Source organism: Ictidomys tridecemlineatus, chromosome 2 (assembly GCF_052094955.1).
Source record: "Ictidomys tridecemlineatus isolate mIctTri1 chromosome 2, mIctTri1.hap1, whole genome shotgun sequence".
Classification (NCBI taxonomy): domain Eukaryota; kingdom Metazoa; phylum Chordata; class Mammalia; order Rodentia; family Sciuridae; genus Ictidomys; species Ictidomys tridecemlineatus.
The window spans coordinates 202,014,675-202,303,032 of record NC_135478.1 but is presented as its reverse complement, the minus strand read 5'-3'; the positions used below and the strand labels follow the sequence as shown (position 1 = coordinate 202,303,032).

At 35.7% G+C, this 288,358-nt stretch overlaps 3 protein-coding genes, 1 long non-coding RNA gene, 1 other non-coding gene and 3 pseudogenes across 16 annotated transcripts in view; 3 read left to right on the top strand and 5 right to left on the bottom strand.

Annotated features, from left to right (window-relative positions):
• LOC144375445 (uncharacterized) overlaps window positions 1-7,825 on the bottom strand; it is a 12,727-nt gene extending 4,902 nt beyond the window's left edge. Inside the window, exon 1 of the long non-coding RNA XR_013435307.1 lies at window positions 1-7,825. This exon is cut by the window's left edge and continues 1,194 nt beyond it. This is a non-coding gene — a long non-coding RNA (uncharacterized LOC144375445).
• A 15,532-nt stretch (window positions 7,826-23,357) lies between these two features.
• On the bottom strand, window positions 23,358-34,331 carry Mterf1 (mitochondrial transcription termination factor 1). Its single transcript, XM_005334677.5, has 2 exons — window positions 34,224-34,331; window positions 23,358-28,886 (listed from the first exon to the last, which is right to left on the bottom strand). The coding sequence occupies exon 2, from the start codon at window positions 28,853-28,855 to the stop codon at window positions 27,704-27,706; it is 1,152 nt and encodes a 383-aa protein (XP_005334734.1). The 5' UTR covers window positions 28,856-28,886; window positions 34,224-34,331; the 3' UTR covers window positions 23,358-27,703.
• LOC120892106 (small nucleolar RNA SNORA28) lies at window positions 30,401-30,522 on the top strand. Its single transcript, XR_005736766.1, has one exon. It is a non-coding gene; the product is annotated as a small nucleolar RNA SNORA28 (small nucleolar RNA).
• Window positions 34,332-82,015: 47,684 nt separating the features above from the next.
• Window positions 82,016-209,306, top strand: Akap9 (A-kinase anchoring protein 9). Of its 10 annotated transcripts, none has more exons than XM_078040437.1 (47): window positions 82,016-82,313; window positions 102,043-102,288; window positions 102,811-102,855; window positions 106,276-106,329; window positions 106,706-106,879; window positions 107,831-107,986; window positions 108,759-108,956; window positions 113,579-115,927; window positions 123,555-123,768; window positions 125,490-125,652; window positions 136,021-136,120; window positions 137,263-137,355; window positions 138,111-138,464; window positions 140,301-140,525; window positions 141,584-141,724; window positions 142,196-142,299; window positions 144,712-144,917; window positions 150,097-150,329; window positions 163,053-163,215; window positions 164,537-164,749; window positions 165,825-165,863; window positions 167,217-167,449; window positions 168,443-168,562; window positions 171,423-171,599; window positions 171,927-172,031; window positions 177,703-177,855; window positions 178,186-178,365; window positions 178,752-179,822; window positions 181,534-181,674; window positions 182,151-182,636; window positions 183,033-183,096; window positions 183,229-183,350; window positions 184,204-184,395; window positions 184,617-184,805; window positions 188,039-188,183; window positions 192,097-192,316; window positions 193,197-193,347; window positions 197,492-198,157; window positions 198,396-198,580; window positions 198,888-198,993; window positions 200,833-201,015; window positions 202,099-202,293; window positions 203,208-203,437; window positions 205,708-205,793; window positions 206,907-206,991; window positions 207,506-207,645; window positions 208,755-209,306. In XM_078040437.1, the coding sequence occupies exons 1-47, from the start codon at window positions 82,266-82,268 to the stop codon at window positions 208,790-208,792; spliced, it is 11,181 nt and encodes a 3,726-aa protein (XP_077896563.1). In that variant the 5' UTR covers window positions 82,016-82,265; the 3' UTR covers window positions 208,793-209,306. The 10 variants fall into 10 exon arrangements, with proteins under 10 accessions (XP_077896563.1, XP_077896562.1, XP_077896565.1 ...); XM_078040436.1 differs by having other exon boundaries at window positions 206,862-206,991; XM_078040439.1 differs by lacking the exon at window positions 106,276-106,329 and having other exon boundaries at window positions 206,862-206,991.
• Window positions 194,138-196,743, bottom strand: LOC101955319 (Golgi phosphoprotein 3 pseudogene; annotated as a pseudogene).
• A 15,029-nt stretch (window positions 209,307-224,335) lies between the features above and the next one.
• Window positions 224,336-247,520, bottom strand: Cyp51a1 (cytochrome P450 family 51 subfamily A member 1). Of its 3 annotated transcripts, XM_040291485.2 has the most exons (11): window positions 247,280-247,520; window positions 246,921-247,070; window positions 244,957-245,055; window positions 240,281-240,457; window positions 238,712-238,838; window positions 237,018-237,192; window positions 234,707-234,826; window positions 234,091-234,286; window positions 227,624-227,719; window positions 226,908-227,076; window positions 224,336-225,702 (listed from the first exon to the last, which is right to left on the bottom strand). In XM_040291485.2, the coding sequence occupies exons 2-11, from the start codon at window positions 247,041-247,043 to the stop codon at window positions 225,524-225,526; spliced, it is 1,461 nt and encodes a 486-aa protein (XP_040147419.1). In that variant the 5' UTR covers window positions 247,044-247,070; window positions 247,280-247,520; the 3' UTR covers window positions 224,336-225,523. The 3 variants fall into 3 exon arrangements, with proteins under 3 accessions (XP_040147419.1, XP_013218038.1, XP_005334732.1); XM_013362584.4 differs by lacking the exon at window positions 246,921-247,070; XM_005334675.5 differs by lacking the exon at window positions 247,280-247,520 and having other exon boundaries at window positions 246,921-247,241.
• Window positions 247,521-262,061: 14,541 nt separating this feature from the next.
• On the bottom strand, window positions 262,062-263,650 carry LOC144370318 (aldo-keto reductase family 1 member B10 pseudogene; annotated as a pseudogene).
• A 6,561-nt stretch (window positions 263,651-270,211) lies between these two features.
• Window positions 270,212-285,011, top strand: LOC144368778 (uncharacterized; annotated as a pseudogene).
• Window positions 285,012-288,358: the final 3,347 nt, after the last annotated feature.

The following is a 288,358-nucleotide window of genomic DNA, read 5'->3' as shown; positions in this document are numbered from 1 at the left end:
ATCTCTATTTTTCAAATGGGTAAACAGAAACTCATAAGTCTAAAGACATGCCCTTGCCTGTTTAGTAACAAGTGGTAGAGCTAAAAGTCCAACCCAAGTCTGGGCTTTCTGTACTGCACCATGCTGCCTCAGTTACTTTAGGAAAAATACAAAATAAGATTAGAAAGGCAGGCAGGGGCCAGATCATGGAGAGTCTTAAATGTCAGAGAATGTAAATCATTCTACGGCAGTAATAGTTTTGATATTGTTTCTTTGGAGGGAGAATTTTTTGTTGGTGTTTTAAGTCAGAGCTAATTAGACTAATCCAGCAGAGGTTATATATAATAGATTAAGGAAAAGACAGTATATCCTTTTGGGTTTATAGGGTATTCAGAAACTACATAGTAATTTCAGTAGGGGAAGATTAGCAGAAAATCTTCTATGATAAGGTAGTAAATGTAAAGATGTAAAAGTACTCTAAAGGAAACTCTATGTTTGATGGAGCTTCAAAAAGAATAGACTAAAGACCTCATTGGAAAAGATATAGTTGCAGCACACTGGAAAGTGGAGACATTTGTTGGGTCGTTGGGTTGCCCAAGTCAGACTTGATCTAAAGTTACTGGACAGCAAGACATAAAAATAAAAAGAAGAAATCTCTACTAAGATAACACTCTAGGGAGGAGGAAAGCCAAAGCTGGTAGGTGGGCACACACAGAGAGTTGGAGCACTTCTGCTGGTATGAGGCCTGGAACACAGGGTATCCACAGCAGTACATTACAGTAAACAAACTTCTGGAGAACAGCTAAACCAAGGCTGGAGGGCAGATGCACAGAAGAAATCCAGGCACCACTGTGCCAGCACGAATATCCATGTTTAGAGGATTGTAACAAGGCAACCACTAACCAGGTCCAAGACAGGCATGCAAAGTCATTAAGGAACTGTGCATTCTGGAGCACATCTGAGGCAGAGCACCAGTGAGTGGCCCTGCACACACACACACACACCAATGACAGACTCTACATCAGGAACAAGGAAAAGCAAAATGTAGCATACACGAACTAGGAAGAGAAAACCCTGTCCTCCTGGAATTCTTTCTCTCCATCATCTCTGCAGACAAAGCTTAACATTGTTCTCACTGTGACAGAGAAATACCTAATGAATCGAATCCATAATTCCAGGTATTAAAAAGTATATATGGAGCTGAGAGACAATTGATAAGTGGCGCAGATAGATAGACTTTTCCTTTATTAGAACCATTAGTAAGGGTCCTACAGCCATTTCCAAGGCCTATATCCGAGTTCATGTAACCATGACTTTCAATAGGTTCCTTAAAAATATTATCCTATTACATCTTTCATAATTTTAATGTAAGACTCTAGCTCTTCAAAGGCTTTATAAATCTTCCTTTTGGGAGAGAAGGCAAATAGGAAGAGGAAAGAGTAGAAAGGAAAGGGAGAGAGAGCATCTAGAGAAATGGAGACTTTTGTTCCAGCATACTGTCCTAGACCCTTGAAGATGTCCATGGTTGTATGATCATCTTAAAGCAACTGAGACTTCAGTTTTTAAAAACTTCTCTATACAGCAGTGACTGATCCTTACCTACTTGACAAACCTTTTTTGCTTGAAGAACAGGGATCAAAAACCGTTTCTCATTGATCTCTTCAAGTTTAGTCACACTCATTTAGGGAATGAAAGAGACCAAAGGGAAAGGGGAATTAAGGTATATAGTCCTTATTAAGCAAGCATTGCAAAAAGAATGTTCTTGCTCATAGGTTGGTAAATATGAGGCTATCTAGTATTAAGTTTCTCCACCCAGAATGTTTATAAATGGATCTTTTAGAAGCTCTTTAATGTTTAGCATTCTAAAAGTCTCTAGTGGGGGAGGAAAGTAAATCTGAAATGGGCATAATAAAACAAAATAATACAAAATGTGAGTTCTTCCATCTAGGTAGAAAATGCACTGTCTTTTCCACAAGCTACCAAACCATTAACTTTCTTTTCCTTTTAAAATGATTCATCTTTTACAGTAAGAGCACCTCCCAAAATTTCATAACACAAACTAATCAAGAATTTTAAACATAATCCTATTTTTCAATGAAGCAATTCCTTTTGATTTGGTTGACCACACATTTCTTCTAGTGAATTCTATAATCTCTCTCCTAATTTTCCTCTTACCTCACCCTTAAACATTGGAATTTCTCAGAATTCTGTGGTAGGCCTCTACTCTCTGCACTCTACTCACCCATCTCCTCAATTATCAAATCTGTAGTTTCAATTACCACCTACAGTCCGATGATGCAAATATGTTTCTGCAACCTAGACCTGTCTTCTAAGCAACAGACCAATATCTCCAGCTGAGTGAAGATAAACACAATATGAGTGCCTATCAGGCACCTAAAAACCAATATGTACAAAATTAAAATCCCTGCTTTGACCCCAAGCCTTTTCTCACTACTTCATTCTTTATCTCAGGGAATGGCACCATTATTCATCCAGTTATCAAACTAGAAACCTACAGTCGTTCTTGATTCCTCCTTCTCCTCAATCCCTGCAGGAAATTCTACCTCCTAAACATTTCTGAAATCCACCCATCTCTCTCCATCCATCATGCAAAACCCCTAATGAATGACACTATCGTGTGATGCCCTCTTTAGAAAGATGTGTTTACATGCAACTCTTCTCCACACAGCACAGCCAGAGACATTCCTACAAATCAGAAGTAGCATCATGTAACTCCATGATGAGCTTAAAACCCTTTAGTTATTCATAGGATAAAGTCAAACTTAACATAGAAAGTTCCACCTCTCCATTCCCACTTTTCCTCCATCTTCCTTCCCAAGCACCTCCAATTTTTTTTTTCCTTTCTTGCCTCTGAGACTCTGTATATGCTGCTGACTGTGCAAAATCCTCTTCCCTTCCACCTAGCCTTGTACTCTCGGCCTATTTTTTCTCATGCTAACGTTAAATGGTTCATTCCATGAAAAGCCTCCTCAGACCCCTGATTTATGAAGTGACCCTATATTGTAGAATCAGAGCACACTATTCTTCTTCCAATCTACACATGTATCTCAATTTTTCTTTACTTTTTGAAAAATCAGGTTTTAGATATAATTTACACATAACAGAATTCTCCAATTTAAGTGTATAATTTAATACATTTTGACAAATATATAAGTTGTTTAACAACTAACACAATCAACATGTAGAATATTTCTATCAGTCCAGAAGTTTCTATTGTGCATCTTTCAAATCTAAAATCACCCCACATCTCTGGTTTCAAATTAATCACTGATCTTCTCTCATTATACTCTTGCCTTTTCCAGAACATTATATAAATGGAATCATACAATACATAGATAGTCATTTGTGAGTAGCTTCTTTCATATAATATAATGCTTTTGAAATTTATCCATTGTATTGCATTTAACAATAATTCATTCCTTTTTGTAAAACTGTTGTCTTGCATTCCATTATATAAATATAACCATTTATTTATACATTCATCTATTGTTTCTAAACTGTTTTCAGTTTGGGACTCTGAGCAATGAGCCTGCTATGACTATTTGCTTACAAGTCTTTGTATGGACATGTATTTTCAATTTTCTTGGGTAAAGACCTCTAAGTATATTGCTGAATCATATGGTAAATTTTATATATTAACTATGCTTACCTTTATAAGAAACTGCCAAGTTGTTTTCCAAAGTGGTTGTTTCATTTTGCATTTTAATCAATATATGAGAGTTCTAGTTGCTCTTCCTTCCTTGATTATCCTCAGTATGGTAAGTCATTTTAATTTTAGCTATCCAAGTATTTGTGAAATTATATCATTTCCATAATGCCTAATGATGTTTAACATCTTTTCATATTTATTTGCCATTCATATGTCTTCTTTTTCAGGGGAGGAGAGTGTAACTGGGGATTGAACTCAGGGGCACTCAACCACTAAGCCACATCCCCAGCCCTTTTTTAAATTTTATTTAGGGACAGAGTCTCACTGAGTTGCTTAGCACCTCGCTTTTGCTGAAGCTGGCTTTGAACTTGAGATCCTCCTGCCTCAGCCTCCTGAGCCACTGGGCATTCATCTATCTTTAGTGAAGCATCTGCTCAAAATCTTTTTCCCAAATTTCATATAGGGTTCTCTGACTTTTTAACTTGAGTTGTAAGTTTCTCTATATATTTTGATACAAGTCCCTATTAAATATATTTTAAAATATTTTCTCCAAGTTCAAGGCTTACCTTTTCTTTCCATTTTTTTAAAGAGCAAAAGATTTTATTTTAATGATGTTCAATTTATTCACTTTTTAAATATCACACTTTATTCCAATTGCTTTAGTAATTGCCTTTCTACTACAGAAGCAGCTCAATGAAGAAAGGTCACATGTTTCTCTTGCTTGCTATTTTGTTTCCCATGCCTGACATGTAAGGCACTCAAAAACATAAAAAGATGGAGGCTCAGCTAAGTCTACTGTTCTTGACAAACTAATCACATTATCTACCACACTCAGCCTGTTTGGCCATCATATTTTGTATCATGTGGTTCTATCCTTTTTATCCCCCTCCTTCCTGACTACATATTATTGGCTAGAAAGAAGCAAGGGCATCCAAAACCCAGGCTGACCATATAACTCTATAGAACTCTTGATGAAAACTCTGCTCAAACAGAGGCAAGTTAGACCACTCAGAGCCAAGTTATTGGGTATTTTAATTGTAAAATACAAAGAATAGGCAGATGATAGAGAAATATGAAACTAAACTGATACAGAGAAAATGACCATAAAATCAAGCACAAGCCATTAGGAAAGTGATATTCTAAAGATGAATCTGTGAGGTATGTAAAAGAAACCAAGTGAACTATGGGGATTATCAACCTGACCACAAACCTGAATAATTTGAGAAGGTACTTAAAAACTCAGTCTACTGGGCCCCATCCTATGTTAGTCACCAACTCTACAGCACATGAATTGTTGGGAGAAAACCACATCAAAGACTTTAAGGCTTATAAACTAATGAGGGCATACACAGTTAAAAAATAAAATACATGTTTCTGTGTACAGGGAGAAAAGTCAGGTTACAAGAAGAAAGATACTGTTTATTAAGTCGGATTATCAAAAAGACATCTCTGTTCAGATGACATTTGCAAGGAGAACTGGAAAGTGTGAAGGAACAACCAGGCAGGTCTTCAGGGAATGGGTATCCCAGCAGAGAACAGCAGCTACAAAGTCCGTGTGATGCTTGGTGTGGTAAAAGACTAGCAAGGTGGTTCCTCTGGCTGGAATGGAGTGCAAGACAGGAAGAGTGATAGCAGATGAGGTGAGCAAATGAGTGGCACCTTTAAAAAAAAATCCTTAAATTCATTAAGCATATATTTTAAGTGAGAATTTAAGAGATGGAACTAAGCATATGTATTTTTTAAAGCTCCATGGATGAGTACTACTCAGAGTTAAGAACTACTGAGTAAGAGGATAGTTGGAAGTACAAAAAGGGAGAGGACAAAGCAAGGTCACCAAAGGTTGCTAAGTTTCATTACAGGCAGAGATCTGTTCTAAAGATCTGTGAACTCCTGGTGCTGAGGTCCAAAGAGCCACCTGGGATTTTGTTACAGCTTTGCTGAGACTGCTTTCCCATGAGTCTTAGCTTCTCCCAGATTTCTGTGAGGCCTGCCTGCTTAGTGGAGATTCCTGATTTATTTACCTTCTACCTCATTATTGGAGGTTACTTGAAAGTTTCTGTTCCTTAGAACAAAAATAAATGAATAAAAAATATATTTATTCATAAAAAATAAATAAAGTCATGTCCTAAACTCAGATACCTTCTTTCCATAGATAAAAGGGAGATGAGTAACAACAACATGCCTAGGCTATTCCAGACTTTCTAGTCTATTCCCCTAGACACTGACTAGGGACCAATTACAACTCAGAGCAGTGCCAAATAGAATACTTAAGACAGTACCATCTGCACATGAGCATCCCATCTGAGTAAGTCATTCCTGTTTGGCTACTCTGGTTTGACTGTTGGCCACTAGTCCTGGGGTTTTCAGGGAGTCTGGCCATGTGAGCACTGGCCTTGCCAAGACCCAGTTTAGTCCCCTATCCTGAACATAGTTTCCTCCAAGTTGTTGATTAATTCAACAAATATTTCTTGAGTTCCTAATATGTGCCAAACACAACAATAGTCATAGGGCAATAACGGCCCCTACCTCACGAATCTCTTTAACTAGAAAGACAAAAATAGGGGAAAGAGTAAAGAAAATAATTTTCAATTTTGATAATAAAAAGTCCTTTTAGAAGGACTGAAAGTAGAAAAAGAAAAATGAAAACAATGAAACCAACTCTAGGTGGGTGGGAGGTATGACTGAGGAGATGGTATTTAAGCAGGAAATATAAAGGATGATAAGAGTCCAAGCATGGATTTTTAAAAATAGGAAATTTATAGGCCCTAGGGTAGGAAAAACATGACTTGGTTGAAGAACTGAAAGAGCTCCAAATTGTAAGGAGTTACGATGACACCATTTGACCAAACAATTCAATCTGTGGTGTTCATTTTGTTTAAGAAAAAACAGTTTCCTACAACAAATTTCAGGATACCTGCTCATTTTTTTCCAGAACTTTGTTAATTCAGGGCTGTTCAAATAAGTGAACATTCTATCATAATTGACCATTTAACATTCAACAAAATCAATTCACCCATCTATGATAACAGAGAAAAGGAAGGCCACAGAGACTTTCATGATTTGAATGCCAAAACTCGGTGGCTTTTCCTACATTCTACTAGCCAAAGAAAGTCAAAAGGCAGGCTAGATTCAAGGAATGGGAAAACAGATTCCACCTCAAATGGAAAAAACTTTAAAGCCACACTTACTGACCACAGTGGGTACCAAAAGACCAATAATTGTGCCTTTGATACACAAAATCCACCTCAGCTACCACCTCTGCATACAAACTCCTAACTTGCTCTGCTTCCTCCACTGGAAGCTTCCATTCTGGAGTTATTCTCTACAGCTGGATCTCTCTTCTGAAGATCTGTCCTGCCATCATATACCAACTCTTATTATGGGTCCATTCCCACACAACATTTCCCAATGCCTTTAATGGACCAGCAGGCCTCCTACTACAGTTCAGATGAGTTATAAGAGGCTTATAACCTCAAAGCCCTGTCTCTGCCAAGAGAACAAACCTGAGCTACCTTTGAGGATGAAAGACCAACCTACATTCAGCAGACATAAAAACATGTGAGCAAACCCAGTCAGGGTCAGCAGAACCAACTACCCCACCCATAGCTAGCCATAAATGCATAAGTGAGTCGAGTTAAGAACAGAATAACTACCTCACTGATCCACAGATTCTATGACTACCCCCACTGGTTCACAGACTTCAACTGACCCTGACCTGATTATAAGTAGAAACTATGGAAAAACTGCTATCTTATAGACAAGATATGATGATAGCAGGAGGTGGAAGAAAGCAGAACTACAATTTAATGCTATCATGAGAACTTAGTAGCAGTAATCCCTAGAATGAAGAGTGGCAAGGAGATTAAAAGGACTAATTCATATAATAATTTAAGGTCCTAAGTATTGGCAGGGGAAGATCATAAGAATGATTTTGGATTACTTGATGAAGATGGTAAGGATGTTTGACAACAGTTTGAAAAATTGGAGCTTGGAAAACAGTTGGAAGTAGGTTAGTTTGCCAAGAGATTAGAGGAAGTAAAGAAAGTTTAGTTATTAGTCCTGGGTAATGGACTACATTAGATAATATAAAAAAGAATATATAAAAAGTCAGTTTTTTAAAAAGATGAAATAAACAAAAAATATCAGAACATGATAGTATCATGGAAGACATGAGAGCAGAGAATTTCAAAAGGGAGGTATTAGACATTGTCAGAAATGCAGCAACATGAAAAAGAATAAGAACTGAAAAATCCTTTCTTGGGGCCAGTGAATAAAAATGAACAAACATTTTAAGACTGACTTATAGAAGTACATAGAAATAAGGTATTTAATTTACAATTTTGAAATATTTAAAGTTTTCTTAATGCCATGTAGGACGAATATCTACAGAACAAAGTGCATGGGAAACAAAGTGACCAGGAATTTAGCAAGCTTGTGTGAGGACCTTAAGGAAAAAAAAGGAGTTTATCAGAAAAATATAACCACTGTTTTTCCCAACTCCCTGCTATTGCTTGTAAAAACCACTCCTTGAAGTTTAAAAACATTTTGAATGTGCTTAATTCTGTGGATTTGGAAACAGTGCCCTAGAGAGGGCTCAGTTTAAATGAAGAAGATCCAAAAGAAAAAAAAAATCAGATTGCATAAGAAGTCAAGCATAATCTTTCTTTTTGATGGCACTCACCGGGCGTCCTCTGAATTTACAATCAGGAGCTTCTAATTGATAAAGCTTTGATAGCACAAAAGGTCATCAAGGATTACTCAGTCCTGTTGTGCAACATACTGTGCTCTTCACAAACATTAGCAATTAACTGCAATAAATAATAGCATGAGTCACCTTTCAAACACAGGACAGCATACTGAAGCCCCTTACCTGCAGTAAACAGCACTTGGAACTGGCCTTTGTTGTAAACACTGATTTTCAGTTGCTCTCCATACCATAGTTAAATTCACCTCTGAAGCTTATGTGATATTTTTCCCATTTAACATACATACCATAAATTGGGATCTAATTATATCTCCCACAGGATAAGAAAACCACATTTTAAAAAATATCTCTGCATCATAAGCAATATATTTATATGATCCTGCCATTTTTGTAAATTTCTTTAAATGATTCTTCCTTTTAACCAAGACCTTTTATTGTTCTAATGATTTATTATTTTAATTCAATCCAACTGGCAAGAAGGAATTAGTTGCCATTCTGTTGTAACATGTCTCGTTCCCATTCCAATTCTGTTCGCAATAAATGTGTTACAGTTCTTCCATTGGCAGTCAAGGAAACTTCATACAAAAGCAGCATTTACTTGCAGTTACAACAGAGCCAAGCAATACATATGCTATTTGACAGTTTGGAATATCTGTTTTCCAGCATTCATCTTGAGCTGTTATTGGAACCATTAAAATTATTTTTTTACAGTTTTTAAAGGCCTAAGACATATTAATTTATCCTGATGGATGGTATAATGTGTTCATGTAGAAGAAAAACAAGTGTTACATAAAACATGACCAAACTGTCAACCACCTCCTCTTTACCTTTCATTTATTCTCCATTGAAAATGGCAACCAGTAAAAAAAATCACCCCCATTTTTATTTACTCTTTATTTTTTACACCCTTTATCACATTCCAGTGCCATTTTTTATTCAAAATAAGACTGAAACTTTTGCTTTCACACAAAAGTAAACACAGATGGTATGATAATAGAAGACTTTATACATACGGCCTCATTTAAAGTAGGCCCAGTTAGTGCCTTATTTCATTAAATATGGTCTGTCTTATATCAGTCAGGCTCTCCTTCAGAAGATAATCTTTATCAGAATGTGTGGCTTGTCTTGTCTGTCACTATAAAAGACTGCCTTCTTTGTACAGGGGCAAATATTAAAACTAAAGAGCAGGATGGGCCTCTTTAACCCAACCAGGCCAATCCAACTTATAAACAGATTGCATTCAAAGGTTTTTTTGTCAATCTATTGTGAGATTTTAAAAGCATTTTACCATAGAAACAATGTTAGACATATCGGTTAGATTTTTAGGAAAGGCCATAAAAGCCTAATTAACCCACCACATAGTTGTGCTGATAGTTTAATAGGACCAAAATATACTTGTGCTAATAATATTATATAACAATACCCAATAATGTTTCTATGAGAAAATTCATTAAAAATACCAATCAGCAATATCTTCCTCACTTTCTCTTCCAAATCACCCAAGCTGGTGACAAGGCATGGTCACCAGCCTGTGGTACTATTGGGAGGTGGTGGAACATTTGGGCCGTCAGGCTTAGTGGATCAAAGTTAGGTCACCAGGGAATGTGCCCTTGAGGGGGTTTGGAGATGGTAGTCTCTTCTCTCCCATTGCTTCCCTGCTGCCATGAGGTGAACAGGCTTCCTCTACCATGTGCTCCTGTCATGATGTACTGTGCTGCTACAGGCCCAAGGCAACAGGGCCAAGCAAACAAGTACTGAAACTTGAGCCAAAATAAACATTTTTCCCTTATAAGCTGATTTCTCAGGTATTTTTTTTCATAACAATGGAAAGCTAACAAACACATAGGGTGCCAGCATAGTATTCTCTCAACTGGTAATGAAGATGGAGATCGGGCCTGAGAGGTCAAGGTGTGAGACAGCATCTACAAGGTTAGGGCAGAAGTCTCCAGCCAGCATACACTTCAGCCACACTCCTTGGTCCAGCCCATGCTAGACCATCTTTCTTTCCTTCAGCTCTGGAATTGTTCTGAGCCCCCTTCAATTGCTCCTACTTATTGCTTCCACCAAAGCTTCACTCTTCCTCCTGGTCTACTACACCTCAGAACACCAGTGTCGGCTTTCTCCTTTGTTCCTACTTCTTTTGAAATTCCCTAATCAGTGTTACAGTTGCTAACAAAAGAAGTCAGGGGATAAAAGAACTCTCCTAAATTCACCTTCCAAGTCTTTTTTTTTTTAGTATTATTTATATTAAGTTGAGAAAGATGAAAGTACACCTGGATGATAACAAAAGTTTTGGGGGACAAAAGGAGGTATGAATTTGTTTTACAACATTCAAGAGCAAAAGAGGTCACATTAAGTGACTATGTTCTATTTGGAAAAAAATATGGCTCTGCTCCTACCAGCCAGAGGATAAAGTTATTCTAACTCACATCTAGGAGACCACCTTCTCTCCACTTTTTGCATCCTAAAACTGGGGGACAGGGTATTACAATGAAAACAGGGTAAATCTCTCCTTCTGATCCTCAGGCCATCATGCTCATACATGAGTGATTTCACTTCCTAAGCCCATCAGTGTACTCAAAAATGAGCCACACCATCCTTCTATGATAGGAAACTTTTAAGTTAGTTTTATGATATTTGTAAATATTCACTGTCCACAGCATCAACACAGCTGACTCAATTCCCCATCTTAAGACTTCACTACAACAAATTAAAATATAGAAAAAATTAAAAAACTGAAAAAAAAGGAGTTCACTACAAAGGCAAGGGGTAGGTTCCAATCACTCATAAAGCAGTCACTTACATTGGCCCCCATTTCTGAAAGCTAATCCCACTTCTGCCTTATCTTCTGCCATCCCCCCCCAAAAAAAGCCTACCTTCATGTTTCCATTACTACCCTTTTCCCCACATCCCTAATATTCAAAATAAAAACCTAGGTGCTTGCTGGAATTTTATTCCAAGAACCAAGAAACTCCCATTTTCATCCATATTCTTTTTTAGGCCTACCATATAAAGACTATTTACAACACTCTGAAATTAGGAAGACCAGAATCAGAACGTAATAGCTTCTGGGGATGGTGGAAAGAACAAAAACTTATGTCAATTAATTATCCTGCCAAATATATTTCAGAGGAACGCCTAGCCTCAGGTTTTCCAGTTATATCATGATCTGTGTTTGCTGGGAAGACCAAACCAAGACCTTGGATGTGAGTACTGAGGAAATGACATGGAGAGTGAGGGTGCTACACAAGAGAACACACCAGGCCCGAAAGACCTCACCAATAGCAGGAGATGAAGGAAAGCTTTACTATCCCTTCTCCTTTAAATCTTCTTTTTTCTCTGATTTATGGCTTCATCATTCATTCATCTGTAATGTAAGTTCTAGAGCCAACATTTACAATAGGTTTACCATATGCCAGGCAGTACAATAAATTATTAATATTATTTTAATCAATTCTTACAAGAACCCAGTGAAATATAGTATTTATAGCTGAAGAAACTCTCTCTTAAATCTCAGGTAAAAAATCATTGTATAAATTTATAGCTAAAAAGAGATTATATAAATATAAATAAATGATTAAATTAAAGGAAACATACCAACCATATGGCCAAAAAAAATCAAAGTGATAAACAGAAATTATAATCTGAAATACAATGTTAGAACAAAGACCAAAAATATCTGTCATATAACTAAATGTATTAAATTTTATTTAAAATTATGTGATAGTAGACAAAGGTGCAAAAAGCATATGTTGGCAAAAAGGTAGCCTTTTTAACAAATGGTGCTGGGAAAACTGGAAATTCATATGTAGTAGAATGAAATTTAACCCCCATCTCTCACCCTGCACACAATTCAATTCAATGTGGATCAACAACCTATGCATTAGACCAGAGACCTTGTACCTACTAGAAGAAAATGTAGGACCAACACTCAAACATGAAAGTTCAAGAACTGACTTCCTAAACTCCTAAAGCACAAGAAGCAAAATTTTAAAAATCAATAAATGGGATGGCATCAAATTCAAAATCTTCTTCACAGGAGCTTGGTATATAGCTCAATCAGTAGAGTGCCTTCCTCTCATGCACAAGGCTCTGTATTCAATCCCCAGCATCTTCAAAAAACAAAACAAAATAAAAAGGCTTCTTCAGCAGCAAAGTAAACAATCAAGAGAGTGAAGAGAATGGGATAAGATCTTTGCCATCTGCTCCTCAGTTAGGGCATTAATATTCAGGATACACAAAAAAATTAATACCAAAAAATAACCCAATCAATAAATGGGCAAAGGAAGAAAGAAGAATTTCTTCAAAAGAAAAATACAGTCAACAAATATATGGAAAAATGTTCAACATCTCTAGCAATTAGAGAAATGCAAATTAAAAATACATTGAGATTTCATCTCACTCAAGTCAGAATGACAGTGATCAAGATTACAAGTAACAATAAATGTTGGTGAGGATGTGAGGGGAAAGTTATACTCATACATTACTGGTGGGACTGCAAATTGTTGCAACCACTATGGAAGGCAGTATGGAGATTCCTTCGGAAACTTGGAATGGAACCACCATTTTAACCACTTATTCCACTTCTCGGTTTATACCCAAACAACTTAAAATCAGTATACTACAGTAACACAGCCACATCAGTGTTTATAGTAACACAGGAAATGACTTCCTTAACTTTCACAATAGACAAGTTATGGAGCCAGCCTACAACAGATGAATGGATGAAAAAAAAAACTGTGGTATAATACACAATGGAATTTTACTTAGCCATAAAGAAGAATAGAAGTATGGCATATGCTGGTAAATGGAGGGAACTAGACACTATCACACCAAGTGAAAGAAGCCAGTCCCAAACAAAGTTTTAATATTTTCTCTGATATGCAGAAACTAATCCAAAATAAGGGGGGGGGAATAAAAAAGAATAGGAGAAAGATCAGTGAAAAAGACAAAGGGGAATAAAGAGAAGACAAAGGGGAGGAGGGCTGGGATGGGGAAAGATAATGAAATTATTCTAATCTAACTTCCCATGTACATATATGAATATACCACAGTGAATCTCATCATCATGAACATCCACACTATACTAATTTAAAAAAACTATAAGTAAATAGCAGAAAGATCAGTAAAATAGAAGGAAGGGAAAGGAGAAGTACTGGGAACTGAATTAGAACAAATTATATCCCATGCTTTTGTAACTATATCAAAGTGAATTCTAATGTCATGTATAATTTAAAAGAATCAATAAATTTTAAAAAAGAGTTCTATTTTCAATAAAGTTGTCTAGGGTCTGGCAGCCTCACTCAGAGTTGAGCTTTGCTTGTTTTGAGGGTGGTTGCTTTCTAGAAGTATTTAATTATTCTGAAAGGAGCAGCTGAGAAGCCAAGCAAAGCTTTGACAGCACTAGTCTAGGGACAGAAGCTAAACTACAGAGCCTAGAGGGAAAGGAGGACTGATGAATACTCACTCTTAGTTTTTGTTTTTGTTTTTTCAGACCAAGAAGATATCCTAATCTTAAAGGTAAACCTGAACTAAATAAACCTTCACAGTTTTAAATTGTCTCAGTCCCTAAAATTAGATTGCAGTAATCACAGGTCCCTAGTGCAGACTGGCAACTGGCATAAATAAATCTTCTATGGAAGAAGTTAAAATCATTCTATGTCTCAAATTATTTCTAAAACTATATCCTACATGTTTTTAAAGTGGCATACAAAAAAGTTATTCTTATATTCCTTTCAATAGAAATTCAATAATAGGACCATTAATTAGGACAAGTTCAGTAAATTTTGGTACATCCACACAAAACTATGCATCCATTAAAAATTATGAAGTAGTTCTTTATATGCTAAAATAAAATAATCTCTAATATTTGATAAAGCAAGTTAAAATAACTGTATATTCTATACTACAATGTCGATTAAATAACAACATATATCTTATACTATGATTTGGGAGTTAATATAGGCACATATGTCTTGTGTAAAAATAGACTACCTCTGAAAGACTCCACAATAAACTACAAAGAATTACCTATGGAAAGAGGAATTAGGTGAAGACAGAGATGAGGGAGACTTTGCATTCTAAATCCATCTGTACCTTCAGAAATGTATTCTATGGGCGGTAATGATCTATTCAAACAATATTAAATGCCACAGAAAGTTCCTCAAGAAAATACTGAAATTTGTCCAGTGGAAAGGAAAATATGGGTATTATCAATGTTGGTTTCAGTTTGAGCCACATGGCTTATGAAAAAAGGAGATCCTCTGGGCATAGCTTCAATGGGAGTTGTTCATACAATGATGATTTAAATAGATGTTCAAGATCAATTAAGAATCAAATAACAAACTTTGGCATTGTCCTCTGGAACCTGGAAAAGAAGGGTAAGACACTAAGGAATTACAGTTTAGAGAGATGAACCATACAACAGAAAGCTAGAGTCTATGAAAAGGCACAGATAGTGAAAAATTTCCTGGAGTATAAAATAACTGGAATTTTCCAGGAATATATTTAATAAAAATTAAACAGACAGCTCACTAGATGATTGTAATGATCTGAATGGCCAGGTTTTAGAACTATTGTTGCAAGTAGTTCCTAAGCAGACAAATGAGTCTGAAGAATAATAGGTATTTTGTTACAAAAATGAAAATCTGACTAAAATATACTGATTATGTATTAAAGTTATATTTTTATATATTGGGTTAAATTAATTTCACCTGTTAATTTCCTTTCCCTTTTTTAATGTGCTTACAAGAAAATTTAAGATACCCATTTGGCTTGCATTTATGGCTTTCATTATATTCTACTGGACAGTGCTGCTACAGAGTATTTCCAGCAACTTCTACCTAGTCTATTGTCACTATCATAATTTATGTCACCATTTCTTTCCTAGACTATATAATAGCCTCTTTACTGATTTCCCTGTTTTTCAGCTGTCCCATTTCAAATGATTCTTCTCATAAGATTTCATATTATTGAAATATTTTTTAAATGTAAATCCCATTGTATTTCATACTTTCAACATATCTTACTGGTTTCTCCTGGTCCTTCAAATCCAATTTACCTCCCATGTGCTTTGAATATGATACAATAATCTAGCTCTCTACAACTTTACCACTTCTTCTAACCTATACTTTCCCCCATCACTCATTTTTCTCCAGCAGCATCTGGCATCCCTTAGTTTTCTAATACATTCTAACCTAATACCCAGAGGGCTTTCATACCAATTTTTTCCCATGTCTATGATGCTCTGCCTGGCCCTTTGTCTAATTCTCATCCTTCAAGTCTCAGCCTATAAGTTAGCTCCCTAAGAGGCCCTTCCTAATAAGCCAGTCCAAGGGTTTCTGCCCTTTATTCTCCCCAGAACTCTGTTTCCTATAACACTTTTCTCAATCCATAGTTACATATTTATTTGTATGTTTAACTATTTATTGTCTCTCTTCCTCTGCTAGACTATAAGCTCCATAGTAACAAGGCAGATCTCCTACAACCATTTCGGACCCAATGTTACTCAAAGAAGGGCACTTTAAAGAGCACATAAAAGTAGGTGTTTTAGTAAGCTTTTTCGCTGCTGCAAGTAAAAGACCCAACAGTACAATTGTAGAGGAGGAAAAGTTTATTTGGGAGCTCACAATTTCAAAAGTCTCCATTCATAGACAGCAGACTCCATTCCTCGGGGCTCCAGGTGAGGCACAATACCATGGCAGAAGAATGTAGCAGAGGGAAATAGCTCACATGATGATCAGAAAGCAGAGAGAAAGAGAGACTCCATGCTCCAGATACAAAATATAGATCCCATAGCCATGCCACAAATGAACCACTTTCTCTAGCAACACGCCATCTGTCTCCAGTTAACACCCAGTTAGTCCCATTAGGGATTAGTCCATTGATTAGGTTAAGGCTATAACCCAATCATTTCCCCCTCTGAACCCTCTCCCATTGTCTCACTGAACCCTCTCACATTATTGTCTCATTTTGGGGGAAACTTCATATCCAAATCATAACAGTAGGAATTGGTTAGAGATAAAAAGATTAGAGAGTGGGGGCAAAAAAAATCAAAAATGCTTAGAAAAATATATAAGAATTAGAATTAACTGATGATCCAGCAACCCCACTACTGAGTGTCACCAACTGTCCATGGGTTATGTGTGGGTCACCATGCATTGAAGTCTAGTGGATAGAAACATATGGTGTCTGGGAATGACCAGTGGACCTTTTCTCTAGTCAATTGCCCCAAGACATTGTGAATTTCTATGATGCTCTGCCATGACCACACAGCACTTGAGATGGGTATGACCTGCCAAGATTCCAATCAACCTGCTGACTGCAAGACATCATGAAGCAAGACTCTGCCCTTGAAACCTTATCGCTGCCTTTGATGCACCCCCTTAAATAAACCACCGGAGCATCTTTCCTTTGTCTAGTTCCAGTTCTTGTATGGACTGGATAGGGATCCACATTTATAAATATATTTCTGGCTCTTTGTGTTTTGTTCTTCACTAATTATTTTAAACTTTAAATTTTCAGATGGCTTACACGCTCCTCAGCAGGAAGAAGAAACCCTCAAGGAGACGCTGGGCATCACCCCCATTAACTGGGTGTTTCCAAAGGTCCTGGAATCAGTATGTCAAGGAGATATTTGCATTCCCATATTCATTGCAGCATTATTCACAATAACCAAGATATGAAATCAACCTAAGTATCCATCAACAGATGAATGGATAAAGAAAATATGGTGTACATATGCAATGGAATATTGTTCAGTCTTTAAAAAGAAGGAAAGTCTGTCATTCGTGAAAAGGTGGATAAACCTGGTGGTCATTATGTTAAGTGAAATAAGCCCGGAACAGAAAAACAAATACTGCATGATCTCACTTGTACGTAGTATCTAAAAAAAAAAAAAAAAGACAAACTTATAGAAGCAAAGAATAGAATGGTGACTTGGGCCGATAGAAGTGGGGATTGTGGAGCTATTGGTCAAAAGATTCAAATTTTCATTTAGATAGGAGTAAGTTCAAGATCCATTGTATAATTATAGTTAATAACATGTTATTAAAATGGTCAAGAAAGTATACTTTAAGAGTTCTTGCCACACAAAAAATAAATGTGTGAGCTCATGCATATGTTAATTCACTTGATTTAGCCTTTCTACAATGTATAATGATATGAAAACGTCATATTTTCTATCATAAATATTTATAATTTTTACTTTTTTATTAAATTTTTTAAAAATTAAATTATTAGAAACTTCAGCAGAATACATCAGACACTAGAAAAGCAATATGTCAATCAATGGAAGGGTAACTGATGTGATACAGCAATCTGTATACGGGGTAAAGTTGGGAGTTCATAACCCACTTGAATCAAACTGTGAAAGATGATGTATTAAGAACTGTGTAATGTTTTGAACGACCAACAATAAAAAAAAGAAAAAAAAAAGAAACTTCAATTCTGGATCATTACTGGAGATATTAGATTTGAATATGCAATCCAGCATTCTAATATATTTTCTTTTTTAATATTTATTTTTTAGTTGTAGGCAGACACAATATCTTTATCTCATTTTTGTGTGGTGCTGAGGATTAAACCCAGTGCCTCATGCGTGATAGGCAAGTTCTCTACTACTGAGCCACACAACCCCAGCCCTCTAATATATTTTCTTTCTAAATAGTCCAAGATTAGCCAAAGGATCCAATCATTCTTTTTGTCATGGTAGAAACAAGATGGGAATCCCCTGAACAAGCCCAGAGCATAACACCATATGATGACCATTTAATCTCACACAGGCCTCCTAGGAAGCCAGTGCTCTTCCCTATTGTTTTCAAATGGCACATTTCCTTAACCACTGTGAACCAAGATTGTCAAGTCTCCAATATACCTAAAAACAGGTTATAAACAGTGTGTGATATGGAAGAATGCTCATCATATATTTATAAAAATAGGTTTAAAATAATTACATAACAATTCACTGTTAAATACAATAGTGCATAGTTTAACAAATATGTGTTCAATTAACTAATTTTAGTTAGAAAAGGGATTATAGGCTGGGAACAATGATTCATACCTATAAATGCATTGACTTTAGAGGCTGAGGCAAGAGGATCATAAGTTCTAAGCCAAACTCACTCAGCAACTTGGCAAGAACCTCAGAAATATAGCAAGACCCTGTCCCAAATTTAAAAATAAAATTGAAAGGGCTAGATGCAGCTCAGTGGTAAAGTGACCCTGGGTTCAATCCCCAGTACTACTCCCCACACATGGAAAAAAAAAAAGAAAGAGATTATACACATTTTCTAAATGTAATGTATAGAAAAGCAGACAAGAAAGTTATATAACACCATGTTAACAAGTGCTATTTCTGGCATTAAGATTGTAAGTATTTTTTATGTGTTTGCTTTCCTGTATTTGCCAGTGTTGTATAACCATATGATAACTTTACAATCAGGAACAATGTTTTTATAAATAAACTAGTAAACTATCCAAGTTACTAAGGGTCCCAACATCCTTAATTATAACAATGACTTCAGATTGTGGCAATTATATAAATAGATGATGCCCAAATTAAGATGGTTTGACTTGTCATTTTTCTACTTTACAATGGTATGAAAATGATACATATTTAGCAGAAAGCAGGCTTTGAATTTTGATCTTTTTCCAGACTAACTATGCATTAATACTCTCTTGCAATGCTGAGCAGCAGCAGCAAGTCAAATCTCCCAGTGAGACATGTGGTCACCTTGTGAGACCCAAGATACTCAGCAATGCACTGTGTTGCAAATCTATGATGTTCTGTAGATTAGATATATCAGATGCATTTTAATTTACTATATTAATTTATTATTTATCCAATGTAAGTCAAGGAACGTCTGTATCAGTTTAACTGGAAATGGAAAGGGGAAGAGGATATACCTAGGTTCTTTGAAGGTCTTAGTTGATCAAGTTACCACCAAGAGATCTCCCTTGCTCACTACCTCTAGGGAAGAAAATAAAGGAGCAGAAGGTAAATTTTACTTAAGTAAGTACTGATTTCAGACTGGGGGACAGGTGTATGGAGAAAAGGAACCTTCTCTATCCAATGACTATTCCATTCCAGAGTCTACTGTCAAGGCTTCAGGTAGAGTGTGACCAAAATTCAACTTGATGAGGGTTTAATGCAGACAGTAAGACATGATATTATTTAACTGCAGCAGTTTCAACCTCTTTGTAGCTGCAAAGCACCTAAGACATGCTTTATTCCTATGGTGCTTTATAATACAGATATTTTACTCTGATTTCCAATTTCATCATTCTAGAATTGTTCATTCAATCATAGTTAAGTGGGCCAAGGTCATTAAAGCAGCTATATTAGATGCCATGAGAGACTCAAGAATATACACATTTGCAATGTTTTCTAAGTGATGGAGAAATTAAGTATATCTTATAATGTGTCTATTTGTTCTATAACATTCTCACAAAAAAAATCTGATTCCCACACTTCAGATATCACAATTAAAATTTTTATTTTTTTAAAAAAAACTTCTTAATCTCTTTAAAAAAGTGAAAAAGGTAATATAACTGCTAATGATGAAGAGAACATGCCACCTTATGTTGGGGTTTGTACAAAGAAACACAACAAATACATGACGTTTTTAAGGTGAGAGTTAAGAGCAAAGAATTTGAAAGCACATAGTGTAAGCATACTGCTGTATATTTTTAAGCATTAAGATTATGTAACAAACAAAAAGTTTTAAACCTACATAAAAATGCAAAAGGCACCCTTAAGTACATCATTTCAGAACTTTCCAATTAAAAAGTGGTATTTGTTTTTAAAAAGCAATAAATAATCATTAAAAGAAAACAATTTTTGCATTCCTTTAAACAGGCATTAAATTAACATGGGAAAATATGAGAATATCACTGTATTCTCTTTCAGCTCAAAGCTGACAAAACTTACAGATAAAACAGCCTACTACCAACCCTCTTGGTATTTAAAAGATGTTTCTTAGTATGAATCATCAGCCAGACACATAGCTAGCTGACTTTAGAAAACTGTATAGTCAAACTGCTGCCTAGAGTTCCCCCTGCAGTTCATGAAATTCAATGCACAAATAAACACAGGGTGATTGAGATCTAATTTTAATCTATCAGTAATCAGTAGTAACTTGTTAAATTTTGTTACGAGTTTTTCATCACACACCAAATTCAATTTTAATTCTTGAATAGTTTATTACATTAAGCTAAAATGACAACCTGTAGTCATATATGAAATGCAGTCATATAGCCTCAGTCAGGAGAAACAGGTATTCTGAAGGAACTGAGCAGTTCTGAGAGATACGGCCCCATATAGTAAGCAGAGAGGGATAATGTGGACCTAAATGCATTTATTTAGTTACAGACACTTTAGTTAATACTCAGGGTACAACAAGCAGTGTTCCCTAACTGCAGGAAAGCAAAAAGAATGGACTGGGACTGGGGTTGTGACTCAGTGGAAGAGCACTTGCCTAGCATATGCAAGGCCCTGGGTTCGATTCTCAGCACCACATACAAATAAATAAAATAAAGGTATTGTGTCCAACTACAACTAAAAAATAAATATTAAAAAAAAGGACTGCCTCCAACTTGAGTCCTTGCATCCTACTTTTCTTAGAAAAGGAATATATGTGCTGATGAAAGAGAAAATCCAGGCAGGGGCTTCAAAAGACCTCTTGTGAGATACTGGGAAGATGGCAGAATAGAGGGGTCGCTTCCTTGGTGGATTCATGGTGTGAACCAAGAAAAGCAGATAGGCAGCTTTTCAACAAGATGGGTGAATGATCCGGAGTTAGGGGGGACTTTACTGGAATTTAATATTGGACACTCAGAACAGATCAGGGTCCCGGGATATCTTTTATTATATAAAACAAGCAGAAAAGATCCCTAGCCCCACAGCTTCGAAAGCAGCTGGAGCTGCAAACCAGAATACTCCCTACATGCATGTAATAAAGCAATAAAAAAAATTAAAGAAACCCCTATTCTCAGGAAGATTGAGGTGTGTCAGGGTACAGAGAGCTTAGAGATCAGAGATGTTGCTTAAAAAAAAAAAAGTAAGCTGTGCTGCACAGTACCCATGTACAGGAAGGAAGCTGGCAGAGTGCACAGAGGATAGCAGAAGGAACCATTTTGCAGCTACAGCATGGAAGTCAGCATCTGGGTGAGCCAATTGCTGGCAGACCTGAGTCTGGCCCCCAAAAAATGAGCCAGGCAAACCAACGCTGTGTGACAGAGGGCATACCTAAGTGGTTAGGTGAAGGTCAACCATGGAGAGAGGGTTACATATAGGAATACCTGGCTTCCCCCTCCCCCTCCAACCCAGCTGCTTGCAGGACCAGCTGGGAGAGAAGCACCTGATCAGGAATTTGAAAGGGTGGCGGAGAGAAAGATCAATTTCAGAGACTGAATTACAGACCATAAATAGTGGGGTCTGCAAGCAAAACAGTGGGCTAAGAACAGACTCCTAAACCACATAAGGAGAACCCAAAGGAGTTTCCTGGGGTTCGATCTTCCATCATGGACAAACAATTGCTCGGCCTTGGAGGTGCACTGACTTAAAATCTCCAGACCAATAGACTCCCAACAAAGAGACCAGAGCATTCCAAAGCTTAAATCCCACCTTCAGGAGTTCTGCCTCCAGGACTAACCCTCTCACCCTAGCAAACACAACTACCCTAAGGGTGGAGCTAGCATCAACTCCAACAACACCACCTAACTGCTGAGAAGGGAAGCTGAGAAACATCTGAACTCCAACAAAACAATTGTTCAATTTTAATCGAGGTGTGGGAGGGAAAAGGGAGGAGGCAGGGGATTAGCAAGAATGGTGGAATGTGATACACATCATTATCCAAAGTACATGTATGAAGACACGAATTGGTGTCAACATACTTTATATACAACCAGAGATATGAAAATTGTGCTGTATATGTATAGTAAGAATTGTTAATTCATTCTGCTGTCATTTATTTTTAAAAAATCAATTAAAAAGGGGAAAAATGGAAAGATGTCACAAAGTATTATAAACTGAAAAGAAAATTATAAAATAGTATTCTAGAATGATTCTATGTTCACATATATGCATATCTATGTGTAAATAAAAAGATATCTGTAAGGACACACACCAGAATATTAAGTGATTATCATTGGGTGGTGAAATATTTTTGTTAGTATATCTTTATTTTCCAATTTTTCCTCAAATGGTCTATGCTATTTGTGTGTGTGTGAGTCTCTAAGACAATTATGACAAAAATTTTCTTATATCCATAAGCACTAAAAATATATCAAAATGTTAATGATAGTAGCTGTCTTTGTGAGGTGTCACTGGGGGATCAGTTTTCTTCATTTTACTTATGTGTCTTCCAAACTTTCTATAATGAATATATATTGAATTTTGTTAAGTTTTAAAAGGTTGAAGAATGGCAGGGATCAGCTTTCACTTTTTAATTTATTCATTTCTGTATTATTTGAATATGGGGTGGCAAGCATGTATTATTTTGCAATGAAAACTAATATCAAAATGTATTTTGGAAAAATTCTTTTTCAAATAAAAGGTAAATCATCCACATTGAGAGACAGAGAGAGAGCGAGCTCTTGCTTTCATGGGACAGAAAGATCAAAGTCTAACTTTATCTGAAATCCAGCAATAGTGAGAGCAAAAAAAGGAGCACCTGCTTTCCATGTAAATTCCATCCCATTGGTCCTAATCAAGGTCCAGGAAGTCCCCTAGAATGAAAAGGAGCCCTGCACCTAATTCAGGCCACGGCTTAACTTGAGTATAGGTCATTCAGGATAAGGCCAAGGTAAGGAAAAGCTTCTGGACTCATAGCTGCTTTGGGGGGAGTTTATCCTGGTAAACAAGTATAAATCAATCAATATTTTTTTCAAGATGGCTTCCACAGTCTCCCAATACCTTTACTGATACTGTTTAATTCTTGATATGACATAGAAATATAAATTCAAATACATTTGATTAAGATAGTTGAAGAAGATACAGAAACATGCACACAGAGACATTTAATTTATTATCAGATAATGATGGAACTTTTAAAATAATTTTTGTATGGTACTGAGGATTGAACCCAAAGACAATCTACCACTAAGTTACATCCTTACCTTATTTTTAGTTTATTTTTAATATTTTTATTTTGAAACAGGTTCTTGATAAGTTGCCAAGGCTAACCTCAAACTTGTGATCCTCCTTCCCCAGCCTCACTTAGTCACTAGGATTTCAGGCACGTGCTACCATACCCAGCATAATGATAGAACTTTAAATCAGTATTAAGCAAATGAATTGTTCAACTTCACTGAGGTATAAATGAAGTATACTAAAGCAAACATATTTAAAACATATAATTTGAGGTCTGGGGATATAGCTCAGTTGGTAGAGTGGTTGCCTCACCTGCATAAGGCCCTGGGTTCAATACCCAGCACCACAAAATAATAAAATTTTTAAAACCATCTAATTTGATGTTTTGACATATGTATACAATCACAAAACCATCACCACAATCAAAACAATGAATATATACATCGCTCCCAAAAGTGTCCCTGTACTTCTATGTAGTCCCTCCAAAGTATCCTTTCCCATCCAAACACCCTGATCCCCTAACAATGATCTGCTTTCTGTCATTACAGATGGATGAGAATTTTCTATGAAATTTACATTTCATATAAATGTAATTATATAGATTGTACTCTGCCTCCTTTCACATTTCATACTCTGGCTCCTGCATAATTTGAGATTCACCCATGCAGTTACATTTATCAAAATGCATTAACTAAGAGAAACCTTTATGCTGATTTTTACCAAAAAGATACAAGTCAAAAGCTTTTAAATAAGCCTTTACAACAACTGTGTGAACAATCAGATATGAAAAAATTGTGCTTTATATGTGTAATATGAATTGTAATGCATTGTGTTGTCATATATAACAAATTAAAATTTTTAAAAAATGGTTTTGTGAAACTGACATTTAGAGAACAGTACAATAATGCAATATTCAACCTTTATATTTTCTAGAATAAACTTCTAATTTATAAAGAATGCCAATGGATTAAAAATGACAGTATAACCTATGGAATGTTAAAATAATCCAGATGAGATGTTTAAAATATTACTAATATTCATTTGCTCTGCACAATGGTGAGAGATTGAGAAACTACAGTTTATCCAGCAACAGAATTTCATCATACAACCATTAAAAACCACATTAACAGGTGAATACTTACTTGATCCTTTAATACTGAAAATTATGTAATATGTTTAGGATTTATTAGGACAAGAAAAATTATAATAGTCCAATATCAACTTAAATATATACACTACATACCTACTCATATTACATCTAAGTACAGATAAGTTCTGCAAAGAAAAACAATAGGAAGAGCCACCAAACTATTATCTCTGGAGGTTTTTTCCTTCTTTTTTGTGATTTATTTTCCTATTAACATGGATTTTCCTTTCACTTCTGACAAAAAAAAAATGTTACTTTTAAAATGATCAAGTGTTGTATTATATTTCTGTTCATCCTACATTCTCCTTGGGCATTTGCAACTATTGTTTCTATACAATTTATCTCAACCCAAGTGAAATCCCCATGACCTGCTTATGCCAAAAAACTTTTACCTTCTCTGCCCATCTCCCTCAAGTTCCATATAAATTTGTTAAGATTCCCAAGAGAGATACCTTGGGAAATTCTTCCATACAACTCCAAAGACAACGATTTAATACTTTGTGTTTCAAGCCATAACAATAAATTTAATTCCCAGCAATACTATTGTATCCATATAATAGAACACTATTTGGCAATAAAAAGGAATGCTGACATGAGCTACATGAATGAAACTTAAAAAGATTAAGTGAAAGTGGTCACAAATTATGTATGTATGATTCCATTTATATATAATGTCCAGAAAAGCAAACTTATAAAGACAGCAAGATTTAGGTTTTGCTTAGTGCTATGAGGCTGGAAGGGAGAAAACAAGATTGGCTGCCCATGGGTACCAGTTTCTTTTAGAGGATACAAATTCTAAAAATTATACTGTAGTGATGATCGTATACACTATCTTAAATTGTATAACTTAAATGAATATTTTTAAAACCTTGAATTATATAAATTAATAAATTACATGGTATATGAATTAGATATCAATAAAGCTTTTTTAAAAAAAATACTACTGTAACTTATTTTTCTTATCCTTGACTGAACAGGTATTATGTACAAGAAATCTTACAGACCTTATATAATTTGATTTTTACCAACTCTGCAAGGTTTTTAATTTTATAAGAAAACAAGTTTAGTGAATTATTTACACAAAGTTAAAGACATATCACTCTGAAGAAATGTCTCTACAAAGATCATAGTTTCTAAATTATGCCAAACTTGCTACCAAATACCTTACTGGAGATCATTACAATACGCTTTGGGAAAGCAGGCACTTTGTTTCTACCAATGGTACAAATTAGTGGGGTGGTTTCTTGTTGTTGTTTTGAGGCATTAATGATAGCAAATACCATGAAGTTATGTGACTCAATTCAAAACCCATATTTAGAAACCAAATTACTTTGGAAAATAATCTAAAGTAATTAAAGTCATAAAACTTGTTCCTGGGGCTGGGGATGTGGCTCAAGCCGTAGCGCGCTCGCCTGGCATGCGTGCGGCCCGGGTTCGATCCTCAGCACCACATACAAACAACAATGTTGTGTCCGCCGAGAAATGGAAAATAAATATTAAAAAAAATTTAAAAAATAAAAATAAAACTTGTTCCTCCTCAGTTGCTATTAGAGCTAGATTATTAATATGTTCAAAATATAGTCATGATCTAATTTGTCATTTTTAAGTCAATGCCTCCAGAAATTCCTGTTTATTTATATTAAATGAAATGCCAACAAAATATAAATATACATGGCCACCATTTCTTTAAACTACTTTCAATAGGCAAAAATATTCCTTTATTTAGATATTTACACTTAGCTTTTTATCAACACATTTAGATGTCATAAACACTAACATTAGAAATTCCAGAAAAGTAAATTTTAATATAATTTACTTATAAGAGGAAGAAATAAAGAAATAATAAAAAGACCACATTTTGTGACATCCTCCTTTAAATACAACTAATCAGTTATTAACCTATTTGCTGCTGTAACAAGTTATCAAAAATTCACTGGTTTAAAACAATTTATTCTGATGGTTCTGCACATCAGAAGTTTGATACTACTCTCCCTGGGCTAATATCAAGGTGCCAGCAGCCCTGCACTTCTTTCTAGGGGCCCCAGGGCAGAACCGGTTTCCTTGCCTTTTCCATTTTTTATAGGCCACCTGCATTCCTTGCCTCAGGGCTTCTTCCTCCTTCAAAGTCAGCAAAAGTGGTCAAGTGTTTCTACATTCCACCATTTTGACCTCCTATTTGCCTCTCTTTTCCACTTTTTGGGATCCTGTGATTCCACTGAGCCCATCCCAATTAATCAAGATAACCTCCCCATCTCAAGACCCTTAACTTAATCATATTTTAACTTAATCACATCTATAAAACCCATTGCACTATAACATACTCATGGTTTCTGGGGACCTTTAGGTGGCCATTATTCTTCTATCTACCATAGTTGCCCTTGTCAGGGCAAACTCATGGTAAATCCTAGGTTGGGAGACACACTAATGGTTTGAACAGAAAATATGGAATTTGGAACCGAGAAAAATCCTTCCTTTCTATTCTGTCAGACTTTTACTGATGGATCATAACTGATTGCACTGGAATAACAGAAGAAATAGCTTGCCATTCAAAACCATGAGGGAAGAGAACTATTTGAATGAATGTCAATTTTTTTTTCTATGCTGGGGATCAGTGTTGGACATGACCTTATGAATTCTAGGCAAGCACTCTACCACTGAGCTATATCTCCAGCCCAAATCTGTTGATTTTTCAGTCCAAACAGAAACCACAAAAGCTTATTTTCTGAATTTGTTTTACATGGCATTCAGGAACTACCACTACTATATAGCAGCCATTAATTCAAAATACAGTAGTAGTTAGGAAGACTACACTTAAGCATGCCAATATTGAGTTCTTATGAACTTTTAAAATAAAATACCCAAAGGATTATTACATGTTTGTGGTGAAGAAATCAAAACTGTCCTTTCTGAAAGGCCCAAATTCAAAATTAAATTATATAAATACATTATAAGAATTTTTTAACAAATATTTTTTCAGTTGTAGATGGACACAATACCTTTATTTTATTTATTTATTTTATGTGGTATGAGGATCGAACACAGTGATTCACACATGCTAGGCAAGTACTCTACCACTGAGCCACGACCCCAGCCCCAAGACTTTTTTTTTTTTTAACTCCCCAGGCATTGTTCTAGCCGTTTAATTTTTTCCAGTTTAGCTTCAAATCTTTTTTGACTCCAAGATAGAAGAGCAATGTTAGAGACACTCAAGTTATAGCCAGCATGTACCAATTCTTTGATTCGACTTTTTAAAGTACTTATGCTTGAATCCAGAACCCGAGGACTTTCAATTATTTGTAAAATACTAATTTTTTCTTCTATGAGGCAGTCTATTTTATCATTAAACTTTTTATCTGCCAAGAACATCATATCCGGATAGCTTAAGACAAATTTCTGTACCTCTTCTTCAGTACGTCCAAGAGAAAACAGCTTCTCTTTGATATTTGTATAATTTCTTTTGGCACATTCTGTAGAAAGGTCTAGAATTCCAGCTCCTGGACCACATAGCAGTTGCAGCAGTTCTTCCTTGTTCAAGTTGAAAGTTGACTGTAAAAATTCAATGTTAGCTTTCACCCGTTTGGTGCTCTGAATTAAGATGAAAGGATTTTTAGAAATTATCTTCCTGACAAAATCTGTGGGATCATTGTGACCTAAGAACAAACAGACTTCCTGCAAAACTTCAATCATCTGTTTATTCAAATCAAGACTATTGGAAAAGGTGCGAGGGGCATTGGCTAATAATCGACATAGGCATTTCTGGGACAATCCAACTGAGTAGAGGAACTTTATATTATTTTCTAAATTTATATTATTATTGGACCGAAAAAAGGATTCAGGAGAACGTTCCAAAATATTTACAATTTCAAGGTCTGATGTCATAATCTTTCTCCACAGATCCCAACGTTTTGAAAGACTTTCAGAAGTACGTGTTATAGCTCGTGGATATCTTGATATGATGCTAGCAATCACTTCTTTGCTAGCTCCTTTGGACAAAAGGAACATCTTTAGGTCCTGCTCATTAGTAACCATTCTATTAAAAACTCCAGGCTGTCGTTTCTTTGCCATGTCAATATCAACCCCCATAGTAAGTAAGTTGTTCAATAAGTCCTCATTCTCCAAAGGCTCTTTGTCTCCATTATTACATGTCACACCAAAAAGCCTAAATGAAACTGATTTGAGGATTTCTGCTGAATAGCGAATCATCCAACATCTTGAACCAAAGAAAAGGTTACTTCTCATATACCAGAGGTTTCTTGATGCCATAATGGTCAGGTATCCCAAATCTTTTGGAAAGCTGCATAAAATAACACATATAATATTACACAAATATCTGCATTAAGTAACTAAATGACCATATTATCATCCTACAAGCATCACGGTCCTTTTTATAAGAAAATACCTATACTTTTAGCTCTCCTGGTGCTAATGGTAATAATTCAGCACTCTTCACTCCCTAGCTCACTGCTTCTGTTGGTTATCTGTGAACCCAGGGCTGCTATCATTTTTAACATAAAGAAGAATGTGATGGCACCATCACTGCCCTAGAATTATTCTTGTTTTTTTTTTTTCTTTCTCTATTTGATCTTACTTGCCTTCTCTTCCCAAAACCAGGAGTCCTTCTCCATCTCTACTTTGTCCTCCTGGTTTCTAAACCTTTGGTTTATTCCTAATAAATGACATTTTCATTTCTGCCTTGTCTTCCAACTTCCCAAGTATTTGATCTTTCCCTGCCCTTAGATACCAGGCTTCTTTGCCTCTGGTCTCCTGTTTTCAACTTCTAAATCCAGCCCTGAAAGCCAATACCTCAGATTATCTGATTTCTAGCTAAATATATTTTACTGGATTTATGCTATCCTTGAAATCCATGCAGGCTTTATAGCTTTAATTCTTACCATATAAAGACCTCTGGTCAACAGCTCCTGATTCTAATATCCATCTCATTCACTTTACCTGATTGTCCCCTTGGTTTCAATGCAAAAAATTTAAAACAATTTTTATGTTCAAAAATATGCAGTTAGGGAACTGGGTGTGTACTTCAGTTATAGAGTACCTGCTTAGCATGTATGAGGCCCTGGGTTTTCAATCTCTAGCACACATTCACATAAATACACACAAAATCTAGCTGTGATAATTAATCCACACACTCCACAATGAGACCTCTCTATATTGCTCAAATTCCCAAGTTCAAGTGATCCTCCTGCCTCAGCTTCCCAAATAGCTGGGACTATAGGCATAAGCCAATGTGCCCAGCTTTATATAAACATTCAAATGTAATTTTTACCATTTTCCTCTACCCATCACCATATTACACAAGACTAACCCAGGACTGTCTACACCTGTTTGACAACACTTTCAGCTTCTATCATGGGATTAAAACCTTTTTTTAATATTTATTTTTTATTTTTTTTTAGTTTTAGGTGGACACTGTATTTTTATTTTATTTTATTTTTTATGTAGTGTGGAGGATAGAACTCAGTGCCTCACACATGCCAGGGAAGCACGCTACCACTTGAGCCACATCCCGAGTCCCATAAAACCTTAATAACTATGAACTTATATATGATTATAATCATAGGTCCCTATTAAATGAGCACCTTCATTCACAGGAAATATTTTATTAGGAAAGCAAGAGAAAATCGTTCTTCTATTTCTTAATCTATCAGAGGATTTGTTCCTATAAACTACTTAAGTTCTGAATCATACAACACATAGATTTGTTCCTAAACTACTTAAGTTCTGAATCATACAACACATAGATTTTTTTTTAAAAAAACTACTTTCTCTTTTTTAGAATATATGACTGCTTGCAAGCAACACTCTATGACAGATTACTGAAACTGATACAATTTGAGCTTGCTATAGCAAGAAAGTGTAACCTATTCCAGTGTTCTCTCTTCCATGAGACAAGCTGTTATATAGGCTTAAGCAGTATTTTTTTAAATAGAATATATGGCTGCAACAAATTTAGTTCTTGATTTCTAATTCCTTACATCGGTATCTTACTTAGAGGAGGCATTCCCTTTGCCCCTTTTCTCAATTATGCATAAAATAGAAAATAAAGATAGATAATTCCAACCCACCACTAAAATTCTTGCTTAACATACTGCTTTTAGGATCAATTTCAATGAAAACCTCTTTGTATGTGTTTTTTAATTACTCCAATTTGAACAAAAACTTAGATTGTGCCTACATGCTAGAAACATTCCTGTGGCTCACATAGTCTACAGATTCTCAAAAGAACTAGGAAAAGATTCTAAAACTACAGACTCGAGTAACATTCAAACTCAAAAGGCAAAGCATTCTCAAAGCAAACATCAAACAATAAAAACAAATCTAAACTCAACTGAGCTTACTATTCTTCAGTTCTCCATAACTCCACATACTATTCTATAACAACATTTCTTCCAAAAATGCATTAATTTAGAAATTCAGAAATAAGATCCTTCTTCTAACTCACGAATAAAGACTACCTTTCACAGCTCAACAGCCTGTTCTCTCTTCCATGCTCAAAGGTGACCTCTACTGGAGAATGGGACAGAACACTGTCAGCTAGATATCAGACCAACATTTCCTCAGAGGGTGCAAGATAATCCAATGGAATGTAGGGGGAAAAAATACTAAAACTCTAATGTATTCGTGTCTTAGCCTTTGAAAATGTACACTTCTACATGTTGTATAATGTATACAACATAATGGTACTATAAGACAGGTATAAATTACTATTTGTGAACTTTTTTATTGATAGTATGTACAAGTTGAAGTACTACTAACATAAACAGAGCTGAACAAGGCACAGAACATTCAGCAGAAATTCTAACAGCAATTCAAAAATAAGAGAAAATAAATGCTGAGTCTTTAAAAAGTAACAAATCTTTCACAAGTAATTTCATCTCTCAGTGAAACTTAGAGAGTCACCCATGATAAAAATCTAAGTGAATTTTGCTTTCTTCCTCTTCCTCAACCATCATCAAATCATGTAGATTCAGCTTCATCTCTGAACTCCAATCTCTCTACTTTTTTCTGTTCTCATGCTCTTAAGTCTTCATATTCTCTTCCACAAGCCATACCAGCTAACTTGCTTCTTACACCAGACACTCAAAATTGCCACAATACTGATATTTGTAAAAGAAAGATCTGATTATGTCCCTCATTCTGTGATTAAAGACCTTTTCAGTTCCCTCTCAGAAAAAAATAGACTCCACCTTCGAAGCCCTCAGCACTTAGTTCAAACTACTTTTCCAGCTATCTCTTCTATTATCTTCAATCAAACTCACTGCCTAGCATCATCACCTCTCAGATCTCAGAACCCATTCTAGTCCCCCTATCTTTGCTTAAGCTGTCCTTTCTTTCAGAAAGGTTCATATTCCTGATATCTACCCATCATAAATAGTTTTCCCTCAAATCTTTAACTTAAAATATTTACTATTGAAATGAATCACTTGATAATAATTTATTATTACAGAACTGAAATATGAACTGGATTACAACACTAATATGAAATAGTGACCTCAAAAATTGAATGAGCAGTTCTCTGCTAAACCGAAAATCAATAGTAATTAACAGTACTGACCATTAGTGAACATATGAGAAAACAGGAAAGTCTCAAATACTATTATTGGGGGATAATTTAGCCCCATCTATCACAATTTTAAATGTTCATCTTTTAACTCAACATTTCCACTTCTTTAGAATTAAACAAAGGGAAAAAAAGGACAAAAATATAACAATATTGTTATAAAAAAGTATGCCCATCCTAACATTTGCTATAGCAAAAAGAACCCCAAATGCCCACCAATAGTAAAACTATTTAACAAATTGTGGTATGCTATGTGATATAATACCATACAGGTGCTAAAAAAAAATCGTAGCATACCTAATGCAATTAAAAATATGCAAGATATTCTCAGTGGTAAACTGCATAAGAATGGATTATACTTTTAAAGGAAAGAAACGGTAATACATACAGCAAAAGGAAAAAGTGAAATTACATTTCTGAAAGATTAATGGGGGCTCTATCATTTCAGAAATATTATGATTTATTTAATGAGTATGTGTTATTTTGCAATCAGACAAAAAATGTAAACAAATTAAACTGGTCTAGGGGTGAATTATGCAATGGAAACTGTGTTACCTTTATTTTTCAATTTATAACACAAAAAATATCAGACTTCAAAAATACCAATAATTTTTACATTAGCAGCTCTTCTCCAGTCAAGTACTCATATAATATCTAGCAAGGTGAATAAACAGCCTGTTACAATTTGGATCTGGAACCCCCAGCAAAGGCCCATGTGTTAAAGGGTTGGTCTCCAGCTGGTGGCAGTTTCTGGAAGATAGTGGAAACTTCAGGAGGTAGGACCTAGCTGGAAGACATAAGTCAGTGTGGGGAAGGGTATTTTTGAAGGACATATTTTTGTTCCAAGACCCTCCTCTGCTCTAAGGAGCAATTTTTCTCCACTAGGTGCTCCCAGTCATGATGTTCTGCCTCACTCCAAGCCCACAGTGATGGAGCCAAATGATCATGGTTTACCTCTGAAACAATGAACAAAACAAATCTTTCCTCCTTTAAGTTGTTTTTCTCATGTACTTTGTCATAGTGACTCACACAGCCTGTTATTAACTTCCTCAATCAACAAATTACAAAAATAATAAATATTTCATAATTGTCTTCAATTTCTCTCTCAAACTGATTCAATTTCTCAAAACTATATATTAAGGGCTAATATCCAAACTTAACATACTGAAAATCTCTGTACTTGTAACTTGTGAGGTCTAAGAAATAAAAGAACAGGATTGGGACTGGGCTTGTGGCTCAGTGGCAGAGCGCTGGGTTCAATCCTCAGCACCACATAAAAATAAATTAAATAAATAAAATAAAGGCACTGTGTCCAACTACAACTAAAAAAATATTTTTAAAAAAAGAAGAGGATTTATGTTCCCTTCTTCTCTACAATTGGCCTATTAAGGGGCTTCTAATGAAAATGGCTAATCACAGGCCCTAAGGCAACACATTCCAGCTGATCTTCTTTTGACACAGCAAGATAAGTAAATATGGAGTTCTTTGGAACAATGTATTTCTCCCCTTACTGATCTTAATTGGACTTTCATCCCTCCAGAAAAGCAGAAATCACCGTTTCTATACATGGCACACACCCCCCCCAAAAAAAAAGAAACGGCAAAACACTGCCAAGAATTCATAATAAAGAACAACGCATGATACTTCTGTAAGATGCATTACCTCATGTAAACTGAATATTTCTCAGTCATACTGAGAAGAAAACCGCTAGTATGCGACTAACGTGATGGGGAAGGGTAGTGAAATCTCGAATATATTTTGTAAAACCAGAGCTAAATGTTCATACACATTGTCTTAACCCCATGTACAACACCCTAAAAAGTATTCCTTCTAAAATTACAAAATCTAAAAGGGCACCGAGTTCCCTTAGTTTGCGTAGAGAGTTTGAACCCTGCTTCATCTTTCTTAACTCAAAAACCACAGCAATGACACATCAGAGGCTCTTCTCATCCCTCTTATCCCCCCAAGGGAAGCTAGGCAAGGAGTTGAGCTTAAACCAAATACACCCAGGCACGCTTTCAAACAAAAACAAAAACCGGTCAGCTCCCAACTCACCTGAACTGTACACAGTAGCAAGGATTAACATAGATGCCTTCTACTTCCGCGTCAGGAATCCTGAACTGGACCGAGGAGAGGAAGTGGAGAAGACTAACTTCCTGCTTTGGGCCGCGCGCATATGTGACGTCATCGGCCTTGCGCCCCGACGGCCGTGCTTTAGTCCTCAGTAGCCCGACTTGAAGAGCCCTGCAGAGGGCGGTAAGAGACCGTTGTGAGTGCCGGGATTGGCGAGACTGGGCCGGTTTTGAGGGCGTGACAGGGCGGAAGCTACCCACCGGCCAGCCTGTTTCTCTATCAATGAACCAATTCTGTTTTATCTTCCGCTTAGATTTCTCATATTTGTTGTCACTTTGAATTAACTTTGTTTTGTTGGTTTTTAGGATGAAGATTTATCTTTGCGAATGGAGTCACTAACAATCAGTTTATCTAGTAAGTGAAACTACTTACTGCTTTTCTCCAGGTTTAAAAAAAATTGATACTGAAAAAATTAGAAATGACTCCTGTGTGCATTTGTAAAGTCTACTTCTGCGTGGAAGTGATTCCTATGTCTGCATTAACGTTTACCATTACATAAAAATATATAAATTTAGGTATATAAATTGCTTTACAATCATAATGTAAAACAAAATCTATTTTAGGAATCATTAAGTTCCATACTTAAAGAAGGCTATGGAGCCACAGTCTTCTCATTTTACAGATGGGAACATTGAAACCCTTTAGAAGCCAGCAAGAGAATGTATGCTTTGGGGATGGGGCTGTAGCTCAGTGGCAAAGAGCTTGTTTAGCATGTTTGAGGCCTAAGATTCAATCCCCAGGACCACACAGAGATGGGGGATGTCTTCTGTGTTTTATACCACATGCCCTCTTGCACTGACAGATTATAAAACATTTCTTCAGATCAGGTAACAGGTATAAGTTTGTTTTTGTGATCTCTTGTGCATAAAGGAAATTGGTTCTTCTGAAAATAAGTTTCATATTCCATCCAAATTTTTCTGAGTTCAGATATGCTATAATTACATATTATAAAATATTGAAATAACAATAAAAGTGAGTAATGGCTGGGTTAAGATGGTATGTTATTAATTGGGATTTTTCTTCTATTTCTGCAATGATTTTTTGAAATGTGCTCATTACTTCTAGTAAGAGCAGTGACTAATACCTTTCTGTTATTTATGGAGCATTACAAAAGAAATGTATATACCTGGGGCTGGGGATGTGGCTCAAGCGGTAGCACGCTCGCCTGGCGTGCATGCGGCCCGGGTTCGATCCTCAGCACCACATACCAACAAAGATGTTGTGTCCGCGGAGAACTAAAAAATAAATAAATAAATATTTTAAAAAATTCTCTCTCTCCTCTCTCACTCTCTTTAAAAAAAAAAAAAAAGAAATGTATATACCTTGCCTGTATTTTATTCATTTATTCAATGAACATTTATCAAGCACCTGCATTCTAAGGCCCTGTTTCCAGGCTTACAAGCCTTTATATATAGTGGAAAACAAAACAAAGTTCCTGCCCTTCTGGACCTTAGCTTCTCAGACTGAGTGTCTTGTTCCTCTACTTGCTTCTCCCATCTGCCTTCCAATAGTTGACTCAAGTCTCTACTAAAGTAATGAAATTAAGAAAAAGAAAGTGTGATTGAAATATGGAAACATTTGAGGGCTGGGGGAAAGACCAAAGGCAAAGAGTAAAAGATGAAGGAACAAAGAGGAAAACAGGATGAAACAAACTCATAGGAACATGGTGAAAAAGAGTTTTTCCTATAGACTGTTCTAAAGTCTTCATCTTTCTGAGTGTTTTATGAAGGCTAAAACAATTCTAATTTTAATTTCAAATTTATATTATCATATTACATCTCCCTTACAAATATTTTTCTTTTCTGAAACAGTGGTATTTTTATATGGTATTTATTTTTTATTTTATTGTAGCAGTAGATGGATAGAACGCCTTTATTTTATTTGTTTATTTTTATGTGGTGCTGAGGATAGAACCCAGTGCCTCATGCATGCTAGGCAAGTGATCTGCCACTGAGCCCCAGCCCCAGCCCTGGTATTTGTTTTTTAAATGATCTTTCTTGGGAAAAAAAAAAAAAAGGTCAGTATCAGCAATACCACCACCACCACCTTTCTAATACAAAAAATGGTCACAGAGGAAAGGCTGTGGTCACAGACTCTGGAGCTCACCATCCCCAAAATGGATTTAGAAATCAGGAGCTAGGCCAAAAGTCAAGTTCACATGCAGAATCTGTGCTGTAGTCTAAATTGTCTCCTGCCATGTTACAACTAAAGACTGTTCTGTTGTGTCCAATGTGCCTGCCTGTCTTGCTCTGCCACAGAGGTTCACAGATCCTCATTTGACCACTCATGTTTGAATCTCAGCAGACCCAATTAAGGTCAGAAAGGAAGTCACCCTCCACTGCCCAAGCTGTTGATATTACACACTGATGGGACTCCTGGATTCAATAAAAAATGTATCCCCTACCTCCTCATCAACTTCATCTGTCAGCTTCCTACAGTCTCACTTGAATGCCCTCAGAGGAATGTCTTATATCTATGCAGGACCTACTCTCTTCTCTTGCCTGTGGCTGTTTTTATACACATGAAAACAAATGAAAAATCTACAAGGTGGTCAAGGTTGATTAAAGCAGTAGGTAAAAGTTGCCCTGAGATTTTTTAAAGTAGTTAACACTATTTATTTTCAAACAAACAAAAAAAGATAGCTCAAAACTGCCTTCCTTTTCAAAACAGTTGCTTTTTAACAACCTTACATTTCTAATGATTTTACTTCCTGCAAATTTCTTTCTCTGAAAGACTTGCTGAGTCAGCTTTCCTACTCCCACACTCACTACCTCAAGTGTCTATGGCAAAGAACTGGATACTTAGCCTGGCAAACTTGCTGATTCTGGACCAATATGATCCTGGCTTCCCATGGAAGTTGGATTGCCAATATCATCAGGACAGAATTGTCCAGAAGAAACAGAATAATCTTTTGAGATCCCATTCAGTCTCAAGTTTAAATACCTTTGGAACTGTTTTATTCTACCACGCTGTTAATCACCCAGAAGTGATTCTTAATCATTGGTAGAAAAAATTATCTCACTAGAGAGCTGGGAATTCCCCAAATATTCAAAAAAATTAAATAAAATCTTTCTTGTCCAGAATCATCCTTCTTCCTTTAAAGATTTATTCCTTATTATCTATACTGTGGTGATTTCAAATTGCAAATATATTTGAAAGGGGAAATGTATTAAGCCAATGTTGGGCAAAATTTTTATACAAAGGGCTACATAATAAATATTTTAAAATTTGAAGGTCTATGTTGCATATTTTTTCTTTCTTTCTTTTTAAACAATGCTTTCAAAATGTAAACACCATTCTTAGCTTGAGGGTGGCCTACCCATGAGCCATAGTCTGCCAACATCTGCACTAAACTATAAGGAGCTACACTCATGTAACTGTAGCTTAGTGTGTTGACCACTGTATTATAGGCATCCAAAGAATAGGAATCTTAAGAGAAAGAACATAAAAGAGGAAAATATTTAATAATATTTGAAAACATTCATCCAACACTATCTGCCAGGTACTATTCTTATTACTTCACTTATTAACTATTTAATTCTATGATGGAAGTATTAGTATCTCCATTTTACAGATGAAGAAACTGAAATAAAGACTAAGTACTTAAGCTCACACAGGTAATAGAATTAGAAATAGAGCTTCAGAAGTTGGGCTCCAGAGTCTATGATCATAATTGTAACTGTATGCCTATGCCTATACTCAGGGAGAAATAACATTTTAATTCATTTTTTAAAATACAAATAAGTTTTTTAAAAGTATCAAAATATTCACCCACAATTCTATCACCTTGAAATAACAACTATTTACATTTTAATATTATTTTGGTTTATATTATTCCAGAATATTTCTGAGTATAATTCTTCTCCTTAGTCCACTCTATTAGGTAGGTATCATAGTTTTACAAATGGGAAAACCGAGGCCTAGATGGATTAAGTAACTTTATCAAGGTCATAAAGCTAATATGTATGTGGAACCAGGATTTGAACCCAGGCTGTTCTTCTAGAACATGTGCTCTTACCCTCTGGTAAGAGCATTTCAATTTTTACTTACTTGCTGCAATCTTGTTAACTTCCTGTTTATTTTATTTGATTGTGGTGCTGGGCATCAGACCCAGGGCCTCTCACATGCAAGACGAGTGCTCTACCACTGACCTATATCCCCAGCCCTGCCCCTGGGTTTATAAAGAGCAGTCACTCATATCTTCTACCAGTACTTTCATTACTTTTTTTCTTCCCACATTTTTAATTGGTGCATTATAGTTGTACATAATGATGAGATTTGTTGTTACATATTCCTGTATGCACAAAATATGACAATAGAATTTGAGCAATATCACTGCATAACACTTCCTTCCCACCCCTGGTCCTTTTCCTCTACTGATCTTCCTTTGATTTTCATTAGATCCTTCCCCCCCACCACACCACCTTTCTTTTTCTTTTTCCTCACTATCTTCCACATATGAGAGAAAACATAAAACCCTTCACCTGAATTTAGAATATTTCATTTAACGTAATGGTCTAAAGTTCTGTTCATTTTTCTGTAAATGACAGAATGTCATTTTTCTTTATGGGTGAATAAACTCCATTGTGTATGTATAACATTTTCTTTATCTGTTAATCTGTAGATGTACACCTAGGTTGGTTCCATAGTTTGGCTATTGTGAATTGTGCTGCTGTAAACATGAGTAGCACTATAATATGTTGATTTTAGGACAAATAATGAGGAGTGGTATAGCAAGTCATATGGTGATTCTATGCCTAGTACTTTGAGAAACTTCCATACTGATCTCCATAGTTGTTGTAATAATCTAGAATCCCACCAGTAGTGTAAAAATATTCATTTTTCTCCATTTCCTCCTCAGCATTTATTATTTGCATTCTTGATGAGTCCCCTTCTGACTGGTGTGAGAAGAAATCTCAGTGTAGTTTTTATTTGCATTTCCCTAACTGTTAATGATGCTGAATATTTTTCATATATTTGTTGGACATTTGGATTTCTTCTTTTGAGAAGTGTGTGTGTTGAATTTGCCCATTTATTAATTGGGATTTTTATAGTTTCCAAATTCTTTGTATATTCTAGATATTAATCCTGTGTCATAAGAGTAGCTAGGAAAGATTTTCTCCCATTCTGTGGGTTCTCTCTTCACATTCCTAATTGCTTAGTTTTGGCGGGCAGGTTTTTAATTTGATGCCATTTCATTTATTAACTCTCAGCATTATTTCCTGAGTTTTAGTGGTCCTATTGAGAAAGTTGTAGCCTGTGCCTGTATGCTGGAGCATTAACCTACATTTTTTTCTAGGAGATGCATGGTTTATGATCTAATTCTGAGGTCTTTGATCTTTTTGAGTTGACTTTTGTGCAGTTTGAAAGGTAAGAGTCTAGTTGCATTATACATAGCAATAACCAGCTTCCAAGTACCATTTGTTAAAAAGGTTATCTTTTCAGCAGGGCCCTCAGTTCACACCTGTAATCCCAGTGGCTTCAGAGGCTGAGGCAGGAGGATCAAAAGTTCCAAGCCAGCCTCAGCAAAAAGTGAGGTGCTAAGCAACTCAGTGATACCCTGTCTCTAAATAAAATACAGAATAGGGCTGGGAATGTGGCTCAGTGGGTTGAGTGCTCCTGAGTTCAGTTCCTGGTATATAAAAAAAAAAGCTATTTTTTCTCCAGTGTACATTTTTGGCACCTTTGTCAAGGATCGGATGACTATAAATGTATGAGTTTATTATTATTTTTATTTGTTTTTCCTTTAAATCTTTGAATCATCTGGACTTTGAGACAAGAAATGAAGTAGAGGTTTTATTTTGTTTTCCAAATGCCTAGTTAATTGTTCTAAAATTATTTAATGAGTAATGCTTTCTTTGCACAAGTTTGAAATGTCACATTTATCATGTATTAAATTATTTTTTTACTTGAGAAAATTTACATTTATTTAATGTCAAACAACATTAAATTTTACACTGCATATTAGATATTAGTGAAATGCTCATTATTAACAGGTTTACACAAAGGCATGAAATGAAAAGCAGAATTTTTAAAAATATATTATTTTAGTTGTCAATAGACCTTTCATTTATTTATTTATATGTGGCGCTAAGAATCAAACCCAGTGCCTCACACATGCTAAGCAAGTGCTCTACCAGTAAGCCACAACCCAGCCCCTGAAAAGTGGAATTTTGCTGAAACAATTTACATTTCATTAGAACTTTATCATAAAGTAAACTAATTACAAAATATAGACAGAAGGAAGAGTTTTATTTGTTTTATGTTATTTTTTAAAAAAAAGAATAGTCACCTTTTGTTTACTAGAAAGTCTGTGAGAAGTGCTCAGTGCCCTCTTCGAGTAAACAAAGGGATGACATAGTCTTTTTATAGATTTTAGCACATTTGTGTGAGGAATGGCATAACTGACTTTGAAGAGTTTTCTCCCCATAAAACACATTCTTTAAGCAATTAGAAATTTAAATGTAAGACTAAACAATAACTGGTCAAAGGAGAACACTGTAAACAAATAAGTGAAAATATATATAGTTTACCATAAGAAAGGGTAAGAAAAAACAAATAAGTGAAAATGTATAGAATTTACCATAAGAAAGGGTAAGAAAAAACATTTTATAACATGTGCAACGAGGAACTTTTCTCAATATTTTCTTCAAATTATCTTAAAGAAAATTATATTTCAGTTAGACACAATGTATTTATTTATACCCTATCAAAAGAACAAAACTTTTTTTCATGAGATTAGTTCATTGTACAATTAAGAAAATGTACAAAATAAAGCCTATGGCTTGATTGCTAGTGGCCAAACATGTTTTCAATCTTTGCCCTAATATATAAGATTTTTAATCAACTACAAACTGATGCAGAATATCTTTCCTACTTTTCCAAGTCTTGTCAGGAACAATAAGATATAATAAATTTGCCCCACAGGATTTTAAAGTCTAAGTTTTATATATAATGCAACTCAGGTCTACAAAAATAATGCAGCCATATTTACAAATTTAATTCACAAACTGCTACAGAAAAATAGCTGGAAATTTTGTTTTGCTTCTTTCAAATTTTCTCTGTACAGCAGCAGAATTTTAAAACATCTCTCTTCTTTATAATAAATAATTCATTTTAGTATATACTCTGTATATATACAAAGTTTTTGTATATTTTATAAAAATTCACAGAATTGCAAGATTCAGTCATCTTATTTACACTGGAGAGCCACAGTTCAACAGAGCCATCTCCTCCAGAGTTTAGGGAGAGCTGCATCAAACCAATTGTGACTTTATTTACTTATTAATACTTGTGTGTGGCACTTGGAATTCCTTAGTTTTATTTTTAAGACTTGTTACCAATTCCATCTGTCCTCTTCTAACATCTCCTTCTAGGATACACCCATCTTTGTTACTGGAATTACATAACCATCACTGCCCCTGCTGACAGTAGCACATCTAAAGCTGCTGCCCAGCTCTAGGATTTGGTATTCTTTTATAGTAAATATCCTCATTCGCTCCTCTTGGAGGGAGAGAGATGTTATTCCATGTTGGGATTTCTCTTCTGATAGGGAGAGTCTCTGGTTGGGCATACTTGTATGAAGGGAGTCTCTGTTGGGAGCTGAAGATATAACTTCCACCTCTGCAGTCAACTAGAAAACATAGCTATCTTGTCTTTCTTCTGGGGTTGGTAGAGAAGGGAGTGAGTTCTCTGAGGAATGAGCTGAGCCTTGAGTTCTTTTGAAGGAGCTCTGTTTCCTGAATTGTCTCCACGTATCTGCCACAAGAGCATCATCTTCACTAATGCTGCCTCCCATCACAGGCTTGACTGGGAGTGTGAGTTTGAAGTTGGGAGTCTTACTAATGCCCAGAAGATTGTTGTGCGCTAATTTTGAAATGATTTTCTGAGGCCCCTGCCCAGAACTGCTCCACTTACCATCAGACCCACATTGGAGCCCAGGCCCAAGTCCAGGGCCGACCCACTGACCTGCATGGAAGCTTACGCCAGCATTAAACACAGGACCACCCTCTGACTGGCAAACCCATTCCTGAGCCCAGGCCCAGCCCACCTCCATCTTGGGACACTACAGCCATCACCTACTCCAATATAACTTATCAAAATCTATGGGACTCTATGAAGGCAGTTCTAAGAGGAAAGTTTCATTGCCTTAAGCTCATTCATTAAAAGAAGAAAAAGTCAACAAATAAGCAACCTGACATTACATCAAGGATGTCCACCAGTTGCTACATCAGTCTCACTGAAGAACTCACATCCCCTGAAAACATGGGACCTTTGGTATATTTAGCCAGTTAATTGGCAAGACTAGCAGCATTTTCTACACTTCTGAGTTTCCAAGCCAACTGATTTACCCAGTATGAGGGTTCCATGTTCCAGTGGGAACCATCCAGAGATGCGAGACAGTTCCCCTTGTTCCCTTGGGACGTGATCATTCAACCGTCATTCCCCTTTGTGTCTGAGGTTGCTTTATCCCCCTTGCATCTAATGTTTCCCAGAATCTCTCTTAGGCAGGATCAGGTGGACTTAACTCCAGAGAGTATCATAAAATAAAATTATTGTTCCACACATAGAGTTAGCTATCTCTTGGATTGGAATCCACTATAGCAATATATTGATTAGGGAAGGGAACATCTACATAGTCTCCTCAGTTTAATTGAGTATCACAAATATTATTGATTGCATTCTTGCCTGTTTAGTTTTCATTGTCTTGATGAGCTGACCTGACCACAAAAAGGAGTCTATATATCATAAAAGCATTTGATGCAGCACATTTGTCATATGCAGTCTTCCACATTGCTTCAAATCAAAGAGTATATGGATTCAGATGGCTAATAACTATCATTCCACTGTTCTGTTCAGTGGCATAAATGACCCAGAGCCATTTTCATCAACTACCAAGTAGATATCACTCTTTTCTCTCCATCTGTATGGGAGGTTTCATGGTAGTTGGTCTAGTTAATTATGGCCTCACCACTCTTAATTCTTCTACAAGTCTAGTGGAAATACAGTCTAAAAGTTCCTTCCAGCTCTAAAAGGCAGAGATTATATTGAGTGGGAGCTTTGCTCTCTTTGTACCATAGTGGTAGTTGTATTTATCAAAAAAAAATTGTTCATTCTTCTTCCTATCCTAAAGATTCAAATCAATGCAAATAAACCTAAATTTTGATAAGTTTTAAGTAACTGCTGTCCTTGCTAGGTGCTAGAGAGAAGGCAAGTACTACTTGTCAGATAACCAAAGGAGCGGATATAGGGATGTCCAAAGCAGCCAACTAACAAGGAATGGGAAGCTTTGGGTTACTCCCCTCTAACTTTCTTGCTTCATTACTAACTATAATATCAACTAGGCAACTTATGTCCTCCAAATCCTACTTTGACAATAGTCATGCCAACCAAATATGAAATGTTGCCTGTTCCAGAGCTGCTTCTAAGAACTTACCTCTTCACTTTCACCCATGAGGTAGATGCTTGACTTTTTCACCTCTGTGCACCTCATATCCTGCAGAACTTAATCCTAGCTGCTTATTAGCATCATCAAGGGAGCTCTTTAAAAATGTTGAAGCCTATCTTTCTACCCCCAGGGATTCTGATCTAATTGGTTTAACATGAGGTCCTGGCATTGGTCTGTTTTTAGTTTTAGTTCAGAGTTGGTTTTTTGTTTGTTTGTTTGTTTGTTTTTCCTAAATCCCCAGCAGATGACTCTAATATATAGCCAGAACTGAGAACAACTACACCTTTGAAACAGAAGTTGCTTAATTTTCATCTCCTGGTTAAGTCTCAACGCTGGATTCTGGGCCCAATTCTGTTCCTGTCCAGGGAGAATTCAAGGATTCTTAAGCTAGCAGCTCAACAGCTCAATACTTAGGGCTTAATCCCACTGTGGCCTGGACTCCCAGTTCCAATAATTATAGGTGGTTGCTATTCATCATGAATAAGCCCTTGCCCCAAAGGAACAGGAATGGCAAAAGTGTTAACAGTTGCTGGGCAGGCAAAAACAGCAGATGTTTACTCTAATATTTTCCCACTTCTTTCTGCTTCCTATCCCCTCTGCTCATCTCATTTTAACAAAGTTCTCCCTTGTAAACAAGATCACTTAATGACCTTTACGGATAGAAAATATCTGTCCTAAATATCTGTCTTTAGTTATGTCTTATGTCAAGCTGCCAGATATTTCTGTTTATTTTACGACAAACTCCTCCTAATAACCTCTTTCTGAGATACCTCATCTTTAATCCTGTCTTCTCCCTTTTTTAATTGCACCCAGTCAGTCCCAGATTTTACTCTTATTTGATTCCTTTTTACAAATCTCTCCATCCACTGATTGTTCTCATCCTTAAGTGTAAGACTATTTATTATCAGTGTAAACCAAGGAATAGAAAAGCTACTTATTTTTTAAAAGTGGAATTTTGGCATTTGAAAATTAAAAACAACCTTTAGAGTTCATAAAAGTACTAATAAACTCTTTTCAAAATTCCCATAAAAGTCCATATTCTTTAAAATATAAGAATGATCAGTGGTGTAGCAGAACAGAATTGAGAGGGAGAGAGGAGGGAAGGAACAAAGGAGGAGTTGCCAGATGAAATTGACCAAATTATGCTATGTATATATATTAGTGTACCATAGTGAATTCCACCTTTATGTATATCTGTAAAGCAACAACTTAAAAAACAATAAATAAATGGAAGGAAAACCAACAGAGTAGAGGAAGGGAAATAGGGGGAAGGAGAAAGGGAGGGAAAGTGGAAGTACAAGGGATTGAAATGGAGCAATTTGTATTTTGTGCATGTATGAATATATCAGAATGATCTCCACTATCATATATATAGCTAATTAATAAAAATGTTTTTGAAAGGCTATCTTCTCTTATGAACATTTTTCTTCAAAAACCAGTATTCAATAACACAACATAATAATATAAGCTTTTTGTTGTTGTTTTTGTTTTTTGTAGTACTGCAAAACCCAGGGCAAGTGCTGTACCACTGAACTACATCCCTAGCCTCATAAAAATTATTTTTAATCCATTTGTTGCTTTCTGTTTTGATATTTGTTTTGCAACTGTTTTGTTTATTAGTATTTTTACAACAATTCATTTTGTGGGTTATCCTCAGAACAGTTGTGCCATCTAGAACATTGTTTTAAATTGGAATTCTACTCTATGTAGCAGTCAAAGTTTTGAAACCCAATCCATTTGTAAATCGAGAACTGAATGAATATGTGTAACTCCATACTGGGAAATTCTCCTTTCTAGTATGAGATAGGACAGCCTCTAAGATTTGCCAAAGGACATGAAGGCAGATTTTAATGACATGTGTTTTTGTTGATAAGACTAATTACTTCCCCAGTCACAAATGAGACAGAGGAAGTTATTCTCTTATTTGGCTGAGCAGAATGTGCTATGTATGATTTTCCCAATGCCAAGGTGAGTTTTATGATATACCATACTTTGCTATCAATTACTATGACAATCTGAGAAAATAATCCCTATTATAATGCCTAGAATTATTCTCAGAAAATTGCTTTTACAATTCACATATTTGTCTAATTAGAGATAAGAACTCAAAAGTATGTTAATTTTTCCTGATATGAAATATAACCCTATGTTTGACTCTGTTCTCTGTTTTAACCAGGCAATGTGATCCTCTGTGAACATTTGCAAAAGACAAAGACGGAAAAGAAAAAGAGTTCTTAAATGTTTAATGCACATAAAACAACTAAATTTTTCTCTATTATGTAAGAAAGTATGTGTTCTGTATGCCCTTGAGAATATCACAATTGTGAATTGTGATCTGTATGTATTTTTAGTACATATTTAAATAAGCCATTGTGAATCAAATATCCTAAGATCATTTAATTACTTGCCTGCATTATCTAAATCCCTGCTTAAATTTCTTCCCTAGATACATTACTCCTACAGACTAAATTATTCATCTCACCAAACTTTCTAAACTGACAAAGCCTCTTGCTTTCTCGCCTAGAGTGCTATTGTGAAAGCGAGTATCAGCTCAACAAATGCTTTCTCTTTTATTAAAAGATAGGGTAAGGATCCATCATGTCTAAAAATAGATATTTGGAACTTAAAATCTGCCAGACCATATGTTGTACGACTCCAAGATCAAAGAAACAAAGACATCATTCTCCTGGGGGTATGTATTATAACAATCCTAAGAGATTAAGTGCTAGTTCGTTTGTATGACTATAGAGTGTGTAAACATCTGTAGCTCTCTGAAGAAGAAAAACAGATATGAATTCCTGGGGATAGGAAACATCACAAACTGGCTCTGATCTGCATGTATTTGTGCCTGTGTTGTAAGAATGCATATGAGAACGTGAATTTTTTTCTAGTCTGCTTAAGATTTCTTTTGTTGTTGTTTAGTTATCTTGTTTTTCATTGGAAATCAATGGAATGGCCAAAAATATAGGACTTAAGAGTCTTCACCTATGAGCAAGATATCATTTTACAAAACATAGGATCTTTATAATTCTTTTTTCTGTTTTAAACTTTGAAACTTATTTTCTAATAAATACTATACATCATTGTTTTTAAAGTTGAAAAAAATTTTCAAAACTTCTAAATGAGTTTTCAAACATTTTGCCATTAATCTCTAAATATGTTTTACACATATAGTGCACACTTTATAATATATTACACATTTTATATGATACAAAATCAACCACCTTAAGAGATGTAATTAGAGTATTACACTAGATAATCATTCTGAGACTCTGTATCCTAATACATTGAAGCAATTTAGCAGATACCCAGTTTGGACAAAAAGCAATTCCAACCCCCAAAGGGGATTCTTTTCTACATTTGCAACCATCAAATCATCACTTCTCTTTAGATTGGAGATTTTTAAAGCCAAACACTTTAAATGTTAAAGTTGAAAGGTCCAGGTTTTCTCTAATAACTTGGCAATGATGTGTAGGCTGATTGTAATGATAGAAATGTCTGCTTTTTGTCAGCTAACAAAAGAAGAACTTCAGTCCTCTTCAAGTGATGGAATGGGTGGGAAGCAATGAAAAATAGTAACACTTTATTGTATATCATGAGCCTATATTTCTTTTAGTTTTTAAAATTGTGTGTATGCATATACTTGGTAAAAAGATACAAAATCATATACAATAAATCTCTCTGTCTTTCCTCAATTACCCAGTTCCCTCTTTGGAGGAAATACTGTACATGGTTTCTTGGAGATTCTCCCAAAGAAAATCCATGCATTTGCCATCATACATATAAAATACCCGCTTCCTTTCTCCCTCTCCCACTCTCCCTCTCCCTCCCTCCCCACCCCCTGCCTTGTGCACACTCACACCCCCTCTCTTCCCCTTTCTCTCCCTCTCTCCCCTCTTTTCACCAAAAACATTAGTGTGATCATATTCTTTGCTCTATTCTTGACTTGAAACTCTTGAAAATTGTCCTAAATCACCACATACAAAAGGACATCATTCAGGCTATTGTCTGCATAGTGATCCATTGTAGAAGTATACTGTAAACAGTCTCTTAATGATAAAGCATTTAGATAGTTTCCATCTTATACTATAGTTGTAGGCGGTAACAAATATTTCATGTGCATATATTTTATATTTCACATATGAAAGATTATAGAATAAATGCATAGGAGTTGAAACTGAGTCAGAGAACATGAGCATTTTAATTTTGATTTACAGAATCAAATCACCCCTCCATAGGAGGCAATATACTCCTAACTGTAATATGTGAGAGAGGATTGGTGTTTTTTAGTAGAACTCACTTCATATTTGTATACAAAAGAAATAAAAGAACAAAATACTATTGTTATTTTGTAAATGTCAGAAAAACCTAGTATTTGAAATATAAAAAAAATGTAAAGTAATTTAACAGTAAGAAAATTATCATTTCAGTTTGTTACAAAAAAGAATTGTCATATTACAAGAAATGGTGTTTAATTATATTTTTCAAAATCATGAAAATAGTTAAATCTTTCTGTTTCTTTTGGTAATGCTATTATTAAATTTATATGTAGAAAAATTTTATGGTACAATTATCTAGTATTCTAGATAATGATAAAAAATCATTGTACACACAAAAACTTTTCTGTCTTCATTGCATTAGAATTGGTATCAATTAATTATACATATCTAAAGTGTAAAAGTTGATATATTTAGGCATATGTACACACTCATGAAATTATCATCAAAATTAAAATAATGAACATATTCTTTGTCCCTAAAATTTCTTCATCCCTTTTGTAATTCCTCTCTCCACACCTTTCTGCTTCTAGACAGTAACCAGATCTTCTGTCATTAGAGTTTGCATTTGTTAGAATTTTTTTTTATGGGTACCGGGGTTTGAATTCAGGGGCACTCAACCACTGAGCCACATCCCCAGTCCTATTCTGTACTTTATTTAGAGACAGGGTCTCACTGAGTTGCTTAGTGGCTTGCTTTTGCTAAGTCTGGCTTTGAAATTGGATCCTCCTCTCTCAGCATCCCAAACTGCTGGGATTACTGGCACACACCACTGTGACTGGCTTGTTAGAAATTTTGATCTGGTTGCTTTCATGTAGTACAATTATTTTTAAATTCCTCCAAGTTATTGCATGTATCAATAGCTCATTGGTTTTTATGGTTGAGTAGTAACCCTTTATATGGATATACCACAGTCTATTAATTCACTTTCCTGCTCATAGATATTGGATTGTTTTCAGTTTGGGACTGTAACAAGATGTTATGGACATTCATGTACATTTTTTGACAGATATTAACTTCTATTTATTTTGAGTAATTACCTGGTGGTATGAGGGCTAGGTCTAATGATCAACATCTATTTAAAAAATTGATAACTGTTTTCTATTTCTAGGATGATTGTACCATTTTAGATCTCTAACTGAAGTTCATGAGAATTACACTTGCTCCATATCTGCAATAACACTTAGTATTGGTAGTATTTCATTTTAGCTATTCTAATAGGTATGTAGTAATATCTTGCTGTGGTTTTATGCCTTTATTAGCTATGTGTAATATTTGGGTTCATTTTGACATAATCATACATGTTTGGAATTTAATTTGCTCCATTTCAGTCCTTGGTGCCTCCTCTATCATTCCCCTCCTTTCTCGTCCTTTCCCCTTCCTCTACTGATCTTCCATTTATCTATTCATTTTTAATTTTTGCTTCATAGATATGCATAAAGGTTGAATTCACTGTAGTATATTTATATATGCACATAGTGTAATTTTGTCAAATTCATCCCACATTTTCTTGTCTTTCCTATCCCTCCTCTCTCCCGCTGTTTCTTCTACTACACTTATCTTCCCTCTGTTCTTATGATATTTGATTCTCCTCCACACACCTTGTTTCCCCTTACTTTGTTCTAGTTTCTGCATATTAGAGAAAACATTCAATCCTTGATTTTCAGAGTCTGGCTTATTTCACTTAGCATGTTATTTTCCACTTCCATTCACTTATGGGCAAATGCCATGATTTCATTCTTCTTTTTGACTGAGTAAAACTCCATTGTGTATATATATCACATTTTCTTAATCCATTCATCTATTGATGGGAAGCTGGGCTAGTTCCATAACTTGGTTGTTGTGTACAGACAAAATTTTGATATCAAAAATCTAAATAAGGGTCTGGAGTTGTGGCTTAGTGGTAGAGCGCTTGCTTAGCATGTGTGAGGCCCTGGGTCCGATTCTCAGCACCACATATAAATAAATGAATAAAATAAAGATCCTTCACCATCTTAAAAAGATACTTTAAAAAAATCTAAATAAGCAAAAATTGGGACTGTGCTTTTTAATCTGTTATTATAATAGTCATTGTAATACTACAACTAACCCTCAAATTGATAAGTAGGTATTCTGGATATACATCTCAAAAAATATGAAAATAATAATAATTTTAATAGGGATATAAAAATTCTGACCAGATGATAAAATCCTATTACTTTATAAAATGAAAAAAGTTTTATAAGCTAATAGAAATAGTAGAAAAGACTAAGCACTTTGTTTTAGAAGTTAGAGCCTTAAGTAAAATGAATGTTTGAAAAACAAAAAGAGTTCCTTCCTTAGTAAGGTAGATTTCTAAGGGAACCAATGACTACTCAATTAAAAGGAAAACTAAGTTATGCATTGAATACCTAGAAGGTTGTTGTTTCTAGATATTTGTGAAGTTAATAGATAAAATGTATTTTATGAAGAATTTATTACTATCAGAGTGATGGTTCTATAGCATTTTGTAACAACAATATGGATTATAATTTTTAAAATTGGAAATAAATCAAATTACCTTTATTTAAGAATTCTTGAATAATTCTCAACCATCTTTTCTCATCCAAAATATATTTCATTCCTTAAAATTCAGGTTCACCAGAAATTCAATATCACTGTCTAGATTTTTCTGATCACATGAGAAGGATTGGACTAATCTCATGACTGACACTCTGATTAAAAGTAACTGCACAAATAGTTTTGTATTTAATTCTGTCTAAAACATTCCAAAGAAAGCAACTATTGGTGAAGCAGGCTAAATGTAAAATCAGTCAAACGAATCTTTTAACATCATGTGCTAATCTAACATTTGAGTGAATTTTTCATACTTCACCCAAATATTTATCATGCTTATGTTTAGTCCTGAACTCCAAAGGCAAAAAGCCTCTTTTTTTACAGTGTCTTTAAAAAATTAACCTAACTATATAACTCTATAGCATATTTCACTATAACATGCAAGTCAAAAAGCATGACTACAACACAGAATATATATCACATGAAAATGAAGCAACAGCTTTTTAAGAATGACCAAGAAATGCACCAAAATAAACACTTGTGTTTTTAACATCAAGTATCCTGTTCTAATTTGCTCACAATAGCATGGTCATTATCATTATGATTGTTATTATGATTATTATAGTTTCTAGCATCAGCATTATATGTGATAACAAAGCATTAAGTACTTTTAAGCTTAAACAGTCAATACTCCATACTATCATCTTTTCAACACAGATTTATTTTCTGCAGCTGCTTAATTTGTCTAACTTTAATTTCTTCCAGAATTTTACATACCTTAGTGTTTATAAAAAGTTAACATTATACACAACTCAAGAGTATACAAAAAATGATTTTATATCTCTTTAGTTAAACAAGCCTCCCTGTACAAATGTAGGAGTCATCCTCTGGATTGCTGGAATAGTGGTTCATCTTGAATGTTCCCCAGATGCTGCTACCATGGTGATGGACTAACTGGCAACAGTCTGCCCTGCTTTATTGTAACAGCTCATTCTGTTATTTCTTAAAGCAGAAAAAAATGGTTTTAAAGACTAAAGCGAAATGTTTCCCAAGTCATAGCCCCTCTTTTTGTGTGCCTGTGATGCTGTCTCAGCTAAACATAGATCTAAACTAAATTAATATCCCACATACATTACTCATGTACAAATTTCTATGGTTTACATCATCCTTCTGCTAATCTTTTAAAAGTTATTGAATTCATTAACTAATAGGATATTTAGCTGACCTGACAACCAATATCTACAATCAATAAAAGTCATTCATGTACATGACTGGATTCAGTTACTAAAATATCTAGGAAAAGATAAGGTAAAACATGTCCTTTCCAGATTATGTTTAATTGTTTTTGAAGCAAATTTTAACAAAAGAAGTAATCAGCCAAACATCTAATTATCTTTCCTTCATTCTTTTCAAAAAGATTCTAAGATCACAATTCTTCATTTTCTATAAAATAGTGTTTCTATAAAATAGTGTTTTATATGCGTTAGTTCACTTAAGTCTTATAATAGCCCTAGAAATTAGAAATTATTATCTTTACAAATGAGGAAATTCTAGGTCAGAAGAGTTAAATAACATCTCTACTGTTATACCATTAGTGAGATTGTTGCAGAGTTGAACTTGCAACTGGATCTACCAACTCCAAAATATTATGCTCACTTATTAGTGAGTGCAAGCCAAAACATGTCATAAATATTTATCTCCAGAGAACAAAATCAGAGGATATTAATTTTAAACATGACAGGGAGTATTGAAGATAGCTATAGAGATTGCTATTTTATAATTAAAGAGGATATGATGTAGAACACTCAAGAGTTACAAAGTTGTTGGTAATGTTCCCATTCTTAAATTAGGTGGTGGGCTAATTTCATTTCATTATATCTTCATACTTTCCCTTACATGTATGTTACATTTTCCACTATTTATTAAAATATTGTGTAAACATATTTAAAAGAAAATTTCAAATGAATTTTTAAGAGATACTGTAAAATCTTTGTCTAAATGTCTTTAAAAACTCAAAGCTAACAGGATTTTGCCCTCACTAACTTCACCAGCAATAATTTCACCCAGCAATTCATGACTAGATGGGTTGCTGCCATGGTACACGCAGAAGTTCTGAATGTTCATTTAATACCATCTCTTTGCTCTTTCTGTGTCAAAACTCAAATGACTCCGCTGGGTATTAGATAAAATCTGTGCCTACAATAAGATTAGGACAAAAGACCAAAATGATTAATTCTTCCAGGAAGGTCATTTCAACTCAAGTATACAAATTTGAATTTGGATTTCAGCATTTGGGTAATTCCTATTAAGCCAACAGACAACATTCCTTGATATAAAAAAAAACTAGATTGAGTTATTAGAAAGGCAAACTGTAGTGACATCATCATGGTAAAGCATGAACATGTCCATTTTCTCAAAATAGTAGTTTCTTTCTATTAAAACATATATTCTGTCAAAGTGTCTTCAATGAGAGCCAACTAGTACACAGTTATTTTTTAGCCCTGTCCCATTCTCACAAATATTTGATAAGCCAACCTTTATTTTTTTAGTATCATTAATTTATTTTTATTATAAAGCACTCATATCTATAATCATTTAAAAAGCAGACCTTAATCCCACTCTTCAGAGGTAACCATTGGCTTTTACCAACTTTTCTTTGTTCTTTTATCACCTTCATGGCTCTAAATAACATTGCTACAATACTATTACTTGATTATTTTCTTTTTTGTGAATTATAGTTATACATAATAGTTGGGTCCATTTTAACAAAATCATACATGTATGGAATTTGATTTACTTCATTTAAGTCCCCAGTCCCACCACCAACCACTTCCCTCCTACCTCCCTCTCCCTATTCTCTTCCCTCTACTGGTCTTCTTTCACTTCCTTATTCATTTATTTTTGATTAGTGCTTTATATATACATATATATAATGATGTAATGTTTATTATTCACTGTGGTATACTTATACATGCACACAGCATAATTTTTTTAAATCCACAGGAAAATTTTTAATTTAAAATTGTATGTTTACTGAAATTGTATAACTTTAAAAAGTCAAATAATAACTATAATGCTTATAATGAAGAACAGGAGCTTCAGAGTATCCTCTTATTCTCAATCTTTTTTTAATATCTTTATTTTGTTTACTCATTTTTATGTGGTACTGAGGATTGAACCCACTGCCTCACATGTGCAAGGCAAGTGCTCTGCCACTGAGTCACAATCCCAGCCCCTTCTTCTCAATCTTTTATGCCCAGTCCACAGCGGCAATTTCTTTCTGTTCTTTTATGTCTTTCTCTTTACCTATTTACATTCATAATTCCAACTACTATGCTTATACTACTATTTTTATTATTTCATTTCAGATAATTATTTATCAGCTTTTTATTATGAAAATTTTGAATTTGACTCCTGTACATAACTTCCACACATTCTTCTGACCCAAGGTTATAATTTTTGTCAAATGATTCATTTTTTATTATGAAAATAAAAATATTATTAATAGCTAAGACATATAGTATTCTTTGTTTTTTGTTTACGTTTTTGGAGCATACCCAGGATTGAATTCAGGGGCACTCAACCACTGAGCCACATTCCCAGCCCTATTTTCTTTTTTTTTTCTTTTCTGTTTTTATTGGTTGTTCAAAACATTACATAGTTCTTGATACATCATATTTCACACTTTGGTTCAAGTGGGTTATGAACTCCCATTTTTACCCCGTATACAGATTGCAGAATCACATCAGTTACACTTCCATTGATTTACATATTGCCATACTCATGTCTGTTGTATTCTGCTGCCTTTCCTATCCTCTACTATTCCCCCTCCCCTCCCCTCCCTTCGCCTCTTCTCTCTCTACCCCCTCTACTGTAATTCATTTCTCCCCCTTGCATTATTTTTCCCTTTCCCCTCACTTCCTCTTGTATGTAATTTTGTATAACCCTGAGGGTCTCCTTCCATTTCCATGCAGTTTCCCTTCTCTCTCCCTTTCCCTCCCACCTCTCATCCCTGTTTAATGTTAGTCTTCTTCTCCTGCTCTTCTTCCCTACTCTGTTCTTAGTTACTCTCCTTATATCAAAGAAGACATTTGGCATTTGTTTCTTAGGGATTGGCTAGCTTTACTTAGCATAATCTGCTCTAATGCCATCCATTTCCCTCCAAATTCTATGATTTTGTCATTTTTAATGCAGAGTAATACTCCATTGTGTATAAATGCCACATTTTTTTATCCATTCGTCTATTGAAGGGCATCTAGGTTGCTTCCACAGTCTTTCTATTGTGAATTGTGCTGCTATGAACATTGATGTAGCAGTGTCCCTGTAGCATTCTCTTTTTAGGTCTTTAGGGAATAGACCCAGAGGGAAATAGCTGGGTCAAATGGTGGTTCCATTCCCAGCTTTCCAAGAAATCTCCATACTGCTTTCCAAATTGGCTGCACCAATTTGCAGTCCCACCAACAATGTACAAGTGTACCCTTATCCCCACATCCTCGCCAGCACTTGTTGTTGTTTGACTTCATAATGGTTGCCAATCTTACTGGAGTGAGATGGTATCTTAGGGTGGTTTTGATTTGCATTTCTCTGACTGCTAGAGATTGTGAGCATTTTTTCATGTACTTGTTGATTGATTGTATGTCCTCCTCTGAGAAGTGTCTGTTCAGGTCCTTGGCCCATTTGTTGATTGGGTTATTTGTTATCTTATTGTCTAATTTTTTGAGTTCTTTATATACTCTGGATATTAGGGCTCTATCTGAAGTGTGAGGAGTAAAGATTTGTTCCCATGATGTAGGCTCCCTATTTACCTCTCTTATTGTTTCTTTTGCTGAGAAAAAAATTTTTAGTTTGAGTAAGTCCCATTTGTTGATTCTAGATATTAACTCTTGTGCTATGGGTGTCCTATTGAGGAATTTGGAGCCCGACCCCACAGTAAGTAGGTCATAGCCAACATTTTCTTCTATCAGATGCCGTGTCTCTGATTTGATATCAAGCTCCTTGATCCATTTTGAGTTAACTTTTGTGCATGGCAAGAGAAAGGGATTCAGTTTCATTTTGTTGCATATGGATTTCCAGTTTTCCCAGCACCATTAGTTGAAGATGCTATCCTTCCTCCATTGCATGCTTTTAGCCCCTTTATCAAATATAAGAAAGCTGTAGTTTTGTGGGTTGGTTTCTGTGTCCTCTATTCTGTACCATTGGTCCACCCACCTGTTTTGGTACCAGTACCATGCTGTTTTTGTTACTATTGCTCTGAAGTATAGTTTGAAGTCTAGTATCACTATACCATCTGATTCACACTTCCTGCTTAGCATTGTTTTTGCTTTTCTGGGTCTTTTATTTTTCCATATGAATTTCATGATTGCTTTCTCTATTTCTACAAGAAATGCCATTGGGATTTTGATTGGCATTGCATTAAACCTATAGAGAACTTTTGGTAATATCGCCATTTTGATAATGTTAATTCTGCCTATCCATGAACAGGGTATATTTTTCCATCTTCTAAGATCTTCTTCAATTTCTCTCTTTAGGGTTCTGTAGTTTTCATTGTAAAAGTCTTTCACCTCTTTTGTTAGGTGGATTCCCAAGTATTTTATTATTTTGGAGGATATTGTGAATGGAGTGGTTGTCCTCATTTCCATTTCAGAGGATTTGTCGCTGATATACAGGAATGCCTTTGATTCATGCGTGTTGATTTTATATCCTGCCACTTTGCTGAATTCATTTATTAGCTCTAATAGTTTCTTTGTAGACCCTTTTGGGTCTACTAGGTATAGAATCATGTCATCTGCAAATAGTGATAATTTAAGCTCTTCTTTTCCTATTTTTATGCCTTTAATTTCTTTCGTCTGTCTAATTGCTCTGGCCAGTGTTTCGAGAACTATGTTGAACAGAAGTGGTGAGAGAGGGCATCCCTGTCTTGTTCCAGATTTTAGAGGGAATGCCTTCAATTTTTCTCCATTCAGAATGATGCTAGCCTGAGGGTTAGCATAGATTGCTTTTACAATGTTGAGGTATGTTCCTGTTATCCCTAGTTTTTCGAGAGTTTTGAACATAAAGGGATGCTGTACTTTGTCGAATGCTTTTTCCGCATCTATCGAGATGATCATATGGTTCTTATTTTTAAGTCTATTGATGTGGTGAATAACATTTATTGATTTCCGTATATTGAACCAGCCTTGTATCCCAGGGATGAATCCTACTTGATCATGGTGCACAATTTTTTTGATATGTTTTTGTATCTGATTCGCCAGAATTTTATTGAGGATTTTTGCATCTAGGTTCATTAGAGATATAGGTCTGTAGTTTTCTTTCTTTGAAGTGTCTTTGTCTGGTTTAGGAATCAGGGTGATGTTGGCGTCATAGAATGAATTTGGAAGTTCTCCCTCTTTTTCTATTTCCTGAAATAGCTTGAAAAATATTGGTATTAGTTCCTCTTTAAAGATTTTGTAAAACTCTGCTGTATACCCATCCGGTCCTGGGCTTTTCTTAGTTGGTAATCTTTTGATGGTTTCTTCTATTTCCTCAATTGATATTGGTCTGTTTAGGTTGTCTATATCCTCCTGACTCAATCTGGGCAGATCATGTGACTTAAGAAACTTATCGATGCCTTCACTATCTTCTATTTTATTGGAGTATAAGGATTCAAAATAATTTCTGATTATCTTCTGTATTTCTGAGGTGTCTGTTGTGATATTGTCTTTTTCATCCTGTATGCTAGTAATTTGAGTTCTCTCCTTCTCTTCATTAGCATGGCTAAGGGTCTGTCGATCTTATTTATTTCTTCAAAGAACCAACTTTTAGTTTTATCAATTTTTTCAATTGTTTCTTTTGTTTCGATTTCATTAATTTCAGCTCTGATTTTAATTATTTCTTGCCTTCTACTTCTTTTGCTGTTGTTTTGCTCTTCTTTTTCTAGGATTTTGAGATAAAGTATGAGATCATTTATTTGTTGGTTTTTTCTTTTTTTAAGGAATGAACTCCAAGCAATGAATTTTCCTCTTAGAACTGCTTTCAATGTGTCCCATAGATTCCGATATGTTGTGTCTGTGTTTTCATTTATTTCTAAGAATTTTTTAATTTCCTCCTTGATGTCTTCTATAACCCATTGATTATTCAGTAACCTATTGTTCATTCTCCAAGTGATGCATGATTTTTCCTTCCTTCTTTTATCATTGATTTTCAGTTTCATTCCATTATGATCAGATAAGATGCTTGGTATTACCTCTCCTCCTTTATATTGTCTAAGAGTTGCCCTGTGACATAATATATGATCTATTTTTGAGAAGGATCCATGTGCTGCTGAGAAAAAAGTGTAACTGCTTGATGTTGGGTGGTATATTCTATATATGTCAATTAAGTCTAGGTTATTGATTATGTTATTGAGTTCTATAGTTTCCTTATTCAACTTTTGTTTGGAAGATCTGTCCAGTGGTGAGAGAGGTGTGTTGAAGTCTCCCATGACTATTGTATGGTGGTCTATTAGACTCTTGAACTTGAGAAGAGTTTGTTTGATGAACATAGCTTCACCATTGTTTGGGGCATATATATTTATGATTGTTATGTCTTGTTGGTGTATGGTTCCCTTGAGCAGTATGTAGTGTCCCTCTTTATCCCTTTTGATTAACTTTGGCTTGAAATCTATTTTATTTGATATGAGTATGGACACTCCTGCTTGTTTCCGAAGTCCATATGAGTGATATGATTTTTTCCAACCTTTCACCTTTAGTCTATGTATGTCTTTTCCTATCAAATGCGTCTCCTGTAGGCAGCATATTGTTGGGTCATGTTTTGTAATCCATTCTACTAGCCTGTGTCTCTTAATTGGTGAGTTTAAGCCATTAACATTTAGGGTTATTATTGAGATATGGGTTGTTCTTCCAGTCATTATTTGTTTATTTATGTTACTGAACATGGTTTGTTTTCCTCTTTGATTATTTTCCCCCCTTTACTGTCCTACCTCCCACTGTTGGTTTTCATTGTTATTTTCCATTTCCTCTTCCTGTAATGTTTTGCTGAGGATTTTTTGGAGAGATGGTTTTCTAGCTGCAAATTCTTTTAACTTTTGTTTATCGTGGAAGGTTTTAATTTCATCTTCGATCCTGAAGCTTAATTTTGCTGGATACACAATTCATGGTTGGAACCCATTTTCTTTCAGTGTTTGAAATATGTTATTCCAGGATCTTCTAGCTTTCAGAGTCTGTGTTGAGAGATCAGCTGTTATCCTGATTGGTTTACCCCTAAATGTAATCTGCTTCCTTTCTCTTGTAGCTTTTAAAATTCTCTCCTTATTCTGTATGTTGGGCATCTTCATTATAATGTGTCTAGGTGTGGATCTCTTATGATTTTGCACATTCGGCGTCCTGTAGGCTTCTAGGATTTGGGATTCTGTCTCGTTCTTCAAGTGTGGGAAGTTTTCTCGAATTATTTCATTGAATAGATTGCTCATTCCTTTGGTTTGGACCTTTATACCTTCCTGTATCCCAATGACTCATAAGTCTGGTCTCTTTATGTTATCCCATATTTCTTGGATGTTCTGCTCATGGTTTCTTAACAGTCTTGCTGAGCTGTCTATGTTCTTTTCAAGTTGAAATACTTTGTCTTCATTGTCTAATGTTCTTTCTTCTAAGTGTTCTACTCTGCTGGTAGTATTCTCAATTGAGTTTTTAAGTTGGTTTATTGCTTCCTGCATTTCTAGGATTTCTGTTTGTTTGTTTTTTATAACCTCTATCTCCCTGTATAGTTGATCTTTTGCTTCCTGGATTTGTTTATGTAATTTATTGTTGAAGTGATCTTTCATTGTCTGATTTTGCTGTCTAATGTCTTCCTTGAGACTCTAGATCATCTGAAGCATGTATATCCTGAATTCTTTATCTGACATTCCATCTGCTGCAGATATTACCTCTTCTAACGTTGAGTTGACCTGCATTGCTTGTGGTCCTTTCTTTCCTTGTCTCTTCATACTGTTCGTGTTTCTTTCTGCTTGCTGAAACTGTTGTGTTATTGAATTTTCCCCCAATATATTTGTATTACTCTTGTATAGTTGCAAAGTCTCCCGCACAGGCGCAGGCAGGGGCTCTGCTCCTCCTCCAATTGGGGCAATGTGCCTACCACACCGGCAGGCCGATGGGCCTGTTCTGCTGGTTGGTAGCAGGTGCGCCTACCTTGCAGGCACAGGTGGCGGCTCTGCCCCCTGCAGGCCGCTGGGCCTGTCGCGTTGGTGGTCGCAGTTCCGCCTCCTTTGCAGGCGCGGGCAGCGGCTCTGCCCCTCTGAAGGCCGCTGGGCCTGTTCTGCCGGTGGGTCACAGGACCACCTACCTTGCAGGCGCAGGAGGCGGCTCTGCCCTTCTGCAGGCCACTGGGACTGTTCTGTTGGTGGGTCGCAGATCCGCCTACCTGCAGGCAAGTGGAGCGGCTCTGCCCCTCTGCGGGTTCCTGGGCCTATTCTGCCGGTGGGTCGCAGGTCCGCCTACCTTGCAGGCGCAGGAGGCAGCTCTGCCCTTCTGCAGGCCACTGGGACTGTTCTGTTGGTGGGTCGCAGATCCGCCTACCTTGCAGGCAAGTGGAGCGGCTCTGCCCCTCTGCGGGTTCCTGGGCCTATTCTGCCGGTGGGTCGCAGGTCCGCCTACCTTGCAGGCGTGGTTGGCAGCTCTGTCCCTCCGCGGGCCACTGGGCCTGTTCTGTCGGTGGTCACAGTTCCGCCTACCTTGCAGGCAGAGGGGGAGGGGGCGGCTCTGCCCCTCAGCAGGCCGCTGGGCCTATTCTGCAGGTGGGTCGCAGGTCTGCCTAACTTGCAGGTGTGGTTGGCTGCTCTGCCCCTCAGCAGGCCTCTGGGGCTGTTCTGCTGGTGGGTCGCAGGTCCGCCTACCTTGCAGGCGCATGGGGTGGCTCTGCCACTCTGCAGGTTGCTGGGCCTACTCTGCTGGTGGGTCGCAGGTCCACCTACTTTGCAGGTGTGGTTGGCAGCTCTGCCCCTCCGCAGGCCACTGAGCCTGTTCTGTTGGAGGTCACAGTTCCGCCTACCTTGCTGGTGCGGGGGGAGGGGGCAGCTCTGCCCCTCAGCAGGCTGCTGGGCCTGATCTCCCTATTTTCTATTTTACTTGGAGACAGGATCTCACTGAGTTGCTTAGCACCTCACTTTGAACTTGTAATCCTCCTGGCTCAGTCTCCCAAGCTTCTTGGATTACAGGCATGTGCCATCACACCAGATGGTTTCTGTTTACTTCTAACTCATTCTTCATGAACTCACTAACAGGACTATAGAAATTCTCCCCTTATGAACAAATATAAAAGGCAAACTCTTGGTTCTGTCCCCATCTCCTCCTCCTCCTCTTTCCTCCTCCTTCTTTCTCCTTCCTTCTTCCTTATTCCTTCTTAACCCTCCTGGACTCCAGGTCCTCCTGCTCCTGTCTAGACTACTTGGTTATTTTTATTGATTTTATTTTTTAAAATATATAACAGCAGAATGTATTACAACTCTTATTACACATATAGAGCACAATTTTTCATATCTTTGTATATAAAGTATGTTCATGCCAATTCATGTCTTTATACATATACTTTTTTGCTTTACAATTCTTATTACACATATATAACACAATTTTTCATATCTCTGTTTGCATATAAAGTATGTTGACACCCAATTCGTGTCTTCATACATGTACTTTGGATAATGATGTCCATCACATTTCACCATCCTTGCTAGTCTTCTGCCCCCTTCCTTTCCCTCCCACCCCTCTGCCTTATCTAGAATTCATCGATTCCTCCCATGCTTCCCCTCCCTACCCCACTATTAGTCAACCTCCTTATAACAGAGAAAATATTTGGCATTTGTTTTTTTGGGATTGGCTAACTTCACTTAACATTATCTTCTCCTATGCTATCCATTTACCTGCAAATTCCATGATTTTATTCTCTTTTATTGCAGAGTAAAATTCCATTGTGTATATATGCCACATATTTTTATCGATTTATACATTGAAGGGCATCTAGGTTGGCTCCACAGTTTAGCTATTGTGAATTGTGCTGCTATAAACATTGATGTGGCTGTGTCCATGTAGTATGCTGTTTGTAAGTCCTTTGGGTATAGTCCAAGGAGAGGGATAGCTGGGTCAAATGGTGATTCCATTCCTAGTTTTCCAAGGAATCTCCATACTGCTTTCCATATTGGCTGCACCAATTTGCAATCCCACCAGCAATGTATGAGTGTACCTTTTCCTCCACACCCTCACCAACACTTATTGGTGTATGTCTTCATAATAGCTGCCATTCTTTTTAAATTTTTTTAATATTTATTTTTTAGTTGTACACAATACCTTTATTTTATTTATTTATTTTTATGTGATGCTAAGGATGAAACCCAGGGCCTCGCACGAACTAGGCAAGTGCTCTACTGCTGAGCCACAACCCCAGCCCAATAGCTGCCATTCTGGCTGGATTAAGATGATATCTCAGAGTAGTTTTGATTTACATTTTTCTAATTGCTATAGATGATGAGCATTTTTTTCATATATTTGTTGATTGATTGTACATCCTCTTCTGAGAAGTGTCTGTTCAGATCCTTAGCCCATTTGTTGACTGGGTTATTTGGTTTTTTGGTACTTAGCTTTTTGCGTTCTTTATATACCCTAGAGATTAGTGCTCTACCTGATGTGTGAGAGGTAAAAATTTTTTCCCAAGATATAGGTTTTCTGTTCACCTCACAGATTATTTCTTTTGTTGAGAAGAAACTTTTTGATTCCATCCCATTTAATGATTCTTGGTTTTAAGTCTTGTGCTATAGGAGTCTTATTAAGGAAGTTGGAGCCTAATCCCACATGATAAAAATTAGGGCCTACTTTTTCTACTATTAGACTCGGAGTCTCTGGTTTAATTACTAGGTCTTTGATCCATTTTGAATTAAGTTTTGTGCATGGTGAGAGATAGGGATTTAATTTCATTTTGTTGCATATGGATTTCCAGTTTTCCCAGCACCATTTATTGAAGATGCTATATTTTCTCCAGTGCATGTTTTTGGCAACTTTATCTAATATAACATAATTGAAATTTTGTGGGGTAGTCTCTGTGTCCTCTATTTTGTACCATTGGTCTACCAGTCTGTTTTGGTGCCAATACCATGCTGTTTTTGCTATTATTGCTCTGTAGTATAGTTTAAGGTCTGGTATAGTGATGCCACCTGTTTCACTCTTCCTGCTAAGGATTGCTTTAGCTATTCTGGGTCTCTTATTTTTCCAGATGAATTTCATGATTGCTTTTTCTATTTCTATGAAGAATGCCATTGGGATTTTGATGGGAATTGCATTGAATCTGTGTAGTGCTTTTGGTAGTATGGTCATTTTGATAATATTAATTCTGCCTATCCAAGAGCAAGGTAGATCTTTCTATCTTCTAAGGTCTTCTTTGTTTTCTCTCTTTAGGATTCTGTAGTTTTCATTGTATAGATCTTTCACCTCTTTCAGTAAATTGATTCCCAAATATCTTTTTTTTTTTTTGAGGTTATTGTGAATGGAGTAGTTTTCCTCATTTCCTTCTCAGAGGATTTGTCATTGCTATACAGAAATGACATTGATTTATGAGTGTTGATTTTATATGCTGCTACTTTGCTGAAGGTCTGGTTTACAACTTCTCATTTACTAGCTCTAGAAGTTTTATGGAGGAGTTTTTTGGGTCTTCTAGGTATAGAATCATATCATCAGTGTATAGTGCTAATTTAAGTTCTTCTTTTCCTATACATATCCCTTTAATTTCTTTCATCTAATTGCTCTGGCCAGTGTTTCAAGAACTATGTTGAATAGAAGTGGTGAAAGAGGGCATCCCTGCCTTTTTCCAGTTTTTAGAGATAATGCCTTCAATTTTTCTCCGTTTAGAATGATGTTATCCTGAGACATAGCATAGATAGCTTTTACCTGTTCTCCCTAGTTTTTCTAGTGTTTTGAACATAAAGTGGTGCTGTATTTTGTCAAATGCTTTTCCTACATCTATTGAGATGATCATATTCTTATGTTTAAGTCTATTGATGTGATGGATTACATTTATTGATTTCCATATGTTGTAACAACCTTGCATACCTGGGATAAATTCCACTTGATCATGGCGCACAATCTTTTTGATATGTTTTTGTATTGGATTTTCCAGAATTTTATTGAAAATTTTTGCATCTATGTTCATTAGAGATATTAGTCTGAAGTTTTCTTTCTACAATGTGTCTTTGACTGGTTTTGGGATCAGGGTGATATTGGCCTCATAGAATGAGTTTGGAATTACTGCCTCTTTTTTATTTCCTGAAATAAATTGAAGAATATTGGTATTAGTTCTTCTTTAATGGTCTTGTAGAACTCAGCTCTGTATCCATCCAGTCCTGGAATTTTCTTGGTTGGTAAGCTTCTGATGGCATCTTCTATTTCCTCACTTGATATCAGTCTGTTTAAATTGTGTATATCTTCATGACTCAATCTGGGCAAGTCGTATGACTTAAGAAATTTGTCAATGCCTTCAATGTCTTCTGTTTTATTGGAGTATAAGATTTCAAAGTAATTTCTAATTATCCTCTATTTCTGTCATGTCTGTTGTGATATTACCTTTTTCATCAGTATGCTTGTAATTTGAGTTTTCTCTCTCCTTCTCTTTATTAGTGTGGCTAAGGGTCTGTCAATTTTATTTATTTTTTCAAAGAACCAACTTTTGGTTTTGTCAATTTTTCAAATTTTTTTGTTTTGATTTCAGCTCTAATTTTAATTATTTCTTGCCTTCTACTGATTTTCCTGCTGATTTGTTCTTCTTTTTCTAGGGCTTTCAGATGTAGTGAGAGGTCATTTATTTGTTGACTTTTTCTTCTTTTAAGGAATGAACTCCATGCAATGAATTTTCCTCTTAGTACTGCTTTCATAGTGTCCCAGAGATTTCAATATGTTGTGTCTGTGTTCTCACTTACCTCTAAGAATTTTTTAATCTTCTCCTTGATGTCTTCTGCAACCCATTGTTCCATCAGTAGCATATTACTTAGTCTCCAGGTGATGGAGAAATTTTTATTTTTTATTTTATCGTTGATTTCCAATTTATTCCATCATGATCTTATAAAATGCATGGTAGTATCTCTACTTTTTTGTATTTGCTAAGAGTTGCTTGAGGCACAGTATATGGTCTGTTTTAGAGAAGGATCCATGTGCTGCTGAGAAGAAAGTGTATCCGCTTGATGGTTGAAATATTCTATACATGTCAAATATTCTATATATGTAAGTTATTAATTGTATTATTGAGTTCTATTGTATTATTGAGTTCTTTATTCAGCTTTTGTTTGGAAGATCTATCCAGTAGTGAGAGAGGTGTGTTAAAGTCACCCAAGATTATTGTGTTGTGGTCATTTTGACTCTTGAACTTGAGAAGAATTTGTTTGATGAACATAGCTGCACCATTGTTTGGGACATATATATTTATGATTGTTATGTCTTGTTTGTGTATGGTTCCCTTGAACAGTATGTAGTGTCCCTCTTTATCCCTTTTGATTAACTTTGGCTTGAAGAATACTTTATTTGAAATAAGAATTGAAACCCCTGATTGCTTCCACAGACTGTGTGAGTGGTTTGATTTTTTCCAATTTTTCACCTATAGTCTGAGTATGTCTTTCCCTATCAGATGAGTCTCCTGGTGGCAGCATATTATTGGGTCTTTTTTAAAAATCCAATCTGCTAGCATATGTCTTTTGATTGGTGGGTTTAGGCCATTAACATTTAGGATTATTATTGAGACATGATTTGTATTCCCAGCCATATTTGTTTATTTTTGTTATTTAACTTGACTTGGTTTTCCTCTTTGATTAGTTTTTCCTTTAGTGTACTACCTCTCTCTGTTCATTTTCATTGTTGTTTTCCATTTCCTCTTCATGAAATATTTTGCCAAGGATATTTTGTAGTGCCAGTTTCTAGCTATAAATTTTTTTAACTTTTTTTTTATCATGGAACGTTTTTATTTCATCTTCAAATCTAAAGCTTAATTTTGCTGGATACAAGATTCTTGGTTGGTACGCATTATCTTTCAGAGCTTGATATATGTTGTTCAAGGATCTTCTAGCTTTCAGGGTATGTCTTGAAATATTTGCCGTTATCCTAATTGGTTTTCCCCTATATGTAATCTGATTCCTTTCTCTTGTGGCTTTTAAGATTTCCCTCCTTCTTCTGTATGTTGGGCATTTTCATTACAACGTGCCTTGGTGTGGATCTGTTGTGATTTTGAACATTTGGCATCCTGTAGACTTCTTCAATTTGGATTTCCAATTCATTCTTCATGTTTGGAATGTTTTCTGATATTATTTCATTGGATAGATTGTTCATTCCTTTGGTTTGGACCTCAATGCCTTCCTCTATCCCAATAACTCTTAAATTTGGTCTTTTTATGCTTTCCCATATTTCTTGAATGTTCTGCTTGTGGTTTCTTACCATGTTCACTGTGTGATCTATGTGCTTTTTGAGATAATATATGTTATCTTCATTGGCTGATGTCCTATCTTCCAAGTGGTCTACTCTGTTAGTGATTCTTTCATTTGAGCTTTTAATTTTCTTTCATTTCATAGATTTCTGTTTGTTTGTTTGTTTGTTTTTATAACCTCTATCTCCCTGTTGAGGTAATCTTTTGCTTCTTGGATTTGTTCATGTAGCTCATTATCAAAGTGATCTTTCACTGCTTGTATTTGTTCTCTTATGTCTTCTTTGAGTTCACAGAACATTTTAACCATGTATATCCTGAAATATTTCTCTGTCATTTTTTCTGCTGTAGCTGCCAATAATGATGTGTTGTCTTAATTTGTTTATGGTACTTTCATCCCTTATCTTTTCATGTTGCCCGTGTGTCTTCCTTTCCAGCTCTGTGGGTCTGGTGTGTTATTGTTTTTACCCTATAGATTTGTAGTGCTCTTGTAGGGTTCCAAGATCCCTCCTTTGTGGGGAAGGACAATGTTAACAGATCCCAATATCAACAATATATCACCTATGAATAAATTGTTGTTATTAAGACATTTACAGTTTAGTCTCAATGTCCAGAAATATTGGGTTCAATTATTATTTAAAATATAACAAGCAGTTTCATAAAAAGGTTTATAGTTTCTAGCAGTGGACAATGAACTGGGGGGTCAGGTATAGGATGATATGCTAAGGGGAAAAGATGTGAGGGCATACAGTTAAAAATGGGAAATGTGAAAAAAATATAATGAAGAGGGTTAGTGGCAGGGGAATAGACAGGAAGTAATTTAGGGTAGACAAGTATGTGAGAAGAGAGTAGAATACATAAAACAATCACACATATGTATTTAGAAAAATATAGGATATAAAAATAGTAAAATTTGGAGAGTGAAAGAAGAAAGAAAAGAGGTAAAGAGAGAAAAGAGAGAAGAAAAAGAAAAAAAAGGTTTATGCAACTCCTCTATATTATTCAAGTGACTCTGTTCTCAAAGTCCTATTTCATGCAAAATTCTTGGTTTCACATATGCTGGGGATGTGAGGGCCAGAGGATAAAAGGGTAGAAGAGAAAGAAGAAAAAAAATACTTCAAAGAATAAACCAGGGTTATTGCTAGTTTTAGAGACCCGTTTCTTTCTTGCTTTTCTTCTCATCCAATAGGTGGGGTTGTCTGTTTGAAGCTGGAGTCTCTGCCCTCAGGATGGTGTAGGTAACCAGAGTGAGAAGACTGGACCTGGTGTATAGCATCTGGAAGCAGGGAGTGCCTCCCAAAATTTTAGCAGGAAAATTACACTTCATGGGTCTCTTTTTGGGACCACTCATTTGAATTGAGCCCCCAGGTATCGTCTCCCTTTCTTGCCTGGAGATTTCCCAGATCCTGGTCTCTCTGTTATGCCCCAAACTTTAGTCACCCTCCCGTCTCTTACTTAGCAGATCCCAACTGCAGGACCTCTCACCCCCAGGCTCACACTAGGCAGGCAGTGCCCTGGTTGCACTGCACACCTGCCCAACTAAGAGCTGTTTTTGTGTTGGGAGGTCATTATGCTGAGTTATTGCCTCTGGGAAGAGGGAGTTGGAAACCAGGTACCTGCTCAGATGGAGATCTCATCTAAGAGCCATGCCCACCAAATATGGCGAGAAAGGTTTCCCAAGATGGAGTTGGTCTGCTTCCAATGCCGAGGTGTCTGGTGAGGTGGGGGGAGCTGGGCGATGGCCTTGTGCTGTGGATAGGTAGCAGCCAAGTGACCTGTGTGGGAGTTGTGCACAGTCTGGAGTTCTGCAGAGGTGCTAATAGGTGATTCTGCTAAGACACTTGAGTGCCATGCGTGAGCTAGAACTGTGGGCTTTGGGTCTAGAGTCCGGAGTCCTACTCAAATGCAGAGGCTCTGATTTCTGCAGGGGGCGGGGTGTCAGAGTTCTAGTGATTTCTGCAAAAATCTGCTGTATAGGGGCCCTCTCACACTTTCTGAGATGTTGTCTTCCAACTAGGTGAGACCTGGGTCATGAAGCGACACAGGATGCTGCCTCTTTCTGGCCTGCCATCTGAGAATGTGGCCCCACTGGGAAAATGCAGGCCCCTTTCTGAGGCCCAGTTGGAGGACCTGGAAACCAGTGAGATAGAGTCCAAGGGTGAAGAGGACTGGGGTTGAGCACAGGAGCATCTGAAGAGAATCAGTGGTCAGTTGTGGGCCACAGTGGGAGGAAGTCAAAAGACAAGAGGATCTTCATAGCAGTAATGTAGACTCTGATGGTCTACATATGTACAAGTGGTGGAGAGAGGAGGATCCCAGGCTCTTAGCCAAAAGTAGCCTGGGGATGGCTCTGTGCTTGGAAAGTGCCTGGAAACCTTGGGATCCCCTCCCCCAATGCCCATTGTAAGCTTCAGCCTCGTTGCTAGGAGACTGGAGAAGACACCCCTGTCTGAATTAATTGTACTCCAAAACTTCCGCATGATGACAGGCTAAATTTTTCCCTAATTATCATTATACATTTTCTCTTTGCCTTTCCGATGTGCTGACTCTCTTGATTATTTTGTTTGTTTTATTTTTGTTTTTTGGAACTTATGCTTCCCTATTTAAAAAAAAATTCCTTCCTCATTTTAATTCGATATATCATCCTATAGCTTATTTTTGAAATCTTACAAATCTTAAAGTATCTTTAGTTTACCCTTGTACTTGATTAAATTTGGCTGGATAAAGAATTCAGGGAGGCTGAAAATTATTTTCCCCTAATTTTTGTGACATTGATCTCTTGTCTTGCAGCTTCTAAAGCTGAGAAAGGTCATGCCATTATGATCTCTGAATTTGTTTCACCCCTACACACACACCCTTTCTTTTAGAGCTTTTATAAGACATTCATTCACAAGTATTTATCAAGCAGCTGTGCTGTGTCTGCTTCTGTTTTAGGTACAAAAGTCCAATTGATGGAATTTGAAGGAGAGATATTTTTTGGTTTTAAAGTGCTTTAGTATTCTATTTTCTTCATTTATTCCTTTTCCCCCACCTATAACAGTTGTAGTCAAGTGTTAGTGGCTCAGATCTTGGTTTGAATCCCATATCTGTTACTTCTTATCCATGTGATAATGGAAATATTAAGTCAACTCTCTCAGTCTCCATTTTCTTATTTGTAAGATTAATTGCTAGTATATCTATTTTACAAGGATATTATGAGGATTAACTGAAATAATGTAAACAAAACTCATAGTACCCAGTGCTATACAAACATAAAATTAATATTATCTCCCATACCTTTCTTGGTTCCTCTTCCCCAGTTTGACCCAGAGGAAGGAGTATTGAATCAGCCCTGCCACAGCAAACTATCCCCCACCATTCTTTACTATTTTCATGTCTCTGCAAGAGAAACTCTACAGAGTATATACCTTAGAGAAAGATCATGGGTTGGGCCAGGGCATCGTGGAGGTTGCTAAACTTCACTTGGAATCTTTCCGAATAGAATAGAAGACATCCTTTTTCTGAACAGAGGGGATGCTGCTTGAGCAATACTGTGTCCTTGACAAATGAGAATCTTCATAAAACACACTTGTGTCATAGACATAGATAATATGCCCCCCACCCTGGGCTATCTCCCCATAATGTATCTCAGTACTTAATCTTGCAAATAAAAGTTCAATATCAGCTTGATTTCTTTTCCCTTATGACTTTCTCATAAAGACAGAAAATTTACATTTAACTGTATGATTTGCTGAACAAGCGCATTAAAATAAAATGAAGTTTTCTAAGTTATTTTCTTTTTAATAAGTTCTTTAATATATTTTCTTACTTTTTAGAACCATTCAAAACATTCAAATGCTTCAACATTCATTGCCACAACTTTCTTGTTACTTTAACCCACTTTTCAAAAATGTATCTTATTTGCCTCATGGGTAATCATTATTATCTTTTATACCTTGGGAAATTATAAAAGAAATAATACTTTTTCAATAATTAAGCATTTAAATACATCTTATATTTTCTATTGATAATTAGCAATCGGTGCCGTGTGTGTGTATGTGTATGTATGTGTGTGTATAATTTCTTGTATAAATCATATATATATATATATATGATTTATACAAGAAATTAAAAATAATTCAATAGAACAACAATTCTATTCTTGGCTCTTCCTATTCCCTAGTCCTATGGAAAATGAATAGTAAATTTTAAGTGTTGTTTGTTTCTATTTTTTGAGAATGAAGTAAGGAGTTTAGTCTATGTTTTAATCAGTTTTTTTTTCATTGTTGTGACCAAAAGATATGATGATAACAATTTTAATGGAGGAAAAGATTATTTGGCTCACAGTTTCAGAAGTCTCAAAATCAACAGATGGCCAACTCCACTGCTTTGGGCCTAAGGTGAAGCATTACATCATGGCAAAAGTATGTGTTAGAGGAAAGCAGCTCAGGACATAGCAAACTGGAAGCAAAGAGCTTCACTCACCAGGAACAAAATATAAATCCCAAAAGCACACCCCCAGGGACCCACCTCCTTCAGCCATACCCTAGGGATCTATCCACAGTTACTACCAAGTTAATCCTATCAGTGGATTGATACACTGATTAGGTTAAAGCTCTTCTAACCCAATCATTTCACCTCTAAATTTTCTTGCATTATCTCACACTAGAGCTTTTGGGGAACATCTCATTTCTAAGCTATAACAGTATAATAGTGAAGCTTCAGGACCTGACCAAAAACTAGATTTTGCTAAAACATTTTAATGGGAATTTTCCAGATGCTTTAAGCAACTGAGTAGGGAGAGGGATGAGTATAGTTTTCATTTCTATGACCTCATTCTTTTCTCAAAAGGTCTCTTAATTTTTTCTTATGTGCAGGAAAGGTTATTTAATCTCACTGACTAGTTTTAATTTTGCAGTTGTGTTATTATTGTCTTTTAAAAATTATGGGTGCATGCAATAAATGCAGTGAATACTTGAAAAAATTTACCAAGACAAAATGGAAACTATTTCAGTTATCTTCAGAAAATTTCACTTTAAGATATTATACATCAGTATATTTTGAATTCTCTGAGAATTCAAATTTTGCAAATATTAACAGTTTATAACTGATCATTATTCTACTCTTTTTTGGCTTTATTAAGATATAATAAATAAATAAATATCATTCTAATTCTTATGCAAAGTATTACCACCTTTTAAATGCCAAAGTGAGAATAGATTATGGACTACACCCACGGACTTGCAATGTGAACTACACAAACTATGATTACTAGCCACAGGTTGGTAGAGTGGTGAAGGTCAAACCTGCTTCAAACCAGGCATGATGGCCACATGGCTGTAATCCCAACAGCTCCAGAGGCTGAGGCAGGAGGATTGTGAGTTTAAAACCAGCCTCAACAACTTAGCAAGGCTCTAAGCAACTCAAGGAGACCCTGTCTCTAAATAAAAAATAAAAAGGGCTGAGCATGTTGCTCAATGGTTAAGTGCCTCTGAATTCAATCTTCAGTATTAAAAAAAAAAAACCTTCTTCAAGTGAGTTCAACAGAGTAGAGCAGCTGGAGACCATGAATATGAGGGGTTTTGTTGCAAAAAAGAACTACAGAAACTGTGGGATAGTTAGATGGCATAGAGTCAATAGAGGTTTTTTTGTTTTGTTATTTAAGATAGGAGATATGTCATTTTTATATGCTAATGGTAATGATTCATTTAAGAGTCAATTGCAGGTGAAAAAGTATAATTACTGAAACAATACCCTAAAGCAGAAAGAGGAAAAGGGAACCAATGGAAGGATTTACCATAAATTGGAGTGAGGTGATCACTGTTAGAGGAAAGGAACTTGTAAAATATGAGTACTATGCAGGTTTGTTGACTGATATGGCAGAGGGAGAATGTCAACATTTTATTATTAGAGTTATATCTACTTTCTAAGCAATTAAGAATAAAAATTATTATCTAAGAGTGGGGATCTTATAAATAGTATTGGAAGTAAGGGAAGATAAGATGGATTGAGTTAACAAAGACAAGATAATTAACTATGAAAATGTAGCAAATTTAAAGTAAGACTGGGTAGCATAATTGAGTGTTCTGTATTAAGCCAGGTTCAACTGCTAGCATAAATTTTATTTAAGATTAGGGAGGGAGGGAGGGAGGATTGAAGGAGTTAGGGTATATGTAAAAAGTTATTATAATGACAGACCATAAATCTAAGCTGTACAATAAGACAGGAATTAAGAACATGATAAGATGCATGTAGATATGGTGGTTAATGGATTAAATATTGTGATGAAAAGAATGATTGAGAATTGGAGTCCCCAAGGAAATCAGCTGGAAAAATAAGAAGATATATTGGAGAGTGGGATACTTTTAATTGAGATTATTAAGGAACAAGTTCAAGTGTTAGTAATGACAAAGTTAGCAATGTAACAGTAAATGGACGACTAAGAGGGAATAAAGGACAAGATCAATGGAAGATACAAGATCAAGTAACTGAGAGGTCAGGTATTGAAAGGGTTGCTACAATACTGAAATCATGAGAATTATGATAGGAAGTACAGTAGAGAGAGTCATTGAGGCAGGCCTAAAATCTTCAATAAGGAGGATTTTACATTATATTGAGATCTACAATAAGGAGGTGTTACATCTATCTAATGGCATGAATTTTAGATAGGATCATGGTCTAGGACACAGAAAAGGACAAGAGGACTTTTAGTCCACCTCTACCTCCAGTAACATAAAGTATTTTAGGAAATGATAGTGCCCAAGTAAGAGGACTATGGGGAAAGTGATGTTGTAGGGGGGAGCCAAGTTTTAGCAGATCAAGAAGTAAATGGAAAGAAGAGAGAAAAGGCTAGAGATATTTGGGGTTTTGCTGATTATGCTTGTGAGTTCTAAAGGGCACAATAGAAAGATTTGAGAGATAAATGAGAATGAAGGAGGAAGCAAAAGATAGGGGTTGTGTTACAGAATATGTGGGAGGTTCTCTTAAGTTACAGTGTTTGGGGGAAGAAGGAAGGCAGGAAGGAGAAAATTGAAGCCATTAGTTAGATGATTATGTTAGCTTTCTATCACTCTACCAAAATACCTGAGATAATCAGCTTAAAAGGAAGAAAGGGTCAGGAGCAATGGTGTGCATCTGTAGTCTCAGCTGCTTGGGAAGCTGAAGAAGGAATATCACTCAAGGTCAGGAGCCCAAGAGTTGGACACCAGCCTGGGTAAGGAGGGACCCTGTCTCCTAAGGAGAAAACAGAAAGAGTGTTGTGTGTGTTGGAGTAGGGTATTTGGGGCTCACCCTTTTGGAGATTTTAATCCATGGTTGGTTGGCCTGTTGCTTTTGAGCCTATGGCAAGGCAATATGACATGGCAGAAGCATGTGATGGGACAAGCCTGTTTACCTGAGGGCCAGGAATGAAAGAGAGGAAGAGGAAGAGTCCAGGGTACCAATATCCCCTTCAAGGGCAAGTCACTCAATGACCTAGAGACCTCCTACTAGACCCCACCTCTTAAAGGTTCTCCCACTTCCAAAAGTGCCACATTGGCACCAAGTATTTACCACAGGAGCCTTTAGCAGACATTCCAAATCTAAACTATAGCAATGGTTCAGTTGTTCTACTAAAGTCTAGATTTATTAATTATTTTTAGCTCATATTATACAGATATAACTTTCATAAATTATCAATGATGAAATATGAGATTAAAGAAAAAAGATCAAAACTATATAAAAGGCTCTGTGGATTCATTTTATCCATTCTTTGTGTTTTTATCTCTAGATCCTAAGGACTGCAGATATTGCTATAATAATTTGGAAATTAAAATACACAGAATGGAAATTGTCACAAGAAATTTATTGAACACCAATTTCTGTTTTTCAATAACTGAATAGGTAATAAAAAGAAAAATAATCATGAAAAAGTATAGTAATACTGATAACAGTGTATGATCCATTTCTAATTTTATGTCATCATACATAAGGTATTTTTTTAAATCAATTCCTTGGTCAGCCTCACAGCCTTAAATTTCATCAATATGCAAACTCACATTCCCTATTGTTTAATAATGCAAAACTAATCAAATGTACATACCAGAAACAAGAACAAATTTTGTGAAATTGTTGCTTATAACAATACATGTAGTACATAACATCTTAAAGATATATTTATACAAATGGGTTACATATTTTATATTACTAGCTTTTAGAGAACTATTCAGATCATCAGACTTTCTGTAAATAAAGTGAAAATAAAATACTGTCTGCCAACATGTTCAACTAAAGGCTTTCCAACCAACAAATATCATGTTGTTTTTATATACAAGAGTTGGAAACTAAAAGTGATCTATGGTGATTCCTCTAACAGTCAAAATAAATGTCTTTTGATTTACAAAAATCTATTCTATGAATACTGCCTTTCTTAGTTTTCCTCTCATAAGCATACTTCTGTTTTATATATTCCACTTCACCTAACAAAATTAACAGTAATTCTTTAACATAGAGCTAGTCATACAAAATATCTCATGTTCTAGATTTAGATGATTGCTGTCTCACAGTGTCCTTTAACTTATTCTTTTATTGCTTGGATTTCCTATATAATAGCATTTGGATATAGAGGCTTACTTAATTAGATGGCAATGTGCTCCCTCCCTCCCTCTCTCTCTCTCTCTCTCTCTCTCTCTCTCTCTCTCTCTCTCTCTCTCTCTCTCTCTCTCTTTCTCTCCTGGGGATTGAACCCAAGGGTGCTTTACCGCTGAGCTAAGTTCCCAGCCCTCTCTCTCTCTCTTTTTTTTTTTAAGGCAGTCTCACTAAGGTGCCTAGGAGCTCACTAATTTGCTAAGGCTAGTCTTGAAGTCACAATCCTCCTGCCTCAGCCTTCTGAACTGCTAGGATTACAAGTATGCAGCACCACACCTGTCAGCCATTTCTTTCTCTTTTTTTTAAGGCAAGAACACTGCATGGGCAGTGCTACTGCACTTTCTGTTGCATCACACCATGAGGCATTGTCTGCTTATTCCACTTTGATGATGGGTTTGATCAGTAATTTCAGGTGGAAGAGCCTTATCCCTTCATTATAAAGTTCCTGGTTAGTCTTACAACTAATGGTTTTAACACCCATTGATAAATGTTGTTCAGATTCATTATTCTGGGGGTTTACAAAAATGATTATTTTTAAATTCTATCAATTCTTCTGCACTTATCTTTTCACAATGGGATTAAGCCACTAATTTGGTATATAATGGGGTTCATTTGTTTCATTTTCCCTTTTTTTTAGGGATTTTTTTTGTTTCCATTTTTATTTAATTTCTTGTTATTGTTTTTTGGAAACAAAAAAAAAAGAATTATGTACCCTTACAATGGTGGATTTCATTCTTTCATTTCTTGGATGAAAAATGCAGGGAATAAAAATTCATCAATTCTGGGGATACAGAAAGAGTTCAAATATTTTATCTTATTTTACCTATTTAGAAAAATGGTATATAGCCTATGTAAGATCTATTTTTTTAGCCTCCTGAAAGATATAAAGAAAAATTACACCCAGATTACCTTTGGAAATGGAGGCCTTGTATAAGCACATAGTGGGATGTAATATGGCCCAGGATGTTATCTTAGTTATAGAGTTACTCCAGGCACTTTGAAGATTGAGGAGCAGAGCAGGAAAGGCCTCATGGAAAATTGGAATCATGCTTAAACCCTAAGGACCTACTCTTAGTTCACAAGACCTCTGATTTCCCAAGAAGGGAATATATGATAGCATATATGATTAGGTCCACATATGCTATTCAAAATGGAGTGCTAAAATTGTTTCAAATGTTCTGCTGCTCTAACTCAACAGCAGGTTAGTCTTCTTGGTGTCACATTTTACAGTGCTCCAAACAGTTGTACAGCTCAGGATAATAAGGCTGGTTTCACTGAAAACCAGCAGAAGACAAAGCACCTTCAGGGAGTTTCTGTGAGAAGAGTAACACAAAAATTAGTGGGTTTTTAACATTTCACAGATACTGAAAGACTAACAACTTGAAGTTTTCCTTCACATTTAAACTAAATACATCTTCAATATAAAAAAATGATATAGGCCTTTGAGACAACTCTTTCGGAACTCATTTTGTTTATATTCTGGGACTACCTAATGGTATGACAGTCTTTGAAGACCTGAAATTACCGTGCATATATTATATTATTCACTAATCAATTGAAATGTCTTAAATTGTATGCTTATAATTATGTCCTCTTTAATAGTAACACTTTAAATTTCCCAGAACATTTTATTCAATTATTGGACACTTTGAAGGAGTATTAGTTTCATTGTTATTATTTCAAAAGGGTAACTATTTGAAAACTAAACAGCTAACAAATTTGTTCTGAGTTGTATTTAATACATTCTGTAAGCATGAATTTATTCCTTTAAAAGTCAACTACTGAGCTGGGGTTGTGGCTCAGTGGTAAAGCCTTTATCTAGCATGTGTGAGGCACTGAGTTTGATTCTCAGCACTACATATAAATAAATAAAGGTCCATGAACACTGAATGAACAGTGGGTTGCAGAAGACATCAAGGAGGAGATTTTAAAATTCTTAGAGATAAATGAGAACATAGACACAACATATTGAAATCTCTGAGTTACTATAAAAGCAGTTCTAAGGGGAAAGTTCATTCCTTAAAAGAAGAAAATGTCAACAAATAAATTACCTCACATTATATCTCAAAGCCCTAGATAAAGAAGAACAAATCAACAGCAAAATCAGTAGAAGGCAAGAAATAATTAAAATTGGAGCTAAAATCAATGAAATTGAATCAAAAGAAACAATTTAAAAAAAATGATAAAACAAGAAGTTGGTTCTTTGAAAAAATAAATAAAATTGATAGACCCTTAGCCTCGCTAACAAAAAGAAGGAGAAAACTCAAATTACCAGCATACGTGATGAAAAAGGTAATATCACAACAGATACTACAGAAATACAGAGGATAATTAGAAATTATTTTGAAAACTTATACTCCAATAAATTAGAAGATATTGAAGGCATTGGAAAAATTTTTAAGTCATACGGTTTGCCCAAATTGAATCAGGAAGATATACACAATTTAAATAGAACAATATATACATATATATATGTTTATATATATAAATTTATATATTTATATGTATAAATATATACTTATATATAAATAATTTATATATTCATATATATAAATTTAAAAGTCTACTATTCATTTGTTTAAAGATGCATTTTGGCAAAATGGAGTAAGACTCAAATCAGATGGTTTGGAACTAGGACTTGCTAGGACTTTTGCTGCCCAACCATGGAAGGTGGTAAGTCACTTAACTTCTCATGCTTTGAGTTTTTTATTCTATAAAATGTGGAAGATGTGCCACTATGCTCCCTCCTATTTTTTTAAATTTATATCTTTCACTTATATTAATTAGTAAAAATCATCATAGTTGGTTTTAGCATTTAATGTCTGCTTTGTTTCCCTTCAGTTTAGCCTTAGTTACAAAGAACAACAATCCCATTTACAAAAGAGCTAAATTGTAGTACCATAAATCTTTGCTTATGAAAGCTGTGATATTGTTATGTGGATTTCTGGCAATGTGTAAAATGTTATTAATGCCTAGTGAGCATCTGTCTGACTATAATGGGAAATTGATGAATGGGAGGAATTGGAGTTAGGATCACATAGTTAAACTGAGACACATGAATGACATCTAAGAGTTTGAGATTCATTTTATGGGCAGTAGGACTCAATGGGAGAATTTAGTGAAATTTGTGTTTTAGGAAGCTAATCTGATAGAGTTATGAGGACTGGAATGTAATGGGGAAGAATGAAGCAGATGTCCTAGCCTGAATTCTTGTGATTTTCAAAATATGAGATAATAAGGGTCTGGTTTATTATGGTTGCAATGAAAAAGGACAATATGGGAAAGAGTCAAGAGACACTGGGAAAGAAAGCCAATGGGGACATAGTTCCTGATAAGCTATGATGAATGAAGAAGAGAGAAACAAAACCTGAAAAGTTGAGGAGACTAGAAGAAGGTCATTGACTGAAATAGAGAAGGTTGGACATGTTGTCACTGCAGAAAAGATGTTGGGCATAGTTTAAGGGAAGATGCTTCACCACAGGGGCATGGGAGGTCTTCAAGACCCTCCTGCTACCACATCACTACTTCCAAGACACCCAAGCCTTGATCTTGTGGTAGACAGCAGTAACAGCTTGTGAACGAGGCCCCTAGGAGCTTATTGCATTGCAGGTGATGATTAGAAATGTTCAGAGGAAATGGTACTGGCAAAGTCTTCTAAGGGGAAACAAAACCATGAAGGTGGACAAAATGGTTAAGCAACTGAGTAGATAATTACTCTGATCTACAAACCAAAGAAACAGATAGAAGTTTTCTCTAAATAATTTTGGTTTAGGTTATAGTCATATAGCAGTTTCATTACCATAGGATCTTTTATATGGATCATCTACATATTAATTTAGATTTGGAAAATTGAAGAAAGTAATCAGCAAAACTTGGCTATTTCAATTTCACAACAGATACTTTAGAAAAAGCAGGAAAAATGAGTATATGTTTGTAAAGAGATCAGTATCAGGGATTGAACTCAGGGGCACTCAACCACTGAGCCACATCCCCAGTTGTATTTTGTATTTTATTTAGAAACAGGGTCTCACTGAATTGCTTATTGCCTCACTTTTGCTGAGGCTGCCTTTTAACTCACAATCTTCCAGCTTCACCCTCCTGAGCTACTGGGATTACAGGCGTGTGCCACTATGCCTGGCTGCAATAAATTATTGATGAGATATTTGAAGGAATAAGACTCAGTACAAGGTAACATTTTAAACATGGTTTAGGAGTACTGCCATCTTATGGGAAAAAACTGACACCTGGCCCAGAGCATTTGCTGCTGGTCACCAGCCACTGTAGCTTCCATCAGCCTGTGAGCATGGGGACTACCTTTGCAAATCTCTTCAAGGGCCTTTTGGTAAAAAAGAAATGTGCATCCTCATGGTGGGTCTGGATGCTGGAGGGAAGATGACAATTATGTACCAACTGAAGCTTGGTGAAATCGTGACCACCATTCTCACCTAGTTTTTCATGTGAAGACCAATAAGTACTAGAACACCAGCTTCACCACGGGGGCATGTGAGGTCTGCAAGACCCTCCTGCTACCACATTACTACTTCCAGGATACCCAAGGCTTGATCTTGTGGTAGACAGCAATGACAACTTGTGAATGAGGCCCACAGGAGCTCCTGAGAGTGCGCCAAAAATAAGCTAGGCTACTAGTGTTTGCCAACATTGTCATGGATGCAGCTTTAGCTACAGGTTTTAAATGTAAATAGTGGGTTTCCACTCAGGCAGTTTCTGATACTCTTATGCGATATTACTCAATTTTGTGCTTTTTTTTTAATTATAAAAAGATAATTGACTCACTGTCAGTGCTGAGAAGGGATTTAGACATGTGAACACCTGGCATCCTGGAGCTCCTGGGCTACAGATTGGTGTTGGGATCCATTTGGTGGTTGATTTTTAACCCCAACCCAGTACATTTTTAAAAAGTTAAAAGTACAAGATAAGGAGAACACTTGAACACACAGAAGAGAGACTACGCCTCCTGTGTACATCCTGAATTTCAAACTCAGATTTCTAAGGGTAACATTACTTCTTGGATGTCTAATTTTTATGTCTAAGCTGTATCAAAAACTGAATTCTTGATCTTCAAATTTGCCCTCCTCCAAGTTACTGGCAATTACATCACTTTAGTAGCTCAGACCACAAAACACCAGAGTCATCCTTGACTCTTCTTTTCTCAAACCTCACATTCAATCTACAACTTCTATGGCACTGTTAGTTCTACATTCAGAATCTGATCCTATATCATTGCTTCTACTACTACTACTACACTATGGTTCAAACTTCCATTATCTCTTGTTTGAATTATTGCAATAAGAACAAAACATATCCCTCAGAGTCTTTTTTCCTAATAGTTTTCAGATGTCCTTTAATAATATAAGTCAGGTCAGGTCACTTATCTGCTAAGAATTTTTCAATGGCTCCTGATCTCACTCAGTAAAAGCCAAAGTTCTTACAATAACCTCCAGAATTATACAGGATCTGGCCCTGTTTCTTCTCTGTTCTACTATTTTCCTCCTTGCTTACTCCACTATACCCACCCTTGCCTCCTGCTTTTCCTTTAATATATCAGTCATACTCTAACTTAGGGCCTTTGGATTTGCTCTTCCCTCACTTATCTCCAGGGCTCTTTCATCTTTTCCAAGTTCTTTATGAAATATTAGCATCTTTTTAGGGAATGACTTGAGAGAATGAATGATGTGTCATGACACAAATATATGAATGGTATAACATGGTATGAATGAACAGATGCTATAAATAAGACTTAGAGCACCAATTTTACATGCTTCCTCTTTTAATGGAAGTCAACACACAACTTTCAATATTCATTGAGCACCCATTACATGTAAAACAATGTATTTGGTTGATTGCTATTAGTGAAGGGAAATATTGAAATAAACTTGTTGCTTTAGCAGATGTTCTTGAATATTTTCAAGACACACTAGAACAAATAGTTGACTTCCTCAGCCACTGAGAAAGCAGTATTCATTAACAAAAAGGAATATCTATCAAATATCCTGGGGCTTCCTCCATCTAGGCAATCAGAATCTACAAACACAATCTTTTAGTCCAGGCAGTATTTAAATCTCTGCACTGTTTGAAATATGACCGAGTAAATAACTTTTTTTTTTGTATCAATTCTTTGTTCCCTATGGTAAATTGTCTAACCTCATCCAATTCTCAATTCAGGTTGAGATAACAGGGCAATCAATATACCCTTGGGTGTTACAAGTTGGCAATGGGGGAACTTGAGAAAACAAAATCTTAAAATTTATAAATTTTAAAAATTAGGACTATTGCAGACTAGCTCTGTTTATGTACATTTAAGTTCTTTAAATTCTCCTTTTTTCTTTTTTAAATCCAACTTTCACTTCACACTACTTCTATGATTGAACTCATGATTCAAAAAAGGAGAAACTATCAACCTGAGACAATGCAATGTGTAGTTCACCCTAGGAATGGATTTGAGGTTTGGAGAGTACAGAGAAAAACAGAAGGATTAAGGGATCAGGTGAAGAGTAATGCTCAGTTTATAAACACGTTTCATTTCAAGCCAACAAGTGTCTCTTGCATGCAAAGCCGTAGGCTCATCATTTCAGTAATAATGTCAAGACTCAGGATAAGTCTCTGCCATCAAGAAACTGGGAGTCCTGGAGTATTATTTAAAACATGCAGAGTATGTGAAGAAACTACAAGGAGAGAGAGAGAAAAAAAAAAAACCTGACATTAAGTCAGATGTTTTAGTATACCAGGGGCAGTCAAGTACACCAACAACCCTTCCAAAAATTTCAGGTAAGGTCAGACATGATAGGTAACTTGTTTTAAGTCATTAAAGCTAGAAAGTTAATATAGATCGGCTTTGTTTCCTGCCTATTTTTCCAAGTTCAGGCTTCTTTCAGAACACTGTTGATGAACGGACGCCCCTAAGAGGTGTGCGAGGGGAGTAAATTTTGACTGGAAACGTCCCAGTCACCCTGCAAAGAACAAAGAAATCAGAGCTATCTGGGGGCGGCGCTTGGGGTGGGCCTTGAAGGATGAACCCGAAATTGGGCGGGAACCAGTGTTGGGGAAAAGGGCGGGGCTCTCAGGCTAACGAAGTAACGGAGCTGTTTCCCCCCAATCCTTTGAGTCCTGGGGGAGTTAGTCTAGGTTGAAGGCTAGCATCCCGCCGCTTCCTCCCTCCCATCTTTCCCCTGGGGTTTTTCAGGAGCGTTCGCCAATTGCCCCAAGAAGCATCTGTTATTTGTGTAATTTGGAAAACCCCGGTGTTCTGGAAGCCCTGAATCCCCTGCACGGTGGGGGTCGTCCGGCAGGCTGGAGACCCCCGACGCGCGCTGAGGACTGGGTTAGAACGTTCGGCCCCGCGAGGCCGGCGGGGCGGGGCCGCGGGCGCACCTGCCAGGCAACGCGGCGTTCGAGGCGCCTGCGCGCTGTGACGTGTCTTGACTCCCGCCTCACTCTGTGTTTACGTGGAGACGTAGATGGCGGTGGCGACCGCTGTACTCGTGTGGACGAGGACGATTCGCCAGTGATTGCAGCGACTGACTGGTTTTGTTCCGGGGGGGAGGCAGCTCCCGGCCGGGCCCTGCGGCCTGGGTCGCGGAGCTAGCCGTCCCACCTCGGTCTGAACCGATTTTTCCTTTCTACCCCCGACCCCCTCCCTGTTCTTTCCCTGCCTACCCCGCAGAAGCCATGGAGGACGAAGAAAGAAGGAGAAAGGTAGAAGCTGGCAGAGCGAAGGTAGGAGAGCCGGGGACCGCCGGGCCAGAGGTGGGAGGCGGTGGCCGGGAAAGGGTGGGAGGAGGCCTGGGGAACGAGTTTGCGGCAGCCGGGTGCCCTGCGCTCGGAGGGAGGTGCTGCAGGGTCTGGGTTTCCTCCCCTCCCTCCTGTCCCTTTTCCTAGGACGTGTAAAGCCCGGTGCTGCTACCTAGCTGACGAGACTTCGGTGGTGATTGAATGGTGTGGCTCTTTTCTCACGACTGCCCCAATAAAACACCTCTCTCTCTCTTTTCTTTAAACCGTATTGATAATTAGGTGTTAATTAATAGCCTTTAAACCTCCAGCCCTTCACTTTTAAAGGGACTTTTATGGGTGGTGCAGGCATTGTGTTTTCCAGGGCGGGGATTTAAAGCTTTCCTTTTATTCAGTGGAGAATTTGTGCGCTGATCATCAGCTTGTCTTCCTTAGGTGGCACGCTGGCACTGGAGGACGTGTGTGAGATTGGCCTGTGACAGCTGCCTCAGCAGTGGCCTGAGTGTGCCACAAGTGCCAGCTGTGAACTTGGCTTTAGGGGCGTTTTTAAAAGCGTGTCTTTGTACGTTCCTGTTTGGAGGTCTTTGTCATGGCAGTTGGTTTTGTATCCTGTGGATTGGAAGTTCTGAAGACGGAAAGATTCCACAGAACAAAGCTTTAGAATTCCTGCTTTAAATAATTTGTTTTACGTGTGTGTGTGTGTGTGTGTGTGTGTGTGTGTGTAGGTGTGTAGGTGTAGTGAGTTCCGATTTTATGTGTGTGTGCGTGTGTATATGTATGGAAATTGTAACGCAAACATTACAAAACTGTATTATGCATAGATATCCTTCTTGGGGCATCATGAAAAATTTATCGTAGACAAAATATAAATTGAATAGCATTTTTTTAAAAAAAATTACATATTTGAGCAGCTCTTTAGGCTTGCCTGAAAGGCCCCCTTACTCCCTACAATGAGTTACTTTTTATAGGTGATATTCTTTTTAGAGCTAATGGATAACAATCATACTTGAAACACAATTAACTGTTTTTTCCTCTCTTCCTTTCTTTCTTCATTCTTCCACATAAACAAAGGAAACCAGGTCAATGATTTCAGTAATCAATGAAAGAAAGGCCTTACTGCAGAGATGCAGTAGTAGATGTTCATCAGAAGTGTGTTAAAGGAATGTGTGTGTTAACCAGCTTCATATTTCTAAAATATAATTGACTTTTTTATAATCTCCCCCTTTTAATGTTAAGACTTAAATGCTTGTATGTAAACAGGTAGATTTTGTTTTTTACTCTAGAATATATAAATGAAGGAACATTGGCATTTTCAGAAGCCCAAAATTGCTTACAGTTGTGCAACCCAAGGGACTAAGCAAACACTCTACATCTAAGGAATTGAAAGTAATTTTGTGTACCTTTTCAAAAGCATGGAAGTTCTGGTTAGATGTCTTATTTGTTACCTAAGAATGTTTACTGCCTTCTACCAAATGTATCTTTCTTAAATGTATGTAAAGCAGTTCTAGTAAACGTAGTTAACTTTGAACAGTCACATTTCATAATAATTAAATTGCTTGCTGTAAGTAGATTTGGCAAAGTAGAAATTTGATTTCTTTATATATATATTTGTCTTTCAAAATCTACCTATGGGGTAAAAATCTTTTTAAGTTAATTTTTATTGTAGTTTATTTTCCTCTAGAAATGAGCCCAGTTTCCAGTAAGAGATCCTTGAGGCTTTTAAGGCAACATATGTTTGCTGCAACATTAGCTATCTGGTATAAAATACTTTACTGAGGTCATGATTCCTCAGCCATGTAAGTGCAATGGAATATTATACAATCATTAAAAGGATTAAGTCTGAGAGGGACATGGTAAATAGAGTGAAAACAACATTATCAGAAATAGTTTAGATGTTGCAGTGGTATACACCTGTAATCCCAGCTACTCAGGAGGCTGAGGCAAGATCCTGTCTGAGAGAAAAAAAAGGGAGGGGGAGCTTAGATTATAGCTCAAAGGTAGAGCACTACTGCCCTTTATCTCCACTACTGCGCAAACAAAACTAAACAAAATATGTAATTATTTCATTTGTATAAACATATGTGCTTTTAGAATGGGATTGAAAAACTATTATAAATATAGTTATTCATGGGCTAGGGGTGTAGCTCAATGGTAGAGCACAAGTTCCTAGGTTTAGTCCTCAACACCAAACAAAATTTATAAAGCAGTTCTACTAAACATAGTTAACTTTGAACAGACACATAATCAGCAAACTTAGATCAAGAGGTAGAAATAGAGAAATGGCAATAGTCTCTGCTTTCCAAAGTAGGAGAAACAGATGCTCCTGGGTAATAAGTACAGTGAGAGGTTAGATACAGTAGAATTTTGGATGTTACCCCCCCCCAACATTTTGTTAAAATATTTAAAATGCTACTGACTCATTTTCTAGAATATTTTATAAGGAAAACTCTCAATCAATTAAATGCAACCTAGCATAGTGCTTTTCAAATAGTAGGTATTCAGTGTTTGGTTCTCTTCAGCTGTGCATGCTGGCAAGATGAGCTGGTCAAAAGAGCTGGCTGCAACATTAAAGTAAGGAAACAGCGAAGAAGAATCATGCAACACGTGGACATGAGTTTCTCAGGTGGAGGGTGGGCCTGCTCTGCCACCTCAAGGGTCTTCTTCCACGCTGGAAGGCAAGAGGGCAAGAGAGCGAGTGCACTTGGAACCCCTCTGTTTATTAGGGAAAAGACATTTGATAGAATGTTCCACCCAATAAGGCAGGGGATAGTGTTTCAGCAGGGGTTGCCCAATCCTGTTGGGTACCGCTCAAGCCCAGAGCTGAGGCTCTTCCTTGATGAGTGGGGGTAAAGGCCACTTGCTTGGTATAACACATGGTGTGGCGTATGTTGCCAGTCCAATATCCCCTTTACTTAAGGCTTTTGGAGGGTCTTAGCTCATGCACAGGGCGGTCCCTGACATTTGCTTCTTGAATGAATGAGCAGAATGACTGAGTAAGTTCTTAATGTGCAGTGTTACTAGCTAGGTTGGAATTTAATAAGAGTAATCCAGAATTTTTCTAATCAGAAGTCTCTTATTGCTGGTATCAGAAACCACCTAAAATGATCATTTCCCAAAATTTATTCAGAGACTTGGTTCTCCAAGTATCTCATTTGTTCATAAGACTTAAGTGTTAACATTTGATAACAGTTTTACAACGTACAACTTTTTAATCTTTTTTTGGTAATTGGTCTTCTGTTCCTTTCTCTCTAGATTTCTCTAAATTTCCTTTCTCAAGACCTTATAATAAATGATCATTTTAAAAATAGCTTCTCATGTATACAGTATAGTATCTAAATTTAAAAAAAGAATTTTTAGTTGTAAATGGACACAGTACCTTTATTTTATTTATTTATTTTTATGTGGTGCTAAGGATTGAAACTAGGGCTGCACATGTTGCTAGACAAGTGCTCCACCATTGAGCCACAACCCCAACCCCTACAATATAGAAGTGTACTTTGTAAAGTATTTTATATTAACAAAAATCTGCAGTAATAGGAGAATGAATTATTTTATGTAGCCATTAAAATAATTCTACAAACACTTTTCAAGTTGGGAAAATGTCCACAGATAATGTCAGGTTAAAAAAAAAAAAGGTACGTTTAAGTATTTATATATGAAGACATCTGAAAAAGCATGCACCGAGATGTCAGTTGTGGTTATCTCTGGGTAGTGGGTTATAGGCTATTTTAATTTTTTTATACTTTATTTTACAAATTCTCTACAACATTATTCTTTTATGATCAGGCACAATGTTCAGGTATCATTTAAAAAACAAAGACATTACATGCAGTATGATAAACAGGTTAATGTTGTATGACTCTCCTACAGAACAAGAACATGAAATGCAAAATAACTAGGTCTCCTATATTAGTGTAGTCCTGGAACTCTAATTCTTACTCCAGTACCGCTTGCATTATGTAGTCAGAATTCTATATTATTGGACATTTATGGATTGCTTTTTTGTTTTTGTCATTCTTATCCATTTTCCTTGCTGTCAGTTTTTTGGTTTTTCCTATGAACTTGCTTGTCCAGCTTTGTATTTTCTCATTTGCCTCTTCCCCTAACTTGCTGCTTTAGATTTGTTGTAACAAAAAAACCCAGAAACTGAGGTTAATGGAATGATTTATAAGAATCAAGGGCTAATGGAACCTAGTAGAAAGGACTTCGAGGCAATTCAGTTTTTCTGATGCTTGGTAGTTCTTTGGTTTGCTGTTGGGTCCTCAGCTATCTCCTCAGTATTGATGTTGCAAGAAGCCTAATACTTGGAGATGTTAACTACATTATTAAATATTTTCAGAGCTGGGCTTGACCTCATTTACAAGTTACTGACAGAGATGGCACCACATAGGCTATCCTTGTAGTGAATCAACCAAACTATTTCAACTCCATTTTAAATGACTTCATTTTTTCCAAGTAAAATTATTTATGATTATATAAACAAAGTAGTCAATTATTAGTGAACAAAATTAAATAAAGGACAGTTGTGTAGTTAGAATGAAATTAGTCCTATAAATCACTTTTGCTATATTTTTAAAAAGTTCTTCAAATGTACTAGAATTCAGCAAAACCAAAGTATTATACCTCTATAGCATTTTATATAATTGTCATTATTTAGTGAATAATTAAAATTCTTACTACATTCAATAACTTGGAATTATATGAATTTTTTTTTTTTGTTTAACAAGCATTTTTAGTTTGTAGAGTAATGCCAGTGTTGTGTACAATGTTCTGTGTAAGCTCTCTTATTAGGTTATTGATAGGATTTTTCAATTACTGTGCTGCTGTGATAGGCAAGCTAGTTATAGTATAAAATTGTTCCTTGCATTTTCAGATATTCTGATCCACAGTGAAGAAAGCTATTCTCCCTCTCTGATTTCTTTTAAACTTTATAGTTTTTTATACTTGTGACAGGTCTTACTTAATTTTCAAAGTTACATTTAATAACAGTTTTACAACGACAATTTTTAAATCTTTTTCTGGATATAGCAATTTGATGCCTCCATCAGAGACTGGTGTGTTCCTGTGATTTAAAACTAATTCATGACTTTTGGGCTTTGCTGAAATAAAAGAAAACATGGTGTTGAGGGGAAAGAATAGACATGACAGGCTTCTTGAAATGTATGTTAAATTTCTCTAAGGCAGGAAAACAGAGCATCAGTAAAATCCAGTGAAGAGATAATTTTGTTTGAGAACAATTTTTATCCCACTCCTGTTCTCATCTAGTCCCTTGGATGTGTCTTTTATTTTACTTCCTCTTTTCACTTTTCAGTTTTATTGACAGAACACCACAGACATCCTTACTGAATGATAACACACAGCAACGAGGAAACAAAAAAGATAGGATTCATCCAAAGGATTGGACTATGACAAGAGTGGGACAAAATTTTTTTTTTTTTTTTTTTTGGGGGGGACAAAATTTTTTTTCAAACAAAAACATTTCTTATTTTTGTTACATAAAAAGGTTTGTAGAAAGAGCTAAACTATGACTATTAAACATTTAATTTAGGCTGCTGATGATTGAAATGTGAATTAATTTCTTCTAATATGACAAATAGAAAAAAGTTCTGGTAAATTGTGAAACATTAGTGATAAGGGACATTATTTTTATTTCTTAGTAAGATTTTTCTAAAATTAAAATTAGGCATTCTATTTAATTGGTTAGCATTCTTTTAATTGGGAGCCAGGCATGGTGAGGCATGCCTTTAATCCAGTGATTCAGGAGACTGAGGAAGGAAGATCACAAGTTCTAGGCCAGTCTAGGCGATTTAGTGAGACCCTTGGCCATGTAGTGAGACCCTGTCTCAAAATAATAAATAAAAAGGGCCAGGTGCAATGGTGTTTACATGTTTGGCTGTTTTCAGTTAGTGTAATGTTTTGAGGTTCAGCCATTGTGTAGCATGTGTCCATGCCTCATGCCCTTTTATGACTGAATAATATTACAGTGTGTGTATATACAGCAATGTGTTCACACTTTAATCCATTGATAGGTATTTAGATTGTTTCTATGCATCGTCTATTGTGAATAGTGCTGCTGTGAACATTTGTATACAAGCATTTGAATACCTGTTTTCATTTCTCTTGGGCGTATATTTAGAATTAAGAATTTTGGGTCTTATAGTAATTCTGTTTAACATTTTGAAGAATCTCCAAATTGCTTACCATAGTGGCTTTACCATTTTACTGTACCACTTCATTTTACATACCTACTGACAATGCATGATGATTCTAGTTTCTCTGTATCTCAACAAATTTGTTTTCTATTTTTTAAATCATAGCCATTCTAGTGAGCATAAAGGGATATCACTGTGGTTTTAATTCTTGTTTTCTTGATGACTAATGACATTGAGTATCTTTTTTGTATGCTTTTTGGCCATTTGTAGATCTTCAGACTATTCAAGTCCTTTACCCATCTTGTAATTTGGTTGTTATGAACTTGTTTTACATATTATTATTAATGTGTATATAATATATATATTATATATATATATTATTATACGTAATTATTTATGTATTATATAAATGCATCCAGGGAGAGAGCATGTATGATCATGTACGAGAGGAGCAGACAATTCCAGTGGGATTATCTTCCATCTTCTTTTTTTTTTTTTTAAGCTTGTTTGGCTCACCAAAATTTAAACTGGTGCTTTCTTTGAATAAATTGTTGGTGAGTTGATTACAGTGTGATGGTGAAGTTTGAGTTTTTTTGTGGTGCAGTGAGTCATTCCATTCCTTGACCAGCTGTTTGATAAGTACAAACAGCTGGTCAAATGGGCACCTGTTGGCCTTTTGGTCAAATGGGCACCTGTTGGCCTTTTGGCTTGATCATTACCAATACATATCAGTTATGGGGGGAAAACGACTTAGTCTTCCATAACAAAAAGCCCTGTCATTTTTCTGTGTGAACACGATAGACCTGTGTATGTATTCTACTAGTACAAAGGATTTTTATTGTCATATCGACTCCCCTTTTACTTTTTGTGGTAGTTTTCACCAAAATAGAACTTAGGATATTTAATGCCCATTTAGGTACACCTCCTAAAGCTTGGTTAATTTGCTCATGGGTTTTACACTGTTCAAAAGTGTTAAACGTTAAGACTGTTCAAAAATTTAGCATTGTTCCAGGAGTAGTTTTGTCTAGGTTATTTATTTAAATCTATATTCTTTTGTTCTATGTAAAATTCCTTTATCTTACACGAACAATGTAATGCTTGTTTGCAGTTGCTGTCCTCTTTTGGGTTACTGTTTGCTCTGATTTTTATGTAATCTAAATTTTTTGTGTAATTCTAAGATTTTTTTTTTGTGTTGGTGTGTTTCCCCTTTTAGAGATCATTTTTTAGAGCCTCAAGTTATTTTGATGATTTAGAACTACTCTATATATTTTACAAAGTCCTATTTAAAAATTTGACTTTATAAATTGTATTGATTGATTAGATTTTCTGACTTAACAGATTTCTGAAAAACTAACAAGATCTACAGTTTCTTTCTCTAGCCACTCCCTAGCCCCTCAGCAACCCTGGGATTGAGCCCAGGGGCTCATGCATGCTAGGCCTTCTATTTCTTGATATTGCATATACTATAAAATTATTTGTTGTTTACTAAGGATTGTTCATTGTGGGGGCTCAGTGATTAGGTTATATTTATTTCTCAGAGGTCTCAGTTTTATTCAAGTTGGTGTTTCTTTACTAGTTGTTTTCCTCAGGGAAGATAGAAAAAGGAACCAATTATAAATAAAATACTAGTTCAAGAATCAAATTTAATGTGTGAAAAGTGTGTGAGGGAGATGTGGGGGGTTGTTGCCGTAGGTGTGGTCAGTGATCTCAGTTAACTTCCCGCATCATTGATATTTTATTGAGTGCATGTGTATATGTTAATTCCTTGAAAGTTGAATAAATTAGTAGATGCTCTAAAGATTAAGGTATTAGAAAAGGTGTAAAAACTGCATTAACAAATGTGCACTAGGAGGACATTTTTTAAATGAAATAATGGGTTTTAGCTAAAAGTTACAGAAATTCTATTTTCTACTAATAGATAAATATTTTTGGTGTGAAATCTTTTATATTTGTCAAACTAATGTTTACTTTTGACTTGCATAAATTCCTTTTATAGTGAACTACATGTCTGAGCATTTCTAATGACTTTCATTTTTCTGTTCAAACAACCAATACCAATTTTTAAAATAAAGTTTGACAGAAAAAGTTTAATTTGAGATTTATTTTTATATATGATATTTATTTTTTGTAAATTAAAAGGATGAAATAATATTTTAAATAGGTCTCAAGATTTTAATTTTATGAAAGAAGAGTCTATACTTATTTTTTTTCCTAGGATATGAACTTAAATTGTTTTAATGTTGTAAGTTTTCTCTATCTCATGCACCATCATATTTTCTATGCATAGTAGTATCTATTTCGGGATGCATCTGGGTTGAAAAATCCTTTGAACATTATGGGATTATTTTTTTATACTCATAGCCAAATCCCAAACCTAATTTTTTTTTTAAATTCAAAATCTGCCTCATTCTATTCCTATCTCACACCCTAAGAAAATCAGGCCTAACTCACCTTTCATGTGCTTTTTTTTTTTTTTTTTTGACTCTGTTAATTTTCTCAAGTTGATTCTGTACATTGTCACTGTCTTGATCTTAAAATGTTCCTTTCATTTTGTTACTCAGGTATTTTCATGTTTAATATTTATTTAACCTCCATGCAAGTTGGTGTAGATTCAGACATAAAAAACCCACAGGCCTGCCCCTAATGTTTTCACATTCTAATAGCGTAGAAGGTCAACCACAATTCAGTAAGTGAAGTGCAGAGAATCATTTATTTACTCATTTGATAAATACATTTGTGCACTTATTGCTTGTTATATCATGTGCTAGACTATAGAATGTGAAAGACATGGAATCTGCTAAATGCAAGCTTCATTTAGTTAGTAGGCAGAAATATAAACAGATACTTATAAATTTAGGAGTGTAATATAATTCTGGCTCTATGAAAAACACAAGGGAAGAATATCTGATTCCATTTGGCAGTTAGAGAAGGCTTCTTACATGGATAAACTCTAAATGAAGCCTTGAAGTTTCGAGAAAAACTAGGTGAAAAAGGAGAGAGGTGTGGGTAGAAACTTCAGGAAAATGAGACAGGAAGAGTAAAGCACCGAGGTGTGGAACAGTTTGACTTCCTTAGGGGAAGGTATACAAGGGCTTGGTATTATTGGAGTATAAAGGTATAAGCAAGATATGGCAAGAGATGGCAAGAGATGAAGCTAACTAAAGAAGGTAGGTCTGAGCTCTATCCTGAGGGTCTTGAATTTCATGTTAAGGACATTTTTATCCTGAAGGTTGTGGGATATGTTGATGGGTTTTAAGACAAGGAGTAATATGGTTACATATAAATTCATTCATTTAAATTCTTACATTTAAAAAATTATTTTTAACTGATACTTAAAAAGATTGAGTTTCAGATTGATCCATTTTGCAGCTGTATGGAGGATAGACTTGAGGGTTAAATTATTTAGAGGCTGTTGAACTACAAATGAGAGACAGTGAAATAGGAGTGAAAGTGTAGGGATAATCAAGAAATATAGAGAGGATAAAATCAGAATGTGATTGGTTGGTAAAGGAGAGAACATGGATAGAAGGTTGGTGTAATCACTAAGAGAAAAAGAAGGAACAGTTTCAGTTGTTGACTTCAGGCAAGATTGGGAAATCAGTTTTGGATATTTTGTATTAGAAGTTCCTTATGAGACATCTGAGTGGAATTTTTCAAAAATTTGGTTGAGAAAAGTATAACCTATAGTGGCTAACCCAGATTATCTGGGTTCAAGTGTGACTTTGTCATTTAGTGGCTATATGTCTTTATGAAGTTATACTTAACCTCTCTGTAACTCAGTAACTCATCTGTAAATGTTGGTACTGGGGTTGATGTGAAGATTTAGCCTTTTAGTATAAAATACTTTAGAATATTGTCAGGCTATAATAAAAAGTCTTAAAGAATTATTAGCCATTCTTAAAATCATTGTCATGTTGGAATTTAGAAGATTAAAGCTATATAGCAGAAAACTAGAGTAGAGAAATATACTGGGATCAGATAATGAGGAGCTGTATGTATCACTTAAAAGTAGTATGAATTTTAGCCTAAATATAGCAGAAAACTTTTTTTTAAGTGTGTGATATCTTAACCTCTGAAAGGGTTCTTTCCAAATAATTTATTTTTAGGTAGGTATGCTGCCACCAGGTGGTAGGTATGTGTTACTGTTGTACAAATGAAGCAATAAAACTATAATTTTTTAAAATGAACTATTGATTTGATTAAGATCGCTGAATATAAACAGTCTAATTCGGTAGGACTTCTTTGTTTCAAAACAAAAACTAAGATTAGTTAAGATGTGGTAAGAGAGGGATGTTGTAAAAATGCAGAGATTTCAGAGGAAGGACAGAGAAGTGTAGTAGGGCCTCAGAGAATCTGAAAAGCCATGGGAAATTGATGCCATTCTTGCCACCATTTCTTATCTCATTTCCATATTTTTGTATATTAACTTCCTTTATTTACACATCAGTTTGTGTATGAACAAAAATTATAGGATGAATTTCCCAACCTATGCTATATAGTGGAGTGGTTTCCCAATAAATACATTTTTAAAAATTTTTTTAAAAGGCAAAAAAATATATATGAACAGTGGAAGCAAATCTCATAAAATAAACCACTATCCAGTGGTTCCCAAATTTTGCTGTACACTCGAAGCTCCTGGTAAGCTTTTTAAAAATTCTTTTTACTGTTTAGAACACGCCCCATGCCAAAATCAGAAATATGATGGAAACCAAGTCCCACTATTTTAAAAAGATTTTCAAAGAGCAGAAAAGTTTAAAACCCATTGATAGAGCCACTTTGCACGATTTTGCAATACTTGAGTGATTATATGACTTCTTATAAGCCAGGTACTTTACTTGGTGTGCTTCTGTAAGGATTATTTAATGCCAGAAGGAAAACTGGCTGTATTGGATATAGAGAAAAGTGTCTTGGGCTGCAATTTATCTTGTAGGATGATCATATATACTGTAATTTAGAGGTCATTTTAGTGGCGTGGCTGTAATTACATGAGGATCAAGTTATGCACTAATTTTAGAATCCTTCATATAAGATATCTCTTCTCTATAACCTTTCTGGACAGCTCTGCTACTTCCTTGTTCCCTACTTTCAAGAGAAGAATCTGATTCATTCCTCTTATCAAAAGAGGGTGAAAACAGATGTCATGGATGGTAGGAGTTGTAAGTACTGGAAGTTCTACATACTTTAAAAGTACTTCAGTGTTTCACCTACAGAAGAATGCATGGTAAATATATATATAAGATTAAAACAAGTGAAAAAAAGACCTCTACACCTATCACTTAGATTAAAAACATTCATGTACCAATGCATTAAAATCTTTATCTAATTCTACCCTTAGCACCTGAGCTAACTATAGTTCTGAATTTATCATCACCTTGCTTTTTATACCACATATGTGTACATAAACTATACTTAGTTTTCTGTTTTTGAACTTAATGGTGTCATTATGTGAAGTCTTCAGTGATTTTCCTTTTGTTCAATATCATTAGAGCATTTTCACTTCTGCAATAGTATTCCATTATAGAAATTTATCTCAATGTCCATTCTTATCAGTGAGCATTTAGGTCATTTCCAGTTTTGTTACCGTTACAAATACTACTACTGTGTTAGGTTTTGTCTGCAAGTGCCAAGGGTTTAGAGTTGTATAGAAATCATGAGTCCTGTGTTCCCTTAGTCCTTGAGTACTAGAGAGTGTCTTTGAAAATGAGGTAGAAAGAGGGAGTGAAATCAAAAGCAACCTGGTGAGGCTGGGGTTGTAGCTCAGTAGTACAGCACTTGGCTAGCATCATATAAAAATAACTTAATAAAATGGGAATTGTGTTTATCTACAACTAAAAAATAAAAAATGAAAAAAGCAAAACTTGTATTTGTTAATATTATCTACATGGTTTCATTATATAAATCATCAAACAGACATCCCTGGGAACTATTGATGAACACTGGATACCCATTGACCATTAACATGGATCACTGAACTGAACAGATGTAGCAGTTCTTTTATTTTATTTTATTTAATTTATTTTTTTTAGTTGTAGATGAACACAATATCTTTATTTCCTGTGGTGCTGAGGATTAAACCCAGTGCCTCACTCGTGCAAGGCAAGTGCTCTACCACTGAGCCAACCCCAGCCCAGTTCTTGTATTTTTGAGTTGATATTTCCTGCCAAAACTATATGCTTATCCGAAGGAATCATTTATAACCTAGACTTAAAAATTAATAAATAATAAAATAGCCTGCATGACAATGAAATGAAGCAGAGGTAGGTGGTATCTGAATAACACTCTATTGGATGTGATTTCTAGTAGGTATATAGTTTTATTATTCTTTAAAATAATAGTTATTATTGAAGGTGGAATGGCAGTAGTGGGAGAAAACAGCCTGAGACATAAGCATACAAAGACTGAGTACACTATCCCAAGCAGCAATTGTAAATGATATTCTTGCTAGACATTTTCTATCAAGCATCTGAAATGAAACTCTCACATTGATTTGGATTGCCCTAGAGCCAGGAGTACTGGATTCAGTTGACTTCAGGCTAAAAAGAAAACACTCTTGTTTTCATCATAAACATAGGAACTGATGTGATAGTAAAATGAAATGAGACTCCAATATGAAACTGTAACCACTGCTTTAGCATTTATCACTTTGTTCCTCACTCTGTCTTGGTATTCTAGTACTAATATCATTGTATTGATTCATGGAAGAAACTGAAAAGATTGTTTCATGACCTAAATTTTTTGTTGTGTATGTTTATATGTGCATATTAGATACAGAGATCTCTCTGTGTACTTACATGCATCTATATGTATAAAATAAGCAGATGTAAATGGAAAACATAGGCACCATAAAAAATAGTTATAGTAACACATGGAGCCATGATAATATTATCAGTGAATATTCCTTAAAGATATGTAGGGGTAGAAGGCAGTAAAGATCTTTCAAAGAAGAAAAAAATTACCTGTAGTCTCATAATCTACAAGTAATTATTTTTAATAATTTGTTTTAATTTTAATAGTTTGTTTCTATGCACAAATATATTTTAAAACTCCACTTGATTTATTCTATGCAGTTTTGTGCTCTTATTTTACCCAGCTTTATACTGAAAACATTTTTCCCACATTAGAATTTTTTGAAAATATTTTTTGACAGCTGCATAACATTACATTGCATTAAGTAATATAGCCATGTGTAGCCCTGTACCTGAATGTATCGTCTTAGGGTTTTTTTTGTTTTGTTTGTTTGTTTTTGGTTTTGGTTAAAGAAACTATGTAGGAGTTCTGAAGTTCTGAGAAATAATGCCTATAATTAATGCCTAGATGTGCCTCTTCCATAAAAATCAGTTTTTAAAAATTCAGCAGTTATTCAGAGCTTATATGTAGTCACTGTTCTAGACTTGGAGTGTATAATGATTGATTTTTATTAAAAATCCCACCTTTCTGGAACTTTCTAGTAATTTGTTCTGAATGATACTTAATAACATGAGAATAAAATAATGTTTTGGAAATTTTATGTACTTAGATGTGATTCGTTCTGAACACTGAATCATTCCACTTTTTCTGTATCCTATACCATTTTTTAGTTGGGATTGTTTAGTAATAGCTATATATTGTTTGTTGACTTGTATTTTCAAGCAACAGTTTACAAATTTTCATAAGTAAAATGCTGGTTTCCTTAGAATTGCAGGTAAAGAAAGGAGAAAGGAAAGGAAATAATTGAAAAAAATTCTCAAAAAACCCCAAGACCTGGAGGCAAGTTTAAATGATCCTTCTCTTCTTTTTTTTAAGAGAGAGTGAGAGAGGAGAGAGAGAGAGAGAGAGAATTTTTTAAATATTTATTTTATTTAGTTCTCGGCAGACACAACATCTTTGTTGGTTTGTGGTGCTGAGGATCGAACCTGGGCCGCACGCATGCCAGGCAAGCGCGCTACTGCTTGAGCCACATCCCCAGCCCTAAATGATCCTTCTAATGTATCTCTTCATTATACAGTTGAAGAAACTGAATTCTCCTTTTGTTAAGTGGCTTGTCCACTGTCACATAGTTAGTACTATATGACAGCCCAGCACTATAGTATATGTAGTCCATATTGTTTTGAAATTCAAGAAGTGTTTGGGTTGTCTGTATACCCAGGCCATGAAGTACACAAAATTAAGATGATTCCTTAAGCTACAGAATCTGTTTTCTTTTTAAACATGAAGGTGATCGCATTGAATGAGATTATAGGCTATAAATAGGTTTGGTCGCTCAATGATTTAAAGTCTTGTGGTCTTTTCCATTCTTGATTTCCTTAGTTTTATTTAGCACTATTTTTTTCTTACAGTTTTTTTTTTTTTTTTTTGAGCGGGGGCGTGTATCTTGCTGATTCTGAGGCTGACCCCAAACTCCTGCATTCAAGAGGTCCTTCTGCCTCATCCTCTCAAATAGCTGGTACTACAGGCATTCTACTAGGCCTGGTTTGTACCTTTTTGTTATTTTGGAAAATATGATTCAGAGCATCCTAAAATGTTGCTTTTATCTTTGCTCTCATTTGCCCTTCTTCAGCTGGTTTTTAGGTTAGTTGTTATGATCTTTTTGTTTCCATGGTTAGGCCACCAAAGTTTTTCTGTGATAATTTAAATAGCTTCTTGTTTATCATCCATAAAGGAATATTAAAAAGGCTTAATGACAGCCCTGAAAAGAACAAATAGTCCCCATAATTAGAATTATTTGGGATTTCTTCCATTTTCTAGAGGAAAAACATAAAAATAACTTTTTATAGTTATTTTTAAATACTATAGAGATTACCAGATTACGTATTTTTGTAACATTCTCTTTGAGGTATGTGCATTTTCATGTTTGTTTTTCCTCTCGTCAAAAAACACTTGTCAGTTTGGTGATTTCATTTGTTCATGTCTTTAAAATTAATGTTCTAGGAATGTGAAATGAAAAAGGACCTAAAAATACATAGAAAGCAAATTAGTATAATGAAAGGTTGGATTTGGAGTCAGATACTCTAGTTCTGTTTTGTTTTGCTACTGATTATGATATTGATCAGGTAACATTGATTTTTTTAAAATATTTTTTTATTTCTACACAATACATTTATTTTATTTATTTACTTTTATGGGGTGCTGAGGGCCTCGCATGTGTAGGCGAGTGCTCTACCGTTGAACCACAACCCCAGCCCCTAACAAATTGATTTTTATATATCAGTTTCTACATTTTTGTCTCAGTAAGATGTTTTCTGACCTCTCCCCACAAATTGAATTTCCATTGTATGCTGTCTTTAATGCATATACTTTCTCTTCAAAGCACTTTTTATAACTTGAATGTACATATTTCTTTATGTGTTTAATATTATCTTTCTGACTGGATTACAATTCATGAGAGTTCATATGTGTTATTTATCACTACATGCCCTGTCATAGCTCATGATAGGCAGTCAATAAGTATTTGTTAAATAACTGAACTATATACTTACAACCTGACATAAATCCAATTTTTATGCTTTCCAGGCATAAAACTACAACACATCTCTTTTGGAAGGCCTTTTTAAAGAAAATCAGGACAATACAGTTTCCTATAACACAATACACCTCTTCTCTCTCTTCTCGCTGTCCATATTTGTATATATGAAGGATTGTCAGGCTTAAGAAATTGTGCTTTAACCCTTATTTCTCACTCCATTTAATAGTAGTTTGGCATTATACTGTGAAATTCTACTTTTGAGACCATGTGTTTCATTGATGTCTAGCACAGTGCCTGGCATGTAGTAAATAGTCAATGGGACACACAAAATCACACAAAAACAGACTTCAATTAGTCATTTATTTTTGAAGGAACATTATAAAAACTTGGCATGTTTTTATATATAACATTTTGAAAATGTATTGCTTTATTGAGAATGATCATTTATAAAATTATAAATATTGAGTTTAAGGAACTCAATATATTTATATTCAGTTGGTTATTCATGTTCTGGTCAAGATAAGACATTTACTTGTGATCTGGTCTACTTTTGAAAGATAAATATGTGAACATAATATCTTTCCAGTAAATCTTGCAACTATTTCTGTGACTACATCTGTTAACACTTTTATAATTGGCTTCCAAATGACAAACACAAATGGCTGTAGTCTGAATTTTCAGCATGTTTTAGAATAAATGTTTTCTCAGTAATTTAAAGTGCATCATTTCAGTATCAGATGGTTATCTAATTGATTCAGATTTTTTTTGCTTATCTACTAGCTTGCCATTTTTCAAATTTAAAATAAAACTAAATAGCTATAAATAATTGAATACATGATACGATTTTATTCCTTTCACATTTTTATAAAACAGTAGTCTTGCCAGAAAGCTATTGTGGATATTATTTTTATGAGAAACTTTTTGTTCTGTTTTGGTTTTCTTGGTGGAGGAGGGAGGTTATAGTGAGAAGGATTCTTTTTATGTTCTTATTCATTTATTAGCCATTTTTGTAGTTGGTCTATTTAATAGTTACAGTAATTCCAATCATATATTTCCTCTTTTTAAGGAACAAAGAAATTTACTTAGTCTCATTCTTTTATCTTTCACCTCTTAAGAGTGATTCAAGTAATTTGAAAATTGTTCATTTTAATTTTGAAACCATGGAACATTTTAATAAAGTAGAATTAGATATGCCTTTTATATGATCTTGCTTAGTGTGGTGACTTTTCAATTAAAAATAAATTATCCTTTTAAAAAATTCAACATAGGGGCTGGGGATGTGGCTCAGGCGGTAGCGTGCTTGCCTGGCATGCGTGTGGCCCGGGTTCGATCCTCAACACCACATACAAAGATGTTGTGTCTGCCTATAACTAAAAAATAAATATTAAAATTCTCTCTCTCTCTCTCTCTCTCTTTTAAAAAAATAGATAAAAAATTCAACATATATTTATTTAATATTGCTCTAGGCTTTTAATATATAGAAGTAGGGAGGAAGAAAAGTCCTTGCCCTCGTGGGGTTTACCTTCTGGTTAATTTTTCTGAAAAAATAATAAGACTCATAATGAATATTATAGGCCTAGAACAGTATCTTTTTAATTATGTCTGTAGAAGTGATTCATTCTAAATACTATAATGGAACTATTTCTACTTTTTATTCCATATCTGTGTGCTACTCTTTGCATTTACTAACAGATATTCTTATTTTGGAGGGTTTTTGTTGTTGTTTAAATCAAACTTTCCATTCTTTATTTATTTATCTTTCATTTTGTGCTGACGGTTGAACCTGGGCCCTGTGTGCATGCTACGCAAGCACTCTGCCACTGAACCACATCCCCAGACCCTAAGTCATTCTTTCTATAATGCAAAGTTAATAATTTTTTCCTTTATTATATATTTGACATTTGAATAAATATTAGATATAAATTATTGATATAATCTGACACTTGGAATTTTAAGCAAAATCTTCATCTTTGCCTTGATAAATTTTGCTGACTAAATATATTCTAATGCAGAAACATGATATTTCAAGAAGTTTCTGAAATTGAGTATAAATATTATAAATGTCATTATTAGTATTTATTTTTTGGCATTGCATTCTCTCTAAGGGATGTTTTTAAATAATGGTCCTGTATTTCTGATTCTATTTATAGATAAAGTATTTGCCAATATTCTAGTTAGTTTATTTTTAAGAATGATCTGCTAAGCTCCAAGTAGTTCAAGTACATTCCAGCAGCTTAATAATGTGCAAATAGAGGCAACTGGTCTTGCACCTGTTCCTCAAGGCACTGGGTAGTTACTAAATAACTGGGTAAAATGTTAAATGTGAAATATTTTTATACTTTGTAAGTATAATCATGAGCTATTTTTGACTTATGAATTAAATATCTTCATTAAGGGAATAGGACATGTTTATATGCTTTTCTTCATCTACAGCAGATAATTTAAGTATAAAATGTTATTTATAAATAATGTATTTGCCACATATTTTGATAGTAACATTAGCAAGATTGCCTTAATACTTTAGATAATAAGAAATGTATTTGCTGTCTTTGTAATTGATCAGGTTAATAGTTATGGTAATTCTAAGCATATATTTCCTCTTTTTAAGGCAGAAAGGAACTTACATGTGGTCTTTTTTTTTCTCTTAAGAGTGATTCAGGAGCTCAAATAAAATTTAAGAAGTCTTTGTCAGTAGTTGCTTTATATAAAAATCAGAAAACTTACTGTATTTAAAAAAATACAGTAATAGCTCAGCTATAGATCCTTTGCCTAGCATGTACAAGGCAGTGGGTTTGATCCTCAGTACTACATAAAAATAAATAAAATAAAGGTATTGTGTCCATCAAAAAAATTCTTAAGAATAAATAAATAAAATGTAAGTGAGCAATAGGAAAAATACCTGTAATCTGAACTCCAAATGTAAACAAAAGTTGTTAAGGTTGTAGTTTTCCAGAATTTACCTATGCCTATGAATATAATGATATTTAAATTCATACTGGATATAATCATTGAAAGCTATGAGCCTGAGACTTGCCTTATCTTTTTAAAAATGAAGTGTAATTTTCCTTTCATGAAAAGAAATAGATATGCTATAATACTACTTTATACCTGCTATTATATCACAAAGTCTTTAATAGCAATTGTTTGCATTGGTATTTTTAATATCAGTTCACCATAATTAGTCTAGTGTTACCTGGTATATAATGTGTACTTTTGATTTTAGGTGGTAAGAAAATATTTTAGGTCTTAAAAAACTTTGGATAGCATTGTAAGAAAGTTTTTACCTTTTTCAGTTTTCTTTCTGCTTATGATAACGAAAATCTGTTTGATGCTTGTCTTTAACAGTCTTTTATTTTGTTCATTTTTTTTTCATAGCCTTCAGCAACCTCTAACTAAAATTTCAATAATAGATTTATCATTTCTTTTATTTTCAACTTATCTCTTAAAAGAAATAACAAGTGATATTAACTTTTAATTTATGCCAGAGATTACATCTCCTTTTAAAATAAATTTAAAGAAAATACACTGTTTAAAATATATTAAGTAAATGATAACGTATCGATGACTAGGGTTTGGTACAAATTCTGATGATGACAGACAAATGATAAAACACTGCTGTTTAAAATTTTAAGTTACTTGTAAGTTTTCCCCACTATAAATATGGCTGCAGTGAGCATTTGTATAGCTAATTATCTTTTTTGTATAAAAAATAATTATAGACGATATCTTTTGTATAAAGTAGTAGAACAGAACAAGTGTGTTTGGAGCTCCTTGTTTTTGTGTGTATTTTCATATAATCTTAAATCCAGAGATTATACTGCGAATGAGAGTCCCTCTATTCCCCTATTCTAGTTATAGAATAGTTATTCCCCTAACTCAGCTAATTTCCTCTTCTTTAGACTTGACATGTTCATTTCTTACCCCTCAATATTTAATAAGTTCATTCACAAGTACCTAGTTTTACAAACTTTACAACCCGAATATTCAATCCAATAGTTATTCTGAAACTGTGAAGTCATCCATGTTATTATCATCATTTTAATTTGATGATAGTTCTATCTTTTAAAGAAAGTGATCCCAAAGAAAAATTATCATTGATATTAATGATACTTTTTTCCTGTAGCTTGCCGAGTTTCGACAAAGAAGAGCTCGATTGGATGGACAAAACCCTCATAAGAAGCCAAAAAAGAAGAAAACCTCAAGCAGTAAAAATGATGTTCATGGCTTGAATATTGATCAATCAAAGAGTGAGGAGACGTTCATAAATAGTTCTCAGGGTGTTGGATCGGCCGTGATGCCTGAATCCACAATAATGAGAACTCTAAACAATGAAGAAATGCTTAAGCATGAGCAGGTCTTTTGTGTTGATGTAAGTATTCATCCAGATTTTAAAACATTCTACCTCTAACTAGAAAGTACTGGCAGTGAAAAGTCATTAGCATCCACCTGAGGGAAGCTTGACAAAGTCATTGACTTTTTAGCATCAAGAACTGATGATTCTTTTAAAGAACTTGAACTTTTCTGATGGCATGTTAAGGATTTAGTTTTATTTAAAAGAGTTACATGAATTAGAGGAATGGTGTCTTTGATGCTTTTGGCTTATAGATGACATCTACTATATATGTAAAAGTTCTTGGTACTTTTGTATTTATAACAATGCCTTGTGATAAATTTTATATGCATTATTATAAGTCATTGTAATTCATAATGAAATGAAATTTTTAAAGATTTGGATAATTTTTACTAGTTTTTTAATAGTATTTTTGTGAATTTTCTATCATCGTTACTAACAGCAACGTCTTAGTAAAGCAGGATTTTTTTTTTTTGTAAAGTATGATATTTAGCAGGGGGAAAATGTCATAATTGTAGTCATGTTTTACTTTTGTTTTAGCCGGAAAGTGAGATTTCAACCACAGCAGATGATTACTCTTCGGAGGTAAGACTAACATATCCCAATTAAAAATGTCATAGATAAAATTGATATTTTTTTGAAATTATTGATTGTTGGTACTTTATTTCTTATAAATTTATATAAGAAATAAAGTACCAACAATTAATATAACTTAACATAATATAATATAAATGGATTGAAAAACTGAAAATTATATTTACTGCTGTATCTTTTTCCAGTGGTTAGCTAAAGTCTTACTGTTTGAATTGCTTAATCCTTAATTATATAGCAGCCCTATTTTGGTTTTTAGGAAAGTGAGTCTGCATTTCTAGGACCCATGACCATTTTAAGATAGCCATTTAGCACAGTAAAAATTTTATAATTTAGTATGATTTTTATAGTAATGCTTTTTACAAATGTTTGAATACTAGTTTATATATATATATATATATATATATATATATATATATATATAATGTGTTTATTGGAATTAATGTTACTGTAGTGTTGTGTGTGTACGTGTGTGTTACTGGGCATTGAACTCAGGGCCTTGTACATGGCTAGGAAAGCACTTTATCACCAAGCTACATTCCCAGCCCTTTTTCAGTTTTATTTTAAGATAGCCAATCTATCTTTGAACTTATGATCCTCCTGTCTCATCTTCCTGAGAAGATGGGATTGACGGTGTGCATCACCATGCCTGACAATGATGATTTTTATTTTAGGTGATAAACTGTAAAATAGGCATTGGTCTCTTAAGAAATACCTGCCTTCTTTATATGTTTGCAATAAGTATCACTTTGTTATCTTATTCTTTTTAGATATGATTGTCATTTCTTTGCTTCCAAATTTAGAGTACATGGAAAATTATTCTTTACTCTGAATGTTTAAGCAACTTAGTATATTTCATAAGTCTGAATTTATTGTAGGCTTCTAATGGAAAAACTAGGTTCTTTTTTTTTTTAAGAGAGAGAGAGAGAATGAATGTGAATCTTTTTTGTAGATGGACACAACATGATGCCTTTATTTTATTTATTTTTTAATGTGGTGCTGAGAATCAAACCCAGGTCCCGCCCATGCTAGGCGAGTGTTCTACCGCTGAGCCACAATCCCAGCTCGAAAAACTTGTTCTTAAATTAACATATTACAGTTTTTATTTTTGTTGTTTGGGTGTGGGTGTGTGTTTGTTACTGGGGATTAAACCCAGGGGTGCTCTACCACTGAGCTACATTCCAAGCTGTTTTTATTTGAAACTGACTTGCTAAATTGCTCAGGCTAGCCTTGTACTTGCAAACCAGAATTATCTCAACTTTATCCATGGTGTGGTTGACTCTGAGGACCTGCCTCTGAACATTTCCCAAGAAAATGCTCCAGCAGAGCAAAATCTTGAAAGTCATTCACAAAGACATTGTTAAAATTTGCCTTGAGCTTTTTTCTGAGCTGGCACAAAATAAAGAAAACTACAGGAAAAAAAATGTCAGAGGCATTCTCTAAAACTCTCTAAAACCCGGAAGCTCTGAGGACTCCCAATAATTACTGATGCCTTTCTGAGCTGCTTGACTATCATACCTCCCAGTCTGGAGGTGAGATCACTTTTCTGTCAAAAATATCTGTTGCCTGAAGGAGACTCAGGTCTCATCACTGATGAAAGCAAAGATCAGATAGCAACTCTGCTTTTGTGGAGGGGAGAAACAGGGCTTTCAGGTTGTGTATTGGTGAGTATTGCATGCTGTAGCTTGGGGAATTTGGTGGGAAGGCCTGCAACTAACTAAAGATGGGGATGAGAAGAATGAAATGGAGGAGAGTGAGGTGAAGTTTGAGAACTCTTCTGCAAACTTATGAAAGAAATCTTAGATAAGAAGTTGAGAATCTTAGTTATGAAGGTTGTGACAATCCTCCAGTAGGCTGTCTTCAACCTGCTGCGTTGTGACTAGCACTCAGGGCTGAACAGCGAACTCAGAGCAGATCATAACAGTCCAGGCACTTCAAGACAACTCTACAATGGGCAACATGATGGCCAGAAAGTACTTGGAGATAGATCCTAACCAACTCATTGTGGGGCATTATAAATAAGTTTAAACTGAATTAGAGGAGAACTAACTGAATATTTGCTATAGAGGTATTAGATATAATTATTATACTGGGTAAATAATTTATGTAATACTGATAATATGATATTTGACATGATCTTTGATGAATATTTACAAATATTCATTTTATTACACTGTTACTTCAAAATAGAAATTTTAGTGTGTACTAAAATCAGAATGTGTCATTTCTGAGTCATGAAAAACTAATTGAAATTTAGAAGTATTATAATTTGAAAATTATCACAAGTGACTTTATATCTAGAATTAGTATTCCTACATTCTTGTGGTTTTTCACCAGTTGCAATAATGTGTTAACAAAAGTTGTTTTTTTGCCTTCCCTTTAGCTTTATTTCTCAGAGATTATTCTTAGAATTAAAGTAGAGCAATCAAACTGATTTTTTAAAAGTCTCTTAGTTAGGACCCTCCCCCCCCTTTTATTTGGCAATTGTGGGTATTGGGCCTTGCACATGCTAGGCAGATGCTCTACAACTGGGCTACATCTTCAGTCCTAGAATTTTTACTTTTTAAAGTGTCATGGCTCATATAGACTTAATCCTAACTCTAGACATTCTGACTAGTCTGACCTACATATTTCAGTGTTAACAATTTCATTCTCCTGGGTTCTATTAACATAGAATTGTGAAGGCTTAAGATATGGGCAGGAATGTGGGCAGGAATGAAGTTGTTTTTTGTACTCTTAGTGGTAAAAAGGCAATTAAATGATTAATTGATAAAAAATTAATTTCCCACTCGATAAACTCTATATACATATTCTATCATCCTCCTTTCTCTTACTACAAAATATCTGTACTACAGACAAGTGGTGATATGTTAAAGTAAACCCCCACATCTGTCTGGATTGGCATGACTAGCAGTAGTACTATCCCCAGAGGAAAGTTCTTAGGGGAGTGTTCTTTACCTCTTTATTTCCCTTGGCTTGCTTACTAGTCTTTAATAAAATTTATACCAGTAAATGGTTTTATTTGAAAATAAATAGGGCTTAATTTTAAAAATATATTTAGCTAATTTTAAGGAAGCATTTTGTAAAAGAAGATCTAGTAACTTGAAGCTTTTAGAAAAGATATCAGAAAGATAACTTCAGAAAGTTATCTTTCTGAAGACTAAATAGGAACTGCACTTAGAGCTTCAGTTACTTAAATGAAAGTGTCTTTTGCATTGTAAGAACTTAGATGTTTGAGGAATGATTGACATTTGATATGCCTCTTAGATACTTCAGTTAAATATAATCACCATATTTGTTTTGCTATTAAGGCATTTTCCCTAGATGTAAAAGATACACACTTAGTAGAAATATTATTGTTAGGTAAATAAAATTTGGTCTATCATAATATATCAGGAAATTGTTTTTATACAGGTAAATGATTGCTGTAATGTGGTGAAAACAGGAAAGCCTACCAATTTATTAATGGTACAGTATATAAAACTACTCATGATACTAATGTTTTTTATTATTTAAAACCATTTGACTTACTAACCAAGCTTTCTCCTGTATGTAATTCTTTCTGTATGTGATTTCTAAAAGTTACTAGATCTTCTTTACTGCTTAACAAAACAAAGTTACCTCATTTTCATTATAACATGGAATTGGAACAAAATTTGCAGATATGCTGTTTAGGTGCTTTTAAGGTAATATCACATTAATAGCAAACCAGATTGCCATAGAAGTGAACTTCAAAGTGAAGAGTGATGTTTTAAAGTGGATTTTGCTATGGAATTCAATATTCGAATTCCCCTCTCAGGAATGTTGCTAGTACTGAATTATTAAAAATATTGGATTGATTTAGGAAGAAGAATTTGGTGTCGTTGATTCTTATTCTGAACAAGGCGCACACTATAGTGAGACTCGCCTAGAGTTGATAGAAAACGAATTAGTTGGGAAACCCGAACATGAGCCTGAAGAACTGAACAGAGAACTGGATGAAATGAGGGCCACCTATGGGACTGAAGGATTCCATCAGGTACATTTACCTTCTGTGGCCTTAGTTTGCTACTCACAAAAACAAAAACAGGAAAATTTTTTTTAAATATTTATTTTTTAGATTTTTTTTAGGTAGACACAGTATCTTTATTTTACATTTATGTGGTGCTGAGAATCGAACCCAGTGCCTCACGCATGCTAGGCAAGGCACTACCACTTGAGCCACATCCCCAGCCCTCCAGGAAATTTTAATGATAGTTTATGTATTTAATGAGAATTACAGGTGTTAACTGAAGATTATCTCATTCACGAGAAAAATGGGATTCTTGCACATAGTATTAAGAATCCCATTTTACAACTAGAATTCAACTAATAGAGGTAACATGTATGTTACTTTGTTTATTTAACTTAATAAGATAGAGTAAAATAACTTTAGTGATTTCAGGATAGATGTTTTTCTAATGAGCCTGAAAGAAAATTGTGGTATAAACCACATTTTTTAAAAAATGATGACTTTAACCCATTAAGAATATTAGCAAGTCCCTGTAAATATTCTCTGCAGTTAGAGTGACATCTCTTGTATTAAGTAATCAGTTATGAACTCAAGATGAAAATGGGACATTAATGAGGATGACAGAATAGATTTCAGTTACATCTTCTCCAAAAACAAGTTGGTGGTGTTGCCTGGTAACAGATTGGGGGAGCTCCCCAATATAAAGGCATTTGCTTCTAGAATTAGATATATAGAAAAGCCAGAACAAGTGAAAATTTTTTGCATGTGCACATTAATTTCTTTGAGATTGATTTGAAAATAAAACAAATTTCTTAAAGCTCATAGCTTTCAAATATGGGAGATAGCATACAAATTGTAAGAATTCCACTAATGTGTTTTGAATCTCATATTTTTTTAAAAAGTTGCTTGTAATGATGATAATCAGTTTTATGTAAAATATAAGCCTAGAATGTAATTCTTTTCACTGATTTTCTTTAGTTACAAGAATTTGAAGCAGCAGTTAAACAAAGAGATGGTATTATCACACAGCTCACCGCCAATTTACAACAGGCAAGAAGGGAAAGGGATGAAACGGTGAGAGAATTTTTAAAGTTGACGGAGCAAAGTCAAAAATTGCAGATTCAATTCCAACAAGTAAGTATTATAAGTAGAATGAGACTTACTCGATTTTTATAACAAATTTTTAAATTTTTTCACTTTCTAGAACAAATCTGTTATAAAGCCATTTGTTTATTCGTACTGGAAAAACTAGTGAATAAGTGTTATGTTAATCAAGAATTTAATTTATACTTCTTGGGTAGTTTCTTGCTGTTGTTTTCTTTGTACTTCTTCCCTGTCTCTATTTAAAAATTCTACAAAGTCTTATCAGGTGTATTTTTGCAGAAATTAACCTGCAGTTACCACCCTACTTTTTCCAACTCTGATATGGTTTTATGTTAATTAGGTTCTCAATTATAACTAGACTGACAACTGGATATATTCCATTTATCTTTAGTTGGAACTATAATCTAAATGCATTAAACAAAAGGGAGGAATTTAAGGTAAGAATACAGGCTTATTTATAGAACTTAAGGGCAGAAATACAATCAGAACTCTGAGAGAAATTGGAACTAGAGTTTGAAAAGTCATCAGAAATCCAGGAAGAACTTTCAGTCCGCATTTTTCTCTGCCTGTCTGCCTGTCTTATTTCTCCTATTTTCTCAGCTTTATAATGTGAAAGGTAAATTCTTTGGCTCATTACCCAAAGTGCACATTACCTATCAGCATGTTGACAGCATGGAAACTTGTTGACTGAGATTGTAAGCCTATGAAGTGAGCATAGTTTCCAGAGAACCCCTGAGGGCTGAGGGTACGATAAAGTATCACTTCAAAATTTAATATTTTGAGGTTTCTTTCTATTTTCAAGTTACAGGCTAGTGAAACTCTACGAAACAGCACTCACAGTAACACAGCTGCAGATTTACTGCAAGCCAAACAACAGATTCTCACTCATCAACAACAGCTTGAAGAACAAGACCATCTATTAGAAGATTATCAAAAAAAGAAAGAAGACTTCAAAATGCAAATTAATTTCTTACAAGAGAAAATTAAAGTATATGAAATGGTATGTATATCTTAAGGAAGTCAACCTACTTATAGCAGCTTTGTAGTTAACTTTAAAGTTTTTAATGGAGGTGTTTATCTTTTTTTATGCATATGCACCACAAAATTTCATAATTGAGACAAACTCTTTGAGTATATAAAATAATATATTTCAAAAGCATTGAGAATTTCGTAGTAATGGTTTTAAAGATGATACTACTCATTACTTTGCTCCTTAAAAGTGATCTGCCTATGTTAAACTGAAATCTCATGAGAATCTATTTTTATAACTAGGATTTCTATCCTTTTTCCCCCCAACTAAATTTATTTCTTCTTATTTTAGCCATGATTATAAAATTCTGAAAAAGAAATTTTGTAAATTTAAACTATAAAAAAATGTGGTTGATTCTTTTTATTCACTTGAATTATATTCCAGTTTGGGGAAATTATTTAGTCAGTAAGTGCTCCTGATAGGAAATGTATCACATGGATTGTAATCTTTAATCTTAAAAACAATTCATGCTAGTAGATTCCATTTTTTTGTTTGTTTGTTTTTTGAGAAGTTGAAGTTTAGATGTGATTTGCCTGAAGCTGCCCCATTAACAGGTGCCAGAGTTGAGATTCTGAGCTCCTTGCACTACACTGCACTCTGATCCTTGCCATCTCTGTCCTCTTTTTTTCTCTATGAGAGCTGAAACAAGGCAGTGTGATCACCGTGTTTGAATGTAGCTGAACATCATTTTACAGTAACTCAAATTTCTTGCCATCACTCTGTGCGTGTCTACAAATGTCTATGAAAGCACCATTGGTATGGATTTGTGGGTTTCAAATAAATTTGAGCAAGTAGGCAAATACAGAATCTGTGAATAATGAAGATGGAGAATACATATAATACAGCATATTTTATAAACTTAGAAGATTCTACAGAAAATTGAGAAATTACCAAGACAAGAATATTGTCTGGATAACAAAAGCATTAACTAGCACTTATTAACTACTTACTCTATAACAGGCAGTATTCAAAGCCTCTTACACATATTAATGCATTGAATCATCACTACAACCCTATGAGATAAGGGTACCTTTATCATTTACATTTTACAAATGATGGTACCAAGATAACGCAAGATGAAGGAAATAATCCAGGTGCAGAAGTGATATATTGATAGAGCCAGATTTCAAAGCTCAGTTATCTGACTCCAGAGACTCCTCTTTGAAAAATAGGAAATGTACAAATTAAAATTATGAGAAGGGCATGCTTTTCAACTAAGGTAATTTAAAGATTATGCAAGTGTTTACAGAATACCTATTATGTAGTAACCCTTGCAAAAGATATATGATGAACCTTAAGATGTCCCCTTTCTTCACTGAACCCATGGAGAGGTGTGGCATGTACACAAGTTACCACAAAATAAAAAGTAAGTGCAAGTAACAAGTGTTACGAATGTTTTTACTAGGTCTGCTTTATGAGGAAAAGATTCAGGGTAGACATCAGCAGGGAGGTAATATTTGAGATAGATCTATAAATTGGAATAATGTGGTATTTATATTTTGTTTACCCATAAATTGGTATAATATATGGAACATAATAGCTATTCAATACCTATTTGGTAATCAAGAGAATTGTTTATGAATTCATGACAAATAGAGATAGGCAGGATATTCTTTGGGGGGTGTGGAGTGGGCATAAAGACCCAGGCTGAAATGTTGAAAATGTATAGGAAGCAAAAAATAATTTACTTAGAAAGCAATAGGCTTTGGAAGTGTCTTTCTGGAGGGTAAAAGTAGAAAGATAATCGAGGCCTAGGTTGAAAGTGCCCGGATCTAGGATTTTATTATCTCTTATTGTCACTAGGCAGTATAATTTCAGATTATCTAAAATTTATGTAATTCATTTTAGTAATGAAAATAAACTGTTTATTTGAATGTTAGCAACAATACTTTTATTGTTCTTCTTATTATTATATTTTAATTTCTCAGTTTTCAAAAAATTTAATCCCTTTGAACAAGTAGTTCTGTCAGAGCAGCTGAAGTAACTATATTGATGGTCAAAGGCTCATTATCCTAATCCTCCAAACCTCCTGTGTTATAGTAGTCACAAACAGGAAGTATATTATTCCCCACTCTTTCAGGTGTAGTTCTAAAAATAGAGGATTACATCCTTGACTGAAGGGCTGTCAGTTTTGTAACATAGAACAAGTAATTTAAAACCATGTAATTTGAAAAAAGCTAAACAAAGAAAACTGTGAATTTGTGGTGTTTAATAGTTGAATGAAGAATTATGGTTAGTTATTTATTAATCATGTTAGGTGTTGGACAGTGTTGAATTAAGTTTTCTTTTATGAGGAGTGTTCCTTTCATCTTATAGAAAATCAGGAAATAAAATTATAACAGATTTTTATATCAACGTTAGCATTTTTCAAAACTAGTTATTATTTAACAGTTTAGCTAAAATTGACCATCATGAACTGATTTTACTTTTTAAAAAATTTTTTTAGTTGTAGATGGACACGATATCTTTATGTATACATTTATTTTTATGTGGTGCTGAAAATTGAACCCAGTGCCTCACGCGTGTAAGGAAAACACTCTACCTCTGAGACCCAGCCCAGTACTGATTTTACATTTTATATAGATTCCAAATGATTTATAAATTTCTTTCTAGTATATGAATATATTTGTATAAAGTTCAGTAAAAATAAAATACCTTAATTATTTTATTTTAGCCTCAAACACGTTCTGGGAGATAGAGGATATTGTACAGATAGAAATACCAGGATTAACAGATTTACTAATGTTGCATTCTAGAGTAGAAATTAAGAAGGCTCAGCACTTGGTAATAACATATGGTGTAATTGGAAAAGGAATATGTGACACTAAGACAACAGCTCATAGTCTCACTCAAGAGGCTGCACAAGATAACCTTGGTTTATGTGGTGTAAAATTTGGCCTCTATTTGTTAGGCTCAGAAGTCATGTTTTTTTTTTTTCTTGAGCTATATCAGAGGTGAATTAGTTCAAGAGGTTAATGTTTAAGTCTAAATATAAGACTGTGAATTTACAATGAGAAGTAATTATCACAAACTTCGGATTTTAAGCTCATTGGATTTTATTTTCTTTCTATGGACAGATGAATTTTAAAGGCCAGGTAATAATTTAAAAAGTTGTTTATTAAGTATTAGATGAAGGGGTGTTGGAGGAATCAGATGTTCAGTGGCATGAGGTTGAGATAACCTGTTACATCCATCTCAGAGTTGTAATGTTCATGTCTGTAGACTAGACTCCTTAAATGCTCCTTGCTGTAACTCCCAACATTGTTTTCTGCATTAAGTATGGTTTTTCGAGAGGGATCAGACTTCTCAAAGGTTGACAGTGTGTTGGTCTTCTTCCAAGAACTATACTCAATTGATCAATGCCTACATTTTCTTAGTACATTCATTCTAGGCGCCTAGAAGTCCTGTTTGGCAAGGACTCGTGTCTCCTTAAGATAACTTTACTTCCTTACCCATATTTTCATCAGTTATATGGATTTCACTTATTTCCTTGGCTTTGGGACTACAGCTCTTAACTGTTTAAGGAATATGCGTTAATATGTCTTGTCTTAGCCTAATCTCCAGTTCCAAAATTGAGTCCCCAGATAGGAACTGGGGAAAATTATCTGATAGTCTTTTATATTTCTGTTTGAACTGTGGGTCTAAGCCCAAGTTGGTATGCCGTAAATATACAGTAGTGGTCTTAGGTGTCACTTGATGTTCAGTCACTTAATCATTGCATATCCCTAAATTTCTAATTCACTTGTTAGCCTAATCTCCAGTTCCATAATTGAGTCCCCAGATAGGAACTGGGGAAAATTATCTGACAGTCTTTTATATTTCTGTTTGAACTGTGGGTCTAAGCCCAGGTTGGTATGCCGTAAATATACAGTAGTGATCTTAGGTGTCACTTGATGTTCAGTCACTTAAGCATTGCATATCCCTAAATTTCTGATACACTTAAAACAACAGGAATGAAGTTAAGGAAGACTTAAAGGAATCCACTTTAGTTCTTGTTGTTTTTCTCATTTTATAGCATTTGTCCATGAAATACCTTCAAATCACTAGAATCCAGGGGAGGACCAATATTTATTTTTTTTGTTTGTTTCTTCTGAGAATCCAGGGGAGGACCTGTTTTTATTTTTTTTTGTGTCTTCTGAGAGTGTCTAGAGAGTATGTAGTACTATAACTAGCCATCAGAAATACTTAATATTTAGAATGTTGACCAGTTAATAAGAAAAATGAAAATGTGATGGTTTATATAGATATTTTAGTCAGACTGGTTTTTGTTTTGTTTTGCTTTTTTGGTGGTGCTAGAGATCAAACCCAAGGCCTCACACATGCTAGGCAAATTAGATTGTATTTTTAAATTTAAATATTTAATCACAGCACAATGTAAGAGAAATTTTTTCCCAAGAAGGGTAAAACTGTTATATTGTTTGCTCATATGTACTGTCAGGTAGGTAAGCCCTAGGTCTCCTTGTACTGGGAAAAACGGGGGGCAGGCCCAACAGTTGCTTTTTATAGAATTACATAAAAAGGAGACACTCATAAGAAGTTGCCAGAAGCTAATAATGTCATTCTTATATTTTCATTTTCTTTTCTTTCTAAAGGAACAAGATGAAGTAGAAAAGTCAAATAAAAAAGAATTACAGGAAAAGGAGGCAATCATCCAGGCGTTAAATATAAGAATAATAGAAGAAGAAAAAAAGAATCTTGAGCTAAAAGATCAAGTCACAGCCACTGAAAAATTAATGAGAGAATTACAAGAACAATTTGCAAGTATGAAATTAGAGCTGGCTAATTCTAAGCAAAAAGAAAGACAATGTTCTGAAGAAATAAAACAGTTAATGGGTACAGTTGAAGACCTTCAGAAAAGACATCATTACATAAATAGCCAGTTTGAATCTGATGTGATAGAAAGAATGGTGGAACAAGAAATGCAGAAAAGATTAGAACAACTCCGAGCAGATATGGATGAAATGTATGGGCAACAGATAGTACAGATGAAACAAGAGTACATGTCACAGATAGAGGAACTTAAAGCACAACATAAGGAAGAAATTGAGAGTGTTTTAAAATCACATTTAAATATTACAATTAATGAAGATCAAATAAAGTTAATGAATGTGGCAATAAATGAACTGAATATGAAATTACAAGATACTAATGCTCAAAAGGAAAAACTCCAAGAAGAACTAGGAATAGTTTCAGGAGAAAAATCTACTCTGCAGAGACAACTTGATGACCTTTTTGAAGAATTGAACTTTTTAAGGGACCAAATTCAGAGAGCTAGAATGATAATAGCTGAACAAGAAAGTCAACTGAATGAAGCACATAAGTCCCTTAGTACAGTGGAAGCTTTAAAAGCTGAGATTGTTCTGGCATCTGAATCTAGGAAAGAACTAGAGTTAAAACATGAAGCAGAAGTTACAAATTACAAGATAAAACTGGAAATGTTGGAAAAAGAAAAAAATGCTGTATTAGACAGAATGGCTGAATCACAAGAAGCTGAATTAGAGAGGCTGAGAACACAGCTCCTATTTAGTCATGAAGAAGAACTTTCGAAACTAAAAGAAGATTTAGAAGTTGAACATCGAATAAATATTGAAAAACTTAAAGATAGCTTAGGCATTCACTATAAACAGCAGATAAATTGCTTACAAAATGAAATGAGTCAAAAGATAGAAATAATGCAATTTGAAAAAGATAATTTGATAACTAAGCAGAATCAGTTGGTTTTGGAAATTTCAAAACTGAAAGATTTACAGAAGTCCATCATGGATTCAAAATCAGAAGAAATAACCCTTCAAATGCATGAGCTCCAAGAGGAAATCGAAATATTAAGACAAGAAAAAAAAGAAAAAGGTACGCTTGAACAAGAAGTTCAGGAATTACAACTTAAAATTGAATTATTGGAGAAACAAATAAAGGAAAAAGAGGATGACCTTAAAGAAAAGTTTTCACAACTTGAAGCAGAAAATAACATTCTTAAAAATGAGAAAAAAGCTATTGAGGACATGTTGAAAATTTATGTTCCTGCTGAACAAGAAGAAAAATTGATTTTCATTGACTCCAGCAAGTCCATATCCAAAGATTGTAGCTGGCAAAAAGAAATGGAAATGCTTGCAAAAGAGAATGAGGCCCTCAAGCAACAGTGTATTCAGCTAAATGAAGAAATTGAAAAGCAAAGAAGTACATTTTCATTTGCTGAAAAAAATTTTGAAGTTAACTATCAAGAGTTACAGGAGGAGTATACTTGCCTTCTCAAGGTAAAAGATGATTTAGAAGATAGTAAAAACAAACAAGAATTAGAGTATAAAAGTAAACTTAAAGCACTTAATGAAGAGCTTCATTTACAAAGAATAAATCCAGCTACAATCAAATTGAAAAGTGCCATGCTTGATACTGACAAGGCTTTTGTCGCAGAGCCATTAGAAATCTGTGAAGTTGTTGAGAAAGATACAACAGAACTTATGGAAAAACTTGAGGTAACCAAGCGAGAAAAGCTAGAATTGTCAGAGAAATTGTCTGATCTCTCTGAACAATTAAAACAGAAACATGGTGAGGTTAATTTTCTCAGTGAAGAAGTCAAATCTTTAAAGCAAGAAAAAGAGAAAATTCTATTGAGATGTCAAGAGCTAGAACTCCTAATTAACCATCATAGAGCAGAAAATATAAACATGTGTGATGTTCATTTAAGCTCTTTACAAGATGGAATAGTAACTATTATAAGCAAGGATTCTCAAGGATCATTATCTAATGTAGGTGAAGATTTTGGAGAAGAATCAAAAACAGTAGTGGAAGAGAAAATTTCTTTTGAAAATGTGGCTATTAGAAGAGAAAGCAAGCAAGAACAGTTATTTTCACCATCAGTAACAAATGAATCCTCACTTGGGACAGATCAATCAAGTGAAAACGATAAACTCCATCAGGAACTTTATGTTCTTAAATCAGAACAGGTATGTTTATTTATTTACATATGGTATAGCACAGTGAAAATGTACATTTCATGCTAAAAAGAGTTTTCACCTTAAAACAAATTCATAAAAGAGAATGAAAGTGAATCATGTAATTCTCATTTGGATCTATCATTTTTATCATTTAATTTTCCTATTTTTTCTTAAACACTGTTTTTCTTTTAGCTAATCTATTACATATTCTGCTCAGGAAATAAAGCAATATTTTCTTTGTAAAGACAATAGTTTAAATAATATTGTTTAGAATCTCAACTTTACAAAAGTTATTGATTTTATAACTTAGTATTTTGTTGCAATTTCAAAAACTTTTAGAGTTTTTATTTCATACTGGTCTTTTTCAAGGTTCCACAATTGTAAACAAACTCATGAGTGTTTTAGAACCTTATGCAGTTGTTCAATAGTTATAAATTCTTTTTCCTTTGTGCAAGAAAAACACTTAAGTCCTAGAGTTTTTTGAGTTTTATACCTGAGGAGGAAAAAAATAGTATTAATTCTCTGTATAGCTAAAGAAATAAAACACATAAAATAATAGGTTGTTTCCTTTTATGTCAGCTATTGATATTAGAAATAACAGAAAAGTCTGATGTGTATCTTCAGTATGATAATGCTAAATAAACTTTTTATAATTAAAAACATCTTTTAGCTATAGATGGACATTTTACCTTTATTTTATTTATTTATAATATGGTGCTGAGGATTTAACCCAGTGCTTCACACATGCTAGACAAGCTCTCTACCATGAGCCACAACTGTAGCCTGCTAAAAAACTTATGTGTTTCTAAAACTTAGGTAATAAATATCTTTTGCAGATATAAGAGTTTAGTGTTGAAAGAGAGAAGAAGTTAAAGTATATATTTCAGTGAGGAAGGCAGGTAATAAATGAAAAAATAAGACAGAAATATTGTGACAGTCTATGAAGAAATAAAACAGGGAAGCTCACAAAAGAAATTGAAAATGATGGGTGGAGGTGGGTGGTGGTCTGGAGCTTGGAGGAATTAACACTTGAACTGAGATTCGAATGAGAGGGAGGAAGCTGCACTATGGAAATTAGAGCAGTTGTACCATGAGTAAATTTGAGGAACTGAATTGAAGGCCTATGTAGTTGAGTTTGAGAAGAGTTTGAAGAAGGAAAAAACTCAATCATAGGGAGCCCTTATAGACTTTGTAAGTTTAGATTTTTATCCCTAAGTACAATAGGAAGTCATTGGAAAGTTTTCTGTTTTTATTTCTAATGACATGTTCATGTTGATGATCTTATCAAATGTGGTCATACTTTACGTTTTTAATAACTTGAATAGAGCCAAGAAATTCAAATTGCTTAACTACTATTGCTATGTTAAATATTGCAAATTGTTTTTAAAACTATAAATGATGATTACTCCTAAAAAATGTCAGACATAATTTAAATTTTATTAAAAAGCATTATTCGAAGAAGACCTGAATTTGAAGCACATTTGTCAAATTGGTGAAATTTTCTTAATAGGAATTTTGTTTCTGTATTGAAGATACTTGCAATGGTATTTAGATACTCTCTCCTTGAAATTAACTGAACAAAGTGAAGAAAAGCAAGTCTGTAAATTGCTCCCATTTTTCATTACTAAAATAAACCCCATCATTGATACAGAGGGGAGTAAGGTGTGTATGCAGGTGGAGGGAAGCTCACAGAAGAAATTGAGCGGTGACTTACATAGTGATACTGTTTACTTGTCTGAAATACTGCAGAGGCAACAAAATACTCCTACTCTCAGTATTAAACTTAGTAATTAGAGCAGATATATCTCACTGAAACCAAAATAAATGCGTCTGTTAAGAATTTTTAACTGGCCAGCTGCAGTGGCAAACGCCTGTAATCCCAGCTGAGGGAAGCTGAGGCAGGAGGCTAGTGAGTTCAAAGCCAGCCTTAGCAACAGTGAGGCGGTAAGCAACTCAGTGAGACCCTCTGTCTAAATAAAATACAAAATAAGGATGAGATGTGGTTCAGTGGTCGAGTGCCCTGAGTTCAATCCCCAGTACCAAAAAAGAAAAAGAAAAAAATAATTTTTTAACTGAAAAGAAAGAAATGAATAGTTTTGAAGTATATTTCCAGATTATCAGAGAGTCTTTTCAACATTGGGGTGCAAGAAATAAGGAGTGGCAAGAACATTATAGATATTGGCTAATTATTGATGCTGAGAGAAGCCATAAATTCAAGTGTGTGTGTTTAAAATTAGAGGTAATTATTGGTATTGGAAGAGATACTTGAGCTTAGAAACATATACTGGAGCTTAGAAACCTCAAGAGGAACCATAATATCAGTTCTGTGAGTGAAGAGACACTACTATATAGGCTATATAGACAGCTGCTATATCCCTAGTACCTAGAATAATGTTTTGCACATGATCAGCAGTTAATAATGTTTTATGAATGGACGAATGAGGGGTGAATAGGGGAAATAAACAAAGCCGTTTTATCAAGAATCAGCAGTGAATCAGGATAGGCCTTCATGTTAGAATGAAAATTAGAATAGCTTTTGTCGATTGCTATTTAGCATTGTTCTATAAGCCTAACCATTCCAAAGATAAAAAGATACATGGCATAAATAGAAATAGATAATTCACAGGTGTAATTAAGAAATTGAGAAAAAAAATCTAAGCAAATAAACCAAAAAACCTAATGTAAAATAAATGTCAAAAATAGCCAAAAATATGTAAGACCAATATAAATAAGAATACTTTAATGAAAAATATTTGAATAAATGAAAAGTCTTATTTCTGAGTGGGCAATTTTTTATATTACAGAATTTCAGTTATCTCTAGATTTATCCAACTTAAAAAGTTACGGAAATTTGACTTAATTGGTTTATAGTTCATCTGGAAGAGTAAATGCACAAGTAGAGCCATGAATATTTTTTTTTAAAAAAGTAGAATGTATGTAACATGATATGTGAAAAATAATTTTTAGGTCTAAATATTATCAATTTAATAAATGAGATATTGAAATGAGTTAAGTATTCAACAGCATAGAAAAGTGTCAAGAATATCTACATTCAAAGGAAGTAGAAGGAAGGAAATAAAGAGTAAAAATAAGAGAACTTGTAATAAACAAGTGGGAAAATTTTTCAAGAACTTTGGAGGTTTATTATTTGAAAAGATTATTTACAGGTATTAGATCTCCAAAAATATAACCAAGGGGGAAAAACACATAAGCAAAATCAAGAATGAAATAAGGATATAAGTACAGGTACCACAAGAAATTGTAAAAGTCATAAATAATGCTACAAATAATCTTTGCCAATAGATTTGAAAATAAAAGCAAACTCTAGATGGTGTTCTGGAAGAATATAAATTACCAGAACTAATGCAAATAGAAATGGATAAGTTCAAATGACCATTAAATATAAATGAATAAGTCAGTAATCATTAAAGAGTTTGAAGTAGTGGTCAGAAGTTTTCCCTTTTGCCTCATCTCAAACCAAAATGCTAGACTTTAAGACCATTTTACAAGTGATTCTTATTAACTCTCCAAGAACAAAAGTGTAATTGTCCACTAAAATAGGATTAAAGAGAGAATGGAAGAAGAAAGGAAAGAAGAAAAACTGAAGAAAGAAAAACCACCCAGTTCACCTTAGAAGGCCAATATTAATATGAAGTCCTGATAGGAATTGTAAAGAAAATAAAATTGTAGAGTAATCTAACTTGTAAGTGTGGTTGCAGAAATTCCAAATAAAATATTAGCAAGTTATACCAAGAGTGGACAAATAGTTAAACATTTGAAAAAAAAATCTGTGACCGTAATCTCTACATTTTTATGTAGCAAGACAAAATCCATGATTATTTTAGTACATATCAGAGAAAAATTCATAAAAAATTTGACAGCCCATTTATAAGTTAAAAAAAACTTTAGGAAATCAGGAGTAGCAGGGAAATTTTCTATGATGCTGATTTTCATCAAAATATTGACAGATTATATTTCTGATGGTGAAATTTAGAAGCATTTCCATTAGAATCAAGTATAGGACTAGGATACATACCCATTGTCAACATTACTATTGCAACATGGTTTTGTAGTTCTTAGTGAATGCTTCTGCAGTTCTTGCAATATGACAAGAATAGGAAATGAGAAAAAATATGAAAAGAACAGGCAAAACTTTAAACCCAAGATAAGATGTTTTGAGTTTTTGTTAAGAAAATTATAAAATATTGAAGGACACAAAGACCTGACTGTGTGCTAACACATATCATATCCATAATGGAAAGATACAAAGAAAAATATCAGTTCTCTCCTAATTAATAGTTCTACTGAAAATTACAATAAGGTTTCTTAATGAATGTGGAATACTGATTCTAAAATTGATATAGAAGAGTAAATAGCCAAGAATACTCAAGACAATCCTAAAAAGTATGTATTTTGTTATCAAAACTTATTACAGAATCATTATAAACAATATGGTTTAATGCCAGGATGGTTAAGTAGATCAGTGGAATATAATGAAAAGCCCAGAACAGATCTGTATCTTGTAAAAATTTAGTATGTGGCAAGAAGGCCCTACAAATCAATGAATCACTTAGTGAATCTCTACTACATTCCAGGCACTGTTCAAGTCATTCATAATTTAACAGTGAATAAGAATGGTCAAGGAAGAATAAAGTTTACTTTTTAGGGTTTAGATGAACATTAGAAAATACAGACAAATATTTCTGGTGGTCTTAAGTGCTATGAATAAAATTACAGTATGATAAGAAGAACAAGATCTCCCTAAGTGAAGGGCTTTTTTTTGCATAGGGTAGGTCAAGGAAGACTACTTTCGTGAGATGATATTTGAGCAGAGACAAAGGAAATCAAAAAATAAACCAAATTAGCAGAAGAAGCTTTAGAGTATTCAAAATTGTTTGGGAGGAAAAAAAACAAAATTGTTTGAGCACAATTGACTTTTGATACTAGAGGTTAGAAGTTAGGGAATTAGATCCTTGTTGCTTTAGGGAAAAAAATCAGCTTGGTTAAAAATGTACACATAAGAAGAAAATAGAATCTTAAGATAGGGAAAGACTTTTAATAAAGACAAAGCATGGGAAAAGATTTAAAATTTTTATTGTATCTTTTAAAAACAATAATGTAAAACAGATTTGAGGACTGGGACTAGATATTTGCCATGTATGTAAGTTGCAAACAAAAGCTATCAAGAATATAGAAAGAACAATTAATGTAACAAGAGGTCCAAAAATAAAATAATGGCAAAAGATGTGAAAGTCATGTGCCTGAATAGGAAATCAAAGTATCTAATAAACATGGAAATATTCTTTCAACCTTACTATTCAGTGTAAAAATAAAATAACATTTTATACCCATTAGGTTGGTGAAGTTAGTCTGATATAAAGAATGGTGAGGATGTGAGTATATAAGTACTCAACCTTCTGGTAGCATTGTAAATTAGTACTGTCATATAAAAATAATTTGATCAAATCTAGCACAGTTAAAAATGCACTATCTGTGACCCAGCAGTTATATTTCTAAGTAGTTCTCAAAGTGTGGTTCCTGACCAGAAGCACAGCATTACTTGGTAACGGGTTAGAATTCAAAGCTCTTTGACCTCTCCTAAATCAGAAACCGTGGGGATGGGGATAGGTTCCTAAAGTAACCTGTTTTAATAAGCATTCCAAGTGATTCTGATGCATGTTAGATTTGAGAACCACTAATTAGAAAGAAATTAGCACATTTATCTAAGGGCCTGTGTAAGAATTTAACAGCAGTATTTTTTTAAATATCCAAAAATTAGGAATAAACCAATTTATCTCCTGAAAGGAAATGGACAAATTTTGGTATAGTCATAATACCACAGTTAAAATGAATTAACCTGTTGTCTACATGCTGCTAATTTTTTGTTTGTTTGTTTATTTGTTTGTGGTACTGGACATTAAACCCCCGTTACCTACATGGAATAATACCAGAGACATATTGAATGAGAAAATAAATTTGTAAAATTAATATTATTTGTGTAAGTCCATAAAAATACAAAATGTACAGAGCATTGAGAATGCAAAATGTATTGTAATGAGAAGTGATAATGTAAGAATTGGACTGGATTTGTAGCAAATTATGATTATGGTTGCCTGTGAGGAAGGAGTGATGAGAACATAGAAGTGTATAGGGAGTATAGGGAATGAAAAAAATAGAAAAAATGTTATAGTACTTGTTAATTTGGGTTTTGAGTTTATTGCTTGCATTTTTCCATATTTAAAATAGTATTTTAAATCCAGGCATGGTGGTGCATGCCTGTAATTCCAGCTGTTTGGGAGGCTAAGGCAGAGGAGGGTTCTAAGTTCAAGACCAACCTTGGCAACTTGTTGAGACCTTGCCTCAAAAAGGGCTGGGGTTGGGATTGTGGATCAGTGGCAGAGCGCTTGCCTCACATATGTGAAGCACTGGGTTCGATCCTCAGCACCACATAAAAATGAAAATATTGGGAAAAAAAGGGCTGGAAATGTAACTCACTGGTAGAGAGCACCCCTGGGTTCAATTCCCAGTGCCATGAAAATAAAATATTATTTGAAAATAAAAATGAAAGATAAGGAAGAGCCAAGACAACATGAGAGAAATTGGTATGAAAATTTGTTCTCCTGGTCTCCTTGGCTAACTACTCTTACACAGCTGTAGTCGATCCATTGCTGATAGTCCTCTTAGGGTTTTTAATTGGACCCTGCATCATTAACTGTTTATTTAATAAGATGTATAAAACAAAAAATACATTCTGTAAAACTGATGGTCCTCCATACTCACTACAGTATCTGTAAACCAATGATGATTAATTAATGATTTGAATAGTTCCATAAAACCATTGGGGAATGTTATAGGCCAGGCTATATAAGCAATGACCAAACAGACTTCATTTTACCCTGAGACTCCATATTACATAAGAAGTGTTTCTCCCATAGGAAAGCCCCATCACTGTACCACATTACCAATTGCCTAGCATAGCCTACTTGCAATACAGAATAGCAATTTTTACACAATGTAAAATTGTTCTCTTTGGTTCCCATTTTTCTTGGGCAGTGTACCTTATTGGGGAATAATTGTTTAGATGTTAGTAGCCATTCTTTAATTTGTATTCAACTAGGGTCACTTTGATCCATATCTCTTTTGATTATGAAAAAATCCCAGGAGAAATGAATGAGATGAAAATTTGATTAAGACATTGCATTGTTTCGCTAATGGCTTTATTCAGCTTCTGTACTGCTTCTTGCTTGCTTGCTTGCTGGTTGCCAAGTCAATCTGGATGTGGTTTTCGCCTTTAAATATCCTAAAATGTTGAGGCTCTAGGCTGTTTTCTGCAGAGACAACTTGTTCCTGTTAGGGAGCAGTCCCGGACAGTCAGAATAAAGACTCTCCAATATGGACAAATCATAAGCTATACCAAATATCAAAATTTGCTATAAAATTGAGGTAATGATACTACTCTCCTTGAAAAAAGAAGTAGCTCAGTATAACTGAATGAAGAATGAAGAAAAAAATGTCATTGGTTCTCTTATGAAGTTTTAAACTATAATTTATTTCTCCTCTTGTTTTAGTATAAGCAAAAAGTAAATAATTTTATAGTAAATTATTTTAAATTTTTCTAATATATATTCACTTTCAGAATGATTTAAGGCTACAGATGGAAGCTCAGCGCATATGCCTTTCACTGGTTTATTCAGCTCATGTGGATCAGGTTCGTGAATATATGGAAAATGAAAAAGATAAAGCTCTTTGCAGTCTTAAAGAGGAGCTTATTTCTACTCAAGAGGAAAAGATCAAGGAACTTCAGAAAATATACCAGTTAGAACTACAGAATGTAAAAACACAAGAAACAGGTAAATAGTTTCTGACTTATAATTACCATGAAGCATCACTTAGAGTCCACCATTTCATAATTCTGTCCTTAGAACTCACAGGGGAAGGTGACTTGTGTATCTAAGCCCTAGTCTTATTTGTTCATATAATTGTTGGATATTCATTCAAGTGCTAGAGAAAACTAAAATTACTGAGTCATTTTCCCATAGGAAATCATAATCCATTGGGAAAGCATATATAAAATAAACTGAAAATTTCTGAAATGCAAAGAATGGAGGGAGAAAAAAGAGTCTTGTCTTTCCTGGGGAGATGAGTAGGATGAGGGTATGGACAGGAGTAATTGGGTTGGAAATTTGGGGAAGGCTATGGAGTCTTAAGCATTGAGCTCTATCTAAGATTGCATCCATTTGGGAGAACTGGGAGTTCAGGTTGTGTTAGCTAGATAAAACTGGAGAGATTGGAAGGAGCTTGATCAGGAAAGGTTTTATGTACTCTGATGAAACATGTTTATGTTTTATACTATTGGTGATAAGACCTTCAGCAGGATTTTAAATAGTGGGAGTAACAATAAGATTTTTATTTTAAGGTGATACCATTAGGATCAGTTGGAAGGGATGAAATTATTGATGGGAAGACCAGCCAGATTGAATTGAGTATGATAGAAAGTTAAGTTCAACACTTAGAGTTAGGCTCTAGTTTGTCGTTAATGTTAGCAGAAATTAAGAATGATACCCAAGTTTCTAGCTTAAGAAACTAGAGTATGGTTCTAGTCATAGAAAGGAACCAATTTGTGAAAAAAATAATAAATTCAGTTTTAAATACATTGAGTTAAGAATAGAATACTTATTGACTTTGAAAAAATATATAGGAGTTAGTTGAAAATAGAAGTCTGAAACCTGGGAGAAAAATTTAAGTATGAGGTAAAGATTTATAATCAGCATGGATGTCAAGGACAAGAGGTCAAGGACAAGAATGAGTTATCCTGGGAAACTAGAGAGTGAGTTAAAAGATCAAGATGGCATAATGGGAAACAACAATGTTAAGGGACCATACAATAAACCATAAACAATTAGTCACAATTAATGTTTTTCTTTCATGATTATTTGGCCAGTTAATTAGACTTCTTGTGTTCAAGGTATCTCTAGACCTTCACTTTTGCTTTTAGTAATGAGTTTTATTATTGGAATTGCTTTGGGGAACAGAATAGAATTTCAAGCATATCAGATAATACCATGCTTTTTCACTTCAGGGGTTCTTTGAATGTAGTAATATTTTAAGTTTGTATTTTTTTTAATTGATATCTTCTTGAGATAGTCTGTCCACTATTTCCCAAATTGCATGTTAACTAATGGCTTATTTAATTGGCAAAAAAAGTTAGTTTAGTGATTAACTATCAGCATTTTTTAGAAATAAAAATAAAAGAGGAAAGTGAAAGGTGTGAACTACTCTCCTCTGGTCCCTTTTCAACACCTCTTTTGTTTCATGTTTCTGAATTGTTTTAAAGATATAAAATTGTTGAATTTAGAGATACTATACCATAAGGATAGGAGAAATGATCTTGAATCACACTGTTTTCTTGTTTTCATCAGTCAGAATGAGTCAAATTAAAACCTGAGTTTCACTCAAAACATTTTTCAAAGAATAAATATCTTTATACATTGAAATAAAATGATTGTTATTTCACTGAGAAGTTTGTATTGAAATGTGTATTGTCTTCTCTTCCTGTTATCTTCTCTGTAAGATACCAAAAAAATTAAACAACTTGAAGAACAAATTCAAGAATTAGAAAACTTCATATGCTTTTTGCGCCAACAATTGAAAGAAACTGAAGAAAATCATAGGGCAGAAATTTATTTTCTACAGGAGAAGCTTCAAGCCATTAGTGAGGCCACAGTGGACCCAAGGTATCTATTTACTTAAAACTTCATTCAGTGGTATTTGTAGCTTAGTAACAATGATAGTATCTTCTGGAATGGTTATTTTAAGAATAAAATATAACTTTAACAAAGAGATAGGATGTAACATTTTTAAGAAATAAGAGCAGGAGATAATTCTGTATCTTTAAAATGTGTGAAATAAATGTTGGTATAAATCAAAGACATTTTATTATAGGAATTTTACTTATGCTTTTATAAAGATGTTATTATTAATCTATTTTCTGAATTATAATAAGTCAGGTAGTAGACATTTACTTGTTTATTCTATGCCTAGGCTTTGATATGTTGATGTGGTGAATACTTAAATAGTCTAAGTATGATCATTCCACTATGACTTGAATATACTCCATTTGATTGTCTAATGCTCAAATTCATCATGTCCCAAATAGAATCCTGATCTATGAGGAGAGAAGAAATGATCTTGAATTACCACTATTTATGTTTTCTTGGATCAGGATCTTCTAAAATTTGCTCCTTCTGTAGCCATCTTCATCCATCATGACTCCTTTCTGTCATAACTCTCTGCCATTCTATGAAAAAATCTTGGTTTTTTTTTTTTTTAACCTTCAAAGTACATCAAAGCTGTGCCACTCCTTACTGCTCCACTGGTCCCTGCCATTGTGTGTTTCACCTGGATTACTCAACTTCTGTTTACAGTCTGTTCTCTATATAATAGTCAACACAAGTGCCAGAACCTTTGCTTTTATAATTTCAGTTACAGCATGTTACTCTAATCCTCTTCTGCTCTTTACAGTCTCACTAGGTCCTGAGGACCATGACATCTTTGACTTTCATTTCCTACTGACTTTCATATCACTTACTATTCTCAAACCATATAATCCCATGGGATTGGGGTTGGAGCTCAGCTTGCCTGGCTTGTGTGAGGCCCTCGGTTTGATTCTCAGCACCACATATAAATAAATAAAGGTCCATTGACAACTAAAAACAATTTTAAAAGATTAAAAAAAACCTCATACAACCCCACTGTGATCCTCAAATATATCACATATCAGTATGCTTCTGCTTTAGGGATTCATTGGCTTTTTCTTCTACCTAGAATGATTATTCTCCAGGTATTTGTATGCCCACACCCTTATCTCCTTTGGATCTTAACTTAGATGTCATGTTCTTACATAAATTAAAATTTTCCCCAAAGAGTGTGTGTCTTACTTTTCTACTTCATTTTTTCTTAAAATTATTTGTTTTATATGTACACATACATTATAATCATTGTGTGTGTGCATGTATGTGTATATATAAATAATGTATGTATGCACTTTATATATCCAAATGTATATAAATTTAGAGGAAGTATTGTTTCATTTTGTTTGTCTTCCGTTAAGGAATTTAAGCCTTTTTAAAAAATATTTTTATTAGTTGTTATTTTATTTATTTATTTATTTATTTATTTATTTATTTACATGCAGTGCTAAGAATTGAACCCAGTACCTCATACACAGCAGTCAAGTACTTTACCACTGAGCCGCAACCCCAGCCTAGGAATTTAAGCTTATCTTTGTCTATTTAAGTCACTGATGTATTCTAAATCCACATGATTCCTAAATACTAATCTTACCTTATTGTTATAAGATTAGACATTTTAAGAAAACATTTTTACAAAGTATTGAATGCTTATATAACAATACAGAATTCAGACATACATACCAAAAGATATGTGGGTAGATAAAATTAAAATTAAACTAATTGTAAGTTAAAATTAAACTAACTGTAAGTTAAGAACCTTCTCTTTACTGTTGCCACATTTCATTTCCAATATAAGCAATCATTGTTACTTTTGATATGTATTCTTTCAGACATTTCCTATTTATATAGACATATGTTAAAACAGGTTTTTAATGCAAGTGAGAATTTATAAGCTTTTTTTAACTCAGTAATATATCTTAGATATATCTTTATATACATACATACATGCACACACACACACTCATATAAATATATATATATATATATATATTTTTTTTTTTTTTTGGTATCAGGGATTGAATTTAGGGGCTCTTAATCACCGAGCCACATCCTCACGCCTCTTCTTTTTTTTCAGAACTACTGTTTTTATTTAAAATAACTCATGTTCAGATCTACCACATACCAGTTGGGTAATGTTAGACAAATCAAATTTAATGAACTATTATTTCTATATATGTAGTTTCAATAACTAATTTTTTTTTAGTTCTAGCAATTTTTTTTCTTCTAACTAGTTATCTAAGACAGTAGGATGCATTTTGACATATCATACATAAATGAAGTATAACTTCTCATTCTTTGGTTGTACATGATGTAGAATATGTGATGTAATCATATATGCACCTGGGATAATAATATCTGATTCATTCTACTGTCCTTTCTTCTCTCATAACCCTTCCCCTCCCCTCATTGCCCGTTGTCTAATCCAAAGTGTGTTTATTCTTCCCTATCCCCCCCTACCCCATTGTGAATTAGTATCCGCATATCAGACAAAATATTCAGCCTTTGGTTCTTTGGGATTGGCTTATTTAGCTTAGCATGATATTCTCCAGGTCCATCCATTTGCCACCAAATGCCATAATTTCATTCTTCTTTAAGGCTGAGTAATACTCCATTGGGGAGATATACATCACACTTTCTTTATCCATTCATCTGTTGAAGGACACCTGGGTTGGTTCCGTAGTTTAGCTATTGTGAATTTATCTGCTATAAACATGATGTGGCTGCATCACTGTATTATGCTGATTTAAAGTCCTTTGAGTATAAACCTAGGAGTGGGATAACTGGGTCAAATGATGGTTCCATTCCAAGTTTTCTTAGGAATCTCCATGCTGCTTTCTATAGTAGTTGCACCAATTTGCAGTCCCACCAGCAATGTATGAGTGTACCTTTATCCCCACATGCTTGCCAACATTTATTATTGCATATTTTTTCTTTCTTTCTTTCTTTCTTTCTTTTTTTTTTTTTTTTGTGGTGCTGAGTATTGAACTAGGGCCTTGTGCATGCGAACAAGCACTCTACCAACTGAGCTATGTCCCTAGGCCTGTTGCTCGTATTCTTGATAGTTGCCATTCTAACTGGAGTGAGATGGAATCTCATTGTACTTTTGATTTGCATTTCTCTAATTGCTAGAGATGTTGAACATATTTTCACATATTTGTTGATCAATTGTATGTTTTCTGTGAAGTGTTCAGTTCCTTAGCCCATTTATTGATTGGTTTGTTTTTCTGGTGTTTTTATTGTTTTTTAATTTTTTTTTTTTAGTTGTCAATGAACATTTATTTTTTAAATTTATTTATATGTGGTGCTGAGAATCAAACCCTAGGTCCCTCACACATGCCAGGCAAGTGCTCTACCACTGAGCCACAACCCCAGTCCCTGGTGTTAAGTTTCTTGAGTTTTTTATATATCCTGGGGATTAATGCTCTGAGGTGTATGTGGTAAAGGTTTTCTCCCATTCTGTAGGCACTCTCTTCATGTTATTGATTGTTTGATGTGAAGAACCATTTTAGTTTGAATCTTTTTATTGATTCTTGCTTATAGTTCTTGTGCTCTAGAAGTCTTGTTAAGGAAGTCAGTTCCTAAGCTGAGATGGTAGAGTTTGGATCTACTTTTTCTTTTGTTAAGTGCATGGTCTCTGTTCTAGTGCCTAAATCCTTGATCCACTTTGAATTGAGTTTTGTGCAAGATTAGAGATAGAGGTTTAATTTCATTTTGCTTCATGTGGATTTTCAGTTTTCCCAGCACCATTTGTTGAATAGGCTATCTTTTCTCCAGTGAGTATTTTTGGCACCTTTGTCTAGTATGAGATAACTGTATTTATATGGCTTTGTCTCTGTGTCTTCTATTCTGTATCATTGGTCTATGTGTCTGTTTTGGTGCCAGTGTCATCCCATTGTTTTTGTTGTTGTTGTTATGGCTCTGTAGTATAATTTAAGTTCTGGTATTATGATGCCTCTTGCTTCACTTTTCTTGCTAAGGATTGCTTTGGCTATTCTGGGTCTCTTTTTTCCAAATGAATTTCATGATTGCTTTTTCTAGTTCTACAAAGAATGTCATTGGAATTTTAATAGGAATTGCATTAAATCTATATAATGCTTTTGGTAGTGTGGCCATTTTGACAGTGTTAATTCTGCCTATCCAAGAACATGGGAGATATTTCTATCTTCTAAGGTCTTCAATTTTTTTTTTTTTTTTTTTTTTAGTGTTCTGTAGTTTTCACTGTAGAGGTCTTTCACCTCTTTTGTTAGATTGATTCCAAATATTCTATTTTATTTTTTGACGCTATTGTGAATGGGGTAGTTTTCCTAATTTCTTTTTCAGTGGCTTTATCACTGATATATAGGAATGTATTTGATGTATGGTTATTAATTTTATGTCCTGCTACTTTGCTGAATTTCATTCATTCTAGAAGTTTTCTGGTGGATTTTTTAGGTCTTCTAAATATAGAATCATATTGTCGGCAAATAGTAATAATTTTGGTTCTTTTTCTGTTTATATCCCTTTAATTTCTTTCTTCTGTCTACTTGCTCTGGCTAGTTTCCAGGATTATATTGAATAAAAGTGGTAAAAGGAGGGTATTCTTGTCTTACTACAGTTCTTAGATGGAATGCCTTCAGTTTTTCTCCATTTAGAATGATTTTGGTCTTGGGTTTAGCATGTATAGCTTTTACAGTGTTGAGATATGTTTCTACTATCCCTAGTTTTTCTAGTGTTTTAAACATGAAAGGGTGCTTTATTTTGTCAAATGTTTTTTGTGCTCCTATTGAAATGATCATATGATTCTTCTTGAAGTCTATTGATGTGATAAATTACATTTATTTATTTCTGTATGTTGAACAAACCTTGAATCCCACTTGAATATGGTGCACTATTGTTTTAGTCAGCTTTTTTATTTCTGTTGCTAAAGGATCTGACCAGAACAATTTTAGGAGAGGAAAAGGGCTCATGGTGTTATTTGAGGGCTCATGGTGTTTAGACGTCTTAGTCCATAGAAGGCCAGCTCCATCCCTTGGGCTTTGAGGTAAGGCAGAACATCTGGAAGAAGAGTGTGGCAGAGGGAAGGAGCTCACATAGTGATCAGGAAACAGAGAGACAGAGACTCCACTCTCCAGATACAAAATATATACTCCATACAGAGACTCCACTCTCCAGATAAAAAATGATACTCCATAGCCATCCCCCCAATTCCCATCTCCTCCAGCCATACCCTACCACTTCATTTAATCCCTATCATTTAATTCCTATCAGGGGATAATTCACTGATTGGGTTAGTCATTTCTCCTCTGAATCTTCTTGCATTGTCTTATGTGAACTTTTGGGGGATACCTGACGACCAAACCATAACAACTATATTTTTAATGTTTTTATATGCGAGTTGCCAGAATTGTATACAGAATTTTTGCATCTATGTTCATTAGGGATATTGGTCTGAAGTTATCTTTCCTTGATGTGTCATTGTCTGATTTTGATATCAGGTGATACTAGCTTCATAGAATGAGTTTGGAAGAGTTCCCTCCTTTTCTGTTTCATGAAATAGTTTGAGGCTTATTGGTGTTAATTCGTCAAAGGTCTTGTAGAACTGGGTAAGAATCTGTTTCATCCTGGGTGTTACTTAAATGGTTGGCTTTTGATGGCTTCTTCTTTTTTATTGCTTGAAATTGATCTGTTTAAATTGTGTATGTCCTCCTAATTCCATTTGGGTAGCTCATTTGTCTCTAGAAATTTGTTGATGTCTTTAAAATTTTCATTTTTATTGTTTATTGGAGTATAAATTTTCAAAATAGCTTCTGATTCTCTACTGTATTTCAACAGTATCTGTTGTAATATTTTTTGTGACTATGAATTTTAGTGATTTGAGTTTTCTGTCTTCATTAGCACGATTGTGTTTATCAATTTTATTTTTTCAAAAAGCCAACTTTTTGTTTTGTTAATTTTTTAATTGTTCCATTTATTTCAATTTCATTTATTTCAACTCTGATTTTAATTATTTCCTGTCTTCTACTGCTTTTGGTGTTGATTTGTTTTTCTTTTTCTAGGGCTTTGAGATCTTATGTTAGGTCATTTACTCATTGACTTTCCATTCTTTTAATGAAATTAGCTTAATAGTGTCCCAGAGATTTTGACAAGTTGTATCAGTTCTCATTTATCTCTGGTAAGTATTTTAAAAATTTCATCCCTGATTTCTTCTTCTATCCATTGGTTAGTCAATAGCGTATTATTTAGTCTCTAGGTGCTGGAGTAGTTTTTATTTTTTATTGTATCAATGATTTCTAATTTCATTCCATTATGATCTGATAGAATGCAGGGTATTATTTCTTTTTTTATTTCATAATTGTTGCTTTGTGGCATAAGATATATAGTCTATTTTAGAGAAGGGTCTGTGTGCTGCTGAGAAGAACATGTATTCGTTGATGGATGTAATACTCTTTATATGTCTGTTAAGTATAAATTATTGATTATATTATTAGGTTCTATAGTTTTTTTGTTTAGTTTTTGTTTGACGATCTATCCAGTAGTGAGAAAGGTTTGTTAAAGTCACTCAGTATTATTGTATTATGGTCTATTTAATTCTTGAAATTGAGGGAAGGTTTGTTTGATATATGTAGATGCTCCATTGTTTGGGGCATAAATATTTAACATATTATGTCTTGTTGATGTATAATTCCCTTAAGCAGTATGAAATGTCTTCTTTGTCCCTTCTGATTAACTTTTGGCTTGAAGTACACTTTATCTGACATGGGGATAGAAACCCCTGCTTGTTTACTCAATCCATGTGAGTGATATGTTTTTTCCCGTCCTTTCATTTTCACTCTGTGGATGTCTTTGCTTATGAGGTGAGTTTCTTGGAGACAACAGATTTTGGGGTTTTGTTTTTTTAATCCAATCTGCCAGTCTATGTCTTTTGGGCTTATTAGTTTAGACCATTAAAATTCAAGGTTATTTTTGAGATATGATTTGTGTTCCCAGTCATTTTAGTTTATTTTTCTGCTTTTTACTTTGAATTAATTTCTCCTTTGATTGATTATTCCTTTTGTATGGCTCCTCCCTTTGTTGATTTTGACTTTTTTTTCCATCTTCATGGAATATTTTGTTGATAATGTTTTATAGCACAGATTTTCTAGTTGTGAATTCTTTTAACTTTTGTTTATTATGGAAGGTTTTTATTTCATCTTTAAATCTGAAGTTTTATTTTGTTAGATATAGAATTCTTGGTTGGCATCCATCTTCTTGCAGAACTAGGTATATATTATTCCAGGACCTCCTGGCTTTGAAGGTCTGGGTTGAAAAATCACCTGAGATCCTAATTAGTTTCCCTCTATATATAATCTGATATTTTTTCTCTCATAGCCTTTAAAATTCAATCCTTATTTTCTATATTTGACCTTTTTCTTTATGATGTATCTTGATGTGGGTCTGTTGTGATCTTGTACATTTGAGGTCCTCTTGTATTTGATTTTCCATTTAATTCTTCAGATTTTGGAAATTTATTCATATTATTTAATTGAAAAATTGGACATTCCTTTGGTTTGTATCTCTATGCCTTCACCTATCCCAATAAATCTTAATTTGGTCTTTTCTTGTTATTTCATCATTCTTGGAAGTTCTGTTCATGGTTTCTTACCATCTTCCCTGTGTAGTCAACTTTATTTTCAAAATTATATATTTTGTCTTCATTGCCCGAGGTTCTATCTTCTAAATGGTCTAATCTATTGATAATACTTTCCATTGAATTTTTAATTGGTTTACTGATTGTTTCATTTTGAGGATTTCTGGGGTTGTTGTTGTTGTTGTTGTTGTCATTTTCTGAGAATCTCTGCCTCTGCAATAATCTTTTACCTCCTCAAATTTATCTCTGATTTTATTCCCTTTATCATTCTTTATGTACCAGGTCAGTCTAATATGTACTTTCTAAACTCCTTTTCTACATTTCTTTTACTGTGTTGTCTATGGGTTTAATTATTGGATCATCTTAGTTTGTTTGGGCCACTTTGTTCCATTGTTTTCTCATGTTGTTTTTATGTATGCCCTTCTAGCAGTGTGGATTTCAGGCAGTACAGTTTCTACCCTGTAGATTCATAGTGTCCCTGAAGATTTCTAGTACCTCGCCTTTAAGGAAGAGACAAATAATAACTGTACCCAATACAAACAATATACAGCCTTAAACCAAATAGCTCCTATTAAGGCATCCACAGTTTTGTTCCATTAAACTGAAATGATGTGTTCAATTATTGTCTACAATATAAACAGTAAGTTTGCAAAAAAGTTTACAGTTTCCATTGGTGGACAAAGAGAGAACAAAAGTCATGTAGGGTGTGATGTTTATGAGGAAGGATCAGAAAAGATAGAAGTTAAAAAATTATAGGAAGAATGAAGGGAGGACTTAATAGAGGTTGGGTGTTAGCAAGAGAAAAGTGAGAAAGAGAATCCAAGGAAACAGATAAATGAGAGGGAAATATATATATATATATATATATATATATATATATATATAGTAAAAATTTTTTTAAAAGAAAATAATAAACAACAAAACTGTAATGTAGTATTCAGATATCCCAGTCCTCAATAAACTGATCCATGAAAAATACTTGGTTTCAAAAATGGTAGACATGTGAGAGAAGAAAATAAAGGAATCTGGATGAAAAATTGAACACTTTTTTCCATTGCAGTTCAAAAGTTTCTCAGCTTCTCTTCTAAGCAGTTAGGTATGTTGTCTGGAGTTTGATGCTAGTTCTACCCTCAGGGTAGTCAGGGTTGCTAAGGTGAGAGGGTTAGTCCTGGAAGTGGAACTACTAGAGCCAAGGTGTAGGCTTAGGTACGTTCCAATCTCTTCACTGCGTGCCTATTGGTCTGAAGATTTTAAGTCATCACACCTCCAAGGCTCAGCAGTTGTCTGTCCACATTGGAAGACCGCACCTCGGGAACCTCCTTTAGGTTCTACACATGTGATGTAGGAATCTGTTCTTAGCCCACTACTTTGCCTGCAGACCCCATGAACCCTGATGGTCATTTGGTCTCCAAACTTGATCTCTCCTTTGCCTGTGCTTTCAAATTCACAGTCAGGCACTTCTCTTCCAGCCAGTACTGCAAGCAGCTGATTGGATGGGGAGGGGAAAGCCAGGTGGGTTTCCTTGATCAATATTCTCCTGTGTAAATGTCTCTCCTTGCTTGATTTTCTCCTGGTCACTTTGGAACACTCTTTATCACACAGCATGGATTTGCCTTGCACATTTTTGGGGCCAGACTTTGGTCTGCCAATAATTGACTCACCTAGCTGCAGGCCCCCCAGCCACTGCTTCACAATGGTCCTTTCTGCTATCTTCCATGCATGCCACCAAGAAAGCTGGTGGCTTCCCTCCTGTACACAGATGCTGTGCAGCATCTGTGCACAGGATTTTTTGTTTGTTTATTTGTTTTTTGTTTTTTGAGCAGTATCTCTGAGCTCTTAAGCTCTCCATACCGCAAAACACCTCCGTTTTCTTAGGAATAGGGGTTCCTTTAGTTCCTTTATTGCTTTACTACATTAACATAGGGATTATTCTGGTTTGTACTTCCAGCTATTTTACAGCTGTGGAGTTGGGGATCTTTCCCCCTTATTTTATTATACAAGATCTCTTGAGTCCATGATCTGTTTTGAGTATCCAGTTAAGTCCTTCCTAGTTCTGAACCGTTCACCCATCTTGTTGAAAAGTGGCCTTTCTGCTTTTCTTGGTTCACTCCACAGATCAGGGAAGCAAATACTTTATTCAGCCATCTTCCTGCATTTCCAACCCTTTTTTTTTTTTTATTTTGAAAGAGAGTCTCACTAAATTGCTAAGGCTCGTCCTGAATTTTTGATCCTCCTGCCTCAACCTCCCAAATTTCTGGAGTTGCAAGCACGCACCACTGTACCTGGCTCTTTTAATATATTTAATCCAATATAATATATTCTATATTATTATATGTTTTGTGTCTGGGTAATTTAGATATCCATGTAATATGAATAACATGTATCATATATCTTAGGGGTATATAAGTAGTGTGTAGTATCAGTGTATATAGTATGTTATATTATGTACACTGTTGCTATATAAGCATATCTAAGATGTTATTTTTAAAAGACTTATTAAAATGTTTTTTTACATAATAAATTTTTTATCATACATTTATACTGAAATTCATTAAATGACATAATATTTCATTGTTACTTTTAAATGGAAAACTTAGTCAAAAATGTTTTAAGTTACAATACTTGTAACCCTGGAGGAACTATCATTTTTGTCTCCCCACTGCCTCAGTACACGTTATGCATGGTAGAAACTTTGGATAAAACACACAGCACTAATTTTTTTATACTTTTTCATTTATATTTAGCTTCTCTGTTGATTCAGTGGTAATTAAAGAATCTGATGTACAGAAATCAGTAGTACATCCTGGAAGTTGTCTAAAAAAGAATATTGATCATTCATTAGAGGTATGTTATTTTTAATCTTCATTTTTAAACAGTTATGTACACTGATACTTTTTCTTACTATCAATTTTATGTCTTCAGTTTTGTAATTATGTGGTAAATATTTGGCTAAGATTAAGCATAAAGCATGAGGATAATACCTTATATAAAAGATCCAGAATGTCTATAGAAATATTTTCATAGCATAGGAAAAACACAGAGAAAGTTAAATTTGGGAATTTTCCTCCCTTGTTACAGTTTAAATTTTTTCTTTGTAACATTTCTTTATGAACTGTGTAACAAATCAGCTTCAGTACCATGGCCAACATAGTCTTTTCTTCCCCTTATGAAAGCAGAGGGTATCTTCAGAATGGTGTATAGGATTCCCTAAAATCCAAGGTGCTAGAGCTGGAATAATGGATCAGGCTGTCTTCCAACAGAAGTAATGATAGAAAAACGCTTTTTTTACCGTGCTTGCCACTGAACCACTCTCTGCCTCTCCTCAACATTGTATTATTCAAAACTTTTTTCAAACCCCCAACTGCATCTTCATCTTCACTCAATAATTCTAAATTCTAGTAAAAATTAAAATCACTGCCTATTGCCCTTTCTCATTCTGGATATTAAGAAGAGATATGAGCCACACTCATCCCTTATTAAATGTCTGTTGGATGAAATTCAAATAATTGGTAAATAAACAAATACTTTCATGTTGACAGTATATCTACATTTCTAAAAGATTTATTTTTTTAATTGATAAAAATAATTTGTATGTGGAAAATTGTGTTCTTTTAATAAATACCAAGAAGAAAATTTGCTCATAATTTTATTATCAAACATAGCCACTTGTTAACATTTTACTTAAAATAAATATACATTTATACATATGTCTTATTAATTATATTTAAGTATCCTTAACCCACCCTAGAATTTATGCTAATAATTACAGATATGTAAATATATTTCTCTCTTTGCATCTTTAAGTTTATAATAAGTGTAATTATTTTGTAGGATTATTAGATTAATATTTTTAGTTAAAAGATAACTGAAATTTATTTTTATTTGAAAGTGTCCAAAAATAGTGATATTTTTGGAATATTGAGTACATCCTTAAAATTAATGGTATAAAATCAGTGTAAATTATCATATTTCACCCTTTAATTTAGTTTTCTAATGAATGTGGAATGAAACAAGAAACAAATATGGTTAAATTGTTGGAAAAACAATACCAAGAAAGATTAGAAGAAGAAATAGCTAAGGTAAGTTTATAGTTTATCTGGAAGATTTTCTTGGTTTATAGATTTTCTTTATCTTTGAACTGTCAAAAAAAGCATAGATTTTATTGATGGTATGTACTTTGTTTTTATTTGTAAGTTTCATATATAGTCCATCAAACAGTTGTGTAACAGCATCAACTATAATTGCTGCTTCATAGAATTTTTGCGGTGCTTTTCATTGAGAAGAACATTTTTTTCTTGATATAGAATAGTAATTACAGTTTTTCAGAATGCCACAAGTTTTTATATTTGTGTTACATTGTAAATAGTTACCTTGTGAAGGAGTTTGGCATTCTAAAAATGAGGGAAAAGTTATGAAGAGAAAAAGTGATTGTATTACCCTGATAAATTATTGTAATGTTAGATAATAACTACAGATACTGTTGGAGGATTGTTATGGAACATTATCACTCATGGCCAAGTGAATTTTCTTGGAAGGAAGAAATATAAAGACTTTTAGTTTTTTTTATTTTTGTACTGAGCATTTATTGATGTTATAGTTAGAAAAGTTTTGCTTGTTTTATTTTAAAAGGCAGGCAGTAAAACACTTTGATGTTAAATTTATTGAAAAATAGCCTATCTCTGTATCACTTTATCAGAGGATTTATTTTTGTTTTTAAAACTATGAGGCCAGGCTTTTTTCTAATTCATATACTTTTGAGTAATGACCCACGTTTTAAATCCAGCTGGTATTTATAAATCTAATCCTTTTTCGTTTGTTTGATTGATTTCTTTAGGTCATTGTGTCGATGAGCGTTGCATTTGCTCAACAAACTGAACTATCTAGACTATCAAAGGGAAAAGAAAATACTTTGTCATCAAAACAAGCACTTACTTTCTGTCAGCAAAATGAAAAACATTATTTTAATGAAATGAAATTATCTCAGGATCAAATTGATCTTCAGACTTCTGATGCATTGGACATGAAATTTAAAGAATTTAAGCCACTTAGTAAAGAGTTAGGAGAAGATGGAGAAGTTCTGTTACCAAACAGTGATCATCTTGATGATATAGTAGAATCAGAGGTCCACCAACTAACTATTTCAGAAGAAATGTTCTCCAAAGACAAAACTTTTATAGTTAGCGAATCTGTAAGTATGCTTCTTTGAATATAAAAAAGAAAAACTTATAAAAATATCTTCAGTTTAAAACAGTAGCAATAATGCTTATTAATAGAGAATGAAAATATGAAGTCCAGTCTTGACTTTAATGTGTTTTATTAATTATAAGGTATTTGATTAAGTGAAACAATATTGGTGTGAAGTATAAAATAAGTCAGGTCATAGTATTCTTGGTTGTCTTATGGACATAGTACATGTTAAGTTCTCATTGTAAATTATACCTGTGTTAATTTTATTTAAACTAATTGAAGATTAATTATAACTAGGTAATACCTGTGGCCAAAAGATTTGCTCAATTAAATGTAAGAACATAAAAGGAAATTGCTACAAATTCAAGAAGACAATTCAAAGTATCTTATTATCTATATACTAATTCTTTTTTCTTGTTAGTTGAGGATCTGTTACCCCAACTAATTGCAGCCTTTATCAGAAAACAATAAATTCAGGGCTGGGGATGTGGTTCAAGCGGTAGCACGCTCGCCTGGCATGCGTGCGGCCCGGGTTCAATCCTCAGCACCACATACAAACAAAGATGTTGTGTCTGCCAAAAACTAAAAAATAAATAAATAATATTAAATTCTACTTCTTTTAAAATTATCTGAATTTCAAATTTATTTTTCACAATCGATATATCTTGTTCAGAGTAGTATTCAAATAAAACTGTCAGCTTTTTATGTAATGCAAAACTTGTGAAATGTTTATGAAAACTAATTTAGCTGTAGCTGTTCAAGGCAGAATGATTTTAATTAGTATCTTAAGGAATTGAAGTATTCATAGGACCTATTGACTTGTCATGAGTGTGAGAAACTCATAAATGTAAAGCATTTATTTCCAAATAAAATTTATTATAATTTTTCTCTGAATAAGCAGTTTTCTATAATACTGTGATGACCAATGAATAAAAATTAAATAGGCAAAATTCCTTATATTTTGTGAACTTAATTTTTAAAAATATTTTTCTAGTTGTATATGGACATAATACCTTTATTTTATGTGTTTATTTTTACGTGGTTCCCGGGATTGAACCCAGTGCCTCATGCATGCTAGGCAAGCGCTCTACCACTGAGGCACAACCCTGGCCCTATAAACTTTATTTATATATATATATATATATATATATATATATATATATATATATATATATATATATTGTTATTGTTGTTTATATTATTTCCCCATTATAAAATATCAAGAGATATAAAGGAGTTATAACTTCATTAAGAGAATGGGCTGGAGATGTAGCTTGGTGGTAGAGCACTTGCCCAGCATGTGTGAGAGGCCCTGGGATCAATCTCTAGTACGGGCGGAAAAAAAAGTGGATGGGGTGGGGGTTGGAAGGGGTGGATAAAGAATCTTGAGTATTTTGTTTTTCTCTGTTAGAATTAGATTTTAGCTAAACTATCTGGTAAGTAGCTGTTTCCTTTTGGAAAATAACATATATGGTGGTAATAAATTAACTTCATGTTGTTTTGGAATTATAAGTAAGAAAAATACTTTTTTTAAAAAAGTGATTTATGGGCTGGGATTGTGGCTCAGTGGTAGAGCGCTTGCCTTGCATGGGTGAGGCACTAGGTTCGATCCTCAGCACCACAAAAATAAATGAATAAAGGTGTTATGTTCATCTACAACTAAAAAATATTTTTTTTAAAAAGTGATTTATGCTTTTGTTTAATAATAAAACTAAAACTCAGATGCTTTATGTTGTTAATAGAATTGTTTTCATATTCAGTTAAAATATCAATGCTGACTAATTGCCACAAAATATGTTATGATTGAGTTTTTTGCTTGTGTTTTTTCCTATCCAAGATTCATGGTAAGATGTTGGCATCAAGCATGGATGCTTCTAGACAAATGATGTCAAACGAAGAACAGTTGGAAGATATGAGGCAAGAACTTGTACGACAGTATGAAGAACATCAACAGGCCACAGAACTGTTGAGGCAGGCACACATGAGACACATGGAGCGACAGCGGGAGGAACAGGAGCAGCTACAAGAAGAGATTAAGAGACTTAATAGACAGTTAGCCCAGGTATGGAACTTTAGAGTCTCTTTTCTCCTCAATTGAAATAATGGTATTTTTTATGTGGCTTTTTTTTTTTTAAGTCAAAATTATTTTTCCTAGCTACAAATAAATTACAAATACTTAACATCAGGAAGTTCCTGGGATCAACTTTAGACCTTGTTAGGCACACCTAACTCAACTGGTATAATGTGCATTATCATTTTATTTAACTGCCTTTCAGGCACTGGAAATGTGACTACAATATAAATTTAAAAATTCTATTGACCATACATAGCTAAAGCACTTTGAGAATTTTGGAAATATTATACTGAGGTACTTGAGTATACAGTTGCTGTCATTCACTTTTTCGATGTTCATTTATAGTTCTGTGAGTCTACCAATTACCATCTCCAAGGTTTATCTTTATCTATCTTTTTTAATCCATCTTTTTAATCATGAATGGAAATCTTCTGAAGTAATCTGTTTCTAGAACTCTCTCCAAGGACACATCTCTTGTTGATTAGAGAAATTCAAATTTATATAACATTCTTTTCTAAATTTAAATATTTCATGGTATTTGGGAGCTATATTCTTGTCAACTGCTATATAAAATAGACTCACAAAATTATTGCAGAAAAGCAAGAAATATTTACATGAAAGTTCTTATTAAAACAAATTTATTGAATTTAATTTTGAAAACTAAAACAACGTGTATTTTTTAAATATAAAATAATAGGAAAATTGATATTTGAGAATAAACTATATCATTTGAAAAATCAGTTTTGCTTTTCTTCATTGCATTTTGTGAATTTATTCTTCTAAAATTTCAGTGCAAAAATTGACAGAGAAAATATTACTTGAACTATATAAATTCCTGAATATTTAAGTTTAAATAACTTTTTTTCTAAAGTTGCAAATTTTGCATTGAACTTCATATGTGCTTTTAATCCCTAATAATGAAATATGAATCATAAGGTAGAACCAAGGTCTCTTGGTCCCAAGGGGTTAAAAGAAATCTGCTTGATGTTTCTGCTTTTTACCTCTATCACAATCAATATTCTTCCATGACCTTTTTTCTTATTTAGAGATCCTCATTAATTAACGAAAACCTGGTTTCAGAAAGAGAAAGGGTGCTTTTAGAGGAGTTGGAAGCACTAAAGCAGCTGTCTTTAGCTGGAAGAGAGAAGCTGTGTTGTGAGCTGCGCAACAGCAGTACGCAAACACAGGTAGTATTGACTTTGGTGCATTTAGGAACAGTAGATCAACAATGCAGTAGGATTTGTTTGTCTTTATTGTTGGTGGGAGACGTATTTTTATAGTTACTAAGCTTAACATATTGGTGATCACTTAGATGTAAGGTAGGTGGAGTCAAAATGCCTTGCTTTCTATTCAAGATCATTTGAATCTGGCATTGCTGTAGGAGAAACTGTTGTTCTACCAAGGAGCAACCTGACAACCCTTATTGTCACACTATATAGAGTGTATTAGTTTGAAGCCATTCAAACATTTTTCATCTCTACACTTGAATGTTTTATCCTTTTTTTGATAATGCTGATCTCTTGATAAATTGTAGTTAAATATTATTTCAAGCACTTTCTGTTTCACATCATACCAGTATAGAAGAATGATATGCTGTTTCTAAGATGACAGGTTTTCTTTCTGTCTTGTCCTCTCTGCCGTTGCACAAACTTAAACAGAATGAAAATGAAAACCAAAGGGAAATTGAGGAACAGACATTGAAAGAAAAGGAAATGGACAGAAGACCTGAAGATGTACCTCCTGATAGTCTGTCCAGTGAAAGGTATACAAAATGTGTATTTTTTCAGTGCAAAGTCAATTAAAATGGTTGTTCAAATGTAATAAACTTTATTCATCCTTATTTTTATCTTGTACATGTGTATTTTCTTAAAAATACTATCTTGTGTATGAAATGTGTCATATATTTCTGTGTATGAAACATGTCCATATATGTGTAATATATAAAAGATTATCAAATTTTAGACATTAAATTACAAATTTTTAAATCTTTTTATGTAATAAAAATTTTAATTGGCTTTTGATCATAAACTTGACTTTAAATGTTTAGAATTGTTTTGACATCAAACCTTTCTTGATTAATTTATTTCTTCTTAATGCTGTTTTATAACCTAAAAAACAAAAACCAGTTCTACCTGTGAGCTTTATTCCTTTTTTCCTCCTTCAGTGTATGGGCCTGGATTCAGTGTAAGCTATTCTCTGGTTTGTTTATGTTGAGAAAAAAAATTACTACATATGTAAATATTCAACATTTAGTTTCTTTCATGCTTTCATGGCATAACAGGTGAGAACTTTTAATACATATCCTAGTTTTATAAAGTAATAAATTAATGACCCAATGTTAACAAAACGTTCCTTACATTCATTTTGTAGATGTTAATGTTAAAATGTACAAAACTATACTATAATTATCCCACATTAATATTAAGCACAGTATCTAAAATTTATTTTGTTCAAATGGAAATAATTTTTTAAATTTTAATTAGAACTAATATCTACTAACTTAATTTCCTCCTTTTCCAATTTCTATGACTGTCAATCCTTTTGTGTCCTCCTAACCTCGTTCCTCAGCTTGCATGGAGGAATTTGGCCCCTAAGATTTTGGCTTCCCCATTGGATCATCAGTAGGAACATAGTCAGTATGGAACTCAAACAAGAAAGTGTATGAAAATTAGAGTTACCATGCCAATATAAAATAAACATCTTGCTCATCTTTATTTCTTTTTACCTTTATATCAGTTTTAATCACATTATCCAACTCCTTGGATTTAGGACTTGAACAAAACTATAAATAAAAGTTAAGGAATTAAAACCCTTACTTCCCGCTAACTAAATTATTTGGGGTTTTATGTTTAAACATTCTTGATTATGTAAGCAGAGAATTTGATCTAGATACAAAAATAGAACTCTCTTTCACTTGACAAATACTAAAGGAAAACTTTTCCATTTATTACCTGATCTTAAAATAGGTCTGTCATGTGCCTGTGAAACAGATACCCTTTCAACCAGATTGTTGGTAATGTGTCAAACAACATGTGAGGTTGAGAAAGAAGTCTCTTAGGCCAGGGGACCTTACTATGAAGTTTCTTATTGTATCTTACATGTATTAAAAATAAAGATTATAACCATAGTATCCCTGTTGAATTAAACTGTCGAGTGAGTTGTTTAGTTATTCATAAAATTAACCATATAATCTTTTGAATCACCATTTATGGAAGCACATTTTTTCACATGGTAAAATGTTCATGTTAAGCTAAAAAGAAAGCTTACAAAACACCTTGTCCAGTATGATCAGTTTTTGTTTTTAAAATGTATATATTTTTGAGTGAAGCAGAGGAGGAAAAAAGTCTAGAAATATAGGCATTAACATGTTCATAGTGCTAAGATATTTTGAAGGCTGATTAATGTATTTCTTATCTCTAAAAAGACAAGCTATTATTTCTACTTAGTTGAAAATATGTTTTTTTCCTACTGGCTGAGTGCAATGTGTGTAACTAGAGATATTTTTGTCTGTGGAGCAGGTATAATAACAGCCTATGATATTTCCTGTGGTGTTGACTGAGTAGTTTCACTGAAAGCCTTTTTAAAAGCAGGTCTTTGCCAGTTCTTGTAATTTAAACATCTAGTTTATCACCAAGAAATTATACAAATACTACCACTTTTTTCTAGTTGGATTCTTAATTATATATTAAAATATTGTTGTCTGACACATAAAAAGATAAACCTTATATGTATATAAACATGAACAGTATAACCAAGGCAATTATGTAGATATTGGTATTACCATACTTCCTGAAACTCAAGTTTTATGTCTCCTTAAAGTTTTCTTCCAATTTAATTACTATCTTAAAAAATATAATTATTTGATTTCTTTCAGGTCAATAAAATGCACCTTTAAAAATGTTATACATTTGTTTTCTAAACAAATCACTTTTTTTTAAATAAATTAAGAGTAAGAAGCACTTCATTGTAGGTGCTATTGTGTTATTTTAATAGAGCAAATCTATATGATATTTTTCACCAAACACATATTTTGCATTGTGTTTTTGGTGAGATAGTAGCAAAGGCTTTATCCTATAAAAAGATTAAATATTTTAATAAATAAATATTTTAAGATTAAATGTTTTATAAAGAGATTAAATATTTTAATAAATGTGTTTGGTTTTAATCTGTATAGGTTTGCACTCCAGAAAACTAATAACAGACTTCTGAAGATCCTCTTAGAAGTTGTAAAGACTACCATAGCTGTTGAAGAAACTATTGGCCGCCATGTTCTTGGGATTTTAGATAGATCTAGTAAAGGCCAGTCATCAGTCAGCCTTATTTGGAGGTCAGAATCAGAGGCATCTGTAAAGTCAGCTATCCAAGAGGAACACATAAGAGGTAATACTAGTTTCATACGCTTGTAAAATAATCATCTTCAAATGATCTTGCTGAGTTCAAGGCATTTTTTCTGTGTGTAGAATATATAGGAGAGAGAATATTCAAGTATTTTTCAACAAATGCACCTCCAAACGCAAAGCCACTCTGTTCCAAGCACTATATGTGTTATTGTATAGCATTTGCAAGTGAATGTTTTAGAGTTGCCATTATATACCTTGGTATGCCTACACAAACCAAGAAGACTCTTTCATTTCTCCACTTATAAAGGAAAAGTTCCTGTAAATCAGGAAAGCTTAAAATAAAGAACTTGTAGGAATCCAGCACCAGTTTTCATTGAGATAGTTAGAAGAATGTGATTATAAGAAACCAAAGACTATCCTCTGTTAGGTCCTTTCTTCCTTTTGGAAAAGTGGTTTGACAGTTTTTGTGTGTAGATATAATGATTAGGTCCTGTTATGAGATGGCTTTTTTCCTAATTCTGTCATCTTCGTGTAGCTGTGTGGGTTGGGCTCTTCTTTTAATTTCTTTTTTAATTTTATTTTTTTAAATTTTAATTTGTTATATATGACAGCAGAATGTTTTACTATTCATATTACACATATAGAACACAATTTTTTATATCTATGATTGTACACTCTTATTTTAAATTTTTACCATCACATTGCTGACCTCCAATCTGTCTTGTTTTTTCTGTTCCTTTTTCCTTGCTGGAGAAGATATCAGGAAATCAAAGAGGGGGAAAGGTTAGTCAGGTGCTTCCAGAGAAATAGGCCCTGGATTCTCAAATTAGAAGGTCAAGCCTATAGTTCACTATCATTTCACATCCAACCACTTCTGCTCAGGTAGAGGGAAATATTCTGAAATGCCAGAGCTTTACAATTTTTGAAACATTCTAGTTTTTAAGCTTCATGGGGAAAAATAGAAAGTATTCCAATTACAGAAGGTTTGCTTAAGTACTAGTTAGCCATCAGTACATTTTGACTACAGAGAAAAGATTGATTTGGAATTTAAAATAAATTTGAATTAAAAACACTTCAGGTGAGTTCAAAAATAATTTTCAATGCCATTTTTAGTAAAATACAAGATGAAATAATCCTGACTTTTAAAACCCTTTATTCCACATTTACTCTTTTCAAACTAGGTAGATATATTTTTCAAATTAACTTACTTTTGGTTAAGTTCTCAATGAAGGACTATTATGGCTATATATGGATCTTGATGTATTAAGAAGAATTAGGTAATGTTTGAAAATACCTAAAACTTATTAAAAGTGACTACCAAAAAATTTTTAAGGTAATTAATTGGTTTCACTTAATCATCTAGGGAGGAATTTTGCTGTTCTGTTGGTAAGAACTGTACTAGATTGACTTCCATATTCAAAAGACACTCTAAGGAATGTTCTGTACATTGCAAAAATATTTTTTGCCTTTTTGTTAGCATTTCTCATAGATATTTCTTTAAATGGCTACTGAATATTCAGCAAACAACAGCAACTACTTAAGGAGCAATATGCTGAATTATAAAGACAAATTGATAATTGAGATCAAGCAAGCACAGAAGATAATGTTTATGTTCATTTTCTTGGAGAAAGCAGATCCTCTATCCACTATCTATATCCATAGATAGTGTCTATTTTAACATATCTAGCAATAGTTTGTTAATTATAAGCAACTTTATCTGTTCAATTCTATAAACACTTATTCAGCAATTTCTGTATTGTCTCTGTTTTACAGTAGTTCATAGTCTAGTAAAGGAAACACTGAGATTACTGTTCAAGGGAAGATTAAATCATACTTAATATTTTACTTACAACCATTTTGTACATAAATGAATTGATTATGATTATTATTATTGATTATTATTATTGATCTTTAAAAATGTTAACTGTTGAAATCAACTGTTGATTCAGAAAACATTAGAAGAAAAATTCAATCCAAAGTTAAGAAATACATTGTGTAAAATATTGTGGCACAGATAATTCTGCTGGTCCATTTAATTAACTCAATCTTATATTTTTGTATTTACAAATCATTCTTTGGTTTGATTTGGTACCAAGAATTGAACCCAGAGACACTTAACCACTAATCTGTAACTCAGCCCTTTTTATCTTAAGTTGTGTAGAGCCTGGTTTAAGTTGCCAAGGCTGCTCTTAAACTTCCCATACTTCTCCTGTCCAGGTTGCTGGGATTATAGGCATGTACATGCCTGGCTATGTTACTTTTATTAATAAAATTAAGTTTATCATTGAGGTATACTTACCTAGTTTGCATCTTTAAGGATATATTGAATTAATAGAGTTTATGATTTAAAACATTTATTTTATGAAAATATTGGCTTTAAATATTGACAATATGCCCCATATGTAAGAAGTTCTTTTGACATTTCTTCACATTCTTCACAAATGGAAGCATTTCTGTAAAAACTAAAATGCACCTTTGAAAGATTTGTGTTATTTACCATAACAAAAAAAAATAAGGCTTAATCTGATTGTGAATCAACTTTTATTGTTTTTTTTTTTTTAAAGTATCACTTGTGATGTAGTTTCAGCCTTCAAGCCTGAACTTGTTTAGGCTTTAAACATGTATGAACTTGTTAACACTTGAAAATAGTAAATGATTGTGCTAATATTTACTTCCTCGTAAAAGCAAACTAGTTTATGAAATTGAAAGGAAACTTTGGCCAAATGTCAAATCACTTGAACCTGAGTGTATATTAGATCAGTTCATAAAAATGAGTTCCCTAGGTTATTGAAAGAAAATTTCCTTTAGGTCTGCAGTGTGATAGTTTAGGGGTAGAATGCTCATCTTTCCTGTAGGAGTCCATGGATTGAAGTTTGTTTGCTTCAGCTTCCTTTTGAAGCAGTGGGAAGTTATAGAAAGAATACTGGATTAGTAATGAGAAAGCTTCATTTTTTTTTTCTGCCCTAATGTGACTTTGGACAAATTTCTTTAAGTCTCCACTCCGTATCTTTTAGTACAGTTTTCATCTGTCAGACACTTGGGTCAAGCTTGATTCGCATGATTTCCAATTGGAACCATAGAGGTCTTCAGTGAGCCACTGAGGCTGGGAAGACACTATGATATTGCTCACCCTCCTTTAACCTGAAAAACTTACCATTATGCATCTGGAAATGAATGGTATAATTCATAAAGTATATGACTAAAAGACTTGAATAACTATTATTTGCTGTGTTTACAACATACATCTGAGTGGTTGGTTCACCACTCAAGTGATTCTGTTCACCAAGTTGCCTGTTCTTGATTTCTGTTGGCATGTTATAAAATAGCCCTTCTTTTTTTTTGTCCTCAGATTTTTTCCCCCAGACTAGTCATTATGGGTAATTATAATTTTGCTGTCTTTCTCTTTTGTTTCATAGGAACAAACAAATTTGTTTCTTTAATGGAACATATTCAGATTATTTCATATAATTTCTATCTTCAATTTGTGTGTGTGTGTGTGTGTGTGCGCGCGTGTGTGCGTGTGTGCACGCATGCTAGGAATTGAACCTAGGACCTCTCTCAGGCCAGGCAAGCACAAGCACTCTACTACTGAGCTACTCCTCCAGCCCTGAAAAATACATTAAGCTGATTGACATCTTTATCTTTTCTAGGTGCTTTATTACCTATTTTTGTTGTTGTTGTTGCCATTCCAAAAAAAACTAACACTCAGTGATCATTTATAAATGGCTTTGTTTCACCTTGTGCTTGTGTTTTCTGTAATTTGTGTTTTAGATTTATTCCCATATATACACAGAATCTTCAGTCATTTTCTCACCATTGTTTGCTTCTCTGTACCACAAAATGTCATATTGTACCATAAAATTTTATTTTATATTCATAAAAATAACTATTTGTTTCTTTTAACTTACACACACACACACATCCTGCAAGGTAAACTTCAGTATACTTCATAAGAGAATAAGCAAGAAGAGACTGGGCTGGGGATATAGCTCAGTGCTTGCCTAGCACCTGTGAGGCTCTGGGTTCAATCCTCAGCACTGCATAAAAAATGTATATATAAAATGAAGGTATAAAAACTTAAAAAGAATAGACTAACTCTTGCTTTAACTGACTATAGTTTCTATTCTTATAGTACCAACACTTCTTTATGAGGAGAACAGTGACTTTTCAGTCATTAAATTCATAGCATAATCCTTGACTGTTTGTATTTCTAGGCAAATAACTTCGCTAAAGTCTTTTCCTTTTTGAAATGTTCTCTTCTAGAACATCCCTTTCCTGTCTATCTGATATTTCTTATATGGCTTCTTTTATTAGCTTATGATATACAGAGGCTCCAACTTTGTTTCCTCCTTTCACTAAATATCACTCCTAAAACAGATGTAACCACTTTCAGTGTTTATACTCTTACCTTTTTACAGATGACCCCTAATTCTACACCCACATTTCTAACAGTTTATGTATCTCCACATATTCCATTAATACTCCTCTGTTCAGTTGCAAAGCTTATCATCTGCCTGTGTCAACCAGATTTTCTTACGTAAGATGTAACAATAATGTTGATAGTATGGTAACAGTGTCTGTAGTTAAATTAGCACTGCTCATCATTCTAATTTCTTCCCAGTATACTTTTTACAAAAATATCAAGCTACAAAATTATCTGTTTCTTTTAATCTGTAGCCAGAGCAGGTAATGTTCAAATATGTAATGCTTAAAAGTCAGGTTACTCCAAACAAATTAGGAGCACTTATTCTATTCTTCAGTAACCTGTTACATCCCACTGCACAATAGAGTTTTTTTTTTCCTTATGTATATATGTGTGTTGTTTCATTATACTGTAAAGTCCTTCACGATAGGAACCAGATTTTGTCTCCTTTGTGTCCCCATTTCTTAGCAAACTCTACGTGCTTGACATTTGATAAATATCTATTAAAAGTTATCTTAAAAAGTTTTTATCAGGTTGGGAGTATAGCTCAACAATACAGCACATGCTTATTATGTGCGAGGCCCTGGGTTTTACCCCCAGTACACCCCCCAAAAAAACCCCAAAATTTTTACTAAAGAAAAATTACTAAATAACCCACATCTTAAATTCTGCAATTTTACAATGCTGTTATTAAAACACATGTACTTTGAAAAATGATTTCAATTTGACTAGATTTTAAAAATTTAAAGTGAAATTATTGTTATTAATGTATGCCTTTAACATTTTGTTATTCTAGTTATAGACAGATCCATACCCTCTTATTCTGGAAGTGATATGCCAAGAACTGATAATAGCATGTGTTCAAAAGTAACTGAGGAAGGAACAGAATTATCACAGCACCTTATAAGGATTGGTTTTGCTGGAACTGAAATAGATCCTGAAAATGAAGAATTAATGCTGAATATTAGTTCTCGACTACAAGCAGCAGTTGAAAAAATACTGGAAGCTCTAAGTGAAACTAGTAGTCAGGTAAACTCCTTAACTATTACTACCTACTGAATATTGCATAAGACATAAATGAGTAAATATTTCTCTCTACTGTCCCACAGAAATTTATTTAGGCTTCTCTTTAATAATTGGCTGTGTTTGTGATAACCAATATTAGTTTTAGTAGTCTTGTTTTTGGTGGTGAAGGTAATGTAATGATGAGCTCTTCCAGTTCAAAAACTCATTGATGTTTTAATATCCAGATTTTCTAGATTGTTACACATTACTTTTTTTTTATATCAAAAGAGATTTTAACTTCACTATTGTGTGAAATGTTCCATTAAAATGTTATTTAACACTATAAGGAATCTCTAAAACTATATGTTGTAGTGGAAATGTCTAAAACTATATGTTGTAGTATGTCATAACATACCATTATTGTATTACATATCAAACTTGCAATTCCTTCACTTGATTTTTACATTATTTTTATAAAGATGAGTAGATTAATTCGCCGTACAAATTATCTCTTGGTAGGAAATTAGTATGAGCAATTTTTCCTTTAAAATATTGTTCTTTACGGGCTGGGGATGTGGCTCAAGCAGTAGCATGCTCGCCTGGCATGCGTGCAGCCCGGGTTCGATCCTCAGCACCACATATAAACAAAGATGTTGTGTCTGACAAAAACTAAAAAATAAATATTAAAATTCTCAAAAAAAAATATTGTTCTTTAAATATTAAGTTTGAGAAATTGAAAGAATGTCTTTGAGCTCTCTCTTGTTCTGATGACTGGCTTTTCTTTGGTACTTTTTTCTCTAATAAATTATTTAATATGGCATGTTTCTGCAATAGCGGTGACTATTAGATATAGTAACTATGACAAATATATATTTTGCATTTTAATACCTGATTCATTTCTATTAGGGTTAAATTATTGACTTAAGCTATTTCTTCAAATATTGACATTTAAAATGATTCGTTTATTCCCTACTAGTTGGTTAACTTCTCATATCAATCTACTGTTCCACCCCCTGATACTTTTAATATGCTGCTGGGATTCAATGAGGAAGGAATTATCAAAATAACATACATTTCTGTTGAAATATTTGTTCTTTGAATGGTCTTCAGATATGACACTTACCCAGAATTTTCTCCAGGTATTCTTTTCTGTTTGGAAACAAACTAAACCTTTTTTCTGTGATAGAATATGAATTATATCTTGAAAAGACTCTTGAGATACCACATATTGTAAGGGGAATTCACTAACTGGTCAGGGAAATTCATCATAATGTATTTCCTGTTATATGGCTCAGTGGTAGAGCACTTGCCCCAGTATATGCAAGGCCCTAAGTTCTATCCCCAACACTGGGAGAAAGGATAGGGAATAAATAGTTAGATAAATATATCTTCTGGTTTGCACCTTGATTGGCCAAACTAAAGCAAACATATGCCTTATGTAGTTCCCAAAAATGTTTTCATAGATTAATTCTGAGGCCTGTGGTTAAATAGCAGATGAAATTTCTAACCTTGGGCAATTCTTGTTTCTCGAGAGCTTTCTTTTGTAGCATGTACAGAATGATTAAAGCATCTATTTCAGTAACTCAGAAATTTACTTGAGCATCACAGAGAATCAAAGACATAATATTCTTGAAAGCTCAAGAATATTATTATTTCCTACTCTTGGCAAATATTGTTATTTGCCAAGAGTAGGAAAAATGATTTAAATTTTTAAAAAAAATCAGTGGTGGTCCTGTATTCAAAGTTCTGAAGAGTTATTTTATTTTTCATTATCAACATCCTAAGTATTTGTAAAGAAATGAAATGGTACCCATAAAATTCAGCTTCATTTGTATTATTAAGACATTAATTTTACACTCTTGGATCAGAGAATTTTATAGTCACCTTTCCTTTAGCCCAAAGTTGAGCAGACTATTTAAACTCAAACATTGACATTGTAAATGTTGTGTTGAAATGTGATATTCCATAGTTAACATTAAAAAATACACATTTTTACCAAGATTTACTATATTTTTAAGTCTTTTATAATTAGCCTAGGTCCTGCATTCTCTCTCTTTTAGAATGCTTATCCATAAACCACTTCTAGAGTATGCAGGTCCACTGAGTCAGTTGAGTCAGTACTTAAAGCTTGAATGCATATGCATCTTAATTATCCCTTTTATTCTATGAAAGTTGTATAGTATAGATAATTCTATATTAAATTCTTCTTTTTGTTTTGTTTATGCTTATTTCAGTCATATTAGTGTTTATATTCTATGATTTATACTTTTTCTACTAGGAAAACAACTGGTAATACTTTTTTTCTTTCTTTTTTTTTTTTAATAACCTTATTTTATTTATTTATTTATTTTTTAATGTGGTGCTGAGGATGGAACCCAGTGCCTCACACACGCTAGGCAAGTGTTCTACCACTGAGCTACAATTGCATTCCTACTTTTTCTTTCTTGATCCTTATAACATACTTTTGACCTGGAACTTGACCACTTTTGATAGTGTTGCTACTCTTCAATGCCACTATAAATTATGCACATTATGGTTTATGTACTATAGTATTTATCTTTTGATAATCACCATGGAAAATGACAAATAAATGACAAGTGAGCAGTGGTTTCTACAGATTATTTGCTCTTACAGATAACTAGAGAAAACTTCGCCATAGTCATTAAAACTGCCATTAGTCAACAGTTAAGTGTGTGGGATCTTCCTGAAACACTCAGTTTCCTAGGTCAAGTCCATAACACATGACAACTCTCTGTTTATGTGACTAGGTAGTGATGTGCAGTAAGAGCCTGGTCACAGTATTTTCCAAATGAGTCTCAGTTTGTTAAGTGCTAAAGTAAGGGAATAGGAGCTTTGTGACAGTTTTTAAAACTAACTGCAGATCAATTATTAATCTTAACCATGGATAGATGTTTAAATCCAATGACTTCTTCAGAATATTGTTAATAACTAAAATATTATGAACCAAATGAATAATTTAATCGTTAAATTGACACAAAATAAAGTGTAACATCTTTGTGAAATAACTAGTATCCCATTTTCCTCTTTAATATATTATCATTTGCTTCTTCTTCCTTTAACCTTGATTTATTTTCTTCATTTTTATAACAAAATGGCACTGTTATGATATCTTTGTGCTTTTAGTTAAATACAGGCAAATAGCTCTGCACAGGATACTCTGAATAGCATCTGACAGTTTGGGGTAAGGTGCAGGCCATAAAGCTTACTGTGGGATTTGATGTTTGAGATAAGTCATTCATTCATTCATTCATTCAGCGAAGTTTTGAGTGCCTACTATATAACAATTATTGTTCTAGATATTAGAGATACAGTGATAAGGGAAATGGACAAAATCCCTGCTCGCAGGAGCTCATAATTTAATGGTGGAGGCCAATAACAAATAGATGCATAGATGGTAATAACTGCTGTGAGAAAGAATAAAGGGAAGTACAGCATAATGGAAGAAGAGAGTATTTTATCGAGGAAAATTAGTAAAGGCCTCTCTGATAAAGTGATATGAATTCATATTCCTTAAAGAAGAGTGGGAGGCTAATACACAGGTAAATGCGAAAGAATGTTTAGGCAGGGGGACAGCAATTAGAAAAGCCAGGGGGTGTGCTTGACAGGACAGGGCAGCTGGAGCAAGGAGAGTGGAAAGAGGCATGGGAGAGAAGGTCAGAGGGTATCTGGAAACCAGATTATACTCTGACCTCTTCTCTCTTTAACTCTTCATGTTAAAGTCATAGGGGACAGTTTTTAACTTTTCATTTTAAAATAACTTTAAGCTTACAGAAAATTCTAAAACTATGAGAGTTTCCATGTACCAATCACTCATTCAGCTTTCCCTAACATTAACATAGTGCATAACTATAATATAATTATAAAACTAAGAAATTAAAATTGCTGCAGTACTGTTAACTAAAGTATAAACTATTTAGATTTCATTGGTTTTTCCTATAATGACGTTTTTCTGTTCCAAGATTCATTCCCAGATCCCACATTGTACTTAGTTGTCATGTCATCTTTGGTTTCACCAGTCTCTGACAATACTTTAGTCTTTTGGTCAGTTATTTTTTAGAATGTTCCTCAGTTTGGATTTGTCTGATGTTTGTTGTGATTATATGAAGCCTGTATATTTTTGATACTAGCACAAAAATGCTATGCCCATCTTGTGCTTCATGCCTGGTTACGTGAGTCAATATGTCATTATTACAGGTAATGTTAATCTTCATTGCTTGTAATATCTGCTGGGTTTCTCAACTGTAATGTTACTGTTTTCCCCTTTGTAATGAATAACTATCTTGGAGGAGGTACTTTGATACTATGCAAATAACCTTTTCTCCTTAACTTTCTTTCATCTAATATTCTTACATCCATTGTTGGATCTTGCATGCAGTAATTATTACTATGGTGTTCTAATGGTAATTTTATACTTTCCTCATTGTTTTATTTATTTATTTAGCTATATGAGCTATATCTTCACTTCTAATCAATATCAGTATAGACTCATGACTAATTTATCACTTTAGTTGTAACCTAATACTTTGTTTTGTTTCAGCTTTGGCATTAAGAACTTTTTGAGGTACATCCTTTTGAAGTGTACTTGCTTTTTTGAGTATTGGTACTACAAGAAGCTTCAAACCCATCTTGTATTTTTCCTACCCTAACTTTAGAATCAATCACTTCTTCATGAAATTCATATTTCTTTTATTGGAAAATACTATCTAGAAACCAAGATCTAGGTACTAGATATTCTCATTGTTACTAGGATGTCATTACTTCTAAGCCCTGTTAGTGGATAGTTTAAAAATATATCTTTGTATGCTAATCCTTCTATCTATACCTGAATCTCTCTGTATACATGTATAATTTAAAAATCCATAAATTCATTCTGAGTCCCCAGTTCTGGTACCACAGCATTTGTTTTGCCCTGCCCTTTTTTCTTAGTAACTTTGTTCTCCAACAGTGAAAAAGAGAGTCTCATGTTCAATTGCATTTTTATTTGTTTGCTCAACCATAATATACACATATGTAATTTCAGAATTGCTATCCTACACCCCTGTGAAAAACAAATTCTCTAACTAGACTACATTATTTGTGTGTAGTACCTTTTGTTTTTAGCCTTATAATATACAGTCAAAATATTGTTTTTCAAGTACCTTAGTTAACTCTTTTCTCTCTCACCCTGTTGGTGTGGTTTTTTTCATATATGAATACACAAACACACATACACACACAAACACATTCACATATATATTCAAATATATATGAATATAATACATGAATATTTATATATAACAGTCAACTCATTTGTAATTTTTATTCATATATATAACAGTCATAACTTATTTATGATTTTTTTATTCCATTGAGTTCCTCATTCTTATTAATATATGAAAAAGATCATTCTGTGGACAGTTCTTTCAGTTATGACAGGTGTGTAGAGTCATCTACATCACTTACAGTCATGATATAAAATAGTTTCATCACCCCAACATTCCCAGGCACTGCTCTTTTATAGTCAGCCACTCTGTTACCTCCTGCCTGTGGTAAACACTGGCTTGCTTTTCTTTCCTACAGTTTTGCTTTTTCCAAAGTGTCATAAATGAAAACTTGCATCATGTAATTTTGGGGTCAGGCTTTATTACCTTAATAAAGTGCATTTAAGAATCATCTATATTGTTATGTCTAATAATAGTTTGTTCCTTTTTAATAAGTGAGGGAAATTCCAGCAGTTTGTTTATTCATTTACTGTTTAAAAGACATATAGATTGTTTCCATCTTTAGATAGTTAGAGAATCTAACTTGTATTTTCCAAAATAAACACTTTGACTATCGTTAAAAATAGAATAGAGTAGGTAGAGGGTGGTGAAAGTACAAGGAGAGCAGAAACATAGAAACCAGTTAGAGAAGTCATTTGCCCAGGTTTATAAGTTAAGGAGAGTTAGAGTGGGAACCCAGGTTAGTTTCAGAATCCATGGTCTTAACCACTACTACTTCTGCCTTCTGGGAATCTGAGGATTAAAGAGCAGACTAAGATTTTTGTTTAGTTATTCTTTAGTTTTAATCATAACTATAACTGAGAAATGAATTTTGAAATCCAGAGATTGTTGGCAAACTTAACAGGAACGATTTCAGTGGAGTTTGATAGTTTTCCAATTTGTTGGAATAGCTTTCAACGTAATGTGACGAAACATGCTTAGAAAATCTTCTAAGGCCCTTAGAAAGATAATCTCTATAATACAATCTTTATTTAGTGGTCTTTCTCCAATTCTGCAGAAAAATTATCTTTGAGAATCAGTTCAAAAACACTTTTCAGTTAGGTGGAAATAGAAACGTCTGTTTTACGGGAGTTAATCTTTCAACATTTGAAGTTTTATGGAATCCAGAGGTTATTATTTAGAGCCAAGGAGAGTATTTACCAAAAAATATTTCTCTTAGGAAGTCTTTGGGGGAGGGGGGGTTTCAGAGAGGAGAAATAATTTTTGGTGTTCTATTACACAGCATAGTGATAATAGTTAACATATATTTCAAAATTGCTAAAGGAGAGAATTTTTAACCACAAAGAAATGATAAATATTTGAGGTGATGGATGTGTTTGATTATTCCACAGTGTGTGCATGTAAGAAAACATCACTTTGTACCTCAAAATATTCAATCATTATTTGTCAATAAAAGATAAAACTTAATGCAAATAAAAAAAACAATTCCTTGGAAGAAATTAATGAATAATTTATTCTCTCAGAATGATTTTTCATTATAAGGCACTATTGTGAGTTTACTAGTTCTCATTTTTTAGAATAATGGAATCAAAGCTACATGCTTCTATAATTTCTCAAAGGGGAATCTGAGAATTAAATATCAGGCTAAGCTTTTTGTTTTAATCATGATTATAAGTACTGAAACACATTTTGCCATCAAGTATTGCCCCCAGTGTGCTTAGCATTGGTCAGGTAATGTATGCAGGAGTTAGTCCCTCCATTAAATAATTTAGAGAAATAAGTAAATAAAGTGAAGACCAAAAGACAGCAGCAGAAGTGTTTTACAATTTGAAGGAAATAATTTACAGGGAAAAAAAGGTTAAATGGCTTGACATTATATGATTAATGTTAACCTTTTTCATTGGGGAAATGTAGCTCAGTGCTGTCAATTAATAGCCTCCTGTATATGGTAAAGTCATGATCTTCTGAAACCCGAGGATAAGGAGATAGTCTGGACAGTTAAATGTGTTTCTAGAAATTGAAGTCATTGTATTTTAAGTTTTTAATTGCAGAAAGGTTTATATGCTTTTAAACTAGAGGAAAAAGCAAAATTGAATATAACTTGAATTATTGTCAGAATCACCATATGCCATCATCCAGACTCTTCTTTACTACTTTTTGAGTCTTTTTTCATTCATTTTTAACAGTAGTTAAATTTGTAGTTAGTTTCTTACCATGACCCATGTTCCTAGTCATAAGAGGACACACCTTACTTATAAAGATTTTTGTTTTATGTTAATGGAAATAAGTTCTATGTGTTTCCAAAACTGGGGTGAAAATATTAGTATATCATTTAATTTAAAGGTATTTTATTGCTCAACTTATTACACATTTATGTTTTCAATTCTTTCATTCTTCAAAGATTTACCTATTATAGGTAAAGCAATGGTGTTTTGTTTGTTTTTGTTTTTTGTGCAGTTTTTTGTTGTTATTATTTTATTTTGTATTCTTTCTGAATATCAATTAATGTAGTATGCCACTAGTTAATATATTATTACAAAGACTGTTTGCCACATTCTGGGTCATCTTTATCTGTTACTCTTTGAGTCTATTTTTCTCCTTAGCTATTCTTTATTTCTTTTTTCTTTCCTTGTTGTTAATTCTTATGTTGACTTAAATGCTGCTATTTATGAATAATCATTTCTTACCCACAGTTTTGTTTTTACCTCAAATGAGAGAAATTGGATGATTATCAAAATAACTAATTTGCAAAAGAAGCAGAGAAAGAGTATTTTAAGAGATCTCATAGGCTAGGTGTGGGATCCACCAGTTCATAAAGTGTGAACAGCTAGGGTATTGATGATTTTACGTCTGCTGGAGCTTCATTAAAATCACATTTAGCTGCTTGGGCTGGGGATATGGCTCAAGCGGTAGCGCACTCGCCTGGCATGCGTGCGGCCCGGGTTCAAGCCTCAACACCACATACAAACAAAGCATGTTGTGTCTGCCGATAACTAAAAAATAAATATTAAAATTCTCTCACTTTCCCTCTCTCATTCTCTCTTAAAAAAAAAATCACATTTAGCTGCAACAGTCATAAGGTCAGGCCTCCATCTTATATAGGTGTTAAAACAACTTGACAGACTAACTGCAGGATATAAGAAACTGTAATAAACAAAATTTTTCAGAACTTTAAGAAGCAACTGCCCCTCCCCAACTACATCTCCTTGCAACTTTGGGACTTGTATATAAAACAATTTCATTTTCTCTGCCTCAGTTACTAGTCTGCTGAGAAGGGTTTAAGTACTAGCTCTTAGAAACTACTTTATGTAGTCAGAGTAGCTATAAAAGGCCTTTTTAAGCCTGTCACTTGCTTTAGTATGTTTTTTTTCCATTTAGATAAAGGCTTTGTGGGTTTAGGATATTCAGTTACCAGATGGGGAAAAAAGGCACCAAAATGAAAGTCTTTTCTTTTATTTAAAACAACTTTAATCATTGAGAGTCTTTTATTAGTAATAAGTAAGTTATTTATCTTTTAAAATTATGAATGGCTGGTTCATTCAGTATTGCTCAGGCTTCTGGAACAACCTGAAGCTAACTATTATGGACAATTTGTCGCTTTTACATTTCAGTCAGGGTTCATAGGCTACCTTAAGTGGTGTAATTATCGACTTTCAAAGTGGCTCTAAAAAGAATTTTTTCCTTAATATGCACTCTATAAATAAGTCAATGTGAAAATAAGTTATAACTGAATTATCTATATTTAGCCTCAGTGGCTGCTCAAAAGTATTACATCTAAGGAATTATCAAAAAGAAATTCTAATTTAATTTCCAGAAATAATTATGATTATTTGATATGCTTGAATAGCTGATTAGTAATGTAAACTCAAACATATTTTATTCACATTTTTTTAACTAAAACAATTTTTAGTAGGGTAGAAAAATACCAGTTTATCTTAGACACATTATTATAAACTTCTCTAAATAACTCTTTCAAAGATCTGACGTGGAACTTGGATCCTGTTAAGCAGGCTTTTTTGTGGGCGTATTAATTCACATTCCACCTGTCAGTGCACATATAGGTAAAGACATTAAACCACACCCTCTGTTCTGACCTTTTCCTCAGGGGACACTGACTAGAATCCTCTGGCTCAGCCTGCAAGGCTATTTGAGCAGCTCCCTTTGGAAGAGCTTTTCCTTTTGAATAGGGCGAAGCTGCAAGACCAAGGGAAATAATGTTGCAACTACATTTCTCAAGACTGCTACTATGGAGATTTAAAACCTGACCTTCCCTGCCAGGTTCTGCTTGGAAGGCTTACTTATTACCACAGACAAATTTGATACCGAAAGCAGTTTTATTGCTCAGCATGTTACACATTTATGTTTTCATTCTTTTATTCATCAAGGATTTACCTATTCTGGGTAAAACAGTGGTGTTTTGTTTGCATGCTTTTGGTTTTTGTGCAGTTTTTTGTTGTTTTATTTTGGATTCTTCGGATAAAGACTGGTAGACATTTAGGAGTCTTTCTGTTTTGTTTTTGTTTTTTAGATTTGTAGGGTTCCCCCCCGCCAGACATTTTCACCCTTTTTATTGTTCAGTAGTATGAATTAATTTTTTTATGTATTTGATAGCACTAAACAGAATGGAATATCTTGATAAACTAAAAGGAACTTTTTAAATGTAGTAGAAAATGATAATTGAAGAAGCTTGGCTCCTTCATCTTCTAGAATGGATTCTTACAGGACCTATTTGGCAACTGTAAAACTCGATGGCTCTTGGATGGAAGAACAAGATGAAGATATTTATGAGGTTGAATCTCGAGTGCCTTTACCGTATCCTTTTCCTTTGTGTGAACATTTGGATGAAAATAACTCAGTAATTATTAATACTTCTATTTTCCACTTGATTCATAAAAGAAATGGGCACATATTAAAGCTAATTTCTAAAATTTCACTGCCTACCCCTCCTTATTCAGTAAGTATAAAATATTAATTTAGTTTAACAAATAAGTATAATGAGAAATGAAATTTTAAGTATTGTTAATAAGGTTAACGGAATAGAACCTTATTTTTGTTATTGTTTGGTATATACTGCTGCCCATTCATCCTAAATGTATCAAAGGGCTCAATTTGATCTAAAAGTCCCAACTTGGCTGTGTTCTTAATTCCAGAAAGCAGAATGAGATAATATTTACATTTCTCCAGTGCCAGGTGAATTGTTTAAAAATATTCTGCTTGTCTTTAAGATTCTTGTTTTTGTATGTTTATGAATCCAATCCTGAATAAAAATGGGAATAAAAATGGAATGATTATATTTGAGAGAATAGGTATTGTGATACCTAGACCAGCTAAATGAATTGTTTACATCCATGACATACTGACAGTAGTGCCAGGCAAGGTAAAAGCAAACTTGGATTCTAGATTTTCTTACACCATAAGGAACTTATTTTTAGTTTTCTATATGTCAACTAATTCTGTAGAGAAATATCTTTTTTCTGTTTTTAATGTGAAACTTATAAACATTGCTAAAGGTGTTTAGCATAAAGATACCTGCATATTCAGTATTCCAGGTTTATTTGATTCTCAAACATGTTGTGAATGATTGACTACAAGTTATTCAGCACTTTTTATGACTTTGGTGACTTTAACTGTACATGCTAGCTAATATTTAACAAACCAGATGGTTTTTAGAATAGTGTTGTTACCCCTTCTACAACTTTTGTTTTAAGTGTCATAATCTTTACTAAAGCTTATCCATACTTTAAGTATAATGGTGAGTTTACTAAATACTTTGAAAATATTGAGTTTAAAATTTTTATATAATTCATACTATTATAGATATTAGGAATAAATCATACCTTAACTGGATAGAAAGTATTGTGTAAAGTATGTAAATGAGAATTTTAAGGGGGACTCTTATCCCAAATGAAGTGGATCCCAACTGCTATATAAAATATATTAGGCTTACTTATTTGATTGCTTGAGGTTTTTGCTTTGTTTCTAAAACTGAAGGTTTTTTTCATGATTTCATGGTAAATATATAAATGTATGTGAAGGTGGTTTAGATCTTGTCGTGAAATGGAGCATAAAGGCAAAGACTTATTAAATTTATCTAAAGCAAATATTTATTTTATTGTAAATATTCTATTGAATTTATGTAGTAAATTTGGAAAATAGTTCATCTTCTTTTAGTTATAACTTTGAACTCTATATTTCATGTATTTTCTAGGTCATTAGTGTATAATAAAAAATTATGTACATATTGAAGCAATTGATGTATTTTAAAAAATGTATTGACTAAATTCAGGAGAGTAGTTGTGTACAACATTTATACTTCATGGTCATTTTCTTTATAGTTAAAAATAAAAATATAGTATTTATCCACATTTAAAGGAAAATACTCTTGGTAGTTAAAAGTGAACATGTTCATAAAATTTTTCCTTTTTAAAATAATAATATATTTTCACAGATATTTTAGGAAATTAGTTACAAATTCAAATTTATGTTTAATTTTCCATTATGAGTCTTATATCTATGCTCATTTTTAAATAATAGGTTATAAATAAAATTTAAACTTTCTTTTAAAACAACAATTATTGGGGTTGGGGTTGAAGCTCAGTGGTAGAGTGATTGCCTAACATGTGTGAGGCACTAGGCTCAATCCTCAGCACCATATAAAAATAAATAAGTAAAACAAAGGTATTGTGTCCATCTACAACTAAAAAAAAAAATACATTAAATTTAAAAAACAATAATTGCATACTGAATATGTTGGAAAGTGATTTGATTTGGCAATAACACTCAGGTGTGAGGAGCAGAAGTCTTTAAGATTTTAAATATTATCTTAATTTTATAATACATTATTAATGTCTAATTAGAAACCTTAGAAACCACTACATTTTATCATTTTAAGTTTAAAACATGGCAGTAATGTCTTTCTGATACACAAACTTATGTAAATTTACAAAATTTATTTAAGAGACTTGCTGTAAGCCTGTTGTCAATACATACAATTATTTCTTAAAATTCTGGGGCTAAGTACTAAAAACATTTGACAACTCAGTTTTGTTTTTTGTTTTTTGTGGAGTTTTTTTTTTTTTTCCTGCATGTAGTTGTTTCAGTAAAAACAGATAAGTAGATGGTGACATATAAAAGCTCAGATAACTAAAGCAAAGTTAGTGCTTTTTTGAAATTTCACACAAATGATTAAGTGATGGCAATTCAACTACTTCCTGATCGAGAGCTTTGGCCTCAAGTGTGTATTACCATCTTAAAAACTATTTTTAAAATGGAGTCAGTATATGCCAATGATAGCATTCTAAGAAGGCTGTATTTTTAATGCCTCCGAATTCTAAAGTGTTCAAAACAAATATGGAGTCTACTATTGACTTATCCTACCCACAAATGTTAACATGCATTAGAATTGTCTTAAGTGACTGTAAGTCAGTAATATGTCTTTTATTTGAAATCCTTACTTTAATGGAAAATGACACTGGTTTTCCTAACACTTCATCTTCCTTCATGTATTCTTTCCCTTCTTGTTTAGCTTGAACATGCAAAAGTTACACAAACAGAATTGATGCGTGAGTCATTCAAACAGAAACAACAGGCAACAGAGTCCCTTAAATGCCAAGAAGAACTGCGAGAGCGCCTTCATGAAGAGTCTAGGGCCAGAGAACAGCTGGCAGTGGAGCTCAGTAAGGCTGAAGGTAAGTACCTTGCCTTTGGCAAGTCAGAGTAGCAGAACTTCAATCTTAAAATAGAGATTTTGATGTACAGCCAAATTCAGAAACAAATCTACTCTAATTTAGAGCAGCCATTGGAAAGTAGTTGTAGTTTGTCTTCAGAGTTTTTCCAAGCAGTTTTTAAAACTGCATATACACATTTAAATATAAAAGGAACTTATAGAATTACTGAAAATATAAAGGAATTTTAGAAAATAGAGAAATGGATGGTGGAGAGTTGTTTCCATGATCCCACCATCCTAAGACACGCCTGTAATTTAAAAATGAGAAAACTGAAGGTAAAGATGTTATTGAATTGTTTAAGGTAACCATTAAATGGTGACCATAGGTTTTAAGCCTCTAAAGCCTTGGGCTTTGCCTCTTCCCCCATGCTGTGGTATTGACCTTGACCTTCTAGAATTAAAATACCAACTTGAGAGAAAATGTTTTGTTAGAGCTTCATAGTCATACATAGTAGCTGAGTTCATCTCAACAAACTCATACATGCATGGAAATCAATTTCAGTTCATGATCCCCTTCTTTTCCCTCCCGTCTTCTTTCCCCTCTCCCATTCTCTTTACTCTGTTAGAATTGTGATTCGATTTATAATATCTGATTTACATTAAGCTGTCTAGGAACTTGTCTATTTTTATCTTTTTAATAAAGTGAATTATGCATATACAACGTGATGATACTTCAGTATAGCAAACTATTTGAAAGTTTAGAGAAATTTCACATTAATGTCAGGTTGGTAAACAAGAAGACTGCATTGGGCCAGGCACAGTGGCACATGCCTGTAATCCCAGTGACATGCCCAGGGACACTGAGGCAGGAAGATTACTAACTCAATGCCAGCCTCAGCAATTTAGCAATGCCCTAAGCAACTTAGTGAGACCTTGTTTCTAAATAAAATAGAACTGGGGATGTAACTCAGTGGTAAAGCACCCCTGGGTTCAATTCCTGGTACTCAAAAAATAAGACGACGACTAAATCAAATGTACATATTAAAAGTTAAGGGCTGGGGTTGTGGTTCAGTGGTAGAACATTTGATAGCACACGTGAAGCACTGGCTTCAGTCCCCAGCTCCACGTAAAATATACTAAATAAAGGTATTGTGTCCGTCTTCAACAACAACAACAAAAAAAAGTCAATAAGTTGCTGCTATTAATAGCAAATTCATTCAAGACTCTTAATAAGTTGGAATGATTTAAAGTTTTGCTAACAGCTCTTTTGTTCATATTAAAACATGTTAATGTTCAAATTTAAATGAGTTGTAATTCCATTTCCTGTTCATTTTATCTTACAGGTATTATTGATGGCTATGCAGATGAAAAAACTGTTTTTGAAAGGCAAATTGAGGAAAAAACTGATATAATAGATCGCCTTGAGCAGGAGTTGTTACGTGCAGGTAATAGGTTGCAAGAATTGGAAGCAGAACAACAAGAAATCCAAGCAGAAAAAGAATTATTGTCAAGACAGAAGGAGGCATTAAAAGCAGAATCAAGTCCAGCTGTACAAAGTACGTATTTTCAGACTTTGGAACACTTTTCTTTTCATTTATATTCTTTAAACATTAAGAGTGATTTTTCCCCCTTTTTTTCAATGCCATTATTCATATACCATATAGGAACTTGAAAAATAATAGCAGAATGGGCCGAGGTTGTGACTCAGTGATAGAGCGCTTGCCTAGCATGTGGGAGGAACTGGGATCCATCCTCAACACTGTATATAAGTAAAATAAAGATCCACTGACAACTAAAAAAAGTGTATTCAAAAAAATTATAACCAAACATACCTTATAGGTAATTGTCTTAATAGACAACCAAGTAGAACCAGGGTTTTCTTTTCTTTCTTTTTTAATCTCTGACAGATGTTGACTGTTAACAGGAAAAGACAATTCTTTACTTATCCCCAAAAATCTGCCTCAAGAGAAGGTTACAAATAATGGGGCAGAATATTTTATAAATTGTGTAAGCTTTAGGCTTTTTAATAGAAAAGAGACAGCAAAAATGTATTGTCGGATTAAATAACTAAGAACTTGTTTTAGTAATAAGCAGGTCTGGGGCTTGCAAGCCAAATACATGGAAAAGGTCAATGGCGCTAGAAGCAGGCTGACATCTAGTTTAGTAGGAGTTCAAAGAGAATTTAAATTTATAAATAACCTTAATTTTTCCTTAAATAAGAAATAATATCGACGTTAAAGTTTGTTTAGCAGTAAATGTCAATCTTTGTAATAGTAAAAATTTAAATTCAGTTTATTGTGTCCTCACTTTTATAGTAAACGTAAGTTGGAATTATAAACTGTTTCTCTAATTTCATTTGATCAATTAAGAAATACAACATACATATTTTGTAAAATGATGAAATTAGTCTAGCATGGGTTTAGGGTTGTAATTTTTAATAGGGAAAAACTTTGTGTCATACATGTAAAATATTCAAGAAATATTGGAACTTCTCAAAATCTCCAGTGATGATAATCAGTGGCTTCAGCATCTGCTTCTAATATATATGTGGGCACATGCATTATCTTATTTTAGCCAATAGAATATGTATAATATTTTTCTTGTGTCTTGTCTTGTTTTCTATTTTCATAGGACTAGTAGATGCTGCAGTCGCTGCAGCACCTGAAGCAGGTGTGTGCGTACAATTGCATGGACTATTTTTGAGTGGTAGATTTAGATGCAAATTTTGAGTAACCCTTGGATTTTCAAACAACTAACACATCTCTAATTTCGCAGTTTTGCTGCTGTGATTCACTCTTAAAGTTGTTCTCTTTAACAACAAAACAACTTGTCTTACTATAAAAGTTCACATTTTCACTTGAAATTAACAACTGAGATTGATAATGACCATCATCTTATTATCTGTTTTGCATGAAACTTAATTTCAATTTTTCAAAGAAAATGTTTTTTTTAAATAAATATATTAAATCTTGTAGTCTATGACTTTCCAGAATCCTCTTCTAAGTCAGGAAGTTTATAAGATGATGGTAGTAAAAAGATCAATGGAATTTAGTAAGAGGCTTTCTGATTGATTTACTTTGTTAACATCTAGTATCAGTGTTGTTTTCAAAGGAAAAGTTTTTCTGTTGATTCCTTGTCTTGAGTATAGTGTTGACACATCAGTTAGTATAAAGATTCTAGAGATAAGTTCTTTCCATTTTCTTTATTAGAGGATTGGTTTACTTTTTCTTTTATACTTTATTATTATATTAATAATGATACTAACACAATAGTGCTTACCATACTACAGTTACTGTTTTACATATTTTAACTCATTTGATTCCAAATTTGCTGTAAGAGATTGGCAATGATATAGTTCCCATTTTACATATAAGGAAACCAAGGATCATCATATTGAATATCATGTAAAACAAGAGGCAAGCTAGGATTTGAAGACATAGTCTGTTTTTAGTGCTAACCACACTGCCTCTCACATGTCAGTTTTCCCTTGATGCACATACATGTGAGCATGCAAAAACAACTCAGTAATATGGATCTAATAAGGAGTAAGAATAACAGGAAATTCTGGGTATAGTCTTATTTCTTCTCCTACAACTCTTCCTTGCTTGTTTAAAGATTTACAGAGATTTTTTGTGTATATTATGTATACATATGAAAGTGATTTGTGGGTTTGGAATGAATGAATTTTTGTGTGAGGTAAATAAAATATTCTTTTTCTATGCTTAAATTTCATTCAATTTTGTTCTATTCTTAATAGTGAAAAGTGGCTTTTTTTGTCATTTGCTATGTTTTTACAAAAATGGTGTTTTTGTGACGGGACTTTCTTTTTGTTAATTCTGCATAATTTTAATAATACTAGTTTATGTATGTGTAGCAGTAGGATATTTTGATATTTTTATAAGAGAATATTTACTTTTTAATATGGACTTAAAATATTTCTCAGCCTTTATTTCATGAAGGTAAAATTTACTGGAAGCACCATTAATTATAATTAACTCTGAATGCTTTTGCATTTATAAACAGAATTACTACATGAGACAGAAAAATTAATGAAGGAAAAGCTAGAATTGCAATGTCAAGCTGAGAAAGTACATGATGAACTTCAAAAACAAATGAAAGCTTTAGAAACAGATGTTGAAGAACAAGTCAGTTGGTTTATAGAGATGGAACAAGAAAAAAATGCTGAAGTAATGGATTTAAGACAGCAAAACCAAGCACTAGAAAAGCAATTAGAAAAAATGAGAAAATTTTTAGATGTAAGTATTTGCAATTTGATATTGATTTTTCTCAGTAGAATACTATGTGATGCTGTTCTATATTATTTTAATTTTAAATTATAGGGACTCAATATTTTTGCTTATGTGTGTATTCCACCAATGGAGAGAGTATTCCAATAATTTATTATGTAACAATCAAAATGAAAATAGTAAAACTAGGGCAGGGAATGTAGCTCAGTGGTAGAGCACTGCTTAGCATGAATGAAATGAGGCCGGCCCTAGGTTGAATCACCAGCACCAAAAAAAAAAAAAAAAAAAAAACCTAAACAACAACAAAACTTGTGCCACTAGCTTGTGAATAAGCCCTACTAGTTAATGTTCCAAAATTCATAGTTAATCTTCTACTAGTCTCTCATTTAACCAGTAGTCAAAGCAGGTAAGAATTCCAAGAGCTAATTGTCTACCATTGTGTCCACCTCAAAAGGTGTGAACACAGGTAACAACAGTGTGGCACTTGGGCTGGAATAGTTGCCAAGCTTCCATTGCTCTCTTCCAAAAAGATGTTAAATCTTTAATTTCACATGGATATTCTTCTTTAAGATTTCTTAGAAGCCAGATTTTCTCTTAACATATCAGAGAATTAGAGTCTTATACTATTTATAATTTTAGGTATAAAACTTAAGATTAAAGAAATTGATTTACCAGTTTGTTTATTTGCTTAATGACTGAGTTAGCAGTGTAATTTCTCCATTGTACAAGTACATTCATTGATGGAGGAGAATTATTTCATTCTGAGTTTAACATTACCTAAATGAAAACAAATGTACTTCAAATAAATTTTAAGTATTTAAATTTTGTGGAAGAACCCAAATAGGTAATGTATCATACCAAAAATATTTTTGAATCTTTGTGATTCCATGGTCATCAGTCCTTTCTTTTCAAACAAACTTAACCTATAGCTAAAGAGAGATAATAGGTTTAATAAATATTGTTTCTTCAATTACTATTGTTTTTATTATTGTTCAATTTCAGGAGCAAGCCATTGACAGAGAACATGAGAGAGATGTGTTCCAACAAGAAATACAGAAGTTAGAACAACAACTTAAGGTTGTGCCTCGAATCCAGCCTGTTGGTGACCATCAAACTAGAGAGGTAAGAACTTTATTGGTATTGCCTATTTGTATCTTGAGTGTGAAGTAAGAGTTACATTATGAAAAACTTAAAAGTGAATAAGGTATAAATCTTAAAAATCAGGACATTGAATATTACTTAAATGTGAGGAGGTCATTAACCCTAAAAAATGTTTGTATTGGACTAGGGGTTATAGTTCATGGTAGAACACTTGCCTAGCATACCTGAAGCCCTGGATTTGATGCCAGCACCATCAAAAACAAAAAACAAAACATAAAAATGTTATACCGAAATTTGGAATTATTTCCATCTTTATATATTTTCTAGTATTAAATAAACTTCTCTGCCTAATTCTCTACTCCCATCCCAACAAAACTGATAATTCTCTGTAGTCACTCTTTACTACCCTTTCTCTTCTCTTTTACAGTCCACTACAATGAAGTTTCCAACATCTTTTTCTTAGAATTTTATACCCCTTAGTATATTTAAACTGTTCCTATGAAGGTTACCCAAAGCCTCTTGGCTGTATCTAGTAATCACCTCTCTGTCTTTAATACTACTCAACCATTTGGAGACACTCATTACAGTCTTCTGTAAGTATCTCCTTCTCTTAACTGCTGTGACACACGTACTGTAGAGTGTGGTCTCTCTCCTCCAGTATTTATTTTGTCTTCTGCCTACCCAAAATAAATGAGGGGTGCCTCATGACTCAGTCTTAGAGTCCTCGTTCTTCCGTTTTTACATTTTCTTCCCAGTCATCTGTAAATTGCCCCACAGTTGTTCCTTTATTCCTAACATCTCTGTTGAACTCTGTACTTGAATTTTCAACTGCCTACTCTGTCTCCACGTAGATGTCTCATTTTTAACATATCCAGGAATCATATTCTTGGTTCCTGATTAGCCTTTATCAAAAAGACAAGAATAAAATTATTCCTTCTTCATCTCAATAAATGTTGTGCCTTCTAAATCATCTTCTTTGCTAAGTTCTAGAATTCTTCCTCAGTCCCACTCCTTCTCAGCCCTGATCCCAAACCATTAATAGATCAGATTTATACTACATCTTTTTATTCTTTTCACCTTTATTCATTTCCCTGTGTCTTAGTTGTCATTATTATTTGCCTATATGTGTGAGGTGGCCTCCTGACCAGTCTCCCTGCTTCTACTCTGTCACTCCCACTGTCCATTTTCCTCATACAGAAAACTCTACATTTATTAAACAAATGTTACATGGGAAATATTATACATATTTATACATATATCACTTATATATATTTCTAAAGATGGCTTGTCCTGGTTATAAAGAGATTGTGCTTAAGATAAGGCAATCCCAGTGTGGATCATGGCTGTGCTATGTAGTAGATGTGTGACAGTAACTAAGCTACTTAACCTTTCAAATCTATTTATTCATTTCTAAAATAAAGACAGTAATAGCTCCCACTGCATAGCAGTATTAGTGTGGCCCTTAGTTAACACTTAAATTCAACTACTATTATTTCTGAAAATAATTTTATTGCTGAAAATTATCTACAATTTCTAAGAAGTTTACTTGATTCATTTCTCTTAAAAGTACCTCAATGAAGTATAAAATGCCTATAAGTTCATTGTAATGAAATGTTAAATCTGCTAGAATAGAAGAGAAGTCATCATTCCCCTTGTTTGTAGTCATTGCCCTTATTTCTAACAAATGTATTTTTAGCTTTTGAAAAACAGTGACTTATTCACTGAAACTCAAAAGATAATTCAAGATCTAGAACTTTGACTGCCATTTTCTACTATATAATTTTTTAAAAAATATTTGAAAGTTGACCTATCTTGTTCATGAAACTTTAAGGTATGTTTGAGTTTCCTCAGGAACACTGTGACCCATTTGTTCTCTGCTTACCCTGCCAGAACTAATCCCAGCTTCTGATTTTCTGAAGACCCAAAAATTCCAACTGTGAATACATATTATAATATGCCATTTCATTGTACCTGTTTTATAGCATTTTCTCATTAACTTAATCCAAAACTTAGTCAACCTATTATTCTCAGTAGCTTTATTACTGTTAAAATTTAATCCTGTAATTATAATTAAGCTTGCATTTTTTTAATGTTCTGAATAATGATTGTCATTTTGTATAATTGCCTCCAAGTATTTCACTGAATAAAGGTAGTATTCTTTTATTTCTTACCATTACTTATCTTTTTAGGAACATCCTCTCCCTCTTGATCAGAACTAATTTCATAAATTATCTTATTAATCCTTCCTGTATTCTTCTATCACAGAGCCATTGAATTGAAGGCACTTGCATATCAGTCTTCAGGGATAATTTCTGGGATGTGTCATCATTTATTTTGGATGCAGGAGAAACTAATAAGACACTAAATGTATAGCTCTCTCTTACCACCCATCCTCATCTCTATTCTGGGATGGTGCAATGTATAGATTGAAAGTGCTTTGTAAATAACTATTATCAAAAAGTAATTCATGAAAGATTTTTTTTCAGGTTATCTTACTTCACATTCTGAAAGCAAGTCAGTAAGTACTCTACAAATTTGCCATCTTTAAGGTCATAGGTCTTAGTATGATTGTACCATTACTAGATAATTCAACATTATTCAAAATGTGGTTTTCCCCTCTTCCTAGCTAAAGTCTTAGTCTTAAGAGAAAGAAATTTTTTTTAAAAGGGTTGAGCAAAAGCAATATTTGTTGTTTACTAGTGCTGCCTAGTTCTTATCAACTTGGGAACTATCAACCTTTGTTTGAGATAATAGTTGCTATCCTTATAAAAAATGAAATTAATATAGCATTTCAAAATGTTTTTTGGAAAAAATGATTTTTGAGATGAATTAAAAGTTATGAACTTTTCAAATTTTTAGATTTTTTTTATTATATTTTCAGGTTGAACAATTAACAAATAATCTAAAAGAAAAAACAGACAAGTGCAGTGAGCTGCTTCTATCAAAAGAACAGCTTCAAAGAGATGTACAAGAGAGGAATGAAGAAATTGAAAAGCTAGAGTTCAGAGTGAGAGAACTGGAACAAGCCTTACTTGTTAGCACAGACAATTTTCAAAAGGTGTGACATTTTGAGTTAACTTTATTAAGTGTTTTAATACACAAACATCAGAGCTTGAATAAGAAAGCTTGAGGGTGGGGGCAGATGGGAAAGAGCCTTCATTTTTATCTGAGAAATGCATTTTAAGTGTCAAAAGTTCCTGTTTGACTCTATGAATGTATTCAAGACTGAATATCTGTAACTTTTTGATATTTACTAATGTAGAGTTTGTCCTCCTAACTGGTCAGAGAGAATTGCAACTTATCCAAAAGGAAACACACACACACACACTCTGAATAATCAGTATTTAATGTCTGAAAATTTGAGAACATTCTTATATATTTAAAGGTAGAGGACCAGAAACAATTTGGAGCCTTAGAAGCTAAAGCAGAATTGTCTCTAGAAGTGCAACTGCAAGCTGAGCGAGATGCTATCGACAGAAAAGAAAAAGAGGTAACGACTTTTTTTTTTCTTTCGTCTGTGTGTGTGTGTGTGTGTGTGTGTGTGTGTGTGGTGGATTAGATGTAGATGGGCAAATATCTTTTGTTTTATTTACTTACATGGTTCTGAGGATTGAACCCAGTGCCTCACACATACTAGGCAAGCGTTCTACCACTTTATTTTTAAATGACAAAATATGTTTTGAGTTATTTTAAAATCAGTTACCTTGAAAATATCATTTGAACAAAATGAAGTTTGTGATCTAAAACCAAAGTATAGACTTTCTCAATTCAGTGCCTAAATTGATCTTCAAGACAATAAACATGTGAACTGAAAAGCTTATGAAGGAAGTTTATTCCAGGTTGAGAGAATAACTAGTGTGAGCACCTTGAAGCAAGAAGAAATTTAGAGAGGGAGAAAGGACAATTTAGCAGGTATGGGCTGAGTGCAGAGGACAGTGGAGAAATGTAGTAGTTAGGACAAAAGGCAGCATCTCTTTTCTCCTGTTTGTGCTATGGGCATTGAATTTTTGCTCCTCTCTACTGTGAATTTGGGTTTGCTTGCTTTCCATTTTCTTTTTAAACTTTTCCCTGAGAATTGATAGTATTGTTTTACAACATATGAAGCTTGTGCTTAAAAGATTAATAATGAACTGGGAATGGGAATTTAGCTCAAAGTGGGTTTGAATCTGCAGCACCACAAAATAATAATAACAAGAAAGTAACTATAAAGTTATCCTGTGTTGCCCTTCTACCTCCTTCTTAAAGAGAAGGATCCAATTAGGCATGGTGGTGCATGCCTGTAGTCCCTGCTTCTCAGGACTCTAAAGCAGGAGAATGAATCACTTGAGCCAAGGAGGTTAAGGTCAGCCTAGGCAACATAATAATACCCCTGTGAGAACAAGAAAAGAAAATTTACCTTTAGAGCTATAGTAATTTTAACTTTCTTTGTCTACTAATAGTTTTCCTAAAACATATAATACTCAATATTGTATAGTAGTAAATAATTTTAAATGTTTAAAATGTTTTTAATTATGTTTTTGTCTCTTTCCATAGAATTTTTCTCAGAACATTTAAATTTATTTTAACAAATACTTATTTTGCTTAAATATCGTAGAAGTATTTGTTAATAAGTACTTGAAAATCTGTTTAAAAAACTAATTTAGACATCAGCTAAAATGACAGTTCAGTGAATTTGTAGTTCAAAGAAGAAAAAAGGAATCCATAGAAATTACTATAGTTGAAATGATCCATGAGAAGGATCGTTTTCCCATTTTTATGTAACATCTGAGAAGTTCTGGTTTATTAGGTTTGGAGTTTTCATGGAAGCAGTGAGCACATTTTTTGTGTGTGTAACTATTTTTGTATATTTGAAAGGAATTAATACTTAATGATTTATCTTAAATACTGAATAATCTCCTCCCCCCAAAAAATGAACCTTCACAACTGGATCTAAAAGTAGTGGTAGTTGATTAAGGATACTTGATGTAGCTTACTAGTTGTTTCTCTTCATTTGTGTGTGTGTTCTGGGGCTCAAAGGGCCTCACACAAGCATTCCATTGCTGAGTTATTTCCTTAGCCCTAATTCTATACATACATACATACACACACACACACACAGGTTTTTTTGTTTTTGTTTTTGTATTTTGAGATGGAAGGCATTAAGTATAGTGCCAGGCTGACTATAAACTCCAAATTACAGGGTTCAAGCAATCCTCTCACATCAGCTTCCTGAGTAGCTGGGACTACATTCATGTGCCACCATGCCCTATTATTTTTATTATCTTTTGAATGTAATATATATCTACTAACACCTTAATTTCCTGAATTAAGTTTCTAATAAACATCTGCCTTTTACTCAGGATCATGGTACTAGTAGTATAGAACTATAAGAAACCATAGAGAGCATCTGTTAACTGACTTTCAGTTTTTACAGATAGAGACCCAGAGCCAAAGATGTTGAATGAATATATACAGATTAAAATAACAAGCTGACCTTCATTTACTTGCTTTAAATAACTATAATGAGTATTCTATCAGAACTCACTCCCTTACCTATAACTGAATAATGGAGGTATGAAGGTAGAATTAAAACATATGTCTTTTAATGAAAATAACTTAAGCATTCTATCCTGAAAACTAGGCAAATGTTTTCAGATGTCCTATTGAGTATAAACATAAAGATATCCTTATGTATCATTATAGTTGAGACGTTCAAATACTCCCAAAACCTAGATTTGTATAAAACATTTTTTTGAAAGTTCATTAGACTATTTAGAAATGTGGGATGAATAAAAAGAAGAAAACAGCTTCTTATAGGAGAAGGAAATATTGTGGAGACAATAGTTATTTTGAGAAAAGGATCAGTAAGCTGATCCTTTTAGCTCTCTGTAGAACTAATGAGCTCTAGTTTATAGATAGCAATAGTAAATAATAGTTAACTTTGCTGAGGGCTGAGTGCTAGAAAGTATATTAAATGCATTGTCCCATTAACCCTTAACACTCTCCCTGGGAATAGGTTCTGTTCTAAAATCTCCTAATTTGCCAATGTGTGACCTGATCCTTAAGAGAGGTTAGTACTTAGTACAGACAGAAAGAACTGATTCTGGAACCCTATGATGCTATGATGCCAGAACACTGAATATATTTTGCTTGTTAGTGAAAAATGTTAAAGACTGTCATTCAACATTCATTATTAAGCTGTTTCTGAATGTAAAGCACTTTTGTTCAGTTGTGAAATCAACACCAGACTTCAAGGAATATGCTATCTAATTAGTGGAACATATATAAGTTTTTTTAACATTTTTTTAAAGTTGTTGATGGACCTTTATTTTATTTTTTTATTATATGTGGTGCTGAGAATCGAACACAGTGGCTCACACATGCCAGGCAAACGCTCTACCACTGAGCCACAACCCCAGCCCCTATACTTTTTTTTTTTTTAAGAGAAAAAAAAACACTTAAAAAATAAAATAAGACTCAAATAGGTACAAATCAGTGTCATCCAAATAGTCTAGATATCAATTGGTAGAAAAGTAAAACAAGTTTAAACCTTTCTAATGTTCTTCTGGTTTGGGTGTTGTTATAAGACAGCCTGAAACTAGAGTCTGCTTGAATAACAAGAATGTTCCATAGTGTCATTTGGAGAAACTAAAGTCTGATGTGATGTCTCAAGTTCAGCTACTTAAAATAAAAATGTTAGTACTTTAAACCAGTCCTTCTCTGCATATGAATCAGCAGGGGATCTTGTTAAAGTGCAGGTCTTTTTTTTTTTTTTAATCTTTTTTTTTAAATTTTTAGTTGTAGAGAAACTAAATACCTTTTTTTTTTTTTTAATGTGGTGCTGAAGATCAAACCTTGTGCCTCACACATGCTAGGCAAGCGCTCTACCACTGAGCCACAACCTCAGCTCCCAAAATGCAGATCTTGAGTGCAGCACAAGATTCTGTGCATCAAACGTGCTCTCACATGATGCCTATTCTGCTGCTCCAGAGACTACACTTTGAGTAGCAGGGCTTTTAAGACATAGAGCTAAGAATTTGACTATTAAGTGATGTCACAAGGAAAAAAAAAGATCATGTGAGGCGGGGCAGCAATTTTGAACCTAAATAACTATGTGTATGTTGATTTTATAATACCTTGTCATTAAAATTTGTTATAGAAGAGAAGAATAGATGTAAATACTATCAGATAATTTTGAAGAAGATACAGTCATCACAATTTTCAATAAACTAACCTGGAAATTATATATGTACAACCACTAAATGTATTTTAGTGTCTACAGAGTTCAATATCATTGTTACAAAAAATTTAAGTAGACGTCTTAGACATTAGTTATTAGAAACAGGAGGGGTTGGGGATGTGGCTCAAGCAGTAGCGTGCTCTCCTGGCTTGCGTGCGGCCCAGGTTCAATCCTCAGCACCACATACAGACAAAGATGTTGTGACCACCACAAACTAAATAAATAAATAAATAAATAAATATTTGAAAAGAAAAAAAAGAAACAGGATAAATTATAGTTTAGGACTGGAACTCCCCAGGTTCAAAAGGTGGTTTCACCACATAGTAGACATGTGACCTCAGGACAAGTTACTCCTTGCTGTAACTCCCTTCCTCACTTCTGAAATGGGGTTAATCATAGAATAGAGTTCCTAAGGTTGTTACAGGCTTTTTAAAAAATAACAATATATAAAGCACTTTGTACCCATGCCTAGCAGTAATTCTCTATAAATAATAGCCATTATTTAGTATTGATACCATTTCTGTTTAAGAAATATTAGGCTGATTTTTTTTTTCCTTGCTGATTTCTTTTTTTAGGCTGATTTTTAAGGCCTTGCCTTGCCTGTGCTAGAATGATTCTAATTGTGTGATGTATCAGTATATAAGCAAGATATGCCCCTTTTCAACTTTAAGGCACTAAATGATTTAAAGTTGGCTCTGAGCCAGTTACTACTAAACACTGCTTCTGCATCTTAGGTTGCTGTTAATGCAACATTTTTGATCATCAAGTAAATATATATTTATAAATTCATTTATTAAATATTAAGTAGCTGTGAAGCAGTGAGCTAAAGTGACTGCTAATGTCCTCAAACCCATTTTTTTAAATAGAGCAATAATTAGCTCTTAATATTCGTCATCAGGTTCATTTTTTTTTGTATAACCATCAAAGAGGATTATTTTACTTTTATTACTAATAATCCATCTTCAAAAATTAAATTTCTGTTTTCCTATAAGTAAGAGCTCTCTGATTTTTTACTAAAATTATTTTGTTACCTTACTCTGCAATTCAGACCTAAGGATCTCTTGACCTTATTGTGTATCTCTGCTTCCATCTGCTTAATCAAACCACAAAGCAGCCAGGGCATTCAATGGATTATAATTAGATATTTGTGGGACTATATTAAGTTAGTTTTATTTGATACTAGAATAACTGAATTAATTCTACAATTTTTCTAAGCTTTTCAATAGCAACTGACTTAATTCTAACTGAATTTAACATAAGAGTTAACATGTGGACTGCTCCTTTCTGTGACTCTTTCTTCTTATGGTAGAAAATATTTCCTGGTGTCCTTCTTTAAGGTATCTTCTGCTTGGGCAAGATGGTTTAAGAATGTGCAGTGTGACAGGCACGGTGGCACATACCTATAATCCCACAACTCAGAAGTCTGAGGCAGGAAGATTGCAAGTTTGAGGCCAGCCTCAGCAACTTAGCAAGACCCTAAGCAACTTTCTTAGCATGACTGTATCTAAAAACTATAAATTGAAAAAAAAGGCTGGGGATGTGGTTCCATGGTAAAGCTCCCTTGGGTTCAGTCCCCAGTGCCAAAACAAAAATAAAATAAACAAACCAAAAAACAAAAAAAAGAATGTGCAGTGTGAGCATGTCTAGGAACCATACAAGTATGGCTGGCTTAGAAAACCACTTTCCTTTATTGTTATGAATTAAGCATATGTACTTTATAAAGCAAATACAACATTTTTTTTTAAATTTTTTTTTTAGTTGTAGTTGGACACAATATCTTTATTTTTATGTGGTACTGAGGATCGAACCCAGTGCCTCACATGTGCACAGCAGGTGCTCTACCACTGAGCTACAGCCCCAGCCCCAACATTCTTAATTCTATCTTGACAAACATCTGTATAAAGTTTTTTTTTCTTTACTTTTCATAATTTTGATATTAAAGATAACAAACTTAGAAGAACAACTAGAGCAATTTAGAGATGAGCTTGAAAATAAAAATGAAGAAGTTCAGCAACTACATATGCAATTGGAAATACAGAAAAAGGAATCCACTACCCGTCTACAGGAACTTGAACAAGAAAATAAATTATTCAAGGTAACTGTTTTAGAAAATTTTTTTTCTATAGAGATAAGTTTTGCTCCTATGTAGTTATAATAAACATTTACTAAGTCCAGATCTAAATAATACTCACTCGAAGAACACTAGCAAGCAAATAGATTTGCATGGAACTTATTTTCTGTTCATAATTAAATTTTTGAGATCTTTTATGAAAATATTTCAAGAATTATTGATCTACATTATGTCTAATTTTTTTTACGTGTACATTGTAGGAAATGTATTTTTTATAAGACTTAATTGAAACAATGTTGTGAAAAATGCCATGTCATGAATACATCCAACTATGATGGTTATTTTTGTCACTAGGATGAAATGGAGAAATTGAGATTTGCCATGAAGGATCCTGAGGCTATCTCTACTCATGACCAGCATATGCTATTTGGGAAATTTGCTCAAATAATACAGGAAAAAGAGGTAGAAATTGATCGATTAAATGAGCAAATTAGAGACTTTCATCAACAACTTAGACTTACAACAGATAACAAGGTATACTCATTTAAAATTGGTTATTATCTGAAATCTTATATAGTTAAATAGAGTGATTAGCTTTGGATGCCATCTGTTATAGACTTAATTCAGTATTTTATCCTTTCCAATAAAATGTACTAATGTTGACATTTTCCTAATAGAGAATCAAATACTAAAAGCATAAGCCACTTATGTTTAATAGAACTTCCAGAATGATGTTCTAAATAAGGTCTTTGTTTGATGTGATAAGGGAGGTGTTGGTCTATATTGAAAGTAACATAATGTGTCTGACAAGCATACAGCTTTTGTGCCTGATCATCTTTAAGTTTTTACCCTAAAATAAAACAAAATTTTAAAATATGAATACATACTTTTCTGTGTTTCTCTTTTTCATTAACTAATAGGATTTTGAAGAAAAAAATGAACTGGTAAGGGATCTTGAAGCCCAAATAGAATGTCTGAAGAGTGATCAAGAACGTTTGAAGAAAAATAGAGAAGAAGAAACAGACAAGCTCAATGAAGTGATTGAAAAACTTCAGGAGGAATTGTCATATATTGAACAGAGTATGTTGGTGGATACCAGTTCGCCCTCAGAACAAGAGGACAGCTTGAAACATCAGTTGGAAAAGGTTATAGCTGAAAAGCTGGCTTTGGAACAGCAAGTAGAAATCACTAATGAAGAAATGGCCTTCACAAAAAATGTACTTAAAGAAACCAATTTTAAAATGGATCAGCTAACACAAGAATTAGTCAACTTGAAGAGAGAACATGACCCTAAGGAAAAAATCCAAAGTATACCAGATGAAAGTGTTAGCATGACTATAGATGATATCAGCAAAGACCAACCCGAACTGGAAGTAATCCATATTGAAGATGTTCTGAAACCCCCTGAGAGCAATATGTATCTCAGATCTTTTGAAGAAAGCACCAAAGTTTCCAAAAATTTGGAAATAAAACTGCTACAGCTTGAGAGCTCTGTTAGCGCAAAGGACTTAGAACTTATCCAGTGTTATAAACAAATAGAAGACATAAAAGAACAAGGCCAATCTGAAACAGAAATGCTTCAGAAGAAGATTGTAAACCTACAGAAAGTACTTGAGGAGAAAGTAGCTGCTGCTCTTGTAAGTCAAGTCCAACTTGAGGCAGTTCAGGAATATGTGAAATTCTGTCAAGATAAAGGAGTAGCTTCATCAGAACTTGAAAAGGAAAATATGCAGAATTTAAATCAAATAACAGAAAACAAGATGGAGTCAGATATGTCTGCATTAACCTTGAGAATATCAGACTTAGAAAGACAAGTGATTGAAATGCATACTACTTTGATTTCAGAAAAAGAACAAGTAGAAACTGCAGAGAAAAATGCTTTGGAAAAAGAAAAGAAGCTGATAGAATTGCAGAAGTTATTGGAGGACAGTAAGAAAAAACTAGAAGGAAAAGAAAGGAAAAGAAGCCCTCACGGAGATTTTGTTCTCAAGGTTAGTTTTATATTTGAGTTTTTCACATAAATACCCTAAGAAACTCTTTTTTTTTTTTCCTTTGCTTATTAAGCTGATTGGTAATTTACTAAGTCAAACAGTTCTGCTGACACCTACCAATTTATACATAATGGGATTTTATTTAAAAAAAAAAACACTGTTCTTAAAGAACTTTAGACAAACTAAGGAGTTTGTTTGAGGAAAAAGTGCTACATGCATTGTGCAACACTCAGAACCAGAAGAGATTCAAACAGTTTCACTGTGCAACAGTGGGTGGTATTTAGAGGCAGAAATTGCTTGATTGGTCATGGCTAGACCTTGTTTGGATATGATTTGATTGGTTGATTGCCTATGATTGGCTGAAACATAGTTGCCTACTATCATTGGCTGAGACTTAGTAGTTGATTATACTCTGTTCATTTGATTTCCTACCAAGTTACATTGCAGTTTCTTACACAGAAACTCAAGGTATAGAGACCAGATTAAATTTAACACTATAGGGTCATTTTATTATCACTAGAATAATGGGCCCAAATTATATTTTGTGATCTTCAAACATCTTTATTCAATCAGGGTTGTCATTATTTAAAACAGTTCAAATAAATATGGAAACATTAAATTTAGCAAATGTCCTCTAGAATTTCTGTGGATATTTTCCCCCTTAATGTACCTCTACTAAGTATGTTATGTTATCATCTCTTTTAAGTACCATAGTGCACCCCATAATCATCACCACCACAGTAATGTATATTCATGAGTATTCTATACATTCTAATCTTGCACCGAAGACAGTTTATTAATAGATGATTTTTAATTAATACCAGCACAGTTTTTTTTTTGGTTGGGGGAGAGCTTCATAAAATGGTCATAACCACACTTTTGCAAAACCAATTTTGGCATAAAATCTGTGAAAGTTATGTAGGTGAGATACAATTATAAAAATATCAAAATATATTCATATTGAATTAATATGAGTAACAAGTTATTAGCTTGGCAAATTTTATGCCTCATAATAGATTTTATTCTTCTTAGGAAAAATTTGTAACTGACCTAAGTCTACTTACATAAAGATCAGAAATTGCAGTTATTTCTTAGTGTATGACAGACATGACAAAGACTTTTTTCCTTCAAGTTCCCTCTCTTAATAAACTTATAATTTCAAGTACCAGAAGTTCAGTCTTATCTGCCCCAGAAGATTAATTGATACATTGGGATTTTATGTCTACTTAATTTATATTGGCAAAGGATAATAATTTTATTCACTATACTTTTTCTTCCTAGCTCATTGGAATTGCATATTACTGTAGGTAATAATTATTAAAATATTAATATAACTTTTTAGGTATAACTTATAATAATTATCTTTGAGCTCATATCTTTTGAGGAAAGTAATATAAATATGAAACTTTTGAGTGGCACAAAGAATATTTTTATCAATAATTTATAAATGTTATATATATATATATATATATATATATATATATAAATGGCATGATTTGTCTTTCATTCCCAGAAAATCTTTCTTATTTCCTTAAGAATACAAAATGATGGTTCTTAAAATGTTTCACTATTTGTTGAAAGAGCATTTATCACTAAAACCCCTAGGCAGTCAGTCTTGGAAAAGCTTCATTAGAATGTGTAAATGCTTTGAACTTAAGCTTTTAAAAAAAAAAAAAATGGTGTATTTCTTATGTTTTCTACTGTTATCCAGACAACTACTGAGTTAATAAATGCCAGTGGAGAAAGTGGATTTTTTGAAGAACTTGAGGCTCTTAGAATCGAGTTGGTGGCTACCAAAGAAGAACTTGCCACTTTCAAAAAAAGGACAGAAAAACTTCAAAAAGAGCTTTTGGTAAGACAAGTAACATAACTCCTAATTCATTCATTTCTACCCATCTTAATTCCCTTTCAAAATGTCCTATAGAAACAAGTCCAAAGCCATAACTTAGACTAAATTTACAAGTCTTTTTGAAAAATTCCATTGTTATAAATCTATTCACCATCTCCTTGCTTGTTTTGCTAGGAATCTTTATATTAGAAGAATGCTTTTAATCTCTAGTCTTTTAGTAAAGGAAGCGGAAAACTGCTGTTACAGAGAACTTAAATCCCTTGAGAAACAAAAGTAAAGGCTAATAAAATTATTTCAATTTTGTAGTAACCTGTGACCATACATACATGCAAAAGTATATGTGTATTACAGTTTCCAAAGTGTTTTTCCTATTATTCTGAGGCAAGTGAACATATAAATGAAATTATACTCTTTCCCTCTCCACTGTAAGTTCCTCATTTGATGTGCAAGATTTTCAACTTAATTCATCTGTATTTCAGGTAAAAGAGACCAATATGGCATCTCTTCAGAGAGATTTAAGCCAAGTTAAGAATCAACTTGATGAGGAAAAAAAGAAATTATCCCACTTCTTATTAAAAGAGGATGAGTCTGAAGTACCAATAAACAGAAACATCTGCTTAGAGCCACTTCCTATTGAAGTAGGTAAAAACACTGCATCCCAAACGGACCAAATACTCAAGGTCAACATGAGCAACCAGACTCCACAAATTCTTGTTAAAAATGCAGGAATTCAAATTGATGTACAGACTAGCTGTTCCTCAGAAAAAGTCTCTGAAATAATTAGGCAATTTACTGAAAGAATTGAACACATACAAGAACTTCATGCCGCTGAAATTTTGGATATGGAATCCAGACATATTTCAGAAACTGAAACTTTAAAGAAGGAACATTATGTTGCTGTTGAGTTACTGACAGAAGAGTGTGGTACATTGAAGGCAGTGATACAGTGTCTGAGACCTAAAGAGGTATTTATTTTGTTGTTGTCATGTGGGGGGAGTTTCCACTGTTGTCAACAAAATTTAAGCAAAAATTTTAAAAGAAATTTGGGAAATATCTATTCTTTATACTATTAGAATTTAAATCTCCCCATTGTATTCCTAGAGTTCTTATGTAAATTTACAACTTGTTATGGTTCCTTAAATAATAACTATCTCTTCTTACTATGGTAATATCCATAAGGAAAAAATTATAGACTTGTTATAAATTATAGATAGTTTCATTTCAAGTATGCTTAGATTGAGTTTTTTTCTTTTCTTTCCTTTTTTTTCTTTTTACAGCATTATAACAGCAAAATAGTTCATTGGGTTCTGTTTTTATTAAAACAAAAATATTTATGTATGTTGTTTCTTTTTTCTAATTAGGGATCCTTGATGCCTGAACTAACGTATTCTAATGCTTACCAAACTAGAGAAATATATTCCAGTGGTAAGTTATGTAAAATTCTGGAATGTTTATAGTATTTGATTAAAACGTGTTATTTTTGTTTGGAGAGGGTATCTTTTTTTATTTTTGTTTGTTTGTTTGTTTAACAATAAATGATTGTTTTCTTTATTTTAGATTCTGGATCAGACTGGAATCAGGGAGTTTATCTTACACAAAATCAGGGATTTGACACAGCATCAGAAGGACGAGGAGAAGAAGGTGAAAATTTAACAGAATCATTTCCAAAGAAAATAAAGGTACTAAAAGATAAATATTACTGAAACATAATATATTTTAGTAAACTTAGCCTGTATAATTTCTATGTTGAACATAGTAGTTTATTTAAAGTTATATACTGGATCTCTGAAAAAACTGTATAGCAAGAAAGATCGAAGGAAGGGAGAGAGAGAGGGAGAAAATATGCTGCCCTCCACCCCCTCCTTTCTTCCAGGATTAGTGACCAGATCTTTTTGTCAATTCTCTGTTAACTAGATATTGAGGAAAAAGGATGTTGGAAGTAGCATCCCTGGTTGCTCAAACAAAGTCTAGTACAGTCCACCCATCAAATAGAAGCAAAGGGTAACACTCACCTCATGCTTCAAATGAAAACAGGCTAAAATAAATGACTTAAAGGAAAAAAAAAATCCATGAGAATCTATTTCATTTTATTCCCATATTCCACAGATAATAAAATACAATATATTAAATAATTATGTTATGAAGATTTAAAAAAATAATTTTTATTATTGGTGTTTTTGATTGCCAAAATTATAAAAGCAGTCTCAAGGAATGGAAGTTTTTCTCACAGTATTTCTTTTGGTCAAATCAATGGCTAGTCATTAAATCTGGGAACAGTACATTAGCTAAACTGAAGGAACTTAGAGATGAAAGCTATGGAAATCATAGACCATCTATTGCAATTGACTTAGCTCTCCACAGGAAGAAGGCATTTAGTAAAGGTGCCTGGAGTTTCTTTTCTGCAGTTGCTTTTCTAAATCTATTTTGCTTCATAATGCTATATTGCTTGATATTTATTTGTCTTTGTAGCTCTCATTTTTTCAGTATTTGGAGAAGTTGTCATAACTTTGGCTTTTGGATTTTGGTTTCTAGGGATTACTGAGAGCTGTTCATAATGAGGGCATGCAGGTGCTTTCTCTCACTGAGTCACCATCTGGTGATGGAGAAGATCATTCTATTCAACAAGTTTCAGAATTTTGGCTAGAAGAGAGAAGAGCTTACCTTAATATCATCTCATCTCTTAAGGATATAATTACCAAAATACAAGTGCAAAGGGAATCTGAGGTACTCAAAGAATATTATATTCTATGTAGCATTGTTATTTTTAATGACAGTAATGAACTTTGTAAATTAAATTCTTTTTTATATGAATTTTCACATAAATTATTGTATGTATTTTCAGACTCAAAAATACATACGTTCTTTTAAATACCTATTTTGGTTAGTAGAATGTTTTAAAAACATGCTTATTTGAAACCTAACTTTAGTTATTTGTACTCTGCTAGGTTTATGATAATTCTCAATCTCAAGAGAGCCTCCCGGACTGGCGAGGGGAATTTCTACTTGCTCTCCAACATGTTTTCTTAAAGGAGTGCAATGTTTTGCTGGCTACATTTCAGACTGAACTGACAGCTCTAGGCACTAAAGATGCAGTTGGATTATTAAAGTGTTTGGAACAGCGAATACAAGAACAGGTATCAAAACAAAATTTTATTTTAAAGAATACTATCTTTAATAGTAATAAGAAAATCAGTTGCTGATTGTTTTAGAGTCTTAATTTAAGTATGAAGATTAGCATTTTTAACAGGGGCCACTAAGAGTATTTAGGAGAAGAACATTACCTTTGTCTTATATTAGAAAGTAAGAAAAACTTAAAATTAATGAGATAGTTCTCAAACTTGGAAAGTTAGAAAGAGCAGTAAAACCTAAAGAAAAGAGAAGGAATAAGATACAGTCACTTCTCATTATTTGCAGTAGTTATATTTTATAAACCTACGAGAAGTCATTGCTCCTGTGGGAAATACAGGAATAGGTTACTGCAAGCCTCAATCACAATATTTTCATCAACCAATCAATACATGATCTTATTTTCTGTGTGGTTGTGTTTAAAGAAATCTTATATGAGAGGGGAGAAGAGATGTGGTAGAATGCTTGCCTAGCATACTCTTGACCCTGGGCTCAGTACTCAGTGCCATTAAAAAAAGAAAAAAGATACCTTCTTTGTTGTATATTATTCATTAATGTTTAACACGGCCAAGAGCAATCATACAGAAGCTTATCTAACGCACTTTTCTCCTTAGAGCACGTCACAGATTTCTTGCACTTAGGAACACCAAGCCCTTCACTTGTGGGCCATTTAAATCCATGAAATCATAAATTAAAAGCACAATATGGAAAAACAAGTTACTAAACAGGACATTTGTGTACAATATGAGAGCCAAAATACAAAGGTAGAGTATGCCCTTGTTTAACTCAGCCAGGAACATATGCATGAGGAAATTTAAATTTTTTACTACTCTAACTATGTCTGACAAAGCAATACAAGTATTGATTTGAGGGTTACAAAAACTTTTTATCAGGTAGACAAATCTGAAAACACAGGATCCATTAATAATGAAGATTAACTATAATAAAGTAAAAAACATTAATGAAATGTATAACCAGTACAATATAGAGGATAAAACATTAAAAATTGGTTCCTTGAAAATGCTAATAAGAAAATCTTTTCTGGAGAATTCATTATGATTTTTAAATGTTATAAATGAAGATGAGATCATAATTAAACATGCAACAAATAAAATAACAAAATATTATAAATTATTTTATTTATACAAATAAAAAAATTGAGGTGAAATTTTTAAAAAAAAATCACTTATCAAAATTCATGCAGGAAGAAATAGAATACCTGAAAAAGACCTACAACAGAATCAAATCAGTAGTTAAAAATCTTCTCTCAGGGCTGGGGTTGCAACTCAGTGTACATTGCTGGGTTAGATCCTTAGCACCACATATAAATAAATTAATTAATTAAAGGTTTTGTGTCCATCTACAACTAAAACAAAATTTTTTTTTAATCTTCTCACAATACTTAGTACCCAGGACTTATGTATCAGGAATCCTTTTGAATCTGGTGATTCCAAGAATAGAGTTAGGAAGACAATAAGGTAAACCTGGAATCCCTCATTTTGCCAGCATTTTAAGAATTATTCAAAGAAATAAGGGAATATGTCAGAAGGTCACAGAAGCCTGTTGAAGGTTCCCTCACTGGCCAAAATTAAAAAATTAAAAGATCAAACAAAATGAAAGTGACATATTTTAAAGTTAAGAGTAAAATAAGAATTCATGAGCTCATATAGATGGATATATCTTATCACAGTTGAATGCCAGCTATTAAATGTATAAGGAACGAAGGAATTATAAGATCATACTTTATTCAACAATATAGTAACGATCAATTCAGCAATAATCAACAGTGGATGCTAAAACTAATGTGAAAAAGTTGATAAGAAAAGTAAAATTCCTAAAAGATCATTTTTAACTACAAAAGGAAAAACAGTAACTTTACACTGGAGAAACCTTGCAAACCCCATCCAAATGATCAGAATCAATATTACCAGTAATGAGGAAAAAAAGACATCGAGTACTTCCTAATATGAAAGAATTAATTTGTTGTACTTCTGTAAAATGCATAATCAGAATCTACTTGGGAAAATATGAGACCACAACCAACTGGGGCCACCATTCATCTATTAGACTGGGCACAATAAAAAATAGTGACACCACCAAGTGCTGGTAAAGAGGGAGAGAAACTGCATGTCACATACATTGCTGGTAGGCAGTGTAAAGTAGGACTGCTACCCTGGAAACTAAATCTGGCAGTGTCTTGTTAAGGTAAACGTACATCTGTTACATAGCCTAGCAGTCACACTTGTAGATATTTAATCAACAGAAATGAAAACTTGTGTCTATTTATGAACCTATTTATGAATGTTCACAGTAGTTTTCCTTGTAATAACCAATACTTGAAACAACCCAGATGTCTTCCAGTAAGTGAGTAGATGGAGAAACTGTGATATATTCATACAATGAAATACTATTCAACAATTTAAAAAGGAACAATCAGTACCCTAAACTTCCTGTGTGTTATGTAACTTCTAAAAATGACAAAATTATAGTGATAGAGAACATATTAGTAGTTGCCAGAGGTTAGGATTAGGGAGAGAGGGTAGGACTACAGAGTAGTCTCTGTGGTGATTGAAATAATATGTCCTCTTATTGTGGTACATATATATGAACCTGTTCAAGTGATGAAATTTCATAGTACTGTATGCCAAGAGAAAAAATGAGTACATGTAAACAAATGAAATTTTATTAAAACCTATAATTTAAATAGAATTTTATCCATGTCAGTTTCTTAGTTTTGATAATGTGCTCTGATTATATAAGCTATTATTGGGGAAAGCTGGCTGAACACCTCAAGTACTTTGACTTACATTAGACCAAAAAAGTTTTTTTAAATTAATGGACATGTAACAAAATAACCTGTCTGTACTCTTCAAAAAATTTAAGCTCACAAAAGACAAAGGAATGAATCACATTTTTTTCCTTAAAGAACTTTTGGCAAAATTTGAATAAACTCTCTATACCAGATAATATTATGATAAGTTAATTACTCTTTTGATCATTGTACTGCAGTTATGTAAAAGAATACTCTTATTTTTAGGAAATACACTACAGTATTTAGAGTAAAGAAGCATCTATCTGCAAGAAATCTTCCCATATTTTAGACAAGAAAAATAATGAAATTTTTAAAAGAAAAAAACTTCAGCATGTGTAGTTCATTTGTTCTTCAGACTTCTGGTTGTTAATTTTATTATCTTTACAACTCTCTTCACTTGATTTTTTTCTTTTCCTTTGTTACAAAAAGGGTATTGAATATCAAGCAGCTATGGAATATCTCCAAGAAATAGACAGAAGAAGCTTATTATCTGAAATTGAAGTACTACGTGCTCAAATTAATGACAAGAAAATGACCTTGAAAAGAGAACAAGAAAATGATAAACCAAACCTAGGTATGTTACAAAACAGATTCATATAATTTCACAAATGGGTGAAAATATTTCACTCTACATTATTATTACTCAGTTAAAACATTTCCTTTTAGTGGTATTGATTTCTCATTTTCATAACATTAATCGTATTAATTACTGTAGTGGCTAGAGGATTGTCAAATTGGTTTTAAATAACTATCTAATTTTAAATACAGTAGCCTTACCTTGACCAAGTTAAACAAATTAATTTCATGGTCTCTTTTTGTTTGTTTGTTTGTTTGTTTGTTTTAATTAGTTATACATGACAGTAGAATGCATTTATGCACTTTGATATATCATGCATAGATGGGATATAATTTCTCATTTTTCTGAGTATACATGTTGAAGAATCATATTGGTCATGTAGTCACATATATACATACAGTAATAATATCTGTTTCATTCTACTATCTTTCCTATCCCCACATTTCCTCCCCTCTTCTCCCATCACTTCCCTCTACCTAATCTAAGGTAACCCTATTCTTCCCTACTACCCCCCACCTTATTGTGAATTAGCATTCACAAATTAGAGAAAACATTTGGCCTTTGGTTTTATGGGATTGGCTTATTTTGCTTACCATGATATTCTCCTACTCGAACCATTTTCGGGCAAATGCCATAATTTTACTCTTCTTTAAAGCTCTGAGTAATATTCCATTAAGTATATATACCACATTTTCTTTATCCATTCATCTGTTGATTGACACCTAGGTTGGTTCCATAGATAAGCTATTGTGAATTGAGCTGCTATAAACATTGATACAGCTGCATCACTATATAGGGTGCTGACTTTAAGTCCTTTGGGTATATAAACCAAGGAATGGGATAGCTGGGTCAAAGGATGGTTCCATTCCCAGTTTTCTGAGGAATCTCCATACTGCTTTCCATAGTGGTTGCACCAATTTGCAGTCCCTCCAGCAATGTATGAGTATGCCTTTTCCACCACATCCTCAACAACATTTGTTGTTGCCTGTATTCTTGATGATTGATTGCCATTCTGACAGGAGTAAGATGAAATCTTAGAGTAGTTTTGATTTGCATTTCTCTAATTGCTAGAGATGTTGAACTCTCTTAAAGCTGTACATTAAGAAAGATGTTTTACATACTAGAGGATAACTACCTAAAGGAAAAGGAAATCCATAATGAAAGTAGCCATTTCTTTTTTAATCCCTCTTTTTAAAAATTTAACTATAACAACATACAGAAAAGTGAACAATTCAACTCTTCAGTATGACATTATTTTTTTAATTTTTTTTAATATTTATTTTTTAGTTGTAGTTGGACTTAATACCTTTTTTTTTTAATTTATTTATTTTATGTGGTGCTGAGGATTGAACCCAGGGCCTCGCACATGCTAGGCAAGCACTCTACTGCTGAGCCACAACTCCAGCCCCAGTATAACATTATTATATGAATGTCTGTGGAGGAGACATTGCTTGTGTTAAGAAGTAGAACATTGCCCACATCCTAAAGCTGCCCCCTCTTTAGAAACTTAGAGGTTATCCTGATTTTTCTTTAGTTTTATTACTAATTTATATATTCCAAAATCATATGTTAGTTTTTCTATTTTCGAACTTTATCTGTATATTTTATGTCTTGCTTCTGTCACCTTCCTGAATTATCCCAACTTACTGCATTTATCTGTAGTTCATTTTTGTTACCATATAGAATTCTCTTGTTTGGATATTCTACAACTTATATAATATTTCATTCTGTAGTTGATTAGATTTAGATTGTTTCTGCTTTTTAGCTATTAGAGTCAATGCTGTTGTGGACACTGTTGCAAAGTGTTTCTGATGCAATTGTACTTATGTCTTTCTAGGAGTGAAATTGCTGGGTCATAGGATTCATATCTTTAAATTTATTAGAGAACACCAAACTATTTTACTATTTTAAAGAGTAGTTTTGTTAGGGGCTGCAGTTGTGGCTCACAGGTAGAGTGCTCACCTAGCACATTGGAGGCCCTGGGTTTGATCCTCAGCACCACATAAAAATAAATTAAAAATAAAGATATTGTGCCCAACTACAACTAAAAAATAAATATTTTTTTAAAAAGTAGTTTTGTCAATTTGTGCATGCACTAGCAGTATGTGAGAGTTGTGTTATATACAACTTTGCCAACTTTCCGGTATTGTTAGACCTTTGCTGCCAATCCATTTGGCATGCAGTACATAATTGTAGTTTTAATTGATTTTAATTATTCAAGTGGCTTAGTGCTTTTTCATATGATTATCAACTATTTGGATTATTGTTTTTGTGATATGCTTGCTTATATCTTTTCCCCACTTTCTGATAAAAGTCTATTTAATTTAACTATAAATGGAAATCGTTATTAAATTCTTATCGTATCTATTGAGGACACATGCATCTTTAGTAACTGTTTCATGTAGTAGTGATAGAAACACCTGTGCTTTTGCAGACTTTAAAATCACAACACAAGCTCAAAATTTGTCATTGAAAAGCTGAATCATGTTAAAATTCTTCAGAGAAAACAGGTATAATAAGTTAAATTAAACATATCCCTGTAGACAAAGGCTTAATTGAAAAGTTTTAAAGGGAATTAATATTGTTTATATAGAATGCTATTGAAGTCTTATCTCTGTAGATTCATGTTTATATGTGTAAATTATTAACCTCTACCCCTAAGAAATAGTTTTAAAAGCTAAATTAACATGATTATCATCTAAAGTCAATGTTATGTCCTTCTTGTAATATCATTCTTACTAATTGTAATGTCTGTTGATGAACTTTGCTAAAATTTTAAGTAAAAACTTTTCTTATTAAATATATAGTGTTACATATTTATGGTGGGATAGAAAAACAAGAGAGTAAAATCACATCTTGAGTCACATAAATCCTAAAATAATGACTATTTAACACCCAAGTAAATATGTCTACAGACCTTTTCAATGTGCATATGTACATAAGTATATTTTTTGTCATAAAAACAGGATCCTGATGCATATTTTGTAACCATGTTCTTATTTAACATGTCTAAGATTTTAGTTCGGGGATTGAACTCAACCACTGAGCCCTCTTTTATATTTTATGTAAAGACAGAGTCTCACTGAGTTGCTTAGCACCTCACCATTCCTGAGGCTGGCTTTGAACTCATGATCCTCCTACGACACTAGGATTACAGGCTTGCACCACCACACCTGGCCGAGATTTTAATTCTTGAGTTTGTTTTCATTGTAACAGATGTGTATTATGGAGGTTTTGGTTCCTTTTTATTGAAAAAAACAAGATCTCAACTGGAGTTTGGACTTCTATTTCTGGAACAATTATAAAAGTAAAGTTCCTAAGGACTGTCTGCAAAGAGAGGCTGAACAAAAGAAGCAACCATTATAGTCATAGATACATGAATAACGCCTACAAGTACTATGTGTGATTTTCAAAAGTTCTTGGAGGGCTGCGGTTGTGGCTAACTGAGTGAGGCACTGGGTTCAATCACCAGCACCACATAAAAATAAATAAATAAAAGTATTGTGTCCATCTACAACTAAAATTAATAAATAAAGAAATTTTTTTAAATTTTTTTATATATTTTAGTTTTAGGTGGACACAATATCTTTGTTTTTACATTTACGTGGTGCTGAGGATAAAACCCAGTGCCTCATGCATGCTAGACAAGCACTCTACCACTGAGCCACAACCCCAGCCCCTGTTGTTAAACTTTTATTATTTTCATAAATACTTCTGAAATCTTGGCTACTACCACTATGAGGAAAACATGCATAAAGTTTATTTGTATTAAACTTTGGGGACTGTAATCCTTTCATGATTGCTTTGCAGTTATCTCCTATGTTACAAATCAGTTCTTATCAATAAAATATTTATAAACCAAATAGGAGTTACTAGGTTAAATTATAAATATTGATCATTTTTTCTTTAGAACTTATGGAATATACTATGCAGCAGAAGCAGTCTCAAATTCTGGAGATGCAAGTGGAGCTCAGCAATATGAAAGACAAAGCAAGTGAACTTCAAGAACACCTGAGTTCAGAAAAAATGGTAGTTGCTGAACTAAAAAATGAACTTGCACAAACGGAATTAGAACTTGAAACAACACTCAAAGCACAGCATAAGCATCTAAAGGAATTAGAAGCATTCAGGTATACCACACTTCCTTTTTTTTTTTTTTTAATTGTTTTTTAAAGAGAGAGAGAGAGAGAATTTTTTAATATTTATTTTTCAGTTTTCAGGGAACACAACATCTTTGTTTGTATGTGGTGCTGAGGATCGAACCCGGGCCGCACGCATGCCAGGCGAGCGCGCTACCGCTTGAGCCACATCCCCAGCCCCATACCACACTTCCTTATTATAAACGTGTATTAGTGAAGGAATTGGAGTACTTTTGTCATAAATATTATATGAAGATATTATAAAAATAAAATACATGTTGTTTAAGTAGCATGTGATTTTGTTATTTATAGGAAAAAACTACAGTAGAGGGTGAAAATCCCCAATTTTTCCAAATTATAAGTTTAAGATTGTTTTGGCCCAATCTGTATTGTGGCCCTCAGTTCTATTTGAGACTTGTATAAGATATACTTGTGATCTTTATTTTACCTCCAGCCAATATGAACTTAATCTTTATGATCTCAATATGTTTCAGAATTTAGTTAGCCAAAATACACAGTATTTGAAGATATAATGCTTATGAAAAGGATATATTTGTTGGTGTAAATACTAAGGTATCTCGTTTGTAAAAATGCATGACAATTCCCATGTTCAGTAAAAGACAAGGGAAATGTTTTGTTAATATTCTTTTCTAGAAACAGATTGGATAATTGTTACATTGGTAAATAATGGTAGTTTACTACTAGGAACAGGTAATTTGAAATAAACCACAGTTAATCCTTAATCTCTAAATAGTTTATATTTTTCTATTAGGTAGTTTATAATATGCCTCAGCCCTTTAGTAAAAATGTTGCCTGTTTCTCTCAATACATAGAATAGGTTTATGAAAGTTCATTTATTCATTTTATTTAGATTGGAAGTAAAAGACAAGACTGATGAACTACGTTTGCTTAATGATACACTAGCAAGTGAACAGAAAAAATCAAGAGAGCTCCAGTGGGCCTTAGAGAAGGAAAAAGCCAAATTGGGACGCAATGAAGAGAGAGATAAAGAACAACTTGAGGTATTCTCTTTGCCCTTCTGTTTTTGGAAAATCTAAATTCTTGAAATTTTTCTCTGTCTAAAATGTCAATCTTAATCGCTGGGATTGTGGCTCAGTGGTAGAGCACTTGCCTACCACGTGTGAGGCACTGGGTTCAAACCTCAGCACCACGTAAAATAAATAAATTAAATAAAGGTATTGTGTCCCTCTATAACTAAAAAAAATATTTTTAAAAAAATGACAACCTTAGACTCTTGTATGTGTTGAATATTGTTGTGGTGTTATCTAAACTGAATTATGAGGAAATGTTAATGGTACGATAAATTTTTGTTATATCCGAGGAAGCAGACAGATTGCTCTGCTGCACCATATTTTTGGGATATGAATTAGTACACACACATTTTAATAAATAGGGCAGTTGTGTCTGTTTAATACTAAAGTAGTTTTTTGGTTCCTGTTTCCTCTTAAAGAAGGGTAAAAAGAATACTTTCCTGGTACCAGGAGCCCTTCTGTTATACTTCAAGAATATTTAAAATGAACATTGGGGGCTGGAGCTGGGGCTGGGGCTCCTGTGGTAGAGTGCTCACCTAGCATGCGTGAGGCACTGGATTCGATCATCAGCACCACATAAAAAAAATAAAACAAAGGTATTGTGTCCACCTATAAATATATATAAATATATTTTTAAAAAACTAAAAAAAGAACATTAGGCTTTCTCAGAAACTTATTCATACAGAAGTACTTAACAATAAAAAAAAACTATTAAAACAGTGAAACTGTGAAGCAAAAACACATTTTTTTTTTCAGGCACTTTCAAGATCATAGTTTATTTATTATTTCAGATAAAAAGATAGTATACATATTAGGGAATCCCTTAAAATTCAACTCTAGAGTTATACACCATCTAGTACTTTTGCAATGAATGTTAACCAAAGAAATTCCTAAACACCTGAAAGCCCCACTATTAACATGAACTATAGTAATAAAAAATTGACATTTAATTTGTTCAATGTATAGTATTTACATTATGAAACCAATGGTGGTATGATAAACAGTGATAAAGAAATAGTAAAAATAAACTTTAAAAGCAAAGGTTTCTAGCCTTACAATGTGCTAATTATCATAACTGTATATAAAAAATTAAAACAGCAGAGCTTTCTGTTACAAAATTCTTAATCATCTGAGTTGTAGTCATTACTTGCTACCAATTTACATGCAACATCTGCTAGGACTGACATTTGATTTTTTTTCCCCCCAAGGAAGTGTAAGTAGTTAAATGACATTTCAGAGCAGACATTAATTTACTTTTTGACAGAAAAAAAACTGTACTCAAGATTAGTACTGGTCACAAGCCTCTTCCCTACAGAAATCATAAGGACAGTTAAGACACACCCCCTCAAAAAAAAAAATCCAAAAACAGATGCAAAGTACCATGAATGGCAGAGCTCAAAAAAATCCCAGCACCAATCCAGATACACATTTTTTCTCTCTTTCAACGATGAGAGGTCTATTTTGCCATCAAATAACAATGACTGAAGCTAGTAAGGGACACCAGGTGTACAACTAATCAAATCTTGCAAAATACTAAGATGGAGGCAGGGTGGCCAGAAGAAGGAGTAATTTATATATAATTCAAACTATATACAGCTTAACTGGAATGCAGCTCATCCCAAACTGGCTTTCTGAAACAACTGGACCTTTATGATTTAATAGTTAAAATTATAACAAGTGTAATCATACAATAGATTTACATGGGAAGCAAAAATCCAAGGGGCATTTTATATTAAGTATTTACTGTGCTGTCTCAATTTAAAAATAATTTTGCTAAGTATACATCTCAACTGAGGTCTATGTATAAAATGTCCTAATAGATACAGATATTTACCTTTGGTGAGTTGAAGGCCTTGTTGTGACTTCTGTCTGAATTGTAGGCAGAATGATATAGATGGGCATGCATATGTGGGAAAACTCAAGTTGAGGTAATCCAGAAACTGTGCAAGTGAGGTGACTGGAAGTACTTTGAAGACAAAGTACATCAGAAACCCAAAACAGGTAACAGTGAGAATGGCAACGGGGGAATGGAATGCCAATATGGCAGTAAATTTGTTAAAAACAGAAAGAGGAAGGCCTCTTGTACCAGCAGAATCCTGCATACATACAAAAAGAAAAAGCCACCCACCATTTTATAAAACAAAAGCCAATTATAGTGTGGGAAAGTACAAACTGCAGAAAACCAGAAGTCAATAGAAGAAAAACTACTGGTTTGCATGAAAGAAACATTTCATTCCGACAGAGTTACTTGGTGAATGCCGCCACCACTGCCCACAGAACCTCGTTGGTGTTGGCCTTCAGACATTCCACCTCGGGGTCTAAGTCAAGAAGCTGCACTCTCTTGGTAGCTAAGTCATACTGCTCATCCAGAAGAGGTGCAAAGGCATTCTCCAGGACATCCGAGGCATGGGCTAAGTAAATGAGAGCCAGCAAGCGCTTGTCCATGCGATGAGGGTCATTCACCCATTTGTCAAGAACAGCTTCTTGTACCTTCTTGATGAGGTGCGGCTTAATGTTGTTATTGGTGAGAGGATGTGTCGTCATGTCAAAAAGTAGGAAGTTCTGTTTCTCTGTCGTCAGTACACCCTTTTCCACCAGGTTTTTAGCTAATCGTTCCCTCACGTTTCTTAATTGATAATGCAATTTTAATGGATTCCATGTCTCACCACTAAGTAATTCAATCCAGTTCTGGACTGTTTCTGGAGGTTGAGTCTCCTCAACATGATTTAGAGCTTCATCCAGAAGAACATCCCCTGTTGGTGCATCGGACTTACAAATCACCTTTCTTGTCACCTTTCTTGTTAAAAGACTTTTACGTCTCATTCCACAAGCCTCTAGTTGTAACCTTCCTCTCAATGCTAATTCAATCAACACACAGCCACGTAATCCAGATGATATACAGTCATTCCAAAATGATGTATAACCCTCTCGGTCCTTGAGGCCCAGCAGGAGCACCTCCTCCATCACGGTCAGCCGCGTTTCCTTGGAGTCGCCCTTGTCGTCGTCATCCTGCTCGTCGCGGCGGCTCTGGGCGGCGTTACAGGAGGCCTCAGTGCGCCGCTGCACCAAGCCCGAGCTGCGTTGGGTCAGCGAGGTCATGGCTCGGGCCAAGGAGCCGCGCCGGGCCGAGAGGGACGCGGGACCGACCGGGTCTCCCTCCACCTCCTCCTCCTCCTTCCCCCGAGGCCCCGACCCGGGCTTCCGTGTTAAATCACTGTTCTGGGGCGACGTGGGTCGGCAACTGGTCCGGGAGCAGTCATGAGGAGACGGGTCGGGGTGAGGCAGGTGGGACCGGCGTCGGCAGGGCGGGAGAGGAGAGCGCCTTCCTGCGGGCGGCCGCTGCCCCAACATAACCCAAGCTCCCCAGCCGCAAAAACACATTTTTAAAGGTTGTTATTTGGAGAAATGTTCCCTGCTTCATATTTAACTATGTAAGATTAATATTTAAGATTAAAAGTGTTATTAATTTACCAAGCTTTTTTGGGGGGGAAGGGGGTGCATTGTAACAATAATAGTGAGATTCATTATGCCACATTTGTACGTGTACATAACATAATTTGATCAGTCTTATTCCCCAGTAGCTCCCCTTTCACCTGCCTCTTCTCCTCTGATTCCCTTCCTCTACTGGTCTGCCTTCTATTATTTTTTTTAATTAGTACATTATAATTGTATGTAAAAGTGAGATTCATTGTGTTATAAATGTACATGAACAGAGCATAATTGATTAGATTTCATTCCCCAGTATTTCTCCACAGCCTCCCTTTCTCTCTCCATCTTGATGCCTTTCTTCTACTGGTCTTCTTTCTGTTTTCATGAGATTCCTTCCCCCCTGCCCCCTCTCCTCCTGTCTCTCTAGCTTCCACAAACGAGAGAAAATTTAATAAACTGAACAAAAGTTGTATTTTCTATTACCAAATACTACCAATTTAATATTAATAAAGGTGTAATCATGTACTTACAAAGCTTTTTATTTTTGGGGGGGGTGGGTAGGGGATGCTGGGGATCAAACCCAGAGCCTTGTATATGCAAGGCAAGTATTCCACCTCTGAGCTACATTCCCAGCCACTACAACACATTTTTAATGAATCAAGTTATTTGATTTTTCTCTCACAAGGACTTGAAATTTTCACTTGAGGATCAAAAACAGAGAAATATTCAACTAAACCTACTTTTGGAAGAGCAGAGACAACTACTATATGAATCACAGCAGAAAACAGAATCACAGAGAATGCTATATGATGCCCAATTATCAGAAGTACAAGGCCGAAACTTAGAGCTTCAAGTACTTCTTGAGTCTGAAAAAATTCGAATTCAAGAAATGAGTAGTATTCTAGATAGGGAACGGCAGTTCCATGCACAGCTACATAGCAGTGACAGTAGTGGGCAGCTTCGGTCATCATTACCCTCAGATGACCTTCTTATAGAGCTACAGAAACAGCTGGAGGAAAAACACCGTCGTATAGTAGAGTTGTTAAATGAAACTGAAAAATACAAACTGGATTCTTTGCAAATGAGACAGCAAATGGAAAAAGATAGACAGGTTCACAGGAAGACATTGCAGACAGAACAGGAGGCCAATACTGAGGGGCAGAAAAAAATGCGTGAGCTCCAGTCCAAAGTTGAAGATCTTCAGCGCCAGCTGGAGAAGAAGAGGCAACAAGTTTATAAGTTAGACCTTGAAGGAAAGCGATTGCAGGGAATTATGCTGGAATTTCAGACGCAAGAAGTAGAAAGAGAAGAAAAACGAAGTAGACGAATTCTGTATCAGAATCTTAATGAGGTAAATTGACACTTTGTTTCTTTTTAAATATATTTTAAGTTATTTGAGCAAGTTACTTGTCATTTGAGCAAAAACTTTTGATATTGATTAAAGTATTTAAATAGTTAAGTGAAAATTATTCAAAATTAATTCTATAAACCTTATTTGGAATATAAACAATAATTGTGCTCCATTTTAAGAAAGAATATGAAACACTATATGTTTATAATTATTGTTTTGTTTTATCCAAAATCACCAGCCAACCACCTGGAGCTTAACCAGCGAAAGAACAAGAAAGTGGGTTATTCACCAGAAAACAGGAGAGGAGAAAGAATATGATTACCCTGAGGTGAATGGTGGAGAAACTGAAGTAGAAATGCTGAGACAAAAACTTCAAGTGGTTGCTTCGAAACTGCACCATCTAGGCCAGAAAGCCTATAATAGGTTAGACTTTTCTGCCTTATCTTCAGAAATGGCATTCTTAGACAGGCTAGGTAGACTCTGTCCCTTATGAATAGGTAGCCAAGAGTAGAGAATTAAAATTTTAAAGATGATGCATATTTACATTAGGAAACATCATTCTTTAAAAATAGCCCATATGTCTGAAAATACCTTAACGCTTAACCCAGGAAAAGAGAACACTTAGCCTAAGGAACAAGTGATAAGCAAAGCAGTGTGTCCCCTAATCTGTGGTGTTTGTGTTAGTAACATCCCTGAGGAGGTCTGTATTGACTTTGTCTTTTCTTTGAAGACTACAGTTTGAAACAGCAGATGATGAAGCTTTCATTTGGGCACAGGAAACTATTGATGAAATTACTTTACAACTACAGAAATTAACTCACCAACCAGGTGAAGAGGTAAGACTTTTAATTAAAACTCTTTGTAAAATATAAACAGCAAAGATTTAATAGAAATTATGAATCATGGGGCTGAAGTTGTGGCTCAGTTGTAGTGAGCTTGTCTGGCATATGTAAGACACTAGGTTCAATTCTCAACACAGCATGTAAATGAATGAATAAAATAAAGGTCTATCAACATCTTAAAAATATATATATGAATCATTTGAAACTGGCAGTATATGCTATATAAGCATTTTGATCTTTTATTAAATTTTAAATATAACATTTGCCAAGTTACATTGGCCTCTTTTTAAGAGACCAGGCTTTTTGAAAGAGCAGTCTGAGATGTACCCTCACCACTCCATAAAACCACTTGCAGAATCCTACCAGTGTCTTCACAAGTGACTAATCTGGTAAATCTCCTCACTCCCTTTCTTTCTTGACTTTGTAGAATTTGACATTTTCAGTGTCTTCCACCTTCTTGAACCCTTCTCTTTTCTTGCCTTTTATGTCAGTATTTTTTCATCTGCTTCTTTATCGGTTTCTTTCATACGTTCCTCTTCTGTCATTTTTCATGTTTTTATCTATTCATGTTTATCATTCCCATAGCCTGAGTGCTCACTAGACTTACCAAGTGATAATATATTTTATATTGAGCACCTACTATATGCCATGTATACTAAGTCTTAGGGATACAATGAACAAATTTGACAGAAATCTTACCCTCATGAAGATTATTGTCAAGTAGACAGTAGCTCCATTATAGACCTTTGACCTGGACTCAAGTCCATTTCATTATTAACACCTTTTCTTTAAGAAGTATACCCCAGGGCTGGGGTTGTGGCTCAGTAGAGGAGCACTTGCCTAGTGCTGTGCAAGGCCCTGTGTTCAATCCTCAGCACCACATAAAAATAATAAAACAAAGGTATTGTGTCCAACTACAACTAAAAAATAAATATTAAAAAAAGAAGAAGAAATATACCCAATAGTGTCTTAGGAAATTCCCAGGCACATTCCAAATTGAACATCATCTTCCTTTATCCTCATGCCCTAGACCCCCTTTCTGGTCATGGCATCACCCAGTATAAAACCCAAGTCACCATGCACTGTTTTCCTTCACCCTTGACCTGTACATCTAAGCAGTCACTAAGTTCTATGTCTTCTACCTCCTTAAATATCCATCCCATTTACCCAGGGCTGGGGATGTGGCTCAAGGGATAATGCGCATGAAGCGCGGGGCGCTGGGTTCAATCCTCAGCACCACATAAAAATAAAATAAAATAAAGATGTTGTGTCCACTGAAAACTAAAAAATAAATATTAAAAACTTCTCTCCCTCCCTCCCTCCCTTCCTCCTCCCCCCTCCCCCACCCCTCCCCATCTTCCTCCTCCTCCTCCTTCTTCTCTCTCTGTCTCTCTCTCTGTCTGTCTCTCTTTCTCTCTCTCTCTCTCTCTCATGAGGAGTTCGCCTAACACTTGGATATTGTGTCTACCCTAATTTACTTTACTGTGCACATAGCTACCAAAGGAACTTTGTGGCAAGCTCCTGCTGAAAGCCTTTCATGGCTCACAAAGACTCTCCATTGCCCTCATTTATGTCTGTTATTCATAAGTGAAGCAGCTTTTACTCTCTAGCCTTACCAAGCAATTTACAACTCCCTAAAAGCAATATACTCTTGCATAAACGTTTGAGCTTTTATATGTGCCTTTCCTTCTGTTTACTAGATTTTTTTCTTGCTTGCTAAATTTCTATGATTTAACCAAGCAACAGTTTGTGAAATCTGTTGCTTTCAGTGCCTCGACACACTTTCACATATATTTGTGCTTGTGTGATCTTACATCCATTTTATTTTTTCAGCCTACCTTAGTATTACCAGGTACTTCTGGGTGTTCATTGACTAAAAGACTACTCAGACAAAATACTGAACTGACAGGATATATCAGCCAACTGACTGAAGAAAAGAATAATTTGAGGAATGTGGTCATGAAGATGGAAGAGCAGTTGAGGCGCTGTCAACAGACAGGAACTGGTGGAGATTATGTACGTCATTTTCAGAAGTAGTGCCAAGTTACAATTTCTGCTATCTAATTTTGAATGTAAAAGCATCAGGTCAGATGTGTAGGAGGATCTGTGGAAATTTTTATAGGGATGACTGTAATATTAATAGCTATTATTTTGTTGAGGGAGCCGTCTCTGTACCAGACTCTGAGAACACTGACCTGAAGTCATAATCCAATCTATGTCTATGAATGTCCAAAGACAGATACAGTATTGACTGTCAGCAGACATGTGTAGAGAAATGTTCAAACGTGAATCCTCACTGTTGTCTTCATTATTTACCACTTACTGTGTTTATGACTCAAGTGGAAGATGCTTTGAAATTATATATTTCAGTTTGATAAACCACTCTGGGAATTTAAATATTTCCATTTTTTTTTAAACCTACAGAATAAATTGCTGGTTTCTATAATTACCCAGTATAAAAATAGGAAGAAACGGTAAGACAAGCATACAGTCAAATGGATGATAACATCTCTTCATGGCTTCCATAGGAAACCACTTCCCTTCTTCCTACTGGGTTATTTTTTTTCTTTTTTATCTACACTTCTCTAGTAAGGGCTCCACATTTGGACCCCTGTGTCCATCTCTTAACTCTCTCAACATTTTTAGTAAAAGCTCTGCTAAATCTGATAAACCTTTTCTGTGGCTAGGCTTTCACCAAGGACCTTTAGGGGTAAAGCTAATCTACTCAGCAAAATGACCATATACTTGGAGTTAGTAAATATTTTTTAATGCCAGCTGAGATTGACTTTGAGGATGAAAACTAAGACTAGATATCCATGATAGGGATACTTTTAATATCTTTAATTCAGCTTTTTCTTCAGAGATGTGTTCTTTATGTAAGTAGTTGGGCACAGTGGCACACACCTATAATGCTAGTAATTCAGAGACTGAGGCAAGAGGATTACAAGTTTGAGGCCATCCTCAGCATCTTAGACCCTGTCTCAAAACAAAATATAAAGGGCTAGGGACATGATTAAAGTGGTAGAGTGCCTCTAGGTTCAAGCCCTGGTACCACCAACAAGGGCAGGAAATTATATAAGTAGGCTGTTGTCTCTTCAGTCTTCTAGGTTTTTATTCTGTGGTGATGCCAACCTTGAAGCCATTATTGCTTCTGAAAAAGAAACATGGAACAGAGAAAAATTAGCTCTTCAGAAAACCTTAAAAAAAACGGAAGCTGAAGTATATAAACTGAAAGCTGAACTGAGAAATGACACTTTACTTCAGAATCTGAACACTGATTCTGAAAATGTAAAGGTAGGTGACATTTTCCTTCTAATGATAGTCCTCCATTTTTGCCTTTTTTCATCTCTCTGCCCTTACCCAAACAGACTAAAGAAATGTGGGTGGCGCTCAGGTTGTCTCCGGAGGCCATTCAGTGTGTTGTGATTGCAAGGTCTCTAGCATGTCACAGAAGGTTTGTGAAGAGGCATGCCTCTTCTGGGAGGACTGGTAACAGGTTAAGCTCAATTAATTGTCATGGTGTCAACACCCAGAGCTGGTTGTCCTTCCGCCCACAGTTTCTATCTCAATAGACAAATAGTACTGTTGTCTTTTCAATTCCTCACAAACATACTGCTACTGTCAGTGTAAGAACATTGTGCCCTAAGATGGGAAGCCCTTGGAGTAGCCTCTTTAATGTGTAGAGATTAATATAGTAGTAAAACTACCATAATCACTTAATGTAAAATCCAAAATAAAGAGAAAGAAAAGTATTGGGAATATTTATTCTGATTATGGAGTAAACATAAATTTATGACTTATACAGTAACAGAATAATTGGCTTATTTAAAAAACTAAATAGATGAGTGACCACAATAATAAAATAGCTCCATGAAAATTTTAATTCTCAGATGAAAAAGATAGCTCTATACATAAGAAAACACAAATGATAATAGGAGGACAAAAATATTTACAATAATATCATGAACAGGGGCTAAAACTCAAACTAAAACCATAACTATAAGGTTAGTATTTACACACCATACAAAGTGGCAAAGTTATAATGGTTAAAGTTACATTAACCTTCAACTTTGCTGATGAAGCTAAAAACAGTACCTGCCATCCTACAACTGCTTTTTTTTTTTAATCTAGGTAATAATCATCCCCTAGAGAACAATTTGAATGACTTCTTAATAATGACTTTATGTTCTTCCCTTCTTTAAATGTAGAGGACTTATGGTAAATACTTGAGGGCAGAAAGTTTTCGAAAAGCTCTCATTTATCAGAAGAAATACCTGCTGCAATTATTGGGCGAATTCCAAGAATGCGAGGATGCAACCATAACGCTGCTTGCCCGGATGGGGGGTCAGCCAGCCTTCACCAATCTGGAGTTCATCAGCCGCCCAAAGGGTTTATCCAGATTTCGTTCAGCTGTCAGAGTGTCCATTGCAATTTCACGGTAAAGTTCTTGAAAGAAAATTGATTTTATTCAGAGACCCTCTAAAGGGATATTTGTCCTGTAATTCTAGCTACTCAGAAGGCTAAGGCAGGAGCATTGCAAGTTTGAGGCCAGTCTCAGCAACCTATTGAGACACTATGTCAAAATAAAAAGCAAAAGAGGTTGGGGATATGGCTCAGTGGTAAAGCAGTTCTGGATTTAATCTCCAGTACCATAGGGAGGAAAAAAAAAAAAAGTTTGTATATGGGCTGGGGATGTGGCTCAAGCGGTAGCGCGCTCGCCTGGCATGCGTGCGGCCCAGGTTCGATCCTCAGCACCACATACCAACAAAGATGTTGTGTCTGCCAAGAACTAAAAAATAAATATTAAAAATTCTCTCTCTCTCTCTCTCCTCTCTCACTCTCTCTTTTAAAAAAAAAAAAAAAAAAGTTTGTATAGGATTTCTTTGCCATCCCTAAAATATAAATTTCTCTCTGGGTTTTCATCCTTTTAGCAAGGACTCTTTATTCTGTACTGTGTAAATATACCCTTTGGAAAGGGCCTTCTTAGGTACATGCAGCTGGTGACTCAAGCTGGCACATCCAGTCCAATTGTCATTTTTTAATTTGAATAGACCCATGAACTAGCTTATACATACATAGACATAAGAGAGATCATAAAAAGGAAAAGCTTTTTTTTTTTGAAAAATCACACCTCATGCCGGCATACATCTGTCTTCCTTTCCTACTAAAATAACCTGTTTTTTACCCAACTCTGGAAAGCCCTGGTCTACCTCTGCATTCAGGTCCAAGGTTGGCCTTCAGGGATTCTGCTAGTGCTTTTGTCACTCTTTTCCTAGTAGTTACAAGCTAGGAACTTTGGCATTCATTCCATATGTGGTTGAAACTACCTTGTAGTCATGAACCACTATTGTCCTCTTAACTAGTAGATAAGATAATCAGGGGCTGGGGCTGAGGCTCAGTGGTAGGGCGCTTGGCTAGCATGTGTGAGGCACTGGGTTTGATCCCTAGCACCACTAAAAAAATAAAATAAATTTTAAAAAGATCACTCAGACACTTAAGCTTCTCCATGTGTACCCTCCTTTTTATTTCTCTGAAACTCAGCAGAGTCCCAAAGGAATTTTGTTTCTTAAAGTAGTTCTTGCCAGGTCACATTTGATGCTTCTTCAAAGGATTTTGCTTTTTTTTTTTTTTCTTCTTCTGAAAAATGTGAGTTTTGCTTTTGTTTCTGTGTTTTTAAACTTGAGTTTCCTTAGTTCCAAATGTCAGTTCACAAATGAGAAAAACAGGACAAGGAGGGGTTATAAACCCAGTAGGGACAATTAGCCTGGTCTCTCTATTGCACCCATGCTGGCTCTCTAAAAGCAGATCAGGTCTTCCACCGTGCCTGCCTCTTCTACTTATTGTAGTCTCACACTCCAGTTTCTCCTTTCCCACTTCTCATTCCCAACATCACCATGTGTCTGGCAAACAAAGGGTAATCACTGGCAGATACATTGATGAAAAAGATGTAATACCTGCCTGAAATCCAAAGACAGCTCACTTTCTGTTGGGGAAGGGCCATATACTCAGAACTTAGAGGAGACACTCATGTGAAGTCTCAGGAGTTAGCCAGTCATTTTGATTAGAGGAATTTGGGGAGACTTATATTTTGACTCTCTTAAAATTGAGTCTTGAAACAGACTGGTTCCACAATGTGCTTTCACCTTCAGAATTATGATCCTGACAGAGCCCTGGCACTCCAGAAAGCTCTCTAAGCCAAGATGGGCCACGCAGCAGTAAACCTAATGCAGCTGTATGATGACATTAATACCCCCATTCATTTAAAGCCAGCATTGTTTTTTGTTCCTGGTCACATGGCCTCACCCATCCTCCAGCTTTCCCAGCTCCCTCTTATGGGTCCTTTTATTCTTTTTTCCTCTCATCTACCTATCATCCACTATTCTATTTCCTGCGGCTACTTTCTTTCTGTGTGTATTTTTTGCCCTCCATCTCTTCCGGTCTCATTAATCCGTAAAGCTAGAACCTGATTCTGGCAACACCAAAGACCTCTGTTTCCCCTTGGAAATGAGGTGAGGGGAGCTTACAACTGTGTTCTTCTGTTCCAGTTAATTTTGCCATCAACCCAGGTGCATGTACATAGTTTTGGATTAGGAAATTGTGATTGTTGAAATCTGATCTGTGCTCATATTTAAATGATTTTTGTAGAAGGTATATTTTATGATCTTTATAGATATGCTCTGATGTCTTATCTTGGAATCTTTTTTTTAGAATGAAAATTTTGGTTCAACGGTGGCAGCAAGTCACAGGTTCTGGTTCCACCAATGTTAACAGGGATGGCTTTGAACTGAATCCAGGTAAAGTCAAAATAGCATATTTCTACATTTACAGCCCTCTAAAATTATTAAAAATGTAATATCTTCCAAATAGCAAATTCTGGAGCCAGTGTTTTCCAAAGATAAAGGAGCTTATAACTAACAAGGCTAGGGACTTCATTGTTTTAAAGAGAATAAGAATTGCTGATTTTTATGGGCGCTGGTCTATACTAAGCCCTGCTTTTTTCATATATTCTGCCAATCTGATGTAATCACAATTACTATTATTCTCACTTTACAGATGAAAAATTGAGCACTGGAAAACACATGGTATTTGCCCCAGATTACCCAGTAGTGCTGCCCAGTAGGGGCACTTAAGGCTCTGGGTTCAAGAGAGAATAGCTATTAGTCATGTAAAACAGTTATGGTTTGAAGTTTTCATGATCTAATAATACTCAAATGATTTGAGTTTACTACTACGTTGTATAAAAATAAGAACAGTTAAAATTCCTTCTCTCTACACCTAGAATGAAGTAGAAAGAACATTAGGGCTTGAACATTTGGGATATAAGGATGAGGTCAAAAGCGGGAGAGCACAGAGTACAGAGAAAAGGGAAATTTCCATGAAAGTATTTTGAAATATAAATGCTTGCACTGAGAAATTTTTATCTGTGTCATACCAAAAATTAGCAAATCTTGATTTCAATTTTTTTTCCTATAAAAGGAGAGTGGAGTCATAAAGGATCTGGTTACATTAGTCTAATTTTTCTTTTCCACATTATCTTTTCCCCCAAATGATAACACATTCAGAAACCCTAAGATTGAGGTCTTTTAGAAATAAAATACTCCAGTTCAGTAGTTTTTCTTTGAAGCATAGTTCAGATACCAGAAATACTCAATTTCAATAACAATATTGAAAGCTTAAGTTTTATCTGTACTGTTCTCTTCTTTAGCAAGAATAATTGAAAATTATTATTATAAGTAAGACAGCATGGTATAATACACTATATACACATGGTATAATACTGTTTTGTAGAAATGTTCAAGGGCTTGGTTTTTAGTTTTTGTTGTGTTTTGCTTTGTTATCTTAACATCTTGCATTACATTAAGGTGCTGAAAAGACTGACCCATTTTATCATTCTTCTGGTGAACTAGATCTAGATGGAGAACCAAGACATACAACATACCGCTCAAGATCAGATCTGGATTCTCCTAGGTGCCTTTTACCATTTCAAAATAGGTAAGAATTAAATGTATTAATATCTAACAGAGAAAGATGGACACTGATAGGACTTTGGCAGATGAACATCTTTAGTTGTAATTTGTTTAACCTATGGCCCAGAATCAAAGCTAAGTTTTAAATTTGTAAATGGTTTCTAAGGTTAACGGAAACAGAGCTGATCAAATGTTGCTTACTATATGCCATAGTTAGACATTGGAAAAAGTGTTGATTAAAATTGATAAGTCCCTGGCCGTTAGAGAAAATGTTAGTCTGCATGACAGATGCATTTTTACATATCCAACATTTACTGACAAACTGACAGGTTTTATACTTGGCATTTTCATGAAGCCCTAGCTTCTTTGAATTTATTGAAGACCAATTTCTTTCCCATCCCAAACTTAGAAGCATGGGGGATATAGATCATATAATATGTACGTGGCCTGCCTTCCGGGGTAGGGGAGGATGCAGGTGTGTGATGTGATTGCATTGTTTCTGGGTAATTTGGTTCATGTACATTGCTTTTAATCCTTAGGTCTCCAGGCACCCTAGCTGATTTAAATCCTGGTTCCACGGCGTGCTCTCACCTTCAAAATTATGACCCTGATAGAGCCCTGGCAGATTATATCACTCGGCTAGAGGCACTACAAAGAAGACTTGGAACTGTACAGACAGGTGCTTAAGTTTAACCACTTATTGGTAGTGCCATAGTGCTAGACCCACAGCTCTCCTCATTTTGAAACTCCTTAACCCTCATTGTTTAGAATAAAATCTACTTCACTTACCAAGTTAGGTAAAGCTTAAACTGTGTAACCAGCATCGCAACTAACTTTAGAGTACTCAAGACATGATTTATCACCTCAAATCCTGCCCACCCCCAAATAATTCCCCTACTACCTCTTCATTCAGTAGATTGCTCATAGAAAATACATGATTGAAGACTAATGTGGGAAGGTGCTCTGAGGTAATGCATGGTAGAAAGTGGTGAGGCATACAGATACTGGTGAGGAAGAGGATTGATCACTTAGTACAACCATTATCCCTACTACTGCCTGGTGCTTTTAAGAGTGATCAAAAAAAAAAAAAATTACTAATTTTCTTTCCTCAAAAATATACCTGAAGTGTCATACTTGATAACAGAAGTGGATTCTCTATTCATTATGAGAAAACTTCTTTTCTCTGTCTTCCTTTAGTTCACTTCTGATCCAGAGATTTTGAATCATTTTAGTTTGAATTGTATTCAGTCTACTTTTACAGTTTTTTTTTTTAACTTTTATTAATGATTCTCTTTTCCTACTAGTCCCACAAACTCTGTGGACTAATATCAGATTGAGTTAGTAGTTATCTCTTCATTCATTCATTCAAAAAATTCATGTGTTTAACACAAGTAACATGTAGTACTAGGAAACTCTCATTATTATAGTTGAAGTCTGTTTGTTGGTTAAAGGTTTGTTTTGTTTTAAGCATCCAAATTTCACAAGACCCAGAATCTGAAGACCAAAATATTTTTTAGGATATACTAAAAATATATAGAACTTCAACCTTTAGAACACTTTATATTAGCATGATTCTTGATTCCTTGCTTTAGAACCACTCTTGATGACTTGTAAGTATAGTCAAAATCTCTTTAAAAATCAGTTGAACTATGAATAAGACGTTTAAGGAACAAAGGGCATTTTTTCTGATGGAGAGTTAATTGTAATCTTTTTGTTATCTATACCAGCTAATTTATATAGAACAATCTAATTTAAAATCATGCAAAATGTCTTGTTTTTCTCTTACAGGTTCAACTACTACATTTCATAGTGGTATGAGAAGATAATACTTTAAAAACATCAAAAGTTGAAGTGATTTTAAACAAATTCTCTTTTGTAAATCGAAGATTCTTTTCTGCTTTTATATTGTGAATATTTAATGGGACCAAAACAAACACAGCTTATGATTGTATCAGATCTCTTGCACATGAAAACAAACTGGAATTTGTACATACAAGCATTGTGTATGTATTCATGCACAATAATCACTAAATTACGTGTATATTTGCGGAATGTTAATTTAAATAATTAAATTATAAACCTTGTGTATTTATCAAATGGGTGAAAAGATCAAACTTTTGCCGATATGATACTGCTGAATGTGTAGCTTATGGTGTCCTGCACTTTTCATTTAAGGCTACTGAAATTACATGTTTCTGCTTAATATATTTGCTACTGGTGATGAAGACAGAAGATATCACTTGTAGACACCTATTTTTGTATAATGGTAGAAGTTTTGAATTTTATGGGATATTTTGTCAAAGCACTGAAAATAAAAATGACTTCACCATTTTCACCACACTGTATTTGAAACTTCTTCATTTTTAACTGAGCCATATAGTTCCTGGTGCATATCCTCATAAATTACTTATCTTAAATATGCAAGACCTTAGGATTCAAACAGAAAGTTGTCCTTATATAATTGGATATTAGGGTTTTGTATGAAGGTTTTCCCTCTGCCTTTCCATCAACTTATATCTAAGGATAATATTTCTTAAAAGCCATATTTATTCAATTACATTTGGTGTTACATGTATCTAATGGTATGTCTTTACAATCTGTGGCCCACTATGACACAAAAATCATTTAGCTCAAATAATCTAAATTTATTAGTTAGATTTCAGCAGAATCAAACAGAATTCCTGCTGCCCAACACAATTCAGACTGGGAAGCTGTCACAGATGTTGTTTCTTTATCTAGACTGTTCCAATAACATGGCAACTCACTAAAACAGGAATTGTATTTTTTGCTAATGTCTGGAGGATTTTGATGTCCTATGATTTAGATCAACACAAATAAGCATAGTAACGAGTTGTACATTCTTGGAAGTTTCAATATTAGCAGCTGGGCTTCAGTATGAGGATTTCTAAACATAGCAAAAGTATCCTAAAGCTAGTGGAAGGGGAGAGTTGTGGGTAAGAACCAGAAGCTAAAATGATTGCCATTCAGGACTATTTTGTTGTAGACACATGACAAAAGCAGATGGACATAAGGGGAGGGAGGGGAAAAGAGAGGAGGGAGCAAGAGAGGGATAGGAATGATGGTGGAATGAGTTAGACATCATTACCCTAAGTACATGTATAAGACATGAATGGTGTGAAAATACTTTGTGTATAACCAGTGTCTTGAAAAATTGTGTTCTACATGCGTAATATAAAATGAATTGCATTCTGCCATCCTGTATAACAAATCAGAATAAATTTTTAAAAATTTAAAAAAGAGCAGATGGACAAGTACTTAGCAACAGCAGTTCTCTCCAACTGTTGACCATTAAGCCTCCTTATATTAGGCCAATGCAGTCACACTACTCATGATTCTCAATAGTCTGTAGTTTAAAAACTAAATCCGTAGTGCTTCCCTAGCATACACAAGGCCCTAGTTTCAAGCCATAACACCATAAAGCAAAACTGAAATCAAACTTCACTAACAGAGCAGCTTTGCCTAGGGTTCTTAACTTTTTTCTTTTTTAAGTTGTCAATGGACCTTTATTTTACATATTTATATGAGGTGCTAAGAATCAAACCCAGTGCCTCACACATGCTAGGCAAAGTGCTCTACCACTGAGCTCTACCCTGACCCACCAACTCATGCTTATCACATAGTTAATCCCAGCTCCTGACCACTGACAGGAGCACCGACATGGATCTCTTTAGCCGTCTGCCAAAGCTATCAATCCTGATTTTCAGAATGCTTTTAAAGACAATATAGGCATATATATATATATATACATATGATTCCAAAGAAAACCAATTATACACAAATAATTACTAAACTTTTCAAGTTGTGATATAGTACATATTAAAACATTAAAGTGTACTATAAGCCACCTATAATCCCAGCTGCCCAGATCCACCCACACCAACCTACCCAGGATCCCTGCTCTCAGTGGTGCTGGTTCACTCCTCCACAAGCAGGGCAGACACCACCAGAGTCTAGCCTTTGGTGCAGGACTTCCCCTTCCAACCAGCAGACTACCACAGGAGGTCAAGCCCAGCGGCTCAGAGCCACCCATTCCAACTTAAGCAGGACCCAGATCCAGGATGTAGTAGCATTTATTGAGGACACCAGCAGGGCCTGGAAGCCCAACATCAAGGTGAGGTGAAGACATTCTGCACAGGTACCACAAAAATATAGAAAAGAAACTAACATCTCGGATCCACACTGCAAGAAAGGCAGACACACAGACAACATAAAAAAACAAGGGAGGAAAGTGCCCCCAAACAAACCAGGACACGATAATATCAGAACCCATAATATCAGTGAAGTTGATGAAATGTCAGAGAAGCAGTTCAGAGATTCATAATTAAAATAATTTTGGGCTGGGGATGTGGCTCAAGCAGTAGCGCGCTCGCCTGGCATGCGTGTGGCCCGGGTTTGATCCTCAGCACCACATACAAACAAAGATGTTGTGTCTGCCGAAAACTAAAAAATAAATATTAAGATATTTCTCTCTCTCTCTCTCTCTCTCTAAAAAATAAATAAATAAAATAATCTTTGAATTAAAGAATGACCTAAATGAGCAAATACAAGCAAAAATTGATCCTTCCAACAATGAAATAAGAGCAAATACAAGTAGCAAAATATTACTCCGAGAGAGAGAGACACTCTGGGGGAAAAAAAAAACAGAAATCCTTCAAATGAAGGATACAATAAATCAAAAAACTCAATAGAAAGCATAACCAACAGACTAAATCACTTGGAAGAAATATCAGATAATGAAGACAAAGTATACAATCTGGAAAATAAAATTGATCACACAGTGAAGAAAGAAACCATGAATAGAATATCTAAGAATTATGGGACAGCATCAAAAGACCAAATCTAAGAGTCATTGGGATAAAGGAAGGCACAGAGTTTCAAGCCAAAGGAATGTACAATCTCTACAATGAGATAATATCAGAAAATTTCCCAATCATAAAGAACAAATTGGAAAACCAAATACAAGAGGTTACAGGATACCAAATGTACAAAATTACAACAGTTCTACACCAAGGCATACTATAATAAAAATGCCTAGCATACAGAATAAAGATAGAATCTTAAAAGCTGCAAGAGAGGGGAGTCAGACCACATATAGGGGGAGACCACCCATATCAGCAGATTTTTCAACCCAGACCCTCAAATCCAGGACCAAGCTCTGAAAGAAAATGGATGCCAACCAAGAATCTTATATCCAGGCAAACCTAACCTTTAGATTTGATGATAAAATAAAAACCTTCCGTGATACACAAAACTTAAAAGAATTTACAACTAGAAAACCTGCACTACAGAACATCCTCAGCAAAATATTCCAAGAAAAGGAAATTAAAAACAATGATGAAAATTAGCAGAGGGAAGGATTACAGTAAAGGAAAATCTAATCAGGGGAGAAACCACAAGTCACATTAAATACCAAAAATAAACAAAAATGGCTGGGAATACAAATCATGTCTCAGTAATAACCCTGAGTGTTACTGGCCTAAACTCAACAATCAAAAGACATAGACTGGCAGACTGGATTAAAAAAAAAAAAAAAAAGACTAAACAATATACTCTTTTGTGTCCAAGAGCCTTGTCTCAGAAGACTGAAGGTGAAGGGTTGGGAAAATCATACCACTCACATGGACTCCAGACACAAAAAGGGGTTTCCATCCTTATATCAAATAAAGTAGACTTCAAGATAAAGTCAATCAAAAGGAATAAAGAAGGACACTACATACTGTTAAAGAAAACCATACACCAACAAGACTTAACAATTATAAATATATATGCCTCAAACAATGGAGACTCTACATTCATCAAACAAACTCTTCTCAAGTTCAAGAGTCAAATAGACCACAATGATAATTTTGGGTGACTTTAACATACCCCTGTCATCACTAGATAGATCTTTCAAACAAAAGCTGAACAAAGAAACTACAGAACTAAATAATACAATCAATAATTTAGACTTAACTCACATATATAGAATATTCCAACCTTCAATGAAAGAATATACTTTCTTCTCAGCAGCAGATGGATTCCTTCTCTAAAATAGACCATATACTATGCCATAAAGCAATTCTTAGCAAATATAAAAAAATAGAGAAATTAGAAATCAATGATAAAATAAGAAATAAAATCCACTCCAACACTTGGAGACTAAATAATATGCTACTGAATGAACAATGGGTTACAGAAGACATCAAGTAGGAGATTAAACAAATTTTAGAGGTTAATGAGAACACAAATACAACATATCAAAATCTCTGTGACACTAAGAAACCAGTTCTAATGGGAAAGTTCATTGCATAGAGTTCATTAAAAGAAGAAAAAGTCAACAGATAAATTACTTACCACTACATCTCAAAGCCCTAGAAAAAGAACAAATCAACACCAAAAGCAGCAGAAGACAGGAAATAATTAAAAGCAGAGATGAAATCAATGAAACTGAAACAAAAAACAATTGAACAAAACAACATGCTAACCAAGAGAGAGAAAACTCAAATCACTTACATGATGAAAAAGGAAATATCACAACAGACACTACAAAAATACAGAGGATAATTAGAAATTATTTTGAAAAGTTGTACTCCCATACAACAGAAAACATCGGAGGCATCTACAAATTTCTAAAGTGATAAAATTTGCCCAAATTGAATCAGGATGATATACACAATTTAAACAGATCAACTTCAAGTGACGAAATAGCAGACGCCATCAACAGTCTACCAACAAAGAAAAGCCCAGAACCGGATGGATTCAAAACTGAGTTCTACAAGACCTTTAAAGAAGAACTAATACCAATACTCTTCAATTTATTTCAAGAAATAGAAAAAGAAGCAGCACTTCCAAACTCATTCTATGAGGCCAATATCACTCTGATTGCAAAACCAGGCAAAGACACATCAAAGAAAGAAAACTACAGACTAATATCTCTAATGAACATAAATGCAAAAATTCTCAATAAAATTCTGGCAATTCTAATACAAAAACCTATCAAAAAGATCGTGTGTCATAATCAAGTAGGATTCACCCAGGGATACGAGGTTGGTTCAGCATACGGAAATCAATAAATGTAATTCATCTCATCAATACACTTAAAGATAAGAAACATATGACCATCTCAATAGATGCAGAAAAATCATTTGACAAAATACAGCACCCCTTTATGTTTAAAACACTAGAAAAACGAGGGATAACAGGAACATAGTTCAATATCATAAAGGTTATCTATGCTAAGCTTCAGGCCAACATCATTTTGAATGGAGAAAAATTGAAGGCATTCTCTCTAAAAACTGGAACAAGACAGGGATGCCCTCTTTCACCACTTCTATTTAACATAGTTCTTGAAACACTGGCCAGAGCAATTAGACAGATGAAAGAAATTACAGGAATACACATAGGAAAAAAAGAACTCAAATTTGCACTATTTGCTGATGATTTGATTCTATACCTGGGAGACTCTAAAAGTTCTACCAGAAAACTTCTAGAACTGATAAATGAATTCAGAAAAGTAGCAGGATATAAAATCAACATCCATAAATCAAAAGCATTTCTGTATATCAGTGAAAAATCCTCAGAAAGGGAAATGAGAAAAACTACCCCATTTTCAATAGCCTCAGAATAAAATACTGAAGTTGATTTCCAAGTATTTTATAATGAAATAAATATAATGAAAATTACAAAACCCTAAAGAACGAAATCAAATAAGACCCTAGAAAATTGAAAGATCAGGCTGGGGATGTGGCTCAAGCAGTAGCGCGCTTGCCTGGCATGCGTGCGGCCCGGGTTCGATCCTCAACACCACATACAAACAAAGATGTTGTGTCTGCCTAAAATTAAATAAATAAATAAATATTTAAAAAAAAAAAAGAAAAAGAAAATTGAAAGATCTATCATCTTGCTCTTGGATAGACAGAATTAATATTATCAAAATGACCATACTTCCAAAAGCACTATACAGATTTAATGCAATTCTGATCAAAATTCCAATGACATTCCTCATAAAAATAGAAAAAGCAACCATGAAATTCATCTGGAAAACTAAGAGGCCCAGAATAGCTAAAGCAATCCTTAGCAGGAAGAATGAAGCAGGTGGCATCACTATACCAGACCTTAAACTATACTACAGAGCAATAGTAACAAAAACAGCATAGTGTTGGCACTTAAAACAGACTGGTAGACCAATGGTAAAGAATAGAGGACACAGAGACTAACCCACAAAACTACAATTATCTTATGCTACACAAAAGTGCCAAGAAGATGCATCAGAGAAAAGATAGCCTCTTCAACAAATGGTGCTGGAAATCCATGTGCAACAAAATGAAATTAAACCCCTATCTCTCACCATGCACAAAACTCAACTCAAAATGTATCAAGGACTTAGGAATACAACCAGAACCCTGCATCTAATAGAAAAAAAAAAAAAGTAGGCCCTAATCTCCATCATGTGGGATTAGGCCCCAACTTCCTTAATAAGACTCCTGTGGTGCAAGAATTAAAACCAAGAATCAATAAATGGGATGGACTCAAACAAAAGTTTCTTCTCAGCAAAAGAAACAATCTGTGAGGTGAATAGAGAGCCTACATCTTGGGAGCAAATCTTTACCCCTCACACATCAAATAGAGCACTAATCTCTAGGGTATATAAAGAATTCAAAAAAACTAAATACCAAAATAATAATAATAATAATAATAACCCAATCAATAAATGGGCCAAGGACCTGAAGATTCACTTCTCAGAAGATGATATACAATCAATCAACAAATATATGAAAAAATGTTCATCATCTCTAGCAATTAGAGAAATGCAAATCAAAACTACTCTAAGATTTCATCTCACTCCAGTCAGAATGGCAGCTATTATTAAGACAAATAACAATAAGTATTGGCAAGGATGTGGGGAAAAGGCACACTCATATATTGCTAGTGGGACTGCAAATTGGTGCAGCCAATATGGAAAGCAGTATGGAGATTTCTTGGGAAACTGGGAATGAAACCAACATTTGACCTAGCTATCCCTCTCCTTTGGTCTATACCCAAAGGCCTTAAAAACAGCATACTAAAGAGGCAGAGCCACATCAATATTTATAGCAGCACAATTCACAATAGCTAAACTGTGGAACCAACCTAGATGCCCTTCAGTAGATGAATGAATAAAAAAATGTGGCATATATCACAATGGAATATTACTCAGCAATAAGAGAATAAAATCATGGCATTTGCAGGTAAATGGATAGAGTTAGAGAAGATAATGCTAAGTGAAGTTAGCCAATCCCCAAAAACCAAATTTCGAATGTTTTCTTTGATATAAGGAGGCTGATTCATAGTGGAATAGGGAGAGGGAGCATGGGAGGAATAGAAGAACTCTTGCCGCAGTCTGGCTGGGCACAATTTCAGGAGCCACTTGTCAAAAGAAATGAACTTTACTTTTAGAACCACACACGGCACCACACAGCTCCTCAGGAAAAACCCTCAGAGCCCAACTGCCACCACCGGCTTCCCACAAGCCTCTCCCTCCCACACTCCTCCTGCTCTTGAGGCCAATTGGCTGGTTCACATGGGCAGAGCCAAAAAAATTCCCCCAATGAGCAGCTCCGTAATCTGAAAGGGTGGGGAAACAGCCCAATGAGCATCACCACAGAGGAGCCAATCAGCTAGAAGTGCTGGGGCCGCTGTGAGCCAATCATCAGTTGGCAGCTGGAAGTTTGCTGGCAGCTGGAAGTTTGCTGGGGCCCCTTCGGCTGTGGCTCTCAATATCTCCCCCTCTCTGAATAAACAACAAGCATATGGCTTAGGGACCGTGCCTGCCTTAGGTTGTCCAATAGTACATATAGTCCTTACCCGTAATTGGATGAGCTGACCTCAAGGCGTCAGCCTCCTGTCTTAGGTTGGTACCATTGCAATTGGATCTTACCCATTATTGACTATCCGTTCAGCATTCAGCCACACCTGTGGATAGGTCTTTGTACCAACGGGGTGCGGGGGGGGGTGAGGTTCTTTGCCTCACCTCTGTTGGCCCCCAAATTTTAGCTGAATGACCATGACAAGCAGAAGGGAGGAAGATACACCAAGCCAATTGACGGTCCTTTTGGAAAAATTGTACCACGGATGACACCATCAGCAGAAATACCCCAACACTACCACAAGTCACTGCACCAACAGATAGTTCACAATGCATGCAAGTGAGTTCACAATGCATACAAGTGACACATAGTCTAGGCGAGTTCTGCAAGCAGTTCAGTGATGGCTATTGCAAAAGCTGTAGATTGGTTTTATCTTTGTCTTCACCGGCACTGGGATAAAGACAGGAATTCTGGCAATGATGACTAAAGAAGATATTATGTAACATTCCAGAAGGCACTAAAAGAGAACAATTTTCTTAACAATTTACATTATCTTGAAGAGAATTATTAAATATAATGAAAAGGAAAGGTGAAAGTAAACAAACAGATCTGTTACCCTCCTTTTTTGTTCACATTTTAAAACAATCCTCAACAGCTGTTTACCCAATTTAAATTAAACCATTTAAATCACGTGAATAAAAAAAAATTATTTGGATCAATTTTTTCATGAGCACTCATCATATATGATATATGGATATACGTACATACAAACATACAACATAAAACACAAGTGTGCACACATAATACAATACGTACAACACATAACATAATAGTAAAGGCCTTATAACTTTTTACAGGTGAAATCTCCATTGCAATGTTTAAAAACTCTATAGTCAAAAATAGAACTGATCAGCAAAACATTAACCTAGGTCTGTATGAGCTCAAAAAACAAAATAGAACTTCATGATGTGGGAAAGGGTAATAATAAAATAGATATTGAAAAAAGCATCCTGGTTCTGTTGCAGATGTAAGGATAGCCAAACTGGAGTTTTGGATATCAGCTGTTATGGATTTGAGCCAAATCATCTTCTTTTTGGTCTGTAGAAATCACTTTAGTTAATCTCTCTGGAATCCAAATCGGCTGCTGTTCTCCCTGTGGAAACACACAAACAGACCCCCGACTCCAGACAATTACTGGGTCAGGACCTTTCCATTGTCCTGTTAGAATATCCTTCCAAAGTACCTTAGGCTTATGTACATTTTTTGGACACATATACCTTTCTGCAGCACTAAGCCCTGATGAATCCAAATTTAAAAAGTTTAGAGTAAAAAGTGTTATTTTAAGTTTGTTTTTGGGGAATATATACCCCTTCCCAATTCCCTCTTTTTGCTTTAATAAGTACATTTTAATAGTTTGATGAGCTCTTTCAACTATGCTTTGTCCCTGTGGATTGTATGGGATTCCTGTTATATGAGTAATGCCAAATGATGAGCAAAAGTGTTTAAAAGAGGTAGAAGTATAACCAGGGGCATTATCTGTTTTTGAATGTTTTGGAACGCCCACAGTGGCAAAATTTTGTAAGCAATGAGCTATAATATCGTTAGTATTTTCTCCAGCATGAAGGCAGCCCATCAAAAATCCGGAAGAAGTAGCAACTGTAACATGCAAATATTTTAATTTTCCAAATTCTGGCAAGTGTGTGATGTCCATCTGCCAAATATGGTTAGGTATCAGTCCTCTAGGATTGACTCCAAGATTAACTTGTGGTAAAAAGGTCACACAATTTTGACATTGTTTTATTATTTGTCTGGCTTGTTCCTTAGTTATTTTAAAATGCTTTTGTAAAGTATTAGCATTGACATGGAACTTTTTATGAAAATGTGTAGCTTCTTCTAGTGTAGAGAAAATATGTATGTCATGTGTAGTTTTATCTGCTAAATCATTGCCCAAACTAAGGGCTCCAGGCAATCCTGTATGTGCCCTGATATGTCCTATAAAGAATGGATCTTTTCTGTCCCAGATTAGACTTTGCATAGTGAAAAGCAAAGAGAAAACAGTAGAGGAAGGGGAAATCCTACCAGCATCTTCAAGGGATACTATAGCATTAACTATATACTGACTATCGGAAAATAAATTACTTACAGAATCTTTAAACATCACAAAAGCTTGTAATACTGCATTAAGCTCTACCTTTTGAGCTGATTGTTTGGGTACTAAAAATGTAAAAGTTTGATCAGGTGTAACTATTGCTGCTGTACCATTATTTGACCCATCAGTGAATATATTTGGAGCATTCATAATAGGTGTTTTTCTTGTCATTTTTGGAAAAATTATAGGATGCAATGACCAAAAAGATAATAAAGGATTAGATGGTAAGTGGTTATCAAATGAAACATTAGATTTGCACATGATTATTGCCCAAGTATTTAACTCATTAGCTAACTCATCAATTTGATGCATAGTATATGGAGTAATAATTTTATTGGGAGAAATTCCAAACACTCCCTTTGCTGCTTTTATTCCTTTGAGTATTAATTGTCCTACAGCCTCAGGATACCTAGTAAGAATAGTGTTAGGAGAATAAGATAAATGTATCCATAATAATGGACCTTCTTGCCAAAATACTCCTGGAGGAATATTTTTTGTTGGTAGTACAATAAATAATAAAGGCAAACTTATATCAATTCTATCCAAATGCATAATTTCCATATATGTTTCAATGATTTTTAATGCCTTTCTTGCTTCAGGTGTTAACATTCGGGGTGAATTTGGATCTGATGGACCTTTTAGGATATCAAATAAAGGTCCCAACTCTCCTGTTGGTATACCTAGATAAGGCCTTATTAAATTTACGTCTCCTAATAACTTTTGAAAGTCATTAAGTGATTTGAGTTGATCTACTCGTATTTGAATTTTTGGTGGATGGACCATGGTTGAGGATAATAGAAGTCCTAAATAATTAATTGGAAAATTTAATTGTACTTTATCTATTGCTATCTCTAGATTATAATTTTTTAAATTATAATCAAGTGTGGCATAACATTCTAGCAATGTGTTTTTATCTTTGTGTGCTAATAATACATCATCCACATAGTGAAATATTTGTAGTTCAGGATTTTGATTTCTAAGTGGCTGGATTACTTTGTTAACATAAATTTGACACATAGTTAGGCTGTTAGCCATCCCTTGAGGGAGTACTTTCCATTCATATCTCTGATCAGGACCTTCATGATTCAGTGCAGGGATAGTAAATGCAAAACGTGGACTATCCTCAGGATGAATTGGAATTTAAAAAAAAACCAATCTTTAATATATCTATAACTAAAACATACCAGGTTTATGGCAAAGCAGACAATTGAGGAATCCCTGATTGAGCAAGTCCCATAATAACCATCTCATTATTAATGGCTCTTAAATCTTGCAATAATCTCCATTTACCAGATTTCTTTTTGATGACAAAAATGGGAGTATTATGGGGAGATACAGAAGGTTGTATATGTCCTTCCGCTAATTGTTGTTGGACCAGGTCATGTGCTGCTTGTATCTTTTCTTTAGTCAAGGGCCACCGAGGAACCCACACTGGTCTTTCTGATTTCCAAGTAATTTTTATTGTCTCAGTGGCCCTTTCTGAAAATCCAACCCATGTCTGTCCATTCCTTGATCTATTTGTATTGATGCTGCTATACCTTGTTCTTGTTTTTCTAATCTTTTTCCTTTCCTAAAACCTTGTCTAGTCATAATAGTGGGTGCATTTTGGTTGATGTTATTTGTTAATGTCAAACCTAATTGATCTAGGAAATCTCGTCCCCATAAATTTACGGGAAGATGATCCAATACATATGGCTGTATAGTTCCTTCACATCCTTCAGGATCCTTCCAATCTAATACCATTGCAGTTCTATGGGGATTAGTTGCCACTCCTAGGCCTCGAAGCGTTTGAGTGGCTTGTTGTAATGGCCAATGTTTTGGCCATTCTTGATGAGAGATGATGCTAAGGTCTGCACCTGTATCCAGTAGCCCATTAAATTCATGTCCTTGAATATTTAGTTTTAGCATGGGGCGAGAATCTAAATTTAAAGAAAGCATAGCCCAATCTACACCTGTGGAGCCTAATCCCTTGGAACCTCTTTATACAGTACGACTGGAAAATTTATCATGTAGACTGGGTATTATTAGTAACTGTGCTATTCTATCTCCTGGTGAAATTACTGATATATTTGTGGTTTTGGGCCCCAGAGCATTGGGCCCCCCCTGTCCATTTTTTGGCAATGGAGCCCGATGCCTTTCTCCACGATATCATGGATAAACACCTGGTCCTTGTTCATTTTTTGATAATGGAGTACCCTCTATGGTGGTTTGAGAACGGCATTCATTAGCCCAATGTCTCCCTCTACAGCATCATGGGCAAATACCTGGTATTCTACTCCTTTGATACCTAGTTTTGTTAAACCCTCCTCCTATGGGGCAATTCCTTTTAAAATGTCCTGTTTGTTCACAATTGTAGCATGTTCTTGGCCTGGCATCTAAAGCCTGTTTTACTGCAGCTGCCACGATTTGCCCTTGTTCATTAATGTCTCTACATAATTTAATATATGTGTTTAAATCTTCATGTTTCCATGGTCTAATGACTTCTCTGCATCAACAATTAGCTTGCTCATAAGCCAGTTGTTTTATTAATGGCATTGCTTGTTTCATATTCCCAAAAACTCTGGTAGCTGTTTGAATAAGCCTATCTATAAATTCAGCGTAAGGTTCATTAGCTCCTTGTATTACCTTAGATAATTGACCTTGTAAACCTCCATGTCCTTGTAAAGTCTTCCATGCCCTAACCGTCTCTGCAGCAATTTGTGCATATACACCAGGATCATATGCAATTTGTTGCTGCTGATCCTCATAAGGTCCCTATCCTAACAACGTATCTAGATTTCTCTGAGGATAACCAGCTGCTGCATTTTGCCTAGCTGTCTCCTTGCAAAATTCCTCATTGGCAACCTTCCATAACAGGTATTGTCCTCCATTTAGTACAGCTTTACACATATTAGCCCAATCTGCTGGTGTCATGTTCAAGTTGTTAATGGATTCAACCAAGCTTACAGTGAAGGGTGCTTGAGGACCACAGGTTGTTACAGCCTCTTTTAGCTGCTTCACTTTTTTGAAATTTAAAGCATGGTGAATTCGCTGCCCTCCTGCGTCAAATACAGGGCATGTTAATACTTGAGATCCTGTCTCAGGATCCCAACTATCAACTGCGGGGGTTGGGAGCCTCCCAGTATATGGAGGTGGCGCTGTTGGTTGGACACTTACGCCCTCTGGTGATAGAAAGGTGTTAGTAGCAGTCTCCTGTTGTAACTTTTCCTCTGATGGCTTTTTCTGCTCTAAACTTTCTTTCTCTCTCTGACTAGCTCAAGAGACCTTCTCTTTTACTTGAATCTTTTCCTCTGACTAACTTGAGAGACCTTCTCTTTTACTTGAATCTTTTCCTCTAACTTGAGAGACCTTCTCTTTTACTTGAATCAATATGTCTTCTCCTTCCTCTACCATTGTCTGAACTGAAGGCTTTGGACTAAGTAAACCAGACACCAACGCCCACAATGTTAACTGGCAGAGTTCCTGGGCTTTTCTTTTCTATTCTTTTTAAATCTTCACCATGATGGTTCCATTGTGATATATTTAACAACTGCTCCTTAAAAAGCCATGGACTACATTTTTGTATCAACGTATGCCCTGACTGTTCTTGATTTTACTGAGATGCCTCCTTCCTCTAACAATTTACTTAACAGTCTTTCAGTTTGTTTTTTACTAATTTCTGATCCCATATTTCTACTATAATACAACCCAACAAGATGACGCCAAACAAAGCCGAGACAGAATGAAACAAAAATGGAACAACAAAAAATCATTATAGCCTTTCTATCCTCCTGAAATGTCCATCTGTCCTTTCTCCCTATCTGTTCCTCAGACACAAATAGTTTTTCCTCAGATGTGAGTGGTCTCACTCATCTCCAGGGACAGGCAACTTAAAACAAAAGTGAAGCAAAACAAAAGAAGAATCTTAAAATGGCTACCCATCCTCTCACCCTGCCCTCAGGGGTGAGCAGTTTACCTTATCACTTACCCTCAGTCGTTCCCCGTGTGGCCCATCAAATGCCACAGTCAGGCTGGGCACAATTCAGGAGCCACTTGTCAAAAGAAACGAACTTTATTTTTAGAACCACACACTACACCACACAGCTCCTCAGGAAAAACCCTCAGAGCCCAACTGCCACCACTGGCTTCCCACAAGCCTCTCCCTCCCACACTCCTCCTGCTCTTGAGACCAATTGGCTGGGTTGTGTGGGCAGAGCCAAAAAAAGTCCCCCAATGAGCAGCTCCGTAGTCTGAAAGGGCGGGGAAACAGCCCAATGAGCATCACCGCAGAGGAGCCAATTAGCTAGAAGTTGCTGGGGCCGCTGTGAGCCAATCATCAGCTGGCAGCTGGAAGTTTGCTGGGGCCCCTTCCGCTGTGGCTGTCAACAAACTCTAGATAGAGCAGAGAGGTTGGAGGGGAAGGGAGCGGGCATAGGGTTATAAATGATAGTGGAATGTGATGATCATTATTATCCAAAGTACAGGTATGAAGACACAAATTGGTGTAAATATAATTTGTATACAACCAGAGATATGAAAAATTGTGTTCTGTATGTGTAATAAGAATTGTAATGCATTCTGCTGTCATACATACATAAAAAATAAGCTAAAATTTTTTTTTTTAAATTTTAAGTTGTCAATGGACCTTTATTTTACTTATTTATATGTGGTGCTGAGAAATCAAACCCAGTACCTCACACATGCTAGCAAGCGTTCTACCTCTGAGTTACAACCCCAGTCCCTTGCCATGGATCTCTTTAGCTGTCTGGTGAAGCTATCGATCCTTTTCAGAATGCTTTTAAAGACAATATAGATATAAATATATCATTTATACATATGATTGTGAAGAAAACCAATTATACACAAATAATTACTAAACTAAGTAATTATTCAAATTGTGATATAGTATATATTAAAACATTAAAGTACTATAAGCCACCTGTAATCCCAGCCACTTGGAAGGATGAGGCAGGAAGTTCACAAGTTCAAAGCCAGCCTCAGCAACTTAGCAAAACCCTGTATCTAAATAAAATATGAAAAAGGACTGGGGATGTGGTTAAGCACCCCTTGGTTCAAGCCCTGGTACAAAGAAAAAAAGGCATTAATGGAATCTACCAGTGGGCCTAATTATGATAATCTTCAAATTAGTGTTGAGACTTAAGATTCCTCAAGAGATCTGAAGGATGTGTAATTTGATATGAAAATATCTGATTTCTATTGACAAATCTATAGGTTACTGCTAATATGCAACTAGTTTATTGCCTAAATTTAACAAACAGAAAATACTAAATTGCAGTTCAAAATTGGTGTAAATAAGGATACAATTTTCCCCCTCCAGGTTCCTCGATTTCCTGATTTCTAACTCATTGAAATACACACAATTCACGAACACAGACTGTATTTTTCTCAAGGAGAATTTTAATGTGAAAAACTTTTTAACAGCAGAGATTTATTCTAAACAATTAGAATTTAACACAAGTCTTCCAGCCTCTTAAACATAAGGGAAAATATTTTGGCTTCATCTAGTACAAGCAGATTATGTGATCAAATTACAGGTATCTCATTATAATTAGGCCCCCACTTATAATTTGAATTAGGTTTATTACTGAACATAGGGCTTCATAGAATATGACCAATAATACCATGAACCTGCTTCATATTACCTTATCTTAAAGCCACAGTTCCCTGATCTCACATCCTGTACTTTAAAAAAGTTTATTTACTTGAATGAATGGAACTAGTAATAGAAACATCCATAAATGGATTTTGGAAGAGGCAGGGAATAACACTGAGCCAAAGAAGAAAACGAAAATTTCTCCTACAGACTTGATTTTGGACTTGCACACAGATGTGACCTTGTGGAACAGGACACTTATTTATCAGATGGAGACGTATGTAATATTTAGTATATGAAGACACATGGGTAGTCTTTTTTTAGTATTTATTATTTTTCAGAAATATGATTACCAAAGCATGGTCCTACATCTCTCTCAACTTCCAATAGTGCTTCCAGTTCAAACTTAAAAAGGATGTATTTTTCTATAACTTCTCTCTATCACTGTTCAATATCATCATACCAAAACTTATTAATAATATTCTCTTTTATCCCAGGGTATAACTGTGAGTTTATTCCCTACTTTTCCATCCTTACACACAAAAACTTGCCAGATAAATGAATAACTAAGACTTTCCAAATATTTCCCTGGGCTTTCTTTGTCTTGTATAACTAGTTCCAGATTTGAAATTCCTGACCCTATTTGTCTATAGCTTTTAAAATTAGTACCTGGAAATTGTACTATTTTGGAGTCTGCTAGTTACATAGATCCCCCAAAACAATTACTTTTACTAATAAACTTTGGCTTCCTCAAAGCACATGTAGTAAGTATCAAAACTATTATAAAATGTTTCAAATGCCATTAGATTTGATAGAATCATTCAGTTAATAAAATATTAAAATCATAAATTAAACTGGCTTTTAGAATTACACAAACAGTATACTATGAGAGCTGTTTCGTAAACTTCATTTTCTTCAAATGTTTTCGCAGCTTACAATAATATATCACGTTAGTTCCTTGCAGCCTTTTTCATTTTGATCTTCGTTTGTAACGAATAACTGGGTTTTCAGGAGTATGAATCATAGTTGTATAATTCACAGTGGGAAAATATCCATTAATGAGATCAAATTCATACAGACGAAGCATAGTGGACCAAATCGTCTTGATTTGAACATAAGCGAAATTTTCCCCAATACAACGATGGCGTCCTATTTAAAAAAAAATTTTTTTCATCAGAATCATTGCAAATTCTTCCTTATCTCTTTTAGCCTAAAGTGATATTTGTTTACATACATTTTAGATCAGCAGCAAATACACAGACAGTATAATTAAAAAATGAATCTTACTTCACATAAACTAAGAATATAAACAGTTTATTTAGAATTACAGAATATTTTCAATGTTTTTAGGAAAATGGTTCTTGGTAATTATGAAGACCTTTCCAATGACTTTTTTTTTTTTGAGATTTAACATCTTAGTTAAGCATACAAAGGTTTGAATCATAAAACATCTCATAGATAATCATGTCACTGAAGAACAATTATTAAGAGAACATTGATTTAATATAAGGTTCTAAAAATGACAACTGGCTGAAAATGAAATAAGCTGCCGTTTATATAGCTGAACAACCTAATTCCTGAAGAGGATGCTAGATAATTACCAGTTTAGAAATTATTCCTCTCCTGGGGCAGAATTTGGGCTACACAACTAATGTATTTTCCAATTATTATCAGATTATTCTTTTATGTTATGTTATTTACTGCATTATTCAAGTTATTTATTAAATAAAGCTAAGATCAGAAGTTCCCAGCAAATTTTAGGCTATTTTTATATGATGAAAAAGTCATATGGCACTTAAATGATCTTTCTGGAAAGACCAAATAAGAAGCCATATAATACAGTTTAACTTATACCAAGTACCAATGGATGGAGAAAAGATTGGAGGAATAAGAATCTGCCTGATTTGTTCTAGAATCTTATGAAAATTAAGTTTTCAAATCTATGCTCAAATTTCTTAACTTAAAGACCTTTGTATCAGGAGGATATTAACAGAGGGCAAAAATGTTCACAATCCAGAAAAGCTTCAAATCTGTTTTCTGAAATACTTTGTTATTATATTTAAACTCCAATGGTTCTTTAAAATAAAAACTGCAAAGAGCTTTAAATACAATTATAAGAGAAAACAAGAATGGACTATAAAATTAGACTTAATATAATATTAACTATCTAGATTAGAAGGTAATACAGCATTGTACAAGGATTAACAGGGTCAGTTTCCCTTACTGAGATTCTACTCCTACCAAAGTCTGCAAGAATATCCCTTTAATGAAAAGGAAGTATATTTATAACTAAAATTCACATGGACTATCATAGGGGAGACAAACATTTCGAACCCAAGAAATCATTATCTTACCAGCTCCAAATGGCACATAGGCAAACTTCTCTCCTGATGCTGGGTTATCCTGTAAATAGCGATCAGGATTGAAGTCCAGACGTTCTACCCATGAGTCTTTAAGTCTTTGATTGACAGTAGGAGAAACACACACCTGATGTCCCGGAGGAATGGTATACCCTGCCACAGTCTCAAAGAAAAACAACATATTTCATTTAAAGAATTTTAAAATACTACCAAATAATCAAATCATTGTATAGTAAAGTATTTACATACATGGGTTATACATGTATTTTAAAAATTGCTATATGGTAGACCAGCTAAAAATTATTTTGACCGACCCCAAATGATTTTCAAGTAAGCCAACATTAAGTTGGAAGTATGCAAACAAATCAAATTCGCAATGCCTCAGAGGCAGAGTGGAATTTGGGGGAGCATTTTACTTTATACTGTTAGAAATTTTTTATATAAGAAAATGTTATTTTTAAAACCAAGGGGGAAAAACCTTAACTGTTAAATGAAAATAAAGAGTATAATTGGCATTCAAAATTAGCAATGTATGCTATCTATAATTATGTAAAAATATTCATATATTTAGTATAAAGTTAAAATTATGTAGAAGTTGATGATTATTTTACTTTTTTTAATTAAAAAATTCTCTTTGATACTTAAATTTCTCCATTTTTGATAAATAAATTCTGAGAACAAAGAAGGAGAGATCTAGTCAAGAGACTTACCTGAGGAGTTTTGGCCATTCTCATCATGGTCATTATAGGAGGTCTAAGTCTTAATGTTTCTTTTATGCAGCGATCAAGTAAATTTAGATCCTTGAGCTAAAAAAAAAAGAAAAATCTCCTGATTTTTTACAAATATTTAACATACTTTAGCAGCATAAAAAAATTATTTTCACTTTTTTAATATTTATTTTTTAGTTGTAGTTGGACACAACACCTTTATTTCATTTGTTTATTTTTGTATGTGGTGCTGAGGATCGAACCCAGAGTCTCGCACATACGAGGCGAGAACTCTACCTCTAAGCCACAACCCCAGCCCTTCACTTCTTGATTAACACAAGATAGCTTCTATTCCTGGGAGAAGTACAGAGGTAACTGTTTAAAGACAGCTGGGATTAAAATGTCCTACCACTGTCTACCATCAACAAGAGAAAAAAGGAGGGCAAGCCAACAGCAAGAGGAACTTTCACCCTGAAGAATAGCATTGCAAGGACCTACAAAATTGACTCCATCAAAAATTAAGAACATGGGCTGGGGTTGTGGATCAGAGGTAAAGTGCTTGCCTCACACATGTATGAGGCACTAGGTTTGATCCTCAGCACCACATAAAAATAAATAAATAAACAAAATAAATGTAAAAAAAATGAGAACATTAACAAATCAAAGTCATCTTTTTTTGGGGGGATGGGGATGCCACAGGGATTAGACTTAGGAGCACTTGACCACTGAGCCACATCCCCAGCCCTATTTTGTATTTTATTTAGACAGGGTCTCACTGAGTTGCTTAGTGCCCCACTGTTGCTGAGGCTGGCTTTGAACTCATGATCCTCCTACCTCAGCCTCCCAAGCCACTGAGATTACAGTTGTGAGCCACTGCGCCCAGCCAAGTTTTTAAAACTCTAGAAAATTGGGCTGGGGTTGTGGCCCAGTGGCAGAGCACTTGCCTTGCATGTGCAAGGCCCTGAGTTCAATCCTCAGCATCACATAAAAATAAATAAATAAAATAAAGGTATTGTGTCCAACTACAACTAAATTAAATATTTAAAAAAAAAAAAAACTAAGTGGAAGTTTTTCCTAAACAGTATGGCAAATATGCCAACCTATTTTCCTTGAATCATGTTTTGAATGATTCTCAAATTAATACAGCTACAAAAAAAAAAAAAAAAAAAAAAAATCAAGGAATCTTAAATTGATCACTTGGAATTTAAGATTTAAAATTTTCTTTCTATTAGTAGAACAATAAGACAAAGTACAGGAAAAATAAAACACAGAAGTATCTTAATATTGTAAAACATCTGCTACTTTGCTAAATATTATCCCTAGTTCTTGTTTTTGTTATTAAATCATCTGCCAGAACTTAAGAGCATTCATATTATTAGATAAATATCTCCTAAGTCCATCCAGAGCAAAAGTGTTAGGCTGGAGATGTGACTGATATAAAATTGCTCTCTCTTTAGATAGGTCAGAGGGATGGGAGGGGAAGGGAACAGGGCATGAGGTTCAAAATGATGATGGAATGTGATGGACATTATTATCCAAAGTACATGTATGAAGACACAAATTGGTGTGAACATATTTTGTATACCACCAGAGATATGAAAAATTGTGCTCTATATGTGTAATAAAAATTGTAATACATTCTGCAGTCATGTAAAAAAATTTTTAAAAAATTAAATAAAATTGCATTCTCAGTTCAAAAAAAAATCTAGAAAATTAACTAAAGGCTTATAATAATCTAATTCAGAACAAAAAAGCTGGATCTTGGTGAAAAGAACAAGCTTTGTGGTCATATAACTTATGCTATGTCCAGATCCATGATAGCCTCAGAAACGAAGAGCATGGCAGCTACAGCAGCCTAACAACTATACAGGAGCCAGAACAAATATTTCAAAAACATCCTGTAGAAATTGTTTAACAATGCCATGTATCTGAGGTGGTGATATTAGTTGATGCTAATAAGGGGAAAACACTTAAAAGAAAAAACTAGGGAGGGCTGGAGTTGTGGCTCAGTGCTTGAGCACTCGCCTGGCAGGCGTAAGACCCTGGGTTCGTTACCCACATCACATTTTTAAAAAATGAACAAATAAAATAAAGGTATTGTGTCATCTACAAGTTGAATAAATAAATAAAAGAAAAAACTAGGGACTGACACCTACAGGAAACTGGGAAGTTCCACATAAGGTAACTGAAAGGCCACAGGCATATAGGGAGTTCTGCACATGCCCAGATAAGATCTGCTAGAGCGGTCATCTTCTAAGAGTGAAGGGTAGGCAGAGTTGTAACTGCCTATTAGGGTGTTGAAAAATCTTCTCTAACACATACAGCTCCTTAGTAAAAGTTAGGAGACTTACTATTCAAAATATTACTAGAAATCACTTAATAATTAGGTGACCATTAAAGTAAATAGGCAAAGAATTCAGGGACTTCACTAGACAGACTTCATATAATTAATCTAGAAAAGTTACTAAACAAAGAAGAATATACATATTTACCCAAAAAACTAGCACCAATAAACCAATGGAAGACAGAATCTGATTTCCAGAGTTGTCACATTATTTTTAAAATGTACAGTTTTCAGCAAAAATATTAGAAACTCCCTCCACACACACACACATAAAAAAAAAAAAACAGGAAAAGATGGCTGAAATAAAACAAAAATAGTTTTAAAAAAACTGTTGACAGACATTAGACTGACTAGAAGAATTTAAATGCGCTATTATCAGCAGGATTAAGGAAATAAAGAAACTAGGGTTGGGATATAGCTCAGCAGCAAAGCATTTACCTCACATTCTCAAAGACTTGGATTTGATCCCTAGTTCCAAAAAAGGAAAAACAAACAAAAAACTGTCTAAAGAATTAAAGTATAGAAACAAAATCTCAGAAATATAGAGTACTAATAAAGTCTTGTTTTTCAATATTTTCAGTTGTAGATAGACACAATACCTTTATTTTGTTTATTTAGCTTCATTCTTTTATGTGGTGTAGGGATCAAACCCCATGCCTCATGCATGCTAGGCAAGCACTCTACCACTGAACCACAAGCCCAGCCCTTGTTTTGCTTTCTTAAGTAGGAATTCTGGAATTAGAAAGTATAAGGATTTTGAAATGAAAATTTCAATAGCTGGGCATGGTAGGACACATCTGTAATCCCAGAGACTAGGGAGGCTGAGGCAAGAGGATTGTCAGCCTCAGCAACTTAATGGGGCCCTAAACAACTTAGCAAGACCCTGTTTCAAAGTATAATAAGGACTGGGGATGTGACTCAGTGACTGAGCACCTGTGGGTCTAATCCTTATTAAAAAAAAAAAAAAAATAGAAAAAGAATTTCACTAGAGTGGCTCAATAGTAGATGTAAACAGGCAGAAGAATAACACCAAAAAGAATAAAATACTAAAGAATATATTTAATGAAAGTGTAAGTCTTGTTTACTAAAAGACCTAAAAGAATGGAATTACACCCTATGTTCATGAATCTAAAGATTAAAATTGTTAAGGCAAATGCTCCCAAATTTATATGTGGATACAATGCAATCACTACCTCTAGCTTCTTTGCAGAAACTGACAAGTTGATTCTAAAATTCATGTGGAAATGAAATAATAATTTACACTTTCCAAGGCCATTTTAGCTAGTACAATAGCTAAAATGGCCTTGGAAAGTGTAAATTAGAGAACTCACATTCCCAAATTAAAACTTAATACACAACTACAGTAATTAATGGCATAAGGCTAAACATATAGATCAACAGAATAAAATTCAGAAATAAAGTCCTAAATTGATGATTGATTTTTTTTTTTTTTACAGAAGACCATTCAATGGAAAAAGAATGAGCCTTTCAACAAATAGGCTGAGACAATTGGATTTTCATATGGCAACAAAAAGTAAGTTGGTTGTCTACCTTACCTATATACAGAAATTAACTCAAAATGGATCAAAGGCCCAAATGGTAAAGAGATGAAATTACAAGATGTTAAAAAGAAAACACAGGACTAAAGCTTTGCAGCTTTTGATTAGGGAATGGGGGGTACGTACTGGGGATTGAACTTAGGGGCATTTGACCACTGAGCCATCTCCCCAGCCCCTTTTTGTATTTTATTTAGAGACAGAGTCAGGATCTGTTTTTTTAAAAAAAAAAAAAAAAAAAAAGAGAGAGAGAGAGAGAGAGAGAGAGAATTTTTAATATTTATTTTTTAGTTCTCGGCAAACACAACATCTTTATTTGTATGTGGTGCTGAGGATCGAACCCGGGCCGCACGCATGCCAGGCGAGCGCGCTACCGCTTGAGCCACATCCCCAGCCCCAGAGTCAGGATCTGAATAGACATCTCTCCAAAGAAGATACACTAAGGCCAAAGAGGACATTAATATACTCAAACAAAACCAGAACAAAATACCACTTTACATCATTATAATCAAAAAGGCAATAACAAGTTTGGCAAGGGTATATAGAAATCAAAACCCTCATACACTGTTGGTGAGATTCAAAAGTGGTACAATCTCTTGGAAAACAATCTAGCAGTTCTTCAAAATGTTAAGCATAAAAAATGTCAGATGACTCAGTAATTCTACTCATACACATGCACTTCACAAAATTAAAATAAATGTCCACTCAAAATCAGTCCACAAACATTTAGAATGACATTATTCACAAAACTCAAAGGTAGAAACAACCCAAGTATCTATAAACTGAAAAATGGAAAAACAAAATGCAGCACACCCATATATTATTGATGATAAAGACTGCAATACTGATACACACTACCACATGGATGCAACTTACATGCTGCTATGGTTTGAATAACATTTATGTGAGTCCCCCAGAGTTTCATGTGTTGAAAAGCTGATCCCCAGAGTGTGGTGATGCTAAGAGGTTACAGGGCCTTTTATGGTGGGGACCAGTGGGAGTACTTTCCTTAGAAGGGATTAAGGTAGTTCTCAAGAGACCCTGAGTTAATTCTTGAGACCATTGTTATAAAAACAGCAAGACAAGCCCTACTCCTGCTCTGGCTTCCTGTCTCACTATGCGAGTTCTCACTCCTGACACATATCAGTACAGCCAAGGGGGGCCCTTACCAGAACCAGTGCATGCTATCTGGACTTTGATCCTCCTCCCGTTTTTGTAAAAAAAAAACAAAAAACAAAAAAACACAGATATATAACTATGAGAGCTAAATAAATTCTTTTTCTTTATAAAGTATCCAATCTCAGGAATTTCATTATAATAAACTGACTAAAACAAATGCTAAGTGAAAGAAGCTAGTCATTAAATACCAAATATTTATGACTCTATTTATATGAAACATCCAGAATAGGCAAACCCATAAAAACAAATAATAGATTCTTGGTTGCTAGAAATAAGGGACAGGGGAATAGAACATTTCTGTTAATGGGTACTGACTCTTTGGGGAATGATGTAAATGTTATAAAATTTGATTGTGATGATAGTTTCCCAACTCTGAATATTCTAAAAACCACTAAATTTTACACTTTAAATGGATAGATTTTATGGTGTTAATTTAAATCCCTTAATCTGGTATTTAAAAGGTTACTAAAATCAATATTGAAAAAGAGGATATCACTACTAATCTTTCAAAAATAATGATTATAAAAATAATACTATGAACAATTGTATGCCAAGATGAAATGGATAAGTTCCTAAAAAGCCACAAACTATAAAATCTGGCTTGCACACACAAAAAAGGAAAATGTAAATATACCTATAACAAGTAAAGAGATCGAACTGAATTCATAATCAAGAAACTTCCCACAAAGAAAGGCACAAACTGATGGATTCAAGGGTGAATTTTATCAGATATGTAAAAAAGAATTAATACCAATCTTTCACAAAGTTTTCAGAAAAACCGGATAAAGGAAATACTTCCAAATTCATATTAAGACCCTGATACCAAAGCCAAAGACATCATAATAAAACTACAAAAATCCTCTCTAAAATACTAGCAAACAGAATACAGCAACATATAAAGAGGACCGTAAGACAAAGTAGGATTTATCCCAGGAAAATAAGAATATCTGAAAATAAATGTAATACGCTATATTCGGCTTCAAAGGTGGAACCTCAAGTCAGTCCTTCTCACTTCTTTTCTGCCAACAAGCCAGGTGCAGGGTTCGTGGAGTTCTAGAATCCATTACTACTTTGCCCAAGCACAGGCCTTTCCAGACCACAGAATTCTAAGTCGTTCAGAGGCTTCTACAATACAGTCAAGAAGTAAGTACTAAAGAAACAACCAGAGAGATCTCTCAGGAATCATCTAAAACGTATATGATAAAGTTTATGAAAAGAAGCAGTAATAGGATATTGTAGACAAGGAGGAATTTTCTAAAAATAGAGAAGCTTATCAATTTAAGCTGAAGTGTAAATACACAAAACCTCAACTTCCCCCTTTAAAGGGGACAAATTAGCCACAGATACTTGGAAGTTACAAGGCAGCAAGGAAAGTGAAAAATCCAACCAACCTGATCATAAGTTAAAGGAGGAAGATCCTCCCCGCAGACTATACGCTGTTCTAAATAACATTTTTCTTGAAGTGTTTTATCTCTGGCCAAAAAGAAGCCCATCCAGGCACTGGTAGTTGAAGACGTATGCTGTCCTGCCAAGAGGAGTCCAATCAGCATCCCTGCTATTTCTTCATCTGTCAAAGGACGCCCATCCCTACAGAATGAATCACATGCACAAACTTAACATTTTGGCAGACACATTTCATGCCTCAACCTTTAAATAAAGGGTCATAACAAATACTTTATAAAAGTATAAAAAAAACCTCTTTCATCTGCCTACCACAAGTCAGAGTATTTTTCCCCCTCAAAGACTCAACCAGTAGAAAACATGATTTTGATTCCAAACGTCTTCCCTACCATTTATTAGCATATTTTCAACAGCCTAGTCAATAGGATGCCAGTAAGGCATGAGACCTCAATATCATATATCTCAACAACTGTAAAAATCCCAAAGGTCATAGCTAGTGACTTACTTTGTCAACGTCCTTATTTTCTACCTGGAAATGTTATTTAACTATGTTTTAATGTGTAGTTTAGGACTTTTAACTTAATATGTGATCTGAACAGCTCTTACTTGTATGAAGAATCTAGTAGAGTTTGGAGAATGTCATCATTTTTTTCCTCTGACTGCCTGCGTTTTTGGATTGCCTTATAGAAAATATTCTTGATCTCTCGATGAGCTTTGTCTCTGCGTCTATTTAAAAATAAAAATATTTTTTAAAAAATAAAGTCACACTTTCCAAGACCAAATTCATTTTGAAAACTCAGACCTAGTTTATTAAAAGCAACCATTTTTAACTAACTTAATGACCCTAAAATAATTGGCAAAAACTCAGAGCCAAGAGAAAAAAGTCATAAACATCTTATATGGTTAAAATTTTCTATATAAGAAGAGTGCATATTCATATATAGCTCAAATTCTTAACTTACTGTTTTCTAACTAAAAGCTTTAAACAAGCATGAAATTCCTTTAGAAACATTTTCCAGCTCAACAGAAAACAGAACACTCTTTTAAGTTAACATGAAATTCCAATTTTAACCAAATCAATTCTTGAAGGAGAAGGGTCCATCTAAATAATTTGATACTTTCATTTTCTAAACAATATTCGTTTTGTAGGAGAAAAATGGTAATATAGTCAGAAAACAAGCTTCAACTCCCAAAACTTAACCTTTAAACAGGGGGGGGGTACTCACTGTGTATCACAAGTACTGTGACACAGATACCACTATCCTCAATTCACAGTTAGTGGCGTAAGATCACATAGCCAATTAACAATGGAGCTGGAATTTAAAAACCAGTCAATCTCGCTCCCAAGTCCCCTCTTAATCAAGTCCCCTAATAAAAAATCCTGCCCTGCCCTATTTTACTTGCAAGACCTGCTGAGGATCAACTGCAGTACTACGTATAGAAAGTAAGAAGACAGTGAACACAGCAGAGACAGGAAAACACAAGGCCTGTTTAGGAAAGCCAATGGAGTGGCCGGTGGTGCAACTCAAACACATGCTTAGTATGTGTGAGACTCTGGATTCAATTCCAGAACCAATACATACAGAAATTTTTAAAGAGCTAATCAAAGAATCTGACTAAACCAGTTGATTCAAGTAAAACAGAAAGCTAAGCAAACTATTGTACCAAGCTCAAGGATTCTGACCCTCATCCAGATGATAGGGCAGGTAAAAATAGGCTGGGTGCACTTTTATGAAAAACCTAAAATAGGCCAAAAAATGTGCTGGGTGTATTCATTCATATACACATGGTTATATATATATATATATATATATATATATATATGAAAGCATTTCAAAAACTACAAGGTTTCTTACAAATATAAAGTGTTAAAAAGAGTCGCGGAGAAGCTCTCCTAGCTTTCTTGTTTAGTACCACCCTGCAACTACATAGAAGGGGTAGAAGCAGAAGGAAAAGGAAATACCAATTCACAACTCCCCCCCATCTCTCACCTAAATAGAAATGACTCTGCAAAGGTACAGAAAGACTAATATGCAAGATACATACAAGTCCTAAAGACAATATTTCTTAGCATTATAGTACAGTTAGGAAGAAGACAAAGAAAAAATTAAATAAAGTCACAGATCTTCAAAAGAAATATCGTAATATACATACTACAAAACCATTAGAAAACTTCAAAACAAGTACTTAAAGGAGAGCCAAATCAGAATTCAGAGACTTTCCTGAATATAAGGAATACTGTTGAGAGCCACAGCCAAAGGGGCCCCAGCAAACTTCCAGCTGCCAGCAAGCTTCAGACTGCCCCAGCAACATCTAGCTGATTGGCTCCTCTGCGGTGATGTTCATTGGGCTGTTTCCCTGCCCTTCAGACTGCCAGCTGATGATTGGCTCACAGCGGCCCCAGCAACATCTAGCTGATTGGCTCCTCCACGGAGCTGCTCATTGGGTGACTTCTTTGGCTCTGCCCACGCAACCCAGCCAATCGGCCTCAGGAGCAGGAGGATTGTGGGAGGTTGAGAGGCTGGTGTGGGGGAGAGAGGCTTGTGGAAGCCGGTGGTGGCAGTTGGGCTCTGAGGGTTTTTCCCTGGAGCTGTTTTGTTTGGCGTTTGTAGTTCTAAAAATAAAGTTAGTTTCTTTTTGACAAGTGGCTCCTGATTTGTGCCAAGCCAGACTTCGGCAGAATACGTCAGATAATTAGGCTTTAAAATATTAGAATAGACATCAAATCACCTTTTTAATAAGCTAAAACTTACTTTAAATGAGCTCACTCCATTTAAAAAAAACCTGTCCTCAACTTTTTGTTTTCTCAATTCTTACAATAGAATAACAGTTCATATTCTCCCCCAATTTAAAAGCATACCAACATTAGAGTAATTGCACAAAATTAAATTGGTGTGATTATCTGCTTTATCCATACCTGAAACTAGGCAGGGGCAGCCAACCTGGCAACAGCCAGGCTGCATGACTAAAACCTCCATCCAAATCTGCATACAGCTGTGCCACCTTCTCATTCAGTTGACTTCTGATTTCCTTTCCGTGTAAACAATGACTGGCTGTTAAAATTATGAGCTCAGAAAGAGCTTCAAACACATCTAGGGGTTAAAAGAACATTCTCATTACTATTTCCAAAAAGTCTTTAAATATTGTTTTCTTGAAGCTGTAAAGGGATTATGAAGGAGAATTAAGAATTTAAAAAACTCAAGAACAGGCCAGGCACAGTGGTACAGGCCTGTAACCCCAATGGCTCTGGAGGCTGAGGCAGGAAGATCTCAAGTTCAAAGCCAGCCTCAGCAACAGTGAGGCACTAAGCAACTCAGTGAGACCCTGTCTCTAAATAAAACACAAAATAGAGCTGGGGATGTGGCTCAGTGTTTGACTGTCCCTGAGTTCAATCCCTAGTATGCCCCCAAAAAAACCTCAAGAACAAACAAGATCCCATTCGTGTAACAAAAAAGTTTTCTGACTGATGACATGGCTATGCAGAACACTGAAAGAGATAAACTAAATTATGGGACACACCTAGTCCCTCTGTTCATCCAAAGTAGAAAGCCACAAAGGCATCTCTAAACCTCATTCATGAGCTCTTCTTCATCTTGAAAAGATAAAATGGACATTAAAATAAATGTGGTTATCTTATTTCCAAGTTACCACACAAAAAAAGCAACAAAAAGGTCATTTAGAACATATGAGGACAATAATGTGGTACACTTCCCAGGGAATGGTAGTCAAAGACCCAAGACTTAATTTCTCCAGAGTCCAATGTAGGAAAATTAGGACTAAAAATTGAAGTGTTGGCTATATATAAAAGAAAACTTTAATCACCCATTGGCACATCCCAACATCAGAGACATGCATCCAGCACCCAATTTGATGATGCTTCCAAGTTATAAGTTAATCCAATTAATTTCCTATTCTTTATTCACCAAACGAACTTCAAGTTAGCATTTGGCTTTCCAATTAGATTTGCCAAAAACAGATTAGTAAATATTGTTTCTCACATGTATTTATGAAATTGGCATTCTAATGTACACATCAGCTTCTTGTATAGTTATAAAATATATTACATCAAAACAATTACATCTGTATGTAATGTGTTATATCTTAGTAATATATTATCTATGTTAATATATTGTACATTATTTACATTATATACTTATTATAAGCCATCTATAATTTTATATGTATGTGCCTATATATGAATATGCAAAATTGTATGTAACATATATATAATTATATATAACATGACATGTGAGCTATGTGTGTATAAATACATATGCATATAATTGACTTTAGATATCCTAAAAATAAAACAAGTTTCTAGACCCTTTGTAGAAGCTGAAGCCCAAACCCAGAAGAGGCAGTCTGCTGCCCTGTGAACAGATGCTGCTTTCTGCTATAGATATGACAACTGCCTCTGAAGGTAACACATACTGTAGGCCAGGATAAAGACTGGATTCACAGTTGCAACTCCAGGTAATCAAATAATGTCTCTCTCATTAAATTCAAGGTAGTTCTATACACATGGTACTTTGCTTTATATATCCACACATACATAACTCTACATTCACAGAAAAGTAGAATAATAGGACAAATGTAAAACATTTTGCTTACTTTTTTCTCCACTTTCTCCCCAACTCTGAAAGTATTCCTTTGTTTCTTTTTCAATTATAGAAACACACTGTTTAAAGTGAGCTATGTTAAGGCCACTCTTTAACATTTTCTTCTGCTCCAAGAAAACCTTCAAATTAAAAAAAAAAAAAAATTAAGGATACAAGCCATTAAAATATGTGTTTGTTTTATCATAAGATCCATTAGGTTATTCTAATGTAAAATAGTATTCTAGAAAATTGAAAATAAAAAAGAATTAAACAAATTTTTTGAACTGTATAAGATGTGAGTAACTTAGAACACCTATGCATACGTATATCTGAAGTAACAAGTAGAAAAAAGGTGCCTGCTTCCAGAATCCTAGAGAAATCTACTGGTAATCCCTTGTTCTTACAGACCCTTTTCCTGATACTCGAGGGCTCATTATACTTTGACATTATTTTTATCCTCCTTTGCATACTCTCCTATTTTATCTCCCCCCAAAAAAGTTGTCATCCCTCACTGATACTATTTTCCAGAAGTTTAATTAGAACAGTCTGAAAACATAAATTTATACTATGACAACTAATGGAAAACCGTCCAAGGCATTTATACATAAATCCAAGCAGAAGGATTTTCCAAGGCCCTTGCTTTTGAACTTGAGAAGTATTCATTCCTCCACAACTTCCAACCCCCAAAACAACATTTTATTATCTATTCTTAAATATATTATACTATACTTAGGTACTGAGTTATGTATAATAAAAGTACAGCCAGAACCTACACAAAGCAGCTGACCAGTTAATCTAATTCATGTTCTATACCAACTTATAACACCTTAATTTTTACTTTAGATGGGAAAAACACAAACATATCTCACACCTGAAGTAGCTGCATTAAAAAGGGACCTGTAGGGCTGGGGTTGTGGCTCAACAGTAGAGTGCTTGCCTAGCAATGTTTGAGGCCCTGAGTTCAATCCTCAGCACCACATAAAAAATAAATAAAATAAAGGTATTGTGTCCAACTACAACTAAGAAAAAAAAAAAAAAGCACATCATTACACTGTTGTTTAAAAAAAAAAGGTGGGGGGGGGACCCTGTGAAGTCGTCAGCAATTTCCAACTCTAAGTTCTTAGGCTAGAATTTCAGACAGGAGTGGGTAGATAGGAAGTCCTTTTGATGAAACAATAGGATTTCCTTGTTAGCTTCTCAGAGCAAATCCCAATATGCTAAGTGATTGTTGATTACATTTCTTTGTGTAGGAAGCCTTTTAAAATTACTTTGCTTATGTTAGCAAATATAATGCAAAATTCCTTATGAGTTACATACGGTTATTCTTCTTTGAAATATATCATGTTTCTTCATATTTTCCCTCTTTTTTTTTTTTTGTGTGCGTGTGTGTGTGGTGCTGGGGGTTGAACCCAGGGCCTTGTACACACAAGGCAAGCACTCTCAACTGAGCTATATCCCCAGCCCTTTATTCATATTTTCTAACCAAAGAATAAATTGTTTCTACATTTTAAATGTATAATATTAAACTACATAAAACTATTATAGTATAGAATGGTCTTTATTCTAAATAAGTGTTACTTACTGCATTAGGCACATCATATCCAACTCCCTTCCCAAACACAGGTGTTGTCAGACGGCTATAGACATCCTCAGCATTCAGGTCTTCATTTTTACTATTAAAAAACAGTGCAGCAGCATCACTCCCCAAAAGGTAAGTAAACGTCTTGCCCACCATGGTAAAACTAAATACAGGTCCATACTAGAAAGAGAAGAGTACTCATAGTTATGTTACAAAAAGATACATAGCACCAAGATATTAATTTCTTAAATCACACATTATAGAAAAAACATAAAACATTCATAAACCTTAAAACACTTTTTTTTCATCTTGCCATACTTTCCCTTCCTATCATTGTCCAATTTGTAATTATATTCATCTAGTTGCAAATGTAGTATAAATATAACTTTTTATTCTGCTTTTTTCACTGTTTATATTGAAAATATTTTCTATCATTAAAACATTAGATATCTACTTTCTTTCTATCATTAGACATCACAATGTTAACTTAAATTGCTTTATCATTGTTGCACATATGGATAATGTATCAGGGTTCTTTTTGGTTTTGTTTTTATTGTGAATAATTCTACAACTGGGGTTGTGGCTCAGCGGTAGAACGAACGCTTGCCTAGCACATGCAAGGCCCTGGGTGTTGTGTCCAACTACAACTAAAAATATTTTTAAAAAATAAAATAAACTTACAGGGATAGCCAAAGTATTTTCTACAGTACTTGCTATGTGAATACTCTAAAAGTTTATTTAGTTATCAGTTTTACACTAGTTCATCAACATGAATGATTTTATTTTGTTGTTGCTTTTGTTAAATTTTGTGAGTTATTAAAAGTTTTACCTTGCAGTGTTTTTATTATTATTAAAGACTATACTCTGGGAATATAATCATAAACAAATGTGTTGTCTTAAGACTCTTTTTCCTTGGAAAACACACAAACTTATCAAATAATCAATATTAACAAATATAAAATTGCAAGTGGGATAAACATTACACAAAGGAAAGCAACTCTCTGTGATGATAACCTATAAAAAGGGAGCACCTAAAGAGAAAAAGACACCTGACCTGAAACTAAGGATAAGCAGGAGTTAGCTTGGCAGTCAAAAATGCACAAAGGACTTAAAGATGAGAGAAAAAGAGGAGAGGATGAGATGAGAGTTAAGTAAGGTCTAGACTACAAAGAGCCTTATAAATCATATTAAAGACATTTTTCCTTGCAAGCATAGGAAACTGTGAGGAAAACACATTGATCTGTATACATTTGAAAAGGTGTCTGCTAAGTGCAAAGAATGAAGGGACAGAAGCAGAAAGGGTTTCTGTAGTTAGAGAACATGCAGAAATCTGATGATAAGTACTTAGCAAAAACTAATAGTGAAATAATGGAAACAGAGACAGACAACCAAGTAGTTCTAAAGACAGGATCTGCAGACATGGTGGTAGATTGATAGAGAGCAAAGTTATCAAGAAGGAATTTTATGTGCTGGGGCTGTAGCTCAGTGGTAGAGTGCTTGCCTCACACATGTGAGGCACAAAATAAACAAAGATATTGCGTCCATCTATAATTAAAAAAAAATTAAAGAAAGAAGGAATTTTATACTTCTGGTACTTTACAAAACTATAAAAAAATAATAAGAGAGTAGAATAGAATAATCAAGATAACAGAGAGAAAAGTCAGTGGTTAAATACACATTAGAAATATTGGATTTCAGATGCCTTGGAGACAACTAAGAGAAGGAATCATATGAAAGTCGGAAAGTTAGACATCCAGGTTTATAGCTCAGAGAAAAGACCCTACGTGCACAAATTAATTTGGCTAGATACACATAGCCAGTAACTAGAAGCTCCATGAAGACAAGATCTCCTAGAAAACAGATGTAGGACCAAACCTCGGAGAACCCCAACAGGAAACAGCCAGCCATCTACCCACAACTGAGGAAAAAAGTAGCCAAGTTCACTGGATTTGTAACAGAGGTCACTGGTGAAGGGGTGAGAAGAGACTAGAGTGGACCGACAATCAGGTAAACAGAAGTAGGGAAAACAGCAAATAGACAACTCATGGAAGGGGAGCCACATGAAAGAAGACAGAGGTTAAGAGAAGCTTTGATTTTCTTAGATACAAGTCACTGAGAATTTTTCAGAGAAAAAGGGAAAGAGCCATTCAAGAGAAAAGATATATATTGAGAGAAGAAATAGTATACTGTTGTGAAACAAATGAGGGATGAAGATATTGGCCTCCAATAGGAAGCAACAGTTTTATAAAATTAAGATGACAGTACATAGTAAGCTAAAACACAAGATTCTGAAGCCAGACTGCCTGGATTCAAGTCCCAGTTCCTCCACTTATTAGCTGTGTGACTTTAAATCAGAAACCTTAACCTCTCTGGGCTTCAGTTTCCCTCATCTAGAAAATGGTAATAAGAAAAACAGAACTTGATTAACAGATTTATTGTCAAGATTACTTATTTGTTTATTTCTTTTTGCAGTGCTCAGGATTCCTCACACATACTAGGCCAGTGCTCTATCACTGAGCTATATCCCTAGCCCAAAATTATGTTATATTCATAATTTATACGAATTACACATAGAGGACAAAAAAATGCTTTGACTATAGCAAATATGACTTATTTTTGATGATTATTATTATTATAATCATCATTATTATTAAAAGCATAGGCTCAGAAATCAGACTTTGTGTAAATATTAACTTGCCACTGGCTAGCAAAGGGTTCAAGAACAAATTATATAATAATTATTTCTCAGTTTTGTTAAAAAATATACCTGAAAGAGTTTTTGTGGTACTTCAGTGAAAACAATTATGTAAAGTATCAAATCATGATCCAGTAAATGTTTTTAAATTGTTACTGTGATAAAAAGAAAGAGAATAGAGACAATTAGGTTTGCATGTTCAAAAGCGAGTTCTCGGGATGGGGTTGTAACTCAGGGGTAGAGCTCTTGCCTAACAAGAGCACTGGGTTCAATTTTCAGCCCCGCATATAAATAGATAAATAAAATAAAGGTCCATCAACATCTAAAAAAATTTTTTTAAAAAAGTGAGCCCTCACTGGAAAGCTTTATTTTTTGGGGGGGCGGGGGCAAGGGGGAGACCAGGGATTGAACTCAGGGGCACTCAACCACTGAGCCACATCCCCAGCCCTATTTTGTACTTTATTTAGCAACAGGGTCTCACTGAATTACTTTTCACTTAGCGCCTTGCTGTTGCTGAGGATAGCTTTGAACTTGCAATCCTCCTGCCTTAGCTTCCTGAGCGGCTGGGATTACAGGCATATGCCACCATGCCCAGCTCATTGGAAAGCTTTTAATCACTCTTTAAATAGGAGACGAAGTCATCTACTCTGATGGAAAGGTAGAAAGATTCAAAAATTTAGAAAAGTGAGGGTATGAATTTGTCATTGAGATGAATGGGAAACATTAAGGCATTTATAGAAACATCACAGAATTGTTGAGAAGAATTCAAATTTCATGCAAGGTAAGCAATACGAAGAAATTAATCTAGCACAGGAAAGAAGAAAATGAGTAAGTGCCTCTCCAGCCCCCCAGTTAATATTGCCAAGTAAGCCCAGAAATAGGATCCAGGGGGAGAGAAACTGAGCTGTTAGAACATAACTGGAATGATGGGACCCAGACCCAAAGTAGAAAAAGGAAGAAACAAAGCTGACAGATGAGAAGAGTAAATGAGAACAAAATGGAGTAGAAGATCTAACGAAGTTGAAGAATGGTTATAGTCAAAGGAGTCTCACAAGCAAATCAGGAGAAGGCATGTTATTTGGGAGCCTAAATTAAGATTGTTAGGTGCAAAAGTTAATAGATCTAAAGTAGGACTGTGGAGTAAATAATTGAATTAATATAGGAAAGCTCATTAGAAAAGAGAAGGGCAAAGAGATGAGTGCCCATGATGTCATATGGGTCATCCAAGGGGGAAGGAAATCATGGAATATGTATAGAGCAGATTAGAAAACTTCAGATATGTGATTAAGAAAAATGAGGCTCAATTTTATCAATTTTAACTACATTCAGTGCAAACAAACTTTAGAGCAGTGGTTTTTATACCATAAGTTATCAGAACTACAGGTTTCCTTAATGGTGTCTCAGAGAACTACCCCCAGGACAAGGGGAGAACCTAAAAAGAGTTTTAGGTTTTAAAGGTCTCTCCAATGCCTTAGATCACAGCAGCTTCAATTTTATGATTTCTATACTGTCAATAAGCATAAGATCACATTTTTTTCATTGTGCTGCCATTTATAAAAAAAAAATTTGAAAAGCACTTATCTGCCGCAGTCTGGCTGGGCACAAAATAACTGAGCTGCCACACAGCCTTGTAGGTTCAAACAGCAACCTTTATTCTCACCTGCACTCTACACACACTTCCTGAGAACATACTCCCTCCACCAGGCTCAGTGTGCCAATTCTCTCTGAACCCCATGAGAACTCCAAAGTAGGGCCCAGGATCTGCCCTAATCCCACCAGGATCCGCCCTAATCTGGAGCTGCCTTATTCCCCCCCCAGGATGCGCCCTAATCCTGGAGCAGCCCTAACCCCAGAGCAGGGTCACCTTTCAACCATTCCCTCTAGCAAAATGCCAGGCGTCATTCCGACTAAACTGTGGCTCTCCGCACTTATCTATTTATCTAATTTTCCTAATTTTTTCCCTCTAATTATCTGGAAGACTTACCTTCTCATATGCATTTTCTAGGAATTCAATTGGACTTTTCCCAAATGCTATAGCATGCCCAAGGAATGGAATTGGAGAGAAAATGTATGGTGGACTTTTCTGCAAGAGAAAACAAAAAATAATAAGTTCTCATTTTAAGAATCCATTTTAGTTTCATAACCAATTAAATGAAATTTGCTGTTAATACTTTTAAAAAAAATCACCAAAAAGTGAAACATCCAAAGTAACTTAAGAACAGCCAAACTGTCAATATCTTAGGAGAGTAGCTGAAGTTAAAATGAAGAGAAACTCAAAACATGGTATAAGATAAATGACTAGAGAAACAGAAAGATATCACAATTTTAAATGACACTATCAAGTATGTCCAATATTACTGATGGCTTCCAGGCAACATTTCTAATTATTTAACAGAAAAAGAAAAAACAAGTAAGCAAGCAAGAAAACAGGGAAATCAAGTCATTGTTTCTTCACTTCAACCACTCACAATTTTAATCCCAGAATCTTGCCTAAAGAAGGAATAGAAAAAGCCAAACAGTAACTTGAGGTATAGAAATTAGAGAACTATTTAAGTGACATTTACAGTGAAAGGAATATATTTTATGCATTGCTCTCTGCAAATGAACTAGATCTACTAACTTTAATTTTTTTTTTAATTTTAATTTATGGTGGGGGAGGGTGGGGACAGGCTGTGGTTGTTAGTAGGGATTAAACCCAGGGTTCAATCCACATGCTAGGCAAGTGCTCTACCACTGAGCTACATGCCCAGCTTCTGATTTATAAAGTAGATCAATCCTACCAGAAATTTTCTAACATAAAAGGTTCTTTAGATGCCACAAAGTGAGACCCATAGAAACAACAGTAAATCTCCTGAAAAACAAACCTTCACTGATGAAAAAATGATCCTCCTCAGATATTTGGTGGCCTCAAACAGAAAAGAGCACCACTACTTCACCCGTCTTTCCAAAGACAAATACCACTTCCTCAAAAATCACCTGTGTTAAGAAAAATAATAATAGTAACTCTGCCTCCTACCTGTTATGGTTAACTATTTTAAAAGCTATTTAGAACTTAGTGTTAAATACAGTGTACTTAGTTTATATAATGCATCATCCGAATAGTTTTTAATTGCTAAGGGTACACTGATCAAAAATATTTGGGAGGAGGGTTGGAGCTGTAGTTCATTGGCAGAGCGCTTACCTAGCATGTGTGAGGTACTGAATTCGATCTTTAGCACCGCATATAAAACTAAACAAATAAAGGTATGTTGTCCTTTTACAACCACGAAAAAAAATCTAAAAACTATTTGGGAGATTTTAAACTAGTGATCAAAGAAGTCGCTAAATTCGAGAAATTGACATTTTGATGGTAAAGAAAAGCTTTTACCACTTTCTAGTCACCCCGGTGTTCGCAAACTTAACAGAGATTGCCTTTAGGCAATGCCATAGCCCATAGTCACTGAATCCCACAAAGCCGCCTCCTGGAAGAGGGCAGCTATCAATAGGATCTCCATTAAGGCCTTCACCAAGGGCCCCCACCAAGGGCCCCAATGCAGCAATAAAGGCCAGCAGAGCCACAGGACACTCAGAGCCGAGGCCAGGGCCAGGGCCGCCAGACCAGCCACCACCATTAAGGGTGCAGCCCACACAGTTATCACTATGCCCACAAATGCAGCAAGCAGCAAGTACAACACCAGCCAGTACCAGACACGCGGCCAGAGCCGCCACGGCCACCTCTGCAATCACTATGGCCAGCACGGCCCCCAGCACAAGGCCACTAAGGCCATGGCGGTAGAGACTGCCACGGACACCAGCAGCAATGTCGTCACTGCGGCCGCCACCAGCGACAGTACCACGAGACGACTGCCTCCCCGAGACCCGCCGCCCTGGCCAGGGAGCCGGTCAGCGCCGCGAACACAGTACATGTCGAGGTAGCTGATCGCGCCCTGTCCCCTAGGCTGCACTTACCGCCCCGGCTGGCAGTGGGACCAGGTGGCTGACAGCGAGGCGGAACAGATAAACCAGGCTGAGTGTGAAGACGCAGGCGATCAGCAGCATGGACAGAAGGTTGCCTCCAGTCACCCGCTCCATCGCCTGTCCCAGCACGGACCCGCCAGCCTGCAGAAAGCCCAGCAACACCATCCTGGCCGCCGCTTCGCTCCACCGGAGACACTGGAGGCCGAGGTACCGCCGCTCGTCCGAGCAGACGGAGCGAGAGCAGCTAACAGACAGGCGAGACCTCCAGGTCTCCTACTAAACCCACCACCACCCACACCCACCGCTCGCCCGCGCGCCACCACGTGCGTCACAAAGGGGGCGGGGCCTACCTCTGGCCACGCCCTCAGAGGTGCTCTACGACACCGAGGTCTCCTTGCGCCAGACAGAAGCGGGCTGCGTCTGTGGCACAAGGGATCAGGGAGTAAAAAGAAGTCGGCTTAAGAGATGATCACTCCTTGAGGACGGCGGGCCATTCAGGCCTGCACCCCTGGGGTGCGGCCAGCCGGCACCCGGCACCCGGCACCCGGCGCGGGAGGGGCTCGGCGGAGGGATCTCGGGGCGGGAGGTGTGGTTGCCGAATGGCGGCGGAGGCGCGCTCTGTGATTGCACCGCGCGCCCCTGAGGTGATCTCAGCCTATGTCGCGTCAGCAGGCGGAGTGGGTCGAGCGCCGCCTCCTGCCTGGGCTCGCGGAGAGGCCGCGCCTAGCTCGCTCAGGTATCCCTTCCCGGGCACTGGGAGACAGTCCCTAATTGCGTTTGGAACTGGGAGTCGTGAAAAGCTGAGGCGTGCAGATGCCGACAGCACCTGAAGGGAGGTCAACCCCGCCCCACCCCAATTAAAAACACTTTCACAGATGTTAGTTAACAAACGTTATTAGGTAAAATAAGTCTTTAAAATAAACGTAGATGTTATAAAAAGTAGTGGTCTGCTTTGAGGCCACATTTCCAAGATTGCCCGTCATTCCGAGGGTTTATTATCCAGAAAGATTGGGAAGCGGGAGTTCAATCCTGAAGCCATCATCAAACTGATCTCATTCACTCCTGTGATGTCACATAAGCTCTAAGGTGACCACCAAATTGAACTCTTCCGAATTACTAACACTGGACTAGATCTGTTTGTTTATTCAATCAAGGTTAAGAGCTAGGTTTTGTGCCGAGCCTAGGGTTACAGCAGTGAAACAAATCTGCAAGGCCCTCAGGGAATGAATAGGAACATCCAATTGCCTACTAAATGCTTCTACCTAGAGATCTAACATCCTTCTCAGAGTCAGTAAATCTAAAGCTAAACTGCTTATCTTCTCCCACCCTTCTGCCAACCTGACCTCCTATAATGTCTGTGTTGGAAGTAGACCTCTATGCATCCTGCTTTCCTCCTTCATGTCTCACAACTAATCAGTCATCAAATCCTTTAATTCTCCCACGTTATAATTTCTCCATTCCTATGTTACAGCCTTAGGTTAAGGCCCTCATCCTCCCTTATTTGCATTACTGCAATGTATCTGGGCTTCCTACTTCCAGAACTGTCTTCATCCTGACACTTCTTGAGTCACTAAAGTGGGTTTGGGCCATAATCCCAAGAGACATGGTCGTGAACACCAAAATCCCAAATGTTGAAAATCATGAAAGATCTAAAATCCTAAAAGATCAAAATCCTAAAAAATGTAATTCTGGGGGGAAAAAAATTTAAATTCTTAAAAACACATTTATTTACATCATTTAAAAGGAATTTATTTCAGTGGATGTGTAACCGATGTGATTCTGCAATCTGTATACCGGGTAAAAATGGGAGTTCATAACCCACTTGAATCAAATGTGTGAAATATGATATGTCAAGAACTATGTAATGTTTTGAACAACCAATAATAAAAATTTAAAAAAAAATAAATAAAAAATAAAAACTTACATAAAAAAGGAATTTATTTGAGAAACACAAAAACAGGACAGAACATTTCATAGACCACTTTACAGAATAAAATAGTCAATAACATTTTTGCAAGCATAAACATTCAAGTATGCTAATGACAGTTGCACTGATGTAACAATTATTAGCAGATGGATGGTTTTCATAAAGAAACAACAAGAAAAGGAATTCTATAAATGAATATCATTATGGTTGGTAATTGTGTACATACATTCAACTTTATAACTGCTGTCATCTGAAATACCATAATGACAACTCAAATCTTGATAAAATTGGTCAAAAACTATATGAGTTACTAGTTACCACTGCATGTGCAGTGTGGTACAAAGAGCCAAGATCCCAAAGGACATCTCTTCATTCATTGAGGAAGTTTCAAGATACTTACATACACACACATTATTTACACACAAAGTCAATGTGTAATGTGCTTTTGCAGAGTCAAATTTGCAAAAAAAAAAAAAATGCATAAAATGAATTAAAACTTTCTAAAAGTCTTAATATATCTATGTCTTCAGGATTAGAAATAATGCAAAGATGAAAGACATAGTGTGGCAAGTGGTAAAAAATAATGTTGAAAATTTAAAACAAAAAAATTGAAAATAAAATAAATTGGAAAATGAAAAAAAAATGTATTACGGGACAGATTATCAAGTGAAGATAGTCCATAACAGGTGGCCAACTGTCATGTTTGTTAAATTTCAGTCAGAGGCTTGGTAATATAATTAATGTTTCCATTTGTGTCCTGTTATAGGGAGAAGCATTGTAATCAAACTTACACAAGGGGCTGGGGTTGTGGCTCAGGTAGAGCACTCGCCTAGGCCATGCGAGGCCCTGGGTTCCTCAGCACCACATATAAATAAATAAATAAAGATATTGTGTCCAACTAAAAAATAAATATTTAAAAAAAACTTATACAAATAATTATATTGCCATGAAAATAAAAATCTCACTAATAGTTTCCAAATCCTAGAGGGATAAGACACAGAGAAAAAATAATTATTTTATCTTTGTTCACATAGGTATGCTTAACCAAATTGTTGCATCCTGCTTTCTCATGTCTAATCAGTCATCAAATCCTTTAATTCTCCCACATTAAAATTTCTCCATTCCTATGCCACAGCCTTAGGTTAAAACCCTCATCCTCTCTTGTTGGCATTACTACAATGTATCTGAGCTTCCTACTTCTAGACCTGTCTTCATCCTGACACTTCTTGAGTCACTAAAGTGGGTTTGCGCATAATCACAAGAGACATAATCGTGAACACCATAATCCCAAATGTTGAAAATCATGAAAAATCGAAAATCCTAAAAGATCTAGATAACATAAGAGGAAGAAAAAAGAAATGTTTTTCTTAAATCTGTTAAAGAATCAGAACTGTGTCAAACAAAAGATCATAAAAATTAATTTTAGTTCAGCAGTCCATTTCATCCCATGTTATTAATTCTTGTTGTGCTTGATGTTGAGTTAGCAGTTATGTGAAACAACCAGTTTCTTAATTAGCATTCTGGAAATTCTTGCCTAGTACAATGATAAGATCTTGAAGTTAGAAACCTGTACTTTTCTGCTTCCTTTCATTGAATCTACTGAATAATCCATGAAGACAAAACACTTTAGGATTATAATTGCATACAACAGCTTTCAGGACATCAAAATGGTCTGTGAGTGATAAAGCTTAAAAAGGCCATTAAAAAAAATCTTAAAAATTTGATGAGAGTTTATTATTGAAGCCAATTTAAAGATGGGTAGTTAGTGTAGTTAGGTAAATGGGTCCAATATCCAGTAAAATCGAAAATGAAGGTCATGTTGAGAATGGAGTCCCAGAAAAGCAGAACAACACTTGCAATGTTAATGTTCCCAAAGAAATGTTAATGAAACAACTCTCAGCAAACATGGAGATGCTAATCCAAAAATCCTTCCTGCCCAGATTACTCCTTTGGCCCAAGTGTGCCCCACCCTTTGGGCCTTCCCTCCTATATTCCATCACTGAAAGATAACAGAACAAAGGTCAGGAATGGGACAGGAATGTGGGAAAGCTGAAAGAAGACCTTAGCTATAAAAGAGGGGAGATATCGCCCTTCCACGGATTCTACCTCTTGGGTCCCCTTCCTCCTCTGGGGAGAAGTCTTTTCTGCTGTCCTTTAATAAAGCTTCTACTTTCCACTCTAAACTTGCCTTGGTGTGCTTCTCTGGTGTTATACTTCAACATTGGGGAAGCAAGGACTCATCACCGGTAAACAGCGGTAACAGATTGGAGTTCTCCATCGAGATCTACACCGAGGTAAGACGCACCCAACGTCTGTCTGAGGTGCATCTTTCACTCTTTTTCTTCCTGGAGGGTGATGTGGGCACCTGACAGCTTTTAGACGCAATTAGTGCAGCCGCTGATAAACCCAACCTGATCTTTTATTAAATTGGGAGCCATCTTGCCACAAAGCCATGAAAAGCTAATTTCGGCTTTACTATAAATTACTGAAAATTCTGAACCTGCTTGGAATGCCTGCCCGTGCCTTGAACTCACCCATGCCTGGCTCTCTGACCAGATAGCAGCCCTCTCTGAAACGTTAGTGACACCTCATAAATATTGGCCTTCCCTGGCCAGACAACGACCCTCTCTGAGGCTCTAATGGTCCTCATAAATTCTGATGTTGGGGCCAGCAAAAAATGTAAACTGCTTGTCAGAGTTCTGTTATCTGTAACCCCCCTTTGTGTAACTTTGTGGGCTATAAAGCTGGGCTGTAGGAAAGCTGGGGTTGCTGTCTTGTTCCCGCCGCTTTGGGAGGGAAAGGCAGCCCGGCCGGTCGAAATAATAAGCTTGCTTTAATTTGATTTTAATTGGAGTCAGTGGTCTTTTCTTGCATCCTGGTCTAACACCGCCACTCTTCAAGACTTGGATGAGAGGTTTCCCGGCCTAGGCAGCTCTGAATCACCTGTTCAATACAGAGCAGGCATGTTGGGTTCTGCCAAAGCCGCTTCCCACTTTTCTGTCTGGGCCCAGAGAGCTTTTGGCGTGAGTACACAGTATCCCTAATCCTGAGCTACCTCGGATGAGTGGAGGTGGAGGAAGGAGTTTGGAACAACTATGGAATTCCGTTCTGGGCTACACTCAGACATATTCCTAAGATTCCTTTCTCTTGAGCCCCCTTCCGACAGCCCTAAGGGGTATCTAGGGTAATCGGTAGATGAATGGCACTGAGGGAAAGCCCCAATCACATTTGCCTCCCTGTGGGCTACACAACACTCCCAACCCCGCATCCATTCCCTCCTGGATGCTCCCCTTCCTTCTTAGGTCAGAAATGTTAGCAATTCAGGTTGTAAGACTGAGAGAAAGACATAGGATGATTAGTAAAAGCTGCCTATTGGGGTTTTTAGCCCCCATTCCCTCCTGACCTGCGGGAGAGATTTGGGGAGCACACCCCTACCAGGACTGTTAGACCACGATGCAAGAAAAGACCACTGACTCCAATTAAAATCAAATTAAAGCAAGCTTATTATTTCGACCAGCCAGGCTGCCTTGCCCCTCAAAATCGTGGGAGCCAAGGACAGCCCCGAGGCTTCTTTGTGGCCCAGTTTTATAGCCCAAAAAGTTACACAAAGGGGGGTTACAGATAACAACACTCTGAAGAGCATAACACAAGTTTACATTTTTGCTGGCCCCGGCATCAGAATTTATGGAGATCTTAGAGACTCAGAGAGGGTCCTTATCCGGCCAGGGAAGGCCAGAATTTATGAGGCCTCACTAAGGTTTAGGAAAGGGTTCTTATATGGTCAGGGAAAACCGGACCTGGGTGAGTTCAGGGCACGGGCAGGCATTCCAATCAGCTTTACAACATCAACTAATGGCCAGGCCATACAGACATCCTGATATTTTTACAGAAAACAGAAATGAATCCTTCATAACTTGTGACAGGCTGGCTTCTGATCTAATGAGATAACTAGGCTAGGTATATCAGGACGAACCAAGAAAGGAAAGGGTCAAGGGTCGACTGACCGACTGACCTGTGGGACAATCAGACAGGTCAGGGAGACCAGCCAAAGCAGGATCTCGTTTAATGAGAAAACCTACACAGCTAATATAATTTACAGGAGCCAATAAGGATAAAGGTCAACAGGGTGGAGAGAGTTCACTTGTACACCCATTCTACAGGCCGTAATGGGTGACACGAGCTATCCACGAGGGCAGAAGAGTTCTGAGCCTAACCTAGAGGTCGTCTGATTTTTTTTTTTTTTTAAGAGAGAGTGAGAGAGAGAGTGGGGGACAGAGAGAGATAGAGAGAATTTTAACATTTATTTTTTCTTAGTTCTCGGCGGACACATCTTCGTTTATATGTGGTGCTGAGGATCAAACCTGGGCCGCACGCACGCTAGGCGAGCGCGCTACCGCTTGAGCCACATCCCCAGCCCTCCTCTGATTTTTTGTCACAACCCAGGCAACACCTTCTGGTTGATCCCTAGGCGGCTATCTTAGCTACATGCGGTTCCAGGACCCGGAAGCGGGTAGCAAGTTAGGTTTCCTCTTTTCTGATGCAATATGCACCACATGTTAAATCATGCTCTACAGCTTCCCAGGTTCCCTAATGTGCATAAGTAACTTTTACTAGTCTGTTTTACGGCTCAGATGTTTAAAATGTGCTGTGTTCTATTTAAGCTGCAAGAGGGAGGCATTTTTAGAATCAACTCTTCCAGTAGTCTCTCCAATAGAAAGCGCTACCTTACAACCAGGAGGTATCCCTTACCTTCAGGAGGTTCCTTTAGTCTACAGAGCAAAGGCAACAAGAAGAGCACATGATTCTCTTTTACTATGGGTTCTTAGTGGCAGGGAGGAAAGCAGTAATGCCCTTAAGTCTGAATCCTCCCTGGGTCTTTGGCACAGGGCAAACTGAGACCCTAGCACTTTGCCAAAGGGGACCAGAAACACATTTGGCAAAGCAAGGTAAGAGATGGGTTTTTAGGAAACTCAAGCTTAGGGAGACGTCCCAAATGAGAACAGTTTTCTCCAGCGCGGGCTCCTGAGTCCTGTTTTTTTCTCTTCTCACTCAGATGGGAGCTTCTCTCTCCAATATGCCAGGTGCATATTAAAAAATTGGGATAGATTTGACCCTCAGATGCTCAAGAAAAAGCACCTCATTTTCTTCTGCCGCCAGGCCTGGCCTCAATACAAACTCCCTGACGGAGAAACCGGGCCACCAGAGGGAAGTATCAATTTTAATACAATTTTATAGCTTGATAAATTTTGCAAAAAAGAAGGGAAATGGTGTGAGGTGCCATATGTTCAGGTTTTCTTTGCCCTAAGGGAAATCTCTAAATTATGCCAACAATGTAAAGTAGACTTAGCTATGATATCTGCCATGGAGAGAGAAAATCTTGGAGACGCACCTACTGAGGAGAAAGAATCAAGAGGACCCACAAAATATCCATCTGCTCTTGGTGTGCAACAGCAGCCCTCCTGTCCTCCATATCCTGGCCTCGCTGCATCTGCCCCAATAGATCAAATATATTATCTCTCCAGAAGATGCCAGGAGGAGAAATGGATCAATCAAAATTCATACCCTCTTCTCCATTCAAGACCTAAGGCAGATAAAAACAGACTTGGGGAGATTTTCAGAGGACCCAGATAAAGGTATTTGACTTCACCTGGAAAGATATTATGCTATTACTCAACCAGTCTTTGATTTTTCAATGAGAAGGAAGCAGCCCTAAGAGCAGCTGAGGAATTTGGGGATGATCTATACCTTGCTCTTTCCCCAGCAGAATAGACTAGGGGCAAACCCAATTACCCATCTGAAGCACAGGCAGTTCCCAGAAATGATTCTGAGTGGGACCCAAAGGATGAGCAAGATGCTTGGAAAATTAGCCATTTCCAAGTGTTGATCCTTGAGGTCCTCAGGAGAATCAAGCAAGAGCCCATAAACTATTCTAAGTTTTCAGAAATTATTCACGGACCCCAGGAAAGCCCTGATATTTTCATGGAGAAACTCAGAGAGGCAATAAGAAAACACACCACTGTGGATCCTGAATCCACAGAGGGCCAATTACTTTTAAAGGACAAATTTATCACTCAGTCAGCCCCAGACATTCACCCAGACATTCAAAGGAAGTTACAAAAATTGGCATATGGCCCTGATCAGTCTTAGATAACATTCTCTGACTTGCTACTTCTGTTTTTTATAATAGAGATCAAGAGGAAAAGAAGGAAAAAAGATCTTAGAGACAAAAAAAGAACTGAAGCACTGGTATTTGCTTTTAGAGTAGTAAGCTCCCAGGGTGAAGGAAGAAGATGAAATGCTCCTCAATCCACAAAAGGGACTTGTTTCCATTGTGGAGAGGAAGGACATTTCAAACGGGATTGCCCAAGAGCAAAGGGATTGCCCAAGAGCCACCTCAAAAGCCTTGCCCTAAATGTCAAGGCAATCACTAGAAGAGTGACTGTCTTCAGGGGCATAGGTACTTGAAGCAAGACTCCTCCACACAGGCCTGATGGGCCCGGGCTCAACTCTGGCTCCTGTATCACCACACATGAGCCTGGAATATGATTCTACCCATTGGGAGCAGAGAGGTCAACTTCCTCTTAGATACTGGTACCAGTTATGCTGTGCTCACCTTTTACCCCGACCTCTTTCTTCTAATACTATAACCATTCAAGGAGTGTCTGGACAGCCGATCACAAGAAAGTTTACTCCTCCCCTGAGTTGTGACTGGGATGCAGTGATGATATCTCATGCATTTCTGATAGTCCCAGAATGTCCTACCTCTTTATTGGGAAGGGACTTACTTTCAAAACTTCCGACGTCCATTACAATGAATTTAGGACCAAGAGGGCCATTATGTTTGCCTTTATTAGAATGTAATATAAACCCTGAAGTGTAGGCTACTGAAGGCAAAATTGGACGGGCAAAAAATGCAGTTCCAATCAAAATAGTCTTAAAAGACCCTTCTGTATTTCCACATCAGAGACAATATCCCCTATGCTCCCAGAGGCAAAAAAAAAGGGCTTATTGAAGATCATTCAGAACCTCAAAAGACAGAAACTTTTAGTGCCCTGCAACAGCCCATGTAACACACCCATTTTGGGAATTCAAAAACCCAATGGGGAATGGTGACTAGTTCAGGACCTGAGAATAATTAACGAAGTAGTTGTTCCTCTCCACCCTGTTGTTCCTAATCCATACACTCTGTTATTTGAGATTCCAGCAGCCACTGCTTGGTTCACTGTGTTAGAGTTAAAGGATGTCTTTTTCTGTATATCCTTAGACACCCAATCACAATATCTGTTTGCCTTTGAGGAACCAGATAGCAGATCTCAACTAACTTGGACAGTATTACCCCAAGGGTTTAGAGATAGCCCTCATTTTTTTGGCCAAACCCTAGCTAAGGATTTAGCAGAGTTCAGAGATGAAACATCTCTGACTGTTGTACAATATGGAGATAACATACTTTTGTGTGCCTCTACTCAAAAGGAATATCAAAAAGCTACTAAAGAACTTTTAAACTTCTTAGCTGGTAAGTGTTATAAAGAATCAAAGAAAAAAAGCTCAATTATGGCAAAAATAAGTTCAATATCTAGGATTACAACTGTCTCAAGGAACTCTCAAGCTAGGACTGAAGTGGCACTCTCTCTCTCCTCAGAAAAAGTCTTAACTGGACTTCTCCAGAAATTCTCATCATGGCTGATTTTGGGACTGTCAGCCAAAGAGTCTCTGAGAAAAAGTTCAGTGTAGATAAATTTCCTCTTTTCCTGTTGCCTTGTTTTGCTTAGCCACTGGCCAGGAAGATACCAGCACTCCAGGTGCTGAGCACCCCCTTAATAATTTTTCACAAATGTATCCAGTATAGTAGTTTGTAGAAATGTGCAAACAAGACTTCTGGCCTTGAGCTGGGCTTCACAGAGATGTCTACATTTTTAAGATAAGAGAAGATACCAATTGGGCTCCATGGTAACAGTTAGCAGGGAAAGAAAGAAGAGAAGAAGCTCTCCCTTTCTCAGGTATTGTCCTTGAAGTGTTAACTTGCCTAAAACAGTGAAAGAAAAAGATGCTTTTGTGTAAACTTCTGCAGACTGTGAACTTCTGAGCCCCTCCCCTCACATGATGGGTATAAAACTCCGAAATTACCTGTATTCGAGGTTCAGGGGATTGATTGATTACAGCAAAGGCTGTACCCCCTGAACCTGGCTGCAGCCAAATAAAACTGTTTCCTGCTATCTTCAGTGCCTTGCCTCGTTTGTCCCTACAACAGGACCAGAAAGAATAACCCCTATAGGACAATATCCTCTACCTCAAACTATAAGACAACTTAGAGGCTTCCTAGGGATAACTGGATACTGTAGGCTTTGGATTCCTGAATATGGGGAAATAGCTAAGCCTCTCTATAGCCTCCTCAAAGAGACACTACGCCAAGGAACAACTTCCCTAATATGGGAACCAGAACAGATTAAAGCCTTTAAGGCATTAGAAGGGGCCTTACTCCAAGCCCCTGCCCTCAGCTTACCCAATGAACAAAAATTCAACCTATTTGTTACTGAGAGAGGAGGAATAGCCCTAGAAGTGGTCACACAAAAGAAGGGACAAGTTCAACAGCCAGTTGCTTATCTCAGTAAGGAGCTTGATGTCTCCAGGATGGCCTCATTGTTTGAGGGTAGTAGTAGTAGCAGCAGTAGCCTTACTAGTCCTTGAGGCAATTAAAATAACCCTGGGAAGAGACCTTATTGTCTAAACCTCTCATGATCTCTCAGGAATTTTAAATACAAAAGAACTATGGCTCCCAGACAATCGCCTTCTAAAATATCAAACCCTACTTTTAGAAGAACCTGTACCTCAAATAAGGACTTGCTCTAATTTAAATCCAGCTACCTTCCTCCCAGATAAATTAGAGGGAAACCTGAATATGACTGCCAACAAGTCCTAGCTATAAATTACTCAGCCTAGAAGGACCTTCAAAACTTTCCCCTATCCAATCCAGACCTCACCATGTTCACAGATGGGAGTTCCTTTATGGAACAAGGAGAACAGAACGCAAAGCTGGATATGCTGTGGTGACTTTACATGACACCATAGAAGCACAATCTTTTCCCCCACGCTGGATAGGAAGATGTACTATTGGGTACCCCTGGATGCAGGGGAAATGGACTCCAAATATAAAGCAGCCATCAAAAATCCCCAATCTCAAACCTAGATGGGGAAGATCTGTTTCATTGGTATGATCATCTAGCTTCACTGTTAATCCCACAAAATGGTTCAGAAGATATAATGTGGCATGTAGAGATCTTAAACAATTATACTCAAACTGCCCTCCATGATGTTGAGGAAAGTGTCTCTCTCCTTAACACTGAAATAGCCCTTATGAGGAAGGCCATCTTACAAAACCGGATGGCTTTAGATGTCCTCACTGCAGCTCAAGGTGATACTTGTGCCATTATTAAAACTGAATGTTGTGTTTACATCCCTGACAATTCTGGCAATGTGACAAATATTCTTAAAGATTTACATGCTCAGATAGAAGCCATGTCCTTGCCAATCTTGTCATGAGAAGAAAATCTTAGTTCCAGGTTCTCTGGTACTTCCTGGTGGAAAACATTGTTAGTCTCTGTGTTGTCATCATACTCATTGTCATATTCCTGTGTGGTGGCATTTATTGCTGTATCAATCTAGTTCCAGTACTAATGGCTTCTTGTTTCTCTTATAGACTACCCATCACTCAAATGGCTCTCCAGCCTGTTACTCCTCAATCGAACTTCTGTCATGGACCACTCGAAGACCCGAATTTTAAAAGGGGGACTCCAAACTGCTTGCTCAACATCGCCCCCTTTCAGACCGAAGAAGCCAGAATGGTCTTTGCCCCTTTCCTTACAGTAGTAAGGAGTTCCCAAAATTAGAGGGGGGAATGACGCCAGATTTAAAGATAGGTAGTTAGTGTAGTTAGGTAAATCGGGTCTAATATCCAGTAAAATCAAAAATGAAGGCCATATTGAGAATGTAGTCCTGGAAAAGCAGAACAACACTTGCAATGTTTATGTCCCCAAGGCGCAGAGCCCATCCCAAAGAAATGTTAATGAAACAACTCTCAGCAAACATGGAGATGCTAATCCAAAAATTCTTCCTGCCCAGATTACTCATTTGGCCCAAGTGTACCCCACCCTTTGGGTCTTCCCACCTACATTCCATCACTGAAAGATAACAGAACAAAGGACAGGAATGTGGGAAAGCTGAAAGAAGACCTTAGCTATAAAAGAGAGGAGACTTTGCCCTTCCATGGATTCCACCTCTTGGGTCCCTTCTTCCTCTGGGGAGAAGTCTTTTCTGCTGTCCTTTAATAAAGCTTCTACTTTCCACTCTAAACTTGCCTTGGTGTGCTTCTCTTGTGGTATACTTTAACAATGGGGAAGCAAGGACTCGTCACCAGTAAACAGCAGTAAAATTATGATGTATTTAACAAGGAAATTTTGTTATTCCTGTGATGCCAGGGTTACCAGATTCTTGCTTGGAGGTGTGAACTGGCAGGTTAAATAAAAAGTCCGAAAATAAGAAACAAAAGACAATAGACAAAATAGTTTTAAAAAAAGGTCACCTGTGGGTCTTCCAGCCCTGATAGGAACTGGAACTGAACAAGGGAAAAGGGCCCAAATTCTTTATTTAAGAGGAAATACATCAAAAGGTTTCAGTGTGTCAGACTTCTTGAAGAAAACAAGAATGGAGAAAGCAAGTTGTTTGGGGTCCATCTCCAGGTGGCTGCATTTGAACTTAGGGCTGTGAGCTAAGGCAGGGTGCCAGCATGATCGGGACTTTCTTTGACCAGGGAATTTCACCCAGGATTTCCCAGAAAAGCATCCTCCCTGCCTTATGATGGCTCAAACAAACCCATAATTTATACATGGCTTCCAACATCTCACACTTCTTTACTTTTTAAATACAAGCAACAGGCAATTACTTGGAGTTCCCAGATCTTGGATCTGAGGGTACACAACCTAATAACACAAAAAAGAATTAGTAACAAACATATCATTCTAATAATATATACCATGCAAATGTTTTAACATATTTCCAAGATTAAAGTCATCTAATTCATAAAGTATTTGTTCAGCTAGAGGTGCATGAGCTCGATCCTGCTTTTCTGAATATCCTAATGTGATGATGTAACTTCCTAAGGTCCAAGCTATTATTATTGCTATGCCAAACGCCCATCAGATGATTTTTTACTTTTTCCCAATCCATTGGGAAGTATTATATTTGCCTGCATTAATAAAGACATACTTAGAGTCAGCGGGGCATCTAAATCTTTGTTTAAATTTGAGCAGAGAGTTCATTTACTATATTTATGATGGTAGCTTTCAAAGCATTAATTTAGTCTCTATCTTTTCATCAATATTCACCTAATTGGACAGGGATTTGGAAATATTTTGAGCCAAATTATTAAGAAAATTAGCTTAGGTAGATTACATTTCCTACAAGTTATATGATATTTTTCTCCTTTTCTCTGCATTCTCACATTTCCAGAAATGAAAACATAAGGAGATTGAATACAGGCTCGAAGGTCATAGGGGAAACCCTCCTTAGAGCTCTTGCCTATAAAGTCAGACAAGGAACCATCTGTAAAATGGAGAAAATCTAAGGCAGCTATTAAACACCACAGATCCTTTTGTATGCCACCTTCAGTGAAAGTTAGGATACTACTGACAAATCCTCCAAGAGTCATAGGATCCTGATGTAACAGACTTTTATCAATTTTTGAAGTGAAAGGGTAAAGTTTCTAAGCTGGAAAGCTTGAATGTAAAAGATCAGGTATTAAGTTCCTCTGTTACACCCAGATTCCTGAGATAGTTAAAACAACACCCTACTGGCCATTTAGCCTAGGGCCCTGTGCAGTTTGTCACAATCAGTTTGAATGTGTAACCCACTTACGAATGACCAATCACCCCGGCCCGAATGTGCCAATCACGTCTCAGAGTTGTTGTTCAATTTCCCCGCGCCTCATGATGATTTGTTCTGATGTATGCAAAGCCCACCGCCCTCTCCAAAAAGTGTACTTAAGCTCTGCTTGACCTTTGCTCAGGGCTCTTGGCTGCTCTCCGTCCTTGAGTGAGCACAGAGTCCCAGTGTGCTGGAATGGATCCCCAATAAATATCCCCTTTTGCCAATAGCATGGAGTCAGTCTCTGTGGGAAGCCATTCTAACACGTGATCGGGTGCCTCCCGTTAAGGGTCTGAGGCACTTTGGCAAAAGTCAAAGTTTTTCCTGGCCCTTTCCTGAAGAGAGAGCCCATCCGTGTCGGGGTGTGCCTGACCACTGACCCCGGGGACCCAATCACTGACCCTGACCTTGGAGGGCAGCCCCCCCTCAACCTTCATTGGATGGAATTCTCCCCTGAATCTCTTGTTCCCCAATAAAAGGCTGATCCCCGGCATGCTCGCGCTCTCTCTCTCCTGCTAGCCCTGAGTAATCCCTGTTGCCCTGCTGGGTGGTTGGAGGAGGGAACCAGAGAGGGGAGCTGTCTTGGACCTAGCAATAGAAATAAGGTAATTGAGTCTTTATTTCGATCTCTTCTAACTAACTTTATGCCTAGAACCTCATTAATGAAACCACTGCGCAGGCCGCGTGGTAGAAGTCTCTTGGGTGGTCTCTCCCTCCAACGTTTTGCCAGACCCTTACAGAAGATCAATCCAAAACATATCTGCCACTTCTAGAGATATTATGTTGTACTGGCAAGACATTTGCATAAGCCAACCATTTAGAAAACTCACGAAATTCTGTTGCAGATTGAATAGGGCAATAGATACTGGTGGATGTTACCTGGGAATAACTGGCCTGTTGTGGGAAAGTTCCATTTTAATAACTTTCTGGACATATACTTTTAAATCCCCAGGGCTGATATGATTGGCTGGTCTAGGTCCCCCATATGCTGTCTTTTCCTCAAAAGTTATTTTAAACAGCCAGCATGTTTATCACAGGACCAACATATAGGTGAATACCCACTGTCGCCTGTATAATTAAACCCAGTGGCATGAATAGGTGTAATGTGTTTGTAAAACCTCCTATCATATCAGTATCATTATATGGGATGGATTCTCCAGACCATACAGCTGAGGTGGATCTTGAAAATAGGTCCAATAAGTTTCTCCATAGACTCTACTTACCTGACTCCTCAACAAAGCTAGCATGGCCCCAAACATTGTAGTTGTAGTCTTATTTCCTCCCGGTTATTGAACTATCTGCTCAGCCTGAATTGTCAGGTCCTTCATTTGTCTCCACAATGACAGGTTGGGTTTTCTGAATATACACAAGCACAGCCTCTGCCCTATTGTGAGGATGCTCTTAAGCCTGAGCCTAAGCAACTCCATTTTATTTTATTATTTTTTTAACTTTCATTATTTTTTAATTTTTATTTTTGCATGCTCAATTGTAGCAGAGACCCTGTTGTTTAACAAACATTTGTTCAGATCACATAAGTGGAAGAAACAGTCATTTGCTCATCTGAGTCATACTTCCCTGTGATAAGTCTTTTCCTGGTTCAACATATGGATCTAAATAAAACCTTGCTTAGGGGGAGGGAGGAGGAGAAGGAAACAAGGTTATGGGAAGGAGATTGAGCAACTAATGTTGCATGCATGTATGATTAGAGCATTAAAAATCCCATTGTATACAACTATAATGCAAATAAATTTTTTTTTCAATTTTGCCTAGATTCTGGCAAGATCAGGCACAATATGATTTCATATAAATTTGGCTAAAATGGGCCTTAGGGAGAGCAAATAAAACTTCAGTGAAGAGAAAGAATCCACTAAGTGTCTCATGAGGAGATTCAGCTTCAGTAATCAGCACTGTAGGGGTATTCCGGCAAATGAGCCTGGTTAGCCAGGACACAGATCCTCCAGTTTCTGTTGAAGCTGAGTAAGATCACCATCTCCTAATCACTCAATTTGAAGTCAAAGTCCTGAAAGTTCTCGACAATATGTTCTGGTGTCACAGACTTGGGGATCACCACCACATTCCTCTGGATATGGAACCGAATATGAACCTGGGCTGGGGATTTTTTTGGTGCCTTGCAGCAATTTCCTTTATCTTAGGGTCCTCCAGTAGTGAAGAGTCTTCTGGTTTGGCCCAAGGTCTATCTGGAGAGCCCAGGGGGCTGTAGGCTGTGATAGTGATGCCCTTATAGTAGCAGTATAGGATCAATTTCTCCTGGGTGAGGAATGGGTGTACACTCGACCTGGTTAGTCCCTGGTTTATATTTGAGTCCAGGCTTATTCAAGATCTTTTCAATCTGCAAGTGGTTGAAGTTGGAGACCCCAAGAGCTTTCACCAACCCCTCATTCACCAGCTCCTCCATGACCTCCCAGCATCCAAGAATGTAACTTTACTGATGAGGTTGTTACCTTTATCATCTTTGGGGAATAAGACCTTCCCAGCCTGAAATCCCTGGGGCCAATGAATAAGATAGACATCCAGATAGTCCAGTTTCAGATCCTTGAGGCTTCCTTCACAAGCTTACTCTCAAAGAAAGTGCACCACAACTTGCTCACAACAAAGAGGTCCTCCCACTTCACCACCTTCTCTTGGACCTTCTCTTGGATAGCTTCTCCAACCTCATTCTCATTCTGATAGATGTAGGCACAGTCTATGTGGCGATATTCTGCCAATGGCCACCTTCATGGCTTCTTTGACTTTGTTTGGGGGAGACTTCCAGGTGCCCAGACCAAAGACAAGCATCTTGGCTTTGGTGCTGAGCTCCACAAAGGTGGCCATGGTTGGTGCAGAAATGGCTTTGAGAGAACACATAGATGTCTGGTGTCAGCAACTCCATTTTAAAAACTCCAGTTTGAAACATGCAGTTTCACCAGACACACACACAGAGCCCTCCAATATGGCCTCAAACAAGTTACTTCTCCTCACCCTGATAAACAGAGTGAAGTCCCTGGCAGGTTGTCCTTGCCTGATAAGAGAGAAAGGAGAGAAGATCAAGGTGAAGACCACCAGACCATATGTTTCTGACCCCAAGGTAATGATGTCATGAAGAAATCTGGTGGTAGCTGATAAGGATTGAAAGGGGGATCAAAAGCCCCCAAATTTAGTATAAGTAATAGAGCTGATGAACAGGGATTCAGCCAGCTGAAACAAGGATGCCCTCGATCTGGAGAACCTCATGAGGACCTGACATACCATCACTTTCCTGATCCTCTGTGCAATCCTCACTGCTCTCAAACTCTACTGACTCATCTGGACCCTGGTGAGAGCCGTAACTTCTCCCTATAACCCTCTTCTCAACCGGTCATCCACTCATGCCAGGAAAAGCCTGCCTTGATTCACTGTGGTCTAAGTGAATGCGAATCTGCTGGACATAAATCCTGAGGTTTAAGACTGTTGAATTTAGCATGCAGAGGGAATGTCTGTCATTAGCCTGTCATGATTAAGTGTGTTTGCAGTGCTTAGAATTAATCTAGAATTGTTTGCTGTGAATTGATTATGTCTATTGTAGTGCCTAGCATTAAGGTTTGTTGTTTCCTTGATCAAAAGCCTATAGAGTGAAACTATTTTGAGTGATTTGAATGAATAAAGCATTGAAAGGGACAGAAGCACATGGACATTCTTTATTTTTCCCCTTGACTGCATACATAGCACTTTTGTCCCCTGGCGACACCTATATTATTACTGAATCTGGTTTATTCTATTGTTCCATGTGTTGCTCAGCAGTAGTTAGGCTTTTTATATCACAATTTAAATTTTTTAAATATCTTTATTTTTATTTATTTATTTTTATGTGGTGCTGAGGATCGAACCCAGGGCCTTATGCATGCAAGACAAGTGCTCCACCACTGAGCCACAACCCAGCGCCCTTAAATTTCTTTTTAAATAATTTTGTGGGATTTTGTGCGGTTATGTGGAATTCTGTTTCTCCCTTTTTTATTTTTTAAAATTGCAGAAAAACAGTTGATATAAGCTAGAGCATCATTAGCTTTAAATTATAGAATGGCCCAGCATTGTCCAAGTATTTAAACAGTAAAAAGTGACTTAATAAATATTTTTATTTGGCCAGGGAAATTGGCAAAATTTACCAGTTAGGCCTGCCTTGGCTCCAGACCTGGTGGCCACAGTCTAAGTAAGTGTGCATCTGCTAGACATAAAGCCTAAGGCTTGAGACTTTTCAACTTGCAGAGGAAATGTCTGTCATTAGCCTGTTATGATTAGGTGTGTTGCAGTGCTTAGAATTAATCTAGAATTGTTTGATGTGAATTTATTAACCTAGAATTGTTTGCTGTGAATTGATTATGTCTATTGCAGTACCTAGCATTAAGGGTTGTCATTTTCTTGATTAAGAACCTATAGAGGGTCTGGGATTGTGGCTCAGTGGTACAGTGCTCACCTAGCACTTACGGGACCAGGGTTTGATTTTCAGCACCACGTAAAAATAAAGGCATTGTGTTGTGTCCATCTATACCTAAAAAATTTTTAAAAAAATTTAAAAAGAACCTATAGAGTGAAATTGTAATGACTAATTTGAATGAATAAAGCGTTGAAAGGTGCAGAAGCAAGTAGACATTCTTTATTTCTACCCTCAACTGCATACGTTGCAATTTTGCCCCCTCTTGACAAGGTTCTTAATCAAGAAAATGACAATACTTAATGTTGGCCACTACAAATACATTAATTCAGACTTATAAAAGCAATAAACACAACTAATTCAAAGCAAACAAATTCAAACTTAAGTCAAAGCACTGCAAACACTCTTAATCATGACAGACCTATTATGGACATTCTCTCTGCATGCTAAGCTCAAGTGCTAGATTTAAAGTCTTAAGTTTTAGGTCTTAAGTCCAGCAGATGCACACTCACTCAGACTGCAGTGATCAGGTCAGGAAAATGGAGGCCTCTCCTGGGGTGGAGTTGACAGCTGGCTGAGACCCTCATAAGGAGAAGTCGCCTTTCTCACCAGGGTCAAGAGGCTGCTGTAGAGTTTGAGAGTGGTGAGAACAATGCACAGGATCAGGCAAATGATGAGGAGTTAGGATATCAGTCCAGATTCTCATCAGGCTCTCTGGCATGTGAGCATCAGTATAGGCTGGCTGAATGTCTGTTCCTTTGTCCCATTATTTATACTAAATTTTGGGGCTTTTGTGTACCCTTTTGGTCCCTACCAGCTGTTACCAGGTTTCTTAGTGACATCTTACATTTTAGAGAGGACATATGGTCTACTGGTTTCCACCCTAATATTACCCTTCTGACTCTTATCAAGGTTACAATAAATGACAAGTGACTTCACCCTCTTATCTGGGTTGTGGAAAGTGACTTGTTTTTATCAGGCTATGTCCAATGACATATTGGGAGGCACAGACTGCAGGTTTATTTTAAAATAGAGTTGCTTAGGCTAAGGTCATCCTTACAAGTATGTTGTCCTTTGGGTATAAACAGAGGAGTGGGTTAACCGGATCAATGGTAGTTTCATTCCAAGTTTTCTGAGGAATCTTCACTCTGCTTTCCAAAGTAGTGTGAAGCCAGAATTAGGCAGTCAGTATAGATAGAGGTAAATCCAGTCAGGTTGTATCAAGGAAGCCAATCTGAGTCTGCTCCCCGAGGTATTTACATGTTAATTACTTCAGAGCCTTTCCTCCACCCTTAACAAGAACCCGCCCCTGCTCCAACCTGTTGCTAAGGTAACCTGTCCCAGGAATTGCTCCTCCCTATAGGGAGCTATAAAATTGTTAATTAATGTGTCTTGGGCTGCTCCATACTTCTCTTCCCGCTTGAGTTCACCTGTTTTTCACCCTTTTGGCCATCCCATTGAGCATTTCCTAGGCCAAGTCTCTACACTGAAAGGAGAGAAATAAGGGGAAGAGGGCAGGAGAGCAAAGGAAGCCTAGGATATATAAAAGGGGGTAGAACACCTCGCTTCTTGGGACACCAGGATACCAGATATGGTTCCTTTCTTCTTCCTGGGAAAAGTCTATGTTACCTCTTTTAAAATAAACTCTGCTTTATATGCTTGCCTCGGTGTGCTTCTCTAATATTATACATCAACATGTGAGGAATCAGGACTTCCTTTCAGTAACCAGCAGTACCAGTTGCACCAATTTGTAGTGCCACCAGCAATGTATGAGTGTACCTTTCCCCCCACATCCTTGCCAATACTTATTATTGCTTGTATTCTTAATAATTGCTATTCTGCCTGGAATGAGATGAAATCTTGGAGTAGTTTTGGTTTGCATTTCTCTAATTGCTTGAGATGATGAACATTTTTTTCCAGATGTTTGTTGATCAATTGCATTTCTTCTTCTGTGAAGTGTCTTTTCAGTTTCTTAGCCCATTAATTGATTTTTTTTTTTTTTTTGGTGTTAAGGTTTTGTATCCTTTATATATCCTGGAGATTAGTGCTCTATCTGAGGTGCATGTGGCAAAGATTTAGAAAAGGAGGTATTAACAAAGAAGCATGGTCAAAATCAGAAATATTTTGAGTTTTAAAACGTAAGCTTTTATATATATATATATATATATATATATATATATATATATATATATATATATATATCCTGTAGGATCACAGTAGCAACATAAACATAGTTCTGGTTTGTTTTGTTTGTTTTTACAACCAGGTAGTAGCTGACGGGAAAGCAAGGAATGAGAGATGGGTAAGAGAGAAATGAAAGACGGAGACCGGGGCAGAGATACACAGGAGAGTTTACTTATCAGAGCTGACTGTTAAACCATGATGTGAAGAAAAGACCATCAACTCCAATTTGAATCAAATTAAAGCAAGTTTATATTTGTGTACAAAGGAGCTGGCCAGGACTGTCAGCAATTTGCTGTAAGTTTCCTAGAAATTGGAATGCTAATTCCTGGTAATGGTACCCCTGGGAGGTGAGTGCAGAATAAGGGAAAGGGCAAAAATGAAAAAGGAAAGAGTGGTACTCATGGTTCTGCAGTGTCCTCGTGGTCCTCAGAGACCAAAGGAAGATTAGGGGCCTTGGAGAAACGCAGCTTGAGAGGGCTATGGGTATCATTGTATAAAATGGCAGAGAAAACCATTTAAATGGGAGTTATGAATCCAATATGGGATGCCCTCAAGGTGGGCTGCTGAGGGAGTGGTAAGAATGTCCCAATAGGTTCCAGTCCATTTTGAGGAGAGTTGAGAGGAGGAGTCAGAGTGGGAGAAGGGGAAGAGATGGAATTAGGCTTTGCCAGAACAGCATTACAGTATTGCCAAAGAAGGTTCCTAATGTATGCAAGAAGGGGGCAGAAAAGATGAGGAACAAGGGGTAGTGGGGAATCAGAGGGTTGTGAGCTGAGCAGGGGGATAGGCCATCCATATAGAAGCTCAAAAGGGGAGATGTTGACTGGCTTCTTTGGGAGGACTCATACCTAAGAAGAGCCAAAGGAAGGAGTTTAGTCCAATCTAAATGTAAGTCAAAGGATAGTTTAGTGAGAATCTTCTTCAAGGTCCAGTTGGTACTGATAAACCCAGCCTAATTCCCTCTTAAGACCTTAAGATCGGGAGCCATTTCTTCAAAAGTTAGAAAAGGTTCATTTCTGTTTTCTGTAAAATATTAGGATTTCAATTTGGCCTGGCCATATTTTGATATTTTAAACTTGCTTGGAATGCCCGCCTGTGCCTTGAAGTCACCCTTGCCTGGCTTTCCCTGACCAGATAACAACCCTCTCTGAAACCTCAGCGGCGCCTCATAAATTCTGATGCTGGGATCTGAATTTACTCCCTAACTTGAAATGTTGAGCCATTTAGATCATTAACCTATTATTTACTTTTGTATTATGCTTGTCAAAATCCTATCAGCTGGAGTTCTCAAGACACCTCCCCCATCTTTTTTTTTTTTTTTTTTTGTAACTTTTTGAGCTATAAAATCTCCTTCTTGGGGAGCTGGGGATGCTAGTCTATAGCCTGTGTTAGGGGAGTCAGCTGCTGATCAGCTTCCTTTGTGTACACAAATACAAGTTTGCTTTCATTTGTTTAAAATTGGAGTCTTTTCTTTTCATTGGGGTTTAACAGTACATTCCACCTTGCCAGAGGACTGGGAATGGTAGGGAATATGAAAATGTCAGGAGATGTTGAGAACCTTAACTACAGACTGTGAAACATGGGAAGTAAATTCAGGACCATTATCAGACTGGAATGAAGAGGGGAGGCCAAATTGGGGAAGAATGTGTTCAATGAGGTTGTTGACCACAGAAGGGGCCCATTTATTGATGGTAGGAAAAATCTCAATCCATCCTGAGAAGGTGTCGACAAGTACCAAGAGAAATTTGTACCGCTTTACTTGGGGCATATGGGTGAAAGCCAGCTGCCAATCAGAGTAAGGGAGATGTCCTCTTGCTTGGTGTAAAGGGAAGGCAGGTAGGCAGAGATTGGAGGTGGGATTGGTTTTTGGCAGATTTCACAGGAGGCAGAGAAGGTAAAAAGAAATTGTAGGTCCTCTGGAGAGAGTTTAAGATGGGAAGTGAGAAATTGTTTTTCTTTAATATTTTTTTTTAGTTATAGGTGGATACAATATATTTTATTTTTATGTAGTGCTGAGGATCAAACCCAGTGCCTCACATGTGCTAGGGGAGCACTCTACCACTTGAGTCACAACCTCAGTCCCTGAGAAATTGTTTTAAAGATGTGGTGTTAGGGTGAAGGAAGGTAAGCATCTGTTGAGTGTCAGGTGGGGAAGAGTCGTCTAGGGACTAGCAAGGCAGAGGACCGCAGGTGGAGTAGGCTTTTGGAGGGTGGTGGCCCTTGCCTCAGAGTCTGCCTTGTTGTTGCTGAGTGTCACAAAGGAGGTGTATGCCTGATGGGATATACAATGTGAGATTCCAACGGCAGTGGGAAGCTTTGAGGCCTGAAGGATATCAATGATAAAGGGGGCATTAGTAATTGAAGTTCCCTTGGTGGTAAGGAATCCGTGCTCCTCCCAAATAGCAGAGTGGGAGAGAATTATGTGGAAAGTATATTTAGAGTCACTGTAGATATTGAGGGAGCCTCCCTTTGCCAAAGCAAAGATTCTGATGAGGGCAACAAGTTCAGCCTGCTGATTGGATGTATTATTGGGGATGGGAGCCACTTCCAAAATGAAGGTTAGAGAGACTATAGCATACCCTGCCTGAGAAACTCCCTCCTGAAGGTAAGAGGAGCCATTTGTGAACCATGTGTATGTTGCCTTCCTTTTTGTGGGAGGGATGTAGATGAACCACCTCCAGAGTTTCAGTGCGTGAATGGGTAAGAGGAGAAGAGGTGGAAGAGTCCTGAGGAACAGAGAGGAGAGTGGAAAGTAAGGCTGGGATCTTACACCAGAGAAACCTGTAGAGATAAAAGGCGACAGCAGGGTAAGAAATGTAAGCTCTTGTAGGTGAGAAGTTCCTTTAGATGATGGGGAGCCAGGATGGTGAGTGGGGCTCCAAAGGTGAGTTTCTTTGACTTGTTAATGAGTAGAGAGACTGTGGCCAATGTTCATAGGCAAGAAGCCTATCCACGAACAGTAGGGTCAAGACCTTTGGTAGATAAACCACAGGGGTAAAGGTTGGCCCCAGCATGTGTCTGAGGACCCCTAGAGCAAATCCCTGCTTTTCAACCATGTAAAGGTGAAATGGGCGTGTGAGATCAGGGAGATGGAGATCAGGGGCCTGGAGGAAGGCCTGCTGGAGCCTGGTGAAGGCTTTGTAACAGAGTGCAATAGGGGTTCAGAGAATGGGCAGTACCATATAGATGCTTAGCCAATATAGAGTAGTTAGGAATCCAAGTTCTGAGGAATCCTGCCACACCTAGAAAGGAAAGAATTTCTTCCTTAGTAGATGGCGTTGGTATATTAGCCATAAGGCCCTTTCTATATCAGCTGTGATGGCTTTGTGTGTAGGGGTCAGGAGGAGGCATAGGTATGTTACTATTACCAAGGAAATCTGTACCTTGGATGGGGAAACCCTATAGCCAGAAAGGAAGTTAAGAAATTTACTATTGTCCTGATGACTGAGCTCAAAGGAGGGACTGCAAAGAAGGAGGTCATCAACATACTGTAGCACCATAGACTGAGAGAGATGTATGGATGATAGGTCCTTAGCAAAGGTCTGTCTGAAGATGTGAGGGCAATCTCAGAACCCTTGGGGGAGAACTGTCCATGTCAGCTGAGTGGAGTTGTAAGACGCAGGGTCTGTCCATGTAAAGGTGAAAATGTCTTGAGAGTCAGAATGGAGGGGAATAGAGAAAAAGGCATCTTTCAGGTCTAGTACTGAGAAGTAAGAGATCCCAGAAGGAATGGGGGAGAGAGGGTATAAGGATTGGTTACCATGGGATGGATTGGGATGACCACAGAGTTGATGGAACAGAGATCTTGGAGCAAGTGGTGGGAACCATTGGACTTTATTACTGTCAAGATGGGGGGTTATAAGGGGAATGAGTAGGTCTAAGGAATCCCTTTTGAAAGAGGTCTTGTGCCACAGTCTGGCTGGGCACAAAATCACTGTGCCACTCACAGCCTTGTAGATTCAAACAGCAATTCTTTATTCCCAAACTCTCACCGGCCCTCTACATGCACGTTCTGGGAAAATCCACACACTCCACCGGGCTCTGCATACCAAATACTCTCTGAATCCCGCGAGAACTCAACGGGAACTCAAGGAGCCGGTGCCTGAGGCAGCAGGATACGCCATATTCCCAGCAGGATCCACCCTAAACCCAGATCCACCCTAAACCCGGATCCACCCTGGTCCTTGAGCAGGGTGACCTTTCAACCAAAACTCTCAAACATTCATGCAATGTCACTGCAAATGACCTGGGTCCAAGGCAAGCCCATTTCCACAATAGAGAGTCCTCCCTCTAAGCAACATTGGGTAGCCTGACAAGGAAATTGTGTCATTCCTACTTGGCTATGACTCTCAGCAGTCTTGAATGATAGGCTATAAGCCTAGAAGTTTTTGTTAGGAGAGCAGGGCCAGAAGATAAAGGGGGTCTTTCAAACAGATGTGAATGGGCTTGTGGTGTGAGGCAAAAGAAGAACTTGAAACATTCCAGACAGTGAGGATGACCCTTCCCATAAGGGAAACAGGGCAATTTGGAATGACCAAAAAGGAGTGAATAACAATTAGAGAGCCAAAAGCACAAACAAGGCTAGGTGTCTGTAAGGGTTTGTAAGGTTTACCCCCTACCCCGACAATAGAGGACATAGAACGAGTAGTAGGCCCCCAGAACTCCTTGAGAACTGAATATGTAGCCCTGGTGTATAGGAAGAAGGGGTTGGATGATGGGGACCTGGGCCTCATCAGTCCTCTGCAGCCAGTCCTAAGAGTTGGAAAGGGGAGCCAGAAGGACCAAATGGCCAGGGGTTGCTACATGCTCAGGGACAGTCAACAGCCCAGTGTCTCTTCTGATAGCATTTAGGACAAGGGCCTGGAAGCTTTCGAGGTTTAGGACATGTATGACCCTAGTGAACTGTCTGACCACATTTAAAACAGAGTGAAGGCAGTCCTGAGGGACCCTTCCACAGGCCAGTGGAACCAGGGACAGATGCTAATGCTGGATGGATAGCTTGAGCAAGGATCTGATATTTCTGCTTCTGGTCTTCTCGTCTCTCTTGTTAGGTGCAGGGAAGGCTGAACTAAGTTGTCTGCAGGGCAGGCTGAACAAATGTTAGCTGCAAGATAACCTGGGGACTCAACCCCACCTCTGTCTGGTCCTTTATCACCTGTTTGTGTCAAGTCTGAACACTCAACCCCACTCAAGGCTGAACACTTAATACCCACCTGTCTGGTGCAACAGACATCTGAACCCATCCACATCTGAACCCTGCCCCATCTGCCTGAAGGCAGAAAATGACACCCATAACAACTACTTTATGATTCAATCACTGTATGCCAACAAGGCAGCTTGCAGACCCAGTGACCCTGTTAGATTTTGGCTATAAAAACTCCCTCCTTCTGGGCCCCTCTCTTGCTCTCTCTGTCTTCCTCTCTTGCTTTTGTTTTCTCTTGCTCTCTGTTTCCTCTCTCTCTCTCTCTCTCTCTCTCTCTCTCTCTCTCTATCTATCTCTATCTATCTCTTTCTCTCTCCTCTTTCTCACTGCTGCAATAAAGATCTCTTGGTTGCTCTGAGTGTTGTGGTCACTTTCCTTTCATCTGGTGCCAAAACCTGGGAAGAGGGTGAAAACCCACTTTTGGGTCCCTCTTCTTTCAGAAGTGCCACTCACCGGATGACCCGAACCCATTTTTCTCATCCACAGAACTACATCTACCATTGGCCTTCAATTGGTGAGTTCCCCTTCCTGGAGTCCTAAACCCAATGGTGGTCTTGGTAGGATTTGAAGGTTGATCTCCAGCAAACCTCTTCACCCACTTGTGGGAAGGAAAACACCCCAGGGACAACCTCCTTCCTTATTTATTTCCAAGCTTTCTTCTTGCTCTGATCCAAACCTGCTCTCTGCACTTCTTGAAAACCTCTATAAATTCTTCTAGCTTGCAAACCAACCCCCCCAACCACCAATCCCCAGCCTTCTCCACTACTTTTGACCCTGCTGATGAACCTTCACCCTATCACCTGGCTTGGATAGGTCCTCACCCTTAACCTTCTGCCCCAGGCCCTTACCTGTTTCCCTGGCCTGCACAACCTCCTTTCTCCCCTCCAATTACTAGACCAAAAACCTATACCACTGCCCTTCCTCAGACCTTTGCCCCCTTGCATGAGGTAGCAGTTACTGAAGGTATCCCTCCATCCACTCACTCCTTTCGTCTCCTGACAGTGCCCATACTGGATCCCACCAGGCCCTCTTACCAGCTAAACCAAAGCTCAAAAGAGCTGAGAAGAGCACTCAGACCCCTATCTGAGATCTGGTGAAATGGCCTCTAAAATTGCTTTGTCACCACTGAAAACAAGATTAGTAAGAATTTAAAGTCCCTTACAGGCCTTTTGGGATATTTGCTCTGTCTTCCCCGCTGCTCTACCTGTTCTACTACTCAAGTTTTCCCTGCTAGGGAAAATCCCAAACCCCTTTCCCATTTTTCTTTTACATCTCCTTCCTCATTCTCAGGTCCACCCCAGCTGCTCTCAGCACCACATTCCTGTCTTCCCCCTCCATACCCAGGCCCACAGAAAAGTCTTAACTGACCTTCTCCAGAAATCTTGTCCATGGCTGATTTTAGGACTGTTGGCAAAAGAGTCCCTACAAAAAGTTCTATGTAGATAAACTTCCTCATTTCATGTTGCCCTATTTTAATTGGCCACTGGCTGGAAAAAAATCATCACTCCAGATGCTAGACACCCCTTTACTAGTTTTTCACAAAAAGATGTAAACAATGCCTTTGGCCTTGAGCTGGGGCTTCACAGAGAGGTCTACATTTCTAAGATAAGAGAAGTTACCAACTGGGCTGCATGGTAACAGCTGGTAGGGGAGGAAAGAAAGGGGGAAAAAAGCTCTCTCCTTCTCAGGTGTTGTCCTTGAAGGGTTAACTTGCCCAAAACAGAAAAAAAAACTGCTTTTATGTGAACTTCTGCAGACTGGGAACTTCTGAGCCCCTCCCCTTACATGCTGGGTACACAATTCTGAAACTACCTAAGCTTGGGATTCAGGGTATTAAGTGATTACAACAGAAGCTGTGACCTCTGAATCTGGTTGCAACCAAATAAAACTGTTTCCCTATCTTCAGTGCTATCTTAGGTGCCTTGCCTTGTTCATCCCTACAACAGTATAATTCTATATACTTAAACATAGTTTATGTTTTCATGAAATGGTAAACAGATGTAATTAATTGTGTACTGGAAATAACAAAATATTTCTTATTAAAATGGAATAATTTGCCCAAATTCAGAAATTTACAAAGATTGTTTCAAAATGTGAATAAAGAAGGGGTTAACAGATGAGAAAGTGAAATTAGAAGGTTCTAGGTATGGATTTAATAGAAGGAAAAAGTGTTTCTGGTTAAGAGAGTCTACATGATTAAGTAAATACGAGGGTTTAAGTAAATGATAAAGAAGGTCTGTGTAAGTTGGTTATATATGTAAGTTTTTTCAACAAGTAATCTTGAAGGAATTAAGGATTATACAACTATGGGTAAAAAACAACTGTTATTTTGCAATATTATAATATGTTATTTCTTTAAGAACTAAACTTGATTAATATAAAAACATCAGTGTAATTGTGGTACTATTAATCTTCTTTGTATATTAAATGTGTTCATATTTTCCAGGTATAGAAATCTTAAAGATAAAAGCTTTAAACAAGCTTTTAAAAAGAATTATATTAAGCTGGTGTTCTCCAAACTAAAGATGCATGGTCATTTTAGGCTTATAAGAATAATATATTGGAGGCTGGGGATGTGGCTCAAGTGGTAGCGTGCTTGCCTGGCATGCGTGCGGCCTGGGTTCAATCTTCAGTATCACATACCAACAAGATGTTGTGTCTGTCGAAAACTAAAAAATAAATATTAAAAAAAACCTACCTCTCTCTCTCTCTCTCTAAAAAAAAGAATAATATATTGGAGATTTATTTATATCATTTAATATTCTATAACTGGACCTGTTATCAATAAGATTAATATAAAGTTCTATACACTGGGTACAATTTAAATGTAATATTATATTGTGTTAGCTAGTATTCATGTGACAATACATGTAAGCTTTATAAAATGAAATTTAAGATGCAAAGATCAGCTTCAGTACTAGAACACTTTATCTAAGGTTTAAAAAGAGCCCTTCCTTACCTGAGATAAGGCCTCCCATCTTACTACATGTCAGAACAACTCCAAAGTAGGCCAGATTTCAGTTAAAGCCCACTACTCTTAATTTAAGACTGGTGAGAGTGACTTGCTGGATGTTTAAGATCAAGACTTAAAATTAAAGTTAAATTTAAAAGGCCAAGAAAATCAATATTTGGCTCTTACCCTCTGAGACAGTCTGAATCCAAGGAACAGGGAATTTCCCTAAAAAGCTTTGCAACTCTGGGCCACATAACCTCCTGATCAAAGAGATTAATGATACCACTGGAGAATGAAAAGCCATTCAGTGCACTTGCTGTGAATAGGAGGGTCATTGGAGAAAGGAGACATCCCTGATGCTTCCAAGGGAAGCCATATGGTCAAGCAAGACTGGACTCATCGTAGCACAAATGGCACTAGCAGAACTAAGAAGATGCTCTCAAGTTCCTCCATGAGTGACCCCTATGGGAACTTGGCTGACTCCTAACAATAGATTGAAATAAAGTCAGTTTTGACTAGTTTGGTCTTAAACACTTCACAAAAACAGTTAAACCAAAACACAGTCATTACTGGGGGTAATGAAGGATAAGAACAGCTAGAAAAGATGAAACAGCAACTAGGCCAACAGTCTTCATTGGAAATGTTCAGTCAAGTATGACCTTGGCTCATCCCCCTCACAGGACCCCTATTAGTCCTCTTTATCTTTCTCTTAATAGGATCTTGTCTATTAACTTGCCTATAGAAGTTCCTACAAGATCAGATACACAAATTTACCAACCAGTCAATCAACTACTTCTTTAAGACTACCAGCCCCCAATGCCCAAGATGGAGACCTATGACTCATGATGAACTCCTCTGGCTCCAGAACCTGCCCCCATCTAAAACCCTCCCTGACTCCTTTTCCAGTTTTTTACAACCTCTGCTTTAATTCCTAGGAATGAGAACTACTCTCCAGCAGTTCCACTCTGTTTGCTCTGTCTGCTCTACAGTATCCCCACAAGGAACCATCAAGCCTAAACTCCCCACACATCAGATGGGGAGCCACCAGCCAGGTGAAGACTGGCAGATCAACGTCACTCACATGCCTAGGCACAAAAAGCTTCACTACCTACTTACTTGGGTTGATACTTTTTCAGGTTGGATAAATGCCTTCCCTGCCTCCAGGGAAACTGCTGACACCATTGCCTCCATCCTCATCGAGCAGATCATTCCCAGGTTCAGACTTCCCACCTCCATCCAGTCAGACAACTCCAAAGGCCTCAACATCATTTGGAGACTCCACATCCCCTACCAACCCAAATTCTTGGGTAAGGTTGAGAGGCCTAATTCTCAAGGATCATCTCACTAAACTTGTATTGAACTCAGGCTCTCCTGGCCCAATCTCCAGCTGTTGGCCCTCACCTGAATTCAGGCAGTGCCAAGAGCTCCCTCAGGCCTTCGCCCCTCTGAGCAACTCTATGGGCGCCTTTTCTTTCTTTCTTTTTTTTTTTAAGTTGTTGATGGACCTTTATTTAATTTATTTACTTATATGTGGTGCTGAGGATCGAACCCAGTGCCTCACACGTTCCAGGCAAGTACTCTACCACTGAGCTACAGCCCCAGCCCCATGGGCGCCTTTTCTTAATCAACCAAAGCTTTCCATTCACTCCTACTCCCCTTGTGTCCTACCTGCCCTATCTCACACTTCTATGCAAACTCCTAAGGAAACATGCAGACTGGTGCCTTTCTGCACCATTTATTGCCTCAATCCCAGCACAACAACAAACCAAATTGGACCCTCTTTGGGTGATGTAGTCTTACTTTGGGAACTGCATTCTCAATCATTGGAACCTTGCTGGACCGGACCCCATACAGTCATACTTACTACCCTAAAGGCAGCCAAGCTTTTGGGCCACTCCCCCTGGTACCATATCTCCCACCTTAAAAAGACACCTGTTCCAAATGTCCAGTCCTGGACTTCGATCACGCCCACCAAAGTCAAGATTTCTCGCTAACCCTCTTCTTTTTTTTTTAACTAATCATTAATCTCTCTCAAGTTTCTATGCCAATCCACAGATGGCGCTTCTACATCCAAGCAATATGGCACCAGGATGACACCACCCACTCTCAGTTTATGGGTCAGGGTGATTGCCCTTCCACTGGCTGCAATCGGGCAGTCATCCTTAACATTACTGGATTTAACCAAGCCACCTCCGATATTTTCTAGAGTTCCTACAACAGGACCAAAGGCTGACACCAAGGATCTCTTCAGTTGTTGACAACTTATGGCTTCAAGGAACTTCTGTGGACTTTATCCCTGCTGAAATAACTGTCTATAGCCACTGGGTGTTATTTCTAGCAGCCCTAGTGTTCCTAGACCTGTCCCCTGGACATTCCTCCACTTGCTCTCGCAGGTCCCATGGTGCCCCCTCTCAGCAGGAAGTAGCCAGATGAATTTTTGCAGCCCCCATGTCACTTAGGAAAATAAAAAGAGAAGAATGTTAGGTGCAGGACAGAATAAACTGAGTTGTCTGCAGGGCAGGCTGAACAAATAGCTGCAGGATAACCTGGGCACTCAAATCCCACCCCCCATCTGGTTCTTTATTACCTGTATGCGTCAAGTCTGAACACTCAACCCCACTCAAGGTTGAACTCTCAATCCTCACCTGTCTGATGCAACGTAAACCCACATCTGACCCATGCCCCAACAGCCTGAAGGCAGAAGATGACACCCTTAGCAACTACTGTATGATCCAATCACTGTATGACAACAAGGCAGCTTGCAGACCTGAAGACTTCATTAGATTTTGGCTATAAAAACTTCCTCCTTCTGGGCCCCTCTCTCTTGCTCTCTCTGTCTCCCTCTCTTGCTTTTGCTCTCTTTCTTCTCTCACTTTCTCTCTCTCTCTCTCTCTCTCTCTCTCTCTCTCTCTCTCTCTCTCTCTCTCTCTCTTCTTCTCTTTCTCACTGCTGCAATAAAGATCTCTTCGTCACTCTGAGTGTTGTGGTCACTCTCCTTTCTTTTGTTATACACTTTAAGGCCACTTCCAGAACCTAAGCTTGGGGAGTTAGGGACCCCCTCTCCAGGTGCCTCAGTTTAGCCTTAACATTGGGGAACCTCTGGGAGAAAAAGTAGGTCATTAGTAGTTGCTTCCATCTGGAATCTCAGGGTCCAGATTAGTATATTGTAATAAAGCCTTGGTCTGCGGCCTAAAAAGTTTGAAGGGTTTTCATTCTTATCTTGGAAGATTTCCTGAAGCCTTTCATAATTGATAGCCTTATGGGATGCCTTTCTAAATCCTGCCATGAGGAAAGTAATGAATTTGTTTCTACTAGTTATTCCTCTAGGTGAATTATAATCCCAATTTCTTTAGTGCCAATTGGATGGGCAGGGAAAGTCTGATGTACCTCATCAGCATAATTTCTAGCTTGCATCCAAACTTGCCTCCAATCCTCAGGCAGGAGGGTGTTAGACAAGATCATATGGATATTGTGGAAGGTCAAATTATATGATTGAGTCAGATATTGAAACTCTTTGATATATGTGGCGAGACTTGAAGTATAGGATCCAAGCCACTTTTCTATCTGTGAAAGATCTGACATAGAGAAAGGCACAGGAAACTGGGTTATACCATTTACCCCAGCCACTTCACATAAAGGACACAGAGATGTGGGTTGGGCAGCCTGTGAGCATGTGGCAGGAGAAGAAAAGGGCAGAGGGGCCAAGGGGACAGTTTCTGTGGAGGCTTCACTAGAAAGAGAATTGTGGTATGGCAGGGGCTCATCTGCTGGGTCAAAGAGAAGGAGTCCTGGGAAGAATCTTCTGTATATTAGAAGCAGGCATAGGGGAGGTGAGAGCTAAGAGGACTTGTGCAGGAGAGCATGAGTTGCAGAGAGAGGTCTTAGAACCTAGAGAGGAAAAGGCCTGAATGAATGATATCTCTTTCCATTTTCCTGAACGCTCACAATAGTTGAAAAGATCCCTGATAATATTGGGATCTTGAGTGCAGTTAAGCAGCCATTTGAAGTCATTATCCAAAGGATATTGAGGCCAGATCTGATTTTATAAGTGGATAAGTTTTGGGGGGTTTAGGTCCAGGGTATGAGACAGAGATTGACCCTAGGTTAGCCAGGAGGCAGCCTAGGGGACAATGGGAGGAAATGGATGAGGAGCCATTCTTGGTGAGATGTAGGAGGTGAGTTTAGAGGTAGGGAATCCCTCAGTCTGCAGTGTCACCTAGTCAAGAGGATAGGGGAATCCTCACCACTGCTTGGTAAGCATCAGGGCAGGAGTTTGTAGAGACACTTGAGTGCCTGGCCGGGACTGTGTAGTAGGGTCAGAAGCCTGTAGAGGGGCAGAAGCCCATAGAGATTAACACAAGAGATAGTCTCACCAAGAACAACTCCCAATCATTCTCAGTGTTTTTTTCTCAAAACCCAGGACCCAAGTAAAAGACCACTTATAGACTCTGTTGACAGTAGGGATCAGCTGTAGTTGTGAAAGCTTTGGCTGGGGGTGACCCTGACCACACGGTAACCCTAGGAGTGCTGGACAATCAACGGTCTGGTGGTGGGTGCAGAGAGGGCTTTCAGCAAAATGGAAGGCCTGGTCCCATGATGGAATCCAAATTGGGGCCTGAGGATGCTCAGTGACCCTCAAAGAGGGGAGTGGGCACACCAGGAGCCCAATCCTGGGTTTCAGCACCAAAATGAAAGTGAGAAAGTGAAAGACTGGTGAGGGAGAAATGAAGGACAGAGATCAGGCAGAGATCCACACAAAGATTTATTTGTCAAAGCTGACAAATAAAGGCCATCTCTCCATAGAGAGGAGAGAGGCACCAGAGATATTCAGGTGTTCAGTTTTTGTGGGGTAGAGGTTTGGAGTTGTAGTTGTGGCACTAAGGGAGAGCCTCAGGGGTGCTTTTGTCAGAGCTGGGCAGGTGGGTAATAGAATGGGATTGGCTTAGGTTAATAGCACTGTGGGGCTTTCTAGAGTCAAGTGGACCTGTCCTTCTGGGATTGGCTTATGGTTATGTAACATGGGTAGGTCACTAATAGGGGTAGGGAAGTTTGAGTAGGAGGAAGTACAGGAAAGCAAAACTTATCTCAAAGATGGCGGTTAACATTTAAGATGGCTGCTCAGATGTCTAAATAAAGACCCTATAGGAAGAGTTGGCATGCCTGTAATCCCAGAGACTTCAGAGGCTGTGTGTTGCCAGGGGGATAAATTGTGACATATGCAATTGACGGAGAGAAGTAAAGAATGTCCACACGCTAATGCCCCTGTTCAATGCTTTATTCACTCAGATCAATCAATACAATTTCACTCTATAGGTTCTTAATCAAGAAAACGACAATCCTTAATGCTAGGCACTGCAATAGAAATAATCAATCCACAGCAAACAATTTAGATTAATTCTAAGTACTGCAAACACACTTTATCATGACAGGCTAATGACAGACATTCTCTCCTCGTGCTAAATTCAAATGTCAGATCAAAAGTCTTAAGCCTAGGCTTTAAGTCCAGCAGATGCACACTCAGACCATGCTGATTAGGTCTGGATCCAAGGCAGGCTTCTCCTCGTGTGGAGTGGATGACCGGTTGAGGAGAGGGTCAAAGGGAGAAGTTGTGGTTCTCCCTAGGGTTCAGATGAGGCGGAAGAGTTTGAGAGTGGTGAGGATCACACAAAGGATCAGGAAAATGATGACAAGGGATGGGATGTCAGTCCAGGTCCTCATCAGGCTCTCCAGCTCGAGTGCATCCTTGTTTTGGCTGGCTGAATCCCTGTTCATTAGCTCTATTATTTATAATAAATTTGGTGGCTTTTGATCCCCCTTTCAATCATTATCAGCTACCACCAGATTTCTCCATGACATCATTTACTCTGGGGTCAGAATCATCTGGTCTGGTGGTCTCCACCCTGATCCTCTCACTGTTACCTCTTATCAGGCAAGGACAGCCTACTAAAGGCTTCACTCTGTTTATCAGGATGAGGGGAAGTAAGTATGTCTGAGGCCATACTGGAGGGCTCTGTTGGGTGTGCTAATAAGACTGGAGTTTTTAAACTGGAGGTTTTTTAAAAATGGAGTTGCTTAGGCTCAGGCCTAAGGCCATCCTCACACTGAGGCAAGAGGATTGCAAGTACACAGCCAGCCTCAGCAATTTAGCAAGGCCTAAGCAACTTAGTGAGATCCTGTCTCAAAATAAAAAATTTTAAAAAAGGTAGGAATGTGGCTCAGTAGTTAAGCACCCCTGTGTTCAATCTCTCAGGCAATAAATAAATAAATTAATTTTTAAAAATCAGCATACAGGGCTGTGGTTGTAGCTCAGTGGTAGAGTGCTTGCCCAATACATGTGAGGCACTGGGTTCAGTCCTCAGTACCACAAAAATAAATAAATAAATAAATAATTTTTTTACAACAAGGCATCATGTCCATCTACAACTAACAAATATTTTTTTAAAAAATCAGTATAATGGGTTGGGGTTTTGGCTCAGTGGTTGAGCGCTTGCCTAGCATGTGTGAAGTGCTAGGTTCAATCCTCAGAACTACATAAAAATAAATAAATAAAATAAAGGTATTGTGTCTAATTACAAATAAAAAATATTTTAAAAAATTAACATAATATAGTGTCATGTGCAAATCAATGTTTATAGCAGTGTACATCACAATAGCCAAGTTGTGGAACTGAAAGGTTAATAAAATAGGTACTTGTCACTCCATTTTTCTATATGTTTAACAAAACATTGTTGAAATCTTAAGAACTGTTTGCTAATCTTGTTCCCAGAATGAGCTGTCCCCAACTGCCAAACTTCTTCTTCTCCTCCTCCTTCTTCTCCTTCTTGTTTTTCCTTTGTGATCACTCAGAGCCTTCTGGTTTTTGGCTCGGTGGAAAGCGTGAACTCTCAGAACCTTCTGGTTTTTCAGTTTAGGTTAACAGAGTGTGATCGCCAGCGGAGAGCATGAGCTCCCCCTGGCAATAATAAACAGACGTGTCCTGAAGCCACAGGCCACATCTTTCAAGGGACACCTTAAAAGACTAGGAGGGATGGAGATACCCTCATCTGGGAGGGACAGAGGTGCCCTCATCTGGGAGGGACAGAAGTGCCCTCATCTGGTATATTCTGCTGCCAACCCATCTGGTCTTGCCGACAATTCTTTCTCTCAGGTTAAATTCACTGTCTGTTTTTAATCTTTGCCTCTAAACTTGTGTTACATGTTTACTGTGTGTGTCCGTGTTTGTGTCATGTTTGTATTGTCCCTGTGTTTGTTCAAGTAACTTTCATTATGGGACAGACCCATTCCACACCTTTGTACCTGACCCTTGATCACTGGACTGAAGTCCACATAAGGGCTCAAAATCTTTCTTTTTCAATAAAGCGCCGGACCTGGCAGACTCTCTGTGCCTCAGAATGGCCCACCTTTGGAACTGGATGGCCTCCAAAAATATCTTTCTACTCCCCACTAATTCAAAAAGTCAGAGATATTATTTTTCAGCAGGGGCCACATAGCCATCCAGATCAACAGCCATATATCTTAACTTAACAGGACCTCTGTGAATCTCTTCCTCCATAGGTAAAGCCTTTTCTTGTCCCTGCTCCTACTCCTCCCACCACGATTCTATCTCTCAAACCCTCTGCTCCTCCTCCACCCTTTGTTCTCCCTGAGTCTCAAGATTTGACTCTGCTGGACTCTCCTCCCTTTCCTTATCCCCTGCCTTTGTTCCCCAACCCCCAACCCCCTCTAAGTGATTCCCCTGCTGCTGACTCAGCTTCTCCACCATTGGAGGAGGTTAAGCCGGCCCAGCACCCTCCAGATGACTTCCCCGAGACACACATAGCCCCTCCTCCCCTGGAGGAAGCTGGCCCAACTAAAAGAACTCACCGGCAGCAAATGATTAAAAACCCTAAAGCCCCCATGATACTTCACCTCCGTCCTTATGGGCCAATAATAAAAAATAACCATGATGAAGAAATATAAGCCTACCAATATTGGCCTTTCTCCTCTTCAGATCTATATAACTGAAAAAATAACAATCCCCCTTTTTCCGAGGACCCCACCCAGCTCACAAGTCTGATCGAGTCATTGATGTTTTCATACCAGCCTACTTGGGATGACTGCCAACAACTCTTAGGCACTCTCTTCATGACAGAGGAACAAAAGAAAATCCTCTTAAAAACAAAACAAAAAAATCCTCGGACCAGATGGGCAACCGACACAACTTCCCAACATAATCAAAGCCAACTTCCCCTTGAATCGCCCCAACTGGGACCCCAACACCTTTAAAGGTAGGGAATATCTGTCCACTTATCACCAGGCTCTAACAGCAGATCTCCGAACAGCCGCTAGATGGCCAACTAATTTGGCCAAAGTAAAAAATATTATTCAAGGGCCTAATAAATCTCCCTCTATGTTTCTGGAGAAAATTATAGAGACATATAGGAGATATACTCCTTTGATCCTCAGGCAGAGGATCAAAAAACATCTGTCATGATGGCCTTTATTAGACAAGCTGCCCTGGATATTAAAAAAAAAAGTTACAATGCTTAGATGGATTACAAGATATGACTTTGAGAGATTTAGTCAGAGAAGCCGAGAAAATATACTGTAAGAGAGAAACTGAGGAAGAGAAGGAACAAAGGAGGGAGAAAGAAAAGGAGCAAAGGGAAGATAAAAGAAGCAAAAGACAAACTGAGGCATTGACTAAAGTCCTGGTCACAACAACAAATAGGCCAGAAATTAAGAAACAGGGAGACAAAAAAACAATACCTGGGCCCACACCAAAAGCCACATCTGACCTCAGGCCAGAAACCACATCTGGCCTCAGATCAATGTGCCTACTTCAGAAAAAAACAAACACTGGGTCAAAGAGTGCCCTAAAAAAAACAGCCACACCAGCCAGCCATTCTAATTCTGGAGGATGACTAGGAAAGTCAGGGCTCGGATCCCCTCCCCAAGCTCAGGGTAACTTTTGAAGTGGAGGGGACCCCAGTAAATTTTAAAGTAGATACAGGGTCAGTATACTCAGCTTTTAAGGCCCCATTGGGCCCTCTATCAACTAAAAAGTCTCTAATTCAAGGGACTAATGGCAATAAATATCAGGCTTGGACAACTAAGAGGACCATGGACCTAGAAAAAAAAAAGTCCATCACTCCTTCCTAGTGATCCCAGAATGCCCAGCCCCATTGATGGGCAAAGATCTGCTCACCAAACTCAAGGCCAGAATAACTTTTAACCCTGAAGGCCCCCAAATGGAATTTCTAAATCCTTCAGTAAAAACTCCTATAGTCATGGCTTTAACTATGTCAGTAGAAGATGAACATCAACTCTTCACACCCCCCAAGACTGATCAAACAGGCAAGCTATCCCAGAGATGGATAACAGATTACCCAGATGCCTGGGCAGAAACTGCTAAGTTAGGCCTAGCTGTAAAACAACCTCCAATAATGGTAAAATTAAAAACCTCAGCCTCCCCAATTAATATTAAACAATATCCCCTGAACAAAAAAAACTAAAGATGAGATAAGGCCCCATATTCAGAAATATCTGGCCTGAGGGGTCCTAAGGCCCTATCAATTGGCCTAGAACACTCCCCTGCTACCAGTAAAAAAGCCAGAAACCAGGGACTATCGCCCCATTCAAGACCTAAGAGAGATCAACAACAGAGTGCAGGACATTCACCCCATGGTACCTAATCCGTACAATCTGCTTAGCACCCTGAACCCTGAACAAAAATGCTATACTGTCCTGGACATAAAAGATGCTTTCTTTTGCTTGCCTCTACATAAAGATAGTCAGTTGCTGTTTGCTTTTGAGTAGGTAGACCCAGAAACCGGAACATCTGGTCAACTAACTTGGACCAGATTTCCACAGGGGTTCAAAAACTCCCCCACTCTCTTTGATAAAGCCCTCCACAGAGATCTCAATAACTTCAGAACCATGCATCCCAAAGTCATCCTACTGCAATATGTGGATGACCTGCTACTGGCAGCAGACACCAAAAAAAACTGTGAGTCTGGAACCCAAACACTACTATCTGAGCTTGTCCAACTCAGGTATAAAGCTTCTGTCAAAAAGGCCCAAATTTGCCAGCAAGAAGTAATCTTCCTGGGCTATTCCCTTAGGGGCGATAAACAATGGCTCACTGAGCCCAAAAAACAAACCTTTGTGCAGATACCACCCCCATCTAATAAGAGGCAACTCAAAAAGTTTCTTGGGACTACTGGCTTTTACAGATTATGGATACCTGGGTTTGCAACCTTAGGTGCTCCTTTATACCCATTGTTAAAGGGAAATGCCCAATTCCAATGGAACCCTAAACACCAACAAGATTTTGATAACATCAAAAAAATGCTGCTATCTGCTCCAGCCTTAGCACTCCCAGATATAAAAAAAAAACCCTTTACTCTCTACATTAAAAAAATATAATAACACAAGGAGTGCTTACTCAAACTTTAGGATCCTGGAAAAGGCCTATAGCGTACTTATCTAAAAAGCTAGACCCAATGACTAATGGATGGCCCCATTGCCTAAAAGCTATAGCAGCGGCCCTACTAATCAAAGATGCTAATAAGTTAACGCTGGGACAGAAACTAACCATTATAGCCCCCCATGCCCTAGAGAGCATCATCCGCCAGCCACCAGACAGATGGCTATCAAACTCTAAAATAACACACTATCAGAGCCTATTACTTGACAAGGACAAAATAATATTGGGACCCCCTGCCCCACTTAACTCGGCTACACTACTACCTGAACAATCATCAGAACTCATTACTCATGACTGTCAACATATACTGGCAAAAAAAAAAACCAGTATAAACGAGATTTAAAGGATCAGCCTCTGCCCCACCCTGAGGTCATATGGTTCACTGATGGCAGCAGCTTTCTCCAGGACGGTAAGCGGTGGGCTGGTGCAACAATAGTTAGCAGAACTAAAGTCATCTGGTCCTCTAGCCTCCCAAAGGGAACATCGGCTCAAAAGGCAGAGCTGATCGCCCTCACAAAGGCATTAAAGCTAACGGCAAGCAAAAAAGCCACCATATACACAGATAGCCACTATGCCTTCACTACCGCTCATATACACGGGGCTATCTACCAGCAAAAGGGACTATTAACCTCGGCGAAAAAAAAAAAAAAAAAAAAGAACAGAGATGAGATCCTCCGCCTCCTCTCAGCAATACAAAGCCCTAAAAAAACTAGCTATAATGCACTGTCCAGGACACCAGAAAGGAAACGATCCCATAACGGTCAGGAACAGGAGGGCAGATAAAGAGGCTAAATTGGCAGCCCTAAACGGAATAACCATGTTAACACTTTCCATACGGGAGAAAAATATGAGTCAGGAGATTTAACTACATCAGAGCACCCCGACAACTTAACATCTAAGGATACTGACACTGAACTCCTTAACTACACTGAACCCAACTTATAATTTCAGAAAGCCCTACACTACGTTAAAAATGTACAACAACTCACTCACCTTGGTTCAAAGAAACTACAGACATTCCTAAAAGATCAAAAACAGAGTTTTCCACTAACCGGCTCATAGTGAAAGAAAATAGCTGAACGAGTAACAAAAGCCTGTCGGGTCTGTCAATTGGTTAATGCTTACCCCTCCAAACTTCCCATAGGAAGGCACCTTCGAGGAACCAGACCAGGACAATTTTGAGAAGTAAACTTTACTGAAATTAAGCCAACAAGATATAAACTTAAATATCTCCTAATCTTTGTAGCTACATTTTCAAGATAAATTAAAGCCTTCCCCACAAAAACAAAACAAAACAAAACAAAACAAACAAACAAACAAAAAAAGACACAAATGATGGTCAAAAAAATCCTGAAAAATATTTTTCCAAGATACGGCCTGCCTAAGGTAATAGGGTCTGATAATAGACCAACATTCATGGCCCAGATAAGTCAGGGGTTGGCCAGGACCCTGGGGATTAATTGGAGGTTACATTACACTTATAAACCCCAGAGCTCAGGACAGGTAAAAAAAAAAATAAAACCATTAAAGAGACCTTGACAAAATTAAGCTTAAAAACCAACATAAAAGATTAGACTAGGCTCCTGCCTTATGCACTGTTTCATGCAAGAAATACTCCCTCTGTTTCTTTGTGTAACCTCACCCCCTATGAAATTCTCTATGGTGCCCCTCCTCCAGTAAGAGATCTGACCTCAACTCTAAGACCTAACGATTTCTTTCACACCCCCTTGCTTGACAGACTTAAAGCTCTTGAAAGAACCCAGCGATACCTATAAAAACAGCTGGCCACTGCCTACCAACCTGGGGACGAAGGGACTTCACACCGATATCAAGTAAGAGACTTCGTCTATGTAAGACGACATCAGGTATCATCCCTAAAACCCCGCTGGAAAGGGCCATACCAGATGCTACTTATAACACCTACAGCAGTAAAGATAGACGGAATCACTTCCTGGATCCATGCCTCTCATCTCAAGCCTGTGCCTTATCCAGACTCTGGCTGGAAATTAAAAAAGACTGGCAACCTCTCAAATTGTGTATTCGCCGAATGGATAGGGCTATAGATTCTCCCCTTGACCACCAATAGTCCTAACCCTCATCAGCCCGTTCAACAACGATGGCTGATCATAAATCCTACTGGACAGGAAATATGGTCTATCTCGCATACAGCCCCCTTAGGGACCTAATGGCCATCTCTCCACCCGGATATTTGTCAGCTGGCTATATGTCTTTCCTATTGGGATATCCCTGATAAAAAAAATCCCACTAAAATTCCATTAAATCCCCTCCATACCATAGATAATGAAAACAAACACTATAGATGTAGGGACATACAAGCCAGATGTAAGTTGGCTAGCCTGGATTATTTTGTTT

What these genes read in the sequence shown, in the direction of transcription:
- Mterf1 (XM_005334677.5), bottom strand. Translation starts at nt 28,855, where the DNA reads ATGGCATCAAGAAACCTCTGGTATATGAGAAGTAACCTTTTCTTTGGT.
- Akap9 (XM_078040436.1), top strand. Translation starts at nt 82,266, where the DNA reads ATGGAGGACGAAGAAAGAAGGAGAAAGGTAGAAGCTGGCAGAGCGAAG. An exon ending in TAGAGAAATATATTCCAGTG is followed by an intron (nt 183,097 to 183,228) that starts GTAAGTTATGTA and finishes TCTTTATTTTAG; the next exon opens with ATTCTGGATCAGACTGGAAT. An exon ending in AAGTGCAAAGGGAATCTGAG is followed by an intron (nt 184,396 to 184,616) that starts GTACTCAAAGAA and finishes GTACTCTGCTAG; the next exon opens with GTTTATGATAATTCTCAATC.
- Cyp51a1 (XM_005334675.5), bottom strand. Translation starts at nt 247,094, where the DNA reads ATGGTGTTGCTGGGCTTTCTGCAGGCTGGCGGGTCCGTGCTGGGACAG. An exon ending in TCCCACTGCCAGCCGGGGCG is followed by an intron (nt 245,056 to 246,920) that starts GTAAGTGCAGCC and finishes TTTCTCTTGCAG; the next exon opens with AAAAGTCCACCATACATTTT. An exon ending in CTATGTGCCATTTGGAGCTG is followed by an intron (nt 225,703 to 226,907) that starts GTAAGATAATGA and finishes TTTTTTAAATAG; the next exon opens with GACGCCATCGTTGTATTGGG.